We start from the raw sequence: 236,826 nt of genomic DNA, 5'->3' as shown, positions 1-236,826 counted from the left end.
GCCTGAACATGTGGCCAGGCCGGGTGCCCCTGGAAGGGAGGCGGGGAAGGTACAGGCATATGGGAGAAAAGGTGGTCCCCAAAGTGGAGGGGGGGGTCTGGGCAGACCGGACAGCAGACGCTCTCTCCTCACAGAAGGCATGAATTTACTCATTTGACAAATGTTTTCAGCTATGCAGGAGTTACACTCAAACAGCAGTCCTGATTGTTCAATGGATGGTTGGCCCCCATCAGGGCCTGGGGGATGTTGGGCAGGGGTACATCTCAGTGTGAGCCCCCCTTCCAGAGAGCTCTGCTCAGTGAGGCTGCAGCCCTGAGGGCCCCCCAGGAACCCTAGCTAGGGGGGCGCTGTTTTCCCTCCACCTCTAAGACCTCCTGGGGAGGACCCCTTCAGCTGAGACTGGGACCCCAATGAGGGGAGCTCAGGTCAGGGCAGAGAAGTGTGGGTAGTGGGGCTGTGACCCCAGGGTTGTCAGGAGCTGCGAGCCATTCGCACAGGGGCACGCACACGCTGCCAGCCCATCCATTCTGGGGCTGCCCCGGGCCAGCCCTGACCATGCCCTGTTCCCCTTTCTCATTTCCTCCGCGGGATGATTCAGTCAGAGAGAGCAGACCCCTCCCTGGGGTGCAGAAGGCCCAAGGCCATGTGACCAGCCAGGTGTGACAGGTGAGGCCTGACAAGTTCTTTCCTTGGGCTGGCCCAAGTCCATAAAGGAAGGTGATGAGAACAGGGCTCCTGAGCATGAGGCCTGGGGCCGCAAGAAGTTGGGACAATCAGTCCGAGCTCCGGGTTCAGTCATGCCTGAAGGCAGACAACCTAGCCCTTAGATTCACCGAGTACATGAGTCAGCAGCCCCCACCCCGTGCAGGTCTCCAGCTGCTCAGGAGGGAAGCCCAATGCCAAGGGCTGCAGCAGGGAGAGGAGAGGGCAAGCCCAGAGGAGGCCCTGGGGACTAGGATGAGCGGCAGAAGGGGTCTGAGCAGGGGAGTGCTAGCTGACCATGGTTTCCGGCTCAGAGACCCTCCATAGTCTGGGGAAGGGGGGACTGGGCAGAGACCCCTGTGGGCCTGAAAGTGCCTTTGGTTATGTGCTGAGGCCGAGTCCAGGCAGGACCATGGCAGGGAACAGGGAGGTGAGGAACATGGCTGGCTGGTGGCCAGGAGGTACAGAGGGGCAGAAACAATAGCTGGACTGTGGCCAGGGCCGGAGCCCAAGTGCAGGACGGGTCTACACTGTCTGCTGGACGATGGAACACACAGAAGTCTCCAGGCGGAGTCCAGAATCAGATTGAGATCCCTCCCTCTGTGACCCCACAGTCAGACTCAACCAGCACCTCGGGGAGATACCGGCACCCAGAGAAAGAGTCTAAGGGACTGGGGTGGGGACAGGAGTTCGGGTTTGGGCTAGAAGGTGAGGGGGTCCCTGAAAACCAGGAACCTGGGAGGTGTGCCAATGGGCACAGGAACGTTGGCAGGTGGGGTGAGCGGGAGGCAGGAGACCACAGCGACACAGGTGAGGACCCCAGCCGGACCAGGTAAGCCTCCAAGGCTCCGTCCCCAGCAGCCCTACTTTCTCCTCCCCTCTCCCAACCCCTCCCTCTTCCTGCCTTAACTCGGTGCGGGCTCTTGCTTCTAGAACCTCCTGCCCTCCAGAACAGGGCCTGGCAAGGGACAGAGGCACATGAGAGGCCACAGAGCCCCAAGGGTTAAACGTGCGAGACTGCACTTGGATCAAGACAAACGAGCCATTATGTGAAATGCTGAAGCAAGATAAGTGATGGCATTGGGTGAGTGAGATCAATAAAAGTGATGTTTTATCAGGTAGAAATGACAACCCGGCTGATCGCAATTCGTTTTTAATACCACAAACCAATTGGGGACAGGGGCTTTAACTGTTCTTGCCCGGCTGGGGCGAGGTGGCTGGGGGCTGGGTGGGGAGCAGACCCAGGCCGGGGACAGGGGAGCTCGGCTCTGCAGCCTAGCCATTGAGGGGTCATCCAGGCACTCAGCCGGCCAAAGGCCAGTGGCCCGTTGGGCTCTTAGCAGCCTCCTGAGTCTGTGCAGCTTCGAGAGGCCCTGCCAGGCATGGAGAGACCCACCTCTGGGGCGCCTGGGTGAGGAAGTGGGCCAAGGCGACACCAAAAGGGTGACCCCTAAGGGCTCCCTTGCCTCCCAGAGAGAAGCTGGGGTCTCGACCTCCATCCATCCTGCCACCCACCCTCTGCTGCTACCCCCTCTCCTTTCCCAGCACTCCCCGTGACAAGCCAGCACCCCTCCCAAGCCATTTCTGCTCTGAAAGTCAGGCCACCTGCTGAGACCCAGGATGGTGACAGGAACAGGGCTGCTGGTGCACAAGCTCCAGGCAGACAGACAGGCTGGGGATCATCCAGGCGAGCCCCCCCAACAGCGTCCCCGGGGTCAGAGTGCCTCAGGCCTCCGGAGAGAAGGATGAGGTGGGCCAGGCAGGGTGGCCGGTGGGAGCGCAGCCCTGGACCACAGAGTCCTCGTCTGTGAAACGGGATCCCCGACTCCTGCCAGCTGAGGAGATCGGGGGAGGTTGGTGGGAGGTAGCGAGGGATGTCTGGACCCACAGGTGGGCCAGGGTCTTTTCCATGGGCCACACGCCACTGCCCAGGTAGGAAGGGACTGACCGACAGAGCCCTGGGCTGAGCTCCTCACGCTGCCCAGCATGCCGCTGCCTCTACACCCTCCCCACTGGAAGTGAAAGGGCTCCGAATGTGGGGACACGCACAGGCCCGAGCTGGACACGGTGGAGCTGGATTCCACGCCCCTGTCTGCCTCAGGGGCCTGCCTCTCCCCTGCCTGGAGATGCCTCAGGACCTAGGAAGCCGCCCCAGCTTCTCCACTCAGGGGCCCCCAGCCTGCCCAGTGGCTCGGCTGGGAACTGATGAGGCTTCCCTCTGGGTACACTGGGGGTGCTACCTGCCCTTCCCCAACAAATATTCACGGGGCACCTAGGTGTCAAGTATGTATCCCCCTGCTGTCCCAGGCGGGTCCCCAAAGCCACACCTCCCTCCCTCCACACTAGCCTGGGGCCCTAAGGGCCCCACACAGCCCCTGGCCCAGCCCTGAGGATGGGAGGAGCGTGGAGCTGCTGGGGCCAGCGCTCTAGGACAAAGAGGACCCGAGGAAGAGAACCGGGGTGAGCAGAGGCGGGTGCTCTGAGCGGTGTCCTGGGGCGGGGGTGGCAATGTCCCTCCTTCCCTTCCACCCCTCTTCCCCCTATAGGCTGCCCCTTCCCCAAGCCCCAGCTCCCAGAACTCAGCCTGTCAGGAGTCAAGCTCTGTGTCCTCCGGAGGCCAGCCCAGGCCCCCGGAGAGTCTCCACCAGGCCTGCAGGGGTCCAGCCCATGGGAACTGGCTCTCCCCTGCCTGGCGATGGGATGCCGGATGGGGTGACTCGGGCCCTGACGGACAGTGCTGGAGCCCCTCCCTTCACCCTCCTTACCAGGAGCCCAAACCAGCTCTGGTGGGAACGGAAGTCAGTTACTTAAGCCACAGAAGAGTCGGCCACACCTAGCCAGCCTGGTCAGCATGGCGAGAGGCCATTGCAAAACACGGGGATCAAGGCCTTAGACCGAACCATCTGGGGTGGGCAGGCCACGGCTCCGTGACTGCACATTCTGCTATCTCGACACCTCCTCCTCAGAGGCTCCCATCCCCACTTCACACCCTCAAGAGACCTGCTGCTGCCGCTAAGTCACTTCAGTCATGTCCGACTCTGTGTGACCCCATAGACGGCAGCCCACCAGGCTGCCCCGTCCCTGGGATTCTCGAGGCAAGAACACTGGAGTGGGTTGCCATTTCCTTCTCCAATGCATGAAAGTGAAAAGGGAAAGGGAAATCGCTCAGTCGTGTCCGACTCTTCACGACCCCATGGACTGCAGCCCACCAGGCTCCTCTGTCCATGGGATTTCCCAGGCAAGAGTACTGGAGTGTCAAGAGACCTGGGAGGGCCCAATTCGGGCCTAAAGAAGATAGGCTGGCCTCCAAACTGCCCTTCTGTGTGTCGCGCTACATTGAAGGGATGGAGCCTGGAGCCAGCACTCTCCGGGCATTTCCATCAATTCTGAAGTTCAGACACATTTCAACTTCTCTTCAGCCTACTCAAATCTCCAGGGCTGAGGACAAGGCCCTCCCCAGCATCTAGAAGCAGAAAGAGCATCCAAAGAACTGTTCTGTCACTTTGCTGATGGAGAGTGAGCCGCTCAGGGCCTAGAGAAGGGCTTAGAACAAGCTCACGACACAGCTGTGGGCACCTGACGCCATGCAGAGCTTGGAAAAGCTTTTATTTTCTTAGGTTCCAAGTTCCCCTGACAGTGTACTTTGCCCCCTTCCACTGCTTAGACTGAGCTTTCAGGCTCTCTCTATTTCAAGCCATCCCAACCTCAGGGTCAGTGGGGCCTACTCGAATGAGTGTTTCCAGCCTGACTTTGCGGGGCTCCTGAGGCAGACTGCATCCATCTTCAGAGAAAAAGCAAGACTGACCCAGCACCCCAGACTTGCCGGGCCAACGCCCGTTGTTCAGGGAAAACCTTCACCAGTCCTGTCTCCCTCAACGGAGAAGGACAGGAGCCCTGGTGACACCCAGGGCTGGCGGGGAAGGAGGCAATGCCTCCCACCCTTCGCAAACATCCTAGAATCCGCCATCCTGCCCATCAGAGAAGGACACGGCCTACATCTTTTCTCACCCCCTGCAGATGTGATCTGCTCCTGGCAGGAACACAACTTGTTTTCATCTGTCTGCTCACCCAAACATCCGTCTATTATTTCAGCAAGTATGTGCTGAAGACCTACTGTGTGCTGGGCCCTCTGCCAGGTACCACGATGCAGCATGGAGGGGGTGACACAAAGTGCCTGCCCTCTGAGAGCCTGAGCCCAGCTGGGAAGAAGGCTGGCCCAGAAACCACAGCATCCAGCAAACCCAGAAGCTGTGCACAGGGCGCCAGGCAGGGAGCACAAAGCAGCTGCAGGCTGAGAAATCCAGGTCAAGGAGCCGGTGGGAGGGAGGGGAGCTCCTCTCCCAGGAAACCCAGCCCCTGGCAGAAGCACTTCTAGGGGCATCCACAGCTGCTTCCTTTAACTGGTTTAATCTGAAGAAAAACGTTTCAGCTGAAGAAGCTTTCAGAAGAAGGCTGAACTAGGGCTTTGCTAGGTAGGAACCATCTTCCCCTGGCCTCACCTTGAAAAACAGCAATGCAGAAAACAACTCACGACCTGAGTTCTCAGCCCTGGGGCAGACTGGCCCTGAGGCCAGCAGGAACTCCGCTCTTTCTGAGCCTGGGAGTGGGGACTGGGGCTCCACTGAGAAAAACAGCTCCAGATGCCAGTGGGGTGAGCGAAATCTGAGGCCTCCCACAGCTCCTCTGCCCTAAGGTTCCCAGCAGTCAGGAGCCTCAGGCTCCCCAACCCTTCCCGCAGTGATGGAATGGTCCAAAGTCCTCCTCAAAGATTTGGTTTGCTGAGAGGGGAAAGTTAAAACCACCCTTTTTATTTGGGAGATTTTGAACAAGTTTAAGATCTTGCCCCTTGTCAGGAAATCTGTTTTCACTTATAAGAAACAGACTCAGGGGCCGGCGGTGAGCAGGGGGAGTGTCAGGAGACTCCACACTGACAGGGTAATTATATTTTTCTCTACCGGACCTCCAGCCGACCCCTCTGATCCTGGGCAAAACACCCCAGGCCTGGGGTTCCCCGAGGTCCCTGCAATGGCTCCCTTCTTGTTGTTCCGATGGACGCAGGCTAGAAGCGGGTGTGGAGGGACTCTGCCGGAAAGGGACACGAGCCCAAGGACAAGACAGTGCCGGGGCAGCCTCTGCTCAGGCCATCAAAATTTCCGTGGGATCAGCAGGGAAACCACAGCACCCCAGCCCTGCGGGACTCCCTCCTTTGGCCAAAGTGGAAATGCCAAAGCCCTTGAAGCCTGCCCAAGGCCAATGTCCCAGTGGTCCAGAAGCCCCTGACCCAGCAGAAAGAGCCTCCTCTATAGTCCATGACCAAGACGACAGCACCAGGGACAGCCACAGTGGGAAGACGCCGTACTGGCAGCCAGGCCTTACTCTAGTCATATAACCTCAGCCTAGCCAATCAGAGTGCCTCTCCCACAGTGATTGGTTTTGGAGTGTGCATGTGACCCAAGCTGAGCCAATCAGGACCTGCTCCTGGGATTCTCAGGAGAGCTGGAGATAGGAGCATAGCCTTACTTTAAAAGCCAGGTGGGATGCATGAGCTGCAGGTACAGGTGAAGCCTGTATCTCCTGGCCTGGTACTAGACCCCAGCAGGTCCACCTCTGACTGGACCGGGTCACCAGATAACATACGGGATGCCCAGTTTAATTTGACTTTTGGATAAACAACAAATGACTTTTAGTATAAGTATGGTCCATGGTAATAGGGATATACTAAAAATTATTCAGTGTCTAAGATTTCAATTTAACCCAATATCCTGGGACTTCCCTGGCAGTCCAGTGGTTAAGACTCTATGCTTTCTCTGCAAGGGGGGAGAGTTCAATCTCTGGTCAGCAAACTAAGATCCACACGCCATGTGGGATATAATAAAATAAAATGATAAATTTAACCCAACATCCTATATTTATTTGCTACTGTGGGATGATGGGTTGAACTTGAAATCCAACTAGTGCTCCCAACACAAACTGGGTGCTCCCCAGCCCACCTGGCCATAAAAAGGTGTATCCAGCAGCTTTTTATCATGGGGCAGGAAGGGTACACAATGAAGAGGCCAAGCAAACCCTGAAGGCACGGAAAGCCACTGGAGCCGGCTCCTGCTGAAAACCCAGTTCTGGCTTGGGGCAGGGGGAGGGGCAGGAAACATTGCTCTCCAGCCCAGATGAGGGGCTGATGCCAGGGTTGGGGGAAGGGGGGGGTTGCTGGGACTAAGAGGGCCAGCTCTCAGGTCCTCTCCTCTCTGCCTGTGTTCCTGTCCAGCACCAAGGGTACACTGGTCACCCAGAGCTTGGCCACCTGCCTCCTGTCCTGCCTTGCCTCCTATTCCCTGAGAAGTTGGGGTCTGGAGGGAGGGTGGTTATGGCTGCTCCTGTGTCCTGCTTAACAAGTAGGGAGACAGCCTTGGGCACTTAAAGGAAGGCAGTGATGGGGGCTTCATGGTCTTGAGTCTCCTTCACCACGTGGTAGAAATCTGGAAAGTTCTTAGCAGGGTCTGCTTCTCTTGGCCTATCTCCCAACTACAGGTCCTTGGATAAGCCACTTGCCTCCCTGAGACCTATGTTCCCTGTCTGTGAAAATAAGATGAAATGTGAGGACAGTTCATTGGTAGAGACTCCAGCATGTTCCGTGTACCCCATGGCCTCTGAGCTGCTGGGCCTAAGCAATGGCACTATCTGCAGAGAGGGACAGAGACAAAAGGTCATTTGTTGCCTTCAGCGTCATCTCTTCATTTCCAGTTACCAGCAGGGGCAGAGACTGTGCTGCCCCAATATGTCTTCCCCTTTTTCCTCAATAATAGAACCACAACTTATAACTGGGCACCTGTCTATCCAGAGTTAAGATCACATTTCCCAGCTTCCCTTGCAGCTATTCCAAGTTCTGGCCAATGAGTGTGAACAGCAACATCATGTACAATCAGAAGTGTCTTTAACACAGGGTCTCTGCTCTTCTTTCTCCCTTCTCCTCTCCTGCTTGTTAGAATGTACGTGATGGCTGGTGCTTGAGCAGCCATCTCGGATCATGAGGAAGATTCCATATTTGAGAATAGTAGAGCAACAAGACAGAAGGAGAAGGAGCCTGGGTTCCTGATGACTGTGGAGTCTCTGGAGGCTTTTTGTGAAATGTTTCTCTTGTTTAAGTCACTGTTACTTTGGAGTTTCTGTAGACATTAATCCTCACTGAGTCTTGTATCTTGCTCGGTCCACCCCCAGTCTCTCAGGCTCTCCTTTCCTTGCCGCTTGTCTGTTGGTGTTGAGGACTTCCACTTCCACCTCCTGCCATTCTGCTGGGACACCTCTTTTAAGAGTCCCTGGGGCAATGTGATCTCTAATGTGGTTCATTCTCAGTCCTGATGTCATTGCCAGGTCAGGCCCTCTCGCAACACAAAGCGCTCATCACAGTCTATAATTATGTATTTATTGTGGATTTCCTTGATTGCCTGCTTCCCAGGACTGTCATTAATGTGAGGGCAGGGTCCCTGCCTGTGTGGGTTTACCATTATGTCCCTGCACCAGCTCAGGGCCTGGGCTCAGGTGTGCACCAGTTGGGTGCTGGCCCTGCTGACACCACTGTGCTCCCCAATCCTCCTCCTCGGCTCCACAGCCCCTCCTGCTCCCCACCCTCCTCCAATGCTCAGAGTCCCTTCCATAGCTCTCCTTGCTCTGCACCGGTCTTGACCTCCAAAGCCCAGAGGCTTCCGGCTATCAACACCACCACATTTCAGTTTCTGAGTTCTGGGTTCAGACATGAGGAAAGAATTGACTCTAGAACTCCAGAAGCAGCTCCAGGGCTTGCTGGCCATTCGGCTTCACTTCTCAGACCCTCCCCCCACTCTTGTCCCATAAATGAGGATAACACCACCCCCACCCAGGTAAGCATCCTATTCACAGGGGCATTAAGAAGACTGGGAGATGGGATGAGTTCCTCCAACCCCCAATGGCTAACAGTAAAAGACAATCTCAAATGCTGACACAGGCCTGGGGCCACCAGAACTCACCCACACTGGCAATAAGAAAAGCAGTCCGGATTGCCACTTGGAGAACTAGTGGTATCTACTAAAGCTAACACTGCCTCTTCAGCAACCCCACTGCCAGGCACAAACTCAGAAGACATGCACTAGAATTTAGTGACACTCTAAATTTTGGAGATAACTTGCACGTCCATTAACAGGACACTGGATGAATAAACTGGCATGCCCATACAACAGAATAAAACGGGTGATGCTAAAGATCACAGCTCAGCCATGTATCGCAAAGGAGGAATCACACAGCTTTTGTTAAGGAAAGAGGACAGCCTCAGGACAGGTGGTGTGACCCCATTAATAGGAATATAAAGATCAGGCAAAAGTAATCTCTAGGGAGGCGTTTCTGGGTCTGGGATGAGAGGTGGCACTGGGGAGACACTGAAGGGGCAGTCATCTGGGTGCGATGGTGGCTGCATGGTGAACACAAATGGAAACTCCATCCACCTTTAAAACTGAGATCGGTGCTCTGCCTCAGGATTTTTAGATAAATTTTTTTTTTTTTGGCTGCATCACTCAACATGCACAACTTCCCCAACCAGAGATTAAATCTGTGCCACCTGCAGTGGAAGCATGGAGTCTTAACCATTGGCTCAATAGGGAAGTCCATAGATGAACTTTTAAAACAAGGAGGTGTGGTCCAGGAGCACAGAACATAGGTTCACAGGAGAGTCTTGTCACTGAAACCCCAGACCAGCTCTTATTGCTCCTCCTCTCTCCCCATTTCTGTTCAGGACTCACTGGCCTCCTGCCCTCTGGGCTCTGCCAATTCCCTGGCCAAACCCCACACTCCCTGCAGCCACGTGCTTCTGTGCTCTCACACTCCTTCTGATGCAGTCTCTCTCTTTGACCTTGACAGGCACCCCCACCCTGGCCTCCCTGACCTTGAGTCAGGACTGCTCTGACAGCACTAGGGGCACCTGCACAACCCAACCCTGCAGCCAGAGGTGCTCTTAAAGACACGCCCTCCCCACCCGAGTAGCATTCCATCCACCTGCCCCACTTCCTTCCTTCCTCCCTCTCTGCAAGGAGGATCCAGGTCTGAAACTGGCACTCCTGATTTCAGGCCATCACATCCCAACTTCTGATCTCAGCCGAGTCAGGGATGGCAAATTGGTCATCTTATGTGCCAGCTGCAATTGATTAGAGGGTTGCCTGGAGAATGTACTGAGAAGGATTCTGAGGCCACCTTGGGCTCCACAGGAAGGAGTGGTTGATGGATGAGTGACACCTGCCACCTGTGATGGAAGAACGCGAGGCCACCGTACGGCCCTGTGGGCCACCTTCACTCTACAACCCCCATGGCCCCCAGACAGGCTCCCCAAATCCCACCAAACCCAACGCCACCTCCTTGACTACAACGAATGCTTATAATGACAGCTCACGTGTATTTATTGAGCCCATAATTACCATGTGCAAGACTGTGCTAAGCACATCACATACAGTCTCTTTCAACCTGCCCGATAATCCTGTTATTACCACCATATGACAGGTAACTGAGGCGGGGTACTTGGCCCAGGCCCCCTGACTCCCATGTAGTGGGGTGCACACACAGCCAGATTTCCTAGAACCACCTCCTTGGATCTTGAGGTTTTACCTCTGTGCCCTTTGCCTTTCTTCACCTTCTCCAGTGCTCCAACGCCTACCTGTCCTTCCAAGCCACCTAAGGCACCACCTCCTTCCATCTCCCCTCCCCAAACTTTTCAGGGGTCCTTGGCTCAGGCTGCCTCATCCTGAACTTGTTGGACTACGAACTTCACACCTGGAACACATCCTTCCCTCCTTGGAGCCTCCTGGGACTGAGATCTGGCCAGGCAGAGAAAGGCCCCCTGAAAAGATGTGTTAAGTGAGTAAACACCCCTTGTCTCAGAGCAAAGCCTGTCAGACCATGCCAAGACAAAATGCAAAGGTCCGTCCACCCTCTAGTATGTGCTGAGCACTGTGGATGAGGCAGGCACGTGAAGAGACAACAGTGAGCAAGACCAGTCCCTGACCCTGGGACTTAGGGTCCCAGCGGTGCCCTTGACAGCCGCTTAATGAAAAGAGAGCATCAGGGAGGGCCTCCTGAAGGAGGCACTTGAACTGTGTGGCCCACGTGCACTGACAAGCACGCTCTGCACCCACTGCTCTGCCCTGTGTTCAACTCACTGCTTGCATGCTGTCTTCCCACTCCTAGAGCTTGGACTGGTTCTGCACCAGAGAGGAAGGCCGAACCCCGCCCCACTCATTTCTCAACAACCTCAGCATAAGAGTGCACAAGGGTTTCACTTACATCCTGTGTTACTGCCTACAAAACAAAACAGCAATGTTTCTGAGATGCTTTTATTCACACTTCCCAACAGGTGCTGGACACCTCCCCATTTCCCTGCCCCAGCTGCCCTGCCTTGTGGCCTGAGGCTGACCTGTGGCTGCCTTGTTAATTGGAATTCAGCCAAAAAGGAGCCGGCAGATGAGAGGCGCAGGCAGGAGTAAAGTGAGGTCAGTATATATATCACCTGGCTCCTCCTGGCCAGCCGCTGTGTCCCTCCCTCCAAGGTCGGAGCTCCTACAGGATGGGCCTCTTCTGTGGCTACAGCTACCCTTCAGGTCAAAGTGGTAACAGCTCCCCTTTGTTGCTGGCCCTGGGCGGCACCATCTCTCCTTTAATTCATTCATTTTCCATTTATTCAACTCTCCTCAAATACTCTGTCTGAGGGTGCCATAAAAATGTAAGACCACGTCAATTGCCCATAAAGAACATTCTTGTATGTTCCACTTGGAGTAGCTTGGAAGGGAGACTAATGGAAACTAGGGGGAGGCTAACCTCCAAGCCTCTCCTGGGGCCACCGCTGTTCGTGTCCCCAGGATAATAGTAGAAGGTGTCGATAACTGACTCAATCGATATATGAACTGATCCCGCCTAGCCCCTCTACCACCCAAGAGCAGACTGCCTCTTCCTTCCTTCCACCCGATCCGCTTCAGCCTCCACGGCCAAGCCCAGATGGCATGCTCCTTCCTTCCTCGTCCCCTGAGATCAGGAGAGTACAGCGGTGAGTGAGTGGCTCAAGCCCCCAGGGAAGGTGAGGACCCGCGGCCGAGCAGCGGAGTCAGAAAACCGGGTCTCCAGGGGCTTCCGCCCTAACAGGCTAGGTGGATTTGAAGCTGTCACTTCACTCCACGTGTGCAACGGGAGCAACCACGACCCTAACCCTGCACAGCAGATGACCCAGAAGATGGTACAGCGCTTTGCGTGCAAAGGGCACTCAGGGACCCTCGGGGCGGTGGGGATCCTCAGGGTTGGGGGTCCTTGAGACGGCGCAAGTCGCTGTAAGGTGTCCCCTGCGCACCCAACTATCAGTACTCAGCCCGCCGCAGCCGGAGTACAGCGGCGCACGCCGCCCCACGTGGGGCCGCACGGGCTCGCGGCCCCGGCGCCCGATTGGTCTTCGTGCAGCCAATCAGAGGGCGTCGTTGACAGTGGCCTCGCCAATTGGCTGCGGGGAGCCGGCCAGAGAGGGGCGGGGCCTCCTTTTGTTCTTTCCTCCGCGGCACCGCGAGCCCCGCCTCTTGGGCCCCGCCTCGGGGGTACCCTACCGCCTGTGTTCCACCGTTGCGCGTACCCCAATCCCAGAGCTCAGGTTGGGGCCACTGGAGAGCTGCAGGCTGCGGCCGCGGACCCCACTAAGTGGCCGCTCCCGGGCCGGCCTCCCCTTCAGTCCCCTTTCCAACCACCCTCCCCGCAACGTGGTCACACACAGGAGAAAAAACCCGCAGCCTGAAACGCGGCCTGCGCTGGGGCTGACCTTGGACAAGCGCTTTCAGTTCTGTCCCTCAGTTCCCTTACCCTTGCTTTCTGTCTCCTAGGACTTGTGGACAAGAAGAACCCATAAAAAAAGAGCTCAGGCTCTTTCTAAAATGTACCCAGTGAATGACAGAAAGTCTCTTGATTTTTCCAGAGGGGAAGTTTGCCGAGGAGAGGAGACCAAGTGTCCGGATGTTGCTAGCCTGAGACCGTTTTCAGAGTGACAGTCTTCTCCTAATCAGAGGGGATGGTTGGGGGATGGGGCAAAAGCCCCTGCCTCATCCTGGCCAGCTGTGCAAACTCCCTAAATCATCTCCCTCTTCCATCACTTCACAGTGGCCTCCCTCTGGGGTGGAAAGTGGTGGCCTCAGGAGCCAGAGGCCCTTGCAAGGAGAGGGCTCTGGGCTGAGTTAGGGGGTCAGGGGTCTAGGTCTGGTCCCTTTCCTTCCCAGCCCACCACCTTCCCCCAGAAACTGCCTGGAGGCGTTTCCCAGTGCGATGGTGGCTACATACAAATCTCAGGCCGCAGTCAGCCTGCGGTACTGGCCCGGCTATGGACACAGGGCTCCCAATCTCTAGCTCCCCTCCCACTCAGAGTTCCCCTGTGCCCCTTCTCCCCACCCACTGGGAACCCAGAGTCTCAGCTCCTTTCCTTCCATGAGGTGTCAACCAAGAGGACCACCAAGACAACAAGAGGTACAGGGCCCCTGCAAGGGAGGAAGTCAAGCCCCAGGGACTCCTCAGCACCCACTCCAACCCCCATTGACCTGGAAAAGCCCCCAGACCACTGCTGATGGAGTCCTAATGGTGGCTTAGGGACAGCAGCTTGAGAAACACAGGAGTCACCTCCAAAATCACCTGTCCAGACCTAGGAGTCTGTAAAAAATGTAATTCCCTGAGATAGACTGGAATCTGACCCGTGTTCAGAATGCCTCCACATGCCATCTGTGGAAGAGTCCCTCAGCCATCGTGTGTGACTCCTTGGTTCTGGTGTGTTGGGCCAACCACTCCAGCTCCCAGCAAGCATCATGGGGTTCAGAGGCCTCCCCTGCAGCCTGGCTGTAGTGGCCCTGGAAAGACTTCCAGTCTCAGGGCCTTGGCAGGTGTCTGCTGGTTCCCTGGGGGTGGGGTGCTGGGAGCCTGACATCTGCGGAGTGTTTTTACTGTTGGACAAATTGAATCAATTAAACAGGCCCCATCAGGGTGGCCGGGAGCCCAGTGAATGGGAAGGAGGAGGGGAGCAGAGCCAAGGAGGCAACACAGCCTGTCTGTGGGAGCATCTCACCAGCAAGGGTTCAGGGTGAAGAGGCAGGTGGAACATATCCCCTTCATGGCTGTTTGGGGGCAGGGACCCTCTATGCTGACCACAGAGAAGGAGGGTCTTGGGGCAAAAGCCAGCCAGGGGTGCTGGGGCAAGTTACAAGAGGTGACCCATTTCTCTGCCCAGAATGCAGACCTTCTGGGCTTCTCAGCCATCTGCCCTACAGATCCTTGGGGGCACCTCCTCAACACCTAGGCTCATTTCAGTGGCATTTTGTTGCACTCACATGGAGGCCTGCGGAAGCTGGAGGCTCCACTCAAGAAAGAGGAGGATGCCTAGGGAGGTTGGAGGAGCCAGCGGAGGGAAAAGGAAACAGACTTTGGAGGTGATAGCGAGGACCAGTCATCCACCTGGAGCGGAAGCCTCCCCTTGGGCAGGCCCAGGATGATTTAGGGGCCGGCTGCTTTGTGACCCAACTGACCCAGGGCTGGCCACTGCTTGGGAGGCCGAGCAGCTGCCGGAGCGTCCCACTAGCCCTGCATCCAGTTCCCCCAGTTCCCCGACTCTAGTGAGGGCAGCAGGGCCACCTTCTCAAATGCCCTTCCCCCGAGTCCTGAGTCCTGGGGCAGTGGTGTCTCCTGAGGCTGCAGCTGCAGGGTGGTGACAGAGTTTCTGTGAGTTGGGCCAAGATTCCCCTCCCCCACCAGCTGCCACCCTGGCACAGGCTCTCTCCAAAGTACCTTTGCTCTGCTCTTCAGATGCCATGGTGGTGATGATGTCACTGTCACCCTGGACAGCCAGACCACGTCTGTCCCTTGATGTCAAATGACTGTTACTGGGCCACCTGGGGCAGACGGTGTCTCAGCAGCAGCTTCCACGGAGGACAGAGCGGTCAGCAGGAGACCTCCATGGGGCAGAGGCTGAGAAAGGACACTGACCAGTGTCTGGGCCCGGGGACTGGCTGAGGGTCCCACTTCCAGAAGTTAGCTTGGGACCAGGGTCATTTCACTGGGAGATGAAGAGGAGACCCTTGCAGCTGCCACAGCCCTGTGATAATTTCACTGTGGATGCTGTCCTTTCCTGGTGAGGCCACTGGCACCCAGTCTGAATCCCCGGGGGTTGCTCTAACCAGAAGTCCTGCTAGGGGAGGAGACGCGGGGAGGGCCGGGAGAGGGCGGCCGTCCATGTCTTGGTTCTTGCTTGCATGTCACCTGCTGAGGACCCCCAAACTCAGACCCCTCACCTCCCTCATAGGTCAAGTTTTGAGGCATGGAGGTGTTGAATATGGGGCACAGGGACCCCAGAGGCATGCCAGGTCTTGGCCATCTAGTGCCTTGTCTTCAGGGAAGTGAGTGTTCAGATCACCTGGAAGGCACCCCCTCGGGAGGTGGGATTAGTACAGGTTTGCCTGCAGAGGAGCAGTTAACAGGCAGGCACGGGGTCCTGGGAGCAAGGAACTGCGTTTGCTTTCTCCACTGAGCCTTTGCTACATTTTCGCCCCCGACCTCACCAGCTGCAGTGCAGTCTCAGGGCCGGAAGTCGCCGCCCGCCCGCTCCCACACTTGGTTCTACCGCCCTGACGTGAACCAGGAGATCAACCTCCTTCGCCGCCGAGGGCTCAGTGGTGGAGGGCGGGGGAAAGCCAGCGGCCGGCAGGAGCGGTGTTGGGGCGCCCTCCAGCGGCTGCGGCAGGAACGACGGCAGACCTGTGGACCCGAAGAGCAGGCGGGGGTGGGTGGGGGTGGGGCGCACCGGTTGTAGGGGATCCAGCCTGGATCCAGCCTGGGGACCCTCTCGGCGCCCCGTATTCTTGATTGGATCTCAGATAACTTGGGAACCAAAAAGGGAGCTGCCCCGTGAGGCACTCTGCTCCTCACAGCTCACCAAGTGAGGTGAAGAGTAGCACACACACCAGGTAAAGCATCGGGGTATTAGCCACCCCCACCTCCCCAGGAGTAATCAATACCTCCAAACTCAAATCCTGCCACACCCAGGCCCAGAGCACTTTGAGAGCAGAGAAGGCAGATACTGTTTCGAATATAACTCGCATACTCCGTACAATTTGCCCCTTTAAAGTGTACAATTCCATAGTTTGGGGATGTTGCATCATTAATTTTTTAAATTGTGGTAAATATATATAACAAGATCTGTCATTTTAAAACCATTATCAAGTATACAGGTCAATGGCATTTAGTACATTCTCAGTGTTCAGTAACCACCACCACTATCCATTTCCTGAGCTTTTGCATTATCCCAGAGAGAAACTCTGTACCAACCAAGCAATAACTCTTCATTCTTCCCTATCTCATAACCTCTAATATACTGTCTGTCTCCCTGAATTTGCCAAGGTTAGGTGTTTCATGTAAATGAAGTCATACAATACTTGTGCTTTTCCCTGATGGCTCAAATGGTAAAGACTCTGCCTGCAATGCAGGAGACCTAGGTTCGATCCCTGTTCTGGAAGATCCCCTGAAGAAAAGAATGACTGCCCACTCCAATATTCTTGCCTGGAGAATTTCCATGGACAGAGGAGCCTGGTGGGCTACAGTCCATGGGGTCGCAAGGAGTCAAACACAACTGAGCGACTTTCACTTCACTATTCAGTCGGACACGACTGAGCGACTGATCTGATCTGATCTAATTCAGTATGTCACTTAGCATAGTGTCTTCAATGTCCATCCGTGTTCCAGTGTGTGTCAGAACTTCATTCCTTCTCATGGCTGAGTAGTATTCCTTTATATGGATAAACCATATTATATCCATTCATTTGTTGATGGATCTTTTCCCTACTGTGATAATGTTACAAGATACATTGACTTACAAGTATTTATCTGTTCGAGCCACTGCTCAAGAGGAGTGAGGATGGACTAATTGTTTTAGGTAAGGCTGCACCAGCACTTTATGAGGGCTCAAATTTCTCTACAATCTAACCAACACTTGTTACTTTCATCATCATTAAAATTTTTTTTAAGTAATATTTTCTTCTTTAAAATTATTTATCTTTGGTTGCACTTCATTGCTGCACTCCGGCTTTATCTAGTTCTGGAGAGTGGGGACTACTCTCTACTTGGGTGCATGGGCTTCTCATTGTGGTGACTTCCTCTTATTGCAGAGCATGAGTTCCAGCTAGGGGCACGGGCTTCAGTAGCTGCAGCACAGGGGCTCAATGGCTTATGGCTCTCAGGCCTAGAGTGTGCAGGCTCCAGTAGTTGTAGTGTGCAGGCTCTGTAGTTGTGGTGCATGGGCTTAGTTGCTCCTCAGCATGTGGAATCTTCCCGGACCAGGGATCAAACCCATGTCCCCTGCATTGACAGGTAGATTCTTATCCACTGCTCCACCAGTAAGGTCCTAAAGTAATATTTTCAATACAAAACATATCTGTTGAAACTAATTTGTAAGCCAGCTTCCCAGGTGGCTCAGTGGTAAAGAATTCCCCTGCCGATGCCAGTTCAATCCCTGGGTCAAGAAGATTCCCCTGGAGAAGAAAATGTCAGTCCACTCTAATAGTCTTGCCTGGGAAATCTCATAGACAGAGGAGCCTGGCAGATTAAACAATTTATAAGCTACAGAGAAGAAAAAGTTTGTATTCATCTCCAACTCCACCACCTAGAAAAGACCACGGGTAATCTGTGGTGACACTGTTGGTTTTGGGAAATGTCTCGTCTACTAACTTTCTAAGGCCCAGGGCAACTCCCGGCCAGCACTGGGTGGGGCGGGGGCTTCACGTCAGGCCGACTTCGGTTCTGTGCACAGGCCCATTATTTGCGGGGGGCGGGGGTCGACAAGAATCGCGGGCTCATTTCCCTTACTGAAGGGCGGCAGAGGAAGGTTAAAGAGAGACCCCAGGAACCACAGAGCTGGCCCCAATCAGACCCGCCACCCGGGCCCTACTGCCATCGCCCCCGCGGCTGGGCGATCTGGGAGCCGCGCGCCCATTGGCCAAGAGCGCATTCGCTCGGACCAATCACAGAGGCGGTTTCCCAGCGACCAATGCTGGCGCGCTGCAGCGGGCGCACGCGCGCTGAACCATGCGCACGGCCCCGCCCCCGCCGCTCGGGGGTTCGCCGCGGTGAGCCCCTGGGTTCTGGTGGGGTTCTCGTGCCGCGTGCGAACCTGTTCTCCCTCCTGGCTTTAGTCCTGGGGAGCGCGAGCAGGGGGTCCTGCAGATGCGCCGTCCCTCCCTAGTCGTGCAGTCCCCTGCCCTGAGCGATGGTCGGTGCTCGCCCGCCCTCTCCGAGGCCCCGCAACCCACGCATCCCCCGGTCCCTTCAACTAGGACCGGGAGGTGAAAGCCCCTATTACCGCACTACTGTCGTTATTGTAAGAGAATAAACGCTTCAGTACAAAAGGGAGACGTAGAATTTATGAGATGGCCCCCTCAGAGCCCGTGGACGACATCTGGCTGTGAGAGGGGTCCCTTTTATCCATAGACAAAGGAGCCCCTGGGCCCGCGAGGCCGCAGTGGCGGAGGTCCCTGTCAGCCCTGCGTGCGGTCGTGGGAGGCCGCACTTGGGAGCGGCGAGGGCTCTCGGTGGCCGATCGCGTCTCAGAACCCCCGTCCCGACTTCAGGCTGGCCTTCCCCCACCCCCGCGTCGGGTTTCCCCTCCCTCCCCTCCCCTCCCCTCCTCTCCCTCCCCTCCCGCCCTTTCTCCATTCTCCCCTCCTCCCTTTCCTCCCTTCTCTCCGCCCTTCTCCCTCCCCTCCCCCTACCCCGCAGCAGAGCGGCAAGGTTAAAAGAAAAGGCTTCAGGAGAATTTTCATTAAGTCATCTCTGCTTCGGGGAATAACTAATAGAATCAAGGGCGGCCGCGACCCCGCCCCTCTCCTAGGGAGATAACTTATCACGGGTTCTGAAGGGCCTTCGGGGGATCAGGGCTCTTCCTGGACAGAATCTTGTCCCTTCCCTGGGGAGCCTGGCCCCTGGAAGACCCCCGCCCCCTCCCTACCCGTCCGGCTGGATCGCTCAGCGGGACCGACGGAGGGTGCTGCTGCTTCCGCCCCAGGCCAGCGCAGGTGGCCGAGGCGGAGCTCTGCACAAAGGCCGCGGGGATCGAAAGCCTCAGCCCCTCGCATGTGACCGACCCCTAGATGACCGAGATTGAGGCCCCAGGGCAGCCCCCAAGAGGCAGGCCAGGCCCGCAGCACCTCCAGAAAGGAGAAGGGGATGAGTGAGAGGGCTGGTGAGCAGGTGCTGTCCCCCACTCCCTCCTGGGAACAGGCAGGGCTAGCAGCACCTCGCCCCTGTGCACAGTGCCCCCCACCCCCCAGCTGCAGGGACATGTGACTGGGTAAAACCCATCACCGCCATCTCCCTACCCTTCCTGTCACCAGGCCTGGGCCTTTGCTCCCCAAGAGCTTCCTGGGTATGGATCAGAAACCCCAACTCCCAGAGAGTAGGGAGAACAGAGCAGACCAGGAGGTCCTCCCAAGGGCCTGTGGACCCAGCGCTGGGTGTGATCTGCCTCAATATCCTTAGAACCCTGTAAGTCACTGTTTCCAGCTGTCTACTCAGCCCTGAGCGAACCCGCTGCCCTGATCATCTTAACTCCCTGCTGAGTCCACCAGCATCTCATAACCCCAGATTCCAGATAGCTTCTCCTATAGTTCCTGGAATTCACCCAGACCTGCACTCCCCCCCGGGGCCTTCGCATTGTCCATCTCTCTTTACCCCTCCATCTATCTCCTCCTTTTAATCTTTGTTCAAATGTTGTCTTCTCAGAGGGCTCTCCTCTAACCCCCTTAAAATTTTCACCTCCGCCCCAGTCCCTGTGCCCTCCGTCCCAGTTCCAGCTTTGCTTCTCTATAGCTAGCGTCCGCCTCCAATGCAAAGCAGTTTCCTTGTTTTAAGAGTCTGTTTCCCCCTACTAGGATGTGAGTTCTTTCTGCCATTGTGTTTCCGACTATATCCTGCCTGGCCCCCAGGAGGCCCTCTCTAAGTATTTGTTGACAATAAAATAGTGAATATAAATCCAAAAAATCTGCAGACCACCTTTCAGATCAAGGCTGACCCTCCTCCCAGCTACACACCAGAGCTGTGGCAATAGGCCAGGCCACTGTGTATAACATACACGAAGAAACATTAGTGATAACATTATCAACACAGCAGAGAGTCTTTATTAACCATAGAGGAGAAACAGCAGTACTTCAATAGAAAATAGGCAACAGTTATGATAAAGACATTCCACGAAGGCCCCAAACAAATGAAAAGACGCTTCAACCCTCCAAAAATTAGACATGCACATTCAAACAGCCAGGAGGTGTCATTTTTCACCTACCAGACTGGCAAACATTTCAGCATTTCAGGGTGGTCGTAGCTGGTGTTGGTAGGATGTGGGGGTAGGGGGAAGGATAGGGGGTGGGGGAAGCCCACAGTAGGAAGGAGGAGGAAGGAGCTGTGCTCAGGCCCCAAAGAGTAACCGCACAGGAGAGTCTGGCCTGGCCCCAGGGTAGCCAGTGAGACCTTCCCCAGGACGGAAGGGCGCCCACCCCTTACTCCTTCTCATCTCTTCCCTGGTGGCATTGTATTTGATGTTCCCAGACATGAGCTAGAAGGACACACGCCTCTTGGCCTGGCCTGTAGATGCCAAGACTGAGCGTTGGCTGTGTTCACAACCTCAGTGAAGGGGCCCCCGGGCACCCTGTGGTTGGTGCAAGGCTGCCAGAACAGCCCCAGAAATGCTTATTAAAGAGCCAATAAATCACACGGCTCCATCCACCTCCCCACCCTCTCCCTTCCATGTTGCTGCCTGACGTTTTTTTACATTGATGCATTTAATTTATCTTTAAAAATGAGCCAGACTGCTTGTTTGACTTCCACAGGGGCCTCATGGGGCAGAGAACAGACAAATTATCTCCTGACCCCGCTGTATGATGTCAGGGGTCCCCGGCACTGAAGGCCCCGTTCCCTTCTCCTTCATGCTCCTCGCTTTGGCTCTGGGCCACTCCCCCTGCTTTGACATCACAGCCAGTGCAGTCCTTGGCAGCTGGCTTGTTCCCCCATAGCTGTGGACACCTATAGAGTTCAGGAGACCCCTGCCAGGTGGCAGGCCTGGCCCAGGCCTCTCTGGTCCATGCCTCCCAGGGATATGGGAACTCCGGGCTGGGGAAGGGCTGGTGAGTGCTGACCCCTCCTTGGGCCTGACAAGGCTGCAGGGACACTTTGGATTATTCCTTTGCCTGAATCATCAAGACAGACTAGATCCATGAGCATCACAAAAAGGGATTAATTTTCAACCAATGAATATTTTCAGCAAAAAGAAATCTGGAGAAGGAATTCAAGGAAATTCTTTGTCAACGCTGGACAGGCTGAGGCCATCTGAGCCTGTAGAATGTCCCAAGAAAGGATTCCGGAAGAATGCCAGCAGAAAAGCCTCAACCTGTTTCAGGTGGACTTAAGGCATCTTAAGAATAAAGCTGGCTAGTTAGCTTTTTACATAAACACATAGGAATTCCCTGTGGTCCAGTGGTTAGGACTCCACACTTCCACCGGGGAACTAAGATCCCACAAGCTGCGTGGTGTGGCCAAAACAAAACAAAACAAAACTCACAGATGGGCAAACACTCGACAGCAGCCGTGACTGCCTCCAAGGTGACCCCATGGCCCCACCTCCAGGTCCTCAAGCCCCCAGCCCCCCTCAGACTGGACCAGGGCAGGTCTGGCAGTCAGCAGAGGAGGACAGAGCAACAGCACTTCTGAGAGCAGGTTGTGAGACCACGGCTCTCTCCATCACCTCCTCCTCCCGGCAAGGAACACAGACTCCTGCCAACAGCCACGTGAGCTGTTGGCAGTCCCCGTTGAGTCTTCAGAAACCATGGTCCCAGACCACAGCTTGACCACAACCTTGTGGGAGACCCTGAGTTAGGACCACCCAAGAAGGCTGCTTCCTGACCTTCGGATATGGTTGTTTTAAGATGCCAAGTTTTGGGACAGTTGGTTACCCAAGAGAGAGGACGCACCTGCCCCCAAAAGCAGCAGACAGTACAGACAGCCTGGCATCCTTAATGAGTTGGTTATGAAAACAGAAAAGGCAGGAAGGGAAGGGATTCTGTAGCCACACAGTTTTCCTTTCCTGACAAAGGACAGAGGGTAGAGCCTGGATTTGGCATCAGAGCCCTGACTGGAGCCCTGCAAGTCCCCATTCCCTGGGGGCTACTGGGCAGCTCTATGATCAGCTCTCCTTCCTGGCATTCTTGCACATGGAATTCCTTCCACCCAGAAAGTTCTCAGCCTTCCTGTGCCCTGCAAGGCCCTGCCCCTGTCCACCTTCTAGGGAGGTTATACCTGCACAGGCATTCCCTCCCCACCATGGAGTCAGGCAACCCCTGCAGCAGGCATTACCCAAGTTCAAGGATCTTCTTGAACCGCACTAGGCATCCAGTGGGTGCTTGATAAATGTTACTGACTCAGGTCAGGCAGCCTCAATTTTCAGTCTGTTCTACATCAGAAGGAGAGGGTGTTGAAGGGGATAATAGCGCTTAAACAAGTTAACACAACAGTCCCCACAGCACTGCAAGGTAGGTACTCCAATGTTACCACGGAGACTAAGGCTCAGAGACGCCTAGGAACTCACCTAAGATCACACAGCTGTGGCAGAGCTGGGATTCAGGTGCTCAGACTGGCACTGAAGCCATGCTCCTAACTCCCGTCTTCGCTGCTTCTTCGCTGTTGGGGTGGCCCCCACATCAGCCACCATGCATTAGGGTTCAGGTTTGGCCCAGTGGTTTCACATTAGGTAATCTCTCTCTCCAGAATGGTAGTGATGGGGAAGCACTAACACACATGTCATCACGATGGGGCGGATTATAACCACAATCTGCGGCATCAACCACCTTTTCCAAAGAGGAGAATATGTGAATCCTGGCCCAGTCATCCTTACAAAGAATGTTTAATAATCTAGGGAGATGCTTGGGTTAAAATGGTAGATGAAAAGACCAGATAAGCCTGTGGTTGTCTTGGCAAAGTCTGCTAATGTATTATTTACTGACATCAAGAAACCAGCTACACAGGCCTGCCTGATTTGCCCCCACTTTTTTTTTTTTTTTTTTTTGGCAACGAGGCATTTGAGATCTTAGTTCCTTGATCAGTGATAGAACCCAAGGCTGCTGCATTGGGAGCACGGAATCTTAACCACTGACCTGCCAGGGAAATCCTAAGACTTGCCTGATTGAACTTAGTTGGCGGAATGATTTGGAAATTTGGAACAGTCTCCACATTTTTTCTTTGTATTTATTCTTTTTTTAAAATCTGGGTGTAGTTGCTTTACAATATTGTGTTAGTACAATGAAGCGATTGGGAAAGACTGAAGACAGGAGGAGAAGGGGATGACAGAGGATGAGACAGTTGGATGGCATCACTGACTCAATGGACATGAGTTTGAGAAAATTCCAGGAGTTGGTGAAGGACAGTTGCAGTCCATAGGGCCGCAAAGAGTCGCACACCACTGAATGACTGAGCAACAATGAAGCGAATCAGCTGTATGGATACGTATACTCCCTCCCTCTTGGACCTCCCCTGCCAACTGAGTCTCCAGATTTAAACAGAAATTACCCCATGAAGATTAGGGAAAGTCTTAAAATGCAAATACCCTTGAAGAAAGCTTGAGGTTGGTTGGCTGAGAGCTTTGAGGAAATGAGCATTTCCAGACAAGTTCACAAAGATGCATAAATAAGAAAGCCCATCACTGTGTTATGTGAATTAGTAAGAATCTTAAAGCCACCTCAGTAGCCATTAGTAGAGAGGTAGTTCAGTTCAGTTAAGTCACACAGTTGTGTCCAATTCTTTGCGACCCCAGGACTGCAGCACGCCAGGCTTCCCTGTCCATCACCAACTCCTAAAGCTTGCTCAGACTCATGTCCATCGAGTTGGTGATGCCATTCAACCATCTCATCCTCTGTCGTCCCCTTCTCCACCCACCTTCAAAGTTTCCCAGCATCAGGGTCTTTTCCAATGAGTCAGTTCTTCACATCAGGTGGCCAAAGTATTGGAGTTTCAGCTCCAGCATCGGTCCTTCCAATGAATATTCAGGGCTGATTTCCTTTAGGATGGACTGGTTGGATCTCCTTGCAGTCCAAGGGACTCTCAAGAGTCTTCTCCAACACCACAGTTCAAAAGAATCAATTCTTCAGCCAGCGCTCAGCTTTCTTTATAGTCCAATTCTCACATTCCTTACATGACTACTGGAAAAACCATAATCTTGACTAGACAGACCTTTGTTGGAAAGTAATGTTTCTACTTTTTAATATGTGCTCTAGGTTGGTCATAGTTTTTCTTCCAAAGAGCAAGCATCTTTTAATTTCATGGCTACAATCACAATCTGCAGTAATTTTGGAGCCCCCCCAAAAAATAAGGTCTCTCACTGTTTCCATTGTTCCCTTATCTATTTACCATGAAGTGATGGGACTGGACGCCATGATCTTTGTTTTTTGAATGTTGGGTTTGAAGTCAGCTTTTTCACTCTCCTCTTTCATTTTCATCAAGAGGCTCTTTAGTTCTTCTTCACTTTCTGCCATAAGGGTGGTGTCATCTGCATATCTGAGGTTATTGATATTTCTCCTGGCAATCTTGATTCCAGCTTGTGCTTCTTCCAGCCCAGCGTTTCTCATGATGTACTCTGCATATAATTTAAATAAGCAGGGTGACAATATACAGCCTTGATGTACTCCTTTTCCTATTTGGAACCAGTCTGTTGTTCCATGTCCAGTTCTAACTGTTGCTTCCTGACCTGCGTACAGATTTCTCAGGAGGCAGGTGAGGTGTTCTGGTATTCTCATCTCTTGAAGAATTTTCCACAGTTTGTTGTGATCCACACAGTCAAAATCTTTGGCATAGTCAATAAATGAGAAGTAGATGTTTTTCTGGAACTCTCTTGCTTTTTTGATGATCCAGCGGATGTTGGCAATTTGATCTCTGATTCCTCTGTCTTTTCTAAATCCAGCTTGAACATCTGGAAGTTCATGGTTCACATACAGTTGAAGCCTGGCTTGGAGAATTTTGAGCATTACTTTGCTAGCATTTGAGATGAGTGCAATTGTGCAGTAGTTTGAATATTCAGTGCCAAACAATGCCAAAGAGAGGTAGTTAGTTAATAATAAATTTCCACAGCAGAATACTACATAGCCATGAAGAAGGTACATTCAAACATATTGACATGGAAAGATGTCACTAGCATGTCAATAAAAGGAAAATCAGATCATGGAAGAATATAACCTTTATGCATAAAAATATGTCAATATATATATATTACAAAACATAGAACTTCTACTTTTGGCTATCATGGGATAATTGGTATGGGATTTGCTCTCCTGCCATAAATGACTAGAAAACTGGGAAGAAAAAACATGAGGCAACTATTTTTAGACATTGGACAGTAGGCATTCCAGGTCTGTGATCCCTAAGGGAAGAGAAACATCAAATGTGAGCCCTACAATTATTGGCTTTCTGTCTAGAGGTACTTTCTGGACTGAGGTGCAGAACACAGAGGTCATGTGAGTTGAGACACAGAGACTGGAGTTTGGAGCAGCTGAAATGTTTGGCATGTGCAAAGCAGAGTGTCTAAGGAGGTGACTGCGCAGAGAACAAGCTCTGGAAATCTGCATAGGGGTCCCCTAATTATGAATTTTTAACTGTGCATGTGGACCAGAAACCCCATGAGACTCAGCAAAGAACAATTCCCAGAAAGCTGTGAAGCTGAACCATTCCCAGAGCTTCAGACCAAGACACATGTGGGTTCCCAACAGACCTCATTAAGCATCCAAGGTGCTTCATGGAGATCCCGTAAGAGTCACACCAGGAGTAGCACTAAACCAGAATCAAAGGGTAATCTAGACTCAGCCTAACAAAGCTTTAAAATTGCCTCCAAAAGATCAAACTTCTCTGCAAGTAAGTTGACTTCCTGTGGGAATGAAATTCAATACTCTTAAAAAAAAGGACAATAAAATCCAGAGATTCAATAATGTAACACTTACGATGTCCAACTGGATGAAAAACCACTAGACATGTAGAAGCAGGGAAATGTGACCCATACCAGAGAAAAATCAGTCAACAGAATCAGGCCCAGATATGAGATGGTGGAATTAGCAGACAAGGATTTTAAAAGAGATGTTACATATTCGTTCACAAATGTAAAATAAAACCTGAACATAATACAGAGAATGAGATGATCTAAAAGAAACCAAATGGAACTTCTAAGGCTGAAAAATACAATATTTAAAATTAAGAATGCATCCCATGGGGACTTCCCTTAGTCCAGTGGCTCAGACTCAGTGATCCCCATGCTGGGGGCCTAGATTCAATCCCTACTCAGGGAACTAGATCCAACGTGCCAGAACTAAGACCCAGGGCAGCCAAGTAAATAAAATGACATTTTAAAAAAGGAAGAAGAATGAATCACATGGACTTAACAGCAGAAGAACAAAACAAAATACCAAAGACCTGGAGGATACAATAGTAACTATCCAAACTAAATCACAGAGAGGAAAAACACAATGTATCAACATTTTGGGGACTCAGCCAAAACAGTGATTAGAGGATATAGTTTTAATGTTTATATTTTTAAAAGAAGTCCCCAAATCAATGATCTTTGCTGTTGTCTTAAGACGTAGAAAAGAGAAGATTAAATCCAAAATGGAAGGACAAAGAAAGTAGAAAAAAATCAATGAAAATGACATAGAAAATGAATATGCAGGAGAGAAAAATCACTAGTAAAAACTAGTTATTTGGGGACTTCCCTGGTGGTCCAGTGGTTAAGAATCCGCCTGCCAGTGCAGAGGACACAGGTTCAATTCCCAGTCTGGGAAGATCCCACAAACTGCAGGGAAACTAAGCCTGTGTGCCACGACTACTGCAGCCTGTGCACCCGAGAGGCCGCGCTCCACAAGGAGAAGCCATCGTGGTGAGAAGCCAGCCCAGCCCAGCCAGGAGCAGCCCCTGCTTACCGAAACTGAGAAAAGACCACAGATAGCAACAAAGACCCAGGGCAGCCAAAAATAAATAAATAAAATTTTAAAAACTTTTTAAAAAGCTAGTTCTTTGAGAACTTCAATAACTTTGATAAAACTTTAGCTATACTATTAAGGGCTGAATTGTGTGCCCCCTCTGATTCATCTATTGAAGTGCTAACCCCCAGGACCTCAGCATGTGATTGTATTTGGAAATGGGTGGCTTTAAAGAGCTCATTTAACTTCTATGCAGAGTACATCATAAGAAACGCTGGGCTGGATGAAGCACAAGCTGGAATCAAAATTGCTGGGAAAAATATCAATAACTTCAGATATGTAGATGACACCACCCTTATTGTAGAAAATGAAGAAGAACTAAAGAGCCTCTTGATGAAAGTGAAAGTGGAGAGTGAAAAAGTTGGCTTAAAGCCCAACATTCAGAAAACAAAGATCATGGCATCTGGTCCCATCACTTCACGGCAAATAGATGGATAAACAGTGGAAACAGTGAGAGACTTTATTTTTTGGGCTCCAAAATCACTGCAGATGGTGACTGCAGCCATGAAATAAAAAGATGCTTACTCCTTGGAAGAAAAGTTATGACCAACCTAGGCAGCATATGAAAAAGCAGAAACATTACTTTGCCAATGAAGGTCTGTCTAGTCAAGTTTATGGTTTTTCCAGTAGTCATGTATGGATGTGAGAGTTGGACTATAAAGAAAGCTGAGTGCAGAAGAATTGATGCTTTTGAACTGTGGTGTTGGAGAAGACTCTTGAGAATCCCTTGGACTGCAAGGAGATCCAACCAGTCCATCCTAAAGGAAATCAGTCCTGAATATTCATTGGAAGGACTGATGCTGAAGCTAACTAAAACTCCAATACTTTGGCCACCTGATGTGAAGAACTGACTCATTGGAAAAGACCCTGATGCTGGGAAACTTTGAAGGTGGGAGGAGAAGGGGACGACAGAGGATGAGATGGTTGGATGGCATCACCGTCTCAATGGACATGAGTTTGAGTAAACTCTGGGAGTTGGTGATAGACAGGGAGGCCTGGCATGCTGCAGTCCATGGGGTCGCAAAGAATTGGACACAACTGAGCAACTGAACTGAACTGAAAGAGTTAATTAAACTAAAATGAGGTCATGTGGATGGGCCCTAATCCAACGTGACTGGTGTCCTTATGAGAAGAGATAAAGACAGACACACCCACAAAGGACATTCCAGTGAGGACACAGGGAGGGAAAGGACCATCTACTTGCCTAAGAGCGTGGCCTCAGGAGAAACAACCCTGCCAGCACCCTGATCTCATTCTTTTTTTTTTTTTTTTCTGATCTCATTCTGTTAGCCTCCAGAATTGTGAAAAAATAAATATTTGTTGGTTAAGCTCCCTGGTCTATGGTAATATGTTACTGCAGTCCTAACAAATTAATAAAAGTGATCAAGAAAAAAAAAAAAAGAGAAAAATCACAGACCCTGACACCAAAACTTGGCAAAGATACTACAAGAAAAGAATACTGCATACACATGAATATCACTTAAAATACAGATACAGAAACACTTAACATACTAGCAAACTAAATCAACGATATACAGAAGAGTCTGACAAAGTGGGGTGTACGCCCAGGAATACAAGATCGGTTTAACACTCAACAATCAGTCACTGTAATTCATCATGATAACAGAATAAAGGGGAAAAACTGATCTTCTCAATGAGGCAGAAACATCATTTGACAAAATTCAATACCCATTTCTGATTTAAAAAAAAAAATCATGGGACTTCCATGGTAAGCCAGTGGTTAATATTTCCTACTCTCAATACAGGGGGCATGGTTTGATCCCTAGTTGGGGAACTAAGACTCTGCAAGCCACACAGTGCAGCCTAAAAAAAACAAAAGAACAAAAAACAACAACAAAAAAAAACCAGCCTCATATCAAAATAAAAATAGAAGGGGAATTCCTGAACCTGATAAAAAGTATGAAACACCCACAGCTGACCACACTGAATGATTAAAGACTGAGAGCTTTCTCTCTAAGATAAGGAACTACTGTTATCACTCCTGTTCAGTCTGCTGAATTATCATACTGGAGATGCTAGCCAGTACAATCAGACAAAAATAATTATTAAAAGCAAACATATCTGAAAGAAAAGTAATAATAAATGACTCCTTATTCATGACCAGGATCTGGTCATGTGTGTAGAACACCTACTTCTGGAATTAACAAGTGAATTAGCAAGATCTCTAGATGCCAGACCAGATGCAAAAATCATTTGCCACTGTTTCTCTCACTAGCAGTGAGCAACTGGAAAGTGAAAAGAACCAGATCATTCACAAGTATAGCCCAGAACATCAAATACCTAAGAATAAATTAGGGCTATGTATGGATGTGAGAGTTGGACTGTGAAGAAAGCTGAGTGCCGAAGAATTGATGCTTTTGAACTGTGGTGTTGGAGAAGACTCTTGAGAGTCCCTTGGAATGCAAGGAGATCCAACCAGTTCATTCTGAAGGAGATCAGCCCTGGGTGTTCTTTGGAAGGAGTGATGCTAAAGCTGAAACTTCAGTACTTTGGCCACCTCATGCGAAGAGTTGACTCATTGGAAAAGACCCTGATGCTGGGAGGGATTGGGGGCAGGAGGAGAAGGGGATGACAGAGGATGAGATGGCTGGATGGCATCACTGACTTGATGGACATGAGTTTGAGTGAACTCCGGGAGTTGATGATGGACAGGGAGATCTGGTGTGCTGCGATTCATGGGGTCGCAAAGAGTCGAACATGATTGATCGACTGAACTGAACTGAACTGAACTGAACACCCGTCAACTGAAAACTATAAAATCTTACTGAGAGAAATGAAAGAAGACCTAAATAGATGGAGGGAAAGAAAACACATATTATTTGGAGGACTCAGTATTGTTGTCGATTCTTCTCAAACTGACTATAGATTTAATGCAGCCCTAATCAAAATCCCAAGAGGCTTTTGTTTATAGAAAATGACAACCTGATTCTAAAATGGGTATGGAATGCAAAGAACTTAGAGCAGCCAAAGCAATTTTAAGAAAAAAGAACGAGGTTGGAGGACATACACCACTTGATTTCAAGACAATGTAAAGCTGAAGTAATCAAGAGAGTTTGCTCCGAGGAGGATGTATATATAGGTCAATGGGACAAGGTAAAGAGGTCAGAAGTAGACCCATGCAGGCAGTTGATTTCTGACACATTTCAAGACAACTTAATAAAGAAAGGAAAATCCTTTCAACAAATGGTGCTGGAACAACTGGATATCTCTGAGGGAAAAAATGAACTCTTACCGTACGTCATTCACCAGTGATCAACTTTTTTTTTTTTTTGCCCCGCACCATGGCTTGCAGGAGCTTAGTTCCCTGACCAGGGATGGAACCTCAGGCCATGGCAGTGAAAACACTGAGCCCCAACCAATGGACTGCCAGGAAATTCCCACACAATAATCAACTTTAAATGAATCATGGATCTCAATGTAAAAGTTCGAACCGTAGCACTTATGGGAGAAAAAAAAAGTAGGACAAAATCTTGATGGCCTTCCAGTAGTACATAAAAAACCCTAATGATAAAAGGAAAATGGGTAGAGGCTCCCTGGTGGCCTGGTGGTTATGAGCCCGGGCTTTCAGTGCCGTGGCCCGAGTTCAATCCCTGGTTGGGAACTGAGATCCTGCAAGTCACACAGTGCAGCCAAAAAGAAAAAGGAAAAATGGAAAATAAGATGTCAACAACTCTTGAACGTTCTGTTCTTCAAAGTACACTGTTAAAAAATGAAACGGCAAGTTATAAAATGAGATAAAGTACAACATATGCATCTGATAAATTATTAGTGTCCAAATAGACAAAGAACCCTTACCACTCAATAATAATAAAAAGACCAACAACTCAATAAAAATGGGCAAAAGAATAGACTATATACTTCAGAAAAGAAGACATAGAATAGACCAATAAACACATAAAGAGATGCTCAATATTATTATTTATTAGGAAAATGCAAATTAAGACCACATTATGAGGCCACTAACATCTAACAAATGACTAAAATTTGAAAACATTGACAACACCAAATGCTGGCGAGCATGTGGAGCAACAGAAATTCTCCTTCATTGCCAGTGGAAAATTCAGAATGGTACAGCCACTTTGGAAAACAAGTTGGTCATTTCTTACAGGGACTTCCTGGATAGCTCAGTTGGTAAAGAATCCACCTGCAATTCAGGAGACCCTGGTTTGATTCCTGGATCAGGAAGATCCGCTAGAGAAGGGATAGGCTACCCACTCCAGTATTCTTGGGCTTCCCTTGTGGCTCAGCTGGTAAAGAATCTGCCTGCAATGCAGGAGACCAGGGATTGATCCCTGGGTTGGGAAGATCCCCTGGAGAAGGGAAAGGCTACCCACTCAGTATTGTGGCCTGGAGAATTCCATGGACTGTATAGCCCATGGGGTCACAAAGAGTTGGACATGACTGAGCAACTTTCACTTCACTTCACTTCGTTTCTTACAGAGATAAATACAATCTTACCATACAATCCAGCAGTTATACTCCTAGGATTTTTGCCTAATGGATCTGAAAACTTATGTCCACACAAAAATGTCCAAAAAAAAAACGTTTATAGCAGCTTTATTCATAATTACCAAAATCTGGAAACAAGCAAGATGTCTTTCAATAGGGGAATGGAAGGCTTCCCTGGTGGCTCAGTGGTAAAGAATCTGCCTGCTAAGGCAGGAGACACAGGTTCAGTCCCTGATCCAGGAAGATCCCACATGCCTCGGAGCAACTAAGCCCCTGAGCCACAGCTGTTGAGCCTGCGCTCTAGAGTCTGGGAGCTGCAACTACTGAGCCCATGGGCCACAACTACTGAAGCCCTCAAGCCCGCAAGCCCGAGCTCTGCAACAAGAGAAGCCACCGCAATGAGAAGCCTGTTCTTGGCAACAGAGTGGCCCCACTGGCCACAATTAGAGAAAAGCTGGCACAGCAGTGAAGACCCAGCGCAGCCAAAAATAAATATATAAATAAGCAAATTAATTAAATTATTTTTAATAAGCATTTAGGAGATCAAGGGACCCCAGGAAGGAAGGCAGAATGTGGCAAAACAAGGTAACAATTACAAATGGATGAAACCACCTCACTAAAGTGGGTGGGGGAAAGGTACTGACCTGGGTAACTTTGGGAATGGGAGGATCCCTGAGACTAAAGGCAAAAGAACAGTACATAGCCCCATACTGCAGTTGGTAAAGTTGTTTCGTGCTGGTACTGGTTAATTCTGAAATGCTGTACAGTTCAGTTCAGTCGCTCAGTTGTGTCCGACTCTTTGTGGCCCCATGAATCACAGCACGCCAGGCCTCCCTGTCCATCACCAACTCCTGGAGTTCACTCAGACTCACCTCCATTGAGTCAGTGATGCCATCCAGCCATCTCATCCTCTGTCGTCCCCTTTTCCTCCTGCCTCTAATCCCTCCCAGAATCAGGGTCTTTTCCAATGAGTCAACTCTTCACATGAGGTGGCCAGAGTATTGGAGTTTCAGCTTTAGCATCATTCCTTCCAAAGAACACCCAGGACTGATCTCCTTTAGGGTGGACTGGTTGGATCTCCTTGCAGTCCAAAGGACTCTAGAGAGTCTTCTCCAACACCACAGTTCAAAAGCATCAATTCTTCGGTGCTCAGCTTTCTTCACAGTCCAACTCTCACGTCCATACATGACTACTGGAAAATCCATAGCCTTGACTAGACAGATCTTTGTTGGAAAAGTAATGTCTCTGCTTTTGAATATGCTATCTAGGTTGGTCATAACTTTCCTTCCAAAGAGTAGGCATCTTTTAATTTCATGGCTGCAGTCACCATCTGCAGTGATTTTGGAGCCCCCCAAAATTAAGTCTGACACTATTTCCACTGTTTCCCCATCTATTTTCCATGAAGTGATGGGACCAGATGCCATGATCTTAGTTTTCTGAATGTTGAGCTTTAAGCCACTTTTTCACTCTCCACTTTCACTTTCATCAAGAGGCTCTTTAGTTCCTCTTCACTTTCTGCCATAAGGGTGGTGTCATCTGCATATCTGAGGTTATTGATATTTCTCCCGGCAATCTTGATTCCAGCTTGTGCTTCTTCCAGCCCAGTGTTTCTCATGTTGTACTCTGCATAGAAGTTAAATAAGCAAAGTGACAATATACAGCCTTGACGTACTCCTTTTCCTATTTGGAACCAGTTTGTTGTTCCACGTCCAGTTCTAACTGTTGCTTCCTGACCTGTACACTGTACAGGAAGACCTATTTTTTTTTTGAGCTTCAGTTTATTGCACATTTTTTACAAATCAAAGGTTTGTGGCAATTCTACCTTGAGCAAGTCTGTCGGCCCCACTTTCCCAACAGCATTTGCTCCCTTCATGTCTCTGTGTCACATTTTGGTAATTCTCATATTTCAAACTTTTTCATTATTATCATATGTGTTACAGTGACCTGTGTTCTTTGATCATATGTGTTACATTTGTGTTACAGTGACCTGTGATCTTGTGATCTACTACAACTCACTAATGGCTCAGATGATAGTTAGCATCTTTTAGCAATAAAGTATTATTTTAATTAAGGTACATACATTTTTTTTTTTTAAGACAATGCTATTGCACACTTGAGGCTTCCCTGGTGGCTCAGACGGTAAAGAGTCTGCCTGCAGTGCAGGAGACCTGGGTTCAATCCTTGGGTCAGGAAGATCCCCTAGAGATGGGAATGACTACCCACTCCAGTATACTTGCATGGAGAATTCCATGGACAGAGGAGCCTGCCGGGCAGAGTCGGACAAGACTGGGTGACTAACGTATTTCACACTTAATAACTACAGTACAATGTAAACATGTTTTTAAAGATGTTTTTGTTGTGGACCGTTTTTAAAGTCTTTATTGAATTTGTTACAATATTGCTTCTGTTTTATGTTCTGTTTTTTTGACTATGAGGCATGTGGGATCTTAGCTCCCCGACCAGGGATTGAACATGTACCCCTGCAGTGGAAGGCAAAGTCTTAACCACTGGACTGCTAGGGAAGTCCTAAACACAACTGTTATATGCACCAGGCAAGAAAAAAATTCATGTGATGGACTTTATTGCAATATTTGCTTTATTGTAGAGTGGCTTTTGTCATACATTGACATGAATCAGCCATGGGTGTACATGTGTTCCCCATCCTGAACCACCCTCCCACCTCGCTCCCCGTCCCATCCCTCAGGGTCATCCCAGTGTACCAGCCCTGAGCACCCTGTCTCATGTATCGAACCTGGGCTGGCGATCTGTTTCACATATGTGTCCTGTTCTCTTCTAAGAGTTGTGTAGTTTTAGGTTTTACATGTAGGTCCTTAATCCATTTTGAGTTAATCTTTGTATATGGTGTGAGGTAAGGGTCCAGCTTCACTCTGTTGCATGTGAAGATCCTGTTTTCACAGCACCATTTGTTGAAAGGAATATACTTTCTCCATTGAATGGTCTTAGCAACCCTGTCGAAAATTATTTGGCCATATATGGGAGGGTATATTTCTGGGCTCTTCCCATTGTTTTATGTCTGTCTTTATGCCAGGACCAACCACACTGTTTTGATTACTTGTGCTTTGTAGTTAAGTTTTGAAACCACAAAGTGCTCCATCCTCCAGCTCTGTGCTTTTTCAGGATTGTTTTGGCTATGCACGGCGCTTGAGATTCTATGTTAATTTTAGGATGGATTTTTCTGTTTCTGAAAAAAAAAATGTCATTGGGATTTTGGTAACAATTGCACTGAATCTATAGATTGCTTTGGATAATATTGACATTTTAACAATATTGTCTTCCAATCCATGAACATGAGATATTTGTGCCTTCTTTCATTTCTTTAAGCAATGTTTAGTAGCTTTAATTGGACACATCTTTCATCTCCTTGGGGAAATCAATTCCTAAGTATTTTATTCTTTTTAATGCTATTGTAAAAAGGATAAATTTTATATACTGTGTATATTTACCATCATTTAAAAACAAAAGCACCTCACAGACCCGTGAGGGAGACAGATAACACAGGCATTGAAGTGGTAGGATAGGTGTACAAGGGGTGGGGCAGGGCTGTGCAGGGATATCATGGTACAGATGCACAGGTGGCGCACTGCACAACTCTAGGGGTAGCCACTCATATATACAGTGATGCTGTATCAGATCACACCGCTGAGGCTTCGTTATTCTGCATAACCAGTGATTCTGTAATTTCACCAACTTACAGCAATAAGGATTTGTTTCTTGCTCAAGCTCTATGTCCAAACATGTTAGCATTGATGATGTCTCTCAGGCCTCCAGGCTGATGCAGAAGCCCTTGTCTGGAACACTGTGGTCCCAGAGCAGAGGGAAAAGAGAGCAAGTCCACCCTACATAGGTTCCTCCAGCCTCTTCACTCCTATTTCATTGTCTAAAAATGTGTCCAGGGTCAAACTCACCATCGATGGGGTAGGAAATGGAACAGACCCCAAAAAGGGGCAGCCTCTGAACCCTGCACTGAGACAGGTCCCCCTGGAGGGCACCCCTTAGGGCCTCAGCAAGAAGCTGAAAGAGGAAAGGGAACTTCCATCAGGAAAACAAATCTGAATGGCCACTGGTCAATGAGGGTTGAATCTGCAGACCAGCACAGCTGTGAGAGGCTGCCCTCACAGAAGGCAGCTCTAGCTGGGGTGGCTCACGTGCCTCTCGGGAGGAACACCCCATGGAGAGCTCTCCAGGGCTGAAGTTTGGTGCCTCTAACCAGAAAAGGGTCCTGGGAAGCCACAATCTCCAAGTCATCAGAGGCTAGTCTTTCCAGTGTGAATCCTTGCAACTCCCTCCTTGAAACACTCTCTGTCCTCTACCCAAATACTGACCATTCCTGATAAAAGGGCCTCGAACTTGAAGTTGCATCCAACAAACACAACATCCACCTCTTGCCGGGGGATGCTAGTTTTGAGTCGGCGTCATCACTGACCGCCCACCAGGCACGTGGACGGGCTCCTCACGCCGCAGGAAGGCTGGGCACCCATGAACCTCCTGCGTCACTCGCTGTCCTCCACCTGTCTCAGCATCAGGACACCAGGGGCCCTGGAGAAGAAGAGCCTCTCAAGGGTTCAGCTCACAGATTTCCTCAGGACATGTGTTTCTCTGAGGAGGCAGCCCTTCCAGAAGCTTCCATTCATTAAGCTAATTGGCATTAAGACATCAGTCTTTGAAGTTTTCTTGCCTTCCCTAAGTGGCCCATCTGAATGTTTTTCTCTCATCTGTGGTCCTTCCGTGGTCTGGAGATACATACATATATATATATATATATATATATTTTTTTTTTTAATTAGCCTTTATGTCTTTTTAAATATTTGGCTGCATCAGGTCTTAGCTGTGGCTTGCAGTTTCAGTAGCTTCGTGGCATGTGTGACCTTAGTTCCCAGACTGGGATCAAACCCACGTCCCCTGTATTGGCCTGCAGATCTGTGGTCTGCAGATTTATCCCATTTTCCACTTCAAAGATGCTGCATCCCAAGTGCCTGCTGGCTTTGTTAATGACGTTCTCCCTTGAAGAGCTCCTTCTTTCTGTAGAAGTGGGCAGAGCTGGGACTTGCCTGGCACTCCAGTGGTCAAGAATCTGCCTTCCAGTGGAGGGGATGCGGGTTCAATCCCTGGCCAGGGAACTAAGATCCCACATGCCAAGGGGTAGCTAAGACCATGCACCGCAACTAGAGAGAGATGCCCATGTGACACAACTAAATCCTGATGCAGCCCAAAAAAAGAGAGACAGAAGTGACCAGAGCTGTCCACCTCTTGCTTTGGTTTGAGCAAATTGTGTCCAAAGTCATAGTGGCTAGTCCATCTTTTCCTCCAGCTTCCTCTCCCGTGCATTTTGCTGTATTCTGTAGGCAGAGCTGACAAAGGTGAGATTTTCCACAGAGGCTGGAGGGGGGCCTCCCTCTGGTGTGAAGTCTCTTTTCACAGATGGCACCCTGCTGAGCTCTCCAACAGGTCCAGCCAACGGCACCAGAGGCCAGGCTTCCCCACATGCTCCTTCCTCCAGTGGGTACAGTGATTGGGTTTGACATCCATTAACTGTCCCCAGAATGCCACGAAGCAAGGCCAGTGTCTTCTGTGCTGCAGAAATCTTGCTATACCCAAGAGCAGAAGGGCAGGCTGCCATGTGCCCCTTCCATGCATGGGGATGGTGGCTGGCCTCCACGTGGAGCAGGCTCTGTTCTCGTTTGCAGAGGGGACAGAGACCCGGAGTAGAGGGCCATGCTCACTGGACCCAATGCAAGGAAGGGTTTATGGAGCTGGGATTGTGGTCACCCAGGCAGCCACCTTTCTCCTCCCAGTTCCTAAAGGTGTTCTCTCCTCCCTGCTCACCTGAGTCCGGTCTATCCTGTTCCCTGAATCCAATCAGGCTTCAAATCAGATTTCCCTGTTCTGAAAGTGGAATGCTGCCCAAAGCAAAGTAGTCATTTCTGACCCATCACTCTGTGTTCCATGAGTGGTCATGGCGTGCTGTGAGCAAGCAGACAGGAGCAAAGCAGTTGGAGGTCTGGGCTTGGCAGGGTCCACATTTTGTTCCCAAGAGACTCCCCATCTCCTTCAGTTATTTGTTCTTAGGGCCCCTGGCTCCTGACCCAGTCTAACAAGGCCTCCCTCCCCGGGACCTGGAAGCCCCAGCCCAACCACAAGGTTAAACTAGAAAGCACTACCAGCCCCCGCAGGTGAAACTTGCTTCCCAACAGCTGAGGAATGCAATCTCGATACCTAAACCGTGTTCTTCCATACCCTTAATAGCTTTTTCAATCTAGTGAAGTTTAGGTCTGACCCAACCTGCCAAATTTGAAAACCTGAAATAGCTGTGGAAGACTCTGCCTGCCCTTAGGGAAAGCTTTGGGGCTGGAGCCTGAGTCAAGTTCCCCCTACCAGGTGACCCTTATCAGCAGACTGAAGGTTCCACAGCTCATCAATCCGGCTCTCATCAACCCTATGGTTGCTTCACTGACCAGAGTGCACCGCCACCCGCCCACTACCTGTGTGCTGAGAAAGCCACGCCCTTCGTGCTTCTATGGCAGCACATCTTTATGCCAAAGACACCAAGTGTAAGATGCCACCCTCCTCCCAGCCCCCTTGGGGGTTAGTCCCACTCAAGCTTTCCTTTTCCCTGGAAGCTCAACCTGACGCACTCTAGATGCTCACGGGACCTCTGTTCACCTCTGGTTTTGGAGAAATCAGTTTCTGTTGCCTAATTTGACACCCGCACACAGCCCACCGCTCCCCACTGATGAACACAGGCACCGATCGGTTTACTGCAGCACTTTTATTTCCTCACAATGACGCGTTGCTGGGGCCTAATGTTCTCACATGACAGTAGAAAATCAAAGTCTGTTGTCATCTCTTAAAAGAATTGAGAATTGCGTACAAAAACCTTACATAAATTAAAAGGATGAATAAATTTACAGGTGTGAATGCAAACTGTTTCCAACTCAAGGCAAGTAACCAGAACAGTGCTCTGGTGGGAAATCTTCAGTAAGAAAGGAAAGCAGGTCCTACGGCTTGGACCTTCCCAACCCCGTGTAAGACCGGCCAAGACAGAAATGACAACTGTTTCAGGACTCTTGCCAGCCTCTAGAGAAATCCTGGAATAGGCAGCTCTGACACATTAATACCCTGCACAGACTGAGAGACTCAGTCTCCCAGATTCTTATCAAGCCATTGGATTTCTCTTCCATAAACATTCTCACCTCAGCTCGAGGTGAGAGAGCCGCATATAACTAGGGGTTTAAATCAAAGATATGCACAGGGTATTAAACATATACCAAGGTAAGAGTTAACTTGAATACAAGGTCAAAATCAGCAACAAGTTCTACAATCCAGTGCTGATATCAGATACAAGCTTCAAGGACAAATTTCTTTTCAAAGGCTTATTCCAGTTTCATGAGGCTAGCATGAGGTGTATACATTTGCCACGGCAAATTTATACTTCTGAATTAACTCATGCAGCAAATGCTACGCATCTGCTCGCAGTCCATTTAGAAGCATTTGCGGTGGACAATGGAGGGGCCAGACTCGTCATACTCCTGCTTGCTGATCCACATCTGCTGGAAGGTGGACAGGGAGGCCAGGATGGAGCCTCCGATCCACACCGAGTACTTGCGCTCGGGAGGAGCAATGATCTGAAACGACAAGAATGGGGCTTTAGCAGGTAGCACCATCTTAGCCGCAAGGCCCCTGGGCCCAAGGCCACAGCCGCCTCTGCCTCACCTTGATCTTCATCGTGCTTGGAGCCAGCGCAGTTATCTCCTTCTGCATCCTGTCAGCGATGCCAGGGTACATGGTGGTCCCACCAGACAGGACCGTGTTGGCATACAGGTCCTTTCGGATGTCCACGTCACACTTCATGATGGAGTTGAAGGTGGTCTCATGGATGCCACAGGACTCCATACCTAAGGGACAAAACTCACCCTCAGAAATCGCACGTTCAAGGTGAAAAGCACCTTGACCCTCGGCAGCCTCAGAGGGAGGTCACTCATGCTGCCCGCCAGACACCTACCCAGGAAGGACGGCTGGAAGAGTGCCTCGGGACACCGGAACCGCTCATTGCCAATGGTGATCACCTGACCATCGGGCAGCTCATAGCTCTTCTCCAAGGAGGAGGAGGATGCAGCAGTAGCCATCTCCTGCTCGAAGTCCAGGGCGACGTAGCAGAGCTTCTCCTTGATGTCACGCACAATTTCCCGCTCGGCTGTGGTGGTAAAGCTGTAACCACGTTCCGTGAGGATCTTCATGAGGTAGTCTGTCAGGTCCCGGCCAGCCAGGTCCAGACGCAGGATGGCGTGGGGGAGGGCGTACCCCTCGTAGATGGGCACCGTGTGGGTGACCCCGTCCCCAGAGTCCATGACAATGCCAGTGGTGCGGCCAGAGGCGTACAGAGACAGCACAGCCTGGATGGCCACATACATGGCAGGAGTGTTGAACGTCTCGAACATGATCTGCAGGAGACAAAAGGCTTCTTTACTCAAAGGAAGGGACTCAGGGCCACCCCATGCTCTCACACCATGCCAGCATGCCACAAATGTGATGTGTGGAGAAAAGAAAAGGAAGCAAGCAGAAACACAAATAAGAAACCTTGAGACTTCAGGAAGGAAATGCCAGGAGAAGAACAGAACCCTGGAAATATTGAAAGAAATACTTGAATTTCAGAAAACAAAACTGAACATGAAATGACTAGCGAAATAGGTGAAATGGCTCAACCCACCCGGCTGTGCTTACCTGGGTCATCTTCTCACGGTTGGCCTTGGGGTTCAGAGGGGCCTCCGTCAGCAGCACGGGGTGCTCCTCGGGGGCCACACGCAGCTCGTTGTAGAAGGTGTGGTGCCAGATCTTCTCCATGTCGTCCCAGTTGGTGACGATGCCGTGCTCGATGGGGTACTTAAGGGTCAGGATGCCACGCTTGCTCTGGGCCTCGTCGCCCACGTAGCTGTCCTTCTGCCCCATGCCCACCATGACGCCCTGGTGTCGGGGACGCCCAACGATGGACGGGAACACGGCCCGGGGGGCGTCATCCCCAGCAAAGCCAGCTTTGCACATGCCAGAACCATTGTCGATGACGAGGGCGGCAATTTCTTCTTCCATGGCGATCTATTCAAAGATGAGACCAACTCAGGCGCGCCCTGACGCTCAGAGAACGGCCCCGGCAATGACCCTCCCCGCGAGGCGTTCCACCTCCCCCCGACCCGGCTGCAGAGTAACCGCCTGGAACCGGGGCCGGCTTTTATGTAACGCCCCCTCCCACGTCGTTCCGCGGAAAGGAGACTGGGGGCTCTCAATACTGCCGCCCGGACTCGCCCTGCCCCCTCCCCCAGCAGCACACCCGCTGCGCCCTCCGCGAACCAGGTGGGGCGCGTCCCAGCCCACTTACCCCACCCCGCCCCACACGACCACCCTTTGTTCCCGGGGTCGAGGTGGCCAGGCCTCTAGGGCCGGGAGTAGAAAGAGGAACTGCGAAGGGGTGCGAGGGCCCGGATACCCAGACAGGCCGCCTAGGCCTGGTCGCTTACCGATGGAGGAGACGGGCCGCGGGGTGCGGAAGAGCGAGCAAAGAAGCGCGGGAGGACACGGAACACGAGCCGGCTGCGGCGAGTGAGACCGTCCGCGGCCTCCCCCGCCGGTATTTAAGCGAAGCGGGGCGCGCGCGCGGACCGGCGGCGCGCGCGGCCCCAGAACATGTCCATATATGGCGATCTTTCCGAACGCCGGGCGCCCATTGGCCCGCCCGAGAGGGGCACGTGGGGCCCCGCGCCCGGTCCCGCCCCCCGCCCGCACCGCCCCCAACCGCCCCGCCCGCGCTGCCCCCGGGCGCCCAAGACCCCCAGAATGGGACCCCGCGCTGACCGGCGCGCGGGTGGGATGGGTGGGCGCCCCCGGGGGCTGCAGGGGTGGTCGCATAGGAGGCCGGGAGCTGACCTGGGGGCCCCGCCCCGGGACTGTCGCGCGCCGTGGGGGAGGGCCCGGCTGCACCCCGAAACTGCCTGGCCCGGGGCTGGGCGGCACCCGGAGCAGGGTGTGTACCCGCGGCCTGGCCGCGCCGGTGGGCTTTCCTCCCCGCGCCCCCTTTAATCTTCCCCTAGTCTCTGCAGGCCATCAAGGGGGGGTTCCCGGCACCGGGCTGGGGGAGGGGAGGGTAGTGGTCCCGGGAGGGTGGTGGTCCCGGCCGGCCTCCCTTGCGGCACTGTGGGCCCGGTGTTCCAAGGCGGTCCTGGGGAGCCGTGACCTCGACCCTGTCTGGATGGGAAGGAGCCGCTTGTCCCCCACCGCAGCCAGGATCGCGTAGGCCTCAGCGTCGGAGTTGGGGCACCGTGGTCCCTGACTAGACAGAGACTGGCCCGATTCTACCACACCCAACGCATCCTGCCCCTCAAACCGCAGGCCCGATTGTCCCCAGGCGGGGGCTCCACTCTGGGTTTGGGGTCACCCCGTCCCCTCTGGGGAGGGGCTGGAGCTTTGTTTCATTTTAATGACCTTTGAGCGTTGTAGGGAAACTGAGGCAGGGAAGAAGTCTTGACTGCCTAAACGGTCAACTCCTCCTCTAAACTTGAAGGTGGCACCCTCTCTTCTGTTTAAGTTGTGTGTGTGTGTGTGTGTGTCTGTGCGTGCGTACAGTCGGTCACTGGTGTCCCACTGTTGGACCCTGCTGCCCTGGGGCTGTGGTTTTCCCGGGTCCAGGGCGCGCCCTTTCTCCCAGGAGCTGGCATTGAAGACTTGTCACTTCTGGCAGGGTCCTGATGACCCCCTCTGCCCGCCAGTATTTGGGTTATGTCCAGAGGGAACTAGGTATCATGGTTTCCTTAGACTTGTAAGCTTCAGGATTGCTCAGTAATGAATGAAAACATCACGGGAGACATGGGGAAGAGCAGTGGCCAAAGAGGGATGGCAATGGTGCCAGGCAGAGTGAGTCTGGGGACTCGTCCAATGTCCAGGTGCTCTGGCTGGCATCTGATGGGGGGCGGGGCCGAGCGCCCCAAAGAGCTGGGCAAGGTCTGGTGTCTAGCTGATGTCCATATCTACCTTTGCGCTAGGCAGGTAAAGCAGGTGCCCAGCTCACCTGCGGACTGCAGTCACCCAGATGCCAAAGCCATGCCTGTGGCCACCCTTGCTGCCAGGCCTAGCTGGGTTCCCGACTCCCAAGACTTTGCAAGGGCACAGGGCAAGGCTGCTGTCCATCAGGTGTGTGCTCCACCCAAGGGAGAACCTGGGGCTGTCTCCCTCCAGAAAAACCCACCCTTACAGGCGCCCCTGGACACAACCACGGGGCCTTCAATCCCCAGGTGGGGGAGTGTGTGAAGATGACTGCAGTACTTGGCGGGAGGGGGGGGGGGGGTCCCAAGATGTCACACATGGCAAGTGGGAAGTTTCCAGTATCGTCCAAGGCGTCGCGCCCAGTGTCCGCCTACCCGCATTCCACTCAGGCTCTCTCGTCTGCGGGGGCCTCCCCTCCCCGGACTCCAGTTCCCTCCGGCACTCCTTTGTCTGGTGCGCCCGGGCTGCTTCGTAGGACAGATGGGGAGGGGGCGGAGGCCGTTGAAACTCTGTCCCCTTCCCCACCCCACCCCCCGCTGCCATCTTCCCCACTTTGCAAGGGCGCTGGATGCACAAGTCAAGGAGTCGTGGGGGGAAGTGGGACCCGGCCTGGGTTCCCGGGGGCTCCCACCCTAGGCAGCCAGACCCCCACCCGCAGGGCCGGCCAGCGGCGGAGGGGCAGGGGCACTCTCAGCCGGCCTGGCGCGGGGTGGGATGAGCTGGGGGAGCAGCTTCCACTTCCGCGGCTGTGTCACCCGGCGCGGGGCGGGGGGAGGGGGGTCAAGGTGCGGCCGCAGGTGCGCAGGTGGGGGGCGGCGGCGCGCAGTGCGGCCATATTTGGCCATTTCGGCGCCGCCGGAGCCCCGCCCGCCGCCCGGGAAGCCGCAGCCCGGGCAGCCCTGTCCCCGCCCGCCGCCGGCCCTGAGTCACCGGCCGGGCGGGGGGCGGAAGTAACGGACTAGGGGCTCTGGGCGCGCTCCTCGCCTTATTTAGTCAAGGAGGCCGCGGATTGGCCGGCGAGACAAAGGGGCGGTGGCGGGCGGCCGGGGCGGGGGCAAGGAGGCCCAGGCTGTCTTCGAGAGGACGGGGCGGGGAGGGGGGGGCACGCCGCCGCCGCTCCCACCCTGTCCGCGGGTCCGGGAGACCCCGCCGCCCCGCGTCACACCCGGCCGCGAGAGCGAAGGGTGGGGTGCGCGTGTCCCCAGAGGTCAGGTGGCGCGGGCGGGGATGGGGGGTGGGGAAGCGAAGCTGGAGGTTTGGCGAGGGTGTGGAGGGGGTGACCCCTCGCCTGGGAAGCACCCCCACCCGGAACCAGCAGTAAGTGGATGCTGCGGGTCCAGGGACCGAGCCCCACAAAGAGAGAGACCTCCAAACCCTGCGCAGGGGGCTTGGGGAACGCCGCATTCTGTGCTGTGATTTTTCTGTTTTGCAACTGGCAGTGTGAGGCCTCGCCCAAGGTCATCTCAGGGCTGTGCTAATGGAAGCACAAGGCCGCCCCCTCCTCCCTCAAGATGGAGAGGCCCAGGAATCCCTTGGGAGGGGACCACATGAATGTGGCAGCCCCTGGCTCGGGTGAGCAGGGAGGCCCTGGGAGGAGCGAGAGACGGCAGCTGCACTTCTGCCCAGAAGCGGGTGTGTCCTTCCATCGTGAGGATGGAGGGTGGTCAGAGAAATGTGATTTTTTTTTTTTTTTAATTCGGTGCTGGGTTTGGTGGATTTATCGTGTGCTTGCTGCGTCTCGTTTCATCTTGCGGCCATATAACGGCAGAGAAGACACTGGTGCAGGGAGGTGGCATCACCTTGCAAGGAAGTGTGGCCTGACTGACTTAGCCCCAGGCCTCCCCAGCCCTGGGGCACTGCCAGGCAACCCCAGCTCAGGGTCTTTCTTTATTTTTCCCTCTGACAGCCACACCAGCCTGTCAGTCTCCCAGCTCCAGCCTCCAGGGATCCTTTGCAGGATCCAGGGTCATCTCTGCACCTGGTAGCCTGACCTGCAGCCCATCACCCCATCCCTGCCTCCCGCCTCTCATCATCTCCCACTAGCCAGTTACTTGCCAGGCAGCTTAGGGACTTGGTAATGAGTCCCCCTTTCTGCTTTTGCCTCTGCCACTCCACCTGCCAGGAATGCCTTTCTTTCCCCTCCCCCCAAACGCAACGTGGGATTCTGAGTTGGATCCTCGAACAGGAAGGAAAAAAAAAGACAGTAGTGGAAGAACCGGTGAAATCTGAGCAAAGTCTGAAGTTTAATGAATTAAGTACCAGTCAATTTCAGTACGACAGTCGTACCATGACTTGTGTAAGATGTTAACATTAGGGGAAACCAGGTGGAAAGTCTGCAGAAATACTAATACTGACTTTGGGGCGTTTGTGTCAGTCTAAAATTATCTCATAAAAGGACTTAATTTTTAAAATGCCAAGGAGGATTTTCCTGGTGGTCCAGTGGTTAAGACTCTGTGCTTCCACTGAAGGGGGCACAAGTTCAATCCCTGGACAGGACATGTAGGGAAGTTCTGTGTGCCACAGTATGGCAAAAAAAAAAATCCAAGGAAAACCACCAAGTTTCCCTACCCTCAGCTCACTGTCGTATTCTCCTAGGCTTGTGGGTCAAACGCAAGATGACTGTTCTATCACATAAGGCCTTCTCCAGGGTGCTGGGCTGGCTCCCACGGCGGCAGGCACAGCCCCTGGAGTGGTTCTGTCTGTTTGGAACAAGGGTCCCCAAACTGCCCTGGTAAACAAAGTCAGGTTCTGCTGGCTTGGCCTGCCTACCTCTAAGTTTCAGATCAATAAACAGAGTCAGACCACATACTTCTGTCTCTGGTCTAGGTGTCTAGAGGGATTTGTTCTGCTGGCACTTTATAGACAGGCACACAAAGTCCAGCTGTCCCAAGGCACCCCAGGAGCCTGGGGCTGCAGCCCCAAGCCCTGTGGAGCCTCCATGGTGGCCAAATGCTTGGGTACTCAGGCGTTGGTGAATTTTCAGGTGCTGTATGCTCATCCCTGCCATTTGTCCTGTGCCAGGATGCACTGGGCCAGGCCTCTTCATGTGTCATCCAGTCATTGCTGCATGAGGCAGGTAAACAGGGTCACAGGGTGTACCCCCCCATGAAGTTAGGGGGTCAGGTACACAGAGATACCCAGGCCAGAGCTTCACTGCTCTGGCAGTGGAGAGCTCCAGGTATCTTTTAGACAGGCCCCACTGGAGTTTCTGGGAGCTTCCCATCTCACTATGATGCAATGGGAACCGAGGGGGCCCTTGGAAGAGTACTGGGCTGGGAGTCAGGACCTGAGTTCTGGGTCTCAATTTCTGTAAAGAAGATGGGCCAGTGATGTGAGTGATGTTTGACCCACCAGAGGCTCTGAGCCTGGTGGCCCTCCTGCACTGGACATAGGTGTGGGGACAGGATGCCCCTGGATGGCCCAGTGAACTTTCCCCAAGCCTCACTACTGAGGTTTTCCAGACCTCTGGCCTCGATGTCCCCAGGCATTCAGTTTTCTTTGATGAGTAAGAGGTACTCAGTCAGCACCTCCACGTGTCAGACCTGAGATTCTCTGGAGCAGCAGTCTCCGCACTCTGCTTCCAACGGCGCATCCCCAGGCCTCACTGCCCTGGGCCTCCGGGGCCAGTGACAGTGCTCTCTACACCACTGAGCAGCCTGCTGGCCTGGCACAGAGGCCCAGAAGTGGTCACAGTCTGCTTTTCACCTTTGCTTGCACACATGCCAAGAGCACACTTTGCCCACCCGTGTGGACCCTGCTCTCTTTGGTTAGGGCTTATCATGTGTGCACAGTTCTTACTCTTGGTGAGCTGTGTCCAGAGATTGCCAAAAGGAACCAAGGATTATACCCAGAATTCTGGGCTTCCAGCTGCTTCATGATAGCCCTACCTCAGCATGTGGCTAAAGACAGAAACCCGGGTGCCTGCCAGACCATAGCACTCTGCACATCCTGGTCCTGTGTCTGTCCAGTCCAGCTGCCAGCCTTCTGCTTCCCTCCAATTAATGCTACAAACCCATCACCCTGCCCCCCTTGCCACCCACTGCCTTGAGATAGAAATTCAGCCCCTTACCCTGTTGCTGGGGGCTCTCATGGCAAGCTCTGATTGACCCCTCCACCCCCTCACCTCACACACCTCCCACTCACAGCCCTCCAGCCCAGGACCAGCATCTGCCCAGAAAGATTTTCCCATTGGCTGCTGCCTCTGCAGGCCTCCAGGTCATCCCCTGGCGTTGGGACAAGTCCCCACCTCCTACCTGAATGCTTGTTATTCAGTTTGTCCCTGCCCTTGGCCCCAGAGTGTGGTTCTTCTGAGGCAAGGTGCAGCTGGTGTCCCCTTATACTTGGGAGGGAAGAAGGAATAGAGGTAGAGGGTTTCCAGACAGCCCTGCCAGAGGGAAGGGCCTTCCCTGAGAGTCAGAAGAGGGACAGGGGAGCGGCTGCTCAGAATATGACTCTAGAGCTGAGAGGGAAAGGAGACCCACCCAAGGCCTGACTATCCCCAGGAACCCTCATCCAGTAATGCAGCTGGTAGGCGCATGGGGCTGTCGGCAACAAGGGTGGGGCCCACCTCCTGCACCTCTCGTTCTGGCCCCAGGCTGCGGGGAGCTCGCCCAGCCAGCCGAATTCTCTTGAGTTGGACTAGGTCAGGACTGTCGCGACAGGTGTCCGCACCCCCGGGACACCTGGCGCCACACGTAAGACGGGGAGGCGGATCAGGGCAAAACACAGGGAGGAGGCCGCTGCTCTGATGCTGTCTGCTCCCCGCTACTACTCCAAAGGCTGCAGCTGGGGTGCGCAGAGTGGTGCGGGGCGAGGTCAGGGCCGAGGTCGAGTCGGTTCCGGACGGGTCACCCGGGCCTTCGCCGCACCCACATTCCCGGGCTCGGACTTCCCCGGGAAGCTGCGCTTCGGGGGCGGGGCCTATAGAGCCCGGCCCCGCCCACTCCGGACTCGCTGGCGGGGCCTAGGGTAGCTTTTCCTAATTTGGTCCCGGGGCGGGTCCCAGGCCTCGAGTCCTAGCGCGCCCCTCCCCGTCCCCCGGCTCGCTTCCACCTCCGGGAGCCTGACCCCAGCCCCAGCACCGGCTTTCCCTGGGCCCTTTGGGGTCAGCGCCGGAGTCCCGGGAGAAGCTAGGTCCAGCGGGCGGCGGAGAGAGGGCGGAAGAGGCTGCCTCTGAAGCAGCGCCAACTGGGTCCGGAAGCCTGGGGCGCCCTGCCACCCACGGCCATTCTGCGCCCCCTCTGTTAGCGGGTTTCAGATCTGGGACCGCCCGTTCACCGCTCAACCCGCATCTCCGCAACGGGTTGCGGGCAGGGCACTGCACGCATGGCCCTGCAGACTGGGGAGGTGGGCGCCAGTGCCCGCAGGCAACACGCACCTCTCCAGATCAGGCACGGGCTGGGTGCGGATCATCCCCTGTAAGCAGCGAGTTTGGAGGCTTGGGCCAGGAGATGGCGCTCTGGCCGGTCGCGGCGGCCCGGAGCGTCCAGCTCTAAAACAGGCCACTGTCATTCCCAGGTGGGCCGCCAGGTGGATCCCGCTATCGCGGCAAAGTGCCCCGGGTCGGGCGAGGACTGGGCGAGTCGGGGCCGCACCTGTCAGCTCCACCCTAACCCTCCACCCGGCTGGCCCGGGCCTCCCGCACAACACCGGCAGCCACTGACCCGGGCTGGGGAGGTCGCTGTCGGTGGCCGCTGAGTCACTGCCGCCCAAGGGTGACAGGGAGTGGCTTGGGAGTGGCCGGTGACTTCAGTCCGTACTGACGCAGGGAGACAAGGTGGGATTGGGGTCAGCCTGTACCCAGGGCAACAGAAGAAGGGAGGGCCAGGGCCACCACTCAGGAGGCAGGGCCAGCCCACCCCTATGTCCCTGTACCTTCTGTTCAGGGAGCAGACAGCACCCACAGAGGGATCCCAAAGCTAGAGCAGACCCTGGGCCTGAGTGTGTCTGTTGGATACACAGCTGGTTTAGATGGCAGCTGCCATACCGTCTGCTCACCGGACACGCTGGGTTATTTCAGCAGCTAGACCACCTGGGCAGATGGCCATAGATAACCAGTTCAGAGAGGAGGAGGAGGCTCAGAGAGGCCGAGGTTGGTTTGAGGACGCACAGCATGATTTGAGGGGTGGGACTCTGAGCCCCTCCCCCAACTACACACATCCTGCTGGCATGGGCAGGCCTGGGTTGGGGGCCGAAGGGGTGTGTGTTCAAACCACTTCTCTAGAAGCTATGCAAGGGCTGTCAGCTGGGGGGCTAGGTCATTTGGGGTTGGGTTAGCCCCAGGAATGTGGGAGTGGGAGCTGGTGGAGGTGCAACCTCTAGGGAACCTGGAGTGCCACGCCAGGGCAACAAGACCCAGAACGCCCTGGGGTGGGTGGGTGGGTAGGGAGTTGAGGGCAGACTCATGAGGTCTCCCTGAAAGTTGATAGTCAGGGGGCAGAGAGAGCCAGATTGGGGTCAGGTCATTCCTGGGAAAGGACAGAGGATGCCCATGGGCAGGTGGCCAGAGCGGCACCTCTGCCTCCCTGGGTGACAGGTGAGTCACCCTACCTGTGTGTCCACCAGGGCCTGTGTGAGTGAACTGTCTCGGAGCCAGCCCCCAGGAGCAGCCCTGACCCACAGGAGTCAGCCAAGGTTAGCAGTACTGAGCAGGCTCACAGACCCACTCCTGCCCACAGCATTTTCTTCCCTACTTTGCCCAGACACAGACTGAGTGTGGGGCTGGGAAGGGGCAGGCCTAGGGCCTGTAAGTAGGAGCAAGTTGGCATATCTGCAGGTGCCTGTGTCTTACCTACCTGGGAACAAGGGAGGGAGTTTCAAGATGAAAATGTTCCCTCGGATTTTTTGGATGAATGTTCAGCATGCAGGATCTTATTTCCCTGTTAGTTGCTCAGTCGTATCTGATTCTTTGTAACCCCACTGGACTGTAGTCTGCCAGGCTCCTCTGTCCACGGAATTCTCCAGGCAAGAATACCGGAGTGGGTTGCCATTCCCTTCTGCAAGGGATCTTCCCAATCCAGAGATCAAACCCAGGTCTCCCATATAGCAGGCAGATTCTTTACCACCTGAGCCACAAGGGAAGCCCTATAATACTAGAGTGGTTTGCCATGACCTCCTCCAGGGGATCTTCCCGAATCAGGGATCGAACCCGCATCTCTTATATCTCCTGTATTGGCAAGAGTGTTCTTTACCACCTGGGAAGCCCTAGTTCCCTGACTAGGGATCAAGCCCGCGCCCCCTGAGTGAAAGGATGGACTCTATTCCACTGGATGGCCAGGGAAGTGCTATGTTCCCTCAGGCATTGAAGACTTGACTCCCTGGCTCTTCCTACTACTGCTCTTGGGATATGGTTGTCATTTGAGCCCCAACCCAGAGTCCATGGTTTTTTGTGTTTCTCCACAAGAGTTTGTTGGGCTTCCCAGGTGGCGCTAGTGGTAAAGAACCTCCCGCCAATGCAGGAGACTAAGAAACATGGGTTTGATTCCTGGATCAGGAAGATCCCCTGGAGGAGGGCATGGCAACCCACTCCAGTATTCTTGCTTGGAGAATCCCATGAACAGAGGAGCCTGGGAGGTAGGCTCCTGGTGGGTAGCAAAGAGTAGGACACGACTGAAGTAGCTTAGCATGCATGCACAAGAATTTAGGCTTTCCCCCTTTTTTTCCAGCTGATCTGAGATTTCTGGGGTACCAGTACTGAAGACTTCTCATTCTTGTCTTGACCATTACTAAGCCCTAGGCCCTCAATGTCCTTCAGTTCTTCGGAATTTTCTCATGTTATTTCTTTCATATTTTCCCTCTATTCTGTTTTATTTTTTATGTTCTTTGGTTTGGGGTTTTCTATTAATAGGCTGGTCATACCTCCTGGTTGAATCTTTTAATCATCCTATTTTTCCTTCTATCTCTTTATATTTTTTTGACTTCCTGTAATGATTTTCAACTTGTTCTGACCCTGCAGTGGAATTTAATTTTATTTATTTATTTTAGTTACACAGTGCAGCATGTGGATCTTAGTTCCCTGACCAGGGATTGAACCCATGCCCCCTGCAGTGGAAGCGTGAATTCTTAACCATTAGACCTCCAAGGAAGTCCTACAGTGGATTTAAAATTAGTTATTATGGTTTAAAAAAATTTTTTTGAGACACTTTAAGATGCACTAATTTTTTTTTACCATTTGTCACACTTGTCTTATTTTCTTTTTATTTTTCTCTTTTAATTTCTAAACCATTTGGGAGTTGGTCTCAGACATTCTGACCTTTACTCCTTAATATTTCAGTGTCTTTTCCCTAAGAACAGGGACATTGTCTTATATAACCACAGTACAGCAACCAAAATCAGGCAGTTTCACATCAATATGACACAGTTCATCTAATCTGCAATCTGAATTTCAGTGATGACAGTTGTCCCAATAATGTCCTACACAGAATTTTTTCCTGACCTAATCCAAGATCTGCATTGCATTTAGTTATCCTAACTTATGACACACTTAATCCCCAGAGCCTCACTCCTGTTCTCTGTACCATTTATAGCATATCACCTATAGGTGAGAAGATTTTTATCAGAAGCAGACCAGCACTAATGCCTCAAGCTGAGTGGCTTGGCATGGTCCCCATGGGAACCATTTGATGAAGGTGCCCATGTGCAGAGCCTATTTGACTGTAGGACCAGGCAATGAACCATTTCTGTTTTGGCCCAGAAGTCAGAGATGGAGCTTAGTCCATTTTGGATCCCCAGCAAGGCTTCTGGCACACAGTAGGTACTTAATAAGTGCCTGTGATTGTTGGACATGAAGTGTCTGATTCTTTCATGATGGCCTGAGCCTCTGCAGATAAATTTGGGCTTGGCATGGGTGTTTGGCTGAGAAAAGAAGAGAATGTAAAGGCAAAGAAGAAAAGGAAAGATACCCCCATCTGAATGCAGAGTTCCAAAGAATAGCGAGGAGAGATAAGAAAGCCTTCCTCAGCGATCAATGCAAAGAAATAGAGGGAAACAATAGATGAGAAAGTCTAGAGATCTCTTCAAGAAGATTAGAGATACCAATGGAACATTTCATGCAAAGATGGGCACAATAAAGGACAGAAATGGTATGGACCTAAACAGAAGCAGAAGATATTACAAAGATGTGGCAAGAATTCACAGCAGAACTATACAAAAAACATCTTCATAACCCAGATAACCACGATGGTGTGATCCGTCACCTAGAGCTAGACATTCTGGAATGTGAAGTCAGGTGGGCCTTAGGAAGCATCACTATGAACAAAGGTAGTGGAGGTCATGGAATTCCAGTTGAGCTATTTCAAATCCTAAAAGATGATGCTGTGAAAGTGTTGCACTCAATATGCCAGCAAATTTGGGAAACTCAGCAGTGACCACAGGACTGGAAAAGGTCAGTTTTCATTCCAATCCCAAAGAAAGGCAATGCCAAAGAATGCTCAAACTACTGCACAATTGCACTCATCTCACACACTAGCGAAGTAATGCTTAAAATTCTCCAAGTCAGGCTTCAACAGTATGTGAACCGTGAACTTCCAGATGTTCAAGTTGGATTTAGAAAAGGCAGAGGAACCAGAGATCAAATTGCCAACATTTGTTGGATCATTGAAAAAGCAAAAGAGTTCCAGAAAAATGTCTACTTATGCTTTGTTGACTCCAGCAAAGCCTTTGACTGTGTGGATCACAACAAACTGTGGAAAATTCTTCAAGAGATGGGAATACCAGACCACCTGACCTGCCTCCTGAGAAATCTGTATGCAGGTCAAGAAGCAACAGTTAGAACTGGACACGGAACAATAGACTGGTTCCAAATAGGAAAAGGAGTACGTCAAGGCTGTATATTTTCACCCTGCTTATTTAACTTATATGCAGAGTACATCATGTGAAATGCTGGGCTGGAAGAAGCACAAGCTGGAATCAAGATTGCCAGGAGAAAAAAAAAAAAAAGATTGCCAGGAGAAATATCAATAACCTTAGATACGCAGATGATACCATCCTTATGGCAGAAAGTGAAGAACTAAAGAGCCTCTTGATGAAAGTGAAAGAGAAGAGTGAAAAAGCTGGCTTAAAACTCAACATTCAGAAAACCAAGATCATGGCATCTGGTCCATCATTTCATGTCAAATAGATGGGGAAACAATGGAAACAACGAGAGACTTTATTTTTGGGCTCCCAAATCACTGCAGATGGTGACTGCAGCCATGAAATTAAAAGATGCTTGCTCCTGGAAGAAAAGCTATGACCAACCTAGATAGCATATTAAAAAGCAGAGACATTACTTTGCCAACAAAGGTCTGTCTAGTCAAACCTATGGTTTTTCCAGTAGTCATGTATGGATGTGAGAGTTGAACTATAAAGAAAGCTGAGCACCAAAGAATTGATGCTTTTGAATTGTGGTGTTGGAGAATACTCTTGAGTTCCTTGGACTGCAGGGAGATCCAACCAGTCCATCCAAAGGAAATCAGTCCTGAATATTCATTGGAAGGACTGATGCTGAAGCTCAAACTCCAATACTTTGGCCACCTGACATGAAGAACTGACTCATTTGAAAAGCCCCTGATGCTGGGAAAGATTGAGGGCAGGAGGAGACGGGGACGACAGAGGATGAGATGGTTGGATGGCATCACCAACTTGATGGACATGAGTTTGAGCAAGCTCTGGGAGTTGGTGATGGACAGGGAGGCCTGGCGTGCTGCAGTCCATGGGGTCACAAAGAGTCAGACACAACTGATCGACTGAACTGAACTGAACTGAACTGGGTGTCTGTGTGTGTGTGTGTGTGTGTGTGTGTACAGGCATCTGTGTGTGTTTTTGTGTGAAGGTGCACCCAGGCAGAGTCTGGGCAGAGGCTTCTGTGGTCACCTGCAGAATTGTGAGCTCCTGACTGTCCATGCCAAGTATTGACACACCTTAGGCACTGGTGTGTCTGGAAACCCAGGTGGGCAGTAGGCAGTCATATTTTGATGAAGCTGACCTGGTCCTCACTCAGTCCCATACAGCCGGGACTCACTAGGATAATATGAGTGCTCCTCTTATCCCAAGAATGTGCAAAGGTCCTGAGGTGTGGGTGCTGAAGATTGCCCAGTGGTCATTGCCCTCAATCTTGTCCTTGTGGTCCCTTTGGAAACTTTTGGCCTTGCTGGAGCCTGGGGGCCTCTGGTCTCTCCCTCCCCCTCCTGCCAGGTATAGCCCTCATCTCCTGCTCTCCCCAGCCCCTCACCTTATGGCTTTACAAGAGACAAAAACCAGGAGATTCACCAACTTCGTACCCTGACAGCCCCAAGTGGGGGTCTCCCCAGCCCAGCCAGTAGGTCTCTGCTTAAAGTGGAACTGCCGAGATGGTGTGTGTGGGGGTGCATGTACATGTGTGTGTGTGTGCGCGCGCGCGCGTGTGTGTGTGTGTGTGTAGACGAGGGTCTTGGGAGGAGGGGTCGGTGGGGGAGGTGAGAGGTCTTGAGAGATGGTGGTGGGTGGAGCAGGCCGGGCACCCCCAGTGTTTGCCCAGACAGTGCAGTCTGAGATGTGGGCGCCCCCTCCTTCTGCCCTGCTGAGGGGAGCTGTCACCCTAAACCGCCAGCAGGCCTCCAGTAAACCAACCTAGGCCCCCGCCCGCCCGTGTAAGTGGAACTGCGGGGCAGCGGAGAGCTCCGCCATGAAAAAATCATGAGGACACCAAGCTGTGGGCCTGTTTCAGGAACAATGCAGGAGTCTAGGCCCTGGGCACCTGCCGAGCTGGACCCCAGAAGCAGATGATGAGCCCAGGAGTGAGGAAATCAGGGCTTCGGGCTGTGCCCAGCGGCACCTGGACCACCAGGATGGCCCTCACCTTGTGGGGCCGAGGAGTCTGGGGCAGAGGGTTAAGGAGAGACGGCAGAGGCCTGGCATGGGAGGGATGGTGTGCCCAGGGTGGGGTGGGAGAACACCATCTAGGGCAGCAGCTGGCCAAGGCCTGGGGCTGAGGCTCTGGGGTGAGGCGTCAGCGATCTGCTCTGTGAGGAGTAATTCCCAGACTCACTGCCCTGCGGGCCCTTCTGCCGTTGCTCAGCGCCGGGAGTCCAGACCTGATTTGGGAAAGGTGTGACTGTGGAGGTTCCTTAGCCGGTGGGGCTGCCCTTGCCCCTATCCTGGGCCAGTTTCCAGGGCTCCAGGCCAGCTGAGGCAGGGAGGGCCCCCTCCCCCAGCCTGCACACACACAGCACCTGTGCCAGCTCACACCACCAGCATCAGCGTTGCCCGGGCACCGAGCCTGGCGCACGCTCTGGTTGCCATGGCAGCAGGCAGCGTGCTGGCAGGAACCCAGGCTGGGCTCTAGCATCAAGGGCTGGCTGTCTAGACGTGCAGAGGTGGGGGTGCTTTCCCTGGTAGCCCCGGAGGGGTATGGCTGGGGGGAGTGGGAGGGGGTCCCTCCAAATGGCTAGGACTGCCCAATCCCCAGCATTCCAGGAAAGGAAGTTTCCTGAGAGCTACAGGGTGAATGTTAGAGGTCTGGGGGGCTTTAAGGCCCTCTCTGCTCCTGGTCCCACCTGGACACTAAGGGGGGCAGGAGGTCGAGGATCAGCCCCAGCCTTGCCTGCTGGGGGCGTCTGATAGCTGAGGCCACTCCCACCTTCCGGGGCCAGCTGTGGTCCGAAGGGCCCATCTGGCTGTGTCCATCCACAGATGGCGGGGCCAGAGGCATGGCTCGTTGCAGGAAATGGCGCCCTCCTCCAGTCAAACATATTAAAGTTGGTGTGTTAGACGGCCTGACATCTGTGCTCAGGCCTGGTCCCGGTTGCAGATGCCAGCTCAGGGTGGGTTCATGCCCCCACCCCTGGGAAGGGATGGGGTCAGGTTCAGAAGTGAGCAGGGCAAGTGAATAGGGCTCCCAGAGTGGCAAGGACCTTTTATGTCCCAGGGCGAAGGCTGGACAAGGCAGTGGTGGGCACATTTGTGTGCCCCAAGTGGGTGGCTGTGTGGAAAAGTTCTGGCAGGGGGCATGGGGTTCTGTGGGAAGGGTGCTCCCCATTGCCTGCGGATGCTGCCCCAGTGTGAGAGGAGCCCCTGAAACAAACTCCCTTAGGCCACCCACAGCCTGGTCATCCTGCTGGGCAGCCCCGAGGGGGTTCTGAGGCTGGGATCCAGAGTAGCATCTCCAGGCTGGGGCTGACGCAGCAGATGACTGTGGCTCACTCTGCCCAATTCCTGCCTGTGTGTACTTACACACACACACACACACACGCACACACACACACATGGCCAGACTTGCAGGCATCCTGCCCCACCTATCAGCAGATGCTGGGCCCATCACACAGGAACCCCCACATCAAACATTCACAGGCAGTTATTAAGTACCTACTGTGTGCCAGAGCCTTGCAGGGGATCCAGAAAGGAACCATGACCCTAGCAGGCAGCTGGGCGAGGCCCTGAGATCCCGATGGGGGGAGGGAGGAAGGGAGGGAGGAGGGACCATCTGTGCAATCCCCCTCCCTTCAAGGAAGCCTGTGCTGGAAGGGCCACCTCTCAGAGCCCACCCCCCAGCCCCCGGGGCCTGAAACGCCACCCGGCTCACGCCCCTGGATCAGTGCCGGGGAGCCCCACCCTACCCCCACTTGGGGCTGTGGGGCCTGAGAATTGAGAGGCCACGGCACTTCTGGCTCTGCTGCTGAGAGGCTGCCTGGAGCCAGGCCTGCTTAGCGCCTGGTGGCTGGGCTTCCTCCCGCGGGGCACGTGATGCCTGTGAGCGCCCTGCCAGCACCAGTCAGCGCTAATGAGGCCGTCGTGCTAATCGGCCCGGCTGGGCTCCTTCAGAAGGCTGGCTGGGAGTTGGGAGTGCAAGGAGAGAACAATGCCCATGCCTGGGGTGGCCACGGCCACAGCTGCCCCTCGGGCTGCCCATACACACAGGAACTGAAGTGCGGACAGCATCACGGCTGGTACGCCCAAACCAGGACGTTTCCCTGGCATCAAGCGCTGGGCAATGCAGTCCCCTGGGAACGTGGGGGGATTTCATGTGGGCATCATCTCTGTGGAGGGGGTGCAACCCCAGATGGCATCTCCCTACCATGGGGTGCCTGGCACACAGCCTAGTCAGTCAGTGTCCCGTAAACACCTGTGGGCCACAGAGGTGGACGACACTAGCCAAGACCAGTTCCTTGCTCAGTATGCACCATGCTGTCATGGGGATTTGTGTGCAGACCTATCTCCCTGAACCCCAGTGTGAACCCCTCAAGCAAGGGGTCGGGTCTCCTGGTCTCCTGCTCAGTGTCTGCACATGCCTGGGGAGGTCACTGCCCGGGATTGGGAACATGGAGGAACGACTCCAGAGCCGTGTGCCCATCCGCCCCACCCACCTCCTGGGGCCTCCGCATGCCCAACCTGAGGCCCCTTCATTCTGTTGGACCCTCACATGGCCTTGAAAGGGATGGAGGGGTGATGCCTGGAGCATCAAGAGCAAGACTCAGGAGGCCAAGGCTGGAAGTGCCCTGTGGCTCCCACTCCGGGTCCCCAGGGAGGCCTGAGGGTCACATGCTGTGATGAGGAAGAAGACACCGAGGCTGGCCCGGGCCCAGGGCAGGTGGCTCTGGTTTCACTACTTGGCTCCTGGCCCCTGAGGCAGGTGCAAGAGACAGACAGGCAGGGCGAAGCTGAGCAGGCCCACCGCAGCCCCCTAAGACAGCATCCACAGGCTCAGGGTTTGGGGAGGTACAACAGGGTGGGACCCCAGAGACTGAGCTGGGAGGTACCAGGGTCGGAGGGAGTCAGCTGTGGCTTCTCCTAGCCTGCTACCCTTATCCTTCTGCTGGGAAGGCTTTGCTTCTGTGTGATAGTGGGACCCGGCCCATTAAGGACCCCATAAGGACCCACAGTCAGGCCAGTCGCTCTATGTAGTGTGAGTGGCAGTTCAGGGGTCCCCAGGGCCATTCATCAAGGCTGGCTTCACCGGAGCCCACCCATGGCAGACAGAGCAACCTCATAGGCCCTGAGAGTCGCTCAGGGTACAGGGGTCGGGTCCGAGCCTGGCCCTGTGACCCCAAGTCCCGCGGCCTGCCACCTCCTCATGCTGCCCAGGATGACGCCTGCTCCACACGTGTGCTCCCAGGTCACCCTCTCGCTGTGCAGCCCGCGAGTTGGGCGTGACTGTCTCCATCACACAGCTGCCACCTCAGCCCAAACCGAGGGCCCTTCCCCCCAGGGCCCGGCAAAGCCAGGCTGCCTGGCCAGTGTGAATCTGGCTGAGCAGCTGCCTCTTCACACCTGGCATGGATCTGGGTGCCATGAGTACCAGGATGGGGGGGTTGCCTGGCCCGCTCACTGGCACTGACAGCCCTGCCTGCCACTTTCCCAGCTACAGGTCATCCTTGGGAAGCACCAGACTCGGGGCTGCAGGCTGTGACCCAGGAGCTGCTGAGGAGGACAGTGCAAGGCTCAGTCACAGCCGCCCAGGTAGCAGCAAGGAATCAGAGAAGCGGTAACTGGATCTGGCGGCCGAGGGTGGAGGGCTGCGATCGGGTTGCGGCCACACGCAAGTTTTCCACCAGGCAGCTTTCTCTACCCCGGGAAAGAGCTGGGCTGGGCTGGCGAGTCTGTGCAGTGGGTCTGGGGGCCCAGAGGTGGGCAAGGAGAGAGGCCAAGACTGGGGGGTGGGTATCCAGAGGGTGGGGCACAGTGCCGGAGCCAGGGCCGGGCAGCCGCCAGTGAGCACAAGGAGGTGGTCAGCCCTGCGGCGAGTGGCACTCTCCAGCCCTGCCGGCCCTGGGCTCTGGCCCCTGGGCAGTCCGGGAGTGGCTGAAATCCAAGCTGGGGTAACGAAAGGCTGTTCCTAAGCCGGCACACTTCTGATCCGCCCTCCCACCCTCCCTCTGCTGCCCGCTGGCCATGTAAGAGCTGCCTGGGCCCTCCACTGCTGGTCAGAGGCAGCATCTGAGAGGGCAGCGGGTCCATGACGCCAGCCGGGCCTGGGGGGCGTGGGCCAACCCAGACGAGCCGGGCCTCTAGGGGACCTCAGGGGCCGTGAGCACAGAGAGAGCTTCCTGGGCCCCCGTCGGGGACCTCAGCCAGGCCCGAAGATGCCTACCAATGGCCTGCACCAGGTGCTGAAAATCCAGTTTGGCCTCGTCAATGACACTGACCGCTACCTGACGGCCGAGAGCTTTGGCTTCAAGGTCAACGCCTCAGCACCCAGCCTCAAGCGGAAGCAGATGTGGGTGCTGGAGCCGGACCCAGGGGAGGGCACTGCCGTGCTGTTTCGCAGCAGCCACCTGGGCCGTTACCTGTCGGCCGAGGAGGACGGGCGTGTGGCCTGCGAGGCGGAGCGGCCGGGTCGTGACTGCCGCTTCCTGGTCCTGCCGCAGCCCGACGGGCGCTGGGTGCTGCAGTCGGAACCGCACGGCCGCTTCTTTGGTGGCACCGAGGACCAGCTGTCCTGCTTCGCCACGGCCATCACCCCAGCCGAGCTGTGGACAGTGCACCTGGCCATCCACCCGCAGGCCCACCTGCTGAGCGTGAGCCGGCGGCGCTACGCACACCTATGCCCGCAGGAAGATGAGATCGCAGCGGACAGCAATACGCCATGGGGTGTGGACGCGCTTGTCACGCTCATCTTCCAGAACCGGCAGTACTGCCTCAAGTCCTGTGACAGCCGCTACCTGCGCAGCGACGGCCGCCTCGTCTGGGAGCCCGAGGCTCGTGCCCGCTACACGCTTGAGTTCAAGGCGGGCAAGTTGGCCTTCAAGGACTGCGATGGCCACTACCTGGCACCCGTGGGCCCCGCGGGCACGCTCAGGGCGGGCCGCAACACACGGCCTGGCAAGGACGAGCTCTTCGACCTGGAGGAGAGTCACCCACAGGTGGTGCTGGTGGCCGCCAACCACCGCTACGTGTCCGTGCGGCAAGGTAACGGGGTGCGGGCCTGTGTGTGTGTGTGTGTGTGTGTGTGTGTGTGTAGGGTCCTGTAGTGAGTGGCTCCGGGTTGAGGGGTGAGAATACACTTGTAGAATACAGTGGGCCGTAGGCCAGGTATGGGGTCCCTGCTGAGCCTCAGGCCCGCCGGACAGCTGCTGAACGCAGGATGGGCAGAGCCCAGGTGGAGGTGGTTGAGGCCCAGGCTTGCTGTGGTGAGGGGCAGGAGGGCAGGCCCCATCCGCACCAGGCTGCCCGCTGACCGCCCTTCCCCTTTTCTTCTATCACCCCACTTCTGAACTTTAAAGGAAATTGGGGCTATGGCCAAGGGCAGCGAGGGCAGGCAGCAGGAATGGAGTGGGGCGGGATCCTGGGGGCCTTCCAGTCCAGGGAGATGCAAGCGGCTCCTCCAGAGCCCGGACTCCTTGGTGGGAAGACACTCTCTGCTCAGCAGGTGTCGAGTGGCTCCCCCCAGGTCCCCGATCATTGGTCACCTGCTTCATGTGACCCGCGGGCCCTTCTACACATGATCACCTGCCTATGGGGTGAACATGGGCAGCTCCTACTTCCCCTCGAGGAAAGTGAGGTTCCAGAGTGGCTCCATGCCGCCTGGACTCCTGGCTCTGTGCACCCAGAAGGGGTGGGTGTACCCAGACCCGGCTCACTGCCACCACCTGGTCCCAGCCCTGAGCACATAGAGGGGTGGCCAGCTGTGGCTCTAGGGACTCCTACCTGTCGTTTGGATCTTCAAGGCCAGTGCTGAGTAGGGACCGGCATTCAGCAAACACCCCTGAATCCTTGTGGAGTGTGGTTGGGCCCTGAGGTGTAAGGGAGGACAGACAGCCCCAGTCTTTCCCGTCACAGGTCCTACTGTCTGGCCACACTGCTTTCTGGCCTTGACCAAGGCCCATATGCTTGGTTTGCCAGTAAAAGGTGGGCAGTAGTGAGGAAAGCTTTCTCTGTGAGTCAAAGGAAATGCTGGCTACAAAGCATTTGTCCACGTTCAGCTTGTGAGCGAGACAAGTGGTAGTGTGGATGGTGGTGATGGTAAGGGTGCCATGGTGACAGAGCTGGTGCCGGTGGCCCTGCTGCTGATGGTGATGGTATTGGTGCTGATGGAGATGACGGTGGTGGTGGTGGTGGTGAGGGGGGATGGTAGCCGTATAAACCATTTTTCATTCTTTGGATTACCCTGCATCTGACCCGATCCCTTTGATGGGGGAATTCCCGCACAAAGGAACAGATTCACCCCCTCACCAGCACCACCGTGAGGCCAGAGGTACCTACATTCACCTCCCTGCTTTCCTTGCATAAGCCTGGGGGCACCAGACCTGGCCCTGAGATGTTCCGATGTTGATTGCTAACCAGTGATTCAGGGAAGCAGAGTGTGGCATCTCAGGCTGAGGGAGCAGGGGATAGAGCCGCTAGGTTTTCAGGCAGCTGGGGTGGTGGCTTCTGCGGAGTGGGCTGCTGGTCCCTTGGTCCCTGTCATTTTGCTGGCCAGGTAGCCCCCAGACTTGTCTCCTTCCCCCAGGCCAGGGCGTTTGTGAGCAAATTGGCTTTTCCTGTTGATTTTTTTTTTCTTTCCCAACCTCCATCAGCCAGAGTCTGCTTGTTTCTGCTATGTCCACTGCCAGCCCTCACTGATGTGGCATTGCTGCCAGGCTGCCCAACAAGCAGTGTTTGCTGCTGCAAGTAACAATGGCTGCTTATTGGCTTAAGCCACGAGGACACTAATATCTCGCCTAAGTAGAGGTCTGCGGGCACAGGGGTGGTGGGGTCCCAAACAGGCACCACATCCAGCTCAGTGGCATCACCAAAGTCCTCTGCTCTTTCCTCTTTGAGGAACTGCTCTCCCAGGACAGCTCTGACCTCAGACTGGTGCCCCTGTGGTTACAAGACGGCTGCTGCTATTCCAGACCTCACGTCCAAACAGAACAAAGTCCAAAGGGAAGAGGGGCACTGGCTCTTCTTGTGGCTTTGCAGGAGTAAGAATAGGTCTCCTGTAAATGCTCTCAGACACCCCTTCTTGCTCACACATCCACCACTTGATCAATCCCTCCTGGGACAGCAGGGTCCATACTCTTTGCTGGCACCAGCCAGGACTCCATGAGACCCTGATGCTGCAAGATCGGGGTCCCAGGAGCAGCCGACTGTGTGAGACCGAGCCCCTGGGCTGTATCCTATCTAGAGAGGGTGTGTGGAAGGTGATGCTGGGGACACCAAGAGGCTTGACCTCAGAGATGGGGATGAAAAACTTGAAGCCACAGCCTCAGACTCCTGGCTTCACGCCTCCCTTTAGTACCTGTCGGATGGCTCCCTCACCTTCTCAGGTCCTGCTTCAGGGAGGCCATCCCTGGCCAAAACCCCAGCAGTCGTGGGCACTGGACATACCATTTTTGTTGTCCACTGCTCCCCCGGGCCAGCGTCTGGAGAACAAGGCCATTGTCTTGTTATTGCTGATCACAGGCTGGGGGCAGCAGGAGCTCACTTTGTGCAGCACTGCTGATGGGATGGTGGGGTTGGCAAGGAGAAGGGGTCACTTTCTTGGGATCTGATCAGTGATCTGTGTAAGAAGGGAGACAGACTCCAGTCTGGGGGACAAAGAGGACAAAGCCATGGCCCCCCCTCTCCAGTCTGGGCCCTGCGTGCTGCCCCACTTCCTTCCCAGGGAGCGGGGCAGGACAGGATATGGCCCTGACCCTTCAGCCCTGGTGGGGGTATGCCCCACTCCCTTCTGCTCTGCTTGCTGGAACTGCTGGGGCTCTGCCTCAGTGGAACTCTGATCTGCCAGTTGCGATGAAACAAGGATGTGGTTTATGGGAAGATACCAGGGAAACCCCACGGCCTGCCTGCTCTTCCCCACCCTGGTCATAGATGCCCAATTCATCATTCATCTCCCTCCCAAGCAGAGTCCCAAGTAGCTTTGCCCTCCCTCCGGGGTCCTGGGAGACCATACACATGTGCATGAGGGGCTGAGGAGATGACAGGGGGCCAGCCCCAGCTCAGTGCCCAGGAGCAGACCCCAGGCCCCCGCTGTGTCCTGAACCATGCTAGGGAAGGACAGGGACCCTGCTGTGTCCACCCGGCAGCTTAAAGAGGAGTTATAAATAGAGGCTGCTGTAAGTCCTGGGTCCAGAGAGCAGGAGCAAGTAGATTACCTGCTGATTAGCTGAGGCAGGGGATTTGGCGGCACGGAAGGGCCTGGCTCCTGGGGCTGTGTTGGGAACCTGGCCTCCAGGAAGCGGTGTGTGTGTGTCCACAATGTGCCTGCACGGCGCTGGGGCAGAACTCCAAATCTTCTCAAGTCCAAAGGGTTCTAGAAGAGACCCCCGCTGACTTCAGGGATGCCCCAAGAGCATGCCTTCCCATCCCTCTGCTCCCCACCCCACCCAGGGTGAGGCGTGAGGGGCTTCCCATCTCCTCCCTCCAGGGGTCAATGTCTCAGCCAACCAAGATGAAGAACTGGATCACGAGACCTTCTTGATGCAAATTGACCAGGAGACAAAGAAGTGCACCTTCTATTCCAGCACTGGGGGCTACTGGACCCTGGTCACCCACGGGGGCATCCAGGCCACAGCTACACAAGTGTGAGTGCGCCATCCTCACCTCTGTGACCCCCTGCATCTCCACCATGGCCTCCTTTACACACACCACTTCCGTTGCCGTCACCACCACCTCCTCCACCATCACCACCACCACCATCATCTCCATTTCCACTACCATCTGCATCACCGCCTCCACCTCAACCATGGGGACCACGTAGCCGCCCAACCAGGGAAGAAGGCTGCTAGCGTGCAGGGCAGCTCTTCATGGTGGTGGGCGTAGCAGTGGAAGTCAAGTGCCTTGAGCGGGTGGTACTGGACTTGAAGGGGATGGGGCAGGTCTGACCCTGAGTCCCCATGTCCTGCTCCTCTGAGGGGACCTTGACCTGCTCCTTCCAGTTCTGAGAACACCATGTTTGAAATGGAGTGGCGGGGCCGACGGGTGGCCCTCAAGGCCAGTAACGGGCGCTATGTGTGCATGAAGAAGAATGGGCAGCTGGCGGCCATCAGCGATTTTGTGGGTGAGCACACCCCTCCTGCCCCGGGGAGCCTGGGGCTGGGCGCTCTGCCTGGGGGCAGTGCCAGCTCAGCCCCTGTCTCCACCCAGGGTTGGGCCCTCTCCCTCCCCATGGAGCTGCTGCTGTCTACGACAAGAGTCGTACTCCCTGGTCCAGCCCGTTGCTCTTGACGTGGGGGCTCAGATCCAGAGCACCCCGATCACTGCTGCACTTCTGGGGAACCAAGGGCTCACATAAGCGGTGGGCAGATCCAGGCGCACAAGCGGGGCCGGTCCTGGCCTGGCGATCTCGCGCGGCTGTGGGAAGGCCCCTCAAGCCCTTGTCTCGCCAGCAGGGGAGGACGAGGAGTTCACGCTCAAGCTTATCAACCGGCCCATCCTGGTCCTGCGCGGCCTGGACGGCTTCGTCTGCCACCGACGTGGCTCCAACCAGCTGGACACCAACCGCTCGGTTTACGACGTGTTCCACCTGAGCTTCAGCGACGGCGCCTACCAGATCCGAGGTGCGGGCAAGCGGGATGGGGCTGGGGAGCAGCGGGAGGTGGGGGCCGGAGAGAGTGGGGGCTGTGCCCAGCCCAGATCAGGGAGCGAGCCGCCCGTCAAGCCCTCTCTGCCCCACCCCAGGCCGCGGCGGCGGGTTCTGGCACACCGGCAGCCACGGCAGCGTGTGCAGCGACGGCGAGCGCGCCGAGGACTTCCTGTTCGAGTTCCGGGAGCGCGGCCGCCTGGCCATCCGGGCCCGGAGCGGCAAGTACCTGCGTGGCGGCGCCTCGGGGCTGCTGCGCGCGGACGCGGACGCGCCGGCTGGGGTTGCGCTCTGGGAATACTGAGCGCCGCCCGTCTGTCCCCCATTAAACCGTGTCTGTGACCAGCGGCTCGCGGGTCAGTGGCGCCGCTCGGGGTGCGTGGGGAAGGGTTTGCACCGACCCGCCGCAGGCCCGCTGGGCCTTTCCTGCGATGGTCGCTCGACTGCTCGACACTCCGCCATCCCTCATGCCCAGAAAATCCAAGGTTAGCGCTTGTCCAGCCGATTGAACGTCCCGAGACCCCTTCCTGGACTGCCAGTCCCAGGCCTTCTTTTGTCTGCATCACTCCTTGGCACATAGCTCCTCCCCAAGCTCGTGGGGAGTGGAGAGGACCCCCATTCTACTCAGCAGGACAGGGATGGGAGTGGGACAGTTGGGAGGAGCCTCATCCCAGTCCCCAGCAAGTCAGGTAGATTAGAGGGTCTTCAGGGTTTTCATAGCACACATCACTGCTCCCTTCCCCAGGGGCAGGGTCTTAGGGAATCCTGGAAGCACCTGATGAAGTGATCTCCAGCCCTCCCAGACAGGGTTATGTGCAGCCAACCATGGGGGAGAGGGCTCTTCTCAGCCTGTGCACTGGCCTGCTGCCACCCAGTGTAGGAAGGGTGGACCACCAGAACAAGGCCCATGGTTCACCCACAGGTCTCCCCAAACCAGCTGGCACCCAAACACCCCAGTCGCCAAGGACCCCCACCCAGGCCAATACCTCCTGGAGGTGCTGGGTAACCTGGACCACAGGAGGTGGGAGTGGGTTGGGAGGTGTGCCCCCTGGGATTGGCCTAGGCCTTGAGGCCTGGGGTGATGGAGGGCTGGGGGGACAGCCTGAGCAAAAGTAGGGGGAGACCACCGGCCTCACCGACCGTTCCCCTCAGCCCACACCCTCTCCCACCCTGGGCAGCCCCCACTCTTGCCTGGGGCCTGAAGTGCCCCTTCCAGTGAGTCTGGCCAGTGTGAGGTGCTTTGGGAAAGGGGGGCAGCTGGGACTCCTCTCCAGGGCCCCCCCTTGGCTGGTTCCCTGCGTCACCGCTTCCCCACACCTTAGGGATGGCCCCACATGGGCCAACAGGTCAAGGTGGGCTCTAATGGACACTGGCCCGGAGGGGACGAGGGGACTGCCCTGTGTGCGGTCTGCACTGCCCCCTGGTGGCCTGAGGGACAGGAGGGTTGCCTGCCGGGCGCTCTTGGCACCCTTGTTCAAGTGCTCCAGTAGGCGCCAAGGAGGGTCTCCTGTTTGCTGACCTTGGCTGGACTTGGGTACTTGGCCTCAGACACGCTGAGCGGAGTCTGTGCAGCCCAGGGCAGTGGCTGGAGACGGGAGGCAGGGAAGAGGGCTTGGGGGTCCCTGTGGGCTGGCCTGCCCACTTCCTCCTCCCCCGGGAGGTGACAGGAAGATGACCCTCAGAAACAGCCACTAAGGGGGTGCAGGCCCTTCCCTGGTTGGGCCACAGCTCCCCTCCAGGCTGTGTAAGGACCACCCAAGCCAGCAGGGACCGGAGGCCAACTGCTTGCTCATCCTTGAAGGCAACTGTTACACTGCTTCCAGCACACACGGGGACAGGAGGCGCAGAACAGACTGGGTGGGCAGAAACCCCTCCCGGTCCTCCCTCCTGCTCAGAAGAACACTCCAGTGCTGGGTCTGTGTGATGACCCCAGACCCCAACTTGGAGCACACCACCGCCCTTCTCCCTCAATGGAGGATGACGAAGAGGTGCCCATGGTCCTCCTGCGGAGGGGCCCTCATGACCTGAATGGCCCTGCAGGGACCACTTCACCCCAGTGTGAGGGTTCCCACTGGCCTGAGGGCCCCACAGAGGCCAGTTCAAGGCTCCTCTGGGGAGTGCAGTGGCCACCAGCCTTGGCGGGGGCTTGGAGCTGCAGTGAGCCCAGGAATCCAGGTCAAAGCTGCCACCAGACCGCAGGGGGAGGCTTAAAAAAACAGCCCCGGACAAGGCAGAGCAACAGAAAGGGTCATTTTTTGAGGCAGGATGCCTCGCAGGCCCTGCATGCACAGCAGGAGAGCACCGTGTGAAGTCCCGGGGGAGAGCCACCCTCCCCCAGAGCACCGGAGCCACCCCGGGGCTGCTGTCTGCCCTGAGGGACCCTTGGAAACAACGCACAGTGCTGGGCGCTGGGTGTGGCCCCGGCCAGAGGCACCTAGTTGTTGAGTGTTGTGGCCACAGGGCACCTGCAGGAAAAAACCCCCACCCCCCCACCCCCACCCCGAGTCTTTGTGCTTTGGTCACAGGGAGCACCCTCCCACCTGGTGACCCCAGTAACTGCAAAGAAGCAGAACCAAGGCACCAGAGCGGGCCAGCTGCGCAGGTGTGGACAGTACTGGACAAGAGGCCTATGGGAAGGCGAGTGCTGCTGCCCCAGGCTTTGGGCACCGTGGTGGGAACCAGACAACCGCTGAAACGCACCTGCCTGAGTCTCAACCCCGAAGCCCTGTCGCCGGGGCCCCTGCAGGCAGCGAGGGCAGCAGCAATCCTGCTCTGCAGTCTAGACCCCACGGCCAGGCCCGACTTCTGAGTGGAGCGACGTCGGTGATCCAGCCCCAACGTTCTGGGTGGGCGGCGGCCCAGTGGCGTGGAGGTTGAGTGCAGAGGCTGTGGCAGCTGCTGGAGGAAAGGAAGGAGTGATGTGGGAGGCCAACCGGGCCCCCGGCCCAGCGGGGTCATGGACTGCCTGGCTATCCTGACACAACAGCTACATGACCCGCCTCCTCTGAGCACACCCACCCCGGGGGGCACCGGGTGGCCATCTGGGGGTGCTGGCTGCATTCACCCCAGACCTTCCCCAGCTGTAACCAGGCCGAGTGCCTCCTGGGTCAGGAGCCAGGTTATCTCCATAAAACCATGGAGGTACTGTGAGCTGTCAAGGGTTCAGAGGCTGGGAAGGCCCCGGGCAGGGTGGGGTGGGGGTTTGGGGAGGGGGCTGCCAGTGTCCCGGGCGGGGCGGGGCCCACCTGGCGTCACAGCAGGAGGAGGCTGGGGCTGCGGAGGCGCCTGTACACCTGCAGCAGCCTCTGGGCGGTGGCGCAGGAGCTGGCTTCGTCCTCTGTGCACAGCCGGTCCCGCAGCGTCTGCACCTCCCGCAGCAGCGTCTACAGGAAGGGAAGGGTGGCGACAAGCTAGGGGCCACCTTCCTACCGGGCACGTCGGCAGGCCCCTCCGAGGCGGGGGGACACCCACCACTCAGATCCCACCCAGGCTGTGGCAGGTGGCCCAGGAAACACACTCCTCTGTGGCCTTAACGTGATGACCCCTAGGGACAGGAGGTGTGGCTGGGCTCAGGGGAGACCCCGTCCCCAGGGGACGGGAATGTCCCGGCCAAGGTGGAGCAGCGTGACCATGCCCACTCTGCCCTCATCTCGCCCCTGCAACAGGAGCCCAGACCTGACTCTGGGCTGAGCGGACTAGGAGGCCCCGCCAAGCTGGGCGATACGCAGATGCTTGTGTGTGTGACCCCAGTGGAGCCCCAGAGGGTGGAAGGTTCAGGGCATGGACCCCCGAAGGGCCTCACCTCGTGGTTGGCCTGCATCTGGTGGAGATACTGCAGGCGGAGATCAGGCGGGCTGGAGCCCCGGGCGGCCTGCTCCACCACCAGCCTCTGGAGGGTTACAAGGGGTAAGTGGCTGGAGAGGGCGCCCCTCCTGTGTGTCCCCAGACAGAGCCCAGGGCTCCTGGCACCGGCCCGCAGAGCCAGGCAGCCCTCCCCGCTAGCTGAGACATCCATCAGGCCTCCCTGCCTCACCCCTGGTTAATCTCCGCTCCACACGAGCCCCAGCCTGACAGTCTTTTACTTGGAAGTAACCTTCCTGATTCCCAGGGAGGATGCTCCCAGATGGATCCAGGCAGCAAGGCCCCCACTGGTCTCTGGGGCAAAGAACTGAGAAGAGACCCCAACACCCCGAGAGGCAGCAGGAGGTGCCACCAGAAGCAGAAACTACATATCTGACAAGGTCCCCCCAAGTCTGAGTGGCCAAGTGAATGAACATCCTGTCATAGGTGTGCGATGTGGCAGACGGAGGGCAGAGGTCTGCAGCCCACGAGAAGATTCCCATCAGGGGAGTGCCCGCAGCACTCCGTTAGGGGCTGACTCATGCCTCCCAGATTCACACATGGAAGGTCCAGCCCCCAGCACCTCAGGTGATGGTGTTTGGAGAGAGAGGGTCTTCACAGATAATCAAATTAAAATGAGGTCAGGTGTGTGGGCCTTAATCCCACAGGACTGGTGTCCTTCTAAAAAGAGATTAGGACATGGACATGCCAAGGGAAGATCCTGTGAGGACCTGGGGAGGAGTTGGCAGTCCACATACCCAGGAGAAAGGCCTCGGAAGGAATAACCCTGCAGACACACGGATCCCGGCCTCCAAACTGAACCCACTGTGTCCCGTCTGTGGCACTTGGTCACTTGATCCTAGCAGCCCAGGGATGCTAACTCCCCTTCTTGTGCGAAGTCTGGTCAGCACGCTCCCCACCACCCCAGTTTCTCACAACTGTCCACCTATCAGCTGCTGTGCTCGGCAGGTCTGCAGACGGCCCTGCACGTTTCAGGCCCAGCAAGAGCAACCACGTGGCACCCTCTGGGGTGGAGGGAAACAAGGGTGGGAGCTCTGCTCTGGGGACAGGAGAACAGATTCCTGAGCCCGGGCGTGAAGCCAAGGCTGTGCCATGGCAGGGCCGTCATAGCACGGCTGAGGGGGACCTCTGGTCAGGGACTGGCCCCCAGGCTTGCCTGGGCACATAGGTGGGTCTATTAATTGAACAGCAGCCTCTGATCCCTGCTGGAGCTTGGACTGCAACTCTCCGACTCGGGGTCTGGGGTGGGGTCTGGGCATGTGTACTGGTAAGTTCCCAGGTGAGGCTGACGCAGAGCCCACACGTAAGGAAAAGCATGGGAATCGGCTGATAGCTGCCAACCCAGACTGCTCTGTGCAGCCGAGGCCATGCACACAGAACAGGCAGGAGAGGGGCCACCCGGCCCTGGGCCCAGCCTGCCAAGGGCCCCAGCTCACAGATTTCCCTGGGGGACACAAAGACCTCCCCTCAGATCCTAGAGTTGTGGCCCCAGTAGCCCCACAAGGCACTGAAGTGGCAGTGAGCGGCCCCCAGGGCTTTGTGTGTGTGAGGGGCTAGCTGCCAACTCTCTCTTTCTTGGCAAAGACATGGAAGCCCCGACAAGCAGATACCTTATCCCAGGACCCGAGGCAGACCTCTCCACACTACTGTATGGAAATTTCATGCTGACAAGTCACAGGTGGGCTGTCTCCCTGTAACCACGTGTGCTCACGGGCCACTGGGGGCTACTGCCAGGAGGGTGAGAGACAAGTTCCCCCCACCTCCCAACTGGCCACAGCTCATCTGCAACCCCGGGCAGGAAGCCAAGCCACCAGGGTCCAGTGTCCCCACCACCCCAGAGAGACCTCCCAGGCAAGCCCACGAGGGCCAACAGACCTGCAAACGCCCAACGATGGCGTGGTGTGCCCTGCACATGTTGGCTAGAGAGGAGCTTTCCACCTGGATCTCCATGGCCTGGATGGGGCCCGCTGGGCACAGGTCAGTGACGGTCGCCTGCAACGCACGAGAAGCCTCGTTGGCTGTCCACAGCCTCGCCCGGCCCGAGGGCAGCGTGGCCTATGGGAGCGTCTGAGCTGGCTGAGGCACGTAAGGCCTGGGTGGCCCCTCCACATCCCACTGTGGGCAAAGCCTGGGGGGCCCTGGGCCTCGATCTCCGCACCCAGCATGAGTTTCCACCTGCAGAACCAGCTAGTCAAGCAACGGCAAAGCTGCTCATCTGGAAACATCCGTCCAGGAAGAGCCCTGCTCCCTCTGAGTCCAGGTGTGTGGCACTTACGCCAGAGATGGTGATGGCTGTGGCTGCACCACCACGGAGAGCCCACGCCCCAACCCCTCCAGGGCCACCCTGTGCATTCCAAGTCACCCGATAGCAAGGTCAGGTTGTAAAAAACAGGGAGGGGTCTGGGCAACGGAGATCTCTGCCTAGTGCCCTCCAGCCAAAGATAAAACCTGGCAAAGATGGGTGACAGCCAGGACACAGGCAAGACCCCGGGGACCTCAGGAAGGATGTTGTCCCTGGAAGCTCTTCCTTCTGGGACTGTGGGATGGCTGGGCACCCCGCCCTCTCCACCACCAGGCCCCCGGGACACCCGACCTTGTTGCTGCCTAGTGTGGGTGGACCTGAAAGGGCCGCCAGTGGGCAGCCTCCACCCACCACCCTCAGAGGGGTGTGCCGGGTCGCACGGGATGCTCCGCCACAGGCACCAGCGCTGCGGCACGAGGGTCAGCTGGATGTGACCCCGAGGCTGCCAGGAGGGTCTCCGGAAGGAAGGTGTGTGCAAGGACTGCACCCAGAGGACTGAGCCCCGCCTCAGTGTCTCAGCGGCCCCTGGGTGGGATGTCTGTGACAGGGCCCAGCACCCTGGGGCTCTGGGGGCTGCGTGACTCAGGGGCTGGAGGGCTTGTGCTGCTGCTGGCGGCACAAGTGAGTGAGTTGCTCGGGCCACTATGAACTCCAGCTGGACGTAGGGCCAGGGCCATGCATGGGGAGCGCTGGACAGGGTGGCCCTCATGGAGACCCAGCTGGGAGGCTGATGCAGCTTCCAGCCCTACGAAGACCACCCCATCACAGCCTGCCTCTCGGACGTGGGTGCATCGGACTCCTCCGGAAGGTGGGCCCCAGAATCTGATTCCTCTCGAGCAGCCTCGGGACCCTACTCAGAACTGCTGCTGTCGAGGCCAATGTCCCCCCGGGGCAGGAGAGCCGACCCCTGCTTGCCTCTCGGATGATGAGGTGGACATCTGTGCCATCGGGGGCCACTCCCTGGACAGAGGACAGCGCCTGGGCCTTTATGATGTCTGCGGCAGCGTTCTCGGCGAGGAGCCACTGCAGGGTGGCACAGCCCAGGGACACGCCTGGAGGAGAGAGGTGCACCAGTGAGGCTGGCCGGATTCCGGGGAGGGAGGAAGGGCCCCGAGGCTGCCTGAGGCCAGTCGATGTCACTAACCTGCATGACTGTCCCCCAAGGCGGCCCTGAGCAGCTCTGCCGACACCTTGATGGTGGCCACTGACGGGGGCAGGTACTTGGCCCGCAGGGACTCGGGTCCCGCTGGCTGGCTGCCCGGCACGCGGCAAGTTCCCAGGAAGGTGTGGATGGGGTCCCTGGCAGGGCCCAGGGCCTGCGTGTGGGGCACGCCCAGGCTGGGGAAGCGCAGGCCCTGCAGCATGTCCACTGTGTGCTCGCTCAGGGGCAGGCACACGCCATCCTGCTCGGGTAGGACGATGGGGGTGCACTCGGCCGAAGGGGGGTCCTTGAAAGGGTCCTGGGAGGTGAGGGCCCTGCCCACGACCTCCCGGAGGCTGTAGAAGAGTGCGCAGGACACGGTCACGGGCAGGTCGAGGGCACCGTCCTCGCCGGGGCCCAGGGGCAGCGTCACCTCGCGCCGACCGCCGGGGCCGAGCTGGTCCACAGGGATGGTGTAGGTAACGGCTGAGCCAGCCGAGTCCAGGTCTAAGGCCCGGGAGCTGCGGAGCACCTGGATGCACAGGGCCCAGCCCCGGTCCAGGCTGAAGCCGCTGCTGTTCTCCAGCAGGCAGGTGGCCACCAACACGTCCTGCAGCTGCAGGTGGCTCCAGGTGGTGCTGATGGTGCAGGAAATGGGCCGCGGACCCTCCCGGCTCGACAGCAGGGCGCAGCTCACGTTCATGACTTCGTTGAGGCAGGTCAGGGCCTTGTCCCGCTGGTCAACTGCCTTCTTCAGAGAAGACACTCTGGAAACAGACGTGGCTGCTGAGGGAAGACCCAGACCTCTCTCCTCCTTAGCATAGGGTGAGAAGCCTTCACCTCAGGAGCTCCCGTCCTTCTCACACGACTGTCTAACCTGATCTTCCTCTCAAGCAACAAGAGAAGAGAGGGTGGAGGATGGAGTTGGGGCAGCCTGGACTTGGTGGCCTGGCCTTGCCCCCTGGGCTCACAGAGCCTGTAGCCCAATCTGGGCCACTGGGCCAGGAAGTGCCCATGGTGGGGCTGGCCACCCCTGCTGTGCTCCCTGACATGTTCCAAGTTGGCCCAGGTGCTCCTCTGCAGAGCCACCGTTGACAGCCCAGAGGGTGGCATGCACCCTGGAAATGGTCCTAAGCCACAGGGGCCTGGCGTCCACGCTGGCCTTTAGTATCACCTTTGGCCAGGCACCGCGACATCTGGGGCGATCTCGGGGGTCAAAGGCAAAGTCATAGGCCCTGTCGGGACCAGTGCCAGTGCCAATGTCTCAGACACCTCCTGGATGCTGTGCTGGCCTCTGCCTGGGCCGCAGCTCACTGCTCACCTCTCAGACACGGTGCCAATTCCAGACAACAGCTGCTTAATTTTCTTGCCAGCCTTTGCTGAGGTCACTCTGGAGGACTGAGGTGCCTCATTGTGTGGGTCCAGGTGGCAGATCATCAGCCGGCCTTTGGCAGACAGGGCCAGGAGCTCGGCACCCCCTGCAGAAGACACGCAGGGCTTGGGTGGCAGGCAGGGAGGGGCACACGCCTGGGAACATCCAGCAGTTTCTGGACTCAGATACATGTTGGCAGAACAGCAATGCCCCTGTGAGGAAAAGAGAGTCCTAGGGACATCCTTGAGGAGCCTGGAGTGCATCCTGGGCTGGGCACAGGCTGTGAGGGGCCTCCCTGGCAGGGGGTCAGCCAGCAGAGGCGTCACCTTGTACGTGGACTAAAAGGGAACAGATGAGGGCCGTCAAATTAGCAGGGTGCGTGCCCCTTTCAACACCTGAGTAGTAGAGCTGCTCTGAGATTTCCTAAGAGAAATGAGTGCTACGCAGGCCCAGGCCTCCTTCACTGACCAGTCTGCACTTGCTGGGGCCTTTCTGGAAGCCTGCCACCTCCCCAGCAGCGTTCTGCCTCTGTTCCCCATCCTGGGCACCAGGAGCTCCCTGGGAAACAGGTTCCATCTCCTGCGACCCACTGGTTCTGCAGGTCCAGTACGACTGAGGCCCTGAGCCCTGCCCAGAGGTATGGCTCCCCCATTGCCTGCTACAGGCAGCCCTTCTTTCCCTGTGGGAGACAGCAGTTTCTTCCCTTCGAAAGCATCTCTTTCCTGTCGAGTATGGTGCATGGCAGGTCTTAGAGTGCACTCATGGGCCATCTTAAGGGGAATATACAGTGGGGGGAGGACGGCTGTACCCCTCCCCCCAGCACTGGGCAGACACGGCTGAAACCCTCTCCGGCCCTGTCCGGAGAGAACACACAAATCAGAGCTCCGGGATGCCCCCTCCCTGCCCCCCGCCTTCAGGGCAGGATGGGCTCCTTGGAGGCCACTCGGTAAGTGGAACAAATGTTTTCCAGCTTTCAGGAGAAACGTAAAGGCTTGACCTGAACCAGTTTCAGTTTCCCTTGGATCACCTGCTACGTGAGACCTGTCACGGGAAAATGCTCTTACCAGGGGGCGTCCAAGTGCAGACCCTACCTAGGCAGAGGGGCACAAACCCCACCCTGAAACCCACACAGGACCCCAAGACCAGCACACCACGAGGCTGCGGCAGCGGAGGGTCGGGCTGCCCGGGGCAGTTTTAAGGAGAGCAGGAATGAGGCAGGGAGAGGAAAACGGCCAGTTCACAGGGAGGAGATGCCAGGGCGGGGGCTCCACCCCCCACCGCGGCTTTGGTTTTTAGCTTTCGGCCGTGGCTCCTACCTTCAGGCGCGCTCGATGACACACAGAGAGTGACAAGGCTGCCGACACCCAAGTTGTCTGGATACAGTAGAGGGGGCAGGCTTCCTGGGGCCCCGTCACGCTCCGTGGGGTCCAAGGGGGAACCCTCCTGAGCCAGGTCGACTACACGGAGGCCCGCAGAGGTGCTGTGGTACACGTGGCTGCTCCTGTCGCAGGCCGCGCAGAGCACGGGCCCTGGGATGCTGTACTCCCGCAGCTCAGGCACCAGGTGCCCTGCCTCATCCCAGCTGGCCTTGATGGCCAGTGTCCGGCCGTGGTGACCGAGGGCCACTAGGCAGTCGCAGTGTACGTCTTCCATGTCCTCGGCCAGTGGCTCTGTCCTCAAGGCGCCAATGAAGACGACAGGCTCCTCCAGGTGATGGAGGATCTTGACAAGGGCCTTCGGATCACCCGGGGCTGACATGGAGGTTACCAGGGTCTTGATGATCACACAGCAGAGCTGGCCATCGGGGAGCCCACAGAGGACCACGGGTGACTCCAGGAGGGCGGCATCAGCTCCAAAGAGTAGCCCAAAGAGGGCCCCCTCCAGCATGACACCCTCAGAGCTCCGTGAGTGGCCGAGTGGGGTCCTGGAGCCAGGTGGTGATGCACAGCACAGCACTGGGAGGAAGCGGGGGGCTGCGGACTCCCCCTGGCTCCCAGCTGGGGGGGTGCAGGTGGACAACTCCACCTCACCAATCTGGCCTCCGGGCCTGGGGTCCTCCCCTGGAGAGGGACGCTCAAACAGCTGCATCTTCCACTGGGTGGGGCCCAGTGCCAAGGTGACGAGCGTGTCATCAAGGACGGTGAAGGCATGCAGCGAGGCGTCCGGGAGCACACAGGAGTCTGGGTCCACGGGGATCACAGGGACAGGGGGCTCACCGACCTGCCCATCCTCCCTGTCCTGGTCGTCCCCGCCATCCTCCTCGTCTCGGCTCACAGACCTTGGAGAACCCAGGGGACTGTCGGTTTCAGTGCTCACAGGCTCCCTTCGGGACAGCCTGCCACTGACATGACGGGTGTGGGGTCTGCACAGGGAGCGATCTCAGAGGCTGCCACCAGGGAGCAGCTGGCATGCCACAGTGCCTCCTACCTGCTCCAGGGAATGCTCTGCTTCCCCCACCCCGGTCACCCAGGGACACATGCATAACAGCATGTATCAAGGCTTGCAGAAATGGGGTTTGGATAGAAAATTCTCAACAATGCAGAACTGTCAGGACCCCGAGTCCTCACCTGTGGTGAGTGCTCATTCTGAACCCCGTCCAGAGGTGACCAGCCCATATAGGTCACAGGGGCAGTGTTTGAGGACGACAGGGAAGTACTACCACTCAGAAACAGTGACAAGCCCATCTGAGGACATGTCAGCCTCAACCTGGTAGAGGCCAGTGTGGGCCCAACCCAAAGCAGTGCCCTCCAGCGACCAAGCCTCACCTGGTCGTCTGGTCCAAAGACAAGCAATAGATGCCGCTCCGGGCGCACAGGACATAGAGCACCTTGCGAAGGGCCAGGAGCTCCAGGTGCCACACCTGACCGGGAAACTTGTACACGGCCTGGACGACCGGGGAGAAGGGCAGTGTTGGGTCAGGGGCGTGGGGGTTCAGGTGAAGCAGAGGACAAACTCCTCAAATGCGCCGGCCGCTCCGAACATCCACGCCCGACCCCGCCCCCTCCAGGGCCCGGGATCCCTCCCGCCCCAGCCCCCCAGCCCCTAGGCCCCCAGTCCCGGCCCCTCCCCGGTGTGCCCGGTGCTCACGATCAGCAGCCGCCCCTCCCGGTCGTAGACATAGACCATCTCTCCCCCAGTGGACAGGAAGATCTCCGCCCCGTGGCACAGCACGCGAGGCTTGCTCGCCGCCACGCCCCCGAGCGGGCAGCAGAAGCCCGCCAGGTATTCGACCCGCGGCCTGGGGTCGGCCATCGTGGGATCGCCCTGGAGCCCGGCCAACGGCGGGGGCTCGGCCTCGCGGCGCGGGAGCCGGGGGGCGGGGCCCTACGCTTTACGGCCGCCCAGGTCGTAGCGCGGCCTCCGCCGTACGGCGGGGCCGGGGGGCGGGGCCGGGGGGCGGGGCAGCTGCGCGCCGAGTCTCGGGGGCGTCTCAGCGGGAGCCGGGCCCTCGTGCCGCTGGGATAAAGCTAGCGCACACAGAGCTGTATGCCAAAGGGCCAACGTGTTTAAAGCCAAACGCGGGAAGCACGAGGGCCTGGCCTCTCCACTCCTCTCCACTCGGGGGCTCCACTGGACCCGCCCGAAGTCGAAGGGCCGGGCAGGCTCCCCCAGGGCGGCGACCCCTCAGAGCATGTCTCCTCCGAGCGGACAGTCCGCTCCTAAAGCGACTGTCTAGCGTTTTGGGGTTGGGCCTGTTAAGTCCAGGAGGGGGCGGGCAGCGCCAGGTCTTGACATTTTCGCAGCCGGGGTCTCTTCCCTCTGAGCTACTGAGCCACATCCACGCCTACCCCGTCCCCAGGACACTGCCGCCTCTGAACCTAACATGGACAGAAGGGTCTCTTCCTTTAATGTTTTAACTGCCTGTGGGTGTGTTGGTTTGACTGGACAGTGGGGAAAATGGGTAAGCCAGAGGAATTCTGGGTTGAGGGCAGAAGACCATAAAGAAAACCACTGGTTAGGCCTTGGTAAGGGGGTTGGGTACAGCTCACCAGTAGTCATCCTGGCAGTCAGGGTGAAGACAGGGCAAGACATCTCTTCTCCCTAACCCTATCCTCCACGGCTTTGGGGAAAGGTCTGATCAGATGGCCCAAGAGTTCTCTGAATAGAGACTGAGCTCAGAGTGACACTGAAAGATGCTTGCAGATAGGTCAGTTACACTCCTCTCAAGGCCAAACATCTAGGAATGAAAGAGGCATCTGCGGGGGTGTGGCCAGACAGGCCAAGTTGAAGGGGCCCAGCACCCAAGTGTTTTCCCGGCTTGAGTTAAACTGACCTCACCAAGGCTGATCTACCTACCAAACAAGAAACCAGTGGCACAAGTTCTAACCCCCCTTGTTGAGGTTGGTGCTCAACCCCTAGGGCAGTGGACAGCCACTGTGCTTCTGGGTTGGACCCAGCATGAGTGCACCATCTGCAGTTTGTCCTTTGCCCTAAGACCAGCTCCTGCTTGGCTTTTGGAATTAGAAGTGAGGACTCCTCTCAAGACACACCACTCTGAATTCCTCCTCTACCCGCCCCCCCGCAACCCCCACCTCCGAGTGCAACGTGTTCTTGGCTTGTGTTATGACCACCAATCCTTGTGGGTGATGTGTCCATACCAATTTCTACTCTGATCCTCCCAGACTTCCAACTCCAAGGGAACTACACTGAGATTGTCCCAGAGAAAATGACCATATGGGCAAGTGGACTTCGAGGAGATGGGCTAAGCCAGTCAGGCCTCACCACTCTGCTTCAGCCCCGACTGGCAAGGCACTGTGAAGTTGATCACTGCTCTGCCCCACTCCCTTCGGCTCTGGAGGGCTAGCAGGCTCCTGGCCCCAAAGCCAGGCAAACCTGACACTCTACAAGGATTTATGACCATCAACAGTCTATCCTGAACAGCGAGGGGTCCCTGAATGCTGATCGCCCTGGAGAGTACAGACATGAGCAAGGGGCTTAGCCAGCTCAGGGGTGATGCAGAGGCCGAGCCCCTCATGTGGGTGTCCCCGGAAGGCCTGTGGCAGGAAGTGAGACAGTAGAGCGTGCTGTGGACAGTCAGTTGGTCTCTGTGCCACATGGAAGCTGTATCGTCTTCCAAGGACAAACTACTGACAGCACTGGGTGTGGTGAGGGGACAGGACACAGCATGCACAGGTAGTGCCAATCACTTCTCATAGCAACATGGAATGCCAACATGTTGAACGTGCCAAGAAAGGGGGTGGCAGGACCCTGAGCTCTACTTCCAAGCAGTACCTTCCATTTGCTTGATTTCGAGGGGAGGGGGGATATTCCAGAACCTCATTACTTCATAGAACCAACAAGGTCAGCAGCCTGAGCCATGCAGAGGGCAGAACACTGCTAGTAAAAGCACGCAAACTCAGGGACAGGACTGGAGCTGGGAGCTGAGGCCACTCACCCCAGTCGAGAAGCTAAGCTGGGCCTGCCTCACCCTAGGGCCCCTTGGACATCAGTGGTGGCGTTTCTTATATATGTGTTCAAGGAGCAGTGGGTCAGTGGCCAAAGGACAGTCGGCTGTTAGGTATGTGTGAAGGCTGTCACTCGACAAGTAATTCAGGCCAGGCAGCATGTCCCCTCCAGGCCTTGCTCCCCTCGCACCTGTGTAAGTTCACGGGCTTCTGGGCTTTGTCCTTCACCTGCTGCCTGGCTGCCTGCACCTGACCCACCAAAGGCCAGGAGCAGCCACATGGCTGACGGTGGGAAGGGTACAGGAAAGGCACAGAGGAGGCCAGGCTCTGCTCCTCCCAGGGACATCATGCTGGGACCACAGGCCGATGAGCCTGGGCAGGAGGGGGTCTCTATCCTTCATACTCTAAACACATCAGCAGAGGACAGTGACATGTGGAGAGGAAGTCATCAAGTCACCCGACAAGGTAGGCAGGTCAAGGATCAGGGCAGGGAGAGGCTTCAGGGCCCAGGAAGGACAAACGGGGCGCTGACAGTCGCTTCAGGTGCTTTTATTGGTTCACTTGCAGGGCTGGAGTCCAGGCAACACTACTGCAAACCCAACCGACACACACCTGCAAGACCCAAGTGGGAGCACGGGGAGCAGACTGGTCAGTGGAGGCTGGGCACCTAGTCACCCTTCGCTGAGTTATGGTGCCTGGTGGCATGAGAGGGTGTGTCCACATGAGGGCAGGTAGGATGAAGGTGGGGCTGGGGGCCCCCTCCCTTGTGTAAAAGGAGATGGCTAAGCTGCCTGGGCCTGAGTCTGCTGGCAGGGTGCCCCCGCTCCTTATGCTGACCCCTGACTGTCTTTGGACAATAAAGTGCATTACTGAACAAAGAGTGACTCAAAACCAGAAGCAGAGAAATCACAACACTTTTTCTTTAGCTAAAAGACAGACGGAAATGAACTATGCAGATGCCAGAACTTCAGGGTGAGCAGGATATTGGTCGAAGAGAAGGTAAAGACCAGAACAAGAGGAGGAGGAACGGTGGGAGCCGTGAGGTCTGAGGTTAGCGCACTCCTGCTCCCCCTGCAGACTCACGTCTGATCAAAGGAGCAGGCGACCTGGGCCAGAACACACGCCCAGCTTTCTGGCAGGCAGCCACAGATGAGCTGGGGAAACGGGGCTCTGTGCCTCGTGCCCCTAGAACAGGCCCAACCCACTGGCCACTTGAGTGTCCTATGCCAGGTCAACCCGGAGGTGCCAGGCACACCCCTGCCACAAGTAAACACAACACCCAGGTGTGCTCTGTTCACAGGCCAAGGGCGAGGGAGGGTCACATAGATTTGCGTCCTGCCCTAGGACAGAGACACGAAGTCCTCAAGCAGCCTGTCTGGGTCCACCTCTCCCGGGGATGAGTGCAGTGCAGCTCAGAGATACAGGTTTTTTTTAAGGCAAAGAGGCATCAGGATGTCCACAGCTCCTGGGGAAGGGCCAGACTGGAACCCAGCTGTAGAAGAAATGCAGGACCCTAGAGCACGTGCAAGGTCTGACCACAACCTTTGTCCTGGGATGGTCTGGACCCACACCTCAGCACAGTACCCACTTTCTGATGACCCAGCAGCAGCTCCACAGCCCTCTACAACCAGGTTCCTACTCCCTGACCTGGCTTGTAACGTGGCCTTGTCAGAGGCCAGGGTCTAGGCAGGACAAGAAGAAGGAATGGTGGGGACAAAAGGGACCAGAGCTTCCAGCCCTGCCTGGGGCCACCCAGCTCACCCAATGCAGGCCTGGTCAAGTGTTGGCTGCCCGAGGGGCTGCCTGCTCAGTGGGGGACACTGCCATGCTCCTGCTTGGTCCTGGGTCTGCAGCTGTGCCAGCCATGTGGCCTGGCAGGAAAGTCTCAGGCACTGAGGTTCACTTGTGAGGAGACCTGACTGTGGGTCCCCCGTCCACTCACCCAGGCTGCACACACCTCCAGGGACTCATTAAAGGAGGGACGAAGGTGGAAACTAGTCTCTCTCACTCCCCTTTTATGCAGTTTTTATCTTAAAAAAAATAAATAAAAGTCTTCTGGGCAGGAATTACTGATTAACTGTTATTACAACCAAAGCAGACTTTAAAACCCCCCCATGGAAGCTGGGTGGGAGCAGGAAAGGGCGAGCAGCAGATTCACCTGCAGACCAGGCGGACAGGAGGCCATGAGCCTCTGGCCACACATTTCCACTGCATGATGGCTACCAGAAGGGGAAGTGGTGGCCCTCACAGGCAGGGTCTGCCCCAGAGCAACAGGGTACAGAGGTCACCAAGAGCTCCCAACCAAAAACAGGAACAGGAGCAGGAACAAAAAGCATCCAAGGAAGGAAAAAAGAAAGCTGGATGGTGGCAGCGAGCCCTCCCACCCCGATTCCAGGTGATGATTCAGAGGCACCTAGTCCTTCTACCACAGTGGGGGCTGCTGTGGGCGGCCAGTTGAGGCCACACCGTGCCTCCACCAGGATACTGGTTTTAGCCCGCAGAGCACCAGCCTGACTCCCTCTCTCCAGGGAAGCCTGGTGCTGAGAAGCTTCCTGGGTCAGGGACCCCAGGGCAGCCGCCCCCACCTTGCCTTCAGGGCTGCTGAGGTGGGGCACGGTCACAACAATCTCGGCTTCCGAGAGGGCTGGGGTAGGCCCAGTCCCGCCAGCAGGGCCTGGGAGCCCTAGGTCCTGGGGAGGCTGCACATCTCGCAGTGGCCGGTGCCCGGCTGGTTCATGAAGGTGCAGTGCTGACAGGCCCACATGGCGGACGAGGCGGCATGTGTGGAGCCACCGACGGCTCCGTACTCTTGGAGGCCTGGAAGCTGCACACCAACTGTGCCTGTGGGGTAGGAAGAGAAGCAGTATTCATCCATTCTGCACAGGAAGCTGTCCCACCCCACTCTGAGAGTTGCTGCTTATCAGGACAGGAGGGGACTCAAAAAGCAACTGCCATGGGCGTGGACAAACGTGGCTTGAGAGCCCCACCTTGGGTCCTCTGCTCTCTCTCACACACAAAGCCCTGCTAAGGAAAGCTGCTGTCTGCTGAGCAGAAGGCTGCCAGCTGTGGCCACTCATGCACCTGCCCACTGCCCCTGCCCAGCTGCTGTGTCAGTGGCTCCTTCCTTTTCACTGCTTAGCAGCAGTATGTGGTATGAAGAGCATCTCTGGTTATCTGTCTCCCTCCTGATGCACACTTGGGTCACTGCCAGTTTTAAGCTATTGTGAACAAAGCTGCCACGAATATCCTTAACACAAATCTTAGTGCGGATTTGTGTTTGCCTGTCTCTTGAGTAGCAGTGGGCTGGCTGGGTCATCCTTACCAGGGCGTGGGAGAGCTCCAGCTGCTCTGGGAGTGTGTGAGCACGCAATGCAGCCAGAGTCTGCATCTCATCTCACAGCATGTAATGGTAGCTTATTCAATTTCCACTTTTCTGATGACTGATGGTGACCTTACTGGAGCTTTTTGTGGGACATCTTCTATGGCGTATCTTCTCCTAGTCTGTGCCTTGCCTTTTCAAGTTTTAGACAACATTTCTTCATGAGCCCAAGTGTTTCATTCTGATAAAGTCCACCTGACCAATCTTTTAGTCAGTGTTTTTCTCTGTCCTACCTTCAAGGTCCTGAACATATTCAACTCTTTTTTTAACATATATCTTTACAGTTGTAGATCTTACCACTAGGTCTATCAGCCTGTGATAGACCTAATGTCCCAGCCTGTATTGATTTTTTGTTTCTTTGATTAAAAAAAAAAAATCTTTTAGCTTCTCCTGTTGCAGCACACAGGCTCAGTAGCTGCAGCTCGCCGGATCTAGAGCTCATGGGCTTCAATATTTGTGGCACACAGGCTGTTGCTCCACAGCATGTAGAATCTTCCTGTGTCCCCTGCACTGGCAGGCAGATTCTTAGCCACTGTACCACCAGGGAAGTCCTGTGTTGATTTTTATATATGGGGTGTACTGCAGAAGTCCAAGTTCATTTTACCCACACAGATACCCATTTGCTTCAATGTGTTTTCCTAAAAAGGGTATATCTCAATCAGGTGCCTTGTTATCACCCAATTCTCAACTCTCCATCTGGCCCATCAGCCTATTTATTCTCATGCCAACAGCACCCCGTTTTAACCATGGCAGCCTTACTATTGAAAACAGACAGTTCACATCCTCCAGCTTCTTTTTAATATTTTATTTCTTTGGCTGCACCAGGTCTTAGCTGTGGCACGCGGGACCTTCGATTTTCACTGCAGCATACAAGATCTTTAGTCGTGGCATGCTAACTCTTAGCTGCAGCGTGTGGGTTCTAGTTCTCTGACCAGGGATCGAACTTGGACCCTCTGCGCTGGGAATGCAGAGCCCAATGGCACCCCACTCCAGTACTCTTGCCTGGAAATCCCATGGATGGAGGAGCCTGGTGGGCTGTAGACCATGGGGTCGCTAAGAGTTGGACATGACTGAGCAACTTCACTTTCACTTTTCTCTTTCATGTATTGGAGAAGGAAATGGCAACCCACTCCAGTGTTCTTGCCTGGAGCATCCAGGGACGGGGGAGCCTGGTGGGCTCCCATCCATGGGGTTGCACAGAGTCGGACACACTGAAGCGACTTAGCAGCAGCAGTAGCCACTGGACCACCTAGAAGTCTCCATTCTTCTTTTTTCATGATTGTTTTCTAGCCCCTCTACACCCCCAGATAAATTTTAAAACTTTTTCCCCTCCCTTCCCTTGCAAAATAAATATGTCTAAGGGGAATGATGATTCAGACTGTACCAATTAATTTTGGGAAAACTGACATCTTAGAAATATCTTGCCTTCCAGTCCAGAACAATGGTATTTCTTTACTATCTATTTAGCTCTTCTGGCAAAGTGTTAGCTTTCAGCAGAGAGCTCTTACATGGCATCAGTAGACTGTGTCACGAGATCACTCACGTTCTGTGACTCTGCATCTGCAAAAGGTACTCCACTGCTAATTTACGTTACCAACCCCTGTGTAGTGAGCAGAGTTCTGTGAGTAGTGTATCTGTTGAAAGCATTTGACAACCACACAGCATGTTTTAGCAAAGTGACAGGCGCTTTCCCAATAGAGGCTCCAGGCAGTGGGTCCAGACCATACCATCCTGCTGCTGTGAGACTGATGCTTGACATAGGTTTGGGTTTCTTCCCAACAGAAGTATGAGGCGTGGAGCCAATGGGACCCAGCTCCTATGGGGTCACTAGCTTTTCATTAGTTTCTAGTGAGGATGGCAAGGCATACCACATGCTCAGACGAAATCCTTTCCTGATCTGGTTTTCTTTTCTCCCAACTGGGCCAGTGCTTATCTAGGAAAACCTCTTGGTCAAGCCACCCTCCTTTCCCAGCTTCCCCATGTGCTCTTTCTGGAGCTCTCTTTTTAGAGAGAGGGCTCCAAACCACTAAAGCTGCTGCAGTCAATGTTTCTGTGTGAGGCATCTGAAGAATAACACCAGAAGCTGGGAGAGCCCAGTACGTGGGAGAGCTGGACCAGGAGCTGAGACCCTGGCCAGCACCTCACACTGTCCACCCAAGGACATGAGGCCATGGGCTTGGCTGTAGGAATTTGGTGACAACATTGGGTCCTCTGTTTCAGAACGTGAGGACAAGAAGTAGATGGCATGTCCAGCTCTTTTACCGTTTGGCTGTCAGAATCATATAAAAAGAAAATTTAAACAGAAGAGCAACACAATGAATACCAAGGCTCCTCAAGCCCTGAACTTCCAGGTACTCAGTGTACAGAAAGTAAGAACCCCACGGGGCTCCCTGTGGCCTGGGCTCCACTGAGGGTTTCCTGACTAACTCTGGCTCGAGTAGCTGCCCTCCAGACTGAGAAAATGTTTAAACACTTTTTCATATGTACTTTCAGGTGTGTTTTCAGGGGGCACTGCAGTTCTTCTCAAAGCCACAGGGCAAAGGGCCACCAGGGTCACCATCCTCTCGAGCTCTTGGCGAGGGCGCTGGGAGTATGGGGGCAGCTGGATGGAGGCTGATGGTTGGAGGCTCTCACTCTGAAGACACAAGATCCCCTAGTTCTATTCTCTTTTCCTCTTTTTCCACCAAGAATACTCTGATGATTGACGGGGAAAGGGGAAAACAAAAGCCTGAGGAGCCCAAAAGCTGTCTGCACTCAGCACTTAGGTGAGTGTGAAATTCCTGTTCACCTAAAACAATGACTTTCAAACTACTCCTAGAATCATGTACAAAAATCCATAGAACTGTGTATCCAAGATGTGTGGCCTTTACACATATGCTACAGTGATCAAAAACATCTGTGGGCCCCAGCAAAGGTCTGTCTGTGCTTGTTCCACTGCCCATGATGCCATCAGGATACATCTGGGCTCAGGTTTCCAGGGCCCAGGAAGAAGTACTGGGGCCTGAAGGGCAGGAGTCTGAGCCCTGGTCATGGGGGTTGCTGGAGGGGAGGACACTTACTGCAGAGCTGCTCGATGGTGGCCCATTGCTCAGACTTCTTCCAGGTCTGGGCAAGCTCCTCATTTCTGGTCCTCACGGCCTCCAGCAACAAGCTGATGCTGTCCTGCAAGAAACCAGAATGGAAGAGTCCAACTCGCTTCAGTGACAGTAGACAGACTTGCTCACAAGTTTTTCCTCCCCAATATCAAGACACACTTAAGGGAGAATTGCGAATATCTCCCAGGCCGTCACATGAAACGCAAAACAACACACACTTAGTCTATAAAGACAAATGCTAAATTGAGGTAAAATATAAATTCTTCCCAGAGAGCCCCAAGGTGACCACTGTGCTGCTCTCTCTCCTGGGCTGACTGCTCCACCCCTAGGTAGTCACAGCTCACAGGCCTTCTCCTGAGGGCCTGGGCAGACGGGCAGGAGCCCCATGGCCATGAGGCCCACCCTCGTCCCTCTCGCCTCCCTCAGTCCTCTGTCTTCATCACGTCTATATCTCAGTGCGCTTTGCAACCTAGAACCCCAGGGTTAAAGTGCAGGGAACTAAATAGCTTTTTTTTTTTTTTTTAATAGCTTTTATAATTAGAAACTTACAAAGCCTTCCAGGGGCTCTCAGGCAGTACCTTCAGAAAATGTTTCCTAACAGATGACTACAACAACAGCACACAGTTTCCAGTGAGAAGGCCCTAAGCTTTCACCACCTTGCCAACCAGACAGGCAGCAGCTGAGCCTGGGACTGGAGCTGCAACTCTCTGGGCTAAGCAGGGAAGGCAAAGCTAGTGTGAAGCCTCAGGATGCCCAACGTCAAGTATCACAAGTGAGCAGTTTGGACAAAAACAAACACAAGATCAACCCAGCAGGACACAAGAACAGCTACAGAAAAGCAGTGGGAGGAAGGGGCCTCGCCCTTCTACTCTGTCTCCTTGTAGAAATGCGTTTCCTTGGGTCTCAGGCAGAAAAGGGGCCAAAGTAAAAGGACAGCCACAACACAACCCATGCAAGAGGCTTCCTGATTGGACCCGCTACTCCTGTGCTGCTCAGAAAGCAGCTGCCATCTGTAACACTTCACCATCATCTCCCCACAAAGCATGTCCTAAAAATGCCAACTGTGCAGCTGTGCGCCCAGGGCCTGGATGTTGGCCAACCTTCTGGGCCAAGGTGATAAACCAGAGCTGATTCGGGAGAAGGGGAGATCAGGAAGAAGCAGAGGCTGGGATTCTCAAACTGTTCCAACAGGAATTTTTTAATTGCTGATTTCTAATGCTTCCCTTAGAAGGACACAGCTAAGCGGCCTCTGTGTCCCGTATGATTTGTCCTCCGTCATGGAGGGCAGACACTTTTGAACAAGCTGTTCTAGTGCAAACTCTAAAACTGAGAAAGTCACCTGTCAAGGTCCTTGTGCAAAGCTGCTGCCCACAGGACAGGTTAAGGGGGCCTTAGCTGCTCCGGTGCTGCCCAGAGTGCTCCAGTCTGAGGACAGAAAGCCCACCTGGTTCGTACCTGCAGAGGCATGACGTCATTGGTGACCAGGAACAGCAGGAGGTGGAAATCCGAGATAGTGTCCAGGAACACAGATGAGGTGTTGTGGGACAGGTAGGTGGCCAGGCTGTGGAAATCCTAGAGGTCCAGGTAAGGGGGGGAGGAGGGGGAGACAGACACAAGCACCCGTTGGTCCCAGGTCAGAGTCAGAGGACAGCCACTGTCCTACAAAAACGAGACTGACCACATTTAGCGCTGAGGGATGGCCCACCCCCTCTCCTTCTAGAACCATTTACTGGGAGCCAGGGATTGAGAAACACAGCTGCAGAGGAAAACTTCCAGGAAAACACTCAGTACATCTGACTTACGGAAGAGTGTAAGCAACATGTCTGTGAAACTGACCCAGCTGTGAGACACATTCAAACTCACCCCTGGGGAAGAGAGGAGTGGGAAGGCCACGTGGGGCTGCAGAAGCCCTGTCTGTCCGGGTGCACTGCTGACCACGGCAGCAGAGTAGTGAGGAACAGGAATTGCGGCAGAGGGATAGGGGGATTATATGACACTAACACTTTCAACAGGACTGAAGCAGGACATTCAAGGGTGCCACCCCAGTCAGTGGCTCTGCTCCTCCACCAGCACCTGGCCAGGTGGGCGGTGAGGAAACCAAAGTATCAGAGAGGCCCTGGACACGAGTCACTGCTTCAGAAGAAACTTTCAATGCAGACATTCTCTAACCAGGCCCATTTCTGCAGCACCTGTGATCAACTTGGAATGTGTGTTCACAGGCCACTGACGTGAGGACACGGCAGTCGGGGCAGTTCTGACTGGCCTAATGTGCAGGTGAGAGCCGAGGTGGCCAGGCCACATGAGGCCCCATGGTTTGGATGGTGCCAGAGAAACGTGGCAAGGTGATGTGGTAGAGGGCAGAGCACACAGCAAAGCAAGACACCGCCACAAAAGACGGCGCTTACCAACAATCAATAACCTTGCTGGAAGAGGACCTGAAGTGACCAATAAAACAGGCCCCCTGAGAATGGTCCTTCCGGCAAATCCGCAGGCCTGAGGACTTAGAGGGATTTGCCTCTATGCTCATCCACTGCCGCTGCCCTGGAGAGGGCTCATGAGATCAGCAGTATCTTAGAAAAAAGCCTAACCAGGCTTTGTCACAAGAACGAACGAGGAGAGTCAGAAACCTTGATACTTTCTGGAAAAACAATAGTGACACTAGATAAACAAGCAGCGGCGACTTTAAATTATGTTTCTAAAGACAAAGAGCTTACCTGTGTCTCACCCAGTACATCCCGGTTTTCAATAGGAAATGGATTTTGTGAAATAGAAAAAGTATAAACTGGATCCTTGGGGAAAGTTGTTGTGATCTAATGAACAAAAACACAAACCCATGATAAATTAATTGTGTCGTAAACAGGGATGTGGGCCCTGAGGACACCAATCCTTGGAGCCCCGAGCTGCTCACAGGAGCAAAGTCCTAACTGTTCTACCCTGAATGGGATGCTTAGCTCTTAGGACAGCCCCTAAATGAAAATTCTGAAACTGTGACTCTCAGAGGCAAATAAAGACTCATTTTTCATATCTGGTAAGACTGTGGTACCCGTGGGCAGTTTCCTAACTCCATCTCCACTGGGACGGCCTCTCAGCTGCTCTCCCGCTGCCAAGGGGCAGCTAGAGGGTGGGCCACGGGAAAGAACAGAGGCACGAGCGCCATCTCAGGAGCCAACGCTGTTCCCACCACCATGTCTGGAGGGCAAGTGCAGAACCAGTTCCTGATGGTTTTGAAAGCCATGGTGCCCTCCAGCGAGCTGGCTGAGGCCCCTTCCAATTCCCAGGCACCACTCCATGGAGCCAGGGCATGACCAGGCAAGAGGAGAGGCCAGGCTGGGGAGATACAGGGCATGGCTCTCCCCTGAAGATGGCTGGAGCCAGGAGCTCGCGTCCAAAGCGGGGGCTGAAACCCTGCAGGGCCTCAGACGTGGTTCAGAAATGACAGAGGGCATTTAAAATTCAAAATCAATAGAAGCTACAGGGACAATGGCAAATGTGCAAAAATCAATACAAATACAGTTTCTCATTCCTCCTGGCAGGTGCCCCTCCCCCCAAACGCACCCAAGTGTGCACCACCATCAGCCATCTTTTGGTTGACGCAGCTCTTCCTCTGCAATATGACACTAGCAGCAGATTACACCTCGTCCAGATTTAGCACAGCTATTCTGGTTCCTTCGGGACTATTTCTAAAGAATGAAAATGTGGTTCTGGCCTGTTTTCTGCATCAGTGAAGGCAGCGAGCTGTGCCAGGCTGGCTGGCCCAGGACCCGCTGTGCCCGTGCCAGCGCTGTGACAGTAAGCTGAGCCGTCAGCAGCTCCTTCACTCGAGCCCTGCTGGCCTTTTATGGATGAGACCACGTGGCCTCGGGGCACAGGGTGTGAACTCAGCACAGCGCCAAGTCCTACTGTGAGGCCTCGCTTGGTTCATCTGAGAGATACAGAGATCAGACAGCCCATGCCTCCTAAGGCTCTGTGAGGATCAAGTGTGCCCAGTCATATGGAGCCCGCAAAATGGGCAGCATACGTGGGGCTCAGTCTCAGCTGCCATCATGATTCTAGAGATGGCAGAGGGGCCACCTCACTGCAGAGACAAGGCCTGTGGTGGGCTCACACCCCTCCCTTTGGAAGGCAGATACAGGAGTGGACCGGCAACAACAGAAGACCCACTAGTAAGTAAATGTGGAATCAAGGGAACTATTTGTTAGACCTGTAACTGCCCCTTGGAGAACTTCAGAGCCAAGTTCACATGGCAGTCTGACTATCCCAGAAACCCAGGGGAGAGGATGCAGGGTGTCAAGCACTTTATTTTGTGCTCAAGCCCTGTCCCCACCCAGCCTGCCTGGCAGACAACCCCCTACATGCGAAGCACCTCCACAGAAGGCCTGAACAGCTGCCTGGCCACGAGGCTTATTTAAAGTCATTGAATGTGCTGATCAGGTGGGGGTCTGGGGCCGGGTGAGGAGTGAGCACGCCTGTCTGGGCACCTGCTCCAACCTCCTTCCACAGGAAGAGAGCACGTGAGTATCACAGGGTGGAATGCTTCCCCATCAACCAAATGGTACTGCAACAGCACTAAGGCAAGAGCTTAGCTCCTTCGTGAAAGGAAACGGGTGGGGAGGCCACTGGGAAAGAAGACCTCAGGAAGCTGGCTTTAAATCATGCAGACTCCCCCTAAGTGTATGCTCCATCAATCTGTTTTCATCTTAATTACACCCTAGGTAGTCTAAAAAGCAGATGCCTTTATGGCCTAGGTAATAAATATGTTCTCGGGAGCTGTCAGTGGGAATGGAGCGTTGGCGGGCTCAGCTCACAGGGACCCGCTGCTCCAAATGCAATGATACTTTACAGCCTGAATCACATGCCTGTCCTAGTCCAAATGCGGCCTGAATTCATTCTGGCAGGCAGCAGTTAGGAAACGAGCCACCTCCCGTACCCTGTACAGGACAGAGCACAGACTGCAGCAAATGCATCAGGCTCTGGTCCTGCAGCATGTGCTGCCCTCTGCCCACGACCACATCTCCGTGAGCGGAGCACACCTCCAGAAAGGAGCCAAGGCTTGGGGATGGTGTGCCAGTACCAGGTGCCTTCCTGGCTCCTACAGTGCCCTCCCAGAGACCATGCTGTCCCTTCACTCAAGGGCAGAGTCACGGCTGTGTTCCCTACGGATCGACTTGCAGCAGCCCATCATGGGCCTGGCTGTGGCGGCTGCTGTGGCCAGGGCAGAACCTGCGCACAGAGCCAGGGAGAGGCTCGCTGACCTCTGGGGCTGCTTGGCCTAGTCGGCGGTCCTCTGCTGCACTGTAGATTGGGAGAAGTTAACCCCTTAAGTTGTTTTTAAGGAAAAAAAAAACGAAAAGCCCTTAAGGTTTCTAGCTTTTCAGGGATGCCAGGAGCTCAGTGACTCAAACATCTCTGGGTGGCTATTCTGCGCAGGCAGAGGGGCAGGTGTTCAAGCGGCGCCCTCTCAAGGCCTCCCCTAGCTGTCCTGACCTCCGCAGGGAGATGACACACACTTACGTCTATGATCAGATACTCCACAGGCAGGGGGCGGGCCAGCTGGGTGATCTCGTTGCCAAACTTGTCTATGTCCTGAAACAGGAGACAAAGGTCCAGGGTGTGAGTGCTGACCTGTGATGGGTTTTCTGTCCACAAGCTTGTCTCACTCCTTAAATTACTACAATTCCTGTTGAAGTGTATGAAAAGCAGAGAGGAAAATGTGCACATTTTTGCAATGACTCTACCTTCCACCATTTCTTGGAGGCCACGACTTAAGAAAGTAGACTTGCTTTTGGCCACAGGTGTCTCCGCCCCTCAGCCTGGTGCTGAAGCTGTGGGAGACAGACCCCAGCTCCCTTGAGGACAGGTTCCTGGAAACAATGCCCCTCAGGCTGCATCTGTGCACCCCGCCTTCTCTATAAGCTCTCCCAGTCTCTCACCTGAATCCTAACTCTTAACAACCTCCCTCACACCTTTGGAAAACCCAACTTCATGGAAACTTAATCCTTACACATTAATAAACACACACACACACACACACACACGAGTACACATACTACTACGCAAACATGAAAACCCCACCACCAATCTGTCAAAGTCTAAACTTGTTTTGCTTTGTCAGATGCACGGAACATAAAGTTTAATTATGGGGAAAAATGGCCAGCATATGTTCATTAATCATAAAATGACAATTAGATCTGATTTATGTCAAACATGCTGAGTTCAAACAGAGCTCTCGAAATAAATTCATAAGAACCAACGCTTTTCATTAAAGATTCTGCAAGAGAGGGTCATATTTTCTATCTAACTCATCACTTAACATTATATAAATCATTCATTGAGTCATATATAAATTAGACATCCATAATTTCCAATTATGGGACCTTACATAAAAGTTTATGTTTATTAAAGCTCTCAGACCCTAATGGATGCCAAGCAGATCTCCCTGGGGCATGCAGGTGACGCAGTGCCACCCCAGCACATCACACCTTTTGGGGAAGTCAGAGGCCCATGCCGTCTTTTGAGACAACATTCACAGGCTGTCCTACGTTAAACTGAGTCTGTTATCCTAACCAGAAGTCTAGAGGCTCCATGCAGCCCTGCTCCTTTTTTTTTCTTCCAGATATTAAACTCTTTGGTCCATAGCACATTTCAGATTACCCACCTTTTCTCGGTTCACAACCCAGAGAGCTGCTGGCAAGCATGTGCCCCTCTGCCCTTCCAGAAACTGGTTCAAATACATCTAAGCAAACACATCTAACCAGCCACACAGGGAATAAGAGCACCAGCAGAGGACAGGTTCCTGGAAACAATGCCCGTTCTGTCTGTCCGCCCTCCTTGGAAGCTGGAATCCTGTCCCCTCCACCTGGGCAAGAATCTTTGGTCTTTCCGCATGCTCACTGCTACAGCATATGGAGTAGGCTTGGCTTTCTGTGGCTCTACCAGCTTTGACACTGGCAGCCCAAGACATGAGGCTTGCTGAATGGGTCCTGGGCCCCAAAAGTGGTAGTTTTTCAATGGAGGAAACATGGTAGGAGGCGGGAATCAAACCCAATCAAACTACATCACCATTTCCAAAAATACATGCTTGCCCCTACAAGAAACAACCTGCAACAACTCACACATAATTAGCCCGTCTGGAATTCATCTTCAAATCTAATTAAGCTCTAATATGCAGAGACATTTTCACAGCACCTGTTCGCTTTAATCTTCCCCTCTAGGGATGTTTCTTGCTAAATGCCCCCCTCTCTTTTTTTTGTGTCATGTGATTCTCTTTCAAATTTAACTACCCCACTGTACCCTTCTGCTCCCCAAGAAAATAAAGGTGCTGCATCCCCCTCTCTTCCCTGGAGGAAAAGCAGGTACCTTCTATCTCTCCCCCATGCTTTCACGCAAATGTTTTTGCCAGCCAAGCCCTAGCCCCACACACCATTTTAAAAGGCAATTACTTTTTATGGGCGTTAGCAAATGTCAGGCAGAATACACTAGGAGGAAGACATCTTAATTCTAAGTTTGGCAGCCACCAAAGTGTCAGCAGTTTTATCTCCACCTGGAGCAAGACACTGGGAGAGTCAGAAATCAAGGTCCCTGATGCCTCGCTACCTCCCATCGGTCACGTCTACGAAACGTCAATGAGAAATCCAGGGATCTCTGTCTGTGTTAGGGATCTCTGTCTGTGTTAGCTCAGAGGCAAGCAGGCTTTGTGCCAGGACAACAGCAAAGTCCACTGACTGGGTGGCACCAGCTTGCTTTGGAAAAGGTGAATGAAATCCTTAATGTATTGCTTTTCTCCTTAAAGAACTGGCAAGAAGACAGTAAGTGAAACTAGCACCTTGATCTGAGACTTCACAGGATAAAGCAAGAAAAAACAACATTCTCAGGACAAAGTCTCTTAAAGAATTACCATTAGGAAGCAGTCCAGTTGATAAGCACCTAAAGAGCGCTTGTTAGCAACAAAAGACCAGCAGAGCCTGGTCCAGGCTTGACAGTGTGTGGATGCACCCAGCGGGCCCCAGAGCACACGGAGGGCACAAAGGGGTATGAGGACAAGCTGCTCTGCCCGAGATCTAACAGCCAGGAGGGGCAGAGGGCAGGTGGCACAGCAGCTGTGTCCACTTCAGACTCCAGATCTCAGTACCAGGACTCGGGCTCTGCTCCTCCGCAGCCCTGCCACCAAGGGTGTGCATGTCCAGCCTACTTCCACCCTCGTGGGGATCTGACGACAGACTTGTCATCTCCAGCTCAATGGAAAGAATGAAAGCCAAGCTCACAGGTCTCAGAGGCCACAGAATCCCTCTTCCTAGACTGGGATGTTGCTCAGTTTCTTCTCTTGCTGGCAATTTCTTGGTTCCTTGATACATTTTCCTGAATAATGCTGGAGGCAAACACAATCTCCTGTGATGAAAACACTCGTCTAGAATTCCCTGGTAGTCCAGTTGTTAGCACTTGGTGCTTTCACTGCCAGGACTCAGGTTCAATCCCTAGTTGGGGAACTAAGATCCTGCAAGCCAAGTGGCACAGCCAAAAATAAAAGAAAGTTTTAAAAATAAATAGGCAAAAAATAAAACATTTGCTTAAAAAAGTTGAATAGTGCAGAGTCTTGCCCTAACAAATATAAAACTGTATTATGAAACTAGATAAATGGATAAACATTATAAATCTCAATACAAAATTAAATCAAAAAGCACTAAAAGAAAATATAAGTAAATAGATAGCTTTAAATAAAGTAAAGAATTACTTTCTAAGTATGATGACCAAAGCAGGAATTACAATTTAAAAAGATTAAGGTATCTCTGAATCAGAAAATGTTAAAACTTCCTTTGTATGTAAAGTTAAAGAAATGATATATATGACAAAGGGTTTACGTATAAAGACCCCTCATAAATGAACACAAAAATGATGAATCGCCTTACAAATACCTCAGGGAACAGAGAGGCAATTCACAGAGAAAACAGCAATGCACACAAGAGACTTGGGACAGACTGAGTGCAGAGCACGGGGTCCCGAGGTCAGAGCATGGGGTGTTGAGGGCAGGGCCCAGGTGGGTGAGCGGACGAGCACAGGGCTGGTCTGCAGCACAGCCTCCTGTAGCCTTCTCGGGGAAACTTTGGGAGGCCACGTGAAACCCGTGAAATATAGGTTAACTTCTGACAAAACAATGCTGTTGGTTTGCTCAGAATGTCCCAGGTAACTCAGAACACACACGGAGTGAGCTCCGGATGAGTCACAAAGCACAGCTAGTCAGTGCCAGATGCTAGGACAAACCCATGTTGGGCTGAAGACAGGTGGGTAAATGATGGGTGGGACAGAGAGGACTCCACAGGCCTCCAGAGAGCGCTGGTCCCCTCCATAGCCACGACACCCCAGCTGCCTGTGTGCTCTCTCCTCCCCACCACAGCCACCTGTCAGCTCTTCCAGATCCTCATCACTGAGGCCACAAGCCCCTCATGCCGGGAGAATCCACCATGCCACCCCCCTGCCTGGGCAGCCACCTCAGAGCAGCATTCCCTGGGGTCTCTAAGACCCTCCTCGTCCACTGAACAGTCCACCTTCTCTCCTCTACTTCCTGGGCTTTAACCTGAGGTGTCCTGGCAGATAACCCCGAAGAGGCACTCCTGGTTGGCACCTCTTGCCTTCCTTCCTGTCCCACCGCATCCAACTTCAAAACACGGGGACCTCTTCCCACCTTGACAGAAGGTGCTCCCCGGCCATTCTTTCACTGGCTCCACAGAGCTTCCCAGGACAAACAGATCAGAGCTGCAGACAAAGGTGGACCCTCAAGCTTTCCAGCCCTGTCCTCTGTGTGAACCCACACACAAATGTGTGTACATACATGCACCAACATCTACAGGAATTGGGATTTTTACTATACATACAGACACATTTTATTTTTAAAATATATTTATTTACTGAGCTGCGCCAGGTCTTAGTTGTGGCTTGTGGGATCTAGTTCCCTGACCAGGGACCGAACCCAGGCCCCCTGCATTGAGAGCAGAGTCTTAGCTGCTGGACCACCAGAGAAGTCCCATACAGATACGTTTTAAATCTTACTTCACGAGTTTTATCGCATATCTTCACATAATTTTCAAACACACATTTTTAGTGATCACAGAATATCCCACCATATAGATGTATTATAATTTAATGTTCCCGTTACTAGACTTTTAGATTGCTTTAAGTTTTTGTTACCACAGATAACACCATGATGAACAGCCTTAGACAAACACGAGTATGTGTCCTGTTTACAAGGTATATTTTAAATCAACCCCAAAGCCCACAGGAGGACTAAAAGGATTACTTAAATGTTTGCTTTCATAGGTCTCTTTGCTCAAACTGATATTTTCCTGAAATGTATGAGAAATGAGTGTGTCAACTCCTACAGGGCTATAAACAATTCTGAGAAGCCCTTCTAGCCTGCTCTCACTAACGGGCACATAAGCAATCTAAGAAAACAGCAGCATGATTAAGGAAATAATATGTTCCGGGACAAAAGGGAGCTCTCTTCTTAAGGGGAGGAAACTTACAAGACATGGAAATAAACAGCAAATTTCCAACATGATAAAGGGTACAAAGAAACAACACACAAAAAAGCCCCACAGCAAACTCACAGTTAATGATGAAATCCTGAAAACACATCTTTTACAATTAAAAACCAGACAAAAGCACTGGTTATTCAACTCTTCCAAAAGCCCTAGCCAGCACAAGGAGCCAAAACGAAGGGAACAATCATCACTCCTGCATAATGCAGAGAATCCAGAACACATGTACAAATTAGAGGAACAAGTAACAGAGAGCTGAACTGCCCAGCGGTGCTCACTGCAGTATGCAGAAACCACAAAGTGCCCGGGAACAATCCAACAGGCAACGGACAAAGCCTTCAGTGGAAAAATCCTGACTTTCTGAGGGACGTCAAGGGTATCGCTCGTGTCTGTGTGTGTGTCTCTGTGTGCGTGAGAGAAAGAGGGAGAGAGAGAGAGGGAGAATCACATCTGGGTGAAACCTGCAGGCTGGTCCTGAAGTCTACAAGAGGCAGGGGAGGGTCAGGAACAGTCCGGGCTTGGGGAGATAAGCAGGGCAGGGCTGCAACAGATCGGAGAGGAGTGAAGTTACAGTGACTTGAACAGCGAGGTACTGGTGCTGAGCAACACCAGCCAGGGGACAGAAGAGAGGACAGAGGTGAGGCCACGATCACAGAGACGACTGCTAATGGAGAAGCACCACAGATCAACAGAGAAAGACAGTTTTCCCAATAAATGGTGTTCAGACAGAATATGGCTACAATAAATTGAGAGGAAAACTGGGCCCCTACCTTGGAACACACATTTGAAGCAATCCTGCTGCTGCTGCTGCTAGGTCACTTCAGTCGTGTCCGACTCTGTGTGACCCCATAGACGGCAGCCACCAGGCTCCCCCGTCCCTGGGATTCTCCAGGCAAGAACATTGGAGTGGGTTGCCATTTCCTTCTCCAATGCAGGAAAGTGAAAAGTGAAAGTGAAGTCGCTCAGTCGTGTCCGACTCTTAGCAACCCCACGGACTGCAGCCTACCAGGCTCCTCCGTCCATGGGATTTTCCAGGCAAGAGTACTGGAGTGGGGTGCCATTGCCTTCTCCGTGAAGCAATCCTATGTGGACTTAAAACCACCAACCTTAGAGAAGACAGGATAACAGATTTTCTTTATGATTCAAAATGCCAAACCGTAGAAAGCTGACCACATGGAAATGTAAGCTTTCTGCTTCAATGACACCACGGGAGAGAAGAGGCAGAGGTGTCACCCTCCTGACACAGTCAGAGGCAGGGAGAAGACTGAACCACCCAGGGAGGAACAGGAAACAGATACAACCAGCACATCACAGGAGACAGGACGGAGCAAACAAATGAAGAAAAAGGAGCCTGGCCTCACTTATGATCAGGATGGCACAATGACAGCTCAAGAAAACGCCCCATGGATGTCGGAATGGTGAGCAGGACTCGGGCCCGAGGCTGTGGAGCACGGTGCCTCACATGGCGTTCTGCTCACAGTGGACTCGTGCCAAGGCAACACAATGGCCACACACAGGTAGGTCTCAGGCTGCTCCAGGGTCAGGGAACGTGGCCTAGCTTGGAGGACACAAGAGCACAGTTTTGGGTCTACTGTGTGCAGCAACATGTAAAACTCACAGTACCTGGTTTAGGAAAATATACATAGGAGGTAAAACTAGAAGAAAAGCAAGGAAGTCATACTGCACTCCTTCTGGAAGCAGACAGGAAGACCCAGCAACTTCAGAGGCCACAGGAACGTTCTGGTTCTTAATTCTGGGAATTAGTATTTCTGCTTTTTTAAATTTTTTAAACATGTTTTATAAATAATCTTTTATATCTACTCAGTATTTAATTTTTAAAATTCTGGGGAAAGAAAAGAGATGGCAGCCTGATGCCTTGGAGCGATGTGTGCACGTGCACTGGGCACGCCGGGCTTCACAGGCCTTTGCGGCTAACAGGGAGCAGCTGTCCATGAAGACACCAGACTTGCAGCTAATAGGGAGCAGCTCTCCATGAAGACACCAGACTTGCAGCTAACAGGGAGCAGCTCTCCATGAAGACACCAGACTTGCAGCTAACAGGGAGCAGCTCTCCATGAAGGCACCAGACTTGCAGCTAACAGGGAGCAGCTCTCCATGAAGACACCAGACTTGCAGCTAACAGGGAGCAGCTCTCCATGAAGGCATCAGACTTGCAGCTAACAGGGAGCAGCTCTCCATGAAGGCACCAGACTTGCGGCTAACGGGGAGCAGCTCTCCATGAAGACGCCAGACTTGCGGCTAACGGGGAGCAGCTCTCCATGAAGACACCAGGCCCCACCACTGCCCCCAGGCCGGCAAGCTGTCCCCAGAAGGCTCAGGACCACAACTAGCAGGACCGCCAGGTCTTAGGGTCTGTAAGTGAGCCATTCTGCATTCCGAAACATGCCGTACAGACATATCTTGTAAGACAGGAACTTTTGGGGAGAAGATCAAACTTTCACAGTGGTTCCCAGCATGGTGTGATTTTGACGTGTGAATGTTTAATAATGGTTTAAGAGTATTTATTCAGAGTACCTGATGCACACAGAATTTGTGTAAGGGCAAAATCTGTGTTATCAAGCCAGAAATTGTTACTGAACACCACAGGAGAGAAAAGACAACAGAATTCTTAATCAAGACTCTTTGGAAGTGTTTCCTTTCAAGAATGATATGGAGAACCCTTTCCCAGAGCTCCTTACTGTCCCACAAATCTGAGGGGACGCCTGAGTGAGCTATCACAGGCCAGCCTCACTGTGTCTCTTCACTGCCACCAGCCGAAAGGAGCAGATGCAGCATCGAGGCCTGCCTGCTCAGCGAGCATTTCCTGACAGGCTGCTACAGAGCAAAGACAGGTTGCTTGCTACCATAGTGACCCGGCCTTCCTGGCACAATGACAGTCCCTGCCCCCACTACCCTCAGACCATGCAGAAGCTCAGATTCAAAAGTAGAAGGCAGACCTTCATTCCAAAGAGCTGAGGGGGAGACCAGGGGCAGGGACAAGACCCTCAGGCTCTCGTATTTTTCCTTTGCACATTACCCACTGCCACAGACGCCCACAGCAAGAAAGATACAGCTTCAGACAGTCTCAGCCCCACTTGTAATCCCTGAGGAGGTGAAGTCTTTGTCACAATCATGTAGTGTCTAGCCTTCAAGTCACCACCAGGATGAGGCCCTGGAGCCCCTCAGCTCTGGGCGCTCTCCTGGGTGTCTGACATGTCCCATAGGTAGTAGGGTGTGTCCTTGGCACCGAATGCTATTCAGCAATGAAAAGAATGAAGCACTGCAGACTGCAGGCATGGATGAACCATGAGACACTATAAGTGGTGAAAAGTCAAGTCACAAAAGACCACACACTGTAGGATTCCATCAAGGAAACCAGAGAAAGCAAATCAGTGGTTGTCAGGAGTTGGGAGGACTGGGGTATAATTGCTAAACGATGCAGGGCTTCTTTTTGGGGGACAAAACTGTTCTAAAATTAGATGGTGGTGATGGCTACGCAACCCTGCAAATATCCTAAGAGCCCCTGAGCTGGGCACTTCAAATCAGTGAACTGTGTGATGTGCAAACTACATCTCAATAAAGTTATTTAAAAATACAGCCTTGTTGGAACAATAAAAACAAACAGAAAAATGACTAGACACTGTTTAGTGTCTAGTCATTGCACACACTGATACAAAAAGAATGCTAGAAGAGTCAGATCATTTCAAAGAAGCTGGCTCGTCACTCTTACGGGCTGTCACTGCTTGCCTAGTTTTGGTTCCAGGCCCCTTCTGCCAGCAAGTCTTTGTGGCCTAAGTGCAGTGAGACCACAAGCAGAACTGGGAGCCTACAACTGGTTACGTGGTGAAAACATCCTTCAGCAATGGAGACGAGGTACTTCTCAGACACGAAAGCAGCCCTGCACCACAGGAAATAAAGGCTCCTCCAGGAAGAGCAGTGCCGGAGGGAAACTGGAGTCTGCCCAGGACGGGGAGCAGGCACAGAGCCCGACTGTGACCCCGAACAACTCCCACGAGCAGGACGGGAACCAGGTCACGAGCCTCCAGGAAAGCACCCAACGCGGACTGTCCAAACCAGATCACAGCTTTCTTTATTGGGAGGGGGCAGGGGTGTGGCACGCCATACAGCATGCAGGACCTCAGCTCCCGGACCAGGGATGGAACCCGTGTTCCCTGTAATGGAAGCCCAGAGTCTTAACCACTAGACCACCAGGGAAGTCCCTACAGTTTTCAATAAAAGTCATTTTTATAGCTTTCACAGGAAACAGATTTAGAAATGGATGACTGGATCTCCTCAGGAGGGCCCCACTTCTGTCAGGCAGCTCCAACCTTCACTCCTGCTGAGGCCCACAGGCGCCAATTCTCCTTTTCAGAAACTGAGAGAGTCTGTGCTGCAATGGTCTCACTTGTTATGCACCCCAACCTCAGTGTGCAGCATCCCCACTTCTGCTTATAAGCCCTGACACCACACAATCCTGCATAGTCAACAAAAGCCCTGGAAAAGGTACAGATTCCTTATCTACAAGCTGGCCTCTAGACGACCATGGTGGACCCATGGCCAGAATGCACCAAAATTAGTAACGTCCAGGACAGGTCAGCGTCCACACTGCTCTCCATCCACTTCTCTCTTCTGGTACCATCGCACTTTTACCTTATAAAACACATCAGGCACGTACTGCTCGCTGCTGGACTCCTTGGCATAGCCGAGCTCAGGGGCATCCTTGCAGGGCAGCAGGCATTCATCTCGGACCAGGGCCATGCATTGATTGGACACCTGGTACCCTTCAAAGTGGACCTGGTTGTCGGGGCCACCTGCAAGAGAAAGACCTTCAGTGAGAATCCACTGGAGGATGTTCAAAGCAGTGTCATTCCTCATCTCGGATTTGCAGAACCAACTCCCGTGTATGTGTCTTGGGTAGAATCAAAAAAGTTCGACTGCAGCTTCATGAGAGCTGTGGGCACAAAGCCGTGAACACAGGCTGTGGAAATGCCACTGCAGCTTCTCAAACAGGCCCACCAGCAACATGCTCTCTCAGAACTGGAGGTATGACTGTTAAACCTTCTCTAACACCCATCCAAAAGCACGCTTGGGCTCCTGGATTTTAGTAACACAGGGATGTGAACAACAGAGCCCCATGTTCCAGCAAATTTCATTCTTGAGTGAATGCAGGAAGACGGATGGGAGTGAATGGGAGAAGACTAGTTACGCTAGTTATCTGCACACTGCAGAGGGCAGTCCTGACCTCAGACACCTGGACAGCCGGCATATCTGCGAGGCAGACATGGACCCTGCTGCAGCACTTAGGCGGCCACTCTCCCTGCGCCGAGCCCTGCCCTCCATGCTAACCTTTCTCAGGTCCTACTCCATAGAAACCTGCCTCAGGGTTACAGTTCAAGATGAGGGTAAAACCCATGGAGGTGGTCAGGCAGGACCAATCATTCAGCCATCTTCCTCCCCTCCAGAATCAGGGTCACACCCTGACAACTGCGATAGCTTTGGAGAATTAAAAAAAACAAAAAGCTCTCAACATCTCTAACTTAGCTTCTTTATAAAAGGAGGATAAAGTACCGATCAAGGAACACCATCCATCTCCACCCCCAAGGAAAGGGAGAGAAATTACGCATCTGAGCATCTCACAGCACTACCAAGGACAGCTCAGCCCAGATCTGAAAGGACTCTAACTGCAGATCTTATTATAAGTGATTTACTACCTTACAGTTTTAAAACCTGTCAGTAAAGTGCCAATTTCAGAAGCAAAAATTCCACGGACAATCTGTAATTTCCAAATTCCCAACAACAGGTATGACTCAATAACTGAGAGTACAGGCAGCTCCTGACTTGGAGACTATTTATAATTCTAAACATGTACCAGTTCTTTGGGCTCATCAAATAATTCCCCATAGAAACAGTAATTAAAGGGGTTAGGTTACCATGGGAGCCCATGGAAGCCTAAAACAACAGTGCTCACGAGAAGCAGTTCTGAAAATCTGTGGAGGTGACTTTTGTTTTTCTTAATGAAGTTGGGCAGGGTGGGGCAGGAGCTGCCAGTTTTAGCAGGCTAGAGTCAAGGTGCCGGACGCCCTGCTATGTTCAAGTAAGTCCCTCACGACTAACAACCGCTCCACATCACACCTGGCCTTGAAATGTCCTGTGCACACTCCTATAGGCAAAACCCGTATTTGTGGAGACCTGGGATTAGAATCGACTGCATTTTATACACAACCACAGAAATATACTCATAGCTTTAACAGCGTATCATCTATGAACAGGATACCGTATAAGCTGAGGAAGGGCCCTGCCTGGCTCAGAGTTCTATGGAGGGCTGCTGGCTGAATGTCTAGGAATCATGTCACTGATGCCTACAAAGGGCCCGCCCACAAGACTGGCAGCCCTCCACAGTGCTGTCCTCAGCAAGCATCAGTCCCCAAGCACTTGCTGGCTCATGGAGTGTACTGTCTTATTACACGTTCCTTCACTATTATTTTTCCTTAATGTTACAGTCATCCTACAACTCTGCTTTCTTTTTAGAATCAGGTGTGTAGGCTGGTATATTATCTATGAATTTTACTTTCTGGATAGTAAAGACGTGTCATAAATGTACTGAAGAGCAGGTATCAGGTCTGATAGGTTTGAGAACCACCAGCCTAAATGCCTAGACCCAGAATCTCAGCCTAAATGAAGCGAGTGGGGGTTATGTGATGTAGGAAGTTGAAAGAGAATACTTTCCTCCCCTGTGTCAAACAGAAAGCTGGCTTGGCAAAATTCTGATAATGTACAACCTGTCTCTTCTCTGTTTTCCCCCTTGGCTCCTGCTGCCCTGAGCGTTCTCATCACAATAGGTTCCCTGCCCCATAAGGCCCTGGTAGAAGGACTCTATGCTACAGAATTAGTGCTTTCACTAATCCCTGTCCAAACTCCCATCCACTGCCTTAAGCACCTGACCCCGTTAATTCACGTTAACATGTGAACGATGCTGCCATAGCCTCTTGTGCCCCAAAGTACATTCATTTCAAAGAGAAGGTGCCTGTCACTCTAAATGGATCGCAAATCAAATGGATCTTAAAAATTCAGACAGCATGAAAGATGTTTTCCTTCATGGTTCCCATGGCAGTGGTAACAGGCTCAGCTGGGATTAATAGGGGATATAGTTACTTATGGAAAAGGAAATGGCAACCCACTCAAGGATTCTTGCCTGGAAAATTCCATGGCTAGAGGAGCCTGGCGGGCTAGTCGATGGGGTCATAAAGAGTTGGACACGACTGAGCACATATTTTTTAATATGCTTTAGGATGTTTGTAAACTGGGTTTTTAAACTAGAAGAAGTGTGGTAACCATGAATGAACTGGATTATCACCTCTGTGATGGAAGAACTCAAGGCTTCACAGGATCAAGGTTAGTGTTTAATAAACTGACCAAAGAGACTGTTTTTATGAGTTGGTTTTCCAAGTTTCAAATTCCTACTCCTTTTGAACCATATGGTCTTATACTTGGCTTTTTTCTAGGACAGCATCTCAAGTGTATTATAGAAGATTTGGTGGCACTTTTTTACAGGCCATAATCTTTTATTACTATGTATTCATGACGTATGGGCTTCCCTTGTGGTTCAGCTGGTAAAGATTCCGCCTGCAATGTGGGAGACCTGGATTCAATCCCAGGGTTGGGAAGATCCCCTGGAGAAGGAAAGGCTACCCACTCCAGTATTCTGGCCTAGAGGATTCCATGGACTGTATAGCCCATGGGGTCACAAAGAGCTGCACACGACTTAGCAACTTTCATGACATATATGTAACATGTAATACAATAGACACAATATCACAAACACACTCATCACTCCCAATAAAAGCTTTATGGAAAAGATTTCTTAAAATGACACTTCCACTCATAAATAAACAAGTAACAGGAACAGTAAATTCCTTTTCTCTTACTTAACCAGAGCCATCCTTGGTTACTGGAAAGGGGCAAAGGCAGCCTAGAATTCAGATCCAGAACCAAGTGAACCTGGACTAAGGCTAAGAGAGTGGACCAGAGGAGGGCTACACCGAGGCCACGATTCTAGCATTAACAGTTTGGGGCGACGCTGAGTTCAGGATTTCTGCCACAAACCAGAAAGAAGAATTTTATGTCTCACAGGCCCATTCAGAAAATCTATTGTAACTACGTTAACAATGCAAGGCTTTTCTGGTTGCTCACTAGTAAAGAATCCACCTTTCAACGCAGGAGACCCAAGTTTGACCCCTGGGTTGGGAAGATCCCCTGGAGAAGGAAATGGCAACCCACTCCAGTACTCTTGCCTGAGAAAACCCCATGGCAGAGGAGCCTGGTGGGGTCACAGGCCACAGGGTTGCAGAGAGTTAGACATGACTTGGTGACTAAACCAACAACTGGGCAGCAGAGCAGGCTAAACACAGACTTGACATGATTTAATCCTTTCTTTCCTACATCCATTCAGGCCTGGTACCAGGGTGAGGCAAAAAAAAAAAGTGCCTAAAAAAGAATGCAAAGAGGAACAAAACCTATCGACAGGGTAGTAATGGTTATAACACAACTCTGCCTCCATTTATACCTGTAGCCACTGCAGTAACAAACTTGGATCCAAAATGTCCATCTGGAGATAGTCGACATATGTTGGGATGCTTATTTTGGAAGTCTCCTGCAGTGATACATTCTTCTGAACTCAGGAAATAGGTGTCCTAAGAAAAGAGAACCAGCATATCAAGTTCTACAGCATCTTGTCAAAATATGCTTCTATTTCTTCTTTAGAAAATAGTAAGAACTAAACTATGGCACGTCACAAACTACAGTGAAAGGAGCACCTACACTTACTGTTACCAACCCCTCACAGAAAACCACTTGCAACCAGTAAGGCCAGAAGCACGTGGCAATTCACCTCACGGGCTGACCTCTGAAAGGCAGGGCTTTATAAAGGTAAGGAGGATTTTGATTTCCAACACAGAATGAACAGACTCAGCCTTAATTTACCAACAACAATGTGTTGAAAATAATGTGGTCTAAAAACAAGAAGCTGTGCTGAGATGCCCACGAGTGCAGCCCAGAGCTGGTCTGTAACAAGGTCCTGTCAAGCAAACATGCCCGCCCCACCTCACCTTATTTCGACTGTATCGAACTGTACCCTTCCGAGTATCTTCTGAGACAAGGTCTGTAAATATCCAGCCAACCTGCATAAGAGAGAAAAATACCTTCTGAGTCTCTCCCTGAAACAGATGATGAATGCCTTCTAGCTTCTGCCCAGAGAGGAGACTCCTGGGAGTCAGTCCTTTCTTTCTAGGTGAGTCAGCTCCTCAGCTAAGCCATTGTCCAAACCAGGGCTCTCAAACAGTACTCAGCTGACACTGGTTGTCCTCCCCCTGATGTTGCCAGGTGGAGATGAGGGCAAAGAGCAAAGCTCATTTATGTGTTAGAAACTAAGACTCAGCACCATCTCTGGGCCCAGCACTGTGCTAGGTGCAGGGGACTCTGGGGTGGTCAAAACTAACAGAATATCAGTGAAAAGGGAATTGGCACTCTGGAGAGAAGGAGAAACAACGAGCAAGCAAATAAAGACAGTGATACTTCAGATGCTACGGCTTTCTCCATAAGACAGGAGAACATACTCCCTAGAGAATGCATTTAGAATAAAAGTAAAAACACAACAGAGACTTCACCCAGCTACTCCTCTGAGCTCCAGTGCAGGGCTGAAGGAAGCATCTGAGGGTACAGGGATCTGAAACGCCAATCCCAGACCTCAGCACAGTCAGCCTTCCTGGCACATCCTGCTACAGCAACAGTGCCTGTCCATGTGCTCGGTGAACCCTGGCCCTCCTGTGCCCATGAATCTCACAGCTGGTTACCCTTCCTGAACCAGAACCTGGCTGGGAAGTTAAAGAGCGATGATGGAATCCAGACACACACCCATTTCAGTCCTTCAAAGAAGTGACCTGGTGCCTGTGACCCTCTCCAGTACAACCCTGACATGAAACTCTTCAACTCCATCTCCTGCAGACATGACCAGCCAAATCAAGAGACTTTCGTTTTCTTTAAAAATGCCCAAATGAACAAAACCCCCAAGGAGGATGGCAATGGAGAAAATGAGACTTAAGGGATAAATGTAATTTAACCATTAAACAAAACAGAATCAAAATCAAGCTGAGATAAGGGCTAAGGAATTAGTGTTTGGAGAAAGGCATTTAAGTAATTTCAAGATCTTCTACTCTAACATGAACCAAACATTTACAACAAAAATGGGTTTAAAATAAAAACACTGATTTCTCTTTTCAACACGAGAAACTTTCAGAATTTAAACCAAAATATGCCCCTAAATCATGATACTGACTCCTTTTTAGAAACAACAGGAGTCTTTTTCTTAAAATGAAGTAGTAACTTTGCTCCATAGCATTCCTGGGTTATAAGGCTCATTTCCAGTCTTCCCCCATTTATCTGTACAGAGTCTATTTCTCCCTGTCTAAACTGATTAGGAAACAAACGATAAAACTTACATAGTGAATTTTTAAAATGTGTTCAAATTCACATTTCAACATTGTCTATAAAAAGTCGTCTTTACAGTTCCTAGGAACTCTACCAAAGATGTGAGATAAACTAGACAAACAGATTCAAAAAGAAAACCCTCTGTCTTCTAACTGCCCAGAAAACTAGCAAGGCTTATATGCTCAGATGCCTCAATTACAAACAGGAGGTTCAATGAGGACTAAAGAGGAACCACCAGAATCTCCAAGTACAGGGGAGAGAAAATGATCCGTGCAGACAGACACGTGAAGGGAGAGCACACACCCAGAAGGATGTGCCTTAGCAGGCAGGTGGGACAGAGCCTGGTGTCAGGTCCCTTGCAGCAGAAGTAGGGGTCTTGCTCCTGCGGCTTCTTTCCTGGCTCACTTTGAGGCAATCCGCAAGAAGTATGTCTGGTGGATTTACATGTAACAGTCCCTACACTGGCATCCTTTTTTAGGCACCCAATAAATACATGTGAGGCTTCAAAACGTGCAGGGTCTGCATCTGACCTTGAGCAGCTGGGAGTTCAGTCCCGGATCAGGCCTGGCCATGCGACACACCTAGATGTCCCCAACACAGAGCCCAGGTCCTCCCTCAAGGACAAAAATAGTCTCAGTACCTTCCTCAGGCCAAGTTTGGCAGCAATTTCATCAACCACCTCGGCCTTTGGGTCTTCAAGAAGCTCCAAGCTATTCTGTGTACCAATCTGTGAGGGTATTAAAGAGAAGGTGGATTTAGAGGGGTTCAGGAAAGCAGCAAGCAGCTCTGCTCCATTTCTGGTCGGTTGTCACAAAGGAGCACCAATCTCCCTTGCCAAACAGGAGATTTTCAGCGGCAAAAAAGCTCAACCAGATCCATAAGCCAAGCCCTCCAGGCTCTTTCCTTCCAGGGCTCAGCTTTGCTTTTAATCAAGATTCAGAGAACATGAAGAGCCGATATTCAGGCTGGTTCACATTAGCAGCTCCACATGAAATGTGTGGTTGTTCAGGACTAGAGAAGGCTCTCTATACCTTAAGGTTCCTTTGTTTGGGATAGAAGTTAGGTTCAAAACTCCCTTGGATAAATAGTTTAACTCCAGGTAAGCTTGGCTAGATTAAGCAAGGTTAGAGTTACAAAGTAACATTCATTCCCAGAAAAAACAGCCTTGGAAAACCTGCACACAACTTCTACAGGGACAGTGCTTAGTTTCACCGGCAAGGCAGAATAAGAGAGCACAGAAGATAAGCACACTCTAAGCCAACAAAAGGGCACCTGAAATGGGTATCCTGTTGACTGGTGAGGAGAGCGCTCAGCTCGGGGCAGTGGGGGGGCCTGGGCTGGCTCACATGCAACCTACACTGGCCACAGGACTCCACTTCTTGCAGTAGACAAAGCATGCTGACATCTTTAATCTGCACCAAAATGCAGCTCATAGGTTAAGCATCATACTGAGCAGAAGACACGGCTATGAACAGGAAAGTGAAAGTAACTCCAAATTGAGTTATGCTAATTGGGTATATCCTTGTAAATTAGTCAAATCCTGGCAAAATAACAAAAGAACTTTATGTTGCTGGGTATGACCCATATGGAGATGATTAATACATACAGGGCACAGGTCAAAGCACAAACTCAGAACAAACCTAAGGATTTTTGTTTCATGACATGTGGCATCATGAGCTTCAACTTCTAATGAGCTGGAGGTTATTAAAGCTCAAATGTTTCAACCTCCAGGATCCCCAGTTTGGGAGCTCTGATGATGCTGTGAGTAGTTTCGACGCCAAAGGCTTCTGATTCCATTTTTTGTTCAATCGTACTCTTAACAGAACTGTTAAAATACTTCATGAAAGGACCCTCCTCAAAACTGAACTGGAACATCATGAAGGGCCCTCCTCAAAGCTGAACTGGAACCTCATGTGCTTCCAAAAGCAGATCCCGCTTACAGAGCACATTCAGCAGCTGAAGGGTTGGACAAGCAGGGTCTCTGGGTGAGCACCTACTGCCATCTTCCATCTCCTTACAAGTGAACCATCACAGAAGGCCTGGTCCAACATTTCCTCTGTGGCTCTCAATAGATAACAAGAATGTCAAGGGGGTAGACGACACACAATCTGTATAAATACACCCAGGGAAGAACTGGTATCTCTCCAGGAGCCACACACCTGCACCGGCCACAAGCCCTGCAGTTCCAGACCCTGGTTTATTAAAAAAAAAAAGGGAACCAGCCATGGCAAGATCTCCAGAGCACAGCACAAGGTGACACACATGTATGGCATGGTGCCCACCAGAGAAAAAGGAGAAGACAGCAGTATCTATGTACCCACTTATACTAAAAAAAAATCAAACTTTACAGATCTAAGCCAAAAATTGTTTAAAGTGAGGGATACCTGTAGGGGAGGGAGGAAATCAGATGAAGGGGAAGACGCTGTTTGTAGCTCTCACTTTGCAAACATGCAAATTTCTTTTCCACCATTTTTTAAAATAAAAAATTTCAGGCATACAACAAAGTTTAAAGAATCAGTAGTGAACACCTATACACCCACCACCTAATTCAGTCCAACATTTACTATGTTCCATTTGTTCCTGTTCATGCCTCAACGCATTGCATTTTTGTGTTTTTGCATCACAGTAACCTGTAGGAACAAGACCCTCTCCTAACTATCTCAACACATCATAAACCAGGATGCAACACAGTTCCAGTCTTCACTTTTGTAGTGAACTTACTATATATAATAAAACATTATATTACACATATATATATTATACAACCATATAAAAGTTTTATGTAATTGTACAACAAATTTAAATACATATATATAAAACCAATCCTTAAATACTGAAAATCAAATGAACGTAAATGTTGGTTATAACCTGTTGGTGACATAATCATACAAAGAAGATCTTCCAAGCAACTTTAAACACAGAAACCAACTGCTGGTCCCTAGTGGGATATACCCTAGGGACTCTACCCTTCCACCTAAACGATTCTAAACTGTTTTCAGTCCTACACTGGTGGTAATCTTGATACTGTTATTAAGTTATATGTGTGGCATAAGATAAAGAACTAGAGTAATTTTGTGACTCTAATTTCATAATTCCTAGGATAGGTGATAGTAGGCATGAGCAGAGGAGATAGGGAATCAGAAGACAGCAACTTTATGACACTTTGGGGGAACTGACAAAAGTGGAATAAGATGGCAGATTAGATCTATATCAAAGTTCAACTTACTTAAATTGCTCAATGCACTTGTTATATAAGAACGCGTCCTTATTCTTTGGAAACATACACTGAAATATTTAGGGGCTATGTTCTTAGTCTCCAAATGTTCTTTTTGAGTGTGTCTACAGACTGTGGCAAATGATGCAATAAGAAAAGAAACAAGCAATCTGAAAAAGGCATCCCATAGAGCCGTCAAAATAAAGCAACAGAGACCCACAGACTGTAAATCCTGTTCACGTCTACCTGAGGAGGCTCATAAATTGCAGCTACTTCAGCCCTGATACCAAGAGGAATGTCTTTGTGCTCCGTGTACCGTCCATACAAGTACCCGAAGTGCTGGTTCCCCGTCTTCCTCCAGAAGTCAAGGAAGCGGTCAGCAACTGTATGATTCTCAAACATGATGTTGTCCACATGTCTGTATTTCTGTAGAGTTAACAATAGGTTAAATTCAAGCACTCAATAAAAAATAATTCTTTTAGCACAAACCGTTCACAAGTATCTTTTACCTAGATTTTAAACACACAGACTTTAAAAATGTGCTCTGCCCTTCAGACTACTTCAGATTTTAGCAGGTAGAAGGGGTAACGGTGGGATTCCTCAATAAATTAATTCAAATTTATCTCGCTGGGGGACATCCCTAGCAGTCCAGTGGTTAAGACTCTGCACTTCCACTGCAGGGGGGAGTATTCGATCCCACATGGGATTTCACCTAAAATAAAGGTTTTCACATTTTCTAAGTCAAAAAAAGTTTTCAAAAAGAAATTAAGACAGAAAGAAAGAAAAAAGAGAACTAGAGTGATGGATGGAAGGAAGGAAAGAAAGAAAAGGAGAAAGGTTCTCAGTCAAGGAGGTCATGGGATTCTAAGCAGTTAAACACGGGCTGGCAGCGGCAAGGCAAAGACAAGGCGAGTTATTCTTGGAGGGCTGGACGATAAGAGTGGAAAAGGCCAGAATAACTACACAAAATTTTCCCTGAGCTCCTTCTTGAGCCAAGGCTCCTTCCTGAGCCCAGTTCCCTTCTTAACCTGGCTTGGAAAGATGTCCTGAGCTGGTCCCAGGACAGTTCTGTTTATAGTTGAGCCATAGCCAACTTCCAGAGCCACAGTTTCTTAAAAGGCAAAGTCACAACCACTAAGCATTTTAAACAGTCACCAAGAAAATTTTGCCTCCATATAAGCCAACAAGACAGAAAACTGAAGGCTCTCCTCTATGCTTGAAGGAGTTAGAGATCTTTCCTTAGCCATGAACATAAATATACTGCTTTCTGCATCTAGATGGACAGACAACATCTCACCTGTCTGTTCAGCGTGATGGCACTTGGCTGGCACTTAGTACAGATGCCGTTAGGCCATGGAAGGTGTCCCTCACACCCTGATTTAATCTTGCAACTGATGTTCTCCAGGGCAACAAATTTCCCCCTGAACAAGAAAATGCAACTTAATTAAACATTACAATGGTGAAAAGTTTAGCAGGAGGCTGGAAATAAAATGTAAGATACCTTACACTTCCTGAATAGAGTTCTCAGGAGCTAAACACGTGGTAGCAACAGCAGGGAAAATGTGCTAAAATTTATTCTAATGGAGTTCTAGCTTTTGTCCCGTACACTTAACACTGTACAGGATTCAGAACTATTTCTGACAAAAACAGTTCGTTTTCACTATCACTAACATCTATGAAGATTTTCAAGAGTACTGCTGAATATCTAGATTTAACCTATGCCTCTGAGAGAAAATGAAACTCTTTTTAAATTTCATCAGCTTAACAGAAATATTTACATAATGAGTCTAGTACTTAAGATTTCTGTACAGAATTCTTATCCATAGAAAAAATGTGATTAGGATACATAACAAAGATATCACCACTCTGTTTTTGGTCAGTGAGGATGTCCTGGGCCCCACTGGACTTGGCGGTGAGCCTGCACAAGCGTCTGCAACCTCCGTCGCTTTCCTGTTCACAAACAGCCCAGTGAGCAGCACTGTCCCCACAAGCCAGCGGCATCATGAAAATGACAGCACTTGGGAAGCAAGGGTTACCACCAAGGCTACGTGTTAACGACAGCGACAAGCGAGCCCTTGACCTAGACTGACAAAAGGCCAGCAGACCTCAGCTCACTTGTGCTCTGGTCCCAGACAGCTTCAGAGCTTACCCCACGGACAAAGCAAGAATAGGCTGCTGGTAGATTTTTTTTTCCCCTGATCTAAGTTTTTTTTTTAAGTCATTTCAGGATGTCAGCAGGCTGTCAGAGAAAAACTACAAGCGGGCGAACATGACATTCTTCAAGAAATGTTGCTGAGTTGGGTTCAACCACCATCTCCTCTCGCTGCACAGACAGGAATCATAAAATCCCAATAAGAAGTCCGTTCCTTTTTGGTGAGGTGAACACATCAGCAGGATGGGGCTGCATGGCAAGGACTTGATGTAATTCAGAAGAAATCAAAGTGCTCTCAGCTTGCCACTGTCATAGCTGCTCTGTAAGAGCCAGCCGTCCCCGCTGCCCACCTGCACCCACCCTGCCCGCCTGGCTGAGCCTGCAGATGGCAATGCCGAGGCACCAGAGGCTAAGCCAGGGGTAACACCCTACCTCGGCCTTACTATGGCTGTGAAGTTGAGATGCTAACGAGGCAGGCTCCAGGGCAAAGGGCTGACGGGGGCTGTGAAACAGGAGAGCCAAGAGGACTGGGGGGAGGTGGTCAGGTTTTCCAAAAAGCAGAGGGAAGGTGTGCTCAGACTCCACAGACACAGGACTGGCCACTGTCATACCTCATCTCATCCATCTTCGCAAACAACTAGCTGCCAGGACACCACATACCCGAGAGAAGGTTGCCAAGGTACCCCTGGGCCTTCACAGTGGCCACCGCCAGCCTGGCCTCTGCCCTGCACTGGGCACTGCGGACTACAGCAGGTACCAGAGTCTCCACCCACCTGTTTCCTCTTCTAGAATCAGAATAAGATTCACAAATTCAAACAACGCATGCCCAGACTCTTAACTTTACTTTTCTCACTCATATGCCAAGGGGCTTTAAGCAACGTGTGCAAGTGACGAAAAATGAACTTCTGTGCCCCAAAGCCACACGGGTGCCACCCCCACATTCAAGCTGCTTACTTGTCAGCCCCTCCAGTCAGCTTCCGGATGTACGCGTGGAAGGACATGTGCTTCACGGGAGGCTCCAGGTGGTTTAGGTAGTCCTCATCAAACGGCTGCCAAAACACACAATCAACAGAGTCACGCACCTGCGCCCGGGGTCGCGGCCACAGCCTCCACCTGCCCAGCCCTGAGGCAGGTGGGCAGTAGGAGAACTGGTGCTGGGTCCTCACTATTGTTCTAGGTCAGAACCCAGTTTTCTGTGTACCAGTTATCTTTAAAAGATTAAAATGAATCTCTATTAAATATAAAATGATGTTAAGTCAAGTAAGGATCAAGTAAATTTTGAAAAAAAAAAAAAAAAAGCCACAAGATGAAGCAAGAGGAGCCTCATGAAGAAAATCAGGTTGGCCTTCCTGCCATAAATTCAGTGTTAACCAGTCACAAGTCAGCATTATTATGGTAACTCTCAATCTCACCAGGACAAATCAGTAGAGACGTGAGATTCAGGGCAAAGTAAATCAAAACAATGATGAACACGAAAACCGCCAGGCCCAGCTTTGTGTCAGGTTGTAAAAGGATTGTCCAGGGAACCCAGTGTAAATGCTGCCCCTTTATCACAGCAATACCCTGTCCCAGCTGTTCATAATCCACCCAGAAGGTCACTCCCATAAATAAAGGCTCAGCCTCTCAGTGCAGCCTGTACTAGGGGGAATACGAGGCCCAGGGCAATAAATAGGTAAGTTCTTTGAACCACTCCAACCCAGCCCAGGACTTAGAGGTGTGGAGACAGCTCTGGGAACTCACTCTGCATGGACTCTCACCTCGAGAGGAACGCAGTGCACGCACTTCCCCAGAGGCCCGTGCCGGCACCTAGAGCATAAGAAAGGGAAACGCACAGTGTCAGCACGTGCTCTTCTGCCTCCTTGCATGCTGATACTCACAATGCATGTCATACCTAATGAAATGCTGCCCCACCCACGTGAAATTATCTGAAATGGTACATGGTGAAGAGAGCTTCTAACAGTTTAATATTTTGGTGTGTATTAAAACTATTGACCTGTGCATCAAACCTGTTATTCCATGGATATTACCTGCTTAAAATGACACAAACCAAAAGCAAAAGTGAATGAATTTAAAGTCAATTTAAATAAAAATGTTAGGTGAAGACTAAGAAAGTTGGTATGTGGATGTGGCAAAAACCCTGAAAATGGTACATAAATAGCTTAAGTGTGGAAAACACCCACTCTGCGTACGTATTTTGAAAAAAGGATGAAAGGATCACTTGGCTCTGTGGGTTTCAGTCTGCACAGGACAGTGGGGATGTGGGAGCTGGCGAGGGTGCTGACAGGTGCAGCCACAGCACTGTCCACACGGGGTGAGAGCGCTCAGGTGCACCTCGTTCTGTATTTCAGAGCAAAACCCGCCTGGATCCCCCAACAGGCAGGCTCTTCCAGGTAATGCACACAGAGGCACATGAACTCTGAAAAAGATTTCTAATGAGCCTCACAAACACTGATCAGAGTGGGAGCCACCCGGGTCCCTGGGAGGAATGCAAATGGGGTGGAGAGCTGACTGATGGCCACAGCCACAGAGTGGTTCCACGCCAACTGCATCTCAGCACTGTCTGGGGCCCTCTGATTGGAGACATACAAGTTCCTAATGCAGCATGCTGAATTCCAATATCTCAATGTCATGCCTGCAGAGTGATGCAGTTACACACTCCACTGCAGAGACAACTTTCACTCAGTTTTACATCAGAGTGTGAACTCAGATGTTTCTAACTAGTCTCCTTAAAAAGGACAGCCAAATATCTGAAATAAACAATTGTACACAAGTATAAGCATTTTACACACTCCTCGGTGAAAAGTGAACATTCCTAAGGGAGCGGCACCTTTAGCAAATGAAACATTTCCCAGAAGAACGGAAAGAGCGCACTGAGTATGGGAGGCTGAGCATCGTCCACGAGAATTAAACCAGACAATGTGAATGAGGACCTGTGCCGGCGGGTGCTGGGGTCCCCCCCCCTCTACCCCGCCACACTTGCTAAAGCCCTCTCTGCACGTGCATCCAGGTATTTCAGGGGCACACCACAGAGAGGACTTGGTTTAAGGCTCCTCCCTTCTTTCAAATCTCTTAGTTCTCACCAATTTAAAACTTTTAAAATACAAATGGAGCACAGTTAGAGATTCAAACAATGAGAAAAAGCTCACAGTTATAACTTAAGTGAGATCTAAGTTGAAAATAGATGGTCAAACTCGAAACTTACATTTCTTCATCAGGACACATTACAGACATTTCACTTGACTGACCCCGTGGCCCCGAGGGCACTTACAGCTGTGGGTCGCGGCTCCTGTAGATCTTCCCATCCTGCCTGCTGAGGTACTGGTCAATCTCATCTTCTACCACGTTGGGAGCACCACAGGCCTTCAACCCCTGAGGGGCTGATGTCTCCATCTCAGACGACGGTCCCGCAAGGTTCGAGGGAAACAGGAACAACAGATCTCCATGCCTGTTCAAACAACAAATGTTAAGTTGAGGCTGTCTTTCTTTCTCCACAACCTGAGCTGCACAGAAGATCAACTCACGCGAAAACCTCTGACGCCTACAAACAGCCAACACCAACCACCCCAACGGACTAGACAGTAAAACTTCCAATTGTAAAGAGAGTCGAATGCTCCTTTCCTGTCTCCCCTGTGCCTGTCCACCTTACCAAGATCAGCAGCAGGCTCTCTGGACTGAAACATAACTTCCTTACCATCAGACTGCAGGATCTACGCTGCACAGGCACAGACACACCTAGTCCCACACAGAAGACGCACAAGCTCAGCAGACGCTGGGGCAGCACAGCCTCTACCCTCCTCCTCCTCCTCTGCTTGGCACCCACTTCCCCTCATTCCTTCCTTGGCCCTCTCTTTAGCTCCCTCATTTACCTCCCTGGCGCATCTTCCTTCCACTTCTTTACATTCACACACATGTCCATAACATGCATGTCACTAATATACAACCCTGAGATGATTAGACACACACTTTCTATATTTGCTGTTCCCACACAATCCCTCCAAAGATGGTCTGCCTCTAGTCAAGGCTCCACGGTGAAGCCACCCTACAGTACGCTTTGCTGCTCCCGCATGACAGGCAAGGCTCTTGAGAGACCTGCCACTACCATGCCACCAAGAGATGGCACAGTCTCCTGGCCGCAGGGCAGATTTCCCAGAGAGAGTACATTAGACTTCAGGAGTTTTATTTGTTCTTAAAGCTGCTGACGTACTGCTTTCTACAAAGGCTGCCATGATTCACACTGCAAAGGGCAACATTTGATTTTCGATCATTTTCGATATGAACAGCGTCCTTTCCCCATTAGACCCACTGCAGACTTCAGCAGAGCCTGACTGCCCACCTACCACCATGCCTGAGGCCAGTGAACAGTCCCACCTGGGAGCACTGCGGGTCCTGAGACAATCAGTCAGCCAGTCTGGGAGGAAAAGCTGTAGCACCACCACTGGGTAAGTATTTCCTTGCTCTCAAGAGGCACGTGCAGAAAGCAAGACTGGAAGCATAGCCTGGAGCCTCCAACCAACAGAGAGAACAGGTGCCTCAGCCAGGACGGGGAGGCTGGGCTGCAACTCTTCAACAGGTCTGCTCGGCCCTCTTTTTCCTCTCACAATTTAGGGTGATAAGACAGCCAACTTGTAATCAAAGATGTCTATGTCTAACAGCAAATGAGATATTCCTAAACATCCTCCAGGTTCAGGATACTTGGCTCAACTATCCATCAGTTTTAACAAACACACTCTAAAAGGCATTGTGGAGCTCTAAGAAGGGAACTCCCAAGGGTCCAAAAACCCAGGGCAGCTCAAACAAGACTAGTGAGGGAACTTATGGCCAGCTCACGAGGGGAACCTTGAAGTTGGCTTGTAATCATTCTCTGGGTGACAGAGATGAGGCCTCAAGCCTGCCTGCCCAAAGCGAGTTGCTGAGCCCAAAATGCCACACAGAGCCAGATGTCTGAAGATATCTCAACAGCTGGGAAAAAACCTACCAGTTGACAAAACAGACCAAGGAGAAATCCTATCTGCCTCCATCCACTACGCTGTAGGCAAAACTGTCCAAGAGTCTGAAACCAAAGGCTTGCTCTTGCAAGCATCCAGGGTACACTTAGGGATGCTATTTGGTTCAGGAAACCAAAGACAGAAATTAACTTGAGTGCGGAGCCCACAACGCCCCCTTGTGCTTACAGAAACAAATGCTTCTCAGTAAGTAAGTCAGTCGCTCAGTTGTGCCCAACTCTTTGCGACCCCATGGACTGCAGCCCACCAGGCTCCTCTGTCCATGAGATTTTCCAGGCAAGGATACTGGAGTAGGTTGCCATTTCCTTCAGTAGGAAAGCCAATAACTCCAGATCCTTCAGGGCTCCCTAAGACCAAGTTTGGGCAAATATAAGCTCTCAAGAAAAGGTCACCAAATGTACAAGATAAACGAACCATCAGGACCAAGAGAGGGTGGGAAACAATCAACAGATTTAGATAGCCAAAGACTTCAGGTGTGGAATTCAAAACAAAGGATATATACTTATGAGTGAAATGTCAGCTGGAAATGGAATGAAGAATTGTGAGCAACAAGAGGCTATCTGCAATGACCAGGGGCTCCAAGAGTGGGCAGAGGGGCCACAGACTTAGTAGCTCTTCCCAAATCCCCTGCATAGAACAGGCTAGACAACACCAGCAATAGTGCAACAGGATCCTCACAAACCCTAAATACACTCAGGAGAGGCAGACTCCAGACACCTCAGGACCTGAGAGGGAAGCACCAGGTGTGTGACAGGCCAAGGCAGAACCCCAAGGAACCCAGCAGTCTTCACTGGCAGCCTGGGGGCCAGCGTGAGAGTAGAGCAGGAGCCGGAAAGAAGCCCCTGTGAGCATATGAGCTAACAGCCAGGGCTGAAAGACATCAAATAGAAAAAAGTAAAAAATGTAATCACTGAAATAATACAGAGACTGAAGGAGAGGTATTATTTAAAGAGATAAAGGGGAAGAATTCTCTACACCTCACCTGCAGATACAGAAAATACATTTTACATCAGGTAGAATTACACACAGCAACTAACAAACCATCAAGTCCACACCTGGACAGATCAAACAGAAACCACAGGACCCCAAGACCAACAGAAGATCTTTAAAGCAGCCAGAGGAGGAAAAAAAGAACCTACAAATGAGTTAGAGAATTAGAACAGCCAGTTGAACTGTGAAAATGGCAACAAAGGCAGTGGAGTGAGTCCCGCACGGAGCTCTGGGTGACCGACTCTTACAGACGTGGTCGGGTAACTCTCGAGCAGGGACAGGACGTGCTTCTCATGCTGCTCAGCAAGCATCACAACTATCACTGAAAAGACGCGCTCTAGGATCACCCAGAAAGACACGCCCTCCAAGTGTGACCGCATGGCAGGTGGACAGCCTTGCCTAAAGGGTACTTCATCCTGCAGCCCCCCTTTCCTGGCATCCAGCCGTCAGAATAGTTCTGAGACACACAGCTGCCACATTCACAGTGCTCGTCCTGTGTAGGGACCAGACAACCATGTGGAGGAGGCGCAAGCCCCCACCCCCAACAGACAAGGGTGGAGGGGCCCAGTGACACTGGGTGACTATTCAGGCACACAGCCGGGGTAGTGGGTGTGAGTCCAAACCTGAGCAACACCCACGAGAAGTGATTCTCAAGATGCGGAAACCCTTTGCGAGCTGGGAGGAAAGTTTGCGAGCTGGGAGGAAAGTCGGCCCTCATCCACTGGCAACGAATATACATAAGACAAGGCTTTACATCATCACAGCAGCAGGCAATGAGCAGGTGCCAAACAAGTATCCGTTGAAGAACAAATAAATTCATGTTAAAATTGCATTTTTTCCCCCTAAGATATACTAATTGTGAGTCTAAAATGGACCACACAGATTGCCAAGACAGCCTATTATTCTGACTGGTAAAAGTCACACAGCCAAGTACCAACAAAGCCCAGCCCAACCCTCACTAGTGGCCACAGCAGCCAGGCTACCTGTAGCCCAAATAGGAGAATTCCCTGCCCGCTACCTAAGGACAGCGAAAGACCTGAAGGGTTCTACTCACTAACCCGTGAGCAGGTGTGCCCACACAGCTCAGACAGGGGTGAGCAAACCTTTTCTTTAAAGGGCCAGACAGTAAAATATTTTTGGCTTTGCAGACCAGACAGCCTCTGTCACAATCACTCAGCCCTGCCCTTGCAGCATGAAGACATATAAACGAATGGACGGACGTGGCTGTGCTCCCATAAAACTAAAAAAACAGAAGAGGTCTCTGCACCCAAGAAATCCTTCTGACATTACCCATCAATTCTAAGGCATTCCAGGGGTCGTGCCAGCAAGAAATACAACACAGACCTACCAAGCAGGTCTCAAGGCAGAACTACACACAGAGTTACATTCAAGGTCCTTCTCTGCACGAAGCAGCTGAGTGTGCAGTTGCACACACACTATAACTCCTCCTCTGTGACGCATATCCCTGAATTCTGCAAGTCAAACAGATCGGCTCGACAGTAACTGTAGATTCGGCATGGCTGCCAAACACCTGGCAAGCAGCATGGTCACCCGCACTCTGGTCCACGTTCAAGACCGTAATCACAGTAGCAGAAGGAAACGGGGGAGAACTTAGTGACTTCAGGCGGGTAACTAGTGCCAGCATGCCCTCCCCACTCCCCACCTTCTCCCCTTGGGCACTCACTTGATCTTCAGCAGGTTGAGGGATTTGTTAGATGATGCTGTTATTTCTCCAGTCTTGTTTCTATTGATGTAAACTGAGAAGCCATTATTTTGGAAGCCAAACTCCTTTGCGACCTAAAACAAGCCCCAAACAACAGAGATTTAATAAAATATTTAAGGGAATTCCCTGATGGTCCAGTGGTTAGGACTCTGAACTTTCAGGGTTAAGGACCTGGGTCCAATACCTGGCTGGGGAACTAAAACCTCACAAGTCACACAGCACAGCAAATAACATACCAAAATATTTAAGTCTCACTGCTCTGACCACATATACACATCAGACATTCCTAGTGAGTTTAGAAACTGCTCCTCCTTAAACAAATACCTCTTGTTATTTTGCTTTCTTACGAGGAAACTCGAGTCTGGGGCCAAGACATGCAGCTCAACTCTTAGGGTCATCTGAGACAGGGAATTTTGGCACAGAAACAGAAATTATAAAATATAATCCAATGGAAATTCTACAACTGAAATAGAAAATTCACTGGATGGGCTTATCATCAGAAAGGAAATGACAAAAACAAAATAAAAAAAAAAGTCAATTAAAGATGGGTTAATAGAGATTACAATCTACAGATAGAGATTTGAAAGAATGAACAGAGCCTTAGGGAACCTCCGGAGCCATAGCAAATGATCCTCCGGAGAAGAGAATAAGGCTAGGACTGAAAAATATTTGAAGAAATAATGGCCAAAACCCTCAAATTTGATGAAAAACATACGAGTTAACAAATCCAGGAAGTTCAGCAAAACCAAAATAGGATAAATAAAGAGAAAACTATGTCTGGGCACACTGTCATCACACCGCTAAAAACCAAAGATCAATGGAGAACAGAAGACAATGGAACAACATCTTTAAAGTGCTGAGGCAGGAATAAAAATCTGTCAATTCAGAATTCTCCATCTGGAGACAATACCCTTCAAATACAAGGGCAAAATGAAAACATTCTCAAGTTGACAAGATCCAAGGGCACCTGTTGCTGACAGCCTCCACCACAATAAATGCCAGAGGATGTTCTTCAGGCTGAACACCAGACAGAAACTCAGAAGCAGAGGACACACAAAGATAAGGACTCCAAATCAAACAACAGGAAATCATCACAGAATCGCCATGAGAATCCTGAGAGAGCAACAGTGCTGGTCAGGAACAGGAGCAGGTATTTTCTTGGCAGTCCAGGGGTTAAGATTCCATGCTCTCAACGCAGAGGGCATGGGTTCAATTCCTGGTCAGGGCCTAAGATCCTGCATGCTGCGCAGTGTGGCCAAAGACAAAGAAACAGACAAGACTAAAGACTTTGACCTTTTTCTGAAACAGCGATAAACTGAAATTAACAAATTGTGGCACTTTATCTGTTCTGCAAAACCATACTGTTTTTCTATAGGCAGAGCACTGCAAGCTATTGCCAAGAATAAGAAAGAAGTCTTGCACCAGGAACATCGTTCTTGTGTGAGTTAGGATAGCACCCCTGGGATGTAAGGCAATCTCTGAAGTGGTGCAGGGTATCGTGTGGGCAGCCCTGTGGGCAGAGGGAAATCCCTATGACCACATGACTGAGATCTGTGCTTTCTATCAGGACAGAGAGCAGCAGTATTTTCAAATACAACAGCCAGCAACATTACTTCACACATGCTAAATCCCACTGTTGGGAGATGCAGAAATATATATACTAGGTTCTATACGGTGCTCCTGTGAAAATAACTGCTTCTGTGAACTCTGAATTCTTTATCTAAAGATACAGAAACCGAACACAAGGCATCAAGCATTAAAAAAAAAAAAAAAAAAACTTAGCAGAGTCTTACAAGAGCACAGTTAAAATCTTAAAAACTGGGACTCTGCTGTCAGTCCAGTGGTTAAGACTCTGCCTTCCAAAGCAGAGGGCACAAGTCCCCAGTAGAAGAACTAAGATCCCACATGCCATACAGCGCAGCCAGGAAAAAAAGCTTAAAAACTTCATTTCACACCTGAGATAATCTTGATGTGTGACTACTGTAATAAAACCAGAAACATGGTACTATGTAAGATGAATACAAATGTTTATAATGGAAAGTAACAAAAAAGAATACATGGCATGATTTCATTTAAGTTGAAAAACAGCCAAAACTAAAATTTAGGGTTTAGGAAGGCATAGAGGTGGTAAAACACAGAAAAGTGGGGAAGCAGCTCCCATCAGGTCAGGAGAGGAGTGACAGGGTGAGGAGGTGGGAAGGCTGACCGACAGTTCCTGGAGGCTGGCACCGCCCCAACCCAGACCTGGGTATTTTCTTCATCATCAGTCTTTTTGACTGTTCACATTTTTCAAGCATCTCTTAGCAGGTACTTTAATTCACAGGTAAAAAAACATGTATAATATTATAAAGAGAAAGGACAGAGTCACTTGCTGCTAAGAGGTCGGTTAAGAAAGGACTGAGGGAAATTTCCTGACAACCCAGCAGTTAGGATTCTGCGTTTTCATGGCTGAGGGTGCACATTTGATCCCTCGTTGGGGAACTAAGATCCCAGAAGCCACAAGGTGCAGCCAAAAAACAAGGACAGAGGTAGGATCTGGGGTGACTCAGTAAGGGCCCTTTCAGGGAAGTGACAGCAGCAGAAGCAAACCCTTGGATCCTGGAGATGAGGAAAGACGATGCCAAGCAAGACAGCCAGAAGAACCTGTCCTGGAGGGGTTTATGGTCTAATGATTCACAGAGAAGGAAAGGATCCAGTAACTCAAGATTCTATGAGAGATTTTCATTGCAAGATGTCTCATTACACTTACAAAACCAATTTCCTTAGAGAGCATAATGCCACATATTAAACCAGGATCAAGGATGTCAAGTGTGGGGATGGGAAGTTGGAGCCAACAAAGTTCAGTGGTTAACATACTTTTCAGGCCAAGTCTGTGAGGCGAAAGGAAGGCCATTTCAAAGCCCACTTACAGGGCACAAATGCACAACCAAATTATTAATTATCAAAAATCAGTACGAGTCCACTTATATGACAAACCTGGAGAGACAGAATGTAGGGTGGTTACCAGAGCTGAAGGGGAGGAGGGGAGAGGAAGTTTGTGTTTAATGGGAACAGAGTTTCAGTGTGGGAAGATGAGGAAATTCTGGAGATGGGTGGTGGTGATGTACAACACTATGAATGTACTTAACGCTACTAAACTATACACTTAAATGTGGTTTGCACGGCAGATTTTATGTTATTCTTATCACAGTTAAAAAAACAAGATACAAATCTACATTTGTTGACATAGAGTCATGTCCATAACCTATTGTAAAGTGAAAAAAGCAGGTTACAAATGATCACAAGGTGAGATGTGAATTTCTCTAGAATGGGTGCATCTTCTGCCTGCAGGGCAGGAGGACTGACATATGGGTCACTGCCTGGACTCATGTAACTTGTCACCCAGATAGCTAAACAACCATGAGCCCTCAACACCGCCATCAAACAATCCATTCAATGATCAATCAAGGACGAAAGAGGGATCTTGGTTGTTGAGCCTTGTCGGTAAGGTGGAGAGCGTCCTAGCACCAGCGCCTGAAACACAGGTGTTGGTGGCTGGCTCACTGGTCTTCCTGACAGGGCAGACAGTGACCCCTTCAGTGAGACATAACATGGTCACGTGAATCAAAAAATGGTTCAGGAAGGTTGGACTCTGAATGTGAGGTCACAGGGAGAGCCTATTATCCAATTAATTTCAGTTGGATTTTCCTCTTTACCAATGCATAATACATGATTAAAATACATTATTTCCAAATCAGTCTTAAAAAAGCACTTTACATATAAATTAAAATGCAGGCATGCCAGTTTTTGTTTCGTGTTTTGTACTAAGTTGCTTCAGTCATATCCAACTCTTCGCAACCCTACACACTACAGACCACCAGGCTCCTCATGAGATTCTCCAGGCAAGAGTACCAGAGTAGGTTTGCCAATTCCTTCTCCATTTTTTTCTTTGGTGATCCATAAATGTTTCTCCTTAACCTCAGATATGAAATACAGCAGTAGTAGAGTATGCTCCTATTTTGGTGAAAGTACATTACATGCATACACAGGGATGTATGTGCCCATATGCCTGCACATGTGTACACATAAAGACATGCTACACGGCTAGTAAAATTTTGAGTTATTATTATTGCTTCTTTATACTTCCTGTATTGTTCAAGGCTTTTATAATTAATCCATATTATTTGCATAATCAGAGGAAAGGATTTTCACTTGAGGGGAAACATCTCAGCGTAATAAATGTTTGTTTTTGAGTATTCCCAAACAAATTTCTCCTAAGCAATGACTGCTGCGGTGATAATGGCTTCAGAAATTAGGTCAACACTAAACTGTACCTCCCTGACTCCACCCACATCCAGTGACAGCTATTGTGTCCATATTCCCTATGCAAGGCAACAAGTAAATACCCAGAGGGAGCACTAGGATTTCAGGATACTTCTGAGGCAAATAAAAGTCAGAATAATCCTGTATTTTTAGGCTTCTTTTAAATCATTTGAATTTAACCCGTCCAACAACTCTATATTTGATGCCAAGCACGAAAACCTCAAGTTAAAAACAAAACCATATCTCTACATGGTTACTACAGATATAAGAAATTTTCATATAACAAAGACTCAGAAAAGTAAAGAACAACTGTAGGCAGTATTTTTAATCTCACGTTTATCCCCACAACTGTCCAAGCAATAGCCACTTAATGCTTCATCTTTGCTCAGACGATCTCTCAAGAACTCAAGCTTTTAGGGTATCCTAGCACCATCACCAGGAGTGAGCTGACAATGGTCAGCTACTACTAAAAAAGCAAAGAGTAAAATATTAAAATGGAGTAGGAAAAGGCAACCCACTCCATTATTCTTGCCTGGAAAATTCCATGGCAGGCTATAGTTCATGGGGTCACAAAGAGGTGGACGTGACTGAGCAAGTAAGCACACATGCAGGATATTAAAAAGTCCTTGAAGACACAGAGATTCTCTTTTCTGCTGTCTACTGCACCTGGGTTTTTTCCTTTTATTCTTGTAAATACGGTCACTTAAGCAGCACTGTTGGAACCAGAATAGAAACTACTTTTCAGAAACCAAACTTCTCAGGTAAGTGCTATGACTTCCTTAACAGATCACAGTGTAATCCTCAGCAAATCTCCTTATTCCCTGGACTTCAATTTCCATCTTTGTGAAAACAAAAAGATCAGACTACCTGACACTGAAAATTCCCTCTGGCTTTAACAGTCTGTGACCTTTTTTTTATTTTGCTTATGAAAAGTGACTTTTTAAATCATTATAAAAGTTAATACCTATCTACAACAAATTCAAATAATAAAGAATGTATAAAATAGAGGTTGGCAAATTTTCTCTGTAAAGAGCCAGGCAGTAAATATTTTCAGCTTTCAGGCCATACAATCTGTCACAACTACTCAGCTCTGCCCCTGGAGCTCAAAAGCAGCCAGACAGTACATAAGCCAAAGAGTACGGCTGAGTTCCAATGAAAATAGGCGGCCAGCCATGAACCATGCTTTGTCGACCTCTAGAATGAAGCATCAAGCAAAAGCCACTCTCCTTCCTTTGGCCTCCTCTTCCAGAGCTACCCCTTTTAGGTCTGGCTTATGCTCTTTAAACCACATTCTCACATCACAGATTTGTAAATGGAGCTTAATTTAATTTTTTAAGAAGAAAGTGGGATCATTCTATACATGTTAATAATTCCCCTTTGCTGAAAAACGATTCAAGTTCTTCACTCTCTGATTTTTCACTCACAAATGCTCCTCCTATGAAATCCTTTTACACTGACCTTTGGGCCCTTGGTCCTGCAATGGTAAGCAGTGGTCAGCTGTGACACATCTGATCCTGTATCAGTCCCACCAATCATGACAGAGAAAACCAATGCAAGAGACTAAACTTGGGAGTGGGGAGGAATCAAGAAAATGAGGGAAAGAGAAAAGGTACAGACTAGGAAGGGAACAACAGTGGAGGATGAAGAAAGGTCAATACCCAGCCATAGGTACCTTTTTCAAAAATGTTGCAGCCGTTTCTCTCTTTGTTGCCGTGATCCGCTTCACCCCATCTGGGGACTGGACACGTATTATCTATGGTAAATGAAACAAGGTGGTTACTGTGCAGACTTGGAAGGTCCTGACCTATTACTGAAACTAACATCTGCAGTCTCTTGGCATATGAGTCACTGGAACTTAAAGAGTCAAACTTCACCTTTCCCCCTGCGTATTGTAACCCAATGTTTCTAGAAGATGAAGCAGAGGTCTGAGAGTCATCAGCACAGGGGAGGACATCCTAAGAGGGCTGCCCTAATAGTCAACTTGTGTCATTTCACTCAGAAAAATACAGCTTCAATTTTTTTTTAATTTATTTGGCCATGCCACATGGCTTGTGGAATTTTAGTTCCCCAACCAGGGCTTGAACCCACACCCTAAGCAGTGAAAGTGCAAAGTCCCAACCTCTGGACCACCAGGGAATTCCTACAACCTCAACTTTTAACCATTATTTATAAAAAATATATCTGAAAGATCAACATTTTTCTCTTCAGGTTTATACAAATATATATTTTTTTATCAGCAGGAAAAAAAACAAGAATCATGAACAACTGAGTTGTTTAAAAAAACATTTTTGTTCCCAGATCCATACAGATTACTTTTAAAACATCACAGAATTCCACGTGGAACTCCCTAGCAGACTTTCAAGGGTTAGGACCCGCAGTGAAAGCCAAGGGCACAGGTTCAATCCTTGGTTAGAAACCAAGATCCCCCCAAGCCATGAGGCCAAAATAGAAAAAAAACTAAAAACATTAAAGGATTGCAGGAAATCTAATTTGTTATTTACTTTCAATAAAAAGAATAAAAGAAAAGAAATAAGAGGTTTAATACCATGGTAAAATTTGTCAGAGTTTTAAATATATGGATTTTCATGGCTAGCCATGAAATGGTTGTCAGGTCTGGAAGACAGCTGGACAGAGCAGCACTTTCTACACTTGATTTTCACCCTGATAGAAGCCCAGTGAAGGTGAGCTGCTATGTCCAGGCCAACCATCTGAGGTCTTGCCTCAATGGGGAGCATGAAAAGGCATGCCCTGCCATGACAAGATGCAAGACAGAGGATGTTCCAACCACCTGAGGGATGGGAGGAGCCACGAACAGAATGTGCCAGAAAGTACTCACGTTCTTCCTCTCAGCAACACTGCACTGTATATTGTATTCAAAACAACACTCTACAGATGAGAAATGTCATAAGCAACTGTTTTTGAAAAGCTTTCATTGATACAGGACAAAATGCCACAACGGCTTTCGATCTGGTCTATTTTATCAAACAAATTAAGAATAATGTAGGGATTTCCCTGGTGGTTCAGTGGCTAAGACTCTGGGTCCCAATGTAGGGTGCTGGCGTTCGATCCCTGGTCAGGGGACTAGATCCCACATGCCACAACTAAGATTCTGTGCAGCCAAATAAACAAATATTCTTTAAATAATAATAATTTAGATTTTCCTAAAATTATTCCTACATTTCCTAAAAAATAGCTTGCCTCTGTCTTTCTCTGTTTTGGTTTTTTCGGTCATACCTCTCAGCATGCAGAACTTTCCCAACCAGGCATCAAACCCCTAACCCCTGCAGGGGAAGCAAGGAGTCCTGTCTCAACTACTGGACTACCAGTGAAGTCCTTTCTCATTTTCTAGTAACGCGTGTGTGTGTGTGTGTGTGTGTGTGTGTGTGTATTCAGTTGTGTCGGACTCTGTAACCCCATGAACTGTAACCCACCAGGCTCCTCTGTTTACGGAATTTTTCAGGCAAGAATACCGGAGCGGGTTGCCATTTCCTACTCCAGGGGATCTTCCTGACCCAGAGATCGAATAACTTTTGCTTAACTGAAAAGGTTCCCCCCCCATGTTGTATTCAATTTTAAGATTTTGTTTTGAATAGTCCTTACGAAATCCCAATTGTTAAGAATGTATTTTCTTTATTTTGCTTCTCAATAACATCTGTTTAACTTTCTCATTCATCTGTGTGTACCACAAACAAAAAGTCTTTTGACTTTTGATTTCTAGTATACTCTAGATTCAAGATCTAGAAAAATGTTTTAATACACAGCCTGGACATGAGGTAACCTCCCACTTATTTGTTTCTGCAACCTGTCTCCAATACTGAGGCAGGTTAAGCAGTAAAGAGCCCTGCTTCTCTTTGAGGGATGTAGTGACTGTGGCTTTGAATGTTCACTTAGGACCAAGAGCATGACACTCTACTCCTTGAGGAGTTAAAGGTCAGGATTACACGTTTCTGGAGAGTTTCAAAGCTTAAGAAGTTATTCTACTTGTTCGTTTACAACAAGACATAGAAGTCAAGATTTCCAAGCTAAGCTCAGTATTTAACTCCGAAAGACAAACATAACTTATACTGAGGGAAGTTATGGCCTGGCCTTTGACACAGGCTATAAAATACACAAGAAAACACAAACCAGGCAACAGAGACACATTAACTTCTTGGTAACCTAGGTCTCCCTATTTATGAGAAAAGTGAGCCCAGAATACTTCTTGGGGGAGTCAAAGAATTAGTAAGATAAAAATCAAGTTTTTACACAAAAAATTTTAGAAGACTTCTTCTAAATAAGTAAATAAACTTTTGAAATAAATCTCAGAAGAATGATCTGTTTCAATTCCTCACAATGTGAGAAATTCAGCAAGAGATCCATGCTATCCACTAGAGCTTTGCCTTATACACAGACACAAAAGTGGCTTTCTCTGAAACAACTCACTTATCCACAGGTATTTCAATTCAGTTAAAAATACTACAGTAAAGAGAAAGTTTGGAAGCATATTTGAGTGCTCTTAACCTATTTCTAGGATGAGTTACCAAGAATTGGTGGTAAGTCTTATTTTAAAACGAGTTAGTTGCTCATTTCTTTTGGGCCATTTATTCCCTCTGCTCATCTCTAGGCTGGGAAACAGGGAGAAGGAGCCAGGGCCCCTGAATAGAGAGCAGAGCTAGGACTCACTAGAGGAAAAGTCTCAAAGTCCCAGAGCTGGAGGTTCCTGCAGACCTGACCATCCAGAGAGAATGCGTGCTATTCCCAACACCTGGCAAAACTGTTCGAGGCCCTCCCAAGGCCAAGTTCTGAACATGACTTGCCACCCCACACTGCTTTTGCTTCCCCCAGGAAATTCCAAGTGGTCCTTAAAGTTAACCAAAAAATTCTTCTGTTCAGCTGGTCTGTTGGGTTTTTTCCGGCTACACTGACTTCTGAGAGGAACTTTTCTCAAGTTAAGAGACGGCCAGTTTTTTTCTGATTTTCACTTAAAGAAAACAAAAAAACAAACAAAAAAAAAACACAAAAACTTTAAGGGGACGTGTGTTAATCTCTAACTTCGGGTACAAAATGAGATCTAACATCCCTTTACAGACAGGTAGCTGTCAAGGTCTCCTTGCCATCCGCCAGTCCACCGTCTCCCTTCTTCGCAGCTTCCTCTAGCGGAGAGGGGGGTCCCCATTTGTAGAAAACGCTTTTAGTGACCTGTGACAAGGCACTCACTGGGGCAACGGCAGGAGGCAGGAAAGACGGACAGGAGGCGAGGAGGGGTCTTAGCCCCCGGCAACCCGGAGCCCCTCTTCTAGGCGCGCCCGGCGAGACCCCGCGACCAGGAATAGACCGCCCGGCCTCCTACTCCAGCCGGGGACGGGAGGAGCTGAGAGGAGGTCGGGAGCCCAGCCGGCTGGCCGGCCCAGGAGGAGGAGGGCGGGCCGCTGCGCCTCTCCGCAGGCCGCGCCGGCAAATATGCTGCCTCATCCCGGCGCCCTCCCGCCCGGCAGCCCCACTCACGATGCTCTCGGCCATGGTGGCCGCTCCCGTGTCCGGGCTCGGGCCCCGGGCTGCCGCCGCCTGCCGCCCCACGGGCCTCGCAGCCCCGACCCCGGCCTCAGCCCCGGCCCCAGCCTCCCGCCGCCGCCGCCACCGCCGCTCCAGCTTCGCCGCCCGGCCGCCACCGCCGCGACGTCCTGTGCCTCACCCGACGCGCTCCCCCGGCCGCGCGGCCGCGCAACCAGGTTCCGGCCCCGCAATCAGGTTCCGGCCCCACCAACGGCCCGCGCCTGCGCAGGGCGGCCCCGCGCTGGGCTCTGCGTAGAGGGGCGCCCCCTGCTGACCACGCGGTGGAGAGAGGCTGCGCAGTCCAGATGGAAGCATCGGAGCGCATCTCATCCACCGACAGAGATCGGTGGGCTCGAACTGGGCGCCTTGCTGGTCACACGGAAATTCTATTCTAAGTGTGTTCGGGAGGTCTTTGGGGAGGTGAGAGTGGAGGAAGCATGCGCTGTGTAACATTGTAGGATTCTTCTAGAAACTGAATGGAGAATAGTGCAGGAGGAGAATCAGAGAGACCCTTGGGGAGACTGAGGCTTTATTTAGTTCAGAGGGCAGAACACAGTGGCCATGAGGGGGCTGGACGCGGGACAAACGTTGACGGAAGAGTTGATAGGGTTGCTCCTATCAAGGGGGAAGGTGTGTAGTTTTTATCCTGCTGACACACATCCTGCTTTCTCACCCTGTCCTGCTCTTCTTGTACAGGACGGCCTCTTTTTGCTTCTCATACAGTATGCTTCTCATACTGACTGTATCCCTCACCCAGAAGGACAAAACTGCGTCCTGGTGGTGACGTCTCCTGGTGTGGTCACGTCCAAGCATTGACAGACATGCTGTTCTCCTCTACACCGCTTGCCTTTTAATCTCCGTTGTGTGACTGTGAAGGTATTACATTAACGTTTTAAAGTTGTATTAGTAGTTATATTTCTGGGGCTGCCATGACAAAATACCACAGACTGAGTGGCTTAAACTTATTTTCTCACAGTTCTGGAGGCCGGAAGTCGGAGATCAGGCTTGGTGTCTTCTGCGGCCGCTCTCCTTGGCTTGCAGATGGCCGTCTTCGTCCTGTGTCTTCCCTCTGTGCAAGTGCATCCCTGGTGTCTCTCTGTGTCCCAGTTTCCTTTTCTTATAAGGACATTAGAGGACGGCCCGCCTTAATGGCCTGATTTTAAGTTAACTACCTCTTTAAAGGCCTTACCTTCAAAGTCTCGTTCTAAGGCCCTGGGTTTGGACTTCAACATAGAAATTTGGAGGGGGACACAGTTCAGCCCATAAAAGTGGGAGTAACTACACTTTCATCCAAAGGCTACCCAATATCAGAACAGGGCTGAGATGGAGCCAGAGAGGTGACAGCCATCTTCCTGAGATCCTGCTCTGAAGCCTGATGCAGCAACTGATGAGGCCGGACGTGTCCTCTTTGAGGAAGAGACGAGCCACAGTCTGGCTTCACTGGGCCTGACCTCCAGCTCCCGTCCTATCCCTGACCTTCTGCCCGTAGCACAGCAGCCTGAGTGGTCCTTTTGTCAAATTGGATGCACCTTACTCAACACCTGTCATCTCCTCATCTCACTCAGAGAAAAATTTGAAGACAGCCATCCTTATTCAGACTTCCCAGGCTTGTTCCCACCTAAGGTACTACATGTGCCCGAAACGCTCTTCCTGCACGTCAGCCTGGCGTGTGCCGAGGGCACTGCCCAGACCCCCACTCAGGACCAAAGCTGCTGGCAGCGCTGGCTGAGCTCCCCTTTTGGGACTTAGCTTACTCCAGATCACAGTCCCTTCCCCCAGGCAGCTCATGCCCAATAACAGCAATGGTTAGCAAGGCCCACCCCCATGTCTCAGTCTGGTACAATTCTGCAGGCCATCCCAGCTGCGAGGATCCCTGAGGCCTTTACTGGGATTGTCTGATTGCTCACCTTCTCCCTCCGCCTGTGCCATGCTGCTTCCATTGCAGGTCTGGATCCTGAGACACTCCCGGGTGACCTTCCTAAAGTCATCCTCACAGGGGCCTTGCCCCAAGAAAATCTATGGGGCTCATTCCCTCTCTTCCTTCAGCTTCTCAGTCCTCTTGTTCTTTTCTTTTCTTTTTTTTAAATTTTTAAAATATTTATTTATTTATTTGGCTGTACTGAGTCTTAGTTGCAGTACCAGGGATATTAGATCCTGGCATGCCAGGATCTTTAGTTGCAGCATGTAAACTCTTTACTTGTGACATGTGAAATCTAGTTCCCTGACCAGAGATCGGACCTGGGCCCCCTGCATTGGGAGCACAGAGTCTTAGCCTCTTGACCTCCAGGGAAGTCCCTCTTTTCTTTTTTTAAATTGAGATGACATTCACAGAACATACAGTTAACCATTCTAAAGGGGAAAACTCACTGTCCTTTAGTGCATTCCCGATGTTGAACAATCACCTTCTCTATCTAGTCCTAAAGCTTTCATCAACCCCTGAAGGAAACCTCACACTCATTCAGCCGTGGCTGCCGTTTCCCCCTTCCCCAACCACTGGCAACCACTAACCTACCTTCTGTCCCTATGGCTTTACCTATTCTACAAGTGGAATCACATAATATGTGGGCTTTTGTGTCTGACCTCTTTCACTGAGCATCATGCTTTCAAGGTTCATCCATATTGTAGCCTGTGTTAGAGCTTCTTTCTATTTTATGGCTGAGTATGGTAGGCTTCCTGGTGGCTCAGTGGTAAAGACTCTGCCTGCAGTGCAGGAGCTGCAGGAGATACTGGTTTGATCACTGTGTTGGGGAGATCTCCTGGAGGAGGGCTTGGCAACCCACTCCAGTATTCTTGCTGGAGAATCCTATGGACAGAGGAGCCTGGTGAGCTATAGTTCATAAGGTCACAAAGAGTCAGACATGACTGAAGCAACTAAACACATATGCACACATATTCCATGGCATGTATGGAGCACATTCTGTTTGTCCATTCTTCATCAATGGACGCCTGCGTTGTATCCATCTTTTGGCTGCTATGATCCTGTATATCTATGTATTTGTTTGAGTCCCTGTTTTCAATACTTTTGGGTGTATACCTAGGAACCAGAGCCTTACAGTGAGGCCTTCCTGATCACCTCATACAAGACATCACCACTATTTCCTTTCCTTGCTTCATGACACTTGTGACCATATAAAACAGCACATATTTGCTTGTTTCTCCACATACTGTCTGACTTCCCCTGTACTTGAATGTAAGCGCCTAATGATGGGGGATCGTCAACTTTCATCACTCTATACTGCAGGGCTCTGCACTGCAGACCAGTCCCTGACAGAGAATAAACTCTGTGTCAGTCATTTGTGCTCACAATACTGCTACGTAATGAACCCTCCCAAAATTCAGTGGCTTAACACTCAGCTGGCCCTCTGCCTGAGTTTAGGCTGGGCTCCAAGAAGTAGTCATTATGGGAGCAGCTAGTGAGGAACCTGAAGCAAAAACACAGATGGGAGCTTCCCTGGTGGCTCAGTGGTAAAGAATCCGCCTGCCAATGCAGGAGACATGGGTTTGATCTCTGGCCTGGGAAGATCCCCTATGCCGAGGAGCAACTAAGCCCGTGTGCCACAACTATTGAGCCTGTGCTCTGGAGCCTGAGAGCCACAACTACTGAGCCCACGTGCCACAACTTCTGTGCTCTAGAGCCTGGGAGCCACAGCTTCTGAAGCCCATGTGTCCTAGACCCCGTGCTCCTGTGCAACAAGAGAAAGTGAAAGTCGCTCAGTCCTGCCCGACTCTTTGTGACTCCATGGACTATACAATCCATGGAATTCTCCAAACCAGGATACTGGAGTGGGTAGCCTTTCCCTTCTCCAGGGGATCTTCCCAACCCAGGGATCGAACCCAGTTCTCCTGCATTGCAGGTGAATTCTTTACCAGCTGAGCCACCAGGGAAGCCCAAGAATACTAGAGTGGGTATTCTCCAAACCAGGATACTGGAGTGGGTAGCCTATCCCTTCTCCAGGAGATCTTCCTGATCCAGGAATCGAACCGGGGTCTCCTGCATTGCAGGTGGATTCTTTACCAACCGAGCCACCAGGGAAGCCCGTGCAACGAGAGAAGCCACTGCAAAGAGAAGCCTGCATACCACAACTAGAGAGTAGCCCTTGCTTGCTGCAACTAGAGTAAAGCCCACACAGCAACAAACAGCCAGAGCAACCAAGTATAAATAAAGTGTGTGTGTGTATATATATATAAAAGGACAAGATAAAGCAAATAAAAAATAAAAAGTGCTCCCTGGGCCATACTAGTCTGGAATTGGACACCAGGAAGAGATTTCAGGGGATGGCATAGGTCAGGGACCATCAGTGCCAGGCTGATCAGGGCCTAGCAAGCAGCCCATGTGTCTGGATTGTGAAGTGGTAAGTGAGGAAGGAAAAGAGATGGGCTAAAACATCAAACAGAAGAAGCTGAGAAAAGGAGTGGGGAGGACGATGGAGACAGGACAGGGCACACAAACCCCCCAGAGACCACCCTTTCTCCTGCCATGCAAACGTGTTTGCAGAGGGGCTCCTGGCAGCCTCTGTTTTCCACGGTCTCAGGGCTCTAGCAGCCAATAGCAGCATCCACACACATCATAGTCTCATGCAGTCCATAAGCTGGACTCAGGAGGTGTGGAGGTTCATGCCCAGGGTCTTGCAGAGTTGGTGAGGGTAGGGTCCTGCTCTGAGCCAGTCTTCCCACTGCATCCAAGCAAGGCAGGCAGGGCGAGAAGGCAGATGATGCAGGCTCAGGGAGCCTGGAGCACACCTCTGTCTGTTCTCTGCTGCATGGTCAGGGTCCTTTCAAGCTCTAGGGCCCAATAGTGACCTTGACAAAGTTCTGCTGCTGAGAAACTCAGAGGGTAAGGGATCCCGGGTTCCTTAAAACCAAGAAGGATGTAATTTACCCAGTGACATGTGAAAATAAAAAGGCACTTCAAATATACATACATACATTTGTATACTTATGGGCTTCCCTGGTGACTCAAACGGTAAAAAATCTGCCTGGGATGCAGGAGACTGGGCTTTAATCCCTGGGTTGGGAGGATCTCCTGGAGAAGGGAAAGGCTCTGCATTCCAGTAGTCTTGTCTGGAGAATTCCATGAACAAAGGAGCCTGCCGGGCTACAGTCCATGGGGCCACAAAGAGTCAGATACAACTGAAGCAACTAGGCACACACACAACACACGTAATTATATGTATATATTTATATATGTGGAGAAGGCAATGGCACCTCACTCCAGTCCTCTTGCCTGGGAAGGCCCATGGACGGAGGAGCCTGGTGGGCTGCAGTCCATGGGGTCGCAAAGAGTCGGACATGACTGAGCGACTTCACTTTCACTTGTCACTTTCATGCATTGGAGAAGGAGATGGCAACCCACTCCAGTGTTCTTGCCTGGAGAATCCCAGGGACGGGGTAGCCTCGTGGGCTGCCGTCTGTGGGGTCGCACAGAGTCAGACACGACTGAAGCGACTTAGCAGCAGCAGCAGCAGCATTTACATATGTATGTATATAATTATGTTGGTCAGTCGCTAAGTTGTGTCCGACCCTTTGCAACCCCATGAATTGCAGCACACCAGGCTTCCCTGTCCTTCACTATCTCCTGGAGTTTTCTCAAACTCATATTCATTATATATATATATATATATATATATATATATATATATATATATATAATTTCTTTCTTTCAGTGAATAAGTCAGAGTATAAACTGGCATTTAGCTGTGGGCTGGTCTCCCAGGCTATTACTGGGGCCCAGGATCTGATCCTCCAGCTGAGCTGAGGGGCAGCACTGAATCTGCCAGGCTGTCCACACCGGGACCCTCTGGCGATGACCACGAGGCCAGCCCCCTGACAGCTCCCACGTCATGCCTGCACAGAGCAAGGCCAAGAATCTGGGCTCAGGAAGAAGAATTCTCTGCATCTCAACAAGCAGAGGCTGTGTTAAGCCCTAAAATATGACTCCTCACATGATCTGGTCGTGACCACGGCATCCCAGTGGGGCTCACAGCTCACAGAGCAGCCAAGGCCACAGGCAACACTAGGCCTGGTGTCCCAGCCAGAGAAGCCAGCAGGGTTCAGTACACCTGTCCTGGGGAAGGATGGAGGAGGGGGAAAGGAGCCCCCTGCTGTCCCAGGTAAGCAATGACTGCCAGGGTTGGGGGTGTTCTCTCTCCGAACCCACCCAGAGCCCCAATGTGTACTGGGGAGGCAGGATGCCCTGCTGCTAAGATTGGGGTGGGGCTTTACTAATCAGGTGCCTTAACCACCCCCAGCACCCTGTTCCGACCCTGAAAGGTGACCCAGCGTTGCCCTTGTGTTTAACATGGTGTGGGGTGCATCCACACCCCAAGGATAGCACACACCCAGGGACCATCACCCATCGGGCCACCCCCACATTTCCCCTGCCCCCACCCACCTGTGACCCAGCCCCCATCGGCCTTCTCATCTCCCTGTTGCCCACTGTCTAAGGCTGCCATCCACTCAGCCCCGAATGGCCCCTAGACAGGAGATCTGGCAGGTCTCCCTGTGGATCTGGGTGATGGGAGGGTGGGCTCTGGCTCGGTGCAGAAGGGGCTGAAGGCCAACGTCATCGGCAGCTTGTCCTTTTGCTCTTACTGACGTGAGGTCTGGGGGATGCTGATCAATAACCCTTCTTTCCTCTGCTCTGATGCGATCAGACAGGTGGGGAGTAAAGGGCTCATTTCTTCCTGGGAAACTGGGGACTCTGCCCAGGCCTGGGGTCTTAGCTTCCTCATTCTTCCCGCAACCAGACTTCAAGGGCCTGCTGCCCCTTCCCCTACAGAGAGGGGGCAGAAGCCCTCCCACACCTGCCTGCCAGTGGAGGGGTTGGGGAACAGGCAAAACTGAGGTGGAGACTGTCCGTCAAGGGATGAAGTTCCATCGATGAAACTGGCAGCTTCTCCCAACCTCATGATCAGTGATTCAGGCATCTGTTGGGGAACTGGGAGGAGGATGGGACCCCCAACCTTCAGCACCCCGTTATTCTTTACCTGGGTAAGGTCAGGGCCCCCAAACTTGGCTTAGTGTCCTCCTGGAGGGCAAGGTGGAGTCTTTGGGAGGCCCTGCATCCCACAGAGCCCTGGTCTCCTGGCCACACCCATGTCCCTGGGCTTCTAGGGTCTCTGAACGCCCCCTTCCACCTCCGCTGTCCAGCTTCCTCCCCCTGAAGGGTCTAACCCTGCTCCCAGCTGAGTGTCACAGGGTCTGAGTGAAGGGGGTCGCACCGGTGAGACCTCCCTGTTCCTTCTTCCTCTGCAGGAGGCTGGAGGTCAGGAATCACCCCTCGCCGGGAGCAGCCCCCTCACTTCCAGTCGCCCAGGACTAGCTCCCTGGGAGGACCCGGCCTGGAGGGCAGGCTTTGGGGGGTTCCTGGCCTGCTTGCTCCCCTCAGAAAGCAGCTGCCTCAAGTGCCTACTCTTCTTGTCCAACTTCCTCTTCTCCCTGCTCAGCCTGCTGGCCCTGGCCATTGGGCTCTGGGGCCTGGCTGTCAAGGGGTCTCTGGGGAGTAGTTGGGGGTCCCCCCTGCCCGCAGACCCCATGCTGGGACTGGTGCTGGGCGGGCTGGCGGTCAGCGTGGTGAGCCTGGCGGGCTGCCTGGGTGCCCTCTGCGAGAACACCTTTCTGCTGCGCTGCTTCTCCGGGGGTGTCCTTGCCTTCCTGGTGCTGGAGGCCGTGGTGGGGGCCCTGGTGGTGGCCCTCTGGGGTCAGTTACAGGATGGCCTGGAGCACGTCCTGCGCCTGGCCATCACCCACTACCAAGACAACCCAGACCTGTGCTTCCTCATCGACCAAGTCCAGCTGGGGCTGCAGTGCTGTGGGGCGGCCTCCTACCAGGACTGGCAGCGGAACCTGTGAGTCCTGGAGCCCATGAGGGAGGAGGGCTGGAGAGGGGGTGGGCCGCACTCATATGCCCATACTCACTTGTACACACACTCACCTGTACAGGCTCCTCACCCATATACTCACATGTGTGCACACGCTCATGCAGGCACATTTGCACATGTACATGCTCGGGCCCAGCCAGGGCCACGTGATCACGCAGGGATGTTAACAGAGAAACTCAGCTGGCAGACGTAGAAGATCATTTTTGGAGATTGTTGTTTTGTTTTTTTCCAGTAAGGACATCATACAAGACATCTCAGTGTCAATTGAAAATATCTTTTAGGTTAATCTAGCTTCCCTTAGAGAAGGAAATGGCAACCCACTCCAGTATTCTTGCCTGGAGAATCCCATGGATAGAGGAGCCTGGCAAGCTATAGTCCATGGGATCACAAGAGTCGAACACGACTTAGTGACTAAACCACCACCAGCTTCCCTTGTGGCTCAGCTGGTAAAGAATCCGCCTGCAATGTGGAAGACCTGGGTTCAATGCCTGGGCTGGGAAGATCCCTTGGAGAAGACAAAGGCTACTTCAGTATTCTGGCCTGGAGATTTCCATGGACTGTGTAGTCCATGGGGTCGCAAAGAGTTGGACATGACTGAGCAATTTTCACTTTCACTTTCACTTTAGGTTAATCCAGGACATCCCTCTAGACTATGACCCCACGGTTCTCCCTCTACCATGTGTGTATGTATGTGTACATGTGTGTGTGTTTAGAGTCACATGGAGACTCTTGAAAACCAGCCACTTGTACCCGAGACTCCCTGAGACATGCTGAGCCCTTCCTTCTGATTACCAGGCACCCTACAAGCACTCGCAAGGCTTGTTCTCACTGGGTGGCCATGTGTGACTTTGGGTTGGTGGCAGCCCTTTCTGATGTTGTTATGTTCACCCAGCCTACCGGTTTCCAAGCCCCGGCCTTAGTGAAGCCCACTCTTCGAGGAGATGAGACTGTGCCTGTATGGGGCGGGGGGCAGTGAGGGATGAGCCTGCAGCTCACAGGGCCCTGGACGCTTTGACTAGATGCCTAATCAAAGCCGGGGCACCTGAGGGCTGCCTGAAGCAGGTGATAAGCGCGACACTCCCCCCAGGCCCTGTGAGCTCCTCCCAAGCCTCCTGTCCCTTGTTGCAGTCCAGTGTGGCCCCTCACACCCCCACCACAACCCACTGATCCCTACAGAAGCCTCTGCCAGTCCTCAACCCACCTTCTCCGGCTCCAACCCTGCTGCTCAGACCAACTCAGCAGCATCTGTGGGGCGAGGCCGTCTTCCTTCCAGCCCCCATCAAACGCTGGCCTCCCTCCAACTGTCGTGTGTGGTGTGTGCCTTCTAGCCAAGAAGCTTGTGCGGAGGCCTGCCTGGTGTGGGATGAGTTATAGAGAACTGGATATTGTGTGTGTGTGCACGCGCGCATGCGCAGGTGTGCATGTGTGTGCCTCTATACATGCATGCCAGTGTGGACTCATGCTGTGTGTGTGTGTGTGTGTGTGTGTGTGCACTCATGCCTCTGTACTTGCATGCATACACGCGTGCATGCCTGCGTGCCTATGCATGTGTGTGGCCATGGAAGTTTGGAGGTGGGTAGGAGACATTCTGGGAAGCTCAGTGGTAAAGAATCTGCCTGCCAGTGCAGGAGACACGAGTTCAGTCCCTGGGTAGGGAAGATCCCCTGGAGAAAGAAATGGCTACCCACTCCAGTATTCTTGCCTGGAGAATCCCATGGACAGAGGAGCCTGGAGGACTACAGTCCATGGGATTGCAAAAGAGTCGAGCACAACTTTAGCGACTAAGCAACCGCAAAGAGACAGTTCACACTGGGGTCCCAGACCAGGGGACCTGCCCTCCAGACTGACACTGTATGCCCTTCCAGGTACTTTAACTGCAGCTCCCCTGGGGTCCAGGCCTGCAGCCTTCCTGCCTCCTGCTGCGTTGACGCCTGGGAAGGCGGAGCCTCTGTCAATGACCAGTGCGGCTTCGGGGCCCTGGGCCTGGACGAGGACGCGGCCCAGAGGGTGGTGCATCTGGAGGGCTGTGGCCCCCCGCTCCTCCAGTGGCTGCGCAGTAACATCCGGACTGTGGGCTGCTACGCCATCGTGGTGGTGCTGGTCCAGGGGGTGGAGCTCCTGCTGGCCATCCAGCTGGTGAGGGCCCTGACTGTCCACAAGGGGGCAGAAGGGAGTGGGGGCCTGTCTGGAGGAACCCCAGACCCAGTGTCCCACCCTCTGCTAAACCGGTCCTGGTCTGACCAGCTGGGGGGACAAAAGACCCCAAAAAGATGCGGTCTGGGGCCGCAGGCCTCCCCTCCCCTCCCAGGGCATATGTCAGAGTAACCTGCCTGGGTGCTTAGGGACACACGGCTTGAACCCTCAGGCCACCTCCACCTACTGACTTCCAGCTTCCTAGGGTTCCCTTTCCCTCACACTGCCTGCTTGCTTGCAAACGCTGCTGTTCCAAGTGTAAGCTGACCTTGACGATGGCCTGGCCAGCATCTGCCTCCCACGAAGGGTGCCAGGCAAAGCCACCTGGCCGGCAGGGAGAGCGGGGGGCGAGAACTGGATGAAATCCTGCTGCCAAGCCCCCAGCTCTGAATTTCACCTTGACTCTCACTTCCAATTTTCACCTCTGACCTCCGCTCCCAACTGCCTCCAAGTCCCACCTCCAAGCCCAGCCTTCGAAGCCCCATGTCTTCACCGTAGCCTGGCACCTGCACTCCTCTGGGGCCATCTCCCCCTTTCCTGTCCGTTGAGGCTCAGGCCTCTCCCTCCAGAGTCTTTTTTTTTGGCACAGTGTAAGTTTTATTGCGATGTATCACTCATACAGTAAATTGCACCAACCTTAAGTGGGCAACGTGAGGCTTCTTACTCGCCTACACACCTGTGCACCCCCTACCACTCCCAGGTCTAGCTCCAGCTCCAGCAGAGTTCTTTGTCCCCTACCCAAGGTCACCCCCGTTGGACCCTTGTTACCTTCAGTTCGCATGGCTTTTTCTGACCTTCACATAGACAGGATCATGGGGCCCCCTTCTTGAGAGTCACTGTCCAGTCACTGCTGTATGAACAGAGCCCCACATCTGTGTGGACATGCACCTGGGCAGTTTCCAGAAGGTGACTGCTAGTAGGGACAGTTTTGTGCAGGTCTATGTGTATATATGACAACGTGCCCCGCTGCGGGGTCAGGAGTGGAGTTGCAGAGTTGCTGGTGGGCATCTGTCTGGCTTTAGTGGACACTAAGGGTGGGCAGGGGAGCCCGGTTTCCCTGCACCTGTCTCCTCACCTGTGGGGAGCAAACAGGCCTTCTCTCCCCTTGACCCAAGCTCCCGTCCCTGCAGTACATGAGGCTGCCCGCCTTGCCCCGATCCAGCCTTCAGGAGCCTTCTCAGCACCCAACGTGTTTCCTCCCCTCAGCCTGCCCGAGGCCCCCCCCATCCCTGCCACCTGCGCCTGTGCCATCCACTCCTACTGAACAGACCCTATCCTCGGGCCCTGTCCCCACTGACAGCACACCCCAGACAAGTGGTGGGGAGCACGGCTAACTTTATTTGAAACAGGACAGCGAGCATGGGCCACGTTGGAAAGGACAAGCTTCCTACTGGTGTGACTGGTCCAGGGGGTTCTCATTGTCTGACGCCTGCAGGACTCCTGGCATCCACCTGCTGGCCCAACGGCTTCAACTGGGAAAGGCTAGTGAGGGGAGCCCGTTCTCACCCCCAGACAGTCAGGCCAGGAGACGGGGTGTGGCGGACACCACTGGGAGGCCTGCCCTAGCTTTCCAGCCTGGGGAGGAGAGGGTCTGTGGACCAGTGTTTCTGGAAGTTAAGCAGAGCCTGGCTGCCCCGAGAGGGTGTCCTGAAGGGAACTGGTGGGCTCCTGGTAACTAGCATTCAGGAGGCTCCAGGCTGCCGCCCTGTGAGGGTCTCCAGACACAATCCAGACACTCTGGACCTCCCGGGGCACAGCTCTCCTCACAGGAATCTTGAGCAGGGGGTCAGGGTGGGCAGCAGAGTAGAGGGGCCGAGGGCGGGGGTCCAGGGCTAGATGATGCCGTACTGGGCCAGCTCGTGCAGCTCCAGGTGGTTGAAGGCCTCCCACGGGCAGATGACGGTGATGTCTGCAGGACAAGGGGGCAGCAGGTTGAGGGTCCCATGGCCCCCAGTGCCGCCACGCCCTCCGGGCCCTGTTGTCCACACCCCAGTGGTGAGAGTACAAGGTCCTTGAGCGTAGAGCCCTCCTCTCAGGACACACTACCTCTGGGGGGTATTGAATGGGTGCCTTGCCCAGGAAGAGAGTGGGTACAGCAGGCCTGGAGGAGGTGGGGTGCAAGGTGGGCCTTGCTGCTGGTGAGGGGGGGTTGGGGTGGGGACAGCAAGAGCTTTGTTCCTCCCAGCCCCTCCAAGCACCCACTGAGTAGGAACGACCCCACTCAGGTGGTGTCTGAAGCTTGCAGTCGGGAAAGGGAATGAATCACAGCTAGGGGGAGGTGCCCTCTGCCTGGGGTGGGGGGCTGGGCGAGCGGGGGGACCTAGGTGGACACTTGTGGTTGTCATACCTGTTCCCAGGCCTTCCATTCCAGGGATGTCATCACCAAACCTGCAAGGACAGAGCAGTCAGGGCCGGTGGCCAGGAAGAGGAGGGAGGGGGGCGTGTGTGGACTTGAGTGCAGGTTCCTGGGAACGTGGTGTGTCTGAGTGTGTCCTAGGTGTGTACAGATAGGGCTGCGTGTGTGGAGATGCACATCAGTAAGTGGGGTGCTGGTTGAGTGTCTGGGTGACAGTGTGGGTGGGTGTGCTTTCCAGACCTTTCAGCAATAACAGCTAAAAAGGACCCCCCTACCCGTCCTCAGGGAATGGGGACCCTGAGACAGGCCGGCTCAGGCCCCCGAGAACTGCCCCACCCACTTAAGAGGATGGGATCGCCTTCCACCAGAAAAGGGTGGCTGAGGCCCCACCCAGCCCCCCACCCGCAGTGCAGCCCCCCTCCCTCCTGTACAGCTGGTGGGCCCTCCACCCCCCTCTCAGAGCCACCCCTCCCACAGCTCTGCTTACCCTTGGACACCTTTCTTGGGGGGCTTGCTCTTGAACTGCCTGGTTTGCCGCTGCTTAAATTTCGGGGGCCCTTTCCTGGGAGTGACGGGTCCCCCCATCACCCTGGTGGCCGACCGGATCTCGGCCTTGGGTGGCTCCAGGTTCATGGCCAGGTTGGCAGAGATCCCGCAGCGACCTTCAGCTTCTGGACTCCCTCACGCTCTGGGCCCTCCTGCTTCCAACCCTCCTCGCAGGTCTCAACTCCCTGGAGTAGAGGAAATCCTGCAATATGAGACCCACTGGTCCCCAGTAGGACTTGGACGGCAGTCCCCTGCCCTGGGGAGCCTCTGCCAACTGCACCTGGGGCCCAAATGAGGACCAGGAACGGGGTGAGAGTGCTGGGTGGTCCCCAGGGGCACCCTCCTGATGGCTTCCTCCTTCTGCATTCCCCATCCCAATCTCTGGGGTGGAACACTCAGCCTCATTTATGGGGGCATGTTGGGCACCCAATGGTGCCTAAAAGTAGCCTGAGAAATGGGAGGGCAGGGGAGGGGCCTGTGTCACATTGAAACCCCCAACTGTGTAGCTGTGTAGCCTTGGTTCTAGCAGCATCTTCCCTCTGCTGGTAAACACAACCCCTCCACCCGCCACCACTCGCTAGGTGCCAGCAGCACCTGCTGGTGTCCTTAAACCCACTGCATGGAGTGGCCTCCCTTCCTCCTCTCCCCCAGAGCTTCCCCCTGGATGCCCTAAGCCCTGGTGACCTTGGCCAGGGGAAGCTCACCTTCCTTTAAGCCTATTAGCACCAGAGGGAGACTCTAATCTCTCAGGAAACACTGTGAGCCCAGAAGGTTCTGGGGCTAAGTACATGACACAGCCAGGAGCCGTAGCTACCCTGGCACTGGATGCCCCAGGCACCACCTCTTGTGGCCCCTTTTCTTGTCCCCCATTTGTGGGCTGCAATGCCTGACTTCTGTCTGTGGCCACTGCCTGCCGCCTGCTAGAGTTTAAGGGCTGAGACTAGTTGGGAGGCAAGGACAGCTGGTTCTATCAAGACCAGTGAGGAAGGCCTGGCCATGAGTACCAGGGCACCTAGGGTTGGATGGGCCCTGCTGTGGACCTCCCCTCCCTAAGTTTTGGCCTCTGTGCTGGCACCAGCATCAGCCTGAGAGGAACCGGGGATCAGGGGCTGGATCTACACTGGGGCCAAGGTGGACAGCAGCAGGTCTGGTGGCCCTGACGGCTCAAACCCCACAACACCCGCTCCTCACGGCCCAGGCGCTGTAGGCCCAGCCAGACCCTTTCGTCAGTCCCAGGCCATGGGCCTGGTGTGGGCAGTTCTGAGACCTGATGGAGCTCCAACTATCAGATGCTATCCCATGGAAACCACTGCCTGAGCTGCCCTGGCTCCAGCCTGGCCTGTGGCTTGTGCCCATTTAGGTTGGTTGAGGGTGTGTGGCCTGAGGTTCCGAGACCAGTGCTAGCCTGGGGGACAGCCTGCACCACCATCTGACACGGGGAGCAGAGGACGTGATAGGCTGGGCATCCTCTCTGAACAGGGCAGTGGCTGGCCTCCCAGAGACCCAGACCTCAGGACGGTGGTGAAAAGCCCACCAGCTCCCCACTCTCTAGGCAGATACCCACTAACACCCTTGGGTAAGAGGCCACCAGGAAAGGCAACCTGGGAAGGTTGCTACTCACCAGGTTCTGGGGCAGCAAGTCTCAAGGGACCGTGGGTGTGAGTGGCAGGCCTCCCTCAGCAGGGTGCCCGCTGGGCATTTATCCTGCAGCTGGGTAAGCTGATTAGGACTGTGCCTGACACCTCACTAATGAGATTGTGGGGCTGGGTAGCACTACCGAGGATTCCCCGAGATGGGGGAAGGGGCTCAGGTGCGGTCAAGGTAAGGACAAGCTGGGGACAGGGTCAGGACAAGCAAGGGATGTATGATCATGAACAACCAGCCTCTCCTGAAGCTGCTTGTTTTTAAAAAAATATTTATTTGCTACGCTGGGTCCTAGTTGTGGCATGCGAGATCTGTAGTTGCAGCATGGGAACTCTTAGTTGTGGCATGTGGGATCTAGTTCCCAGATCCGGGGTTGAACCCAGGCCCCCTGCATTGGAAGTACGGAGTCTTAACCCCTGGGCCACCAGGAAGTCCCTGAAGCTGCTCATTTTTGAAGCAAAGATGACACGGCACTGGCTGCCATCTCAGGCCTCTCTCCGCTTTCAGTCCTGACTGCTGAGGAACCCCTTTCTGGCCCCCAAAGCCAGGTAGCCTGGTCCTGATTCACTTTGGTGGGCTCGCCTCTTATCCCTCCTCTTGCTGTGTGTTCTAAGGAACTCCTTCCACCCAAGGGCCCTTGTACCTGCTATTCCCACCACGTGGTACATTTTCTACATCTCTCACCTTCCCCTAGCTTCCTCCTCCTGGGACTTCACAAAGATCAACCCCAGGTTCATATACACATAGAAAATCTTTCTTTTTTTTTTTCATAAATACGTTTTATTGAGAAACATACAGTAACTTCTTCCTACATCTCTGAGATTAACTACCTCTATGTTGTAGACCCCTTCAGGGGCCTCAGGCCCACTAAGGTCTGTTGTGCTTTTCTCTCCCAGGAAATCTCTTCCTGGGCCGTTTTCAAATCTGTAGGACATGACTGAAGTAGATGCTCTCTGACATAAAGTGTAACAAACCTGTATTGCTCCTATCATGTTTCTCTGAAAAAACCAAAGCTGATTCTGGATGACATCATTAGCTGGCCAAGACAGCTGGCACGACTGAGTGTATCCTCAGGCATCATTAGCACGGCAGCATGTCTTAGGGCTGTGTCGTTTCATTCTTCTGTCCACAGATCTGCCTTCATGGAAAATGCTGGCTTTACATTGAAGGCCTCTACCTGGGAAGGCCTGTTTTATCAGCTCAACTCCTTCGTGAAGTTGGATGAAGTCGGATCACAACCCTAGCTTTTCTTTTAAATGAGGAGATAAAATAGGCATAAATTCGTTTAACCCTGTCCGTCCAGGCCACTGGTATCAGAGCTTGGAAGTCTGCAGTTGGATGGATGGGATGCTTCCCAGGCCATCTGTGGGCATCTGTGCCCACCAGTGCTTTGCTAATGGCCACCTCACAGGACCAGATGGTCCTCCCTCTGCCGCACCACTGACAGTGACCAGAGCTGACCTGTGAGTGAGACTTCTGGGATGCTGGGACATGGAAGGGGGCCCCTGGGGTCATTGTCACTTGAATAGTCAAGGAAACAGGTTTATTTTCACCTTCACAGATTGGTGAAGGCTGTAGGTGCCCTGTGGACATATGATAATATGACATAAGCCTACAGATGATGACACAAAAGCCTGCTGTCTAACCACCACAGAGAACATATTTATTCTCAGGCAAAGTCAATAAACAGCTCTTCCTACTCCTGCCGACACCAGCCACACGAACGGGCCGTGGATAAAGGTGGCGGTGCGGGATCCTGAGGAGGAGTATGTCGGGGTGAGGGTGTCTGGCCAGGTGGCTCAGCCTCCACTCCTAATGCGGAGCTGGATCTCCATCCGGAGGAAGGCCTTGAGGTTCTCATCAGTCACATGCTCCTCCAGGGCAGCCAGGGCCCGCTCCCCGCCGTCCTGATAGTGCTGCAGCAGCGCATCTGCGTATTCCACCCACACACAGTTGGGGCAGCCGCTCATGCAGCAGTTGGTGGGTGGCTGGAGCTCAGGTGGTGGTGGGTACAGGGGTCCTGAAGGGCCCCCACCCTGCAGGGAGGACTTGGGCTGCCCGGTGCCCGCTGCACCTGCTTGGGACCCCACTTCCACATGGTTCTTTCCAAACTCTCTGTGGGCTTCACGGACTTGGATCCTGCGAAGAAGGCTGCCGCCTCCAGGAAGCTTTTGGCACCAGTCCCAGCTGGACAGTGGCCCCTAAGGATGCAGATAAGCACATGAGTCTTTAGGAAGCTGGTAAGGCCCAGCCTGCCTCCTGCTCTGGGCAAACTTTGGCTTCCTGTCACTGGCAGGGGACTCCATGTCTTTCTCAGCTTCCTTAATTCCTGCATGACCTTAGACAAGTTACTTCTTCTTTAGACTCAGTTTCCCATTTGTAAAAGGGACCTGACGCTTGGGATGAGGATGACCCATAAGTTCATGAGAGAGGCTGGGTTCAAGGCCTGGCACTAGGCAGGCACTCCAGCAGATGGTGAGTGGAGAGACTGTACCTCCAGCTAAGATGCCTTTGCCTGGTGGTCAGGACTGTGGCGGGGGTGGAGGCTTGTGAGCTCCAGGCCAAACAGCCACCTCTCCCTCTCCAACCAGTACTCCCACATTTCCCTCCCGTGACCATCCTGACTAATCGCATCACCCCTTCATCCCTCTTCCTTCTGTCACAGGAGAAGCCCAAGTCATTCCCAAGGTCCAGGGCGCAGCCTTCTCCCCACCTGGAGCCCCCACCCAGGCCCCTTGCTCTGTCTCCAGGGCACTGAACACGGGCCCAAACTTTATTTCTCTAACTTCTCCAGCGAGGAGCATCAGCTCCTATTCACTGAGGTTTCCCCAAAGGCCTTGCACACAGCAGCTGTTCAACAGGTACTGGACGGGGGGAACGAGAGCAGAACCCGCCGGCACTACCCCGAGGTCTGATCAGCGGCCGGAAAAGCGGGGCTCCTCCGCCCCCATGGGGCCCAGCCTCCCGAACACATCCCGTCCCCGTCTCCGTCCCCGCTTGTACTTGCCCCGCCGAGGGTAGCGGCAACCACCGCCCGGCCTCCCCCAGTTACCCTTCTCAGCAGCATTGCCCGCGGCCTGGCTCACTGCGCACGCGCTGCAGGCGGCCGTGAAAGGCGGCCGTCCTGGCCAATCCCGACCCGTCAGGGAACTGTACAGCGCCGATGGGAGCAGGAAGCGGAAGTGGGGGGCGTAGGGCGGGACCGCGCGGGAGTGCGGAAATGGCTGTTCTTTGAACCCCGTGCTTGCAGAGATGGCTGGACTCCGGCGCGGAGCGGCGGCGGTGGCCCCGGCGGGAACGGCGGGGTTTGGGAGACCAGGGCGACAGCAGGGCCGGAGGCAGCAAGAGTTGGGGAAGCAGCGCGCGGCGCCACGGCCGGGACCGCGCAGGTGGGTACGGATCTCACCGCCCTGAAGACACCTCGGCGCCCCTCCGCATGCCGGGCACAGCTCGCTGCCGGGTCCGGGCGGTGGGCGTCCCGGAGGATCAGCTGGGTCGGCAGAGGCGTGACGGAGTCTCCGGTGTGGCCCATGTCACCTTCCGGGCGCCGTCTTGTCATCCTGGACGAAGTCAGGTCCTCCCACGCAGGGAAACCGGTCCAGGGACAGTCTCCGGGCGGGCTAGGACGAGGTCGTGCTCCCTTGACCGGCACGCCCGAAAGCGGCCAGGTTAGCCTGCGAAGTTTCTTTCTCCAGGCTGAGCTTCGGTTTCTCTGATTCTGTTTATGCTCCACTTGAGACCTGTCTCACCCCCGTGTTCTCCTTCACAGCAAAGAAAAGAAGAAAGTGAATTGCAAGCCCAAGAACCAGGATGAACAGGAAATTCCTTTCAGGCTGCGAGAGATTATGAGGAGCCGGCAAGAGATGAAAAATCCTATCAGTAACAAGAAGAGGAAGAAAGAGGGTAACTGCAGGCCTATACTGGGTGGCCAAAAAGCCTTGTGTGTTTGAATCCACTTAATTTCACAAGTAAAAAGAAATCTGCCAGGCTTGGGCAGTTCAGACGGTGCAGGAGCATGTGGAAGGCTGACTGAAGGCTGGTGTCACCAGGGCCAGAGCGGTGGGTGGCAGCAGGTGACAAGGTGGTTTCAGGTGAGGCTCCAAAAGGAGTCCCTGGGGCCTCATGGGCTAAGATGGAAGTGTTGATTTCCACCACTGCCCCCCAAGAGTAGTGGAGATACATCAGAGGGGACAGTCAGTTCAGATTTACTTGAAGAAAAAGGTTGCTGTGTAAGGATTGAGGGGGTGAGAGGACACTGCAGGCCAGCCTTACTATGATGATGGTTCCTTGGACCAGAGTGCAGAAGTCATGGTGGAGAGAAGTGGATGGTTTCCAGAGGTTATGGAGGGAATTGATCAGACCCTCTGGGAAGTTCATTTCCACACACCCCCGCCCCACCCCTTTCCCCAAGGCCAGGTGGGGTGCCCACCTGTCAGCCTCTCCCTGAATGCTGGGGGAATTGGGTCCAGAGTGTTTGTGTTTCGTGTACACGTATAGGTGTATGTGTTCCTAAACATGACACTGACTTTGCAGTAAAGCTGTTTTGTCATTTCTCTGTAAACCTTAGTCTTTTTATTGGGGGTTAGATGGCTGCCAAGTCAATAGTGAAGTAAAGAATTGAGGAAGCAGAGGGGTAGAGGAGGTCACTGACCCAGATGGATGATGGCACATTCTGAACCATGCCCTATAGAGTCAGCACTTTTGGGGGGTTAAATTATTTTAAAAAACATAAACTTATGTATATGGTGAAATCAGTTCTGAAAGGTATGAGGTGAGGTGTCTTTGAATCCTGTTCCCTCCCCCTAAAAGAAACCACTATTCATCTTCTTTTTGCCTTCCCAGGGGAAATGTTAGGCCTATTTTAGTTATTCACATGTTAGTCATACGTATTTCACATTTCACATATTAGTAAAAGCTATACTTTCATTCTGTATATTGTTTGGTGTCCTGGGTTTTCCCTTCCAGTGGATTTTGTAGATCTTTCCATGCCCTTTCCCATAGCTCCACGAAGCTCTCGTCAGCAGTTGTGCAGTGACACGTTTGGATGAACATAAGGGGATTCATTCAGCTGGTCACCTAGTGACGGACACTTAAGGTCTCGTCACTTTTTTCAGCTGAGCTGCAGAGGACATCTTTGATGTGTGCCAGTGAGCTGTGGGGATGCCACCCAAGGGTGCCCCCAGCTGGCATCTTAGAGATTGTTTAGTTCCCATGTGAGTCTGCTCTTCCCTTTCTGCAGCCTGGGGAGGGGAGATGGACATGGTGACCAGCCCAGCACCACCCAGTCCACCCCCGCTGCCTTCATCACTCTCCCCTCTGAGGCCTCCCTCTGTCCTCAGCCCAGGCGGCCTTCAGTAAGACATTGGAGAAGGAAGCAAAGGGAGTGGAACCAGACATTGCCATACCCAAGTTCAAGCAGAGGAAGTGGGAGTCCGACAGGGCCTATGTCCGGCGTATGGAACAGGAGGCGCAGCATGTGCTGTTCCTCAGCAAGAACCAGGCCAACCGGCAGCCCGAGGTGCAGGCGGCTCCCAAGAAGGAGAAGTCAGAGCGGAAGAAAGCGTGAGTGGGAGCTGGAGGGGCTGGGAGGCAAGGCTGTGGGGTTCCTCGAGTGTCTTCTACATTGACAGCATCTTGTTGCCAAGGGGCACCCTCCCCACCCCATGATTCAGAGCCAGCAGGACCTGGTGTCAGTCTCTGTTTTTCTCTGCACCTCAGCCTTTTGACCTAGGAGGCTCTGAACCCGCAGAACTCTGAAAGCCTAGCGTTCAGAGTTTGTCTGTGCCTCTCTGTGGAAAGCATCAAGGGATCCAGGAGCCAAGCGAGGGCGAGCTGTCCCCTCCAGCCCAGTCATTGTAGGGAAGTAGAAAAAAGGTGAGACTCCTTCCCAGGAGTGCTTGCAAGCCACCAGGGGGACTGTTCCTGCCCCACAGAAGTTAGTTTCCAGGATTGACCTTTCCAGCCCCAAAAAGATTTGAGAGCCTGTAGCTGTGTCATTTGGACAAGTTCTGTGACCTCTCAGACTCAGCTTCCTGGTGAAGATTCTGGCACCAGGAGGAAGCCCACCACCAGCTGCCCATCCCTACTCTCAGCCCTGGAGGTCTAGGACACAAGCTATATGCTACCTTCTTGAGCCTGTGGGTGGGGGCTGGGGCAGTGGTTTTAGCAAACAAATGCTTTTTGAGATGTGTTTCTGCCTCTACTGAAACTTTCGTCATGAACCAAGCCAGGCCTTCATCAGAAATTTCTCTGAAAGCAGGGACTACCTGGGTAGCCCAGTGCTGCCACTGCGAGGGGCATGAGTTCCATCCCTGCTTGGGGGAACTGAGATCCTGCATGCCGTGTGGCGTGGACTTAATTTAAAAAGAAAGAAAAAAATTTCCCTAAAGCTGTAAAAGTTTGATTGTTTTCAGCTTTGTGGAGTTTCTCCATGTCCACTTATAGTACACGTACTCCTCATATTAGCCAATGAAAATAACATCACACAAAACCTGTCCCAGGTACCAGTAAAAGCCACAGTGATCTCCAGCACTCATTGGACGCTGATTCCAGTAACAGTAAGGAGCCACGTCACACATGCTACTGTGCAGGGCCCTTGAGACCCAGCAGCACAGTTGACACTTGGGGCAGGTGATTCTCTGGGGTGGGGGCTGTTCCATGCCCCGTAGGACAGTGAGTGGCATACCTGGCCTCCACCCATGAGGTGCCAAGAGCACCCCACACACACACACATTGTAACAGCCCAGGACATCTCTAGACATTGTCACATGGCTCCAGGGCTACTGATGCTGAGGACCCTTGACCTAGAGCTTTGGGAGGGTCTGCTGGGTTCAGGAGTGCTCTCTGTAGGTCGTGGGGTTTGGAGGCAGCCCCCTGGGGTCTGCCGTGGAGCATCCCCCGTGAGCAGGGGTGACCTCTACCTCTTCCCGAGTCCAGTCAACCGAGGGTTTAGGAGTAAGAGCAGCACTGTGCTCTCTTCCCAGGTTCCAGAAGCGGCGACTGGACAAGGCCCGGCAGAGGAGGGAGGAGAAGGCAGCAGAGAGGCTAGAGCAGGAGCTGCTCCAAGGTAGCTTTTCCGGAAGCAGTTGTGTTGGGGTCAGTGGGTGGGCTAACAGTGGCTCTGGGTGCCAGGGCTGCAGGGCTTGTGTGGGCACCAGGCTTCAGCTGTGCTCCTCTGCCCCTGCAGACACGGTGAAGTTTGGTGAGGTCGTGCTGCAGCCCCCAGAGCTGACCGCCAAGCCCAGGATGAGTGTGAGTAGGGACCAGGTAAGCAGGAGTTCGGGGAGTTGCCCTTTTTGCTCCTTGATGCTGCTGGGTCCAGGGCATACAGGAGAGCACCATGTTCTCACGGACTGACTTTTGGACTTTTGAACTGACCTAGACCCTTCCTGGCGTGCTGCGATTCATGGGGTTGCAAAGAGTTGGACACAACTGAGCGACTGAACTGAGACCCTTCCTTAACCTCCCCTCCTTCCTGAACCTGTGCCTCAGCCTCCCTCTCTCTGTTCTTCAGCCTGGCAAGAAATCACTGATGCTGAAGAAGCTTTTAAGCCCCGGCAGTGTGTCCCAGCCTTTGACCACCTCGCTGGCCAGACAGAGGATCGTGGCGGAGGAGAGGGAGCGGGCCGTGAACGCCTACAGGGCACTAAAGAGACTGCAGCAGCAGCGGCAGGAGACTCAGTTGCCACAGCCACCCCACCTCCCTCCCGGGAAGAAGCCAGAGACGCAGCTGTGATGACGAGGGACCAGAGCTGCTGCACCTCGGCTGGAGCTGGACAAGCAGATGGCCTACAGTTGAGCGTCCTTTCCTAGGACATATCCTGGGACTCAGGTGGGGGAGTGGGCTCCTGTGTTTTTTTCTCCCTAGAAACTGCTCTTTCAGGAGTGACCATCCACTGGACCCATGTCTCGCACAGAGCATCGTCTGTCTCCTGAGCCCCCATAGATGGAGCCACCATCTGGGTGAGATGCAGTCAGCGTCGTTCCCTTAAGCCTAGCGTCACATGCAGCTTTGTTCTGAACACACAGGTCCAGGCTGAGACACAACCCAGGGCCACTTTAGGGAGGGCCAATCCCGTAATCCTGTCCCTAAATGCCAGTGAGTTGTAGATACTGCTGACTCGATAAGCGAGGCTCTACCGGATTCGACAGAGCCACATGGCTGGAGCCAAAGCCAGACAGCAGGCTGGTGTGGGGCAGGGGCGGGGGGTCAGCATCTAGGCCACCTAGACCACTGTCATCATGGTCCCCACAGGGCAGGCGGAGCCACCCCAGCTTATGTTGGGGTGCGAAGACTAAGCCACCCACACCGTGGATGGGGAGGCTGAGTCCTTATATCATCAGGGTCTCTGGGGAGGACACGGCAGGGCTCTCCAGCAGGTCAGGAGTGGCTAGACAGCAAGGACAGGGGCCCAGCTCAGGCCTCTCGCGATCAGAGCAGCCATGTGAGTTCCTGCTAAGGGCAGGGCCTGGCAAGGTTTGAACCTCCCACGGGCGCCAAAGGAGAGAGGACCTGGGTTTAATCCTCCTGCTCAGGTGTGGGATATAAATGAGAGCATGGGGATGTGGCTTATAGGCTGCTAGCAGTCGAACATGGAGGGACAGGGTCAGGGCGCTCATCGCCCTGTTGGAGGTTGACAGCTGCTGGGCTGCCTTGCTCTCTACAGCTCAGGCTCCTCTAGCCAGCAAAGGTGGCCTGGGCACCTCAGCCAGTGCTAGGCCTCAGCGCTTGCCAGGGCGGCCCGAGAGAATGAGTGTGGAGTGGTATGGGGTCTGTTTTGCTCTTCCCCAAGTTTGTATTTTATGCAGTGAAGTTTATTTTTGAATTAAAAGATTGAAGTTCTGGAAGCTGTACCTGGAATCAGGGTGTCACTCTCTGGGGTGTGTTTCTGCATGGTGGGTGGCCCTAGCCCTTGCATGGGGCGGCCAGGTGCTGGCTGGCTGCAGTAGCCAGGACTCACCCCCCCATCACATGACAGTTGGGGCGGGCAGCGCATCTCTCGTTCAGTGCTGGCATCTTTCTTACAATGGGGTTCTGAGACAGGCAGGGCAGTGAGAGCAAGGGATGAGGTGGAGCCGCTAAGAAACACCGGTGTTTCCTGGATGCACTGTAAGTATGGACTGAACGTGGGAATGAGGAAACAGGTCATGGTGAAGGAAGTTTGCCCTTGGTCACATGAAATGTGGAAATTATATTTCCTTAGACCCTTGTTGGAGTGCCTCTAAAAACTGGTCAAGTCGCCTCAGCTGGCTTTACCATCAGAGATGTCACCAGGCCCAACCTAACCCATCAGTGATGGTGACCAGGCTGGGGTCATCCCTCTGAGATGGGCCCCCAGGCTGGGCATCACCCCTCAGGAATGGACCCAGATTCAGGTCACCTCTAGAGATAGAACCCAGGTAGGATCAGCCATCAGGACATCCAGCCTGCGTTAAGGGTGTTGACTCTTGGCATGAAATAAGATCTTTGGCGAAAATGAGTTTATTGGAATCAGAATTTCAATTCAGAACAAGCAAACTGTGTGGCAAGATGGAGAAGACAAAGGGAAGGTGAGCTTTTACTAGGTTTTAGGAGGAATTGATGCTTTTGAACTGAAGTGTCGGAGAAGACTCTTGAGTCCCTTGGACTGCAAGGAGGTCAAACCGGTCAATCATAGAGGAAATCAGTCCTGACTGTTCATTGGAAGGACTGATGCTGAAGCTGAAGCTCCAATACTTTGGCCACCTGATTTGAAGAACTGATTCATTTGGAAAAGACACTGATGCTGGGAAAGATTGAAGGCAGGAGGAGAAGGGGACGATAGGGGAGGAGATGGTTGGATGGCCTCACCGACTCGATGGACATGAGTTTGAGGAAGCTCAGCAAGTTGGTGATGGACAGGGAAGCCTGGTGTGCTGAAGTCTGTGGGGTCGCAGAGAGTCAGACATGACTGAGCGACTGAACTGAAGTGAGGAGGAAATTAGGAGGGATCTGGTTTTCCATTGGCTGCAGTGAGTAGCTTGTTTCTGAATCAGAGGAAATCTTTCTGCTGGGCCTGTGAGCTGTGGTGCTGAGGGATGCATGCATGAGAGAGCCTTCCCTTGAGAGCTTCCCGACTCCATTCTGATTGAGCTTTCCTTTGCTCATTTCCACATTTCCTCCTCCCTTTTGATCCGGTCTTTGCTTGAGAGCATCACTGATCAGTTTTAGTGGAATTGTATTTTGTCCCTCAATGCCAGGACCTTGCCTGGACATCGTGTCCCACATCAGAGAGAAAGTGCATAGTGATTGACACTGAGTGAGGCCACGTTTGAGTAACAAGGAAAGTAGAAGGAGAAACTCTCAGCCACTTTCCCTGTTAAAATCATATCTTGTAAAGAAAGTACAAGCATCAGTAGTCATCTCAAGGCACTGAGTCAACGTCATTGTATTTAGTGTGCATTTCTGCAGGGGGTTGACCAGAAACATGTACGAAGTTTTAAAATAGGGAATTCCTGGTGGTTCAGTGGTTAGTACTTTGCACTTTCCCTGCCAAGAGCCCAAGTTCAATCCCTGGTTGGGGAACTAAGATCATGCAAGCTATGCAGCATGGGAAAAAAAAAAAAAAAACCAGAAACAAAACCCCAAAACTATGCAAAGCAGAATGCAAAAGTAATATATGACAACTAGCTTGTATGATGGTTCTAAACCATGACCCTAGACCTGAAGGTAGCTGAAAAATCCAAGGGCCAAGGAGAGTCAGGTGAAATTCGTGCTTGTTCCCTCATCTTGTGTAATTGAGTTTCTACTTCTCCAAAGGTGTTTATCCAAGTGGTAGTAGTTGTAGTTGCTATTGGACAAATGCCTCCTTATTCATTAAGTACGAGATCAAAGTCTCTGTGGCTGTCTAAAGTTACTTTAGTGGATGAATCAAGTGCTGGTTGTTGGGCCGCACAATTTCTGGTTATGTGCCCATTGGCACGTACTCTGACCTAAGGAGGTTTTGATGAGAACTGGCCAAATGACACAGACTTGTATAGACAGCACTTGACCAATAAAGTGGGTTCCTCCGTCGCTATGAAGTTCAAAAAGTGTTCCTTTCCAATGGTATCTGAGCCACCGAGGAGGCAGTGGCCTGGCTGGGTGGAAAAGCTTCAGTCCAATGAAAAAACATGCAAATCATTGTTGCTGTTTGGTCATTAAGTCATGTCCAACTCTTTGCAACCTCATGGGCTATAGCGCACCAGGCTCCTCTGTCCGTGGGATTTCCTGGGCAAGAATACTAGAATGGGTTGCCATTTCCTTCTCCAGAGGATCTTCCCCACCAAGGGATGGAACCTGCGTCTCCAGCATAGGCAGGGTCCTTTACCACTGAGTCACCAGGGAAGCCCTGCCAATACCAAGAATTATACCCATGAGATGGTGGGCAGCTCTGTGAAACCCACTTGCCAAACCTCAAATGGTCTGTCAGGCAATTTGGAGCGTCTGGGAGGGAGCCGCGTGGACACTTTTTCTGGATTGCATTTTCAGAATGTGACACCAACCCTGGATCCAATATCTTCCCACATAATGCTGCATAAGTGCCTGGCAGTGTCTGCTGAGAATTCATTACTCGGGAAAGCAACACTGAAGCCTGCACACTGGTGTTCAGCTTCTTAAGGCCCAGCACTGTAAACAGCGTGTCCACCTGCCCCTCACTTTATCACCACCAGTCTGGTGTAAGGGCACGATCTGTTCACTCCTGTTGGAAGAGCACTAAGTGTTGTGGGTTCAGTATCTTTTTTTCTTGATTTGCTGAGGTTTATTGGAGACCTCCACAATTGGGAATCGAGCTCTGAGGCAGGGACTGTTCAGTAGTACTGGGGTTGAGCACTGAGAATGTAGCTCCAGTATAGAAAATTCATTCCCAGTCTGGAGAGTTGTTTCTCTGAACCAATTAAGAGGGAGACTTGGAAAAACTGATTTCCTGGAGTCCCATCACTGAGAAGTGGGAGGACACTAGAAAGATGGATTGGGTGACTGAAGATGTCCAGAGCGCTTTGGTTTCTCGAAGTCTTTCTTTCAATGTCCTGGCTTCTTAAAATAATGATGAAGGCTGGGAGGACTTTGCTTAGGGGACTCTTAGCTGTTGAACTGAAATATTAAGGATTTTAATGTTTTTCTTTCTTAGTAGACTCATCTAGGGTGCAGGCTAATCGGTTTGCCAAGTTAACTATGTCTTCAGAGGACAGTTTCCCATTCTATTCTAGTTCTCTTAACCAAGAAAGTCCTGGTTTGGCCTGTTAATGAACAGAGTTGAAGGATAGGGAGACCAGCATTCTTCTGAAAAACAATTTGGAATCGACTTGTGATGGTGTGATTTATGTATAATACACATTTAGTCTTCATCCTCATTTCTGGCACAGAGCTCCTAAAACCCTTGGAATTTTCTGATTAGAGCAACAAAGATGTCTCTTGTTAGGTGAATGAGTTGGGTTTTGGACCCCACCTAAACATCGGGGCTGGCTACCAAGAGAACCAACGTGATTAGAGGGTTAGAACTTCTCAGTGTCCATTACCTCCAACTGCCCAAACTCCAGGGAGGGGAGAGGGCCTGGAAGTTGAATTAATGATTCAATCAATTATAAAACACAAAGGGCAGAATTTAGCGAACTTTCAGGTTGGTAAACATGGCAACGTGGGGAGTGTTCACTGGAGGGCGCATGGGAACTCTGCCCTTTCCCCATACTTTGTTCTAGGGCTCTTTTTCATCTGGCTGAGTCATGTTCTTTTATAACCAGTGATCTGGTAAGTAAACTGTCTCTGAGTTCTGTGAGCCACTCTAGCATATTAGTTGAACCTGAGGAGGGCGGTCTTGGGAATCCGATTTATAGCCTAGCTGTCAGTCAAGAGCAGAGGTAGCAACCTGGGCTTGCAATTGGCTTCTGAGGGCAGTTGTTCAGTCTTGCACCTCATCTTATAAAAACAGAAGGCATATAACTGCCGTTCGGGACATGCTAAATGGAAACCAGTAAGGGTGGCTGAAAAAGACCCTGATGCTGGGAAAGATTGAAGGTGGGAGAAGGGGACGACAGTGGATGAGATGGTTGGATGGCATCACTGACTCAATGGACATGAGTTTGAGTAAACTCTGAGAGTTGGTGATGGACAGGGAGGCCTGGTGTGCTGCAGTCCATGGGGTCACAGAGTCGGACGTGACTGAGTGAACTGAAGGGTGGCTGAACCCAGTGTGGGGTAGAAGGTTGGGTGCCATGGTGGCCCTGTGTGGAGGGTAAGAGCCTGTGAGCACCCCCCTAGCGGCAGCTGCTGGGACTTTGGATGGGAGAACTTCTGCTCGAGGAGGGTTTACCACCTTGCCACCTGACAATAACTGAAGCTGCCCCAGTGACTGAAGGATATAAAATGATCTTAAGCTCCAATAGCTGTGATGTCTCGGACAATGTCAGAGAAACACTTCAATGCCGGTGGCAGCGCCCAGAAGGTTTCCATATAGACATGGAAGTGGAAATGGCTTACACCAGACCAAGCTGCCTGCAGAAAGCAAGGAGGTGCAGGAAGCCTTTTCATCCGGGCAGACCCTGGAACCATGAGGAGGTGCTGGACTCTACTTGGGAGTCACTTGGACAGTGCCCTACAAACTGCTCTCGACTGGCCAACAAAGAGCTGTTCACTTTGTAAATGGCAGTTCCAAGTTGAATAGACAGCATTTTGTTTGGAAAGCTTCTACGTAAAGACCAACAAATGGAGACTGATTGAAATAGGTTAAAAAGGACCAGCTTGTTTGGGCTAAATTACATGCATTTTTCCTAGCAGTGATGAAGCACTGAGCTGTAGAAGCCCCTATGTTTGAGTTTTTACTGACTGGGGTAGTGGCCAATGGCCTGGCCGTAGGGTCAGGCAGGAGGGCAGTGGCCTCTTTAAGGATGTCCATTTGGGGCACAGTCCCATGGAAATCGATGATGACCATTTGAGGGGTGTGTTGAGTAGGACATGTCAGTGCCTATCAGAAGAACCCCTTTCCAGGTTTGGAAGGTGACCGGAACAAAGATACCCCATGTGCTCCCGTGAGATAACTACCTGGGTCCATGACATCTGTGGACATGGGCGCTGCAGCAACACTGAGATAGGCTGAATGTAGATAAACAGGCAGCCCTCATTTTATTATGCTTCACAGATAACTTCTTTTTAACAAATTGAAGGTTTGTGATAACTGTATCAAGCAAGTCTATAGGTGTCATTTTTCCAAAAGCATTTGCTCACTTCATGTCTGTCACATTTTGGCAATATTCACAGTATTTCACACTTACGGGCTGGGGAACTAAAATATTTGTGTGGCTGACTTTATTATACTTGCTTTATTGTGGTGGCCTAGAACTGGAATACTCAGCATCACAGAGGTGCCTGTAGACCTCTTGCACCCTCTGAGGTCCAAAATGCCAGTAACAATTGTCCTGTCTGCCAACATGAGACACTGAGACCATGGATCTTCATGTGCCAGGTGCACTGGTGGGCAGGCCCTGAGCACAGGGTCACGTCAGACTGGTGCCAGAAACCCAGGGCTACAAGGGGTTCTGACGTGAAGAGATGCCAACTCTGGGCGGTGCTGTGCCGCCCTGGTGGTAGATGCAAATGCTCAGAATACTATGAAAGAATCACAACAGAGGATTTTGCACTAGTTTGGGTAGCTGACCATCACTTCATCAGACCAAGGAACTCACTGTGATGTCTACCGATGGGCAGATATTATTCTAGATGTTTCTGTGAAGGTGTTTTTTAGATGAGATTAACATCAGTAGACTCTATGCATAAAGCAGATTACCTTCCATAATACAGGTGGACTTCAGTTAAGACCTTAATAACAGAAGAGACTGACCTCACCCGCACAAAGAAGGCTTTGCCAGCCCATGGCCTTCAGACTATAAACATCCCATCAACCTGCTTCACCAGCCCGCTGCCCAGTCCTGCCGATTGTGGACTTGCCAGCCTCCACAACGACATGAGCTCGTTCCTGAAAATAAATGTCATTCTCTCTTTCTCCTGGTCTCTCTGTTTGTATTAATAGATACACATAGGTGCTGGATCACAGCCCCCACCCCCAGCTATACCATCCAGAATATTTCCAGAGTATCCACTGGTGGCCAGACTGTCCCAGTTAAGAACCACTGTGTATATAAATCTTTTCTGTTTCTTGCTGCTAGTTTGTGGTCTGCTTCATCTATGTCTTATACATTTCTTGACAGTTTACTCCTGAATATTAAAAACTATCACTTTGTGAATGAAAGTCACGATTCATTAAATTGTCTAACTTTACTGATATTTAAAAAATATTTTACTCATTTTTCACAGGTGGGCAACTGAATTATCTTAAACATACTGTTATATACTTATGTTTCATACGAGTATGATGTATACAAAAAATATTTGGGGATGGCACTAGTGTTCCAGGCCTGCTCTTAGCGTGGGGGCCAGGAGGGGGCAGTCTTTGCTATGGTCCTTGGCTGACACCTGGGGGACTCTTGCCCACTTGCCCACCCACCCTCCCAGCCAGTCTAGGAATAAGGACACCTGAGGGCAGCATCAGCACTTTTAAGAACTCAGTACTGACTTCAGGGAGCCCTGTGGCATCCTCAGGCTCTGGGGGTCCAGGGTCCATTGCGTCGACGAGCTCTGTAGGTGACTCTGGGAAAGCAGAGTGGGGAGAACACAGAATGGACGGGCTCCTCCGATGGCCAACCTTGGGAGGTGTGTTGGGGCCTAGTGGGACCGCAGCATTCAGAAGCTCACCCTGCAATCTGGGCGAGTGGGGAGTGTGCACAGGTGGCATATTCTCCAGGGAGAACGACCAGCCCCTCACCAGATTCTCAGGTTCCAGACAGCAGAACAGCTCAGAACCTTGCTCCATCCCAGATGGGAAGATGGGTTCTGGGCAGCTAGCGTGCCTTCCTGGGTCACAGTCACAGAATGGTCCCCACCAGGGCTCCAAACTTCTGCCGCGCCCATGTTCAGGTGTTACAAACACTGCAAAGCACTCTCCTACGGCCTTAGACTGACCCAGCCAGCCAGCGGCTCCCTCCAAAAACCAGCTATTCTCTCCAGGTTTCGGGAAGGCTGTCTTTAAGATTCTTCAGGATGGCTTGCCCAACCCCAGGGCCCCTTCACAGAGCGTGTTTACTCCATCTGAGAGCTGTTTCTCAGAACAACTGGGGAAACAGAAGCAGGCTGAGGATGTAGGTCAACTTGAAGCCCAGACCCCTCAGCCCACTCTCCTGGAGTGTGTACTGAGCCCCCTGCCTGGCCCCTCTGGGCCTGGACATCTGGCCCTGGGATCAGAGTGGGTGAGGCCAAAGCACAACCACAGGGGTGGCCCAGGCAGGCCAGTGTGAACTGTTCTGGCCCTAGGGAAACCTCAGGGTATTGGGGCCCTGGGTCCCACAAGGCTAAAGGGGGCCATGCAGGCCTTCCAAAGGCCCTTGGAGCCCAGTGAGCTAGACCACCAGCTGAGACAGAGGAAGGTATTGTAGGAAACTCACAACCACACTCAGAAGCAGAGGATTTCTTACCAGACTGCAGCAGGTTTAATAGCAGCCCCAAAGGTATGCCCAAGTTGTAACCCCCAGAACCTACAAAGAGGACCTGATTTGGAAAAACAATCTTTGTACATGTGATTGTGGGTTTTGAGTTGAACTCAATCTGGATTAAGGTGGGCCCTTGTTTGTGCTCAGCTGCTCAGTTATGTCGACTCTTTGCGACCCCATGGGCTGTAGCCTGCCAGGCTCCTCTGTCCATAGACTTTTCCAGGCAACAATACTGGAGTGGGTTGCCATTTCCTACTCCAGGGGATTGTCCTGACCCAGGGATCAAACCTGTGTCTCTTGCAATTCCTGCATTGGCAGTCTGATTCTTTGTCACTGTCACGTCCTCATAAGAAGAAAAGATCATGTGAAGACAGAGGCAGAGAATGTCCCTGGTGGTACAGTGGGTAAGACTCTGCCTGCCTATGTGGGGAACATGGATTCAATCCCTGGTCTGGGAAGATGCCACGTGCCGTGGAGCAACCAAGCCTGAGTGCAACAACTACGCCCTAGAAGCCTGTACCCTAGACCCCGGGCTAGTCACTCAGTCGTATCCAACTCTTTGGACCCGATGGACTGTAGCTCCCAGGCTCCTCTGTCCATGGAATTCTCCAGGCAAGAATACTGGAGTGGGTTGCCATTCCCTTCTCCAGGGGATCTTCCCAATTCAGGGATTGAACCCGAGTCTCCTGCATTACAGGCGATTCTTTACCGTCTAAGCCACGAGGGAAGCCCGCAACAAGAGAACCCACTGCAACAAGCCCATGCGCTACTCTTAGCCCCAGCTCTCTGCAACTAGAGAAAGCCCTCAAGCAGCAACAAAGACCCAGCACAACCAAAAAAATAAATAATAAAAACCAAAAAAAGACAAGAGTCAGGGATTCAAGTCCTGCAAGCCACAAGCCAAGGACACCATGCAGCAACCACAGCAAGGAATGGATTCTCCCTTGGAGTCTGCAAAAGGATCACCCCTGCTGATACCTCAATTTCAGACTTCTGGCTTCCAGTCCTATGACTGTTAAGTTTATGTTGCTACAAGCCACCATTTATGGTGGTTCATTACAGGGGCCCTAGGACACAAATGCACCAGCAATAGATGTAGGTGTTTTCTGCAAGCTCTCTTAGCTGAGAACACAGCAGGCCATGGGGGAACTGTGGCCTGAGGGCCTGGCCATGAGCTCACCAGCACCTCCCATACCCCATCAGAGCCTCTCTCTACCCTGGCCTACCTGTGGGATCCCTGACCACTGAGGCACCTCTGAGTAGTAAATGTTAACTGTTTCTAACCCAAAGCCTGGTTTTCCCTACCACACTGACTCATGTACCTGACGCTGTCTGTGGGGTATCCCACCGTTAGGGTACCAGAAACTTTACAGGTTTGAGCTTTTATCACAGTTGAGAGAGCAGATCTCCTGGGGAGAGGGGAACAATTCCCCTAAAACCATCCCAGGATGGTACGGGACACAAGCCACCTGGCAGGCCTGTCTTCCTCTCCCAACCCTGGAGCCAGAGGGCAGACATCAGGAGTTTCTGTAACCTGGGTGACTCAGTTTATCCATCACTGCAACTCAGCACAGAACCCCGTCTTCCAGGGCTTAGCCTGCTTTTATAAAAGCAACAGATGGCCGATGGCCAAGCAGTACCGCCTCTGCCTTGTTGCCACAGAGCAGGCCGGCCATGCTTCTCCACCCTGCAGTCAACCATTGGTTCTGTGGGTGTCCTGGAGCCAGCGCAGCACGTCTGACAAGCCAGTGCCTTTCCAGGCACTGATTTCTAAGGTGGTGATATTCTGCTTGGCGCAAGCCATGAGGTCCGGGAGCCTGATTAACGACTTCATCTCTTCTATGGTCATGTAACAGGGCAGGTCGCTGGAGTGAAAGCAGCACACATCAGAGTGGGCTGCCAGAAGCCCACCCTAGCCATCACTGGGCCCTCCCACCCCCCAGTGGGCCACCTTCCTGGTTACCCTCTACAGGAGCTCCGCCCGGGGGCACACCTGCACTCCCGCTCACCTCACAGACACGTACATTTTATTGAAGAGAATCAGAACTGATGCTTTTGCGAGTTCTTCTGCCGACAGGAGACCCAGGAGCTGCACACAGGATGCCGAGAGCTGGGTGGGGTTAGAGGCATCCACCATGAACTGGAAAGAAGTGAATGGAGATTAGGGCCCCCCTGGGATGAAATACCATCCTTGCCAAATCTCTATTCACATCACAAGCCTGGCTCAGGAAGAGCAAGGAAGGCTTCAGGAAAAGCAGAGGGGAGCGAGCTATGCAAGAATCACCAGTGTTGTTTCCACCTACACGGAAGTCGCTCTACTCGTGTAGCCATTACTTTTAAAAGGAGGTGTCCCAGAATTTGGGGCATAGATCTTGCCAGGATGGGATGAACCAGGGCATACATAATTAAAACATAAAACACACAAACACACCCAGAACAATAAGACAGTGAGTGGATGACACAGTTATCTGCAGAGAAGAAATACTGTCTTCAGCAACCCTTTGGTGAGCTTTCACCTTTGCCTGGGAGCAGCAGCATTAGGGAGCAGCTGGAGTCCCAGAGGGAAGCAATTCTGGCCTGGGCCATGTTTCCTTGACTAGCATAGCTGCCTGGGAACCCAAATTCTATCTCACACAGAAAGTGAAACTGGGGACTAGACAACACTGAAATGGGGACTTTCTTCCCCAAAGGAAGGGCAAAAGACTAGGACCTACCAGGAGAGAATGACAGTTTCCATAGTAACTGGACCAGATGGGGCCCATGCAGCCCCCCAGCTCCCGGATGGTGATCTTTTTTTGAGCCACAATGTCCGTTAAATTGGTACCCACCTGTGGAAAAAACCGGGATGTAGAGACCACCACAAGCGCTTTCCCACTGGCAACTCCTGGAGAGCAATGTGCCCAGCCCTTTACACTGCGACCTAACCACTAACATAGGTCTTCTCAAGTGTTTAGGCTCTAAGGCAGAACCCACAAGGGAGGAGGTCTAAAGATGCTCCCCGGGGTGCAGGACCCACAGGGCTGGCTGTGACACCCACCAAAGGGATTCGCCCTGTGCGGGGAGAAGCAAACTCAATCTGACCAGTGGTGAGGGGCAGGCGGCTCCGGATGCCCTGCGACTCTGTCCCGGCGGAGCCACGCTCCCCGCGGTGACACCCACCACCTCCGGAAAGGTGTCTTGAACACACCCACCAGTCAGACCCCTGCTTCCAATTAAAGGAACCCAAAGCTCTGCTAATCTCAAGGGGACCCACTTCTCCTAAACCTGCAGGACGCCTACCGTGGGCCGCGTCGGGGGCGGATCGCCCAGGTCGCCCTTCCCATCCCGGGAACTCAACTGTGCCAGGAAGTCAAGGACTCTGAGTGGGGCCAAGGAGGGCTCGCCGGCCGGACCCCGCCCCCAGCCCGAGCGCCCCCGACGCACCCCGCCCCGCTCGCCACCAGCGCCCCTCGGATCCCCACGCCCCTCCGGACCCCCTCCACCCCCCGCCCGGCACGGAAGGATAGTCTGCAGGCGTTTCACCAACAGCGACTTCCCCACGCCCGTGGCCCCCAGGAGGAGACACATCCCGCTTCCCGCTCCACTCGACAGCCTTAGCTCCGAGAGCCACGCAAGGCCCACCCTCAGCTCCGCTCTCATCAGATAGACTCCGCCGCCGGGCAGCTCATTGGCTCCCGACTCTAGCCGTCTCAGTAGGCGCGGTCTAATCGGCGCCCAGCGTCTGGGGCGAGCGGAAAGACCCGCCTCCCCACGGCTTGCGGGCTGGCCGGCGACGTGCGCGTGCGCGCGTCTGAGAGGCAGGCGGAAGCGGAAGTCGGGGGCGCGCCGGCCAGCAGTGGGGATCGCCGCGGCGTTTGGTTGGGGTCCCGGGTCGCCATGGGGCGTGGCAGTGGCACCTTCGAGCGTCTCCTAGGTAACGCTGCCCCCGCTCCCCGGTGGGAAAGACCCCCGCCCCCAGTGCTCCCGGGCGACCGCCGCGCGACTCGGGCCCGGGGCGGGCGCGCAGACGACGTAAGGCCCGGCTGTCCTGGGCGCAGGGCCTGGCGCCGACCGATTGGGTGAAGGTCCGCGCAGGAGACCGGCCAGGAGCTTGGGGAAGTTAACTACCAGCGTCTGGCCAAGCGGGCCTCACGTCCTGAGTCAGGAGAATGGATGACTCAGTGAAATAGTAAAGTCTCAGTAGACCCTCTCTCCCCGCCAAAAACCTAGGTTGCCTGGAATTTGGGGATTCTGACACATACGTGGGCCCCAAGGGTGGAGCCAGCAGTGTCTTCCCTGGGACCTGCCAGCTCTTCGGAGCGCTGCTTCCCCAGGGATCCAGACCCGCGCCGTATGTCCCCACTGGGCTCCGGGAAGAAGCGCCGGGGCTAAGAAGGCGTTTCCTCTGTTGGGGTGGATAGTTGATCTTTCTGAACCTCCTGGAAGTCACAGGTTTTAGGAAGGAAAATCAATGTTTATGGACAAGCTCACTCTCCTTCAGGAAACTGTTCTGTGTTTTGGACAGGCGCTCTGGGTAGTCGAATGGTCAGCCTGAACCTGGCCTCCTTTTTCCTCACATGCGATTTCGGAGGGACCTCAGATGAGGTTCATTGAATTATCTGGGCTGAGAAACTCAGCTCATGAGATGGTTCAGCCCTTCAGTGATCAATCCAGGAGTCACTATCAGATCCTTTTTGATCTTCTGCACGACTCCAGGGACCATGGTCCTGACTGAACTGGGAGAGCAGCCCCTGAGCCACTCATCTGTGTGTCTGAGGCCATAGTGATGTAGACTAGAGGTGGTCGTTGGAGAATCCTCCTTGGCAGGTCAACCCTGTCTGCACTCCACAAAACACTTGAGGCAGAGGACCGGGGTCTCTGTCGTTGGAGAATCCTTCTTGGCAGATCAGCCCCGTCTGCATTCCACAGAACACTTGAGGCAGAGGACCAGGGTTTCTGCTGTATGTCTCTCCAGCAGTGCCACAGCTGAGAGCTAAACAACTTCTGAAAACAAGGGACTATGAGGGATGAGACAGCAGAGCTTAGGGTTGAATTCTCGCTCCACCCCAGCAACCTGTGTGATTTCAGGCCCAGTGACTTTACCTCTCTTCACTTCTCACCTAGTTTCTTTGTCCACAGAGAAGGTGGAAATATCCCCTAATTCTTAAGGTTTGTTTGAGAGTTGAGTGAGTTCGCGTAAAGTGTTTGGAACAGCACTTGTGTGTAAAAAGCCCACATTGTCTTTCAGGAAGGACAGTGCTTTCCACCATTATTGTCAGGTGTCAGGAGGATGGTCACGCAGTTTTCCGTTTGGTCCAGATGTCTAAAATAAAATGGGAAGGAGGCAGTTCCTCCTGCCTGTTGCTGAGCTGGGGATCCAGCTAGGGGATCACCCAGCAGGATGAGCCCCTGTAATGGTGCGTTTCTGCCTTAGACAAAGCGACCAGCCAGCTTCTTCTGGAGACTGACTGGGAGTCCATCCTCCAGATCTGTGACCTGATCCGCCAGGGGGACACGCAGTAAGTGCACCCTCGGGAGCAGAGGGTTGGCCACACTGTGGACTGGGGTTGCTTTGTGCCCACTCATCTTCCAAGATCCTGCCCTGATGAAAGCTGAGCATGTTAGGCCCCCATGGAGTATTGTGCGGTCTGTGTGCTATGGCTCTTGAGATCTCAGGACAGTTAAAGGACTTTTTCTGTACTGTTGGGGAGTGCATGGTTACCTGGACGTTTGCCTAGGGGGTCTCAAGGACCAGATGGCCAATGGGCTTTTCCTCAGTCTTAGAAGCTGTTTTCTTCTTCTTTTTTTTTTCTGTTTGCTTTTACAAATGCCTTTTTTTCTGTCAGGGCAAAATATGCAGTGAGTTCCATCAAGAAGAAAGTTAATGATAAGAATCCCCACGTGGCCTTGTACGCCCTAGAGGTAATCAGACCCTGTACTCCAGTCAGCCCTGGTCGGGGTGGCAGCGATGGGCGCACTGCCAACAGTGGCGGCACCAGGGACAGAGGGCTGGGCTGGGCTGGGAGCAGTGCTTCTGCTCTTCCACCTGAGGCTGACACGTGTAGCCCCTGAGGTTGACTCCAGTGTCTGTCCTTGGTGATAAAACATGGAGTTAAAAGGAGCAGGTGTAGCCCTGGCTGCTGCTTGCCTTGGAGACTGCTCTGTGGGCTTTCCTATCCAGCTGGGTGGTCTGAGGGCCGTGTTGAGGCCCACCTTGTGGGGAAGGTGGACCTGTCCAGGACGGGGAGTTCCTGCCCTGACCTGCAGCTTAAGTCTTCCCCTCGCTGGGATCTGCAGGTCATGGAGTCTGTGGTGAAGAATTGCGGCCAGACAGTCCATGATGAGGTGGCAAACAAGCAGACCATGGAGGAGCTGAAGGATCTGCTGAAGGTGGGTGCTCTTCAGGGAGCAGAGAGGCCTGTGTGGGGGAGCACCACCCCAGGGGCTTCTTGGGGCTTTGCTGGCACCTGTGTCAGAAACAGTGCCGAGGGCTGGAGGGCAAGTGTTTGTGATCCCTGCCTGGAGAGATCAGGCCTTCCCAGAAGCTAGGCAGGGCTGCATCTGGGAGTACGGAGAAGACCCCGCTCCTGCAAGGTGAGGAAAACTTCCTGGGGGGCAGGAGCTGAGTCTGAAGGGTAGGGGATGCTCACTGAGTAGCAGAGAAGGTGGGGAGGAACAGTGTGCGTGTGGCCATGGCAGAGCATGTGAGTGGAGACCTGGGGTCCCCAAAAGACTTGCATAGAGCAGGGAGGCACGTGAGTTTGATGTGTTTGTGGAGGCAGAGCTGGGGAACGCAACAGAGAAGGGATGCCAGAACCTGCCCCCCACCCCACCCGCCAAGGCAGAGGAGGAAAAAGTCCTCCAGGGCCTCAAGGGGTCATCCGGGCAGGGCAGGTTTGCTGCCCACCTGTAGGGATTGTGATGTGGGCAGTGACACCAGGAGGTTGTATGATGTAGAGTGGGGTGGTGCAGCCATTCTTGGAGGTGAAGGGCGTCCCGTAGAGCTGAGGCCGCCCTAGGTGGCAACCTAGGAGCACAGCTCTGGCACCAACTCCACCACAACTGACCTGGGCCTGTTGGGTGCCTGTGGGCCTCGCAGCCTGGAGCCCATCTGAGGCTGAGCTGACAGCAGGACTTTTTCAAAGCCCTGACTGGAGGCCTGGCCAGCCCCTCCTCTGTCCTGGATGACAGAGGAAGAATTAGAACCTGTCCTCCTTGTATGGGCATGATCGTGTCCTGTTCACACGGCACGGGGTCTGAGTCCTTGGAGGGCCGGGGCTACCTGGAGAGGGGTTCACTGACTGGACCCAGGTTATAAAAAAGAGCAGGAACTCTGGCATGTGAGCTGTGGTGGGTGTCTCCTCGAAGCAACTTTCTTGACCCACTGTCCTGAGCATTGTGTGTGTATGTCATCGAGAGAGCTTTAGAAGTGGGATTGGTTGTGCTTTAATCTGCTGGAGGTGGTGGCCTTGTATGTAGGGAACTTTCTGGAGCCATTCATCCCACCTGTCTGGGCTGCCTGTGACTGGAAGGAGGCAGCTGGCTGACCGTGCGTCTGCACCCTCAGCCCAGGCTCGGTTGGCTCTGCCTGTTGCTGGCTGGCCTTAGCCAGCCCCACAGTGGGTCACAGGCTGAGGGGCTCCCTAGGTAGTCAGGGTCCTGTAGGGCACAGGGGTAAGGTGGGCAGAGACAGGTGGTGATGAGACAGTAGGGGTGGGAGAGCCTTCACTTGAGGGATTCCCCAGGTTCTCCCAGGCGTTTAGAGACCAGTGCAGGCCCTTAGTCGACAGACAGGGGGAATGGATTTGTCTTTGGGGATGGGGTTCCTGGAGGAGGCCTGGATCTGGGGAGTGGCTCCCTACATGGCCCCGTCTCCAGCTGGGGTCTGCCAGTTGCTTCCTTGTTCTGAGATATCTCTTTGGGACCTCCATGTCCTCATCTTCCTTCTTCCCTTGCCTACAGAGGCAGGTGGAAGTAAACGTCCGGAACAAGATCCTGTATCTGATTCAGGCCTGGGCACACGCCTTCCGGAACGAGCCCAAGTACAAGGTGGTCCAGGACACATACCAGATCATGAAGGTGGAAGGTGAGTCGGGGGTGGGGGCGAGAGGGTCCGGTCCTGGGCTTGGGACGCACCATCAGGAGTTGAGGGGCTGCCCTGCACCAGGTGGGCCCAAGGGAGGCTGTGCTGGGGGCGGCACTGTGCTCTGAGCACAGTGGACTTGGGGAGTCTTACGCGGGGCTGTGGCAGCTGAGGCAGGCTTCTTCAGGCCCAGTGCGTGTTCCTCCCTGTTGTTGTACCTGTGGAGAGATGTTCGGGTTCTGGCAAGGAGAGCGGTGGATTCAGGCCGTGTTTGGAAGATTTCCTGGTGCTCCCACCAGGTGTGGATGAGAGGGCAGGCTGGGTCCTCTCCCACCTCTGCCGCACAGCTGGGCCAGGTCTTCTGACCCCAAGATGAGCCACGGAGTGGGAGCAAGGGCACTGCCTGTTGGTTGCAGGGTGAGCAGGACTGCTGACACTGTGTGATGAAGGACCCATCCAGGTCAATAAGCTGGTCTCAGACTCTCAATTCCTGAACTTCAGACATGAGAGAGAACATCCAGAGTTTATGGAGGGAATTTCCAGGCAGTCCACTGGTTAAGATTCTGGATTTTCACTGTCAGGGACCCAGATTTGATCTCTGGATGGGGAACTAAATCCCACAAGTCACACAGCATGGCCAAAAAAAAAAAAACCCAACCAAAAACAAAGACTTATGGGATTTCAACGGGTCCATGGCTCAAAAAAAAAAAGCTCTGGTTTAAAAGCTCTGAGAATTGTGGTTGGCTGGAATGCAGGCCAGGAGCCAGATGGGAGGCCCAGGAAAGACCCGCGAGGCCTTGATGTGGTGGGAGCAAGGCTTGGCTCTGTGTGTGGTCCCTAGGACTCAGCGGCCGTGCGGAGCCACCCCAGCTGTGGGGCAGGCTGGCTGAGCTGCGCCCCTAGACGCCCTTGTGCAGTGTGAGGTCACTGTGCCTGCTGCCTCAGGCTCTGGGCCTCTTCTGTCTGCTCGGGGAGGAGCAGACGCCAAGGACTGGGATGTGATCGCTGGAGGCCTCAGGGCTGATGGGTAAGGACAGGTGAGGCTGGGGGCCTCACACACCAGGGCAGCATTCAGTGGTAACAGGGGCCTCCTTTTTCCAGGACACGTCTTCCCAGAGTTCAAGGAAAGCGATGCCATGTTTGCTGCGGAGAGAGTGAGTTCACAGGGTGCTGGGTCCAGGAGTTAGGCTGCTTGCAGGAGGCAGAAGGGAGACCCTGGGATCTGGGCTTGTTGGGAGCAGGAGAGCTGCTAATTGATCTCAACGTGAGAATGCCCTTTGAGTAGAATATGCAGCTTTGTCTGCAGGTTGAGAAAGGAACCTGGTTGAAGGTGCCTTAGGGCTGTGGTTCCCAGTTAAATACTTCCATGTCCCTGAAGCTGTGGGAAGTCTTGCAGTCTTTAGAAAGAAAAGAGGACCATTTTGGAGGGAGGTCTTCCTCGAGTCACGTCTGCAGTGGGTTGGCCGCAGCCCCCTGCAGCCCCTGCACCCCTTGTGGAAAGCGGGGTGGCCAGGGAGGGCCAGGGCGTGTGACCTGACTCTGCCCGTCCCCAGGCCCCTGACTGGGTGGATGCTGAGGAGTGCCACCGGTGCCGGGTGCAGTTTGGGGTCATGACCCGCAAGGTGAGTGCGCCTGCCTCAGGGAGGGCCCCAGCTCCCCACCTGGCCAGGACAGACCCCAAGCCTCCCGCTGTTACCACAAGGCCACTGCGTGCACAGCAGGCCCTTTCACTCTGGACTGGGACCTGGCGGCGTGGGGAGTGAGGTCACCTGGGATCTGTGTCCAATGGTCAGTGCCCTCAGGCAAAGTTCAGGCAAGGCTGCACTCCTGGGGAACGCAAGCACCCCATGCCCAGGGGTTTGGGTCTGCATTGCCTCGGCCAGTAGCCCCCTCGCTGAGTCTCCTCAGCTGACTTGGCTTGTCTGGCTTGGACCTTCCCTCTGCTCACTGAAGCTGGGGCCTGGGACATCTGAGCAGACTCCTCAGACTCACTGTACAGCAAAACTCACTCATTAGGACAGCTTATGTGTTCTTGTGTGAACTTTTTTTGTCAGCGTGACTACTTTTCCTCAAAGTGGAGCCTATAACTGGGAGCTCGCGAGTGTGCCCTGTTCCCCAGGTCCTTTGTGGCCTCCCAAGCTCACCTTCTGCCCACCCCAGCCTGGGAGGCCCAGCCTGGCACTTCCTGCAGCGGGTGGTGCTGGGCAGAAGGTGGGAGTGAAGAGTGGCTGACCAGGCCTCCCTGACCACCCCGTGTCACAGCACCACTGCCGGGCGTGTGGCCAGATCTTCTGCGGCAAGTGCTCTTCCAAGTACTCCACCATCCCCAAGTTCGGCATTGAGAAGGAGGTGCGGGTGTGTGAGCCCTGCTTTGAGCAGCTCAACAAGTGAGTCCCTTGGGACACTGGAGCTAGGGTGGTGCCCGGCAGGGCCCCTAGGTCTGAGTCCTGCTGGCCAGTTGCTTGGGTTTGTTTATAAAGTGTTGGGAGAAGAGACACAGGAGTTGCCTGGAGACCCTCACCCCACGACAGTAAATTGCCTTTCTGCAGCCCCATTGACTCCATCTCTCTCTCTCTCACACACACACACCACCCCCACCCTCCCAGGCTTGTGTGCCCACACACACCTTGTATCCTGAACCAGTCAAGAGTGAGCCGCGGGCACCCTGTCCCTCTCCCCTCAACTCCCATGTGTGCTTCCCAAGGGGAACTTTTCCCACGAGACTGCTGGTAGCAGTCGAGTGGGGCATTTGGCATCAGTGCAGTTAGTCCCTGTTCAGGGTTCCCAAGTCCCAGTAACGTCCCATGGTGGTTCGGTCCTGTTAGGACCCAGCCGCCTCCTCAGCTCTCTAACCTGGTGAGTTTGAGCCTCTTTTTCTTTTGTGACAAGGACATCGCTGAGGGGCCTAGGCTGTTTGAGGCACATCTCTGGGTTTGGGTCCAGGGTTTCCTTGTGGTGACAGTCAGGCTCAGTGTGGCTGGCCCAGGAGCCCGTGTTGTCCATCTTCCCAGCATCAGGGATGGGATCTGATCTTTTGGGGAAGTGGTATCTGTAGGCTGCTGCATTGGGAGGTGTTTTCTTTGGAAAGCCGCAGCGTGGCGGGTGTTGGAGCCCCATTTCCAGGAAAGGAGCTGTCTTTTAGGCCAGTGACTTGCCCAGGGCCCTGCAGCCCAGAGGTGACAACTGGTTCATGGGTCCAGCTTTTCTCTGGAGTGTGGTCTGCGGAACTTCTGTCTTCCTTCCCTGAGGGTGTCAGAGGGGAGCCCCAGGCTGTTTGCAAGAACACATGGGGGTGGGATACAGCGCCTGGTGACACACGGCATCCTGTCTCCTCCAGGAAAGCGGAGGGAAAAGCGGCCTCGACGACGGAGCTGCCCCCGGAGTACCTGACCAGCCCGCTGTCTCAGCAGTCGCAGGTACTGCCCGGGCCTCTGGGGGCACCTTGACCCTTGGCCCCGCTAACTCTGCCCTGTCATCCTCAGCTGCCCCCTAAAAGGGATGAGACAGCCCTGCAGGAAGAGGAGGAGCTGCAGCTGGCCCTGGCCCTGTCTCAGTCGGAGGCCGAGGAGAAGGAACGGATGGTGAGCGGGGGCAGCCTTGCTGAGTCTGGGGGTGCCCGGGAAAGTGCGGCGTGCACCTCGGACACCTCCTCCTGGTCATCCTGCAGAGGCAGAAGTCGGCCTATACCGCGTACCCCAAGGCGGAACCCACGCCCGTGGCCTCCTCAGCACCCCCCGCCAGCAGCCTGTATTCTTCGCCTGTGGTGAGCCTGCCCTTCAGCTCAGCCCCAGCGGCTTGGACCCCCTTCCTATGGGATGGGGGGGGCAAGCGATTGTGCCTCAGCAGGGATGCTTGAGTCTCCTGGGCAGGGGCAGAGGCAGCCTGGTACCCACAGGTCTCGGCTCCCTGGTCAGGACCCCGGTGGAGCAGAGGACACTGCAAGGGCTGGAGGCCTCACTGTCGAGACCCCAGTGTCTTCCATACCCCCCAAGCGGGAGGAGCTGGGGACACCTTGGGTCAAAGTGCTCTGTTTTTCTAGCCTCCAGTGAGGCCGTCACAGGTCTGTTTGCTAGAGGTGGACCGAATTCTTTCTGTAAAAAGGAGGAAGGTGGCAGGTGGGGCAGAGGTTTAGAAAGTCATTTGCAAACCCTGCAGGGCACTGTGGGTGGAGCTGAGAGAAGCCCTGCCAGTTGCCCACCCAACCCTGTGGTCAGTGGGAGGGCTGGTGGGGCAGCACCCTGCATCCCATCTACAGTTACGGAGCCCCTTGGCGCTTGAACAGGCTTTGGCCAGTGTGCAGGGTCCACTCTCATGGCTATATCATCCAGGCCACTCCTCTGGCCTGTGGCCTCTCACATCCACCATGTCTCCCCAGAACTCGTCGGCGCCTCTGGCTGAGGACATCGATCCTGAGGTGAGGATACCCCAAGTGTGGTGCTTTCCCCTCGCTGCTTCCTGGCCGTTGGGAGTGACCCCCTCTTGCCTGTGCAGCTTGCGCGGTACCTGAACCGGAACTACTGGGAGAAGAAGCAGGAGGAGGCTCGGAAGAGCCCCACGCCGTCCGCGCCGGTGCCTCTGACAGAGCCCACGGCCCAGCCTGGGGAGGGACACGCAATCCCTGCCAACGTGGAGGTAAGGGGCCACTCTCAGGCTTCAGACTGTGGTCCCTTGGGAGAGGGACACCAGGATAGGCAGAAATGGAGTCTCACTGTCTGGTCTCTTCCAGACTTCCCTCCCAGAGACAGACCCTCAGGCCGTAACTGCAGCCGGAGCTGCCTTTAGTGAGGTAAGCCATGACTCCCTTCTCAGGCTGGGGGCAGACTTGGCCTCCCGGAGTGCAGAGCGCCAGGCTCACAGCGGCCCCCCAGAGGTGGGCTCTTGCCACTTACAGCTCTCCAGTGAACGCCTCTGGGTTGGCCGCAGGCTCTGCTCAGCGCCTTGCTGTCTACCCCGAACAGGCTGGAATATTCTGGGGCTCTGCACTTTGGTGCCCAGTGGAGTAAGAGGCCAGGGCCAGGACAGCTTCGTCTCGGCCACGCTGTGCCTGTGGGCAAAAGCCGAGCCTCCCTGGGCCTCCGTTTCCTCCCTTGTGAACCGGGTGCTGGGGGCGCCTCTCGCAGACCCCCCAGGAGGACCCAGTCAGTCCTGCAGCAAGCTCAGAGCTTAGCACCTGGCTCAGCCGGACAGAGGGATCCTGTCCCCACTCGGGCTGGGGGTGTGGGAGGTGCTCAGGCAGACTCCTGTGCCCCGGCAGCAGTACCAGAATGGGGAGTCCGAGGAGAGCCACGCACAGTTCCTGAAGGCCCTCCAGAATGCCGTCACCACCTTCGTCAACCGCATGAAGAGCAACCACGTGCGGGGCCGCAGCATCACCAACGACTCGGCCGTGCTGTCCCTCTTCCAGTCCATCAACACCATGCACCCCCAGCTGCTGGAGCTGCTCAACCAGCTGGATGAGCGCAGGTGTACGTGCACCCTCCCAGGTGTCCCTCCAGGCCTCGGGGGCTCCCATCGGGCCTGCCACACCCGCTAGGGGCAGTGGGTACCTTCTGGGCCAGGCATTATTGCGCCTGGGGTGGTGTGGGCAGGGCTGCCGCGAGGGACCTTGGGCTCTGCATGAGGGAGTCCCAGTGGCAGATGTCCCACTGAGCACAGTGAGCTGGCGGGAGTGTGTATGTGTACGTATGTGTTCCCACACATGTGCATGTGCGTCCACCTGCCCTGGAGCCCCTATGCCAGCTGCACCCTGTAGACAGGTGCTCAGCTGGGCCCTGCCATTTCCCAAGCCAGGCTGGGCAGCAGTGCCCACTGCTGGGCAGCTTGTGTTCCAGCCAATACCAAGGCCCCCAGCTTGCCCCCTCCCCACAGTATACTACGAGGGACTGCAGGACAAGCTGGCACAGATCCGTGATGCCCGGGGGGCACTCAGCGCCCTGCGGGAGGAGCACCGGGAGAAGCTTCGCCGCGCAGCTGAGGAGGCTGAGCGCCAGCGCCAGATCCAGCTGGCCCAGAAGCTGGAGATCATGCGGCAGAAGAAGCAGGTGCGGCGGTGGCGGCCTGCCCAGCCGTAGGGTGTGGGGCCAGAGCCGGCCCTGACGCCTGCCTCGTGGTCCACAGGAGTACTTAGAGGTGCAGCGGCAGCTGGCCATCCAGCGCCTGCAGGAGCAGGAGAAGGAGCGGCAGATGCGCCTGGAGCAGCAGAAGCAGACCATCCAGATGCGGGCCCAGATGCCCGCTTTCTCCCTGCCCTACGCCCAGGCACGTGCCAACCACACACCCCGGTCCCTCGGGGCACCCTGGTGACGGACAAGGGCCCTGAAAGTGGTCTCTCTGTCTCCAGCTCCAGGCCATGCCTGCAGCAGGGGGCGTGCTGTACCAGCCTTCCGGCCCGGCGAGCTTCGCGGGCACCTTCAGCCCGGCCGGCTCGGTGGAGGGCTCGCCCATGCACACCATGTACATGAGTCAGCCGGCCCCGGCTGCCAGCGGCCCCTACCCCAGCATGCCAGCAGCCGCAGCAGGTAACAGAGTGGGGTGGGGCAGGAGGGTGGGGGGCCAACAGCCAAGACGAACCCCAGACCGCTACCCTTTCCTTCTTTTGTTGTGTTGGTGTGATCGCAAACTTACAGAACAGTCGGCAGAGCAGTACACAGTGTTTTTCAGATTCACACTCTCTCCCCACACTCAGCCACACTCACTCTCTTCTGACCCAATTTAGGGGGAGTGGCGGGTGTGACACCCTTCACTACTAGAGGCCTCTACGTTTGCTAGATCAGGATGCTCTGCAGGGCCTGGGCACAGGTGCCAGACAAGGAGCCCAGAGGCCCTGGTGTGACTGCATCTGCGGCTGGCTCGCGCTCACACGGCCCCAGGGCCTCACCTGTGCCAACAGGAAACCCGGCCCCTGTTTAGCTGTCCTCCCTCTTAGAACGTTCTGTGGGCTTCTCTGACACTGACTTCCCAAAGACCGCTGGCCTGTCGTCTTGCAGACCATTTGGGCTGTGACTGGTCTTCTGAGAGTGTGACATTCTGTGGGTCCTTTCCTGTTTTTGTTGATTTCACTTACTATTCTTTTGTGAGAATGTGAAACACAAACTTATTTCTGTAAGTCACAAGGAAAAGGGAAACTCAAGCCCCTGTCCCTTGCCCCATCCTCAGAGTTCTGAGCTCTCTCCTCTGTCTGCAGACCCCAGCATGGTGAGCGCTTACATGTACCCAGCAGGGGCGGCTGGTGCACAGGCAGCCGCACAGGGCCCCGCAGGGCCCACCACCAGCCCAGCCTACTCATCATACCAGCCTACTCCCACGCAGGGCTATCAGGTAGGTGGGGAGGCCGCCCCTTCCCTACAAGGGCCCTAGGCCCAACTGTCTCCCATCGCCCTCTCTCCTCCACAGACCGTGGCCTCCCAGGCCCCACAGAGCCTCCCAGCCATCTCCCAGCCCCCGCAGTCTGGTACGATGGGCTACATGGGGAGCCAGTCAGTGTCCATGGGCTACCAGCCTTATAGCATGCAGGTGAGAGGCTGTCGGGGGGCCTCAGATGGGAGGAGCAGGGCCTTTTGGGGTGGGAGCATGCTGGGCAGGCTCCATGCTCTGCTCACTGCCCCATGTCCCCTCCACTGCCTCTCTGCTGGTTGGCATTGACCTGGTTACAGAGCTGCTTTCTTAGCATGGGGCTGTTTCATTGTCCACAGAATCTCATGCCGACCCTCCCCGGCCAAGACGCGCCTCTGCCGCCCCCACAGCAACCCTATATCTCAGGGCAGCAGCCCGTGTACCAGCAGGTGAGCCTCTCCTGGGACCACCGTGGGTCATGACGGGACAGGCTTCACTGTGGACCCCATCTGCAGTGGGGCTGCCCTGGGAAGTGCGGCTGGCGTGGGCCAGGATTGCTGCTCTTCAGGCAGGACCAGGACAGGCACATAGCAATAGCTGTTGGGTGTCAAAACCATATGTTTACTTAAAAGCCCGAGGCCCCATCTACTCAGCTCCAGAGACATGAATCCGGAATGCCTGGGGAGTGGGCTCTGCTGGGGACAGGAAGAGGACAGGGAATCTGTGATGACTGGAGGAAGGGAAGGAGTCAGGAGCATGGGCTTGAGGGGCCTAAATACTGGGCCAGGCTGGTTTGTGGAGTGTTTTGGAGAGGAGCTGGTAGAGGATGGGGAGGCTGGGGCCTGAAGAGGGAAGTCAGACCACTGGCCTGTGTGTCCTCCCACAGATGGCGCCCTCCAGCGGCCCTCCTCAGCAGCAGCCCCCAGTGGCCCAGCAGCCCCCAGCACAGGGCCCGCCAGCACAGGGCAGTGAAGCCCAGCTCATCTCGTTTGACTGACCCCGGCTGGGAGCTCCCCATCGAGAGTAACACTACGGTTCTCCAAAACTGCCGCCTCCATCTCTAACTAGCGTGGTCCTCCTGCCTCGCGCTCTACCCTCTGCGTGGGCGGGGTGGCCCTTCACTCCGGCCCTCCTCCGTCTGTGTCCTTGCCTGCCAGCTCCTGGTTCGCCTAGGCCCCATCCTTGTCTCTGGCTCCTTAAGTTCATGTCTGACTCCTTTCCCCAGGGCTGGGCCTCGGGGAGGAGGGTGGAAGGGAAGGACCTTCCCTGAGAGGAAGCCCCCAGCCTAGTTATGTCGGGTTCTGTGAGGGCTGGCCAGAGTGGGGTCTCTGCCCCGCACAGCTCATGCCCTCCCATCCCCACCCGGGAGACCTTGAGGCCATGGTCTGTGACTAGTGTGAGTGCTCCCCAGAGTTCTCCAGCATGGCCCCCCAGGCTGTCAGCAGGGATGCTCCTGGCCCTCACAGGAAGGGTGGGGCCTGTCTCCAGCTTCTCTGCTTCTGAGCTGCCATCTTATCCAGTGCCCTGAGTAGATGGAATGGAACAGCGATAATAAAAATGTCTTTCAACAAGTATCAGGGTGTCTGCTCAGAGGGAAAGTGCTGGGCAGCTGTTTCAGTTCTGGGTGGGTGTGTGGGTGCCTCCTCACAGGCCAGCTGCCCCTCGCCCCAGGCCTAGCTCCACAGGAGTCTCAACTGGTGCACGCTACTTGGCCTTGAGATTGGTTGTCTTTCTCCCTGAGATTGAGCACCAAGGACCTGTGCCCTCTCCACCCAGCTGCCCTGACTCCTGGGAGAGGCGTGTGGGGCCTGGGCTCTAGTCTGAGTGCACTGTCAGAATTGTAGCCTAGAAGAAAATGTTCATGACAACATAGACTCACGGCATCTCACATCCAGGGTTCAGTACATTTCGTAAACTAAGTGTGCAGACCTCTTGGGTGACTCCCCTTGTTAGCTCTTCTATGAAGCAATGCAGTAGTTTAATGGGCTCAGAGCTCAGGTCAAAAGCCCGCCCAGGATCACAGAGATGCTGGGCAAAAGGAAGCCCAGCCTTCTTCGACCTAAAGTCAGGATTGTTATCCCTGGGCTCTTAGAAAATCACCTATGGTATCTAGGACAGAAGGAGAGCGGTATGTCCTCTGCTGCATTTAAGGAGCAAAGGCCCTAGGACCCGAAGGGCTGGGGATACCCCATGTGTCAGATATTTGGGAGCTGAACTAAGAGGCAAGAGTGCCGAGGATTCGGGCAGCTGGAGACAAGAGTCCAGGCTTACAAATTCTCCCAAGGACCCCATCCTCGACCCCTTCGGGCTCAATCTCAACCCTTGGCAGACGCTGCAAGCAGAGTTTATAGCTCGCTGCGGGTCTGGTTCAGGCGGAGAGTGGTGGCTTCGCTACTGCGGCTGCCAGGACGGAAGGACCAAATATGCTCCCGAGCTGGCCTGCAAGACATCCGTTTAGATACAGGAGACCGAGGAGAAAGCGGCCCAGAGGGCTGGGGAGCTCCCTCCCACCAGGTGACCACAGGCCACGGGCGGCTGGGCCCCCAGAACGGACTTTAGGAGGAAGGGCACTAGGGATGCCCGGGCGTGCCCTGCGGCAGCACAAACGTCATATGCCCGGACTCTGCTGCAGGTGTCACTGTGCCGTTCAACAGGGTCAGGTCCCTGCCCGTCGTCCCTAGTGTATCGAGGGCCCAGTCGGCTTCCCCGACTCGAACGAACCCTGGCGCCGGGTCTCAGCCTTCTCTCGGCTTCATTCGCCCCTCGGCGGGAAGGACCCAGGTCAGCCGCCGTCCGGACCCCCGCCCCCTCAACGAAGCTCTGCGCCTGCGCCGCTCGTTGTCTTTTGCGTAATCTCGCGGAGCGAGAGGAGACAAGTCGAGTTGAGGCTAGAGCGTCCTTCTCCAGCTTGTGTGCGCGACTGTCCTGCAGGCTAGAACGTACTACCCAACTCTATGCTCGGTAGTCTTGGCGGCTAGAGTGTCCTCCCCAGCTCGTGTGTCCTGTGACCCCGGCGGCTAGAGCGTCCCGCCTACTAGGATCCGCGTGTGACCTTCTCGCCTGTGGAGCGATGCTGCCGTCGGCCACAAGCCTCCTACGGGGGCCGTGTCTCGGGCTTCGAGCCGCTGCGCTTCGCCTCGTCAGGTACTGCGGACGGCTGAGGGCCGGGCAGGCTGGTAGGATGGGGCCCTTGGCCCGGCACTGAGGGTGCACGTTGGGGCGGCGCCCGCGGGCGGGGGGCTTCCCCCGACTCGGCGAGTCCCTACGTGGTTGGTAGGCACGGGGCCTCCACTTAACGATCCCCTAACCTCACGGGCCGCCGATAGTTCTGGAGTGGCCCCGGATGACCTTGGACCGGTCCGTGCTTTCCTCCTGGCCTCAGTTTCCCCTGCAGCACAGTGACGTGGTAGGACTCCCATGAGTTGATCTGGCGTTCTACAGCCAGGGACCGCAGGTTCTGAAAGTTTGCGCGGCAAAATGCATTCAGGTAATTGCTTTACGTCCATGGACTGGTAGAGTTCATCCAAACCGGAAACGTCGTCGGTAGCATGTCTGCAAACAGTTATGTGGGTTTCCAAGGCCCTTTGAAGAATATATAAAATGGCCGGGAAATCCCTTTTGTTATCCACGCGGTCCCTGGAGTCTGAGAACCTGGGTTAGGACGAAGGAGCTAGATCTGAGCTCATGGCACCTACCTGCCTGGCCCATGTCACCTGCCTGTGCTAGGCTGACAACTCTGTTCTAATGGGGTTCAGGCAACAGGTACCTCACGTCTGCGCTGTGCGGCTTATGAGATGCAGCAGCCATCGAAGGGGGGAGGCCCTCACTGGTGCCCCCCTGGATAACGCCCCCAAGGAGTACCCCCCCAAGATCCAGCAGCTGGTCCAGGACATTGCCAGCCTCACGCTGCTGGAGATCTCCGACCTCAACGAGCTCCTGAAGGTATCAGTGCTCAGGCTGGGCAGGGAGCTCTGGGGCCCCTTGCTGGGATATTTGGGAGTTTGGTAAATTATCCAAAGTGTGCTCCATAAATGCAAGGACCTTGCCAGGCGTGTTCCTGAGCATGTCTGGGTGTGACAACCAGCTCCTGAAACTACCCTTCTTTGTCCCTGCAGAAAACACTGAAGATCCAAGATGTCGGGTTGATGCCAATGGGTGGCATGGTGCCTGGGGCTGCCCCTGCCCCAACAGCCCCGGAGGTGAGCTCAGGCCGGGGCATAAAGCGGTGTTTCTCTGGTGTCCAGCTGATATTTTGCCTCACCTCACATGGCCAGGTTTCCCTCCTCATCCTTCATCTTGTTCCTGCATCAACCAGGCACAGCCTGCAGGCCTGTACACTTTCTGGCTGTGGGCACCCCTGCAGCCTCACTGGCATCTCCTCCCTGCCAAGACTGTGCAGGTTCCTGCCCATATGAAGACCATGTTTGTGGTGAAAGGTAACAGCCAAAGGCGAGGAAACAAGAAAAAAAGAATTTGTATCAAACAGAAAGGGAAAAGAGGAAGGAAGAAGCTCTTAAGGGAGGGAAAGGGTTACAGTTTCAAGAAAGGCTGCAGGGAAGGTGACTCTGAGGAAACACTTGAGCTAAGGATGAGAGTGAGGCAGAGGGATGGCAGGGCCTTATAAATCTCGGACTTATCCACAATGAGAAATAACATAATTATTGATATATGCATCTCCCAGCGTCAGAAATCATAAAGGTTTTGCCACATTTGCTTCACCTGTTCTTTGAAGCTTGAGACAGATTTCTGATGTCTTCTGCCTCGTGTGTCCCACCATCCATCTCTGAAAGCACCAGTGTTTCCTCACGTTACCAGGAGCTGTCTCAAGTGCAATTAGCAGGGTTTCCTACCCCAGCCTCTCCAAGTTTTGCTAATAGTTCCAGACTTTTTAAAATAGTTTTTTATTTATTAGTCTTAGTTGCGGCATGCAGGATCTTCTTTTCTGTTGTAGAGGCAGGAGGGCTTCGTTGCCCCAAGCCATGCGGGATCTTAGTTCCCTGACCAGGAATCAAACCCTTGTCCTCGGCATTGGAAGGCATATTCTTTAACCGCTGGACCACCAGGGAAGTTCCATTTCCAGACCCTTTTTTTTTTTTTTTTTTTAATTTAGTTTTGCTTTTGGTCGCACAGGGTCTTCGTTACTGCTTGCAGGCTTTCTCTAGTTGTGGAGAGCGAGGGTTCGTCTAGTTGTGGCGCACTGGCCTCTCGTTGCGGTCACTTCTCTCGTTGGTGGAGCATAGGCTCTAGACCGCGGGCTCAGTAGTTGTGGCGCATGGGCATAGTTATTCCAAAGCATGTGGAATCTTCCCTGACCAGGGATCAAACCCTGTGCCCTGCATTGGCAGGCGGATTTTTATCCACTGTAGCACCAGGAACATCCCAGACTTTAAAACAGTCAGTTTGCTGCTGCTGCTGCTGCTAAATCGCTTCAGTCGTGTCCGACTCTGTGCGACCCCAGAGACGGCAGCCCACCAGGCTCCCCCGTCCCTGGGATTCTCCAGGCAACAACACTGGAGTGGGTTGCCATTTCCTTCTCCAATGCCTGAAAGTGAAAAGTGAAAGTGAAGTCGCTCAGTTGTGTCCGACTCTTCGCAACCCCATGGACTGCAGCCCACCAGGCTCCTCCATCCATGGGATTTTCCAGGCAAGAGCACTGGAGTGGGGTGTCATTGCCTTCTCTGAAAACAGTCAGTTTACTCAAATCAAAAAATGAGGTCTCTGTGTTGCATTTGGTTGTTGGGTTTCTCAAGCTTCTTAAATCTGGGTGGCTGCCCTCAGCCCCCTTCCCCCAGCCATCACCTACTGAGGAAACCAGGTCAGGGGTCCCGTGGAGCGTCTCACATCCCACATGTGTCTGATAGTGCCACCAGCCTTGTCCACACTCGTCTTCACACCATGAACTGGAAGGTGACTATACAGGCTAAACACCTGGGGCAAGGAGAGAGAGAATTACTGTGTAACTTGTCTAAACTGGAGCGCTTTTAAGAATAAAGGGGGTGCTGTTAATAATTAGGCAGCAGACCCACAGTAGAACTGCCCCAGGCTGTGGGCCCATGTAGTCCCTGCTCTAGAGGTGCTGTGGCCTTCACCGCTGGAGCTCGGTCGTGCCCAGTTGTCCCATTATCAGTCACCTGGTGGAGCTGAAGCTGGTTGTACATTTGTCATCAGTATGTAACCTTGGGCTTGCACTGCTTTTCTGGAGTGTTATTTTATCTGCAGAGCGCTTATGGTGTCATTTTTCCTTGTCTCAAAAGTTACAATTTTTAAAGGACAAGGAAACGAGAGTGCTGGGTGGTGGGGGCAGAAGGTGGTTTTAGAGCAGCATCTGGAGAGATGGGTTGGATTGGAATGGATTAGCCAAGGAGAGCACCCAGTTTGGCAGCCTGAGCCCGCTTGGCTCACTCTGGCCTCCTGGCAAAATCGTAGGCTTTGTCAGGCAGCCTGCCTGGGTCTTGCCTTTGGGTTACAGGACAGGGTGGCCTGGGAATGAATCTGCTTGCTTCACCCCGTCCTTTCTCACCTTGCTCACCTTGCTCCCTCCCTCCCCCAGGCAGCAGAAGAAGACGTCCCCAAACAAAAAGAACGGACACATTTCACTGTCCGCCTGACAGAGGCAAAGCCCGTGGACAAGGTGAAGCTGATCAAGGAGATCAAGAACTATGTCCAGGGCATCAACCTCGTCCAGGTGAGGTTCCGTGTACCGCACAGCCCTCTCCCGCCGTCACTGACAGCTCTCTGGCTGGCCCAAGCCCAGATTGGGTTCTGACTTTACTCTCTGGCAGGCAAAGAAGCTGGTGGAATCCCTGCCTCAGGAAATCAAAGCCAACGTGGCCAAGGCCGAGGCCGAGAAGATCAAGGCGGCCCTGGAGGCAGTGGGCGGCACCGTGGTTCTGGAGTAGCTGCCCAGGAGACTGTGGACAGGGTTCCCGGGCCCTGAGTGGGGCTCTGCCTGCTTTGCGCCCAGCACCCAGGCTCAGTGGATAGAGCAGCCTTGGAGCAGAACTGGGCTGCACCACGAGGCCAACTCAGTTCTGGGACAGCCGGATGGACCTGCTGAGATGGGGAGGGAGGGGCAGCCACTGACTCTGCAGCCCCAGGGAGAAGGACTCTAGAACCTACCAGGAGTGTACACGCCCCCCCCGTGGCCGCTGGGAAAAATGCATTGTGCAGGCCCTGTGTGTGGAGTCGTGTGTGTCGGTTGGGCACCACGTGCAGCGGGCTGTCCTCCGAGATCCCAACGCATGCCTGTCCTGCTTGTGGGGGTGGCAACTCCTGCGTGGCTGGCACTAAATCTTCACCTGGGAGCTATGGGGGTGCCTTTGGAACTCCTTGTCTTTAAGTATTGGTGGTCTTTAACAGCAAATACAGACCTGGGCAGGTGAGAGTGAGGTCTGTACCATAGATGGGGCACAGAAGGCAGGAGGGTGTGCTTTGCAAGCTTATAGCAGTTGGGGGTCTGTCAGCTGCTCCCTTAGAGGGGCTCAAGGAGCTCTGTCATAGAGCCAGGGGTTTGGTAAGAAGAGGTGACCTGGTGCCAGAGTGACGTTTACAGGTGGCAGTGACCACCCAAGCTTGCAGGCTCTGCCTAGTGCTCTCTTTTTTCCAAGGACCCTTGGCTTCCTTCTGGGAAAGCGCTGTCACTGGCCCATGACAGGAGGCCCCTGGGGCTGAGGGTAGGCAGCTGCAGGGCTTTTTGAGTATCTACTCTGGGGAGGCCTACAGTTCTGTGACTCGTGGGGACCCACCCCATCTAGCCTGGGTCTTCAGGTCCCACCTGGAGTTCCCTCCCTTGGTTTGTGGGACCAGAAGGGGACACTCGGTCTGGGAGTGCTACCCTCTGGGTGAGATGGCTCAGGATAGGCCCAGGAGCTGCCAGGCTCCCAGATGGACGTGCCTAGCAACCCCCACACCACCTAGGGGTCCTCCACAAGGACATGCTTCCAGCTGGCTGTCATTGCAGGAAGAATCCCAGGAGAGGGGAGGCGGCCCCCTGACTGGAGAGCCCCACTAGCCAAGCCTGGGGCCCGTGAAGTTAACGATTGGCCGGCACCAGATCTCTGGGTGTGCCTTCACTTAGCAGAGGGGACAGCTGGCTACCTGGGGCTAAGTGTGGGCTGCTGATCTGCTGCCTTTTCCTAGGGGCAGGGAGTGGTCCAGGCTCAGGGACACCCCTCACCCCAGGCCTGTGTGGTCACACCCCACCTCCTGGCCTGTGGGTGACCTTTAAAGGCCGCTTATCCTCTGAGCGCCTTCATCTTTTTCCAGGGCAGCTAGGGTGATGACATGGGCTCCCTTCACCCCACCCACCAAGGAGGGGTCACTTTGTTCATGGTAGTACTGCTAAAGGTGTCTACCTGCGGGACCATCAAGCCCAACTCCTCCCGCATTGCTTACGACAGACAGGATGCTGCCATGGTGCCCCCACCTGACCGAAAAGCCCTGTCTGAAGCCGCTGAAGATCCTTGGCCTCCCCTTCCCAGGCAGCCCCCTGGCCCAGGCCTCTCGACCCTTCCAGCAGCCCCTGACCTGCTCCAGCCTGTGGTAGCTCTAAGGTGTCTCAGACCTGGAAATAGGTTGGGTGTGCCACTGGGGATCACCCTGGGTCCCTGAAGCCCACTTAGCCCTTAGGCCTGGTGTTGGGAGGTGGGTCTGCTGGGCATCCCGAGTTGCCCTGCTGGCACCCACAGAATTTAGAAGATCCCTTCAGAGCCTTGTAGGAGTTGGCCTTCGTGCAGACTCATGAGATGATCACAGAGGACACAGCAGTGGGAGAACCAGAGCTGGCCATGTGCTCACCCCATAGACACCCCCCACCTCCTCCTCCCTGCCAATTCCAGGGACCCTGACATATGCCAGGCCACCCACATGGCTGCATCCTCCCTGTCCGGAAACTAAGAGGAAATGTAAATGCTGTAGCACAGACACCAGATCCCAAAACAGGCCTGGCCTGGCAGCCTGGCCAAGCCGTTGCCCAAAGTCCCCATCCCTTCGGATTTATGCACAAGTGTTTGGGATCCTTTTGAAAATTTGGGATCTTTTTGAGTTCCTTTGCAAAATCCAGCTTTTTCTAAAAAGGGTGCCCCTTTCTTGGGGCATTTCTGTTTTTCCCAGGATTTCTCCCATACTTCCAACTGCCTTTTCAGCACATCTCTACCACTGGCCCCATCCCAGGCTCCTTGGCAATATTGGGCTGGAAATCTCTGTAGCCAGCTGTTCACCCTCCCAACTGATGACCAAGCGCAGAGGCCTCCTGTGGTTCTAGCAGGCATTTTCCCTAGTTTCCAGGAGGCTGCGTTAGGCAAATAGCAGGGTTTGCTCTGGCAACTTTTGCCTCCGACAGAGAATCCCTGTGTGCTTAGGCTGGGCTGGACTTGTTATTCCTGGTGCCTGGTGGGTCCAGGGGCCAAGATTTGCTTCCCTGGTGCCCCTCACCCTTCTCCCTTGGGGTGGGGGCTGCAGTGGCTAAGCTGGGACAGCAGGACCTTTACTGGTCCCCATTACATGGGGCCTTTACTAGTGCAGGGGTCTCTGGCTCTGCCTCCCCTGAGATCCATGGGGCCCCGTCCAAAAGCGGCCCTGGGGACCCAGATTTCTCTGCCCCGCAGGCGCGCCTTCTGGCCAGCAGCGCACCCGCGCTTCCAGTTTGCTGGGAGGACAGTTTGTTGACTACCGCCTCCCAGGAGCCTGAGCCCTCACGCCCAGAATCCCCATCCTGTTCCGCCTCAGAGTAGCTGCCTGGGGGCTGTCTGGTCAGAGCTAGCCTAAGGCTGGGGGTTCGGGAGGGATGGGCAGGGGGGGCGGCTAGTCTCCGAATTGCCTGTAATCCGCAGGTTGTAATCCGTGGAGGTTTTCCGCTGCCTGCGCCGCGTGGGTAGGAAGCCGGGTGCAAGTTCCGGGCCGCGGCAGGGGCAGGGCGCTTATGGGAGGAAGGCCTCTAGGAGGGGTGGGCTGGCCGAGCGCCCAGGCTACTCGGGCCGTGACCTTTGCAGACATGCCTTAGGCGCCGGGGCCGCCCCGCGGGCTGGCCGGCGCAGGATAAGGGAGGCCGCAGGTCCCTGAGAGGAACGAGGAAGGTCCACCAAGCAGGCTTCCTGCGGTCCGGCCAGTGGGGGGGTCCCACTGAGCGGCCTCCACTGGGGCGGCTTGCTGGAGCCCACCGCTTTAGCCTACCGAGCCGCGGCCGCTTTAAGGCTCGGGACCCACCCTCGGACTTGGGGGCGGGGTCTGCGAAACCCCGCCCGTTAGCTCCCGCCCCCGGGCCGCGCGGGTGCATTGGTTGTCGGCGGCGAGGGCGTCTGGCGAACCTTTGAACGCGAGGCGGGCGTCTACGAGGACCGGGCCGGGGTGGGGGCTGGAGCGGGGCCGGGCCAGCGTCTGGGTTTCACAGGCCGGGTCGGGGCCGGTACCTGCGCTCCTTGGCAGCGGCGGCGGCGGCGGCGGCGGCGCCCGGGCCATGGCGGATGAGGCGCGCGTGTCGCGCTGGTACTTCGGTGGGCTGGCGTCATGCGGGGCCGCCTGCTGCACGCACCCGCTGGACCTGCTCAAGGTGAGCACGGCTGTGGGGAGGGCCTCGGGCCGGGCTGTCGCCCCTGCGCGGAGGCTCTGCGTGGAACGGGCGGCAGAGATGCCCCTTGGCCCCCGCTCTGCTACCTGTGTGACCTTGGGCTGGTCTCCCTCCCAGCTCTCCTGAGGGTAGTTCTCAGTGAGCGCAGCTGTCGGCACCCCGGCAGGACCACGCGCTCCCTCTGCCTAGTGGGTGCCCACCAAACACACTGGTAGACGGAGGAGGGATGTGGCCGGCACCCCTGCTTTGGGCTGCTTCCTCCTGGGAGGTGGGTGAGCATCTGGAAGCCATGATCCCAGCCTGCGTGCAGGTCCTGCCCAATGAGGGTGATTGTTTCTTCCATCGAGAAGCGATCACACTCTTTCTACATTTTTTTTTTTTTAATGCCTATGGGGCAGAATAAGACAGAGTTTCCCTTGTCTCTGAGGCAGACCAGTTTTTTGCTCCTTTCTCACCACAAACAACAAAGGAAGGCCAGAAACTCAAAGCATATTTTGGCAAGTGGGCTCTGGGCCACAGTACCCGGGCTGTGGTCTTGGGGAGGCTGTTGGCAAGAGTGGTCACTTGGCCATCCCCTACCTTATTCCCACCCAGAGCAGCCTGAAACCCATGCTGGCCCCCTTGGAAGGATTGGCACCTGTGTCTTGGGCTGATCCAACCATCCCTCAAGCTTCGGTCTGGCCACCAGGAAAGGCAGGATTAGTAGACATTGGGGGTGGGGCTGAAACTGGCAGCCTCTCCAGCATTTCAGAGACCGGGGAGAGTCCTCTGTGGCTCCTGGTAGCCGCCAGGGCCTGTGACGTGGCCTGGCCCAGCAGGGCCAGGTATTAAGGTGCTTTGGGTCTGTAGGAAGAGGAAACCTTTCTCCTGCACACTTTGTTTTACTTTCTGCCCGTGCAGGTCCCTGTGCCCTCCCCCACCTCCCCCATCACAGGCCCTGGAGGGTCAGACTGACTGTCTGCCCGGGAGGTAGAAACAGCTTTCAAGGACTCTTGGAGCCTTCCCTGGCCCCAGGCCAGTCTTTCCCTTGTTCAAGGCTCCTTTGGGCGTCACTGCCCCTTGCCCTACCCCCAGGTGTTATTTTGCTGCAGCACACTTAGCGTGGGGGTGGGAGTCTGGGAGGTGGCTGGCCACAGGAATGTGGCCGCTCTCTGGCCCAGGGAGCACATGGCCTTGGGCTGGGCTGCAGCAGGCAGTGTGGGCAGCCATAGAGGCCTCCAGCAGAGGAGGCCCTGGCCAGAGTTTTTAATCTCTCGGCATTGTCTTTGGAAAAAAAAGTATCTTAAAGCTGCTTGATCTCTGCCTTTGCCCCACATCTTGGCTGAACCCTCACAGTGGCTTGCCTGCATGGGGTGCTGCTGCGTGGCCACCCTGCCCCCAGACTCTAGGTTCCCAGCTCACAGCCAAGAGAGACTAAGGCAGCAGAGTCAGTAACTTGCCCCAGCGTGTCCAGTCAGGACGTGTAGAACCTGAGAGTGTGATGGAAGAATGGACTCTGAAGTGCCCCTCCCCCTGGGTGCCCCACGGAACTCCACCCACCTCTCCTGAGTCTCCCCTGTTTCCTCAGGACATCTCTGAGTCCACTAATTCTGTCCCCCTTGGGAGGCTACCAAGTGGGGCTATGGAGTCTCCCAGTGTCCTCATCTAAAGGACGGGGCTGATGACTCCGCCCCAGGGCAGCTGGAATTGCACTCCCTTATTGGCTGGCGGTGTCTCCTGTGAGGTGATGGCGTGGAACAGAGCTTGGCGCCAGACGCCCCAGCTGGTGCCTTAGGAGGCCTCAGTTTCCTGTCTTTCAGTACAGGCGCTGGTAGCACTTGCAGCAAAGGGCTTCAGAGCAGAGCTGGCCGGGGCGGGCTCCAGGCAGGGTGCGGCTCTGAGCGGTGGGACCCCTCCCCCACAGGTGCACCTGCAGACGCAGCAGGAGGTGAAGCTGCGCATGACGGGCATGGCGCTCCAGGTGGTGCGCTCTGACGGCATCCTGGCGCTCTACAACGGGCTGAGCGCCTCCCTGTGCAGACAGGTACCTCTGGGGGGCCCTATCTCCCAGGGTAGTGGGTGGGTGGAGGCTCATGGCCAGCGATCCCTTAGGTCTTGATCCCAGAGCCCACTCTCAGCCCACGGAGGCAGAGGGGTCGCTGGCCTCCCTCCTGCACACCATAGGTGCCCTTTGGGCCTGGAAGTTACTCTCTCATTCTCAAGACTGCTTACAAGGACAGAACTACAAGACCTGGGGGACCAGCAACCGCCCGGGGTGGGCGCAGGGCGTGGCTTCTGCCTTGCACAGAGTCGGGCCAGCTGAGACCTCCACCTACAGATGGGAAAACTGAGGCTTGCAGGGACGTGATAGGGGATGAGGAGGGGTGGGGCCTGGACTCAGTCAGCCCCAGGTGTTTTAAACGGCTCAGCTGCTTGCTGGCTGCGTGGCCTCTGGAAGGTTCCTGGGTGTCCCTGTGGCCCACATGGTGATGTCCGTGCACCGGAGGGCCAAGGATGTGGGGGTGCCCAGTGCCATCCTTCCTCCTGGACCCTCTGAGCTGGGCCCCTTCTCCCCAGATGACCTACTCCCTAACTCGGTTTGCCATCTATGAGACCGTGCGGGACCAGGTGACCAAGGGCAGTGAGGGCCCCCTGCCCTTCTACAAGAAGGTCTTGCTGGGCTCCATCAGCGGTGAGCAGCCGGGAGGGAGGGGGTGGTGCAGGTGAGGCAGGAGGCATTGCCAGTGGTCACGTGTTTGCTGTTGTGCCAGGTTGCATCGGCGGCTTTGTGGGGACCCCTGCGGACATGGTCAACGTCAGGTCAGTGCGGCCCTGAGGCCAGGGTCTTGCTGTCCCCCAGCGGGGCCAGGTTGGCTCACTAGGGTCTCAGTGTGTTTAGCCTAAAACGTGCCACTCAGATCTTGGGGTCCGGGGCGCAGGAGGGTGGTGCTGAGCCTGTGGTGGGGCAGCCCCAAGTGGGGCCGGCTGCTCACTCCCACTAGGGCCTATGGGGTGTCTCTGAGTCCCCTAAAACCCTGTCCCCTTGAACTCTCTGCTTGTTTTCAGGATGCAGAATGACATGAAGCTGCCCCAGAATCAGCGCCGAAAGTGAGTCGCATGGTGTGCCCAGGGGTTTGGGGGCCAGGGCTGAGAAGACCCCTGAGCAGCTCTGAGGGATCCAGTGGGGACTCCTACGGGCCACCACACCTGTGGGGTCACGTGGAGCAATGGGGCGGCTGGTGGATGTTGGAAGCATACATCGTGAGGGGGCTTCCAGCATCTCTGGGTCCTACCACTGTGGAGGACCCAGGGTTGGAGCCGGACTGGGAGGTGGGCAGGGCTGGTCACTTTTTGCTCCCTCTTGCACCTGCACATCTTTCACAGAGGGTAAGTTAGAAGCTTATGCGGTCTTCAAAAGGGTTTGGGAGCTGGGAGGTGGTTTCTGTGATAAAAACATCATATTGTGTGAGATCTGAGACACCGTGGGTTCTGAGACCCTGTTTATGGACAGACACTGTAGTTAAACCCTGGGCGCCAGCATCAGCCAATTCAGGGAGAAGTGTGGCCCCAGGCGATCCCATTGTCCGCTCTCTGGCCGGAGCATAGGCTGTGGGGAGGACAGACTGAGTAGGTTGGGAAGGGGACCTGGCAGGGCGTCCCATCCTCCCGCCCTTGGTAACAGCCTACAGACATGACCAGCCTCGGAGCTGGCAGGCCCCCCAGCGAGGGGGTTTTCCTGTGGAACCCGGGGGATCTTTAGGCCCTGAGGTCCCCTGAGCAGTGAGACCACTCTGAGCTCTCAGAAAAGGCTGATGTCCTCTGGCCCTGTGATGCTTTGGGTTCCTCCTGGCCTGTGATGGGGGCATGGCTCTTCGCGGGGAGGACCTTCCCGTGGGAGCCTGTGGTCAGGGAGAGCCTCACTCTCTGTCGCTCGGCAGCTATGCCCACGCCCTGGACGGCCTGTACCGTGTGGCCCGAGAAGGTAAGACAGGAGGTGGAGGCCTGGGACAGCCTCCAGGCGCGACCCAGTAGCGGGCCTTGGGGGACACTAGGGGGGTGCTTCGGGCTGGGCACCCAACCTCTCCTCTTCCCCCGACAGAGGGTCTGAAGAAGCTGTTCTCAGGTGCAACCATGGCGTCCAGTCGAGGGATGTTGGTCACCGTGGGCCAGGTAGGATTTTGGCTTGGGGTGGCACTCTCAGGTAGCATCCGGGGCTCAGGGGCCCGGAAGGCAGCAGGCACTAACACACGTGGGGCTCAGGCAGGTCTGGGCCTCGTCTGTCCACCCCCGTATGACGTCTGTAGATGACCCACAAAGCAGGTACTTGGTCAGTCCAGTTGGTGTCGTTGCGGGCCCCATCTGTTTTCCCCTGAGCTGTCCCTCGTGTCCTGACCATCCCCATTTCCTAACAGCTGTCCTGCTATGATCAAGCCAAGCAGCTGGTCCTCAGCACGGGCTACTTGTCTGACAGCATCTTCACTCACTTTATCGCCAGCTTCATTGCGGTGAGTAGTGGGGGGGGTCCCTGACCAGCCTTGGTATTTGGGGGCGCCGGGGCGGAACAAGGGCTCAGAATGGTGGGAGGCTTTGGTGAGGGTGGTGGCTGCCCCTCTCGGGCTCTGCATTAGTGAGAGGAGCCCACGGATCCCCAGAGCCCAGGCTAGGACTGTTCGTGTTGTCCCCATGGCCCTGGGGACACCTCCTGGGGGTCCAGACAGGCCTGCGGAGGGGTGGTAAGGGGTGCCCTCCTGGCTGACCCATTGGTGACAACTTGCCCTCCAGGGTGGATGTGCCACATTCCTGTGCCAGCCCCTGGATGTACTGAAGACCCGGCTGATGAATGCCAAGGGCGAGTATCAGGTGAGTGGGCTTCCCACCCTGCTGCTGCCGGGTGAGCCGGTGTCCCTGGGCCGGGCTGCAGACAAAGCTGTGTCCCGCCCAGTTGCCCAGGCCGCCTGGGCCCCGAATGTATTTTTAAGTCAGGTTCTTTGACATGGTAACAGAGGCAGCCTGGTCTTAGCAGGGTGGCAGGTCCAGCGCCTGGGGCCAAGCACCTGTCCGGGGCTCCCTCCATTACCCATGGTATCTTCTGTGTCTGTGGCAGCCGCCCAAGAACCATGGGTGCCTGGCGGGTCAGCCTGGCCCTGGTGTGCTTTTAAATTCTAGTTCTGCCTGGCTAACGGGCGAGGGCAGCCCTTGACCTTTGTGCCCACCAGCCCTACTCCCCATGTTAACCTTTGAACGTTCGGGCCTGCTGCTCTGTACACTGACGCCCACTATCAGTGTGACCAGCTACTGGCACTGGTGGTGGGGAGCGGGGATAAGGTGGTCGGGGTTCCTGCCTTTCGAGAAGCAGTTTTCCATTTTATTTCATTATTTGGTGTTTTTTTGCAGGGTGTTCTGCACTGCGCCATGGAGACAGCAAAGCTGGGGCCGCTGGCCTTTTACAAGGTTTGGGGCCGGGGGAGTGCAGGGAGTGTAGGGGAGGGGCTCTCCCTCCAGGGCTGTCTTCATGCTCCCCTTTCTCCCGCAGGGCCTCGTGCCTGCCGGTATCCGCCTCATGCCCCACACCGTGCTTACGTTCGTGTTTCTGGAACAGCTTCGCAAGCACTTTGGCATCAAAGTGCCGTCCTGATGTGGCGGTGGGAGCAGCTGGGTCACGCCCAGCCCCCTGCGCCAGTTTATTCCAGAGTGCCAGAGGGCTGGCAGCTGAGCACTGCCCTGAGCCCAGCCCCTGCCCACTGTGTTCCAGCCCCCTCCTGCCGGGCCCAGGACCCCCACCCCAGCCTGCCTGGCCAGCCCAGTGACCGTTGTCCCCTCCAAGCTGCTGGCTTCACCTCCACCTCCCGCTGCCACCACTGACTCTCCCTATGTGGTGTCCAGCAGCGCCCTGTGCACAGCAGTGACTCTCAGAGGGTGTAGGCCCCGGGTTGGGTGTTCTGTCCCCAGGTAGGCAGTTAACCCTGGAGTTGGGAGGGGTGGGCTGGCCAGACTTTTACAGTCTGGGGTCTCCAGTCCCTGAAGTCTCTTCCTTTCACGAAGCCCAGGACCCCCAGCAGCTCCCACTGAGGACCCGGGTGGTGGAGTGGGGGGTGTGAACCCCCAGCACCACCCATCGAATGGTGTGTACACTTGCACTTTCATCCCAGCAGAGGGACCATAGCTTTCATGATGTTCTTTAAGACAGCTGCGCCCCACAGCTGCCAGGTCAGGGCAGAATGAGTACCCAGGAGGAAGGGCCTGCGTGTGACCCTCAGGCACCCCACCCACCCCTCCTGGTCCAGCCCACCCCCACTGGCTTTAACAAGTGAAAGTGAAAGTCGCTCAGTCATGTCCAACTCTTTGCGACCCCACGGACTGTCCAGTCCATGGAATTCTCCAGGCCAGAATGCCGGAGTGGGTAACCGTTCCCTTCTCCAGGGGATCTTCCCAACCCAGGGATTGAACCAGGTCTTCTGCATTGCAGGCATATTCTTTACCAGCTGAGCCACCAGGGAAGCCCAGCTTTAAACAATTAGTTTCACCAAAACCTTTCAGCTCCAGGAGGCGGCTTCTGTCTTCGGGGCTGTGCAGCGACCCCTCCCGGCTCCCTGAGCAGGAGCGGCACGTCCACGGGGCTGACTGCACAGTGGTCACCTGCAAGGTCTCCAGGAGCCGGTCAGCCAAAATGCCCAAAGCAGCCTGCAGATGAGGCTGGGGGCTGCATCTGTCGGCCTCCCCCAGTCACGTGGGCACCGTGCCACTACCCCGCACCCCAGCAAGTGGCCAGCAGTCCCACATTGCCCTGCAGGGATGTTAATAAAGGACGGTGAAGTGCTGAGTCTGGTTCTGCATCCAGGCCCCTAACTAGTCTGCCTCGCGGTCAGGACCTATGAGATCCTCCTTTGCACCTTCCAAAGAGGGCTCTAGGGTTTATGGAGGGGCAGGGTCCAAAGCAGGGGAGAAGCCACAGCTCTGACTGGATACACTGGGATGGCCTGTGGGCAGAGGGCTGGGGGAAGAGCGGGGCATGGGGCTGGTTGAGGGACTCATCAGTGTTGCGGTCCTGGATCCAGGTCACCGTGGACCCCCCACCCAGGGCTGCCCCTTCCAGCAGGCACCTGCCACTACAAGCCCCCGAGACAGTCCTGTGGCGGGCAGGGGGTGGTGCTGCAGCCTGGTCTCCCTGGAGGTGCCCCTTGAGTCAGAGCCCTGGCCTCTTGGATGCTGGCCTATCCAGCAAACCCAGACTGGACTGCCAGACACAGGTTCTGTGGGCTCCAGACCCTCAGGCTGGGGCAGGAGCTGGTGTAAACACCACCAGTGACCTTTTGCTGTTCCAGGACAGGTGGAAGCTACCCTGGGGCCCCTGCTGCCCAGTTGAGAAAGAACAGATGTGCCCCAAGGCGGTTCAGACATCAGTGCCTCTGACCCTGTGCCATGAAGCAAGGAGACTTATGGAGCATTTCAAGCAGATAAAAAAATAAGTCATGGTTATGGTTGCATAGCTCTGTAACCCGAAAATTACTGAATTACAACAGAGCTGTTACTTAAACAACAAACCACCCACATGCCCACCCACCCGAGCCTCAGCAGTGAGTTTTCACCAGGCCTGTGTTCTCCAAGCCCTACAGACCCTTTCCTACCACTGGATTATTTGGAAGCAAATCCCAGATGTCCTGTCATTTATAGATAAATACTTAACAAGCCTCTGAAAACGGTCTTTTAAAAGTTCTAACATAACTGCAATAATAATTCATTGTACATAAAATGGCCCATGTTACCATCATCAAATTTCCTGGGTTACCACGTGCATGTCATTAAGTAGTTCGTTCTGTTTGAATCAAGTCCAGCTGAGATCTACTCACATCTCTATGGCGCATGTCCCCTCCTCGTCCTCTCCGCGAGATAAGCTGGGTCCTGCATCCAGTTGCTTCTCCCGTCCAATTTGGCCCCTTTGTGAATTTCCTAAAACTGGCAGAGAGACCTGGATTAGAGTCACATTTTTGGGTGACGGTGCTGGGTGTAGAGTGCAGTTTCTGCTGCAGTGTTTGAACATGAAGCAGCCATGGGTCTGGAAGAACACGTGGCTGTGGGCCAGACTTCCTGAGCCCCAGGCAGGCAGGCAGGCATGGAGCACCCAGAGCCTCACAGAAAGCCCAGTCTGGTGCCCTGGCACCCAGGCTGGAGTCCCACTGAGGTGGTTGGAACCCAGAGCCCAGGAAGTAAAGCAGGAGGGGCGGGTGCACATGACTCTGGTCACGGAGCAGGCTGCCACTTCTCTCAGACCCCTGGCAAGTTGAAAACAGCAAATCAGAAATGTTGGCCACACAGGGCCACATTCTCTGCCCTTAAAGCTGCTTTGATTTGAAGCATTGGGATCCTCTTTACTTGCCTGCAAGAGTGCCCAGGCAGTCTGGGAAGATGGCATTTCACCAGCCTCCTCCCAGCCCAGCCAGCTTACATGGCGCTTCCTGGACCAGTGTCAGGGGACGAAGGGCCCCATGTGGTTTGGGGAGGGTACTGCAGGGCGGGGTGCAAAGGGTAGTGAAGGGTTGCAGTGTTTACTGGTGGGCCGCGGGGGAGGGCTTCAGGCACAGTACCTGCCCTCCTGCCCTGCAGGGGCCCAGCTTCCTGGATGGGGGCAAGAGGGGAAAAACGAGGCAGGCAGGGGAAAGCAGGAAAATCGGGGCAAGTCAGGGCTGAGGAGGCCCTTCCCCAGGGAGTTCTCCACCTGTGTTGGCTTAGAACCAGCCTGAGAAGGCGAGCAAAACAGAGGAGCAGCCCCACCTGTGGGTCACCTGATTCCGGGTAAGGAAGTGATGGATTTCACGCTGGCAGGGAAGCAAGCTCAGCATTTCATGATTCAATCTCCACCTTTCTTCCTTAAAGACAATAGTTCACAACAAGTTACACAACAGGAGTCCATTGTCAAGAAGTTTGAGCAAGGGTGCCAAGACCAAGCAGCAGGGAAAGACGCCTTTTCAACAACGACATCCACACGAAGAGTGAGCGTGGGAGCGTGCCTCCCACACACAGGCAGACGTTCCTCAAAACGGACCACAGAGCTGGAGCTATAAAATGTGTAGATATGAACGAAGACCACGCAAAATGAGAACAAGCGGAGCTGTGTGCTCGGTCGGCTTGCTCTAGCGGGAGGCAGCCCCCTCACTTGCGTGCTGGCCGAACCTCAAAGACAGGCAGAAGAGGGGGTGGCTTCATCACGAGACGGGGGCTCAGGTGCACCCCAAGTGGGAGCTGTGGGCTTGGGGAAGCTGTAGGGGGCCGACTGGAGGTGCTGCAACCCCTGTGGTTCGTTAGGGGAGCGTACTTGGCTTTCTCTGGTTGGTGCTGAGTTGGAAGTGGAGGCAGAAATTAGGGAAGCTGGCAGTTATTGGCCAAGTTTGGGCCTATTGCTACAGGGGCTTAGAAACACTTGGCCACGAAAAAACTTGCACAGGAATCTTCAGAGCAGCATTTTACTCATTACAACGAAAAGGTGGAAACAACCCAAGTGGCCATCACCTGATGAGCAGATAAGTCAAATGTGGTCTATTTGTATAATGCAATACTATTTGGCCGTAAAAGGGAGTGAAACACTGCCCTGCTACAACAGAGATGAAACCTGAAAACACGCTGAGTGGAAGAAGTCAGTCGCTAAAGACAACGTATTATGTGATTCTGGCTACAGTCCATGGGGTCACAAAGAGTCAGATGCCACTGAGCGAATATCACTTTCACTTTTTCATCTGTATGAAGGGTTTAGAACAGGCCGATCCAGAGACAGGAGGTATTGGGTTGGCAAAAAAGTTCATTCAGGTTTTCCTGCATGATCTTATGGGAAAACCAGAATGAACTTCCTGGCCAACCCAATAGATGAGTGGTTGCTAGGAGCTGGGGTGGGGTGGGGTGGGGAAATTAGGAGTGACTACAGATGGAGACAGATTTCTTTCTGGAGTTATGGAAATGTTTCAGATGTAGGAATATAGGATGATTGCACAATTCTATGAATAATACTAAAATTCATTGACTTGTACACTTTATCTTTTAAAATATTTATTTAGCTGCACTGGGTCTTAATTCTGGCACGTGGGATCTAGTTCCCTGAACAGAGATCGAACCTGCACACCCCTGCATTGGGAGCACGGAGTCTTAGCCACTGACCACCAAGGAAGTCCCCTGAATTGTACACTTTTAATGGAGGGATTGTATGGTATGTGGTGACTAAAATTTTCTCTCCTTGACTAAACTCTAGCCAGGCTTGTCTCAAAGCCTGCTTCTGCATCACGCCTAGAAAGACTCGGTTTCTGACAGCTCAAACTGCATCCCTGGGGCAACCCCAGCCCCATTTAGAGCGCCCACCTGAGGCTGGACATCTCGGGCCTCTGTGAGAACCCAGAGGCTCATTCCGGACAAGTGCTGTTAAGGAACCAGATGGGGTCTCCCAGCCTCCTGCCTGCTTTATAACTGTCTGCTGCCTGACTCCACTGCCTGAGCTCTCAGCTGTCCCGATTCCCATATTCTCACTTTAAAATGCCAGTCACCTCCGCACAAGTTGAAATTGAGTTCAGTTCATGCTGGAATTGCCCCACTGGGAGTATAGTGCTGATTAGAACCTGTCCTTTGCACTTCGGCGTCTGGCTGTGTTGATCTCTGTGGTCTCTGGACTGTGTCTCAGTGAGGCTCTCTAGTGCTCCATCCAGCAGGCTCCATCCCTAGGTCAGGAAGATCCCCTGGAGGAGGGCATACATGGAAATGCCAGTCTTCCAGTATTCTTGCCTGAAGAATCCCATGGACAGAGGAGCCTGATGGGCTACAGTCCATGGGGTCGCAAAGAGTCAGACAACTGAAGTGACTTAGCATGCACGCACACAAGGAACATATTAAATGAGGAATGCCGTGTGGTGCCCATAGAGGCAGCAGCAGAGAGCCTCACTGATGTGATGGACGCTGGGGACTCGGGACAGGAGGGCATCTTTGTGATGTACACACTCCTAAGTACCTATCCTGCTCCAGCCCTGTTGATCCAGCCCTTGGTGGAATTCTGGATCCTGGAACGAGGCTGCTGGCATTGGGGGCAGCTGAAGATGAGGTGCAAATCTTGCAATCAGCCCAAAGGAGCACAGAGGGCCGGACGGGGCAGGTAGGAGTGGTGGCCTGGGAAGGGAGCTGACCTCCACCAGCTGACCCAGGGACAAGGCTGGGCTGTCCACGTCTCCCCTGCCTCACTCCCTTGTTACTGAAACTGGTCATTCTGCGTGTTTATAAATAGTTGTTTCAAGTAACCCATGCACCACAATACAAATTCGCACACCCAGCAGGGTTTCCAGGGGATGGATTACTTCCTTCCCGCCAACCCCGGGCCCTGACCCCTTCCCAGAAGAACAACCACGGCCACTAGGTCTTGGGTATTTTCCCCAGTTTGCTTGAATTTAACAGAAAAAAAAAAAAAGAAAAACAGAAGTGAGGGGGAGGAAATGCCAGTCTTCAGAAAGTATTTATTTTCCACCAGAGATACTAGTTCCCCAAAGAGGATAGGAACACCAGAAAGTGGAGTCAAGCGGTTTTGCTCCCTTCCTACTCCCCTCCTTGTGACACCACCCACTCCCCACCTCCTAATTGCTGACAAGCTGGAGGCACCGGAAGGCACCCAACACAGCACCCAGGGGCCCAGTACCACCTTTGGGAGGCCAGTCTGAGCTCGGCTCCCACAGCTGCCCTCCCATCCCCAGGGGTCAGGCAGCAGCCTGGCTGGACCACCCAACCTGGGAGGTGGAGGGGGGCGGCGTGTGTACAGCTTGGCCTCATGGCCACATTGCCGTCCTACTGGTGCTACAAGCCGGGACTCTGTCCTGAGAGCTCAGACCCATGCTCTGTGGCCAGCAGGACCCCTTCTCAGCTGAAGGGAGTGGGACCTGCCCTCTCCTTACCCGCACCTGTGACCTGCACCTCTTACCCTCTCCCATCTTCCCCGCACCTGTGACCCTCGAGGACGCCTATCCTGTTGGGTCCCCTCCTCACAGCCACACTGTAAGGGGAAGAAGAACCTTGTATTCTATGACAAGTTAATCGCTAAAGGAATGTGGCCTATAAGCTCAAATTATATGCATTGGTCCAGCTCTGGGAACTCCACCTCCCAGGTAATGAGCATTAAGCTAAAGTACCTTTGCTTAGCTCACAAGAAATATCCTGACCAGGCCCACCTGAAATGACAGCAGGGAGAAAGAAATGAACACACCCCCTCCAGAGGCTGATGGGAACCGGGAAATGTTTGACTTTAACTCCCTTCCCATTTAATATAAAAGAAACCTGAATTCTAACTCAGGCAAGATGGTTCTTTGTGGGGAGGGGTGAATGAGCCTACCATCTTGGCGATTTGCTGGCTTTCCAAATAAAGTCATATTCCTTGCCCCAACAATTTGTCTCTTGATTATTGGCCTGTCAGGAGGCCAGTAGTACGAGCTTAGACTTGGTAACAACACGATAGTTTTACATCATCGAAGTCTAAACACTCAAGGCTGTGTCTTGTATATTGTCGTACAGAGGGTGTGCCTCCGTTCTGTTTGTAAAAGCTGAGCCCTGGTCTTGATTCTGCTCCAGGACACCCAGGTCCCCTCACCCTCCCTGGGGGCCTGGAGGGCCATCCAGTGTCCAGGACCGAGAGGGGCTGTCCTGGCCTCCTGGAGGAGGCTGTTGAAGGCCCTGCCCTCTCCCTGGCCTCTCTAGCAATCTTCTTGCTTGTCTGGACTGCCAGGGTTTCTTTTGTGGGTGGTCTTTCCCAGAAAGGCTGGGTAGGGTTGGAGGTCTGGGGTCTGCTCATCACTCTGGAGCCTGAACTACAGCTTAACTTCTGTAAGCTTCCAGATGCCATCTCCCCTGTAAACGCTGACCTGATTCCCCACCCTCTCTGGGTGACAGCCTCGTTTTGGGTTGAAGCCTAAATAGTTCTTTGGCCCTGAACGTCAGAAACAACCAGGATCTATTTGTCTCAGGGTCAGCTTGGCAAAGTTCCCGGAGCCAGGCGTGCCCTTGGTCTGTAATATCGGCTTCCCCACATCCCTGCTTGGCTTCTGCTGTGCCTTTAAGAACATTCTGCCTCAGCTTAGGGTCACCTCTGACCTCTTCTCTGCTCTGTCCGGTGCTTTTAGTCTGTGACCTGCTGCCACACCCCATGCCCTCCAGCCCTTTGTTCCCTCTGCCACCCCTCCTCCCCCATGGTTGTGTCCCCTCCTCTTTGAGAGCAGATGGTTAATTGGAGTGATTCCTCTAATTTTCTCTGATGCCTTTTGCCCCACTGGGTTAACTCTCCCCAGATTGGGTGTTCGGTGTGCCCCACCCAGGCTGCAGACTTTCTTCTTTCCTTTCTTTTTCTGCACCACCCTCACCTTTCTTTCTTGTTTCCGGCACCCTGTTTGAAGGTCAGTCTGTCCCTTGTCTGGACCCTGCCTTATTTCTGGGCCCCCTGCTCTGATATAGTTCAGTCCCTGGGCTCCTGGGTGGCTGACGTCCCTCCATCCTGGCCCAGGGCCTCCCAGGGGACCTGCCACAAGACAGTGGAGCCAAGGGCAGAGCTACCTGGCTGCCCAGTCCCAGGCTGGTGCCCAGGGTGGGGCGATCCTGGGCAGCCTCGTGAAGCAGGGCTGTGGCCATGGACTCCCCCGCCCCAGAGGCTCAGGGCCTGCGACCAGACACCGACTGCCAGGAACAGAGGCCTCCTTGCCTTCCATGAATCAGTTCCTGCCGGCCAAGGTGTTCCAGCTGCTAGCCCTCGGCCTGCAGTGACACAGCCAAGACCGGGCTCCCATGAAGGACCCAAGGGAGGCCAGTAGCTGACCACGGGGCCTCCCAGTGGCCTCCGTGTGGCTTGGGCCTCTCACAGCACAGCTACTGGGTTCCAGAAGGACCTTCCCAAGAGCCAATGTTCCAGAAGGCCACTTGAGAGGTCTTAACAGTGTCACTGTCATGTAATTCGTCCTAACGTGATGAACCGTGCACAATCGCAGCGCACAATTTTAGAAGTTTGTGCAGACAACAACCTTGAAACTGCCACCCCAGGCCAGATTGCAAACATTGCCCCCAAATCCTCCTCTGGCCCCTCTTTGCCCTCCCCATCCTCAAACAATCACTGACAGGTTGTAGATGTCTAGAGATTCATTTCATGGATTTCTTATGGACTTCTATATTCTATACTCTCATATAATGAAAACACATAACATGCTCTCTTTTTGTCAGATTTCCTTGCTCAGCATAAGAACTCTGAGATTCATATAAGTTGCTCAGGACATTTCACACCAGGGACCATGCCACTGCATGGATGAAGAGACCTCAATGTGCTTGTCCACTCACCCACTGATGGACAGTAGGGCTGTCTCCAGTTTTGGGATATTACAAATAAAGCAGCTATGAAAATTTTTGCAGTGTTTGTATGGACACATATGTACTTTCATTCCTCTTGGTAAAAATCACTAAGAAAGTGACAGTTTTCCACAGGGTTGTACCATTTTCACCACCAGTAGTAAAGGAATTTCAACTCCCTCCAGCGCTTGGTAGAGTCAGATTATTTTTTTAGCCCTTTTCATATTATGCAGTGGGATCTCATTGTAGTTCTAAATTGCATTTTCCTAATGACTAAATATGTAGACCATCTTTCATGGGCTTACTTATTTGTCATCTATGTATTTTCTTTGGTAAGGTGTCTTTTTCAACCACTTTGATCAATTTTTTTTTAATAATTAAATTGCTTTCTCATTATTGAGTTTTTAAAAACATAACCTCACCAAGCAATTTCAGTTTTCTTTGTGGGAAGATTTTAATTTTATTTTATTTAAGTCTCCACTACCCCCTCCCTTTTTTTTAGCCTCTTGGCATGGAGAATATTAGTTCCCTGATCAGGGATCGTACCCTCTCACCTCAGAAGTGAAAGCACAGAATCCTAACCACTGGACTGCTAAGGAATTCCCAAGGGAAGATTTTAAACTAACAGTTCCATTTTTAAAAGAGACATAGGGCTATTCAGGTTATCTTCTTATTTGGTGAGTTTGGCAATTTGTTTCTCAAGGCATTTGTCAAAGGTATTGACATAGAGTTGTTCATTATATTTCCTTAATATTCTTTTAATCACTAGAGTGATTACTAATCATTCATGTTTTCTAAGTTATGTATTTAAGGCTATAAAGTTTTCCCTCTGAGACTGAATTGGGCTCTATTGCACAAGCTTTATACCAATAGTGTTCTCTCATATTATATGAAATTTTTCATCTGCTCTTGTACTCAAAAGTTAGTTATTCTCATTTTTAAAAATAAGACAAATCCATAATTATAGCTAGAGACATCACCACCCCTCTCTCAGTAGTTGATAGAAATCTAGATTTCTGATTTTCTAGAAATCTAGAAAGTCAGTTGGGATGTTAAAGGCTTCAATATTATCAGCCAACAGAATCTAACTGGCATTTATCGGACTTGCCACCCACAAGAGCAAGGCACAACATGCAGTTCTAATTGCCGTGTGATCATGGTCACAGCAGCCACCAGGAACCACCTGAATGTACCTTCTGCTGAAATGCCTGGGGAACATATTCCACAGTAGCCAGAAAACAAGCATCAATAGATTTAAAGGACTGAAATCATAGAAGTTGTGTCTCTGATCATGGTGGAATCAAACTAGAAGTCTTCAACAGAAAGATAACAAGAAAATCCAAACACTTGGAAAAAACACATGTCAAAATCATCAGCAGGTCAAAAGAGGACATCTCAAGGGAAGCTACGGAATAAGCTGAACTGAATAAAAATGAAAACACAACATACAAAAATGTGAAAAATGTCTAGTCAGCAACAAACACGGGGTTTAGAGGGAACTCATAGCATTAAATGCTTATATGAGAAAAGACTATATAAGAATAGATCTTTCAAATGAAAAAAAAAATGTAAGCTTCCACCTTGCTAAGTCGCTTCAGTCGTGTCCGACTCTGTGCGACCCCATAGACAGCAGCCCACCAGGCTCCGCCATCCCTGGGATTCTCCAGGCAAGAACACTGGAGTGGGTTGCCATTTCCTTGTCCAATGCACGAAAGTGAAAAGTGAAAGCGAAGTCGCTCAGTCATGTCCGACTCTTAGCGACCCCATGGACTGCAGCCCACCAGGCTCCTCCATCCATGGGATTTTCCAGGCAAGAGCACTGGAGTGGGGTGCCATTGCCTTCTTATGAACTAGAAAAAGAAGAGCAAAAATAAATCGAAAGTAAAAAGAAGGAAATTCTAAAGGCAGAAACCAATTAAGTTGTAAATAGACAAAAAATAGAAAAAATCAATGAAACAGAATGTATTTCTTTGAAAAGATTAATCAAAATGGCAAACTCATAGCAAGACTGATAAAGGGGGACATCACTGCAGACCTTGCAGACACGAAAAGGGAGGCAAGGGAATATTACAAACAACCGCAAAGCATAATGTGATGATTGAGATGAACTGGAACAAGTCCTGGAAAAAGTACAAACCACCACAACCTATCCAGTTTAGAATGGACCGTGGGAATAGCCCCATAACTATTATGGACAGTGACTCCATAATCTCCCAAAGGTTTGGGTCTCCCAAAGGAAGACCCAAACAGCCCAGGTGGTTTCATGGAGAATTCTACCAAACATTTAAAGAAAAAATTTACACAATCTCATCCATAAAACAAGAGGAGGAGATACTTCTCAATTTATTTCGTGAAGTTAGTATTGTCCAGATACCATAACCAAACAAAGACAATACAAAATAAGAAAACGGGAGACACACTTCTCTTATGATAGATGCAAAAACCTACAGCTAACATTATATACTTAATAGCGAAAGATTGAATACTTTCCCTGTAAATTAGAATGAGGCAAGGCTGTCCACTCTCACCATCCTTATGCAGTGTAGGATTGGATGGAGTTTCTAGCCAGTGGACGAAGGCAAGAAAATATAAGGCATTCATACATGAGAAGGAAGAAATAAAACTGCCCCTATTTCAGATCATATGACTCTCAATGTAGAAAATCCCAAGAAAACTACCAAAAAAAAAAACAAAAAAAAACCCTCCTAGAATTAAATTTTCTTTTTGTGTAAAAAGAGAGTTTGGATTTTTGTAAAGAATGCCATATTCCTAGAAACTAAAACATGCATTCTCCTAAATAACAGCTTCTAAAGAGATAATCACAATGGAAACTGAAAATTTTTGAATTGCCCAACAATGGAAATATGACACGTAGTAAGTTGCAACACTGAATGGAAGCATATAGCCTTAAAAGCATTTATCACAAAACTGAAAGGGTTAAAAAAAGTATCTAAATATTCAATTTAAGCAATTACAAAAGAGCAGAGTAAATCCCAGGGAGCAGAAGCAAGTACCAAAGGTAAGAACAGAAAGGAAAGAAATGGAAATTGACTAACAAAAACTCAGAACTGGTACTTTAGGGGACTTTCTGCGGCCCAGTGGTTAAGACTCAGTGCTCCCAATGTAGGGAGTGCAAGTTCGATCCTTGGTTGGGGAACAAAGATCCCACTGGTCATGCAACATGGCCAAAAGTAAATGAATAAATTAATTAAAAAAACTGGTACTTTAAAAAGACGTGTCATGTCATCACACCACTAACATGTCCAACAAGAACAATGAGAAAAGACATGAATCTGCAATGAAAGAGAAAAACATATAAAAGAAATATTAAATATTGAAATTATTAGCGAATCCTACAAACAACTTGATACCAGTACATTTAAAAGGGAAAAAGAAAGGGGTAACATTCTAGGAAAATACAGAGAGACTGAAATACTGGGACCATGACTACTAGCAGGCTTCCCAGGTGGGGCAGTGGTAAAGAATCCGCCTGCCAATGAAGAGGAGGCAAGAGACGCAGGTTCAATCCCTGGGTGGGGAAGATCCCCTGGAGGAACAAATGGCAACCAACCCACTCTCGTATTCTTGCCTGGGAAATTCCATGGACAGAGGAGCCTGGAAGGCCACAGTCTAGAGGGTCGCAAGGAGTCAGACACGACTGAGAATGCACACACACACACACACACACACACACAGCCACTAGATATGCCAACAGAACTCAGCCAGCCCCAAACGGCCAGGACTTGGCCAATACCGGCCAGCTTCCCTAATTTCTGCCTCCACTTCCGGCTCAGGACCAACCAGAGAAAGTCAAGCACGCTGCTGTAACCAACCAGATGGGTTGCAGCACCTCCAGTCGGCTGCCCACAGCTTCCCCAAGCCCATAGCCCCCTCTCGGAGTGCACCTGAGCTCCCCTTTCACGATGGAGCTGCCCCCTCCTCTGTCTGCCTTGAATCTCTCCAGCATGCAAGTGAGGGGGCTACTTCCCTATCAGAGCAAGGTGAGCACATAGCCTCTCTTGTTCTGATTTACATGGTCTTTGGTTACTGCCACAATGTTTGACCAAAACTCACACACAAGCACACCAGATATGGCTGATTTCACAGGTGAATTTTTACTGTGATCGTGGAGCAGAAAACTCCCTATCTTAACAATTTTAGAGACTTCCTGGCTGTCCAGTGGTTAAGACTCTCAACTTTGAGGGGGATTGAAGAGAGAGAATGGGTTTGACCTCAGATCGGGGAGGACCCCTCATGCTACATGGCACAGCCAAAAATAAGTTTAAAAAAAAATCAGGGAAGGCTAGCATGATCTCAACTCCAAAACGAAAGTTAAAAGACCAATCTAATTCCTGATGGTGAATGCAGAAAACCCAAAGAAACTTTTAATAAATTGAAGTCAACTATATAACAAAAAATGTTAGACCTCTGACCATGTTGGGTTTACAGTGGGTTTTCAATGTCAGGAAACTGATGTATGTACTTCCCATTACAGGTTAAAGGAAAACAAAATCCACGATCATCTTAACAGATGCAGAAGGAGGACTTGAAACAATTGAAAACTCATTTGTGATTTTTTAAAAATCGTCTAGCAACCTAGGAGTAGAAGAACAACTTGTTGATCTGATAAAGGGCATTGCCATAAAAAGATACAGTAAAATTAAAGACCACAAATTATGGGAGGAAAGACAGACATTTGATCATACAACAATTTTTGGAATTATGCATGACAAAACATTCTATAAAGAAATACATACAAACATGCACAAACAGATCAGAGAAAACATTTGCAAAGTATATGGTAAAAAGTTCCTAATATACTAATTGCTCTTACAAATCACTAAGAAAAAAATCCACCTGATAGAAAATGGGCTAAGATTGCAAAACTTTTCTGGGCCGTAGACCCTGCACTGGGCTTCCCCCATGGCTCAGCAGTAAAGAATCTGCTTACATTTCAAGAGACACAGGTTCGATCCCTGAGTTGGGAAGAGCCCCTGGAGGAGGGCACAGCAGTCCACTCAAGTATTCTTGCCTGGAGAATCCCCATGGACAGAGGAGCTTGGTGGGCTCCATAAGGTCACAAAGAGTTGGACACGACTGAAGTGACTGAGCACACACACATGCAGACCCTGCGTTAATCAGGAATCGTTTGATTACGTAGTACAGAAACCCAGTTCAAACGGATTTCTGCATGGGGGAATGTATTGACTCACCTGGACATAAGGCATGACTTAATCCGGATGTGTCATCCATCTCTCTTCCTGTTTCAGTCTGACTTTCCTCCACATGGCTTCATTCCTGGGCAGTCTCTTCTGAAATCCTGGCCACATTGTGCCAGCTCACCGTCTCCATGGAGAAAACGAGAGCAGACCTGGGTGACTTCTCATTGCCCCCACCTGAGCCATTTGCCTCTGTGAACCAACTTCAGCTGCCAAGGACAGACTGGCTGGCCAATATGGGTTTCTAACCTCCCCTAGACTAAGAGTGGGGAGAGACCCCAAAAGGAAACCAAAATACTCTTACCAGAAAAGAGCCGAGGGCTGCAGAAAGTTATGCAGGCAAAAGGGAGCTCAGCCCATCCCAATCCTATTTAGAAATTAAAACAGGTCTGGATGGCCTTTTGCTCAAAGAATTTCTTCTTCTACCGAATAATTTGAAACATCTATTGTGTGCTTTTCTTTTCCATGAAAAAAAAAATTGTATTAGGTTTTGTAATCCAGTACCACAATCTATTATGTACTTTAAAACATAGAGTACTTGCCCTTCTGGTGCCTCCAGACGTGGATTCTAATTAACTAATTGCATAAACGCCATGGAAGCAAAGTAGGAAAGGACTTCTGGGAGCCTGCCTGTGTTTCTGGGAGGAATTCTGGGAGGACAGAAGAAAAGCAGGAGGGAGGCAGGAGAGCTCCATGTGGAGAACCTGGTGCTTGCCAAACCCCTGCAGTGGGCGGGAGCCTGGGGGCTGAGTCCAGGATGGAAGCCAGCGGGTGGAGGGTGGAGGGCAGAAGGTGGGCCAGCAGGGCCTGGGCTATGAGGTCAGACACTGTCAGAGGGCCTTGATCAGGGCTGTGACTGGGTCAGGCGTGGATATTAAAGGATTCTCAGGGCTGGCAGTTCATCAATTAAATATAGAGTTACCATGGTTGTCATTGTTTAGTTACTAAGAGTTGCTATGAAAGTATTAAGTCACTCAGTCGTGTTCAACTCTCTTGGACGCTATGGACTATAGCCCGCCAGGCTCCTCTGTCCATGGAATTCTCCAGGCAAAAATACTGGAGTGGGTAGCCATTCCCATCTTCCTGACCCAGGGATTGAACCCAAATCTCCCACACTGCAGGCCGATTCTTTACCAGCTGAGCCACCAGGGAAGCCCTATGAGTTATCATGTTACCTAGCAATTCCTCTTCTGGGTTTATTCCCAAGAGAAATGATAACATGTGTCCACATGAAAGGCTGTTAAATGGGTGATCACAGCCGCCTTATCACAGTCTCCAGAAGTCCATCTGTGTATGAAGCGATAAACAAATCGTGGTCCATCCATTCAATAGGTGGACCTATCCAGCTTTTAAAGGGAATGAAACCCTCACTCCTGTTAAAACACAGCTACACCCTGAAGACATTCAGTTCAATTCAGTTCAATCACTCAGTCGTGTCCGACCATTTGTGACCCAATGAATCACAGCACACCAGACCTCCCTGTCCATCACCAACTCCTAGAGTTCACTCAGACTCACATCCATCGAGTCGGTGATGCCATCCAGCCATCTCATATTCTGTCATCCCCTTCTCCTCCTGCCCTCAATCCCTCCCAGCATCAGGGTCTTTTCCAATGAGTCATCTCTTCACATGAGGTGGCCAAAGTACTGGAGTTTCAGCCTAAGCATCAGTTCTTTCAGTGAACACCCAGGAGGACTGATCTCCTTTAGGATGGACTGATTGGATCTCCTTGCAGTCCAAGGGACTCTCAAGAGTCTTCTCCAACACCACAGTTCAAAAGCATCAATTCTTTGGCGCTCAGCTTTCTTCACAGTCCAACTCTCACATCCATACATGACCACTGGAAAAACCATAGCCTTGACTAGACGGACCTTTGTTGGCAAAGTGATCTCTCTGCTTTTGAATATGCTATCTAGGTTGGTCATAACTTTCCTTCCAAGGAGTAAGCGTCTTTTAATTTCATGGCTGCGAACACCATCTGCAGTGATTTTTGAGCCCCCCAAAATAAAGTCTGACACTGTTTCCACTGTTTTCCCATCTATTTCCCATGAAGTGATGGGACCCGATGCCATGATCTTAGTTTTACGAATGTTGAGCTTTAAGCCAACTTTTTCACTCTCCTCTTTTACTTTCATCAAGAGGCTTTTTAGTTCCTCTTCACTTTCTGCCATTAGGGTGGTGTCATCTGCATATCTGAGGTTATTGATATTTCTCCCGGCAATCTTGATTCCAGCTTGTGCTTCTTCCAGCCCAGCGTTTCTCATGATGTAGCTGCATATAAGTTAAATAAGCAGGGTGACAATATACAGCCTTGATGTACTCCTTTTCCTACTTGGAACCAGTCTGTTGTTCCATGTCCAGTTCTAACTGTTGCTTCCTGACCTGCGTATAGGTTTCTCAAGAGGCAGGTCAGGTGGTCTGGTATTCCCATCTCTTTCAGAATTTTCCACAGTTTATTGTGATCCACACAGTCAAAGGCTTTGGCAAACATTAAGCTCAGTGAAAAGAGTCAGACAAACTCATAGAGACAGAGAGTGTATTAGCACTTGCCTAGGGCTGGGAGAAGGCAATGGCACCCAACTTCAGTACTTTTACCTGGAAAATCCCATGGACAGAGGAGCCTGGTAGGCTGTAGTCCATGAGGTTGCTAGACTCGGACACGACTGAGCGACTTCACGTTCACTTTTCACTTTCATGCATTGGAGAAGGAAATGGCAACCCACTCCAGTGTTCTTGCCTGGAGAATCCCAGGGACGGGAAGCCTGGTGGGCTGCTGTCTATGGGGTCGCACAGAGTCGGACACGACTGAAGCGACGCAGCAGCAGCAGCAGCAGCAGGGCTGGGAGGGATGGAGGGCTGAGGGATGGGGGCTAGAAGGCAGGAGGTTTCCTTTTGAAGTGATGAAGTGTTCTAAAAATTAACTGTGGTGACAGCTGCATGGCTGTGAACACACTAAAAACCACTGAACTGTGCGCTTCAGATGAGTGAATTATATGGTATGTGAATTACGTCTCAACAAAGCTGTTAAAAGAAAACAGGGACTTCCCTGATGGTCCAGTGGTTAAGACTCTGCCTTCCAATGCAGGGCGCACGGCTTCCACCCTTGGTCCAGGGAGATCCCACAGGCCACGAAGCAACGAAATCCATGAGCCCTAAAACCCACACGCCACAATGAAGAGAAGCTCCCACCTGCCGCAGCTAGAGACAGCCCGCGAGCAGCAACGAAGACCCAGTGCAGCCAAAAATAAAGAATGATTTACTAAAACTAAAAAAGGACAGTCCTCACAGGTGAGTTAAAAATGCAGAGAGAAGCTGGGTGGAGTGGGGGAGCCCCTGGAACAGATGCAGTCCACTGATGACTCGGGCCACAGCCTGGGGGGAGGAGGCCACGACTCTCACAGAAGCAGCATCTTCTCGCCCACAACGTGGCCCCGGGCAGAATGACAGGCAGAATCCGTGAGGCTGGGACAGAAGGAGCCCCCCTACTTTCTCATCCCTCCTGTCATCTGCCCGGTTGCTTTTGTTTTATCAGTCTGATGGGTTTAATTTTTATTGTGAGGTAGTTCAACCAATCTCAAGTATTTTCTGACATAAATTCAATGGAAGTTTCAATCTTGACTCTTGTTTGTGTGTGTGGAGTATGGTTTATTAAGCTGTGCCTTAGTACAGGTTGCTGGGGCTTGCCCGTGGTGCTTTTAATGGACAAGGCCCTGATGTGCTGCCAACTTTCCTTGAGCAATGATACCAGGAAGTTGACAGCTAAGTGGATGTTGTACACAGCTCCTCGTCTGTCATCTTCACGTCGCCAACAGCCACTGCCAGACACAGCAGCTTCTGCATCTGGAACTTGATCGTGGACTTCACTTCATCAGCTTCGGCCACCATGTTCCCACTGTGGGTCAGCAAGGATGGGAACTTGCCAGCCTTGTTCAGGTCTGGGCCCAGGCTTCGTGGGATCTGCTTAATCAGGGAGAGACGCTGAAGCCAGAAAGACATCATACTTCTTGGCCAGCTTCTTGACCAGTTTCTTGCTCTTGTTGAGTTTCTTCAGCACCTTGCTGTCCATGTGGGGGATAGCCAAGCCTTGGCCTTATCACACTGCTGCTGGTCCCCCAGGACACATACTTGGGGTGGGGAGTGGACACCACAAGCAGGGCCTTAAGCCTGATAGTGCCTGGGAAGCATTTGCCCTTCTGAGGGTCATAGTTCTTCAGGCTGCCCTGAAGCTCCACCGTCTCCAAACACTTCCAGGGCTTGTGCTGTTCCTGGACAGGACTTCCTGCACTGCCTATAGAGGGTGTCTCAGGAGACTGCTGCTCATGGTTCCTTGAACCCTGAAAACCTGAAAAGAGTTGCCTTTTTTTTAATTGGTGTATAATTGCTTTACCATGTTGTATTAGTTTCTGCTCTACAATGGATTGAATCAGCTATATGTATACATATATCCCCTCTCTCTTGGACCTCCCTTCCACTGCACCGCCCCCCCATCCCACCTCTCTAGGTCATCACAGAGCACCGAGCTGAGTTCCCCGGGCCATACAGAAGGTTCCCACTACATTTTACACATGGTGGTGTATTTATGGGGCTTCCCTGGTAGCTCAGATGGTAAAGAATCGCCTGCAATGCAGGAGACCCAGCTTCGAACCCTGGGTCGGGAAGATCCCCTGGAGAAGGGAAAGGCACCCACTCCAGATTCTTGCCTGGAGAATTCCATGGACATAGGAGCCTGGCAGGCTACAATCCATGGAGCTGCAAAGAGTTGGAAATGACTAAGCAACTGACACTTTTTCGCTTTCAGTGTATGTATATCAATCCCAATCTCCCAATTCATCCCACCATCCCCAGTTGTTGGACCCCATCTGTGTCCCAGCTAGAAAGTCAGCCCCTTGGGAGGAGGGCTGAGCTCTTTCTCTGGCTGAGTCCTTCCAGCCATGAGATCCGTCGGGACCTGGCTCAGCTGGGCTCCCAGTGGTCTGCTAAGTGAATGAATGAGTGAACAGATGAGTGAGTGGGTGAGGGAGAAAATAGATGGGAGAAGCAGCTGGGCCTGGGTGGGTCCATCCAGCAGGCTGGTTGCCAAACAGAAAGCTGTCCACTCCCCGAGTGGCCGCTGGGTGGCAGCCTGGTGACACTATGGCCAGGAGGGTTCAGAGCCGGAGGTATAGGGAGGCCCAATGACTGGGGGGACTGCTTCCTAGCAGGGGCTAACGGGGCTCCCCTTTGCCAGGCTGCCTTCCAAGATGAAAGGAGGGTGACCAAAGGAAAATTTGGCTGGAATGTTTTCCAGGAACAGCAGTGGTCTAGAAAGTATTAATACAAAACTCCAAAAGGCGAGGGTCTAGATCCTATCAAAGCCACCCGCCCAGGGTAAAACCCAGCGCCTTCAGAGAGAGGGCAGCGGCCTGGCCCAGGTGGGAGGAGAACTCAGGTTTCGGGACAGGGGCTCCTCCAGACCCTCAGCCTTCCTGGAGCTCAGCCAGCCTTTGGGAGAGGGGATATGACCCAGGTCCACGACCGGACACTCCACCAGCATCACCAGTGCCCAGTGTGGGCTACTGGGCTGACGGGAGAGAGGATTCAGACACGAGAGCCTTACTCCTGGAGGAGGGGGCAGGCAGGAAGGATGGGGGAGGGCAAGCCACGAGGACTCACAGGGTACCGTGATCAAGCCCAGAAGGGCCAGCGGGTGACTGGGTGGAGAGTGCAGAGCCATTCTGTGTGGTCTGAAAGCTGGCTGGGAAAGATACAAGGGGGCAAGACCAGACCCTGTGGCCAGTCTGTCCCGTGGGGAGCATCTGTCTGTTCTGATTGTTGCTGCGGACAGTGGGCGTTCTGCAGCAGGGTCTCGATCCCAGCTGGCCTGGGGGCAGAGTGTGGAAAGAAGGCTCTGGCTGAGAATCCCAGGGACGGGGGAGCCTGGTGGGCTGCCGTCTATGGGGTCGCACAGAGTTGGACACGACTGAAGCGACTTAGCAGCAACAGCAGCCTTTGGTGAATAATTTTGGGGGTGTGATGGTGGGGTTCCAGTGGAACAAGGGAGGGCTGGGAGGAGAGAGGGCTTCAGAGGAAACCCATTACTGTAGGCCCTGGGGGCACTGGACATGGGGTGCAGTGAAGGGGTGCTGAGAGGGGCTGGTCAAGTTTCCGGTGTGGTCTCCCGCGTCTTTGCATCCTCCCTTCATCCTCCAACCCCCCTCTTCTGCACTGTGGTCGACCAGCTCCTTCCTCACATAAGCTAACTGGGCCCAGCTTTATTTTCCAGACCCTAGGAGGGTGACCAGGAAGCCCAGGACCCCGGTGGGGCTCCCTCTCTTCCAGCAGCCAACACAGAGCTCCCAGTGAGGGGAACTGGAGGACTAGCCACCCTTGCCTACACTGCCACGCACGGCCACTGCAGGGGCCACACCTGGCAGCAGGGGTCAGCTATCTGGGGACACTCTGCACCCTGGGCAGGGGGGCTCACCTCCCACCACAGGTCCCAGTGTCCAGGCTCAGCCCTGGACCCCATCATCCCTGGAGGTCTGGTCACTGTGGGCTCTACAGGTCACTCCTTCCAGAGGGTCCACCAGGCCCCGGTGAGGGTCAGGGTCAGGCTGGACCCTAAAGCATGTTGTTTTTCCATCCATTTATCCTTCCAGCCAGCTAGTTGAGTTTCCAACAACTCACAACCAGAAACATCTTTCCTGTTTCCCAATATTAGAGTTGGCGGCAGCAGCCGCGGAGACAGGGCCCCAGGGCAGGGGAACATGCCACCACTTCCCCTCTGATGAGGACGCAGGAAGCACGCTCCCTGGGTGGGTGCCTGCAGGACTCAGCGGAGGCTGAGGGAGGAGCTGGCCTGCTGGGCTGCTGCGCTCAGGGCCCCGCTTCATGGCTAGTGCTGGCAGCAGTCATGCCCCAGAATTAAACAAGGGTATGAATTTGCTGTACAGCTCAGGAAACTCAAACAGGGGCTCTGTATCAACCTAGAGCAGCAGGATGAGAAGGGAGATGGGAGGGAGGTTCAAAAGGGAGAGGATATATGTACACCTATGGCCGATTCATGTTGAGGTTTGACAGAAAATAACAACATTCTGTAAAGCAATTATCCTTCAATAAAATAATAAATAAATAAAATTTTTAAAAGATTCAAAAAAAAAAGGTATGACATGTATAAGCCTCCCTGCATCTTAAGACTTAAAATTTTTTTCATTGTGGTAAAATACAATAAAATATAACAAGTAACATAAAGAGAAAGCCCACTTACAGCAACCAAGACCCAGCAGAGCCAAAAACAAAAATAAATAAATAATAAATATATATATTTTAAAATATGTATTTAAAAATATATATTTCATAGTGATGCTATGAACACGAACGTACACATATCTGTTCAAGCCCCATATTCAGTTCTTTTGGGAATACACCCAGGAGTGGACTTGCTGGATCACATGGTGATTCCATGTCTAACTTTTTAAGGAGTCTGTGTCTTAGGTCTTTAAGAGTCTGGACGCCCCCACCCAAAAGGGAGGCTTCATGGTTCCTTCATGTCTTGGTCTCAGGGTCAACACCCTCATCTGCAGCTCTGGAGATATCTGAGTGATCTCCTCTGTCCTGGGTCGAGGCTCGGGTCTGGAGTGTCAGGGAAGGGTCACCCACCCTTGACCTTTCTAGGGGATAAAAATGAAGCAATGCCCTCATGGCTGCCCACCCCCACTCCCTGAGGGGGCTCCTCTAACTGCCCCAGGACCCTACCCTGTCATCCACGCCCTCATGAAGTCCTCTCTCCTGAGTGCAGACTCGACTTGCCTCTAATAGAAGGTGACAAAGTGACAGGATGTCCCTTGTGAGATAACATTAAAGACTGGCTGCCATCTTGCTCTGGCCCCGAGGAAGGAGCCACCGTGTCCAGCCAGCACCCAGCAAAGACCTAAGGACGTGACAGCCATGCCATGGGGGCCTGGGAGCTCCCTCCCAGGGCTTCCTTATTGTTCTCCATCAGCTGCAGGTCCTCTTGCAAATACATCCCCCAGCTCTACCCATTTCCCCAGACTCTGTCATCCTCAGTCTCCCACGAGCTATTCCAGCAGCCTCTTAGGACCCAGTCCAGGTGTCCTTGCCAGGATTTGGAAAATGCCCTTATCAGTACCTTCCCCCTCCCCAGGCAAGTTCCACCATTTGCTCCAGATCCTCAATATCCACTTCTCCTTCTCCTGGGTCCTGCTGGCACATGCCTGCCTGGCCACTGCTGCTGCTGCTGCTGCTGCATCACTTCAGTCGTGTCCGACTCTGTGCGACCCCATAAACGGCAGCCAACCAGGCTTCCCCTCCCTGGGATTCTCCAGGCAAGAACACTGGAGTGGGTTGCCATTTCCTTCTCCAATGCATGAAAGTGAAAAGTGAAAGTGAAGTTGCTCAGTCGTGTCCGACTCTAGCAACCCCATGAACTGCAGCCTACCAGGCTCCTCAGTCCATGGGATTTTCTAGGCAAAAGTACTGGAGTGGGGTGCCATTGCCTTCTCCATGCCTGGCCACAGCTCCCTGGAAAATGCTCCATCTCTGCCCATCATCAGGCCACACAAGACTCGCCCCTCGTGATGGTCAGGGGCTTGGAGGGGAGGCAGGCGGACCTGGTGAAGGACCCCTACCTGGTGACGCCTGTGTGGCCTGGGCAGCCGGAGGCTGGTCTCCTCCAGCCAGGCTTGTGGCCACTTCTGCTGCCAGCAGTTTCGGGAGGTCTGAGTTCCGGGCCTGAGGGTTTCCACTCTGACACCTGATCTGGGTTGCAGGGTCCACCCTCTGCTATGGGTCCTGACATTGGCCCAGGAGACGGTGAAGCACAAACGTCCTTTCCTTTGCGGCCCCATACCTCCCCAGAATCAAGTCTTTGACCCGACTACCTGCAAACCTGCCCTCTGGCTTTAGGGGCTGTGACTCTACGTACTGCATGATGGCTCTGTGAGTGTCTTGGGGCTGCCACAGCGGCTGGACAGACTGGGTGGCTTGAACTAGAGTTTTATCAACTTACAGTCTGCGGGACTTCCCTTGTGGTCCAGTGGCTAAGACTCTGAACTCCGAGTGCAGGGGGCGCGGGTTCAATCCCTGGTCCCCCATGTCACAACCAAGAGTTTGAGTGCCACACTGACGATCACACATGCTGCAATTAAGACCCAGTGCAGCCAAATACATATATATAACAATTCACAGTCTGGAGCCCGGATGCCCAAGACCAGAGTGTACAAGGCTGGCTCCTCCTAAGACCTCTCCTGGGCATGCGGCCCTGCATTCTCTCTGCGTCCTCACACGGGCGTCCCTCTGTGAGTGTCTGTGTTCTAATCTCCTCTTCTTATAAGGATACAGTCAGATTGGGTTAGTGTCCACTCTGAAGGCCTCATTTTACCTTAATTACCTCTGAAAAAGCCCCATCTCTAAACACAGTCTCATCCCAAGGTGCTGGGGGTTCATGCACATTTTGTCGTTGTTGTTGTTCAGTCGCCCAGTCGTGTCAGACTCTTTTTGACCCCATGGACTGCAGCACGCCAGGCCTCCCTGTCCTTCCCGGAGTTTGCCCAAGTTCCTGTTCATTGTATCAATGATGCCGTCCAGCCATCTCATCCTCTGACGCCCTCTTCTTCTGCCCTCAATCTTTCCCAGCATCAGGGACTTTTCCAGTGGGTTGTCTGTTCTCATCAGATGACCAAACTACTGGAGCTTCAGCAACAGTCTTTCCACTGCAGTCCTTCCAGTGAATAAACAGGGTTGATTTCCCTTAAAATTGACTAGTTTGGTCTCCTTGCTGTCCAAAGGACTTTCAGGATCATCTCCAGCATTACAGTTCAAAGGCATTAATTCTTTGGTGTTCTGCCTTCTTTCCAATCCGGCTCTCACACCTGTACGTGATCACTGGGAAGACCAAAGCCTTGATTACATAGACCGTTGTCAGCAGAGTAATGTCTCTGCTTTTCAACACACTGTCTAGGTTTGTCATCGCTTCCCTGCCAAGAAGCAATCATCCTCTGGTTTCATGGCTGCAGTCACCGTCCGCAGCGATTCTGGAGCCCAAGAAGAGGAAATCTGTCACTACTTTAACCTTTTCTGCTTCTATTTGTCATGCAGTAATGGGGCTGGATGACATGACCTTAGTTTTTTTAGTATTTAGTTTTAAGTTGGCTCTTTCACTCTCCTCTTTCACCCTCATCAAGAGGCTCTTTAGTTCCTCTTCGCTTTCTGCCACTATACACATTTTGGGGGGATACAACTCAGCTGGAAACAGAGGGCTCTGGATCTCACTGCGACCCTGAACTGGCTGACCAGAGATTTCTTTGAGGCTTCAGGCCGCTCGATGTCCAACCCTTAAAACTTCTGTTCCCTCTCCAACATCTCTCTGATGCTGAAGACAAGGCTCAACCAGTGTGCCCCTGCCCACTCGTGGCTCAGGCCAGTCCACCCTAGGTGAGCAGCTGTCACGACCCCATCACCAGCCGCCTCGAGGAATGGGAATGGTGGATAAACCCCAGCTTTGTTGCTCCAGGGTTCCATCAATTCCCACCTCTCAGAGGTTGAGGCCATTACTCAGAGAAGGCATCAGATTTTTTCTGCAGAAGTCAGTGGCATAGAGGAGCCACTGCAGGTGAGCTCTGGGGTCAGCTGGGAGAATGGGTGACAGAAGACTGGGGAAGCTAGTTAAGGAAGACCAGCTGGGCCAGCCTGTGGACCAGTCTACACCACTGTGAGGAGACATAGCCCTGGAGGCAAAGGGGAACTATCGGAGGTTGTAAGAACATGGTGTGGTGGGAAGAAGTGAGGACAATCCATGAATGCTTACGCTTTGGGGCGAGTCTGACACAAGCAAAATTCCAAATTTCATTCCCTACACTCTGGCCCCCAGCCCTGCAGGACCCCTCCCCATCTTTTCCAGCCTCCTTGTCACCCCCTTCTCCATTCCACTTGGCCTGGGCTCATTCTGCAGGAGCCCTTGGGTCCTGCTTCCTCCATTCCCACCTCACCTGTGTTCTGCATCCCGCCCTGATGGCCCAGATGGGGGCCTGGGCTTGTCTGCCCCCCTCACCCTGGGCAACTGGGTCAGGGGCCTCAGCCCTGGGGCCCCTTCCTGTTGCTCCCATTGCGCTAAGTGATTTGATTTGATTGAGCCATGCTGGATGCCACCTAATGTGACTTTGCTCAGCCTGACGACCTTGATGGTGGCTCAGGGCAAGAGTCAGCCAGCAAGACAGAGGCCAAGACCCAGAGGGCAGGGGTCACCTGGGGAGAGAACGACGGCCATGGAGGGAGGACACTGCACCCCTCAGTCAGCCCAGGTTGAAGACTCTGGACTGGCCACTTGGCTTCCAGAGCCTCAAGCTCCTCATCTGTAAAATGGGAGTGGGGATAAAGGAACCTGGAATGGTGGTCAGCCAGCTCTATACCTTGTCTCTCAGTTAACTGGCCTGCCATGCATGCGGTGAGCGGACTGAGTTTGGACTGGGCAACAAAGCACTTAATGTCATTGAACAATACACTTAAGGGTTAAAATGGTAAATTTTGTGTTGTGTGTATTTTATCACACACAAGCTTACTACCAAATCAGCCCTCTTCTGTTAACAGGACAGAGCTGAGTTTATTTCCTAGGACAGTAAAAGGGAACACCACCAGGACAGAACTTTCACAGTGTCTTAGAGGTCAAGGTTAAGTTAAAATTTATTGAGAAATTGCAGTTTGGTTCAAGGCAATTCTCCCCGTACTAGGGACTTGATTGGATAAGATGAGTAAGAATCATGATAATCAGACTAGGCATGGTAGGAAAAGCAGGCTGAGGATTTGAGAGGAAGAATTTAAAGAATCTTTTAAAATAGGAACTTTATGAAGATATAACTCCCATACCATTAAATTCAACCATTTAATGTGTACAATATGATGGGTTTTAGTAACTTCACAGAGTTATGCAGCCATCATCACAATCAATGTTTAGATATTTTCACTAACCCTCCAACTAAACCCCCTACCCATTAGCAGTCACCCCCATTTTCCTCCAATCTTCTGCATCCCCTCTGTTGGGAGGAAAATCTTTCCTCCTACCAAATTAGGTTCAATAGTTTGAATTAACAATTGAGTAACTGGAGAAAAGAAAGCAAGTCTTATTTATAGGCAGACAAAAAAGAAAAAAAAATAAATAAATAAAATGGGAGTGGGGATCGCAACCCTCTGAAGAGACTGTTCTCTAGGTCCAGTGTCCCATTTGGTCAAGACAGAGCATTCTGGGCCTCCACTGCCCCCACCTCAACTGAGGTCCTCGGACAGGCTCAAGTTCTCCAGTTACTTTTTCTTAAAGAGGCCAGATCCCCAACACCACCCTCCAGGGAGAATTCAGAGAGGCTGTGTGGGAGATGTAGAAAACAAACTTGTCCCTACCAGGGGGAAAGGAGGAGGGAAGGATAAATTGGGAGATGGCCTTCCCTGGTGGCTCAGATGGTAAAGAATCTCCCTGCAATGCAGGAGACCCGGGTTCAATCCCTAGCTCAGGAAGATGTCATGGAGAAGGGAACGACAACCCACTCCAGCATTCTTGCCTGGAGAATCCCATGGACAGAGGAGCCTGGCAGGTTACAGTCCATGGGGTCACAAAGTTGGACACGACTGAGTGACTAACACTTACTTACTTGGACTGACTATTTACACACTGCTGCTGCTGCTGCTAAGTCGCTTCAGTCGTGTCCGACTCTGTGTGACCCCATAGACAGCAGCCCACCAGGCTTCCCCGTCCCTGGGATTCTCCAGGCAGGAACACTGGAGTGGGTTGCCATTCCCTTCTCCAATGCATGAAAGTGAAAAGTGAAAGTGAAGTCGCTCAGTCGTGTCTGACTCTTCGCGACCCCATGGACTGCAGCCTACCAGGCTCCTCCGTCCATGGCATTTTCCAGGCAAGAGTACTGGAGTGGGGTGCCATTGCCTTCTCCGATTTACACACTACTATGTATAAAATACACAAAACCTACAGCGCAGCACAGAGAACTCTACTCAGTACTCTGTGAAGACCTATGTGTGTTCAGTCACTCAGTCGTATCAGCCTCTTTATGACCCCATGGGTTATAGCCCACCAGGCTCCTCTGTCCACGGAATTTTCCAGACAAGATACTGGAGCAGGTTGCCATTTCCTTCTCCAGGAGATCTTCCCAACTTGCGTCTCCTGACATCTTCTGCATTGGCAGGCGGATTCTTGACCACTAGCACCACCCGAGCAGCCCTGGAAAGATCTATATGGGAATAGAATCTGAAGGAAAAAAGTGGATATATGTGTAGGTATAACTGATTCATTTTTCTGTACAGCAGAAACTAGCACCACACTGTAAATCAACATTACTCCAATTAAAAAAAATTTTTCTTTTTAAAGAGGGCATGTGGGTGGGGATTGGCCCGGGACCCAACCTGCAAAGGACCCGGGTGAACACTAGGGGTAAGCTGACCCTCCCAGAAGATGGGCACTGAGTGGGGACAGGTCCTGGGTGCCCTAGAGGCTGTCTAGACTTGGGGGTGACTGTGGCTGGTTATGGTGAGCCTGGCTTCTCCCTGTTCCAGGCTCCGCCACACCTTTGAGCATATCCCCGCCCTCTGGAGGTGGGGTCTGGGCATGGTCCATGTGCACAGTGGCCACCCCAGCCTCAGTTTATCTGGAGGTCACAGATGGAGACTGGAGGTCAGTTCGGAGTGGGGTGGTCCCTGGCAGCAGGAGGGCAGCCATGGTGTCCAACAGGCAGAGGAGGCCTGCGTGGAGGGCAAGGAGAGGTAGCCTCCACCGGATTCATGGCTGTGTGAGTGGACAGGCTTGGAGGGGCGCTCAGGCCAGTGACCACCTGCTACCACGGCAGCGGGACCTGGGAAGACTGCTGAGGCCAGAGAGCGGCAGGGCCGGCAACGTCCACTTGTAGGAGTTTCTCTTGTAATCAAAATCAAGATTAGGGGAGGAGGAGCTGGCAGGTCAGAAAAGTAGGGGGATGAACAGCAGGGAGGAGGCTCGGAGAGGAGGGGCCTCAGCTCAGACCTGCCCCAGGAGGAAGGCTCCACTCTGTTCCAGACAGGTTTCGACCAACAGTGACCCAACACCTTTTTCCTTTACTGTAAGAAAATACTGGGAGTTCCCTGGTGGCCGCATAGTTAGGATTCTAGACTTTCACTGCTGTGGCTGGGGTTTAGCCCGTGGTCAGGGAACTGAGATTCTGAAAATGCAGAGTCCTAAGCACTGGACTGCTGGGGAATTCCAGCAAAAGAAAGTCTTAAATCCTGCTTTACCATCTGAGCTACTGCCGCTGCTGCTGCTAAGTCGCTTCAGTCGTGTCCGACTCTGTGTGACCCCATAGACGGCAGCCCATCAGGCTCCACCATCCCTGCCCTGGGATTCTCCAGGCAAGAACACTGGAGTGGGTTGCCATTTCCTTCTCCAATGCATCAAAGTGAAAAGTGAAAGTGAAGTCGCTCAGTCTTGTCCGACTTAGCGACCCCACGGACTGCAGCCCACCAGGCTCCTCCGTCCATGGGATTTTCCAGGCAAGAGTACTGGAGTGGGGTGCCATTGCCTTCTCCTACAGGGAAACCCTAAATCCTGCTAGAGATACTAAAAAATTGGCACAATAATTTCAAACAGCAATGGGGCAATATCTAGGGAAATAGCACTATGTCTATTTTAAAAAGTGAATGTGTAGTTAAAAACCTTCCTACAAAAAAAAAACTCTGGACCCAGATGCTTCAGAAATGAATTCTATCACTGTCTAAGGAAGTAATGGGCTTCCTGGTGGCTCAGGGGTTAAAGTGTCTACCTGCGTCTGCCTGCCATGCAGGAGACCTGGGTTCGATTCCTGGCTTGGGAAGATCCCCTGGAGAAGGAAATGGCAACCCACTCCAGTATTCTTGCCTGGAGAATCCCATGGACAGAGGAGCCTGGTGGGCTGCGGTCCAAGGTGTTGCAAAGAGTCGGACACGACTGAGCGACTTCACTTCACTTCAGGGAAGTAATACTACCAATTCTATACAGACTTCCAGAAAACAGAAGAGGGAGGCATACTTAGCAGCTCATTTTATGAGGCCAGTATCATCTCGATACCAAAGCCAGACAATTTTCTTATTATAAGAAAATAAAATTACACACTAAAGTCCTTAACGAACACAGATGCAAAAGCTCTTCATAAAATGTCAGCAAATCTAACCCAGGAGTACATAAAAAGGAGAATATTTCATGACCAAATGAAATGCATCCCAGGAATGCAAGGTTGGTAAACGTTTGAAAATCAGTGTTATTCAGTACAACAATAGAGAAAAACAAATCTCACAAAAAACCAAAGACATCTGATAAAATTCAACATTCATTCATGATTAAAAAAAAATCTCTCAGCAAGCTAGGAATGAATGGAAACATTCTCAAATTGATAAAGGGCAACTCTGTAAAACCTATAAATAACATCATACTTACTGGTGGAAAACTGAATGCTTTTCTCCCAACAATTGGGAATAAAGCAGGGATATGAGCTCTGATCACTTTTGCTCAATGTTGTCCTATAGGTCACAGCCTGTACAATAAGTTACCAAAAAATAAATAACCAGGTACACAGATTGTAAAGGAAGAAAACATCTTTTCTTACAGACTGCATGGTCACCTCCATAGAAAAACCCAAGGAATCCACACACACAAGTAGAACTAATAAATGAGTTTAGCAAGGTCACAGGATACAAAATTAACAGGCAAAAACATCAGCTGCATTTCTATACAGTAGCAATAAGCAACTGGAAACAGAAATTTCACAAAATTACCCTTCACGATAGCATCAAAAATCATGAAATACTCTCCCTAACAACAACAACCAAAAATCTGTATGACCTGTGTACTGGAAATGATCAAACACTGCTGAGAGAAATGAAAGAAGACCTGAATAAATGAAGAGATGCATCTTGTTTGTGGCTGGGAAGATTCAATGTTAAGGTGTCTTTTCTCCCCAACTTAACGTATAGATTCAACTGAATCTCAATCAAAGTCTTAGTAGGCTTTTTTGGTAGCAATTGACAACCTGATTTTAATATTCAAATGAAAATGCAATGAACGTATAGTACAAAAACATCTTTGAAAGAGTTGAATAAAGCTGGAGAAGTCACAGTACCCAATTTCAAGACATGCTACAAAGCTACAGTAACCAAGAGAGCGCAGTCTTGACATAAAGATGGACATAGAGAACAACGAAAAGAAGAGAGCTCAGAAAGAGACCCACAGTGATGGTCAAGAGATTCTTTTACAAAGGTGCTGAGGCAACTCAGTGAGGAAAGACAGTCTTTTCAGTAAATGGAGCTGGAGCAACTGGGTGCATTTGCCAAACAAACAAACTCACGTTGTACCGCATGCCAGGACAGCTTACCATAAATCATAGATCAATGTGTAAGAGCTGAAACGACAAATCTTCAAGAGAAAACACGGGAGAAAGTCTTAGCCACCTTGGATTAGGCAAAGATGTCTCAGATGGGGCACAAAAAGCACAAGTCCTGAAACAAAAATATGATATTTGGATTTCATCAAAATTAAAAAACGTCTGCTCTCTGAAGAACAAATAAGAAAGTAGGAGAGCAAGTCATTGAACAGGAGAAAATATTTACAAGACATGCATCTGGTGAAGGACTTGCATTGGAACATATTGGAAGTGGAATGGTTAAAAAATCAGAATCAACAATTCAAAAACCCTGAAGAGCTTGAGGGCCTAGAAGGATTCGGGGCGATGGCAGCTCTCCCTAAAGGCCACTGGAGATGCAGGACAGTGAAGCCACTCAGGACAAGAGCTTGGAGGTTTCTTATAAAGTCAGACATGGGCCTGGGAACCACAATCCCACCCCGAGGTATTTCCTCCGGAGAAATGAAAACATGTGTCCACATAAAGATCTGCACACAACCGTTTAGAGGAGACGAATTCACAACGCCAAAATCTGAGAACAACTTGAGACTTCCATGGTGATTCAATAGTTAAGGCTCTGCGCTTCCAGTGCAAGGGGCGTGGGTTCGGTCCCAGGAAACTAAGATCCTTCATGCCATGTAGTTCAACCAACACACACACACACACACAAACTGGGAACGACCCAAATGTCCATGTCCACCAACCGGATGGATAACCAAAACCTCAGGCCATCCATCCAGTGGAACAGGACTCAGCAACAAACAGAAGTAACCACTATTACAGGCTGTACCACTGGTGGGTCTCAAAAACTTTGCCATATATGAGAAGCCAGACACAGAAGACTATATATCCCATTTATATGTATTCTTGGAAAGGCAGACCCATAGGCCCAGAAATCAGGTCAGTGATGGCCAGGGGCCTGGAGGGTGAGGATGGACTGCAGGGGGTCATGAAGGAATTTGAGGGCAACAAAAAAGTCCTATGTGTATTTTTATAGTACACTTTGGTAGCCCACCCTCGATGTTTTTTAAAAATGTATTTATTTTTGGCCACGCTGGGTCTTAATTGCAGCACTCGGGATCTTTGATCTTCATCGCAGCACGTTAGGTCTTTACTTGTGGCATACAAATGCTTAGCTGCAGCATGTGGGATCTAATTCCCTGATTAGGGATCAAACCTGGACTCTGCATCGGAGGACGGAGTCTTAGCCACTGGACCATCAGGGAAGTCCCTATTTTTAATATTTTAGACCAAAAATGGGAGAGTTGAGTTTTTCCTAGGTGTTTACATGTCTAGGGGGTTTAAGTAAAGAACTCCATTGTGATCCCCTCAAATAATAACTAACTACTCACTCCCCAACCCAGGTCAGCACGAATGCAGCCCAAAAGCATATTGCTGAGTAGAAAAACAGATACATCAGACCTGGTGTTTTAAGAACAGGCCATGGAACTGTAAATCAACAATACTTCAACAACAACAAGAAAAAAAAAAAAAAAACCCTGCCACAGATATCATTTCTATATTTGTGCAACAGCAGTATGGAAAACTAAGGGAGAAACACCCAGTTTGGAGCAGTGGGAATTTTAGGGGGAGGGGTAGGCAAGGCCTGGGAACATCCAGGACTTTAAGAAAACATGTACAGTAACCACATTCTTCACTCTATCTCCCCATCTGCCGTATTTTCTTTATCAGAACCTGACGTCACAGCAGGAACACGCAGATCTGCTGGGTTGTGTATTGTCCGCCTCCCTCTCCTAAGATGTCAGCTTCCCTCCGTCTCCCAGCATCCAAGACACAGTAGGTGCTCAATGGATAGTTTGGATCGGTCTTGATTTGCTCTGTACAGCATTATCCCAACTTCCCAGAACCCCAACCAGGGCCCTCGTGCCCCCTTCCCCCACCTCAATCCAGAGGCATCATGACCTTCTGCATTCGTACCTTAATTGTGGAAATTTTGCTGGTGTAGGGTCGGTGGGTGACCTGGGGCTATGATTACATTTCCTTCTTGATAGAGTTTCTTGGTGTTTCTAGACGGTGCTGGCCAACAGAAATATTTTTCATCACAACGGTGAACCAACGTGTCATTTCAAACATTTTGTAACCACATTTAAAAAGGAAAAGGAACTGGTGAAATGAAGGTTGCCCTGGTGGCCCAGTCGTAAGGAAACTGCCTGCCAATGTAGGAGACACGGGTTCGGTCTCTGGGTTGGGAAGATCCTTTGGAGTGGGAAATGGTAACTCACTCCAGTATTCTTGCCTGGGAAATCCCATAGATAGAGGAGCCTGGCGGGCTACAGTCCATGGGGTCACAAAAGAGTTGGACACGACTTAGTGACTAAACAACAATATCTTTTATTTAACCCAATTTGTCAGGGAGAGGATTGCTTCAACATGTACCAGCACACACGATTCGTGACACTTTATGTTCTATTTTTATACTAAGCTTTCAAAATCCAGTGTCTTCTTGACTGGATGGTATCCCACTCCATGCTGGGTGGCTCAAGCTTGGAGCTTCTTAAGAAGAACTGCATGGGAAGTTAAGAGTCCTCTGGTGTCTGGAAATGTCCTTATTCTGCCCTTGCAACCTGTGGCATGACTTGGAAGATGGTGGTCCTGGTGCGAGGACGTGAGGTGAGAAATCCCGTCACTGGGAACGTGGCTCCCTCAGCTGCAGGCAACAGGTCTGATGCCACGCTGAGCAACGCCCATCTCCAAGAGACCTCTGTTCACACTCTAGAAACTTTCCATATCTTCTCTTTATTCTGAGATGTTTGAAACTTCATGAGGTGGCAACATGGTTGAATTTTTTAATCCATTAGCTGGTTTGCTGTTTTTATTGTGCTGGGTAGTTGGCAGACTTTTCCACTACAAAGGTTCTAGGAAGAACTTTGTATTACTTCTTCACAATTGTCTTCCTCCTCCACTGGTCTTTGTTTGGAAACTCTGTCCCTCTGACCCTCCATATGGATCCTCCACCATCCCTTATCTTCTCTTCCCTAGTTTCTGTCTCTCTGATTTTTGTTCTTTCTTCTGTGAAATTTCCTCACTTCCTCTTTCAATCCTTCTACCAAAATTTTAAGTTTTCAGATATTATTTTCTACCTTACAAGGACTCTTTCTTGTTTTCTTCCTGTTTTGCGAAGTGCCCTCTCCTAGTCGCACGGGTGCCTTGTCTTTCCCTATCTGAGGAAGATCGTCTGAAGTTTTCTTTGGATCCCTGCATTAGCTCGTTTCCTCTGGTGTCCTCTTTTCTGTTGGTTCTCTGTCTCTCAAGCATGTCTGAGCGAGGCACCAGGATGCAGTTTGGGGCTCATTCCCTGGAGTGGTGGGGGGCATACCTGAAACAGCTTGGGACTGTTCCCTTTTTTGATTCCTATATCCTGCGAATGGTTGCGTAAAGTCTGACAGACCCACACAATGGAATACTAAGTGCCCATGTACCATGGTGTTGAGAGGACTTCTTATGAAGATGGGGAAATGCTTATGTTACCAGCTGTGCGGGGAAACCTTGACATAAAACTCTATCAAAAGCAATGAATTGAGGCACAGTAAAGAGATCTGAAAGGAGCCGCCCTGTGACATTAACAGCCGTCTCTCTGGGGGCACCATCTCTTTTCCCTCTGCCCCCTTTTCTGCAGCTCCCAAATCCAGGGTCCCTCTGCCCTGGATTTCTACCAAGAACCACCCCATCTGGCCATGAACCACCCCATCTGGCCACGAACCACCCCATCTGGCCATGAACCACCCCATGCGGCCACCTCTTTCCTGGCCGCTTATCATCATCTTCCCCCCAGAACTTGAGGCTGGGGTGTCTGCTTCATCAGCAGTACTAGCTCATACCACTCAGCCAAATGCCTAAACTGAACTCTGGGTGTGTCTCCAGAGCCCACAGAGCAGACAGACGGGACAGCACTCCCGAGGCTGCAGAGGGCAGCCCCCAGCGCCCCCGCCTGCCCTGGCACATGGGAGCCAGCACATCTCCAAGGCGCCAACGGGACCCTCAGGGACTCAGTGGTAGACAGGCCCCTTCCTCAGTCCCCAGACCTCCAATACCCCGTGGGAAGGCCCAGCCCCCTTCGTTCCCAGTTTCTGGTCTATTTATGTCTTATGAATTCAGTTATGTAAATAAGGGTGGCCCAGCCCGGGGAGGGGCCCTCACCCCCATCTGCTCCCTCTCCCTCTGCCTTCTGCTCCCCACTGTGACCACACATTTCAGGTATGCCCCCACCCCCATATCATACACTCTACATTTATGCTTTCTTATCTCTTCCTGCTAGAACCCAACGGGGGCCACCCAGAACCTCCCCGCAGACTGCCGGGCCTCCACCCAACCAAAACACAGTCAGGAAAATAAGGTCCAGAGGGCCTCTTTGAAGATCACACAGCAGGGATGACCTTCCCATCTCCTCAGGTTAATCCCACATCTAGGAAGAACCTCTAGATTCTCCCCTGAGCCTCACAGACACCCAGAGTGGTGCCAGTTACCCGGCTTACAGTGAGGCAGGAACCCAAGGTCACGAGCAAGATTCCACCTACTCAGATCAGTGTGGTCCCTATGGGTGCCCCACCCCAGAGAGGTGGGAGGAGAGCTGGAAGAGAGGTGCCAGAGGAGGGGAGAAGAGCGTGGAGGATGGTGGTCTTTGGGGACCCATCTCAGAAAGCTCCCTGCCCCCAGCAACTGCCCCCGGCACTTGCACAGTCAGCCCTATGTAAGCAGAGCTCGACTTTCTGACCTTTGCCTCTGACCTTTGCCTTTGGCCATTGCCTGAACCAAAACAGGCTGCTCTAGAGGCAGGGTTCCAGGTGGGCTGATAAGAATGGGGGTCTGGAGGGCACTCTCAGTAATACTCCTCCATCCTGAGCCTTCAGACAGCGTCAGGGCAGGTGTGTAGAGGTCAGGTTACCAAGCACCGACTACCTGTGGGCATGTCATGGGGTGCTGGGACCAGCTTCAGCTCTGCTCTGAGGGCTGGAGGGTGGGAGAGCCATGGGTAGAGGAGAACCACATGTTCCAATGTCCCCCCACCCCCAAACAGAAGTAGAATTTAGAGAAGGGCCCCAAGGATAAAGGACAGCATCTAAGAAAGAGCTGACCCAGTGGGTCAGGGAAGGCACCCAGGACAGCGGTTGACAGTGGATTCCAGAGAAACATGAGAGGGAGAACTAGGATTTGGTGATGGGCTGGAAACCTCAGGATCCCTGCCGGGTGTCCAGCTGGTGGGTGGGCCGAGGAAGTGCATCCAGGAAATGGCAGCGGGCCAGTGGAGAGGGGTCCTGATGTGGCGCTGGGCATCTAGCAGTGTGAACACCAGGAGACCCGGGTGGTACACAGGGAACTGTCCAAGGGAAAAAAGGAGTGCAGAGAGGAGGTGATGGGAATGCCAGCCTGGAAACCATATCCATGGGAGAACATTCCATAGGAGGGCATGACCATCAGGGTCCCCGGATCCTGAAACACCAGCAAAAATGAGGCCCCAAAGTATCCATGTGGTTTGGTGGCCCTGAGGTCACTGGGGACTGACCGCTGGGGTGTGTGTAGGGTGCAGGTGAGGAAGTGAAAAGGGCCCTAAAGCAGCAGCTGAGACGCTGGCTGGCTGTAGACCGGAGGGGTCGTGGGAGAAGAGGACATAGTCAGGGGGGTAAATCTGGGATCTGGCGTTAGGAAGGAGGAAGTGTGGGAAGGAGGAGGTGTGGAAGGAGCAGAGCGTTGTCCTCTCCAAGTAGGAGAAGCGGTGGCCAGGGACTCTGGGCAGCCGGCTTGGTGTAGAGGGTGGGGTTGGGGGCTGTTGGATGAACTGCGCTGGAGGGGGCTTAAGGGAGAAGACTCAGGACACCGGGCTTAAAGAGGCATCCCAGGGGCCACTCTTCCCCGCCTGGCGTGGGCTCGGCCATTGGAGGGCCTTGGCCCCCGCTCCAATCCAGCTTGCTCTGGGCGCTGGAAGGGTCACCTAGGAGCCACGTTGAGGGCTAAGTGGAGCGTCAGTCCTCCCCGCAATCAGCACCCGGGAAAGAAGCGGCGAAGGCCCAGAACCCGGAGGAAGTGAGGGGAAGGGGCAGGGGGCAATAGCCCCCGTCTCTGGTCGCGCGCCTACCACGCATCACACCTGTCCGTCCACCGCTCCTTTCCCGGCTGGGAGCTGCAATCGGCCGGCCGGGGTTCCCCGGGCGGGGGTCTCCCCAGTGAGCTCTGGGTGGGGAGGTCTGCGGGGCGGTGTCCTCGGGGAGAGTCCCGCAGGATAGGAGTGCGCGAGGCAGGTGCCGGCATCGGCGCGCAGGGAGGGGTCTGTCGGGCAGGGCTCCGGGGCGGCGAGTCGCTCGCCGCGGCCGCGGCAGGAGGGCGGAGGCGCGGGCAGGGGCTCGGAGCGGCAGGCGGGGACCCTCGGCCGCCGCTCCACCTGCGGGCCGCTGCTGCCCCCGCCCCCTCCCTCCCCCTCCGCCGCCGCCCAGCGTCGCCGCCGCCGGAAAGTTCGCGTGCGGCTGGCGCGGGGCGCGGGCGCGGGCGCGGAGCCGGCGCCGACCCTGATCAGGCAGCGCTGCGGGGGCGAGCGGCTGCGGGCCCGAGCGGCTGCGAGCCCCCGACCCGTGAGCGCGGAGGACGGCGGAGAGCGCGGAGAGGCCGGAGCGGCGCGCAGTGAGCACCTGGGACGGGCTCGAGGGCAAGTTCCCGGCCAGGGGCCGAAGGCTGGAGCGCGGGACTGGCTGGCGCGCACCCCTCTCGTGGGTGGGCGGTCTCGGGCCCCGGGTATTGCCCTCCTCATCCGTCGGACACCCTCTTCCCAACCCCAGGATGCGCCCTTCCAGCTCGGACGGGTCAACCTGGTTCCGAACTACCCGGAGGGCTGAGGGTCTCAGCGCTTCCTCGCTTCCTCCGTCCTCTCCTCCCCGAGGAGCGCGTCCCGGGGGGAAAAGAGTGGGGTGCCTGTGGCAGCCGGGAGCTCTGTCCTGCTGCCCCCTCCACTCCCGATTCCTCCCTCCAGCACCCCCTCTTCTCCCCTCCCCGAGCATACACAGAACCGCGGAGACACCCCCAGAGGCGTGGGGACGGGCGCTGGGCAGCCCTGCTTCACTCCAGCAGCGGCTGCTCCCCAAAGCTTCCCAGCAGTGTCTTGGTTACCCGGGTTTCCCCGGAGGGGCCGAGGGGCTACAGCATCCAGCCTGACACATTCATCTGCGGAGCCTACACTTATCACTCTGATCCACAGAGAGGACAGGGCATTGCCCAGTCTGCCCTTTCCTCACCGGCCAGCCCCCACTCACAGGCAGGGGCCACAGGGTTTCTGCCCCTACCAGGAACCCACTGACTCCTGATGTCTGGGCACCTGCATTCTCCGAGGACCCTTCAGGATGTTGTCCAGCCTTCTGTGCTGGGGGATGAGGGTTGGTGGGGCAGTAGCACCCTGGCCCACTTCCAGGCCCGCCCTGCCCCCACTGAGTGGGAGAGGACGCAGGAATCAGGCTTTGTCAACAACCTGTGGCCAGTGATCTGATCTCACCCTGGGGCCATGACCTTCTGCCACTTGCTCTGGTTTCACAAACACCCACCAAGCCCATTCTCATCAGAAGTTGGCAGGCCCCATTCAGAAGCTGGGGTGACCATGCTCACCTTTTGGAGCTCAACCATCCTGAGGGGGGGTGGTCTTTTCCCCAGTTCCAGGTCTGGGAGTCTGGGACATCCCCAAGGGAAACTGGGGAAACGGCTGAGCTTTGAGCCCCCAGGAGTTGTGCGTTCTGCCAAGCAGGGGGCAGAACACATGCCCCCCTCAGCCTGTGGAGTGCGGGAGTGGGAAACAGAGGAGGGGGTGAGGTGGGGCTGGGAGAAAGCTGGCCCTCCATCCCACCACATCAGTGTCTAATCCTGAGCTACCTGTGCTGGGCAGGTGCAGTCCAGGGCCAGAGAGAGAGCCAGGCCTCCAGGTCGGTGAAGGGAGAAGGCTTGGTCCCTGGCCGTTAGTCCCCCACCCCCCACTGGCTCCCGGGCCGTGCCAGGAGAGTAATAAGGTGGAAGACAGCAGCCCTGCCTGAGGCCTCAGCCAATGGGAGGCACGGAGGGGCACCTCTGCATCCAGGTGTCAGTCCTCATTCATTCAACAAATATTTATCCCTGGGCCTGGCAGGCTGCCTCTGGGGTTGCAGTGTCCCCCACGGTAGGGAGGGGGCCTGGACCTGATACTCTGTCCTCCTCTTCAAGTGGCAAAGCTCATTTACTCTTTGGTGATGCGGAGCCAAGGATTTTACAAGTAGGAAACCGAGGCTCTGAGAAGTTAAATTATTGATATTTGCCCTTGGTCCCAGGACCAGAACTGGGCCCCGCAATGTCCCCCTCTCCTGTGGGGTCAGCCTCACACCTGGGCACCCATGGCAGGGACCTCAGGACCTCAGCCTTGCACACAGCTGAAAGTCATCCCGTACCCAGCCCTCATGCAGAGAGGTGTCTAGAAATCTTGCCCGTACTCCCCCTGAAAGGCATGGGGGGCCTCATCCATTTCTGCTGCTTCTTGTGTTTCTATCAGAGTCTTAGTGAGAGCAGTCATCCTCCTCTTAAATTGGTGGCAGGGTGCTGATGCCCTGATCCCTAGGGCCCTGGGGCCCTGGGGCCCTGGGTGCCTTGAACCGGTTACCCAGCCTGGGATCTGTAGGTACTGAATTGTGTGGAAATCTTCAAGGATTCCAGCCCCATGTGCCAGACCAGAGTAAAGGGTATGGAGAATTGCTCCCCCCTCCCCTGCCCTGGCTGGGGCCCCAGGGCAGCCCATCCTTCCCTCCCCTCTACCCTGGGGCTCTGCTTCTCTCTGCGGTTCCCAGACTGACTGACTCCTACCTGGAAGGCAGACTGGCCCAGCTGTTGCCCTGCCCACCTTGAGCTCTCCTAACAGCCCTAGGAAGTCAGCAAGGTGAACTTCCACTTTTCAGATGGGAAAGTCAAGGCACAGCTGGGCCACCCCCCACCCCCAACCTGGGCTCTGAGGGGGCCGACATCTTGCTTTGGAGCTCCTCACTGGACAAGTCCCGCTGCTTCACCCTCCCCTCACCACCGGCTGCAGGGCCTCTGGGCAGGGACAGCTTATCGGGCAGTATCTTTTCTCCCCTTGTCCCCTGCTTGCTGTGCACCTTCCGCTCCACCCCAGCCATCCTTTGTCACTCTCTGCCTCCCCCGGCCCTCCAGCCTCTAGTTATCCAGGCTGCCTCTGTCTCCCTGGGCCGGCCCACCCGTCTCCCCTATCCCGCAGCAGGGCCTCACACGGCAGGCTCTGTGGCCTGGGTGGGCAAGGGCAGGGCAGCAGGCTCTTTGATAAGAATCAGAAGATAAGGCCCCTTGGGCTAGGGACACCTGAACCACCCTCGTCTTCCACCCACCTGGGGGGCTACTGCCTCGGAAAGCCCTCCGGTCCAGCTCCTCCAGAGCAGCCCTAAACCTTGGCTCCTCACCTAGACCAGGGCCTGCAGACCAGCGACTCCTGGGCCCTGCCTCACCAGGCCTGACCCACACCCTGGCCCAAGGGTGAGGAGCCCCACGGCAGTCTGTGTGGACCCACCACATGGCGTCCCATGAAGGGTGAGGAATGAATCACAGGAGAGTCCACGTGAACTGGCCCCCTGAGGGCCCATCTGGACTCCGATGGGAGGAGACTGAGATCCAGGGTTGTCTGGGAACCCTCCACCTTCGGTCGTAGCCTGCGCCCCTCCTCCCTACCTCCTCCCTGGCTTCTCCCAGGCACTGCCTTCCAGCCAGCCAGTTTCGTCCATCTGTCCATCCATTGGTGCACCACATGCTCACTCTGTGGCAGGGTACCTGGTGGGAGGGGCCCATCCACAGCCCTAGAGGGGCTCGTGTGAGGGAGCCCCTCCCTGTGCCCTTGTGGAATTCAGTAGAGCAGAAAACGGACTCTGGAAGCAGTGACACATGCCTGATGGGGCCGCTGATGCCTCAAGCATGGCCCTGGCCAGGACCAGGCACCTCGGGCCCCCCGACTACAGGAACCACGAGGGCGGCGGTTCTGCATCTGAGCCCCCGGCAGCCCAGCAGTGTTCATCTCAAAGGAACACGCTGCGGCTGCCTGCATGCTATGGCCCAGGAAACCCAGGAAGCCTGGCTTGAGTCTTAGGAGGGGCCCAAGGAAGCCCCTAGAGACCCCAGTCCTGGGCAAGGGAGTATGCCTGTGCCAGGGACCACTTTGAACATATGCCTGGCACTCCTGACTCCTGGCAAGGCTGGAACCTGGCCCAGGGCCACCTCAATAACCACATCCCTGGGGACTAAGTGATGATGGATTGTCCCGGCACCCTACCCCGGCCTGCCAAACTGACTTTCCCAGGGCTAAGAATATTGGGAAGGATAGCAAGGGCCGAAGAAGGAGGTGGGCAGTTAGGGAGGCTGCTTCCCCCCCCGACGTCTTTGGTACCAGGCAGGACTGCGATCACTTAGCTAGCATGGAGGGGAGGGGCTCTGGGGCCGGCCCAGCCTCCAGACAGACAGTCACGGGCCGTGAGAAAGCAGCTCCCCTTGGGTGATGGCGCCAGCCCCCCAGGCACGGGGCCAGACCCCAACCCCCAAGTGGCAGAGTGACCACTTCTTGCATCACTTCCCTCCCAGCTCCCACTCCATCAGGAGGATTTGGAGACTCCGAGGGAGGGGTGGTTTTAGGGGAGCAGGACACCCTGTTGATCATGAGAGAAACCAGCTGTGCCTCTTCACGCCAGAGCCTGCCCCCCACTGCACAGACCCTGCTGCTCTGATACTCGCAACCCCAGAGGAGCGTGCACCCGTGAGGACCTCTTTGCCCCAGCTGTGCAACCCCAGCCAGATGTGGGGGGCAGCTGCCCAGAGGCATGCCCCCCATCCAGCCACACTACCCCCACCTCTTCCTGCTGCTGCTGCTGGCCTGCCAGGTGAGCACTGCCGGTCCCCCACCCAGCCCCTGACTCCCACCAGGCTGCCTGCTCCCTGTGCTGATGTCTGTCCCCTCTGTCCATTTGTACCCCCCCACCCCAGCCAGAGACCCCCTCTGCTCAGGTGATGGATTTCCTGTTTGAGAAGTGGAAGCTCTATGGTGACCAGTGTCTCCACAACCTGAGCCTGCTGCCCCTGCCGACTGGTGAGCCCTGCCTTTGGCCTGAGTCCAGTGCTCTCCTCATGGGAAAGCCCTGTGCCCCCAACCCCCACCCACCCATTTACAAGTGAGGAAACTGAGCCACAGAGGAGCTAGTGACTAGCCCAGGGCTACAGATCAGGGTGTCTAAGAAAGAGAAGAACTGCCCCAGAACTAGGGTGCTTCACCACCCTCCTCTGCTGTTGGGCACCAGCCCTCCACGCTTGAGGCCTGGACACAGTCTTCGCTCCCATGGAGCTCAAGGCCTAGCAGGCAATGTGTGGAGGAAGTGAACCGGGAGGGGCAGGCAGAGGGCATCGGGCCTGGTGATGCGCAGGGAGATGGGCCATTATTTGGAGTGCTCAGGCAGACCCAGCACCAGTGTTCTGGACAAGTTCTGAAGATCACTCGAGTGCAGAGAGAGAGAGAGACTAGGGCAGGAGGAGCGGCCTGGGAAGCCAAGCCATTGTCTGGGCGAGGAAGGGGGCTGGTGTTGGGCCCAGAAGGATGGCAACAGAATTGGGGTTCAGCCTCCAGGGACAGTAGTACTGCCAGAGGGGCACTAGGAAGAGGGGAGACCCCCAGGGTGAGAGGCGGGGCATCCAAGGGGAGGTGGCCAGGCACAGCTGGAGCTCAGGACCGGGCTGGACAGAGGCGTCCGGGGCAGGCAGGATGGTCACTACGCACTGGAGGGAGCAGAGAGCATGCCGCAGGGGCCGTGGGGGCCAGGCCCTGCTGAGGAGCAACCCTGGCCCCGCCTCTGCAGAGCTGGTCTGTAACAGAACCTTTGACAAATATTCCTGCTGGCCGGACACCCCTCCCAACACCACGGCCAACATCTCCTGCCCCTGGTACCTGCCCTGGTACCACAAAGGTAACCACAGGAGGGATGTGGGGGGTTGACTGAGGGGGTCGAGTGTGGGGGCAGGGTGCTGACCAGAGCCTGCCCCTCCCAGTGCAGCACCGCCTCGTCTTCAAGAGGTGTGGGCCCGATGGGCAGTGGGTGCGTGGGCCTCGGGGGCAGCCATGGCGAGACGCCTCCCAGTGTCAGATGGATGACGAGGAGCTTGAAGTCCAGGTCAGTCCGCGGTGGGTGCCACGGGGTGGGGTTGGGGTTAGGTGGGGTTGGGCGAGGCGGCCTTCTCCAGCCCCGACTGGCCACTGCTGTTTGCAGAAGGAGGTGGCCAAGATGTACAGCAGTTTCCAGGTGATGTACACGGTGGGCTACTCCCTGTCCCTGGGGGCCCTGCTCCTGGCCCTCACCACCCTGTTGGGCCTCAGGTACACCCACTGACCCACACGGGGGTGGGGGTGGCGGGGCCACAGTGGGCAGGGGGACAGGGACTAACTCGCCGTGCCCACAGTAAGCTGCACTGCACCCGCAACTACATCCACATGAACCTGTTCGTGTCCTTCATGCTCAAGGCCAGCTCCGTGCTGGTCATCGACACGCTGCTCAAGACGCGCTACAGCCAGAGGATCGGGGACGACATCAGCGTGAGCGTCTGGCTGAGTGATGGGGTGAGTGCGGGGTGAGTGCCCGGGACCGGTTTCTTGGCTTCCAGGCCCCGGGGTGGTAGGCAGCTGGGAGACCTGTGCTCACACTGCCCCCGTGGCCAGGCAGTGGCCGGCTGCCGGGTGGCTGCGGTGTTCATGCAGTATGGCGTTGTGGCCAACTACTGCTGGCTGCTGGTGGAGGGCGTGTACCTGCACAGCCTGCTGAGCCTCGCTGCCATCCCCGAGAGGAGCTGCTTCCCCCTCTACCTGGGCATCGGCTGGGGTGAGTGGGCTGGTGTGCAGGGGTCAGGGGTGAGGGCAGGCAGCCCAGGGCCTTGGACCAGAGCTGTTCTTTTCCCCCCCGCAGGTGCCCCCATGCTGTTCGTCATCCCCTGGGCCGTGGTGAAGTGTCTGTTCGAGAACATTCAGTGAGTATCAGCTGACTGGAGGGTGGGCTGGAGACGGGCTCACCTCTCCCGGCTGGGAGGTGAGCCCAGCCCTGTGGGGAATGGCCATGTGGCTTCAGAGTGTGAAAGCGGCTCGGGGGTCTCTGGCCAGCATCAGTAGGGGGTGGTGAGCAAACCTGGTGCCCCGGGGTGGAGGTCATGGGTAATTATCTCCCTTCTTTTCCTGAGGCACTAAGTAGATCCCACAGAATCTATGGGATGGCGGGGGTGGGAGGGGCGCGCTGGGAGGCTGCCAGGACACAAGCAGTCCCTGCCCTGTAGGTGCTGGACTAGCAATGACAACATGGCCTTCTGGTGGATTCTGCGCTTCCCTGTCTTCCTGGCCATCCTGGTGAGGAGACAGGGCACCTGCTGGCACCACAGGGAGGGCTGAGAGGCTGCTGGAGTTGCCCCCCCAGCCCCTCCTTCCTCCATCGGCCTGCAGCAGCCCAAGGAGACAGATGGCACCCTGCCGGGGTGGACAGGGAGGGAGACCTGGCACTCTGCCAGGACACTGGCTGGCGCCCTGTGTCTCTGGCCAGGCTTCTCATCCTTGAGTGGGTGCCCACAACCCTAGGGCCTAGGAGCCAGGGCCTGGCTGGCTGCCCGACCCACCTCCAGGAGGGATAGGTGGGGGCCAGGGGCTGCCCTGAGCTGTGTCCCCCCCAACACACAGATCAACTTCTTCATCTTCATCCGTATCCTTCACCTCCTGGTGGCCAAGCTGCGAGCCCACCAGATGCGTTATACTGACTACAAATTCCGGTGGGTGTGGGGTTGTTGGGGGGTAGGCGGCTTACAGACCCAGACACTCCTGGGGGCCAGAGTGGGTATAGGTGGGTGTGGGGCACCAGAGCCCTGGTGAGGGCCTGGGCTGGATGGCTCAGGCTCTGCCCCTGCAGGCTGGCCAAGTCCACACTGACCCTCATCCCCCTGCTGGGAGTCCACGAGGTGGTGTTCGCCTTTGTGACCGATGAGCACGCCCAGGGCACCCTGCGCTCCGCCAAGCTCTTCTTCGACCTCTTCCTCAGCTCCTTCCAGGTGCCTTCCCGCCCCATAACCACCCAAAGCCCAGGCCCTGGGCGGCCCTGACCCCACCCCCTCTCTCCAGGGTCTGCTGGTGGCCATTCTCTACTGTTTCCTCAACAAGGAGGTAGGTGGCGGGTGGTGGTGTCAGGGGGAGTGTAGACAACCTCACCCTACCCCTGAGGGGTGCAAGCCCCTTGTGTCCAGCTGCACTTACTGGGCTCAGTTGCCGGGATGCTGGGTGTCAGGCCTGCCAAGATGGGTCAGCCTCAGCCATGCACCTAGAGAGGGAGGGGTTCCCAGATGTCCCTAGCTTTCTGTGGTGACAGAGCCTGCCTGGTTCTATACCCAGGGCACCACACTGCCCTTCAAAGCTAGCAGCTTGGGGATCCTGGGAGGGTAGCAGGGGCAGGCCCTGGGTATGGCCCGACCCACCTGCCCACCCCAGGTGCAGTCAGAGCTGCTGCGGCACTGGCATCGCTGGCGTGAGGGCAAAGCACTGCAGGAGGAGCGCCACACTGGCAGCCACACGACCAGGCCCCTCAGGGGCCCCCCCAGTAAGAAGCTGCTGCTTGCAAGGGGCAGTAGCAGCAATGGGACTGGCCAGGACGCCTCTGCCGAGACCCGCTTGGCTGGTGGCCTTCCTGGATCGGCCGAAAACCCCCAGTGAAGCCCCCAGAATTCCAGCTGGGGCTGGACTCAGAGGCCCAGAGAGGCCATCACCAGAAATCTGGAACTGATGTCCAATGGAGGCTAGAGTGTGGAAGCAAGACAGCACCCTTGTCCACACATTCCCCAGTGTGGTGGTCTGAGGGGCACCTGCTCTGTGCCCAGGGGTGGGGGACAGCATGTGGTGGGAAAGCTGTTCTGTGAATGTGTGCCCCTTTGTCATCCTGGGTGTCAGCGTGTCCACGTTCAAGGAAACGTGTCCTCCAACAATAAAGAGCTCTGTGTACACCCTGTGTAGAGAGCTGGGCTAGAGGAGAAGGGCTGGCTGAGCCCAGGGCTTCCCCATGAGAAGGGAGTGGCCAAGGACAGCCCGTGTGGGCTCACCCCCTCTAGACTTTTCCTCACTACCCCATCATACCGGTGAATTGGAGCTGGAACCCCTCAGGATGTGAGTGGTGGCTGGAAGTGACCCACCTGCATGTGCTGCCCCTAGCCCAGTTTAGGTGGGCTTACCCCCACCCCCAGCCAGAGTGGACAGTGCCCATTCAGTCTTGGCCCCTCCACCCCTGGAGGGTCACCATTCGCCTGCAGAGGGAAATGAAGGGCGTAGATGGCCTAGGGGTGAGCCACTGACATCACAGTCCTACCAACCCCACATGAACGCATCTGGCTCCCTGCTGGAGCCGAAGCCAGGGCTGGACTCAGGCTGGGTAAGGGCATCACTGGACAGGCCAGAACTGGATGTCCTCTACTGGTCTCTGCTTCCACCCCAGCATCGCAGTCCACTTGCCAACTGAAGCAGGGAGAGATGAATGCCCCTAATAGAGACCATCCAAGTGCAGGCACAGCAG

General features: G+C 53.3%; 13 protein-coding genes, 2 long non-coding RNA genes and 1 pseudogene across 27 annotated transcripts; 7 read left to right on the top strand and 9 right to left on the bottom strand.

Moving 5' to 3' along the window:
• Positions 1 to 37,997: 37,997 nt before the first annotated feature.
• ACTG1 (actin gamma 1) lies at positions 37,998 to 40,870 on the bottom strand. The gene is made up of 5 exons (XM_027517973.1): positions 40,757 to 40,870; positions 39,969 to 40,337; positions 39,250 to 39,688; positions 38,961 to 39,142; positions 37,998 to 38,872 (listed from the first exon to the last, which is right to left on the bottom strand). Exons 2-5 carry the CDS (start codon positions 40,329 to 40,331, stop codon positions 38,729 to 38,731), a joined length of 1,128 nt encoding a protein of 375 aa, XP_027373774.1. The 5' UTR covers positions 40,332 to 40,337; positions 40,757 to 40,870; the 3' UTR covers positions 37,998 to 38,728.
• A 12,156-nt stretch (positions 40,871 to 53,026) lies between these two features.
• FSCN2 (fascin actin-bundling protein 2, retinal) lies at positions 53,027 to 64,074 on the top strand. The gene is made up of 5 exons (XM_027518076.1): positions 53,027 to 59,135; positions 62,575 to 62,731; positions 63,086 to 63,207; positions 63,539 to 63,706; positions 63,828 to 64,074. Exons 1-5 carry the CDS (start codon positions 58,310 to 58,312, stop codon positions 64,031 to 64,033), a joined length of 1,479 nt encoding a protein of 492 aa, XP_027373877.1. The 5' UTR covers positions 53,027 to 58,309; the 3' UTR covers positions 64,034 to 64,074.
• Positions 64,075 to 65,964: 1,890 nt separating this feature from the next.
• Positions 65,965 to 75,732, bottom strand: FAAP100 (FA core complex associated protein 100). Of its 2 annotated transcripts, none has more exons than XM_027518075.1 (10): positions 75,493 to 75,732; positions 75,171 to 75,289; positions 73,722 to 74,683; positions 72,355 to 72,511; positions 71,037 to 71,800; positions 70,808 to 70,944; positions 69,466 to 69,582; positions 67,532 to 67,618; positions 66,975 to 67,112; positions 65,965 to 66,627 (listed from the first exon to the last, which is right to left on the bottom strand). In XM_027518075.1, exons 1-9 carry the CDS (start codon positions 75,655 to 75,657, stop codon positions 66,981 to 66,983), a joined length of 2,640 nt encoding a protein of 879 aa, XP_027373876.1. In that variant the 5' UTR covers positions 75,658 to 75,732; the 3' UTR covers positions 65,965 to 66,627; positions 66,975 to 66,980. The 2 variants fall into 2 exon arrangements, with proteins under 2 accessions (XP_027373876.1, XP_027373875.1); XM_027518074.1 differs by having other exon boundaries at positions 65,965 to 66,624.
• Positions 75,733 to 78,343: 2,611 nt separating this feature from the next.
• NPLOC4 (NPL4 homolog, ubiquitin recognition factor) lies at positions 78,344 to 128,383 on the bottom strand. Its single transcript, XM_027517970.1, has 17 exons — positions 128,164 to 128,383; positions 124,352 to 124,432; positions 118,339 to 118,451; positions 113,930 to 114,106; positions 112,419 to 112,467; positions 111,616 to 111,710; positions 109,807 to 109,930; positions 108,756 to 108,935; positions 105,936 to 106,022; positions 103,918 to 103,989; positions 103,377 to 103,503; positions 99,464 to 99,624; positions 89,796 to 89,867; positions 86,999 to 87,094; positions 85,740 to 85,856; positions 84,249 to 84,351; positions 78,344 to 80,651 (listed from the first exon to the last, which is right to left on the bottom strand). Exons 1-17 carry the CDS (start codon positions 128,176 to 128,178, stop codon positions 80,494 to 80,496), a joined length of 1,827 nt encoding a protein of 608 aa, XP_027373771.1. The 5' UTR covers positions 128,179 to 128,383; the 3' UTR covers positions 78,344 to 80,493.
• Positions 128,384 to 135,090: 6,707 nt separating this feature from the next.
• Positions 135,091 to 138,882, top strand: TSPAN10 (tetraspanin 10). Its single transcript, XM_027519358.1, has 3 exons — positions 135,091 to 135,201; positions 135,466 to 136,058; positions 137,957 to 138,882. The coding sequence occupies exons 1-3, from the start codon at positions 135,091 to 135,093 to the stop codon at positions 138,414 to 138,416; spliced, it is 1,164 nt and encodes a 387-aa protein (XP_027375159.1). The 3' UTR covers positions 138,417 to 138,882.
• Positions 138,883 to 139,602: 720 nt separating this feature from the next.
• Positions 139,603 to 145,969, bottom strand: PDE6G (phosphodiesterase 6G). The gene is made up of 4 exons (XM_027517963.1): positions 145,883 to 145,969; positions 141,128 to 141,371; positions 140,632 to 140,672; positions 139,603 to 140,193 (listed from the first exon to the last, which is right to left on the bottom strand). The coding sequence occupies exons 2-4, from the start codon at positions 141,271 to 141,273 to the stop codon at positions 140,117 to 140,119; spliced, it is 264 nt and encodes an 87-aa protein (XP_027373764.1). The 5' UTR covers positions 141,274 to 141,371; positions 145,883 to 145,969; the 3' UTR covers positions 139,603 to 140,116.
• Positions 144,469 to 145,970, bottom strand: OXLD1 (oxidoreductase like domain containing 1). 2 transcript variants are annotated; one of them, XM_027517962.1, is made up of 2 exons: positions 145,883 to 145,970; positions 144,469 to 145,031 (listed from the first exon to the last, which is right to left on the bottom strand). In XM_027517962.1, exons 1-2 carry the CDS (start codon positions 145,895 to 145,897, stop codon positions 144,630 to 144,632), a joined length of 417 nt encoding a protein of 138 aa, XP_027373763.1. In that variant the 5' UTR covers positions 145,898 to 145,970; the 3' UTR covers positions 144,469 to 144,629. The 2 variants fall into 2 exon arrangements, with proteins under 2 accessions (XP_027373763.1, XP_027373762.1); XM_027517961.1 differs by having other exon boundaries at positions 145,838 to 145,923.
• Positions 145,971 to 146,029: 59 nt separating this feature from the next.
• On the top strand, positions 146,030 to 151,683 carry CCDC137 (coiled-coil domain containing 137). The gene is made up of 6 exons (XM_027517951.1): positions 146,030 to 146,219; positions 146,600 to 146,733; positions 148,170 to 148,392; positions 149,814 to 149,896; positions 150,017 to 150,096; positions 150,344 to 151,683. The coding sequence occupies exons 1-6, from the start codon at positions 146,083 to 146,085 to the stop codon at positions 150,563 to 150,565; spliced, it is 879 nt and encodes a 292-aa protein (XP_027373752.1). The 5' UTR covers positions 146,030 to 146,082; the 3' UTR covers positions 150,566 to 151,683.
• A 2,891-nt stretch (positions 151,684 to 154,574) lies between these two features.
• On the bottom strand, positions 154,575 to 163,117 carry ARL16 (ADP ribosylation factor like GTPase 16). Of its 7 annotated transcripts, none has more exons than XM_027517953.1 (5): positions 162,870 to 162,978; positions 162,643 to 162,701; positions 162,078 to 162,191; positions 161,388 to 161,503; positions 154,575 to 154,921 (listed from the first exon to the last, which is right to left on the bottom strand). In XM_027517953.1, the coding sequence occupies exons 1-5, from the start codon at positions 162,928 to 162,930 to the stop codon at positions 154,639 to 154,641; spliced, it is 633 nt and encodes a 210-aa protein (XP_027373754.1). In that variant the 5' UTR covers positions 162,931 to 162,978; the 3' UTR covers positions 154,575 to 154,638. The 7 variants fall into 7 exon arrangements, with proteins under 7 accessions (XP_027373754.1, XP_027373756.1, XP_027373759.1 ...); XM_027517955.1 differs by having other exon boundaries at positions 162,643 to 162,699; positions 162,886 to 162,976; XM_027517957.1 differs by lacking the exon at positions 154,575 to 154,921 and adding an exon at positions 156,922 to 161,228 and having other exon boundaries at positions 161,373 to 161,503.
• Positions 163,118 to 163,150: 33 nt separating this feature from the next.
• On the top strand, positions 163,151 to 176,331 carry HGS (hepatocyte growth factor-regulated tyrosine kinase substrate). 3 transcript variants are annotated; one of them, XM_027517948.1, is made up of 22 exons: positions 163,151 to 163,276; positions 164,777 to 164,861; positions 165,189 to 165,264; positions 165,640 to 165,732; positions 167,305 to 167,428; positions 168,527 to 168,579; positions 168,979 to 169,047; positions 169,688 to 169,812; positions 170,763 to 170,841; positions 170,908 to 171,006; positions 171,093 to 171,188; positions 171,801 to 171,839; positions 171,917 to 172,057; positions 172,152 to 172,211; positions 172,680 to 172,890; positions 173,294 to 173,466; positions 173,543 to 173,683; positions 173,766 to 173,943; positions 174,609 to 174,742; positions 174,818 to 174,937; positions 175,117 to 175,206; positions 175,644 to 176,331. In XM_027517948.1, the coding sequence occupies exons 1-22, from the start codon at positions 163,240 to 163,242 to the stop codon at positions 175,752 to 175,754; spliced, it is 2,334 nt and encodes a 777-aa protein (XP_027373749.1). In that variant the 5' UTR covers positions 163,151 to 163,239; the 3' UTR covers positions 175,755 to 176,331. The 3 variants fall into 3 exon arrangements, with proteins under 3 accessions (XP_027373749.1, XP_027373750.1, XP_027373751.1); XM_027517949.1 differs by having other exon boundaries at positions 163,153 to 163,276; positions 172,683 to 172,890; XM_027517950.1 differs by having other exon boundaries at positions 163,153 to 163,276; positions 174,833 to 174,937.
• Positions 176,332 to 177,733: 1,402 nt separating this feature from the next.
• On the top strand, positions 177,734 to 182,061 carry MRPL12 (mitochondrial ribosomal protein L12). The gene is made up of 5 exons (XM_027517965.1): positions 177,734 to 177,901; positions 178,513 to 178,699; positions 178,873 to 178,956; positions 181,308 to 181,442; positions 181,540 to 182,061. Exons 1-5 carry the CDS (start codon positions 177,828 to 177,830, stop codon positions 181,654 to 181,656), a joined length of 597 nt encoding a protein of 198 aa, XP_027373766.1. The 5' UTR covers positions 177,734 to 177,827; the 3' UTR covers positions 181,657 to 182,061.
• Positions 182,062 to 184,732: 2,671 nt separating this feature from the next.
• On the top strand, positions 184,733 to 192,120 carry SLC25A10 (solute carrier family 25 member 10). Its single transcript, XM_027517952.1, has 11 exons — positions 184,733 to 185,303; positions 187,225 to 187,344; positions 187,878 to 187,992; positions 188,072 to 188,120; positions 188,367 to 188,408; positions 189,239 to 189,282; positions 189,400 to 189,470; positions 189,713 to 189,805; positions 190,083 to 190,160; positions 190,695 to 190,751; positions 190,834 to 192,120. The coding sequence occupies exons 1-11, from the start codon at positions 185,211 to 185,213 to the stop codon at positions 190,933 to 190,935; spliced, it is 864 nt and encodes a 287-aa protein (XP_027373753.1). The 5' UTR covers positions 184,733 to 185,210; the 3' UTR covers positions 190,936 to 192,120.
• An 882-nt stretch (positions 192,121 to 193,002) lies between these two features.
• LOC113877654 lies at positions 193,003 to 205,636 on the bottom strand. The gene is made up of 4 exons (XR_003506784.1): positions 205,158 to 205,636; positions 204,848 to 204,980; positions 194,070 to 194,164; positions 193,003 to 193,253 (listed from the first exon to the last, which is right to left on the bottom strand). It is a non-coding gene; the product is annotated as an uncharacterized LOC113877654 (long non-coding RNA).
• A 2,351-nt stretch (positions 205,637 to 207,987) lies between these two features.
• Positions 207,988 to 209,129, bottom strand: LOC113878381 (annotated as a pseudogene).
• A 14,450-nt stretch (positions 209,130 to 223,579) lies between these two features.
• LOC113878139 lies at positions 223,580 to 227,646 on the bottom strand. Its single transcript, XR_003506917.1, has 2 exons — positions 227,355 to 227,646; positions 223,580 to 226,586 (listed from the first exon to the last, which is right to left on the bottom strand). It is a non-coding gene; the product is annotated as an uncharacterized LOC113878139 (long non-coding RNA).
• A 101-nt stretch (positions 227,647 to 227,747) lies between these two features.
• Positions 227,748 to 236,266, top strand: GCGR (glucagon receptor). Of its 3 annotated transcripts, none has more exons than XM_027517930.1 (14): positions 227,748 to 227,881; positions 231,949 to 232,137; positions 232,241 to 232,343; positions 233,104 to 233,211; positions 233,294 to 233,415; positions 233,512 to 233,544; positions 233,763 to 233,858; positions 233,958 to 234,117; positions 234,202 to 234,262; positions 234,563 to 234,632; positions 234,957 to 235,045; positions 235,183 to 235,321; positions 235,392 to 235,433; positions 235,755 to 236,266. In XM_027517930.1, exons 2-14 carry the CDS (start codon positions 232,078 to 232,080, stop codon positions 235,974 to 235,976), a joined length of 1,305 nt encoding a protein of 434 aa, XP_027373731.1. In that variant the 5' UTR covers positions 227,748 to 227,881; positions 231,949 to 232,077; the 3' UTR covers positions 235,977 to 236,266. The 3 variants fall into 3 exon arrangements, with proteins under 3 accessions (XP_027373731.1, XP_027373730.1, XP_027373732.1); XM_027517929.1 differs by having other exon boundaries at positions 227,749 to 227,881; positions 233,512 to 233,618; positions 233,702 to 233,858; XM_027517931.1 differs by lacking the exon at positions 233,512 to 233,544 and having other exon boundaries at positions 227,749 to 227,881.
• Positions 236,267 to 236,826: the final 560 nt, after the last annotated feature.

Source organism: Bos indicus x Bos taurus, chromosome 19, assembly GCF_003369695.1.
Source record: "Bos indicus x Bos taurus breed Angus x Brahman F1 hybrid chromosome 19, Bos_hybrid_MaternalHap_v2.0, whole genome shotgun sequence".
Classification (NCBI taxonomy): domain Eukaryota; kingdom Metazoa; phylum Chordata; class Mammalia; order Artiodactyla; family Bovidae; genus Bos; species Bos indicus x Bos taurus.
This window is presented reverse-complemented; position numbering and strand designations above follow the sequence as displayed.

What these genes read in the sequence shown, in the direction of transcription:
- ACTG1 (XM_027517973.1), bottom strand. Translation starts at nt 40,331, where the DNA reads ATGGAAGAAGAAATTGCCGCCCTCGTCATCGACAATGGTTCTGGCATG. An exon ending in ACCGTGAGAAGATGACCCAG is followed by an intron (nt 39,689 to 39,968) that starts GTAAGCACAGCC and finishes TGTCTCCTGCAG; the next exon opens with ATCATGTTCGAGACGTTCAA. An exon ending in CAAGCACGATGAAGATCAAG is followed by an intron (nt 38,873 to 38,960) that starts GTGAGGCAGAGG and finishes TTGTCGTTTCAG; the next exon opens with ATCATTGCTCCTCCCGAGCG.
- FSCN2 (XM_027518076.1), top strand. Translation starts at nt 58,310, where the DNA reads ATGCCTACCAATGGCCTGCACCAGGTGCTGAAAATCCAGTTTGGCCTC. An exon ending in GGCCATCAGCGATTTTGTGG is followed by an intron (nt 63,208 to 63,538) that starts GTGAGCACACCC and finishes TCTCGCCAGCAG; the next exon opens with GGGAGGACGAGGAGTTCACG. An exon ending in CGGCGCCTACCAGATCCGAG is followed by an intron (nt 63,707 to 63,827) that starts GTGCGGGCAAGC and finishes GCCCCACCCCAG; the next exon opens with GCCGCGGCGGCGGGTTCTGG.
- FAAP100 (XM_027518075.1), bottom strand. Translation starts at nt 75,657, where the DNA reads ATGGCCGACCCCAGGCCGCGGGTCGAATACCTGGCGGGCTTCTGCTGC. An exon ending in TCTTTGGACCAGACGACCAG is followed by an intron (nt 74,684 to 75,170) that starts GTGAGGCTTGGT and finishes GGGTTCTCCAAG; the next exon opens with GTCTGTGAGCCGAGACGAGG. An exon ending in CTTGGGGGACAGTCATGCAG is followed by an intron (nt 70,945 to 71,036) that starts GTTAGTGACATC and finishes TCTCTCCTCCAG; the next exon opens with GCGTGTCCCTGGGCTGTGCC.
- NPLOC4 (XM_027517970.1), bottom strand. An exon ending in TGCACTGCGTTCCTCTCGAG is followed by an intron (nt 111,711 to 112,418) that starts GTGAGAGTCCAT and finishes GTGTTTTGGCAG; the next exon opens with CCGTTTGATGAGGACTACCT. An exon ending in TTCGATACAGTCGAAATAAG is followed by an intron (nt 103,504 to 103,917) that starts GTGAGGTGGGGC and finishes CTCTTTTCTTAG; the next exon opens with GACACCTATTTCCTGAGTTC.
- TSPAN10 (XM_027519358.1), top strand. Translation starts at nt 135,091, where the DNA reads ATGAAACTGGCAGCTTCTCCCAACCTCATGATCAGTGATTCAGGCATC. An exon ending in CCCCGTTATTCTTTACCTGG is followed by an intron (nt 135,202 to 135,465) that starts GTAAGGTCAGGG and finishes CTTCCTCTGCAG; the next exon opens with GAGGCTGGAGGTCAGGAATC. An exon ending in CAGGACTGGCAGCGGAACCT is followed by an intron (nt 136,059 to 137,956) that starts GTGAGTCCTGGA and finishes ATGCCCTTCCAG; the next exon opens with GTACTTTAACTGCAGCTCCC.
- PDE6G (XM_027517963.1), bottom strand. Translation starts at nt 141,273, where the DNA reads ATGAACCTGGAGCCACCCAAGGCCGAGATCCGGTCGGCCACCAGGGTG. An exon ending in CCCAAGAAAGGTGTCCAAGG is followed by an intron (nt 140,673 to 141,127) that starts GTAAGCAGAGCT and finishes CTGTCCTTGCAG; the next exon opens with GTTTGGTGATGACATCCCTG. An exon ending in AATGGAAGGCCTGGGAACAG is followed by an intron (nt 140,194 to 140,631) that starts GTATGACAACCA and finishes CTTGTCCTGCAG; the next exon opens with ACATCACCGTCATCTGCCCG.
- OXLD1 (XM_027517961.1), bottom strand. Translation starts at nt 145,897, where the DNA reads ATGCTGCTGAGAAGGGTAACTGGGGGAGGCCGGGCGGTGGTTGCCGCT. An exon ending in TTGCCGCTACCCTCGGCGGG is followed by an intron (nt 145,032 to 145,837) that starts GCAAGTACAAGC and finishes CTGCATCCTTAG; the next exon opens with GGGCCACTGTCCAGCTGGGA.
- CCDC137 (XM_027517951.1), top strand. Translation starts at nt 146,083, where the DNA reads ATGGCTGGACTCCGGCGCGGAGCGGCGGCGGTGGCCCCGGCGGGAACG. An exon ending in AGAGCAGGAGCTGCTCCAAG is followed by an intron (nt 149,897 to 150,016) that starts GTAGCTTTTCCG and finishes CTGCCCCTGCAG; the next exon opens with ACACGGTGAAGTTTGGTGAG. An exon ending in TGAGTGTGAGTAGGGACCAG is followed by an intron (nt 150,097 to 150,343) that starts GTAAGCAGGAGT and finishes TCTGTTCTTCAG; the next exon opens with CCTGGCAAGAAATCACTGAT.
- ARL16 (XM_027517953.1), bottom strand. Translation starts at nt 162,930, where the DNA reads ATGTGTCTCCTCCTGGGGGCCACGGGCGTGGGGAAGTCGCTGTTGGTG. An exon ending in GTTGGTGAAACGCCTGCAGA is followed by an intron (nt 162,702 to 162,869) that starts CTATCCTTCCGT and finishes ACTTCCTGGCAC; the next exon opens with AGTTGAGTTCCCGGGATGGG. An exon ending in GAAACTGTCATTCTCTCCTG is followed by an intron (nt 161,504 to 162,077) that starts GTAGGTCCTAGT and finishes ACTTCTTTCCAG; the next exon opens with TTCATGGTGGATGCCTCTAA.
- HGS (XM_027517948.1), top strand. Translation starts at nt 163,240, where the DNA reads ATGGGGCGTGGCAGTGGCACCTTCGAGCGTCTCCTAG. An exon ending in TGGCCTTGTACGCCCTAGAG is followed by an intron (nt 165,265 to 165,639) that starts GTAATCAGACCC and finishes TGGGATCTGCAG; the next exon opens with GTCATGGAGTCTGTGGTGAA. An exon ending in TGCTTTGAGCAGCTCAACAA is followed by an intron (nt 169,813 to 170,762) that starts GTGAGTCCCTTG and finishes TGTCTCCTCCAG; the next exon opens with GAAAGCGGAGGGAAAAGCGG.
- MRPL12 (XM_027517965.1), top strand. Translation starts at nt 177,828, where the DNA reads ATGCTGCCGTCGGCCACAAGCCTCCTACGGGGGCCGTGTCTCGGGCTT. An exon ending in GCTGCGCTTCGCCTCGTCAG is followed by an intron (nt 177,902 to 178,512) that starts GTACTGCGGACG and finishes AATGGGGTTCAG; the next exon opens with GCAACAGGTACCTCACGTCT. An exon ending in ACCTCAACGAGCTCCTGAAG is followed by an intron (nt 178,700 to 178,872) that starts GTATCAGTGCTC and finishes TTGTCCCTGCAG; the next exon opens with AAAACACTGAAGATCCAAGA.
- SLC25A10 (XM_027517952.1), top strand. Translation starts at nt 185,211, where the DNA reads ATGGCGGATGAGGCGCGCGTGTCGCGCTGGTACTTCGGTGGGCTGGCG. An exon ending in TGTTGGTCACCGTGGGCCAG is followed by an intron (nt 189,471 to 189,712) that starts GTAGGATTTTGG and finishes ATTTCCTAACAG; the next exon opens with CTGTCCTGCTATGATCAAGC. An exon ending in TTATCGCCAGCTTCATTGCG is followed by an intron (nt 189,806 to 190,082) that starts GTGAGTAGTGGG and finishes CTTGCCCTCCAG; the next exon opens with GGTGGATGTGCCACATTCCT.
- GCGR (XM_027517929.1), top strand. Translation starts at nt 232,078, where the DNA reads ATGCCCCCCATCCAGCCACACTACCCCCACCTCTTCCTGCTGCTGCTG. An exon ending in CCTGCTGCCCCTGCCGACTG is followed by an intron (nt 232,344 to 233,103) that starts GTGAGCCCTGCC and finishes CCGCCTCTGCAG; the next exon opens with AGCTGGTCTGTAACAGAACC. An exon ending in CTGTCTTCCTGGCCATCCTG is followed by an intron (nt 234,633 to 234,956) that starts GTGAGGAGACAG and finishes CCCAACACACAG; the next exon opens with ATCAACTTCTTCATCTTCAT.